Genomic DNA, 288,358 nt, shown 5'->3' on the forward strand with positions numbered 1-288,358 from the left:
ACAACCAGTTGCAAAATATAAGTTTATTAAACATTGACAGCAGTTTGGACAGTTTTAAAAAAAGAGCAGCACGCGAGTGTTTTCTGAGAGTCAGAGGCGGGTTAGGACGCTGGACTGTTTCGAGTGTTTGCAAACTTAATTTATGACACTCTGATTCTATTAGTAATGCATGTGTGTTTTGAAGTGTTTGTATATGACAGAGTGGATACAGATTGTATATGAATAAATGATGTTCGGATTCCAAGAAATTGACTTCGCAATTTAATTTTCTGAAGAAAACCTTATTCGCAATAATAGTAAATATATGTTCAGGAATCAACAGAGCTCACTAAACAGGAGGAGGAGTATAATCATAATAGGTATCTAGAAGGAGAAAATCGTTACACATGGCGACACGCCCTTGAATTCAGTGCAGTCTTCGGAGCAGTCTGAGAAATGAACGTAGTAACACAGTGGGTGCAACACCTATTTGCAGTACCAACAGTTAGTGTGAAACTCGAGTAATGTTGTTCAGGAGAGAGTCGGGAAGAAACTGTGTACTGCGCTAGTAATTTTAATTTGTGAAGGAAATTTTTGTATTACGTATAGATCTCAGTTGTAAAAAATGGTAACTAAGGAGAACATTATTGCAATGGCTGATACACAATGAAACGGCAGTACTGTCAGGAAAGGACAGTTGATCGCTTTAGTTAGTGAAGAACAAATGTTTCAGTTTGTTAATTCTGTGAATCATGAAACGGAAGATAGTGGCATCTGCGATTAAGAATCAACACTGTAGAGTTCGACCCAGACAGTTAGTAAGAAAACAGTAACGAGCACAGTAAGCAGTAATTTAATGCTGCAGATATTGCAGGAAATTAAAGACTCTCATCAGGAAATTAAAGACTCTCGTCAGGAAATTAAGAAGTCTTGTCAAGAAATAAACAGGGAAATACAGGACAGTTACATTAAATTATGGGACGCTATTGCCAGCGTGAGAACTATGCTCACTAACATATTTAATGAAAATGTTGATGAACTCTGAAATGAATTTCTGATCAAACATGGTGCACTGAAAGCAGAAATTCAAAATTGTAATACATGGACTACCCAACATGAGGAGCAAACAAAAACTTTAGCTAAAGAAGCTGATAATAAAATTCGTGCCCAAGATAGTGAAACTGTACCCACAGAGAGTGCTTACAACAACAACAAAAAAAACGGTTATTGAATTAACTGGTGACGTCCGGACGTAATAGAATGATCTGGGCACCCAATTAGACAAAAGTCGCCGAAAAGTTTCAGAATGCGAAAATGGACCGAGTGAATTACATAAAAAGTTTTTAGGGGAGATTGATGCAGCGATACATGTAATAGATCTCAAAACTGCCAGAGTGCCTCAAGTAATTGTAGACAGTAGGATGAACGCACGAAATATCGAAGAATACGAACACAAACAAGGTATCTGTAGTGTCTAGGCAAGACAGCCTAGACACAATGAGAGGAAGCCGAAAGGCACGCGCTTAAACTCACGCAGGCTGGCGTGAGGTCTGAAACAGGATACGTAATGAATGCTATAAAGAAAAGTACATAGCTTCTGGAATACTTAACTTTAATCCATAATTGTAGAACATTGCTCTTGATGATACATGCTTCATAATATTAATTAGCAATTGAATACGGCGCCTTGCTAGGTCGTAGCAAATGTAGCTGAAGGCTAGGCTAACTATCGTCTCGGCAATTGAGAGCGTAATTGTCAGTGATCCATCTCAGGCAAAGTCGGCTGTACAACTGGGGCGAGTGCTAGTACGTCTCTCTAGACCTGCCGTGTGGTGGCGCTCGGTCTGCGATCACTGACAGTGGCGACACGCGGGTCTGACGTATACTACCGGACCGCGGCCGATTTAAAAGCTACCACCTAGCAAGTGTGGTGTCTGGCGGTGACACCACATTCCTCCCCCGCAAATCGGCGAACGATTGTGTTACAAGGCTTCCGCCCGCCGTGGGGAGGACCCCATGTTGACGTATGCGACGAGGTGGGGAGCCTAACAACAGGCGAGGCTGTGCCACCCGCACCCTGCCATTCGGTCCGAGGGGAGCTAGGAAACGCCTGAAAACCTAGTCCAGGGTGCACGCCAACATACGGTGTATGCGCCCGTAAAGAGACAGGAGGGGCCGTAGGGTCGACCTCCATCGCGTCGGGGTACCCGACGGGCGAAGACGACATCTGGTCCGGAGCGGGCAACATTTCCATGTCGGAGGACAGCTGGTCACGGGAAGCGATCGGCGGCGCGTGACCCAGGGAGGCGCTTGGCGGCTGCAGCGAAGCGTCCACTGCGGGCGGCGCCGGCAGGAGAACAGGCGGCGGCGGCGGCGCGTCGCCATGTGGCAAAATGGAAGGCAGCGTCGGTAACACCTGGGGATGAGGCGAGCCAGTAGATGGGTTCCCAGGGCGCAGACCGGACGGCACCGTCGCTGAAAGCAGACGGGGAGCGGCAGAACCCGTGCGACTACAGAGGCGCAGCTGATTGAGATGCCGACGCACCTCACCAGAGGCCCCCAAAACCAAATACATAGCGCGGCCGAGGCAGCGAAGAATGCGCCCTGCGAGCCAACGCCGTGAACCTCGATAGTTGCGATAGTATACCACGTCGCCTGGAGCAAAAGCAGGCGTCTGCCGCTGCACAGGAACCTGATGCGGCGGATGCAGCAAAGACATCAAGGTTCGATGAGGACGACCGTGGAGCAACTCAGCCGGCGAGCGACCATCTCGGGGCTGAGAGCGATACGAGGACAAGAAGAGCAATCTTTGTGCGCAAGCACAGCACCGATCCCGAAATCCGATGCATCTACCATCAACAAAAGGGGTTTCTGGGGATCGAATGGCGTAAGGCAAGTATTTGAAAGCAACGCCGATTTCAACTGGCGAAAGGCGCGTTCGCATTCCGTCGTCCAGACGAACGGAACACCTTTATGGCGTAAGCGATGAAGCGGAGCTGAAATGGAAGAGGCATGTGGAACAAATTTAGTATAATAATTAATTTTTCCCAGCACACTCTGTAGCTGCTTCAAATTCTGTGGTGAAGGCAAGTCTTGTATGGCACGGAGGTGCTCTGGACTCGGATGTATGCCTTGTGCATTGATTACATGTCCCAAATGTGGTAAGTCACGAGCAAAAAACACACATTTGTCCTTCCGCAAGCGAAGACCATTTTGTCGCAAGACCTGAAATAATGTTCTGAGATTGGATAAATGTTCTTCTTCCGTCTTTCCGGAGATCACAATATCGTCCAGATAGTTTGCTGCAGTAGGGACCGACGCACTAACAGTTTGCAGATATTGCTGAAACAATGCAGGGGCGGATGCACACCCAAATGGCAGTCTTTTGAATCGGTACAAACCAAGATGCGTGTTAACCACCAAGACGCACTGGGATTTGTCGTCCACTGATATTTGCAAGTACACATCTGCTAGGTCCAACTTCGAAAAATATTTACCCGGGCACAGTTTGTCAAAAAGATCTTCCGGGCGGGGTAAAGGATAAGTTGCAATCACTAGTTGTGGATTCAGCGTTGCCTTGAAGTCCACACAAAGTCTCAATTTACTGGAAGGTTTTGGCAAAATTACTAAGGGTGATGCCCAGAGAGAAGCCTGCACACGTTCTATCACACCTTGTGATTCCAAATCGTGTAATGTTCTTGCTACTTCATCATGCAATGCGTGGGGAACATTGCGCGCTCTGAAAAATTTTGGTTGCGCGTTTACTTTCAGTTCCAAATGTGCTTTATAGTTAGCGCAACCAAGGCCCGGTGCAAAAATGTCTGCAAATTCTTCACATAGACGAGAAACACTGGCTGAAGGCACAGTCTGGTTCACTGATAGGACCTGATTGACTATAGACAAGTTAAACAACTGAAATAAATGTAAACCAAACAAGTTCACAGCAGAAGAAGAACGAAGGACGTAAAAAGACACAAGTTTTGTTTGTACTTTGTATGTTGCAAGAAGGCTGCACTGTCCAAACACTGGGATATACTGTCCTGAATAACTAGTTAGCTTAACATTTGCGGCATGCAAGGGAGGTGTGCCCAGTTGTTTGTACGTGTCTTTATTTATCAATGAAACTGCAGCTCCGGTATCGAGCTGGAATGGTATCACGTGGCCATAAATGTCCAAGTCTACAAAAAGTATACTGTCCTGCTGACGACAAGAGCGACTGTCTCGTGCAACGTGAACAGACACTGGTACAGAAGCACTTGCGACTTGACGCGATTTCCGGCGACGTCGACACACACTTTTTGTGGGACGAACACAGTGACTGTTAGAGAGATTACCACTGGGCGGAGTGGAATTAACTACATGAATTTCCATGGGCGAAGGTTCACGAGCCTGAGTATTCTTGGTTCGATTCCGGCGCGAAGCAAAGGGCCTGGAATGGTTTTTAGTGTCCGATTTAAGCTTTTTCTGGCAAACACTTTAAACATGTCCTTTTTTATTACAGAAAAAGCAAATAGCTTGGCGTGACGGGCAATTTTCACGCGAATGTCTAGTAGCACACTGCGGGCATGATTTTAGCACTGCATTTGCTGGCTGCCGCGGGACACGTGGTTGAGAGCTTGGCGGCAGCTGCGGGGACGAGCGCGAGGGCTGTTTACTGTTCCGTGCAGCTCGCCCGGCGGGCCGGTTAACGTGACACACAGCTGGCGAAGGTTCAAACGATTCCTGAGGAAAGTCAAGTGTGTCTTGCCTATCCAGTATGTCTATCACTTGTTGAAGGGAGGGATTGACTAGTTTCAAAATTTGCTCGCGTATACGAACATCAGAAACGTTCTGTGCAATTGCATCACGCACCATAGTATCTGAATAAGGGAGTCCACATTCACACTCAAAAGCACAATCCCTAGTAAGGCCTTGCAAAGTTGCAACCCACTCCCGATTAGTTTGACCGGCCGTACGTTTTGTACGAAAGAACGTATACCGTTTTGCAACTACATTGACTGATTCCTTGAAATATGCATCCAATGCAGACAAAATTTCTTCATAGGGCAGAGTTGCTACGTCACGGCGGGGAAACAATTTCACTATCACATGGTACGTCTGGACGCCGACACATGACAATAAGTGAGGCTGCCGCTCATTACCTTGAATTCTGTAGGCGGCGAGATGGAATCCAAATTGTCGTGACCACACCGTCTAGCTTTCCATCGCCGCATCAAACGGACAAAAAGGTGGTGCAACTGCATGTTGTGGCTGCAGTAGCGGTGGAGCGGCGGCTGCCGCATCGTTTTGCATTGCACATTGACCCTGGACGAGCTGTCCCAGGGCATCCAACAAGGCCTGCATCTGCTGATTCTGCAAGCGATAAAATTCGGACAGTACATCTGGAGATTGTGGCGAAGCCATGACACAAGTAAATTAGAGCAATACGACCGTTTGTATCCGAGTCGCCAAAAATGTTGTGTCTAGGCAAGACAGCCTAGACACAATGAGAGGAAGCCGAAAGGCACGCGCTTAAACTCATGCAGGCTGGCGTGAGGTCTGAAACAGGATACGTAATGAATGCTATAAAGAAAAGTACGTAGCTTCTGGAATACTTAACTTTAATCCATAATTGTAGAACATCGCTCTTGATGATACATGCTTCATAATATTAATTAGCAATTGAATACGACGCCTTGCTAGGTCGTAGCAAATGTAGCTGAAGGCTAAGCTAACTATCGTCTCGGCAATTGAGAGCGTAATTGTCAGTGATCCATCTCAGGAAAAGTCGGCTGTACAACTGGGGCGAGTGCTAGTACGTCTCTCTAGACCTGCCATGTGGTGGCGCTCGGTCTGCGATCACTGACAGTGGCGACACGCGGGTCTGACGTATACTACCGGACCGCGGCCGATTTAAAAGCTACCACCTAGCAAGTGTGGTGTCTGGAGGTGACACCACAGTATCCATGCCGTAGTTTCTATTAAAAAGTTAAAGTAAGCGTTTGCGGAGGGTTGTACAAAGCAGACGAAAGTAAATAGTGCATAGCCACTTGAAAGGCGAAGCACGTATTTGGGGTATCAGTGTACCTGAAAATTATTCCACGTACAAAGAATTTGAAACTGCAGTCTTAAATAAATGTTGGTCTCAAGAAAAACAATGAGACATAAAACCAGAAATCTGACCTCGTCAAACTACACAAGACATCATTGTACTACGCGAGCGTATATACTAAAATACTGGAATGGCATTGCCTACCGCGGCTATCTGTTAAAAAACGAAGAAGAATTGATGTTAATTCTAACTAAGAAATTACAATTCACGGTACATGAAAAGTTGACGCTCATCCTACATTTGAATACGGAGCAAGTTTGTTCACTGGTTTCTCAAACTACGTCCCCACAGCAGGACGAGAACAACAAGAAAGAAATAATGGCTATCGTCAAAATGGTAATACTGGCCCAGAGTGAAGAAAACTTCAGAATTGCGGACAACCAAGTAGATTCGACCGACAAGACGAGGGCGTGCAAAGAGGGGACGAATGTAGCTGGCAGAACGGATATGATCAATCGTCAACTGAATCGACCAGCTTATGCAGTAGACAGATACACAATCGATCGCGGGAACGTGCTTGAAGCTGCGATAGTAATCCACAAGACCGTGTGCAGTAAACTAAATAAAGTTTCGGAAACGGCCCACGCCGAAACTAATGTTATGGAAAATGGATCAGAAGTCACAATTAATACCTTAAAATGTGAACGTATCACAGATGTGAATGAAGATCTAAACAGCGAAGAAGAGGTCGATAAAGAAATTTGAATCCCTTTTGTAGAAGTGACGATACGTGGGATGACTATGGACGTCTTAGTGGACTCAGCGGGGAGAGAAGAGTACTATTTCAGAAAATTTACTTCCACAAATGAATAATCTGGTTCATTCCCAACATTTCCTGTCGGTGGTGAACATACTGTTAGCTCTGTATATAACCGAAGCAGACCCATCAAAGGTTAGGGAGTATGGAAGTTGAGATTTCAGGAAGATGCATTCTAGCAGAGCGTGTTGATTGTTGGATGTCTTAATGTCAGATTAGTCTTAGGTACTGACTGGTTAACAGTGATAGTATGTAAGATAGATTTTGAAGAGAGCTGTCTGAGTTTGAAATTAAATAACGGAGAGAGAAGAATTTGAATTAAAGGATTCGTTGGTGAAGATAACATAGGCACTACATGCATAAAAATGAGATTTGAGGGAATTGTAGTTTTAAATAATTCAGAGGGTAATACTGGACTGTGAGGGAATAACAATCGTGAAGATACTCTTACTAGTTTTCACAACAAGATTCAAGCTTTGGAGGACCTGCCTGATGCTAAACGGGAACAATTTGTAGAAGAATTAAGATGATGCTCCGATCTATTTCCTAAAATACCTCGGTTGATCAAAGGCAGCACCTGCAAAAATAAAGTCAAGAATCATCAGCCATTCCACAGTAAATCTTACACATTTGATCAAGAGAGTAGCAGTTAACCAAGAAATTAAGAATATATCGGGAAAATCAGATAACTGAACGTTTGTATAGCGGGTATTCTAACCTGATTCACGCCATAACCAAGAAGGACGGCACAGTGCACATTGTTACTGACGTTCGTGCAGTGAACCACATCATTTAGTTGCTGTGTTACCAGACGAAAAATGTGGAGTATCTTTTACAAAAGTTTAAGGAGAAGAACGCTTAAGCAGCCTTCATCTCACAAGTAATTACTGGTAAATGTTGTTCTATGAATACAGCAGAAATTACACCACCTTTTTACGTAATGGAAGATGCTACTAGCTCCAAAGACGTATTTAGGTTTTTCAGTCTCATCAACGGACTTTATGAGAGCACTAGATGAAGCTCTGGGAGAAGAATTATTGAAGCATGTAACATTTTACGTAGAAAATATTTTAATTAGTACCGCTTCACGGGAAGAACACTTACGAGATTCTGTGCCAAGTACTAGAAGCCTTTATGAGAGCTGGTGTAACAATCGACATGGGAAAAACAGAATTCGCTAGATCAGAAATTAAATTCCTTGGACATATAATTTCACCATGTGGAGTTGAACCCGATCCAACGAAAAATGAAGCAGTAAGAAATTTCCCCATTTCAGTATGGCATAGACAACTCAAATATTATCTTCTCCTGCGCTCATAGAACTCCTAAAGAATAAAATTATAGAAATGGGATAAGGAATATCAAGAAGCGATTGAGTTAATTAAAAAGCAACTGTGTGAGTCACTGATTCTTCATCATCCTGATACGAGTGATTATTTTATCGGTTCGGAATTTTATCAATTGATTGATTTTAACAGAGTAATCGAATACTATACTGTCACTTTCATGAGCCATTTGTTTACTAACTGGGACTAAAGTACACAGTCACAGAGAAGAACTTACCATTACATGGAGTTTTCAAAAGTTTGTCCTGTATTTGCTAGCAAGACATTCCATCGTCCTGACAGATCCTCATGCATTTCCACTCTTGGTAAACTGTAAATTAACGCACAACAGACTAACCCAGTGGGCATAAGCACTTCAGGAGTATGAATGTGAGATTCAGTATATATCATGATGGAAAAGTATTTTACTGGATTGAAAGGCATAAATGTCCATGGTTGTATACGAAAATTTCAACGCAGTATCCCATGAGATCAGGAAGTCGATGAAATTCTTAAAATGATCAAAGAAACATATGACGATCTCAACAAAAACAAGATATAACAATACTACTTAAAACATGATTATATGTTATACAGAAAAACTAATATGAATCCAGATAATTGTATGTTATCTGAACATCTACATCTACATTGCTGCTCCGCATATCGCACTTAAATGCCTGGCAGATGGTTCATTGAGCCATCTTCACAATAATTCTCTATTATTCCATTCGCAAACAAGGCGCGGAGAAAACGAACACCTATATCTTTCTGTGCGAGTTCTGATTTCAATTATTTTATTATGATGATAGTTTCGCTCTATGTAAGTCGGTAAATATTTCCGCATTTGGAGGAGAACGTTGGTGATTGAAATTTCGTGAGAAGATCCCGCCGCAATGGGAAACGGCTTTGTTTTGATAAAGTCCACCCCAAATCCTGTATCATGTCCGTGGTACTCTCTCCTTATTTCTCGATAATACAAAACGTGGTTCCCTTCTTTGAACTTTCTCGAGGTAGTCTGTTAATCCCGTATGACCAGTACTCCAAAAGAGGACGGACAAGTGTAGTGTAGGCAGCCTCTTTAATAGACTTGCTGCATCCTCTAAGTGTTTTACCAATAAAACGCTGTCTTTGGTTCGCCTTCTCCGCAAAATTTTCTGTGTGTTCTTTCCAGTTTAAGTTATTCGTAATTGTAATTCCTACACTTCTAATTTCGTGTGACTTAATGCCGTGGTGTAAGTCCTTCAATTGAAAGCTATTTCGGAGACTTGCGTCTCCCTTACGTACTTTCGTAAACCTACCGAGCGAAGTGGACCTACAGTTTAACGTGGAACCTAAACTATATGTTGTTCCTATTGAATGTTCACATAACTGAAGGGTGAAGGCTAGGTTAAAGGCAGACTGAGATATTTCGTAGTTCGACCAGGATTCGATCCCGCGACTTTTCCCTATCCAGGAATGCTCTTTACCACTAGATCACCGGGCCCAGCATAAAGTAATCGACATGCAGGATTTTAAAATGACTAATGCTAGTCGTATTGTTTCTCTGTGTAAGCGATTAAAATTTCAGCAGTCTTAAAGAGACGTAGAGGCTGATGTTGCTTCCATCCAGGAATCTACGACACCTGAACTTGCCGATATTCGAGGCTATGACACATCTGCGCACGTGCTGCCTCGAATGCCAATGGGGCCAGACGCAGATTTCATAATGAAACGGTAGCCACGCAGTTGGCGATTCGTACTGAACCGATTATACCGGCTGACGACATCGACTGCTTGTTGTCGAAAGGGATCAGAAAACACATTTAAACTTCTGTGAAGAACTGTACTGGCAACTGAGTCTAGGTTTGGTGTTGGATTAACTAGCCTTTTTCGAAATGTGTCGATCTCCACATACTTCTTATTCACTGAGCTATTTTCTGAGCAGACAACTGGAGTTGCGATGGGGAGTCCTCAGTCTCCTATTCTTGCCAATCTTTTTGTGGAAGATTTCGAGGAATGTGTTCTGAAGTCGACGGAATTGAAACCTGCATGCTTTTTTTGATATGAAGACATATCCATGTCATGTGGCCTCATGGCAGTGAGAATTTGAACAAATTTTTCGAACGACTCAGTTTATTTCACCAGAATAGTTGTGTTACTATGGAGATGGCAAAGGACGATTACCTTCCGTTTCTTGATGTACGGGAAAGCCGGCCGGGGTGGCCGAGCGGTTCTAGGCGCTGCAGTCTGGAACTGCGTGACCGCTACGGTCGCAGGTTCGAATTCTGCCTTGGGCATGGATGTGTGTGATGTCCTTAGGATAGTTAGGTTTAAGTAGTTCTAAGTCCTAGGGGACTGATGACCTCAGAAGTTAAGTCCCATAGTGCTCAGAGCCATTTGAACCATTTTTGTACGGGAAAGAAGAAGGATGCTGGTACGTCGAGACATGCCATTTATAGGAGGCATACTCACACTGGTTTTTACTTTCAGACTCTTAGTTGTCACCATGCGACTTTGTATGACGAGATAGTTCGTGGTGTCCATGTCGTCTCTGTTCCTAAAAGTTCGTCATCTGAGCTAGCCTACCTCGAAGTCACCATTCACCAGCACGGTTAGAGTGAAAGTCAGATATGACGAGCGTTCGCTGTCGACTAACTGCGAATCGAGTAAGTGATGAGAGTAACGATGTGATGCCGACGTCTACAGCTCTCTTGCTTACACGGATTGGACGTATTCAGGGAAAACACGGTGTGAAGTATATTTCTCGACCAATATTTCTAAAAACAGGTTCCTTTCAGGGTCTGCGAAAGACTGTCCTATTCCACCTTCGCAGTTGAGTGGTCATCGCAGATAGTTGCCTTGTGGAGAACCCGAATTCGATTCCCTGTACCGCCAAGGATTTTTCCTTTGTAGGTGGGCTGGTATGGGTTCACTCAGCCTCGTGTTTCCAATCGAGGAGCTACTTGACCGAGCAGTAGCGGCCCCACTGTCTGGAAACTACAAAACGCTGGGAGAGCAGTGTGCTGACCGCATGCTCGTTCATACAGCATTCATACGACGCCGCAAGGAAGAAGACGACACCGTGGCCGGTAGACATCCCTTCTTTCACGGCCTGGAGAGAAGATCGTGAATAGATGATCCTGGTCAGCACAAGGCAGGCGTCTGCCGTACGCAGGGCAGTTGTAGCATGTTGTACATCGGTCAGATCACCAGCACCGTGGACGACCAGTGCGTAGAGCATAATCGTCGCACAACAGCGGAGCAAAGAAGCGATTGCAGGACCCTGTCTTGATGCCGGCCACAGGGTAGAATATTTCAACACATAGATTCTAGAGTGCATTTCCAGTTACTAAATGTTATTAAGGAAGCTAATGAGATTAAACCTGCAAGTGCTCTTATAAATAGGGACAAAAAGTTTTGCTAACATTCTGCTTGGAATTCTGCTCTCTCTATCTATCTCTCGCTACTCTCCCTCTCCCTCCCTCCCTCCCTCTCTCTCTCTCTCTCTCTCTCTCTCTCTCTCCCATTACTGGTCAACAGAAGGACAGCGTTAGGAATACTTGCTGAACTATTGTTAACTAGCATTTCGCTAGCCATAACGTTTAGCGCTGGTTAGCTTTGATTGTGTGGTGGTGCGATTTATTTTTTTATTTACGGTGTATGTTATCTTTCTGCATACGCCATCTTTTAATGACCAGGTGACGTTGACTTGAAAGCGTCGGGATGTTTAACGGTAGAAATATCGGCGGCAGTAGAGATGCTAACCAGCTGCATTTCCACAAGCTGTTCGAATATTCGATACGCCGGGAAAAGCTCAACTTTCATTGATTTCACGTTTGTACTCGTGGGCGCCGCGAATCCAGTGGCTCAGTCAGTGCGCACGAAGATGCTCCCGGAAAGTAAATTCTTTGCTTAATATTACATCTGGATGCTGTAATAACTCCTTTAAAGTTATGAAAAAGTAGAAAATGGCTTTGTAATCCGAAATCTAGGTCATGTGGAATAAAACGTTGTGATTCTAAGTAAAAATGTATTTGCCTGTGTAATAATTGTAAAAGATTTATGAAGGAGCCACAGCGAGGAGAATTGAAATTAATATTTCTAGCAGCTAGGGTTAAGGTGAGAGGGCAGTCAAGCAGCACTAGCTGGCGTTGCAGAGCACTTCGTGAGAGTACGTGACACCACGACCGTGCTCCCGAAACGTCACGGTGACAAATGAGCGAGTAATTTTGGCAGCTGCCGTCCCACCAACTATTGCGACGCGCATATTGCTTTCCACCACCCCACTGCCGACCAATGACCGACTGTGAACGAGCGCACGCGCGCGCCTGTGTGTGTGTGTGTGCGTGTGTGTGTGTGTGTGTGTGTATGTGACGTTCCAGCTGTTGCTGAAATGGACGACAAATGGAAAAGAGCTGAAAGCCCTGTCAGGCTAGCCTATACCCAGAATAATTACGGACTCTGACTGCAAGTAAAAAGCAAAACCCTGTGACTGTGAAATTCTTGTTGGCACAGGTCGGTGGGCTTATGACTAAAGTCAGTTACCTCATGAGTGACCTTACTGTCGTAGAATATTGTACGCTAACAGTTGAAGGTTTCCATTTTAATATTACACTGAAGGAAGTTGTGGAATATGGCGAGCGATACGACATAGGAAAATAGTCAGTTGCGATCCTGAAACGTGAACACAGAAAAATAATTACAGCAAAGACAGTAAAAGATACTTTCGAGCAAAGGTAAGTCCGTGATTCAAGAGCCATCTGCCACCTGACGAGATTTGACAGTAGCTTACTGTTTTTTCTCGCAAAACAATAAATAAAACAACATTTACGACTGTGTAGGTGAGGCACTAAAAAAATTCTAAGATATGATGTTTTTTTTTTGTTTTTTTGTTTAATGAAATTGGCCCCATGTATACTAAACTATGACAATACCAGGAAAATTCAGTCATCAGTTTTATTTCGATGGTAACGAACAATGAAGTGCAATTCAGCTTACAAATCATCTCATGTCTCAGTATTCACCACAGTGATAAATTGGGACATAAGGTCTCACTATGCCATCAGCCCAACGAATGAGACTCGAGGGGGGAGCATATGGAACTAAGATTAAGGAAGGCAGAGCGGAAAACAAATACAACTTTAAGAAAAGCAGTATGCTGTTGTAAAGTAAAGTGAGCCAAGTAATAGAGAAAAACTGGAAATAGCACAGGACAGGCTGTGATGTGTACAAAGTGACATGATCTGTGCACCTGTATGTGATAAAACGAAGCTGAAAGAAATAAATCATCAATTATTATTGATTTTTCTGCCTTAACTTTATTGCAGTTTAAGACCATGTTTGACCAATAACGTTTCGTTTTTATTTAAAGTATCTTCATTGGTGAATAATTTACTTACAATGTTTTTGCCTCTTGTTTACATGTTCTGAAGCTCACTGCTTTTTCCTCAGTTGTTATAGGAGATTGAAGCCGAAAAAAATTCTGATTGCACATTCCTTTTCACAATTTTTCGCCATTTGTGAACTCTCTTTTCCTTACACTACATGTGCGTTTTCTCCACTTCACCTAACACTTGTAAACTTCACAAGGGAAATTGTGCTCTAGTTACACATGCACCCTACATGGCATGGAATATGTCATTTCGTCGGTCATAAGTCGTCCAAGGCATCATTAGCCACAACAGTTTCAGCTTTCTGTTTCTTGTCAAGTCCATCCGTGTGACAAGTTTACATGCAATTGTCTCGATATGTCAGAACAGTGAAAACTGCAGCATCGTCCTTTAGCTATTGATGTCGCCATACATCACACCTCGATATATCCGTTTGTGAGACTGGCTGACGTTGACGTTTATTTCACTGAGATGAATATATACACTTTCTCATCGCTTGTCAATTACTGTTGCAAGGAAAGGTAAATACGAGTAAATAAATAAATAAATGGAAAGACAACCTTTTTGCCAGACGACTGTCTGACTTACGATGATTTATTCCACTACCCATTTCGACCCAAGCGGCCATTTGCAAATTCTTTCTAAACATCATCAAAAATTAAAACACAAATTAAAAGTGAATTTCATACGTACTATTCTCATACCAAGAACTATGTTAAAATTATATGAAGCGCTTTAGCAGATGTCACCTTCTAAAACTAAATTGTTGCTTAAATATATTTTATCGTAATAAACGTATGAACGATACCAAACAGCTGACACATCCCTCCCTCTCCAATTCGAGTAATCACGTCTTTCTTCATGCGATCTAATCATCAGCATTCTTCTCTAACAACACATTTCCAAAGGTTACATTATCTTGTTCTTCCTACTGTTTATTGTCCATCTTTCACTTCCATATAAGGCTACACTTAAACAAATACTTTCAGGAAAGACATTCCAACACTTTTTACATTCTGCGTTAAACTTATTTTTCGTTTTCAGGGAAGATTTTCTTGCTGTTGCCAGTCTGTATGTGATATCCTCTTTTTCTCTGCATGCGTCAGTTCCTTCGCTACCCAAACATCAAAAGCCGTCTATTTCAACAACTTCACATTTCCTACTCGAATCTCCATAGCATCACCTGACATAATTTGACCACATTCCACTACCCTTGTTTTACTTCTTTTACAGAGACACTGTCTAATTCCGATCAACTGCTTTTCTAAGTATTTTGCCATCTCTGACACACTGAGCATGTCATCTACAAACCTTAAACTTTACTTCTGCTCTCGAAACAGTAATTCCTTCTCCAGATTTTTCCTTGAATTCCTTTTCTGGATGTTTATTGTAAGAGCTGAGTAACACAGGCGATAGGCTAGGACCCTCTGTCACTTCCTCCTCAATTCTTGCCTCCCTTTCACGTTATTCTGCTCATATAACCGCAACTTGGTTTTGTGCAACTGAAAGATAGTTCCCTTCCTTTACCCGTGGTGAATTCAGAATTCCAAAGAGGTTATTCCAGTCAACATTCTCAAAAGCTTACTCAAGATCTACAAATTCTGTGAAAATAGGTTTGCCTTTTTTTTTTAAAGATGTAGTGTCGGTATTTCCTTGCTTGTTCCTACTGAGCTACCCTAAGATTGGCTTCGAACACTCTTTTCATTCTTCTGTAGATAATTACTCTCAGTAACTGCAACAACGACATTTTAAACTGATTCACATCTGTCAACATCTGTCTTCTTTGGTATTGGGATTCATACAGTTTTCTTATAGTCTAACGAGATTTCACCTGTTCAGTTATTCTGCTTACCAAGTGAAACAATTTTGTCACTTCTTCTTGTAAGCAGGGGAAGGCGGGGCAAGACGGGGAGGCGAGGAAAGACGGGGAAGGGCTATAACTACAGTTGGAGTGCTGCCATCTGCCGTAGATAGCTAAATCAACATCATCAATACACAGGTCCCAGTGTGTTGACATTGCTGAACCTTAGTTTCGCGGCGGTTTCTGTGAGCTTTGCAACGTACGTACAGTTGTTATACCAGTTTGCAATGTTTTACACCTTTCGAGGTCCTAAAACATGTGTTTCGTGAACATTTGTCCAGACTGTATATATAGCACTAAATAGTACGTCTTATTAACAGTAAACTGCTGTGTCAGTAGTCAATGTTCACTAAATAGTGTTCCTGTAGGCGTAATATAGCCTGACAGCATAGTAGGGGGCAAGACGGGGTGGGGCAAGATGGGGAGTTTCCCCGTCTTGCCCATACTATTTATCCAACCATTACGTTCTTATCGTCTCATGTGTTTACCTCGCTGCGGGTTTTTGAACACGTACATTATACGTTGAATACAGTTGTAAATAGAATGGTATTCGTTATTCCAACGTTTCCTATTTAATTACAAAATATGCCTTAGGCTATATGGTGAATAAAAATACACAAAACGTGCAAAGTCAGTATTCTTGCTATGATTTAACGACTGACTATTGGAAATATGGTATTTACTATATAACGATCTGACTCAATAGAACGTTCCACGTGTTTTATTTCAGATGGTTCGCAAGTATCGGCGACAAACGTCTAGGCAAGATTGGTCGTTGGAATCAATGGAAGGCGCTGTAAATGCTGTTATAGAAGGTCATATGGGTTCTCTCACGATTGCTCGACAGTTCAACGTGCCACAGACAACGATTGAACGACATGTGGCAAAGAAACGCGCTAATCCTGGCTATAAAGTTGCGAAAAGGTTAGGACCAATCACTAGTGTGTTTACCCCAGAACAAGAGGCAGAACATAATGACTAGTTAACACAGATGGAAGGACAGTATTTTGGCCTAACACTTAAAGAACTTTGTGAACTTGCTTATCAGCTAGCTGAACGAAACAACACCAAACATCCATTTAATACTGCAGCCAAATCTGCTGGAAGAGATTGGTTAAATGGGTTTCTTGCACGAAATCCTACCTTAACAATACGAAAAACAGAGGCCACATCAATCGCACGAGCAATGAGGTTTAATCGAGTTGCTGTAGATCGGTTTTTAGATCTGTTAGAAAGTCAATTAGACACATTCAAGTTTACGGAAGACAGAATTTTCAGTTTGAAAGGGCGCAGACAGGTGGGAGCAGTTACTTCAGCAGAAAGAGGCCAGACTGTGACTGCAGAAATCTGTGTTTCAGCGTCGGGGTGCTACGTACCACCTATGTTAATTTATCCTCGTAAACGAATGCAACAAGTGTTTGAGACTGGCCTGCCCCCTGGTACCTGGGCAGAAGTCCAAGAAACTGGTTGGATGATGAAAGAACTATTTTTGACTTGGTTTAAGAAGTTTATTGCATTTACTGGAGCGTCGAAGGAAGGACCAATACTTCTCATATTGGACGGCCACAAAACGCACACCAAGAATTTAGAACTGATAGATGTGGCCCGCGAAAATGGGATTGTCTTGCTGTGTTTGCCACCACACTGCTCACACCGTCTTCAACCACTGGACGTGCATTTATGAAACCTCTCAGTAAATTTTACGAAGATGAAGTAAGATCGTGGCTTCGCACCCATCCTGGAAAAGTTGTTACGCTGCATCAGATCGCTAGGTTATTCGGATAAGCCTTCATTCATTCAGCTACAATGTCCACAGCTGTGAACGGGATTCGGAAAACAGGCATTTGGCCTGTAAACAGAAATGTGTTTCAAGAAAGTGATTACCTCCCCTGTTCAACTACAGACATTCATCAAGCTCACACATCTGAAGTTACAGAAACGGAAGACCAAATACCAGAGATGTTGTCAAGACGTAAAACACCTGAACAATTACCAACTGACGATCAAGCCTCTGTTTAGTCTAACTCTCAGGTTACCAGCCCTGAAATGGTGTTAGCTATTCCAAAGATTGATAAAAAAACCAAAAGGAAACCATCTAACAGGCGTGGAAAACCCGTTGTCTTAACCGAATCTAGGAGTGAACTATCTGAAGAAATTAAACGATAAGGAGTCCCAAAACGTTCTGCATGTAAACGAAAACTCTTCTCAAAGACGTTTAATAAACCTTGGATACCACCAAAAGGACATAATGACAATGAAAAAGTGACGAACGTTACTGACGTCTTAACCACCCCTTCATGCTCAAGGGATATTAAGCTGAGGTCGAATGACAACGAGGAAGAGAGTGAAGAATGTTTATTACTGCTATGACTTCTCTGAAGGAGGCTGGATACGGTGTATTAGCTGCGGACGCTGGGCCCACAACACTTGTGCAGGGATAGAAAGTGATGATAACGAGGTTGTCCACACTTGTGTACTATGTGAAAGTAAGAGGCCTAAATAAAACGTAATACCTGATTCTACAATTCGCAGAACGATGTTTCGAAACCTTATCGTCACATTATTTCGTTATTCCAGTCCTTATTTGAGCTTTAGAGATGAATTCATGCTAGTTCCCCATCTTACCCCGCATATGGGGCAAGACAGGGAATTAGTACTTTATGTTTCAAATCGAGATATTTCTAACTAAATGTAACAAGTTTGCAGGTTTCTTTGCATGCTATTGTAATTCAATGGTTAAGTAAACAAATGATAATCAAACCTACTTGAATTTGTTTATTTTTGTCCCTTTTGTAAGGGTTTACAGTTAGCTTCCCCATCTTGCCCCGCTTTCCCCTACCTCAATAATTATCTGGGAATATCGTCTACTCCAGGTGCCTTATTTATACTTAGGTCTATCAGTTCTCAGGCATATTCATCTTGAATCATTGCATAACTCATTGTATCTTCATGTAGTTCTATTTTTCCATCAAGTATCTTCCATTTTTGTAGAACTTGTGTATATTACTATCACCTACCAGCCTTCTCTTCATTGTTTAGCACTGAATTTTCATCTGAGCTTTTAATTTTGATTGAGCAGCTTCTTTTTTCTCCAAAGGTTTCGTTGATTTAAGTTAAAAAGCAGTCAGACTTTCAAAGAATGATACATTCTCCTACAGTTTAGCATTTCTCTTCTAGCCATTCCTGCTTTACCACGTTCTATGCCGTGCTAGTATCGTTCTTATTAGTATATTTTCTGATTTGGCTCTTTCACTTGCTATACATCTGTATCTTCTGATTTTAGCAATGGAATTTTATGTCTCGTTAATTCTTCATAGATTTCTGCTGTGCCTCAACTTTTTGCCTAATTTTTCCTCTGCTGCTTTCAATCTATTATCTCTCGAAGCCATCACCTGTGTAGGTTAGTGGTTGCCTAATGCTCCCTTCAAAACTCTAAACTTCTGGTGGTTTCGAACTACCCAGGTTCCACCTGCCTAATTTCCCAACTTTTTGCAATTCCTTAACACACTTTGATATTAATGCCGCATATCGCTAAGCTATATTGTTACATTTTATGGCACTATTTGGTGGTTAGCTTAATTGAGTGTACTGGAGCTGTGACCTTTGAAGGAAGGCATTGCGTTTTCCGAGCTGAGTAGGTGCACTGCTGGTTGGTCTTAGGGTCGTGTTGTCGCCAAAAGGCAGTCAGTGTTTCACATTAGGAGAGGCTAGTCTCCCCAGAGAGATGGGCGGTTTTCACAGAATTGAGGTTGCAACCTGCTTTGTGCTTTTGTGGGCAGAGCTGGAACCTGGTCTATCTGAGGGCAGGGTATGCTGTGCTACCACTGTCGTCCACAGAGAATAACTGAGTATGACTTTTTGCCTTTCCTGCACACACATGAAAGGTCGAGATATCGCACCATCGCCTAGCCAGCATGAGGAAGATGGTTGCTTTCACCGCAAAATTTTGGTTATCCAGACGAAATGAGTCTTCCCACTACTGTGCTTGGTGTGAATACACCGACAAATCAAGGAGACATATATGCCAAGAGTTGGAAGTATCTGCTTCGTTCCCCCGGTTTTTCATGTAATAAGCTATGTCCTTGTGTGGTGTCACCGCCAGACACCACACTTGCTAGGTGGTAGCTTAAATCGGCCGCAGTCCAATTAGTACATGTCGGACCAGCGTGTCGCCACTGTGTAATCACAGACCTAGCGCCACCACAAGGCAGGTCTCGAGATACGATATAGCACTCGCCCAGTTGTACGGACGACATTGCTAGCGACAATACGGACGAAGCCTTCCTCTCATTTGCCGAGAGACAGTTAGAATAGCCTTCTGCTAAGTCCATGGCTACAACCTAGCAAAGCGCCAATTGTAACAGAGCATGTATCTTACGAGTCGCATTTGTATAGTCAAGAGAGATGTATCACAAGGAGACAGTAAAGTTAAGTATAAAACAGCTACGTACTTTTCTTGCTACCATTCAATAGTTATCCTGTTCCAGACTTGACGCCCGTCGGCGTGTGTGTACGCGTGCCTTTCTTTCGGCTACTACCGTGTGGCGTAACAGTCTTGTTACGTCACTACAGATTGGCGAAAAGGGTTTTGTTCTCTCTAATTGCTTAAATTTCCTCCCCATGAACCATGGACCTTGCCGTTGGTGGGGAGGCTTGCGTGCCTCAGCGATACAGATAGCCGTACCGTAGGTGCAACCACAACGGAGGGGTATCTGTTGAGAGGCCAGACAAACGTGTGGTTCCTGAAGAGGGGCAGCAGCCTTTTCAGTAGTTGCAAGGGCAACAGTCTGGATGATTGACTGATCTGGCCTTGTAACAATAACCAAAACGGCCTTGCTGTGCTGGTACTGCGAACGGCTGAAAGCAAGGGGAAACTACAGCCGTAATTTTTCCCGAGGGCATGCAGCTTTACTGTATGATTACATGATGATGGCGTCCTCTTGGGTAAAATATTCCGGAGGTAAAATAGTCCCCCATTCGGATCTCCGGGCGGGGACTACTCAAGAGGATGTCGTTATCAGGAGAAAGAAAACTGGCGTTCTACGGATCGGAGCGTGGAATGTCAGATCCCTTAATCGGGCAGGTAGGTTAGAAAATTTAAAAAGGGAAATGGATAGGTTGAAGTTAGATATAGTGGGAATTAGTGAAGGTCGGTGGCAGGAGGAACAAGACCTCTGGTCAGGTGACTACAGGGTTATAAACACAAAATCAAATAGGGGTAATGCAGGAGTAGGTTTAATAATGAATAGGAAAATAGGAATGCGGGTAAGCTACTACAAACAGCATAGTGAACGCATTATTGTGGCCAAGATAGATAAGATGCCCACACCTACTACAGTAGTACAAGTTTATATGCCAACTAGCTCTGCAGATGACGAAGAAATTGAAGAAATGTATGATGAAATAAAAGAAATTATTCATATTGTGAAGGGAGACGAAAATTTAATAGTCATGGGTGACTGGAATTCGAGTGTAGGAAAAGGGAGAGAAGGAAACATAGTAGGTGAATATGGATTGGGGGACAGAAATGAAAGAGGAAGCCGCCTGGTCGAATTTTGCACAGAGCACAACATAATCATAACTAACACTTGGTTTAAGAATCATGAAAGAAGGTTGTATACATGGAAGAACCCTGGAGATACTAAAAGGTATCAGATAGATTATATAATGGTAAGACAGAGATTTAGGAACCAGGTTTTAAATTGTAAGACATTTCCAGGGGCAGATGTGGACTCTGACCACAATCTATTGGTTATGACCTATAGATTAAAACTGAAGAAACTGCAAAAAGGTGGGAATTTAAGGAGATGGGACCTGGATAAACTAAAAGAACCAGAGGTTGTACAGTGATTCAGGGAGAGCATAAGGGAGCAATTGACAGGAATGGGGGAAATAAATACAGTAGAAGAAGAATGGGTAGCTTTGAGGGATGAAGTAGTGAAGGCAGCAGAGGATCAAGTAGGTAAAAAGACGAGGGCTAGTAGAAATCCTTGGGTAACAGAAGAAATATTGAATTTAATTGATGAAAGGAGAAAATATAAAAATGCAGTAAATGAAGCAGGCAAAAAGGAATACAAACGTCTCAAAAATGAGATCGACAGGAAGTGCAAAATGGCTAAGCAGGGATGGCTAGAGGACAAATGTAAGGATGTAGAGGCCTATCTCACTAGGGGTAAGATAGATACCGCCTACAGGAAAATTAAAGAGACCTTTGGAGATAAGAGAACGACTTGTATGAATATCAAGAGCTCAGATGGAAACCCAGTTCTAAGCAAAGAAGGGAAAGCAGAAAGGTGGAAGGAGTATATAGAGGGTCTATACAAGGGCGATGTACTTGAGGACAATATTATGGAAATGGAAGAGGATGTAGATGAAGATGAAATGGGAGATATGATACTGCGCGAAGAGTTTGACAGAGCACTGAAAGACCTGAGTCGAAACAAGGCCCCCGGAGTAGACAATATTCCATTGGAACTACTGAAGGCCGTGGGAGAGCCAGTCCTGAGAAAACTCTACCATCTGGTGAGGAAGATGTATGAAACAGGCGAAATACCCTCAGACTTCAAGAAGAATATAATAATTCCAATCCCAAAGAAAGCAGGTGTTGACAGATGTGAAAATTACCGAACTATCAGCTTAATAAGTCACAGCTGCAAAATACTAACACGAATTCTTTACAGACGAATGGAAAAACTAGTAGAAGCCAACCTCGGGGAAGATCAGTTTGGATTCCGTAGAAACACTGGAACACGTGAGGCAATACTGACCTTACGACTTATCTTAGAAGAAAGATTAAGGAAAGGCAAACCTACGTTTCTAGCATTTGTAGACTTAGAGAAAGCTTTTGACAATATTGACTGGAATACTCTCTTTCAAATTCTAAAGGTGGCAGGGGTAAAATACAGGGAGCGAAAGGCTATTTACAATTTGTACAGAAACCAGATGGCAGTTATAAGAGTCGGAAAGGGAAGCAGTGGTTGGGAAGGGAGTAAGACAGGGTTGTAGCCTCCCCCCGATGTTGTTCAATCTGTATATTGAGCAAGCAGTAAAGGAAACAAAAGAAAAATTCGGAGTAGGTATTAAAATTCATGGAGAAGAAATAAAAACTTTGAGGTTCGCTGATGACATTGTAATTCTGTCAGAGACAGCAAAGGACTTGGAAGAGCAGTTGAATGGAATGGACAGTGTCTTGAAAGGAGGATATAAGATGAACATCAACAAAAGCAAAACAAGGGTAATGGAATGTAGTCGAATTAAGTCGGGTGATGCTGAGGGAATTAGATTAGGAAATGAGGCACTTAAAGTAGTAAAGGAGTTTTGCTATTTGGGAAGCAAAATAACTGATGATGGTCGAAGTAGAGAGGATATAAAGTGTAGGCTGGCAATGGCAAGGAAAGCGTTTGTGAAGAAGAGAAATTTGTTAACATCCAGTATTGATTTAAGTGTCAGGAAGTCATTTCTGAAAGTATTTGTATGGAGTGTCGCCATGTATGGAAGTGAAACATGGACAATAAATAGTTTGGACAAGAAGAGAATAGAAGCTTTTGAAATGTGGTGCTACAGAAGAATGCTGAAGATTAGATGGGTAGATCACATAACTAATGAGGAAGTATTGAATAGGATTGGGGAGAAGAGAAGTTTGTGGCACAACTTGACCAGAAGAAGGGATCGGTTGGTAGGACATGTTGTGAGGCATCAAGGGATCACCAATTTAGTATTGGAGGGCAGCGTGGAGGGTAAAAATCGTAGATGGAGACCAAGAGATGAATACACTAAGCAGATTCAGAAGGATGTAGGTTGCAGTAGGTACTGGGAGATGAAAAAGCTTGCACAGGATAGAGTAGCATGGAGAGCTGCATCAAACCAGTCTCAGGACTGAAGACCACAACAACAACAATTGCTTAAATTTATTTGTGTCATGGCTTCGCCAGATGTACTGTCCGAATTTTATCGCTTGCAGAATCAGCAGACGCAGGCGTTATTGGATGCCCTTGGACAGCTCGTCCAGGGTCAACATGCCATTCAAACCGATGCGGCGGCCGCCGCTTCATCGCTACCGCAGCCACAACATGCTGTTGCACCTCAATTCAGACCCTTTGATGCAACCCACGAGTCCTGGCAAGAGTGGTCCCGTCAATTCGCCTTCCATCTCGCCGCCTACAGAATTCAAGGTAATGAGCGGCAGCCGTTTTTGCTTTCTTGTGTCGATGTGTCCACATACCGTGTGATAGTGAAATTGTTTCCCCGACGCGACGTAGCAACTCTGTCCTACGAGGAAATTTTGTCTGCTTTAGATGCCTATTTCAAAGAAACAGTTAATGTGGTTGCAAAACGGTATACGTTTTTTCATACAAAACGTACGGCCGGTCAAACTAATAGGGAGTGGGTAGCAACATTGCAAGGACTTACTAGGGACTGTGCCTTTGACTGTGACTGTGGCCTTTCTTATTCAGATACAATGGTGCGTGATGCAATTGCACAGAACGTTTCTGATGTTCGCATACGGGAGCACATTTTGAAACTAGTTAATCCCTCCCTTCAACAAGTGATAGACATATTGGATAGACAAGACACACTTGACTGTGCTCAGGAATCTTTTGAAACTTCGCCAGCAGTGTGTAACATTAACCGGCCCGCCGGGCGAGCTGCGCGGCCCGGTCAACTGCCCTCGTGCAAACAAACGCAGCTGCCGCCGCGCTCTAAACCAGGTGTGCCGCGCCAGCCCACAAATGCAGTGAAATCATGCCCGCGGTGTGCTACTAGACATTCGCGTGAACATTGCCCGTCACGCCAAGCTATTTGCTTTTTCTGTAATAGGAAAGGACATGTTCAAAGTGTTTGCCAGAAAAAGCTCCGATCAGACAATCACAATCATTCCAGGCCCTTTGCTTCGCGCCAGAATCGAACCAAGAACACTCAGGATCATGGACCTTCGCCCATGGACATTCATGTAGTTAATTCCGATTCGTCCAGTGACACTTTCTCTAACAGTGACTGTGTTCGTCCCACAAAAACTGTGCGTCGACGTCGCCGGAAATCACGTCAATTAGCAAGTGATTCTGTACCAGTGTCTGTTCAAAGTGCACAAAACAGTCGCTCTTGTCGTCAGCAGGACAATAAACTTTTTGTGGACTTAGACTTTGAAGGCAAAGTGATACCATTCCAGCTCGATACCGGAGCTGCAGTTTCATTGCTCAATCACGACACGTACAAACAACTGGGCGCACCTCCGTTGCGTGCCGCAAATGTTAAGCTCACCACATATTCAGGACAGAAAATTCCTGTGTTAGGACAGTGTAGCCTTCTTGCAACATACAAGGGACCAACAAAACTTGTGTCGTTTTACGTTCTTCGTTCTTCTACTGCAGTGAACTTGTTTGGTTTAGATTTATTTCAGTTGTTTAACATGTCTATTGTAAATCAGGTGCTATCAGTGAATCAGACTGTGCCTACAGACAGTGTTTCTAGTCTATGTGAAGAATTTGCAGACATTTTTGCATCGGGCCTTGGTTGCGCTAAAAACTATGCAGCACCATTGGAACAAAGTAAACGCGCAACAGCAATTTTTCAGAGTGCGCAATGTTCCTCACGCATTGCGTGGTGAGGTCGCATGACCATTGAACGATTTAGAATCACAAGGTGTGAGTGAATGTGCGCAATGCCTTTTCGATTTCAGCTCCGCTTCATCGCTTATGCCGTACCGGTGTTCCGTTCGTCTGGATGACGGAATGCGAACGCGCCTTTCGCCAGTTGAAATCGGCGTTGCTTTCTAATACTTGCCTCACGCCTTTCGATCCCCGGAAACCCCTTTTGTTGATGGTAGATGCATCGGATTTCGGGATCGGTGCTGTGCTTGCGCACAAAGATGGACCGCATGATCGTCCTATTGCCTTTGCGTCGAAATTGCTCTCGTCTGCGCAAAGAAATTACTCACAGATAGAGAAAGAAGCTTTGGCTCTCGTGTTTGGTGTTACTAAGTTCCATGATTTCTTGTATGGTCGTCACTTTACCATCATCACAGACCACAAACCTTTGACATCGCTTTTTCATCCGAACAAGCCTGTACCTCCGCGTACAGCGCAGAAATTCATTCGCTGGTCTATTTTTCTCTCGCAGTACCGCTACGATATCTTGTATCGGTCCACTGCTAAGCACGGAAACGCCGATGCGTTGTCCCGTTTGCCTGTTGCTGAGGATAACGCATTCGATTCTTCCGAACTTGCTTGCATGTTCATTGATTCGGAAACGGATGAAGTGGTCGAATCGTTTCCGATTGATTTTCGTCGTGTAGCTACAGCCACAGCTGCTGACCCTGTCCTTCCTACTGTTTTGCGTTTTGTTGCTACGCAATGGCCTTTGTCAAAGTCTCGGATCGAGGATCCGTTGGTTCGCCGATTTTTTGCTCACAAGGAGAGACTTTTTGTTACACGTGGTGTTTTGTTGTTGCGTTCTGATAATGATCAGTCCAGAGTCGTGGTCCCACGTTCATTACAGTCCTCTGTTTTACGGCTTCTTCACCACGGACATTGGGGTATAGTGCGAACGAAACATCTTGCTCGTCAGCACTGTACTTGGTTCGGAATCGATGCTGCGATTACGAATATGTGTTCTTCTTGCATGGCGTGTGCCGAACAACAATCCGCACCGCCGCGGAAAGTCTTTGCATGGCCAAAAGCCACTTCCCCTTGGCAACGCTTGCACATTGATTTTGCTGGTCCATTCTGGAATGCTCGATGGTTGGTTCTGGTCGACGCCTTCAGTAATTTTCCTTTTGTTGTCCGGATGTCTTCCACGACGTCCTCCGCCACCATCCAAGCGTTGTCTGCTATCTTTTGCATTGAAGGTCTTCCGCAGACTATTGTTTCCGACAATGGCCCACAATTCATGTCCGCAGAATTTCAGTCATTCTGCCAGGCCAATGGTATTCAACATCTGACATCCGCGCCGTTTTCGCCTCAGTCAAACGGTGCCGCTGAACGATTGGTCCAGACTTTCAAGTCACAGATGTTAAAGTTGAAAGCGTCGCATTCTCGGGAGGACGCGTTGTTGCTCTTTTTGTCCTCGTATCGCTCTCAGCCCCGAGATGGTCGCTCGCCGGCTGAGTTGCTCCATGGTCGTCCTCATCGAACCTTGATGTCTTTGCTGCATCCGCCGCATCAGGTTCCTGTGCAGCGGCAGACTCCTGCTTTTGCTCCAGGCGACGTTGTATTTTATCGCAACTATCGAGGTTCACGGCGTTGGCTCGCAGGGCGCATTCTTCGCTGCCTCGGCCGCGCGATGTATTTGGTTTTGGGGGCCTCTGGTGAGGTGCGTTGGCATCTCAATCAGCTGCGCCTCTGTCGTCGCACGGGTTCTGCCGCTCCCCGTCTGCTTTCAGCGACGGTGCCGTCCGGTCAGCGCCCTGGGAACCCATCTACTGGCTCGCCTCATCCCCAGGTGTTACCGACGATGCATTCCATTTTGCCCCATGGCGACGCGCCGCCGCCGCCGCTGCCGCCGCCGCCGCCGCCGCCTGTTCTCCAGCCGGCGCCGCCGCAGTGGACGCTTCGCTGCAGCCGCCAAGCGCCCCCCAGGGTCACGCGCCGCCGATCGCTTCCCGTGACCTGCTGTCCTCCGCCATGGAACTCCCGCCCGCTCCGGACCACATGACGTCATCGCGCGTCGGCTACCCCGACGCAATGGAGGTCGACCCTTCGGCCCCTCCTGTCTCTTTACGGGCGCATACACCGCATGTTGACGTGCACCCTGGACTAGGTTTTCAGGCGTTTCCTAGCTCCCCTCGGACCGAATGGCAGGGTGCGGGTGGCACAGCCTCGCCTGTTGTTAGGCTCCCCACCTCATCGCATACGTCAACATGGGGTTCTCCCCACGGCGGGCGGAAGCCTTATCTCACGACCGTTCGCCGATTTGCGGGGGAGGAATGTGGTGTCACCGCCAGACACCACACTTGCTAGGTGGTAGCTTAAATCGGCCGCGGTCCAATTAGTACATGTCGGACCCGCGTGTCGCCACTGTGTGATCGCAGACCTAGCGCCACCACAAGGCAGGTCTCGAGATACGATATAGCACTCGCCCAGTTGTACGGACGACATTGCTAGCGACAATATGGACGAAGCCTTCCTCTCATTTGCCGAAAGACAGTTAGAATAGCCTTCTGCTAAGTCCATGGCTACGACCTAGCAAGGCGCCAATTGTAACAGTGCATGTATCTTACGAGTCGCATTTGTATAGTCAAGAGAGATGTATCACAAGGAGACAGTAAAGTTAAGTATAAAACAGCTACGTACTTTTCTTGCTACCATTCAATAGTTATCCTGTTCCAGACTTGACGCCCGTCGGCGTGTGTGTACGCGTGCCTTTCTTTCGGCTACTACCGTGTGGCGTAACAGTCTTGTTACGTCACTACACCTTGTCCATATCATTGTCAACAGCAATGAGTCGTCCCGTTTATATTTTATTTTCAGAGTTTTAGGCAGTTGACGGCCTGAACTATGAGTCTGGGCCTTTCTTGGCTGGGCTTCCATGGTGGACTATTCCTCTGCCATTGGCCATCTCTTTGTGATCGGCGCATGATATCTGTCGTTTGAGGAACTGTAAGTGTCGCAACTGTGGTAGCGCGATCTATATTCTGTGTACCTTGTTACTTGCCTACGTTGTCATGCTACCTATGTTTCTTAATTTGGTTATAATTTGTGGCTTCTGGATGTATCATGAACTTTGATTTTGTGAACTACCCAGATCAGCAGATCTTACTGCACTATCACCAAATGGTCTTCCACACTTTTTGATTTGTCCTCACAGAATTGGTGCCATTTTTAATTTGCTCTGAGTTTAAGAAAACTCAGTTACCTCTTAATTTTGTTGTCATTGATATTAGTCATGTGTAAGGTGGCAGCGTAATCGGCCACACCTCCCATTCAGTTCCATATTGAGGTAAAGTCCACTTCATTTTATGCAGTTAGTTTCCATTCAGTTTCAGTCTTGTTTTCGACTAATAAATGAGTGATTGCTATTTTCATGTTCAGTTTCGCCCCAGTAATATACACTGAAGCACAAAAGAAACTGGTATAGGGATGAGAGTTAAAATGCAGAGATATGTAAACAGCCATGATACGGTGCTGCGGTCGGCAACGCTTGTGTAAGACAACAAATGTGTGGCGCAGTTGTTAGATCGTTTGCTGCTGCTACAGTGGCAGATTATCAAGATTTAAGGAGTTTGAACGTGGTGTTACAGTCGGAGCACGAGCAATGGGACACAACATCTACGAGGCAGCGATGAAGTGGGGTTTTCCTGTACAACCCTTTCACAAGTATACCGTGAAAATTAAGAATCTGGTAAAACATCAAATCTCCGACGTCGATGCGGCCGGGAAAAGATCCTGCAAGAACGGCACCAACGACGACTGAAGAGAATCGTTTAACGTGACAGGAGTGCAGCTCTTCCGCAAATTGCTGCAGATTTCAATGCTGGGCCATCAACAAGTGTCAGCGTGGGAAAGATTCAACGAAACATGATGGATATGGCCTTTCGGAGCCGAAGGCCCACTCGTGTATCCTTGATGACTGGGCGACACAAAGCTTTACACGTCGCCTGTGCTCGTCAACACCAACATTGGACTGTGGACGACTGGAAACAGGTTGCCTATCGGGCGAGTCTCGTTTCAGATTGTATCGTGCGGATAGATGTGTACAGGTGTGGAGACTGTTGTAACCGTGATCGGAACGGTCGCGGGATGGCCATGAACGAAAGCGCGGCGGGACCGAACGGGAGCGGCGCGCGAACAAACAAGACGGACGAACGGGAAAGGATGGACACACACAACGACAGACGACCGATCAGGTCACCAAGAACAGTAACATGCAAGAAGCCACGTGGTCACAAGCGAAACCCTCACGAAATCAACAATGTCCAATCGGACACGGAAACAAGCAAAGTATACACGATGTCTATAAGCGAGATATTGAGAGACGCACCCGAATATCAGACTGCCTTGCTGAGTGAGAGGCAGGTGCTTAAATACACTACTGGGCATTAAAATTGCCACACCACGAAGATGACGTGCTACAGACGCGAAATTTAACCGACAGGAAGAAGATGCTGTGATATGCAAATGATTAGCGTTTCAGAGCATTCACACAAGGTTGGCGGCGGTGGCGACACCTACAACATGCTGACATGAGGAAAGTTACCGGCCGATTTCTCACACAGAAACAGTAGTTGACCGGCGTTGCCTGGTGAAACGTTGTTGTGATGCCTCGTGTAAGGAGGAGAAATGCGTACCATCACGTTTCCGACTTTGATAAAGGTCGGATTGTAGCCTATCGCAATTGCGGTTTATCATATCGGGACATTGCTGATCGCGTTGGTCGAGATCCAGTGACTGTTAGCAGAATATGGAATCGGTGGGTTCAGGAGGGTAATACGGAACGCCGCGCCGGATCCCAACGGCCTCGTACCACTAGCAGTCGAGATGACAGGCATCTTATCCGCATGGCTGTAACGGATCGTGCAGCCACGTCTCGATCCCTGAGTCAACAGATGGGGACGTTTGCAAGACAACAACCATCTGCACGAACAGACGACGTTTGCAGCAGCATGGACTATCAGCTAGAAGACCATGGCTGCGGTTACCCTTGACGCTTCATCACAGACAGGAGCGCCTGCGATGGTGTACTCAACAACGAATCTGGGTGAACGAATGGCAAAACGTCATTTTTTCGGATGAATCCAGGTTCTGTTTACAGCATCATTATGGTCGCATCCGTGTTTGGCGACATCGCGGTGAACGCGCATTGGAAGCGAGTATTCGTCATCGCCATACTGGCCTATCACCCGGCGTAATGGTATGGAGTGCCATTGGTTACACATCTCGGTCACCTCTTGTTCGCATTGACGGCACTTTGAACAGTGGACGTTACATTTCAGATGCCTTACGACCCGTGGCTCTACCCTGCATTCGATCTCTGCGAAACCCTACATTTCAGCAGGATAATGCACGACCGCATGTTGCAGGTCCTGTACGGGTCTTTCTGGATACAGAAAATGTTCGACTGCTGCCCTGGCCAGCACATTCTCCAGATCTCTCACCAATTGAAAACGTCTGGTCAATGGTGGCCGAGCAACTGGCTCGTCACCATACGCCAATCACTACTCTTGACGAACTGTGGCATCGTGTTGAAGCTGCATGGGCAGCTGTACCTGTACACGCCATCCAAGCTCTGTTTGACCCAATTCCCAGGCGTATCAAGGCCGTTATTATGGCCGGAGGTCGTTGTTCTGGGTACTGATTTCTCAGGATGTGTGCACCCAAATTGCGTGAAAATGCTATCACATGTCAGTTCTAGTATAATATATTTGTCGAATGAATACCAGTTTATCATCTGGATTTATTCTTGGTGTAGCAATTTTAATGGCCAGTAGTGTACATGTTAGGGTACGTCGCTATTGGCCGCTGGGACCACGTGCTCCACAGTGGCGCCGTCACATTATACACGGGCAGGAGGGCGCACAGTCACGGCTTATGGCGCAATGGCTGCAGAGATCTCTAGCGGTAACCGAGATCCATGCCGTCTAGCGCGTATTCTAAATCGGCGGCTCTCTGTACCAGAGAGACAGCCTCGAGAATCCAGGGACCTTGCATGTCAGCAGAGAACTGTTCAAGCAGGTGGAGGCTCTGTAATGGTGTGGGGCATGTGCAGTTAGAGTGATATTGGATCTCTGATACATCTAGATACGACTCTGACAGGTGACACTTACGTAAGCATCCTGTCTGATCACCTGCATCCATTCATGTCCATTGTGCATTCCGACGGACTTGAGCAATTCTAGCGACACAACGCGACAATCCACACGTCCAGAAATGCTACAGAGTGGCTCCAGGAACACTCTCCTGAGTTTAAACATTTCTGCTGGCCACCAAGCTCCCCAGACATGAACATTATTGAGCATATTTGGGACGCCTGGCAACGTGATGGTCAGAAGAACTGGTACTCTTAGGGACTTATGGATAGCCCTGCAAGATTCATAGTGTCAGTTCTCTCCAAGTTACCTCCTGCTCTACTTCAGACATTAGTCGAGTATATACCACGTCTTGTTGCGGCACTGTGCGGGTGGGAGGTGGGGGAGGGGAGCGGAGGCGGGGGAATTACTTGCGATACTAGGCAGGTGTACCAGTTTCTTTGCCCCTTCAGTCTATTTTCATAACTTTATACTGCACTTAAGTTCCAACAGTGAATGTTTTACTCAGTAGTCGCTTTTAGCCAGCGTTTTGGTTCACTTGCTGTGTTGTGCGAGACGTACTGCAAAGTGATTCTTTTTTTGGCAGGTGGCCTGCAAAGCTACTCCATCTAGGCACGTATATACGAGCCTTTAAGTCGGCTTCAGCCCCATCGTGGGCAGTCGCCTATGGCACCACAGGCAGGAGAAGGGGGGGGGGGGGAGGGGAGGCGGCGTTATTATTCTGTTTGCACTCGGCGGCACCGTCAGTCCAACCCTTCTTTTATGTGAAGCTCAAGTACGGACAATGCCGAGGGTAGGAACTGGGACTTTACCTTTAGCTTTCAGTTGTGGACGTCAGACGGGTAGGCACCAGTTAACGCCGTTTTTGAGTCTGACTCGGGACGGAAGAATGCAAGCAGGCAGAGCTTTCAGGGAATGCTAGCATCTTCTCAGGATTCACGCGATCAGATAAGCAACACAGAACAATATATTTGGTATTTGCCTAAATTCTTGTGGGGAGGAAGTATGGCGCCAGCGTGCCACTGGAGGGGTGATTTTTGCGCGTACGTTCTGCCTTCAACAGGGGCGTATCTGACTGGCTGTTTCCTCTTGGACACGTGGGTGGGAGCTTGAACTTAACAGCAAATTATTCTGGTAGGTAGCCGCATCTCACATCTTCCCAGCTTATGTTTGAGGTCCAGGTGATGAGGCACCGCTCTGATCCTAAGTGGAGAGGAGCAGTCTTGAAGTTATTTCCATTTGACCAGGCGTCTTGGTAGATGTCGGACTCAGTTGTCGAACCTTGGTGCTATTTGACGTGGAGACTTTCGCTGGAAGACGGACGCAGACTGCGGGCGCACGAAATTTGCTTCCGTTACCGGCGTGTGCTGTGACGGCGAGAGTTGCAGTCTCAACCCGATACCACCGAGTCAGTCATGATAAGAACTGCGCACTGTGGACCGTTGAGTGTACAACGGAAGGTGGTTGTTGTTGTTGTCTTCAGTCCACAGGCTGGTTTGATGCAGCTCTCCATGCTACTCTATCCTGCGCAAGCTTCTTCATCTCCCAGTACCTACTGCAACCTACATCCTTGTGAAACTGTTTAGTGTATTCATCTCTTGGTCTCCCTCTACGATTTTTACCCTCCACGCTGCCAAAAAATACTAAAGTGGTGTTCCCTTGATCCATCAGAATATGTCCTCCCAAGCGATCCCGTCTTCTAGTCAAGTTGTGCCACAAATTTCTCTTCTCCCCAATTCTATTCAATGCCTCCTCATTAGTTATGTGATCTGTTGATGTTGTTGTGGTCTTCAGTCCTGAGACTGGTTTGATGCAGCTCTCCATGCTACTCTATCCTGTGCAAGCTTCTTCATCTCCCAGTACCTACTGCAACCTACATCCTTCTGAAACTGTTTAGTGTATTCATCTCTTGGTCTCCATCTACGATTTTTACCCTCCACGCTGCCAAAAAATACTAAAGTGGTGTTCCCTTGATCCATCAGAATATGTCCTCCCAAGCGATCCCGTCTTCTAGTCAAGTTGTGCCACAAATTTCTCTTCTCCCCAATTCTATTCAATGCCTCCTCATTAGTTATGTGATCTGTTGATGTTGTTGTGGTCTTCAGTCCTGAGACTGGTTTGATGCAGCTCTCCATGCTACTCTATCCTGTGCAAGCTTCTTCATCTCCCAGTACCTACTGCAACCTACATCCTTCTGAATCTGCTTAGTGTATTGATCTCTTGGTCTCCCTCTACGATTTTTACCCTCCACGTTGCCCTCCAATGCTAAATTTGTGATCCCTTGATGCTTCAAAACATGTCCTACCAACCGATCCCTTCTTCTAGTCAAGTTGTGCCACAAACTTCTCTTCTCCCCAATCCTATTCAATACCTCCTCATATGTTACGTGATCTACCCACCTTATCTTCAGCATTCTTCTGTAGCACCACATTTCGAAAGCTTCTATTCTCTTCTTGTCCAAACTAATTATCGTCCATGTTTCACTTCCATACCTGGCTACACTCCATACAAATACTTTCAGAAACGACTTCCTGACACTTAAATCTATACTCGATGTTAACAAATTTCTCTTCTTCAGAAACGATTTCCTTGCCATTGCCAGTCTACATTTTATATCCTCTCTACTTCGACCATCATCAGTTATTTTACTCCCTAAATAGCAAAACTCCTTTACTACTTTAAGTGTCTCATTTCCTAATCTAATCCCCTCAGCATCACCCGATTTAATTCGACTACATTCCGTTATCCTCGTTTTGCTTTTGTTGATGTTCATCTTATATCCTCCTTTCAAGACACTGTCCATTCCGTTCAACTGCTCTTCCAAGTCCTTTGCTGTCTCTGACAGAATTACAATGTCATCGGCGAACCTCAAAGTTTTTATTTCTTCTCCATGGATTTTAATACCAACTCCGAATTTTTCTTTTGTTTCCTTTACTGCTTGCTCAATATACAGATTGAATAACATCGGGGAGAGGCTACAACCCTGTCTCACTCCTTTCCCAACCACTGCTTCCCTTTCATGCCCCTCGACTCTTATAACTGCCATCTGGTTTCTGTACAAATTGTAAATAGCCTTTCGCTTCCTGTATTTTACCCCTACCACCTTCCGAATTTGAAAGAGAGTATTCCAGTTAATGTTGTCAAAAGCTTTCTCTAAGTCTACAAATGCTAGAAACGTAGGTTTGCCTTTTCTTAATCTTTCTTCTAAGATAAGTCGTAAGGTTAGTATTGCCTCACGTGTTCCAACATTTCTACGGAATCCAAACTGAACTTCCCCGAGGTCCGCTTCTACCAGTTTTTCCATTCGTCTGTAAAGAATTCGCGTTAGTATTTTGCAGCTGTGACTTATTAAACTGATAGTTCGGTAATTTTCACATCTGTCAACACCTGCTTCCTTTGGGATTGGAATTATTATATTCTTCTTGAAGTCTGAGGGTATTTCGCCTGTCTCATACATCTTGCTCACCAGATGGTAGAGTTTTGTCATGACTGGCTCTCCCAAGGCCATCAGTAGTTCTAATGGAATGTTGTCTACTCCCGGGGCCGTGTTTCGACTCAGGTCTTTCAGTGCTCTGTCAAACTCTTCACGCAGTATCTTATCTCCCATTTCATCTTCATCTACATCCTCTTCCATTTCCATAATATTGTCCTCAAGTACATCGCCCTTGTATAAACCCTCTATATACTCCTTCCACCTTTCTGCCTTCCCTTCTTTGCTTAGAACTGGGTTGCCATCTGAGCTCTTGATATTCATACAAGTGGTTCTCTTCTCTCCAAAGGTCTCTTTAATTTTCCTGTAGGCAGTATCTATCTTACCCCTAGTGAGACAAGCCTCTACATGCTTACATTTGTCCTCTAGCCATCCCTGCTTAGTCATTTTGCACTTCCTGTCGATCTCATTTTTGAGACGTTTGTATTCCTTTTTGCCTGCTTCATTTACCGCATTTTTATATTTTCTCCTTTCATCAATTAAATTCAATATTTCTTCTGTTACCCAAGGATTTCTATTAGCCCTCGTCTTTTTACCTACTTGATCCTCTGCTGCCTTCACTACTTCATCCCTCAGAGCTACCCATTCTTCTTCTACTGTATTTCTTTCCCCCATTCCTGTCAATTGTTCCCTTATGCTCTCCCTGAAACTCTGTACAACCTCTGGTTCTTTCAGTTTATCCAGGTCCCATCTCCTTAAATTCCCGCCTTTTTGCAGTTTCTTCAGTTTCAATCTGCCGTCCATAACCAATAGATTGTGGTCAGAATCCACATCTGCCCCTGAAAATGTCTTACAATTTAAAACCTGGTTCCTAAATCTGTGTCTTACCATTATGTAATCTATCTGATACCTTTTAGTAGCTCCAGGATTCTTCCAGGTATACAACCTTCTTTCATGATTCTTGAACCAAGTGTTAGCTATGATTAAGTTATGCTCTGTGCAAAATTCTACAAGGTGGCTTCCTCTTTCATTTCTTCCCCCCAATCCATATTCACCTACTATGTTTCCTTCTCTCCTTTTCCTACTGACGAATTCCAGTCACCCATGACTATTAAATTTTCGTCTCCCTTCACTACCTGATAATTTCTTTTATCTCGTCATACATTTCATCAATTTCTTCATCATCTTCAGAGCTAGTTGGCATATAAACTTGTACTACTGTTATGTGATCTACCCATATAATATTCAGCATTCTTCTGTAACACCACATTTCGAAAGCTTCTATTCTCCTCTTATCTGAACTATTTATCGTCAACGTTTCACTTCCATACATGGATACACTCCAAACAAATACTTTCAGAAACGATTACCTTACACTTAAATCTATACTCGATGTTAACAAATTTCTCTTCTTCAGAGACACTTCACTTGCCATTGCCAGACTACATTTTGTATCCTGTCTACTTCGACCATCATCAGTTATATTGCTCCCCAAACGGAAAAATTCATTTACTACTTTAAGCGTCTCATTTCCTAATCTAATTCCCGCAGCATCACCCGATTTAATTCGACTACATTCCGTTATCCTCGTTTTGCTTTTGTTGATGTTCATCTTATATCCTCCTTTCAAGACACTGTCCATTCCGTTCAACTGCTCTTCCAAGTCCTTTGCTGTCTCTGACAGAATTACAATGTCATCGGCGAACCTCAAAGTTTTTATTTCTTCTCCATAGATTTTAATTCTTACTCCGAATTTTTCTTTTGTTTCCTTTACTGCTTGCTCTATGTACAGATTGAATAATATCGGGGATAGGCTACAACCCTGTCTCACTCCCTTCCCAACCACTACTTCCCTTTCATGCCCCTCGACTCTTATAACTGCCATCTGGTTTCTGTTCAAATTGTAAGTAGCCTTTCGCTCACTGTATTTTACCCCTGCTACCTTCAAAATTTGAAAGAGAGTATTCCAGTCAACATTTTCAAAAGCTTCCTCTAAGTGTACAAATGTTAGAAACGTAGGTTTGCCTTTCCTTAATCTATCTTCTAAGATAAGTAGTAGGGTCAGTATTGCCTCACGTGTTCAAAATTTCTACAGAATCCAAACTAATCTTCCCCGAGGTCGGCTTCTACCTGATTTTACATTCATCTGTGAAGAATTCGTGTTATTATTTTGCAGCCATGGCTTATTAAACTGATAGTTCGGTAATTTTCACATCTGTCAACACCTGCTTTCTTTGGGATTGGAATTATTATACTATTCTTGAAGTCTGAAGTTATTTCGCCTGTCTCATACATCTTGCTCACCAGATGGAAGAGTTTTGTCATGGCTGGCTCTGCCAAGGCTGTCAGTAGTTCTAATGGAATGTTGTCTACTCCCGGGGTCTTGTTTCGACTTAGGTCTTTCAGTGCTCTGTCAAACTCTTCACGCAGTATATCTCCCATTTCATCTTCATCTACATCCTCTTCCATTTCCATAATATTGTCCTCAAGTATATCGCCCTTTTATAGAACCTCTATATACTCCTTCCACCTTTCTGCTTTCCCTTCTTTGCTTAGAACTGGGTTTCCATCTGAGCTCTTGATATTCATGCAAGTGGTTCTCTTTTCTCCGAAGGTCTCTTTAATTCTCCTGTAGGCAGTACCTGTCTTACCCCTAGTGATATAAGCCTCTACATCCTTACATTTGTCCTCTAGCCATCCCTGCTTAAGCTATTTTGCACTTCCTGTCGATCTCATTTTTGAGACGTTTGTATTCCTTTTTGCCTGCTGCATTTACTGCATTTTTTGTATTTTCTCTTTTCATCAATTAAATTCAATATCTCTTCGGTTACCCAAGGATTTCTAGTAGTCCTCGTCGTTTTACCTACTTGATCCTCTTCTGCCTTCACTATTTCATCTCTCAAAGCTACCAATTCCTCTTCTACTGTATTTCTTTCCCCCATTCTTGTCAATCGTTCCATAATGCTCTCCCTGAAACTGTCTACAGCCTCTGGTTCTGTCAGTTTATCTAGGTCCCATCTCCTTGAATTCCCACCTTTTGGAGTTTCTTAAGCTTTAATCTACAGTTCATAACCAATAGATCGTGTTCAGAGGCCGTAGCTGCCCCTGGAAATGTCTTACAATTTAAAACGTGGTTCCTAAATCTCTGCCGGCCGCGGTGGCCGAGCGGTTCTAGGTGCTTCAGTCCGGAACCGCGCGACTGCTACGGTCGCAGGTTCGAATCCTGCCTCGGGCATGGATGTGTGTGATGTCCTTAGGTTAGTTAGGTTTAAGTAGTTCTAAGTTCTAGTGGACTGATGACCTCAGCTGTTAAGTCCCATAGTGCTCAGAGCCATTTGAACCGTTTGAACCGAAATCTGTGTCTCACCTTTATATAATCTATCTGAAACCTTCAAGTATCTCCAGGCTTCTTCCATGTATACAACCTTCTTTCATGCTTCTAGAACAAAGTGTTAGCTATGATTAAGTTATGCCCTGTGCAAAATTCTACCAGACGGCTTCCTCGTTCATCCTTACCCCCATTCCATATTCAGCTACGACGTTTCCTTCTCTTTGTTTTCCTACTGTCGAATTCCAGTCACCCATGACTATTAAATTTTCGTCTCCCTTCACTGTCTGAATAATTTCTTTTAGCTCATCATACATTTCATCAATCTCTTCATCATCTGCGGAGCTAGTTGGCATATAAACTTGTACTACTGTAATAGGCGTGGGCTTCGTGTCTATGTTGGCCACAATAATACGTTCACTATGCTGTTTGTTTTGGCTCACCCGCATTCCTATTTTTGTGGTATAGAAATGGATTTCTGGTTAGACAATGTCAGGCAAATTCACAGTAATATAGGTACAGCAGACAACTGAGCCTAGTCATGTGGTGCTCATCTTATATCTTTTCTTTCTTACTCTGTCAGAGCTGCGTGGTCACTCATTGAATTAATTGGACTTGCGAGATTGCGTTCTGTGAGATACGAAGCCACCAACCTGTTTCACTTCCTTAATTAAGTAAGTCTTTCCTGCACCAGTTAGTGAATCAATGTCAATCTATAACTATTTTTCTCGATTGTTAAGTTTACTTGATTCATTACAGTGAGCCTTTCAGGTTGATTCTCCATTGAAGTGCATAAAACACTTGTGGTGACCCTAAATTTTATACTTTTCGATAAAACAGAGAATAATAATCTGGATCATGTTTATCATTCAATAGTTTTGATTTCAAATACATTGTTGTATCTTCGTTACTCTCCGCCATAACCTAGTCATTACGGTCATTATGAATTAATAATTACTTTTCGCAATACTAACGTAACAGAGTTTTCTCTTATGTGACAGGCTTGTGACCGCCAAGTTTACAGGGTGGGGGTGGGGGGGGAGGGGAGGGAATTCCAGAGTGTCAGGGATTCAGATTAATAAATGTGTTACGTCATGACCCCTAGGGATTGGTGTCCAGCATAGTGGCATTACTCTATCAGAATTTTTTTTCAATTAGAATTTTAGTTTTTATTGAGGTGAAGCCTTAATTTTATTCCTTTCTCATTTTATACAGATGGGAAAATTTTATTGACTGAGTAAAAAGAATAATTCAGAATGATTAGATGTAGACTGTAGTACATTTACTAATTTGTAGAGTCATTTCAGATTGTGGGTTTGGTTCACCTCAGTTGCTTTGTTTCGGCGTTGCTTGGACATACAAGGGCGTTAGCGATTCACTCTCTGTACGTTATAGTGTAGTAATAGGTTCCACGAGAGATCAGAATTTTTGGCAGATGAAGACACGTAGTTAAAGTAGGAGTCGAGTAAGGATGGAATGGGTTGTTGTGATGGTTCATGCAGAAGAAGACAACAGAGCAGAAGATTTATTGTGAAGAATTCGTTCAGGCTGTAGAGGAAGAATCGCTATGTCAGAGAACAAGAGAGAAGACGTTAGTCAAAATCAGTTACCGGTGATGTGGAATGCAAGTAATGAAGATACAGACACAGCAGGAACAGAAGTACAGAATGTAGAGAAGGAAGCAGTACATATGTGGGAAGACGACAGAGTAGCTAGTATAACAGATAATGATGCTGAAGTGAGGCAGCCAAGTACATCGGCTTCACTTATTGCAAGGGGAGAAAGGGAAGAAAATGATCCAAGTAGGGGATTTGCCGCAAATGTAGAAAGAAGATAGTGAGTACAAGAAGAGGTAAGAACTGCATAATAAAAAACAAGAAACGCATAATGAAGATACGAAGGCAATATTAGTGAGGCGAGAGGTGCACTCTAGACTGATGGAGGCAACGTTCGAGAGGCACAATTTAAAGCAATGGCGTCAATATTACTGCAGTAAGAAACGCATGCTAAAGAGCAGAAGCTGCACAATAAAGTGACGAGGGTGATGCTAGAGAGGCAAGAGAAGAGGTTAACAGATAACGGGCTTCAGTTGGAGCAACTTCCGGTCATGCAGCAGCAAATTAACGAATAGGAACAATGACAAGTGGAGGAAGATAGCCATGGGAAAAGTTGAGGAAAATACAGACGGAGTAGACGTAGCCGTGAAAAGAAAAATACCCGAATAAATTAAACAATGATCTGTCAGGCCACGAAACAAGTGGAGATCAGCAATTGTGAGCTGGTGACAGAGGCAAAAAAATGCACATGCATGTTCCAATGGCACTTGTCCACTGGCAGTCGCAGAAACGGAAGAAGTAAAGGAGGCCCTTACGATTTAAGGAATAGCGAGAAACCGTTAATCAAAGGTGTAAGAAACGAGAAGAATTAATAACTTCAAAACTGGGAGATGTCCAAACAACGGTCACTTGTGATTTAGGCGGAGGAGGCACTGTGGCTGAAGTGAGTTCCAGCCCATGGTCAAGCGTTTGTTATGCAGCTGGAACGGGGCCCAATCGAGCTGTGATTCAACAGAGGTTAGAACAGGCTACTGTTCTACATGGATCATATGTGGATCTGTATGCTGGAACCGGTAGTGCAGCCAAGTCATTGGAGGAAGAACCCTTCGATTACAAGCGCTTCTTGACAGGTAGGAAATTTCAGGTGTTCAGAAAGAACAATAGTATCCTCCCCAGCACGGCTTGGATTGAACAACTCGACTTTCCTTTACCTCTCACATGACCATTACGCCACCTGTTATATGTCTGTAGTTATTGTAAAGGTGAAATTGTGGGGAGAATGCCAAAGGTAGCCTGGAGTTGTAAGTCATACTAAGAATTCAGAGATGCATTTCCGTCAAGTACAAAGGGACAGCGCCGGCCGTTGTGGACGAGCAGTTCTAGGCGTTTCAATCTGGAATCACGCGACCGCTACGGTCACAGGTTCGAATCCTGCCTCGGGCATGGATGTGTGTGATGTCCTTAGGTTAGTTAGGTTTAAGTAGTTCTAAGTTCTAGGGGACTGATGACCTAAGATGTTAAGTCCCATAGTGCTCAGAGCCATTTGAACCATTTTTTGAACAAAGGGACATCGGATTGTCTAGTCTGACTGTACTCTCGTTGGCCCTGTTATCTGGCATGAATTAATTAGACACCCCCCCCCACAAAGTAATGAATTAGGAATTCAATAACTACTAAATGTTACAAGGATCACAATTAATTCGGCTTATTATGTTAAACTGACTCATAAATCATCTGACAAGCAATGGTAATTCTAAAGTCAAACCTTGGGACATCTGAGTGAAGAGTCTGGGGTAAGCTTCTGATAATCATGTACAATAAGTGAAATAATGGCAGTCACAAAGTTGTGTTGTGATTGTCGCGATGTTTGTATAAAAGACAGACAGTAGTAGAGAAGGGAAAGTCCTGCATTTGTGGTTGGAGCAGGAAGCGGACTGGTCATTCGTATCTCAAATAAGTCTCCAGAGTGAAGCTTGAGGTTAATGAAATTTTATTAAATTGACTTTAATGTCCCTAGAGATCATCCCGTTGTTAAGTTTCGATATCGATGTGTAGGTGGGGGCTGAAATGGCTGCAGACCCGGTCGTTTGAAGTGCACCAAAAGTCGGTGCCTGTGACAAAGTTTGAGTCGGCCTGATATCTTTTAAGTCCCTCAGCTTATCTGCTCGGAGGTGGACCTTGGTGGCTTTGCAGGCCAGCAGAGGAGAGGTATGACAGTGAAGGCTCCCTGAGATGAAGTAATTCTGTACCAACTGAGTACTAAAAGTGAGATATGGATATTCCGAGTGCCAATCGGTAAGGTGATTTCTTTGAAGGTGCTGGTTCCCTTCCCTGAGTTTTTCTACAGGTAGTCAACCAGTAACGTGCTTCCAACCATTTATTCTCTTTCTGTGGCCGTTGAAGTGGGACCTCAGGTGCACAGATTCCTTCTCAAACTCCCATTTTATTGATATTAGCCAATCCTGGCAGTTCTAATACTGCATAAACATTTCGTTCCTGTGTATCTGACTTTTAGTGGCATCTCACACTTATAAAGAGGCCTGAAGCTACACGCTGTCACTCCATTTTTCTAGATATTATGTGTGGTCTCCTGCTCACAAGTGTGCATCTCCTGGGCCTTGCTGTATTTCACCTCTTTCCACTTTTGAGTCACCAAACACCACTGCTAGAGGCCTTATGTCACAGGGACCATATCTGATGTGTCGGCAGCTGGGCCAACACCTTGTAGATCGAGATGGCTGAAAATGCACGCTAGACTAACGCAGACAGGCGTGAAGTACTGGAACAGGCTACGTAATTAATGCTATGAAGAAAAGTACGTAGCTGGATTAATACTTATCTTTAATCAATCATTGTGGTACATCGCTCTTGACTATACACAGGAGACTTTAATTACAATCACTGTAAGGCTAATGGCGCCTTGCTAATTCGTAGCCATTAACTTAGCTGAAGGCTGTTCTGTCTCTCGGCTAATGAGAGAGAAAGGCTTCGTACATCTAGTCGCTACCTAGGTCGTCCGTACAACTGGGGCGAGTGCTTGTTCGTATCACGAGACCTGCCTTGTGGTGGCGCTAGGTCTGCGATCACACAGTGGCGACACGCGGGTCCGACATGTACTAAATGGACCGCGGCCGATTTAATCTACCACCTAGCAAGTGTGGTGTCTGGCGGTGACTCCACATTCCTCCCCCGCAAATCGGCGAACGGTCGTGAGATGAGGCTTCCGCCCGGCGTGGGGAGGACCCCATGTTGACGTATGCGATGAGGTGGGGAGCCTAACAACAGGCGAGGCTGTGCCACCCGCACCCGGCCATTCGGTCCGAGGGGAGATACGAAACGCCTGAAAACCTAGTCCAGGGTGCACGTCAACATGCGGTGTATGCGCCCGTAAAGAGACAGGAGGGGCCGAAGGGTCGACCTCCATTGCGTCGGGGTAGCCGACGTGCGATGACGTCATGTGGTCCGGAGCGGGCGGGAGTTCCATGGCGGAGGACAGCTGGTCACGGGAAGCGATCGGCGGCGCGTGACCCTGGGAGGCGCCTGGCGGCTGCAGCGAAGCGTCGAATGCGGGCAGCGCCGGCGGGAGAACCGGCGGCGGCGGCGGCGGCGGCGGCGGCGGCGGCGGCGCGTCGCCATGGGGCAAAATGGAAGGCAGCGTCGGTAACACCTGGGGCTGAGGCGAGCCAGTAGATGGGTCCCCAGGGCGCTGACCGGACGGCACCGTCGCTGAAAGCAGACGGGGAGCGGCAGAACCCGTGCGACGACAGAGGCGCAGCTGATTGAGATGCTGACGCACCTCACCAGAGGCCCCCAAAACCAAATACATCGCGCGGCCGAGACAGCGAAGAATGCACCCTGCGAGCCAACGCCGTGAACCTCGATAGTTGCGATAAAATACAACGTCGCCTGGAGCAAAAGCAGGAGTCTGCCGCTGCAAAGGAACCTGATGCGGCGGATGCAGCAAAGACATCAAGGTGCGATGAGGACGACCATGGAGCAACTCAGCCGGCGAGCGACCATCTCGGGGCTGAGAGCGATACGAGGACAAAAAGAGCAACAACGCGTCCTCCCGAGAATGCGACTCTTTCAATTTCAACATCTGTGACTTGAAAGTCCGGACCAATCGTTCAGCGGCACCGTTTGACTGAGGCGAAAACGGCGCGGATGTCAGATGTTGAATACCATTGGCCTGGCAGAATGACTGAAATTCTGCGGACATGAATTGTGGGCCATTGTCGGAAACAATAGTCTGCGGAAGACCTTCAGTGCAAAAGATAGCAGACAACGCTTGGATGGTGGCGGAGGACGTCGTGGAAGACATCCGGACAACAAAAGGAAAATTACTGAAGGCGTCGACCAGAACCAACCATCGAGCATTCCAGAATGGACCAGCAAAATCAATGTGCAAGCGTTGCCAAGGGGAAGTGGCTTTTGGCCATGCAAAGACTTTCCGCGGCGGTGCGGATTGTTGTTCGGCACACGCCATGCAAGAAGAACACATATTCGTAATCGCAGCATCGATTCCGAACCAAGTACAGTGCTGACGAGCAAGTTGTTTCGTTCGCACCATACCCCAATGTCCTTGGTGAAGGAGCCGTAAAACAGAGGACTGTAACGAACGTCGGACCACGATCCTGGACTGATCATTATCAGAACGCAACAACAAAACACCACGTCGAACAAAAAGTCTCTCTTAGTGAGCAAAAAATCTGCGAACCAACGGATCCTCGATCCGAGACTTTGACAAAGGCCATTGCGTAGCAACAAAACGTAAAACAGTAGCAAGGACAGGGTCAGCAGCTGTGGCGGTAGCGACACGACGAAAATCGATCGGAAACGATTCGACCACTTCATCGGTTTCCGAATCAATGAACATGCAAGCAAGTTCGGAAGAATCGAATGCTTTATCCTCAGCAACAGGCAAACGGGACAACGCATCAGCGTTTCCGTGCTTAGCAGTGGACCGATACAAGATATCGTAGCGGTACTGCGAGAGGAAAATAGACCAGCGAATGAATTTCTGCGCTGTACGCGGAGGTACAGGCTTGGTCGGATGAAAAAGCGATGTCAAAGGTTTGTGGTCTGTGATGATGGTAAAATGACGACCATACAAGAAATCATGGAATTTAGTAACACCAAACACGAGAGCCAAAGCTTCTTTCTCTATCTGCGAGTAATTTCTTTGCGCAGAAGAGAGCAATTTGGACGCAAAGGCAATAGGGCGATCATGGGAGCCAACCTTGTGCGCAAGCACAGCACCGATCCCGAAATCCGATGCATCTACCATCAACAAAAGGGGTTTCTGGGGATCGAAAGGCGTGAGGCAAGTATTAGAAAGCAACGCCGATTTCAACTGGCGAAAGGCGCGTTCGCATTCCGTCGTCCAGACGAACGGAACACCTTTACGGCGTAAGCGATGAAGCGGAGCTGAAATGGAAGAGGCATTGCGCATATATTTGTGATAATAGTTAATTTTACCCAACACACTCTGTAGCTGTTTCACATTGCGAGGGGAAGGTAAATCGTGTATGGCACGGAGGTGCTCTGGACTCGGATGTATGCCTTGGGCATTGATGACATGGCCCAGGTATGGTAAGTCACGAGCAAAAAACACACATTTGTCCTTCGTCAAGCGAAGACCATTTTGTCGCAATACCTGAAATAACGTTCGTAGGTTCGCAAGATGATCTTCTTCTGTCTGTCCGGAGATCACTATATCGTCCAGATAGTTTGCTGCAGTAGGGACCGACGCACAAATAGTTTGTAAATATTGCTGAAACAATGCAGGGGCGGATGCACACCCGAACGGCAGTCTTTTGAACCTGTACAATCCAAGATGCGTGTTAACCACCAACACGCGCTGGGATTCGTCGTCCACAGGTATTTGCAAGTACGCATCGGCTAGATCCAACTTCGAAAAATATTTTCCCGGGCACAGTTTAGCAAAAAGATCTTCTGGGCGGGGCAAAGGAAAAGTAGCAGTCACTAGTTGTGGATTCACTGTGGCCTTGAAGTCCACGCAAAGTCTCAATTTTCCGGAAGGTTTTGGCAAAATTACTAAGGGTGAGGCCCAGAGAGAAGCTTGCACACGTTCAATTACACCCTGTGATTCTAGATCGTTTAATGTTCTTGCGACCTCATCACGCAATGCGTGGGGAACATTGCGCGCTCTGAAAAATTTCGATTGCGCGTTGACCTTCAGTTCCAAATGTGCTTCATAGTTTTTAGCGCAACCTAAGCCCGGTGCAAAAATGTCTGCAAATTCGTCACATAAGCGAGAAACACTGTCTGAAGGCACAGTCTGATTCACTGATAGGACCTGATTTACAATAGACATGTTAAACAACTGAAATAAATCTAAGCCAAACAAGTTCACTGCAGTAGAAGAACGAAGAACGTAAAACGACACAAGTTTTGTTTGTCCTTTAAATGTTGCAAAAAGAGTGCACTGTCCTAACACAGGAATTGTCTGTCCGGAATAACTTTTTAACTGAACATTTGCGGCACGCAACGGAGGTGCGCCCAGTTGTTTGTACGTGTCGTGATTGAGCAATGAAACTGCAGCTCCGGTATCGAGCTGGAATGGTATCACTTTGCCTGCAAAGTCTAAGTCCACAAAAAGTTTATTGTCCTGCTGACGACAAGAGCGACTGTTTTGTGCAATTTGAATAGACATTAGTACAGAATCACTTGCTAATGGACGTGATTTCCGGCGACGTCGACGCACAGTTTTTGTGGGACGAACACAGTCACTGTTAGAGAAAGTGTCACTGGACGAATCGGAATTAACTACATGAATGTCCATGGGCGAAGGTTCACGATCCTGAGTGTCCTTGGTTCGATTCCGGCGCGAAGCAAAGGGCCTGGAATGATTGTGATTGTCTGATCGGAGCTTTTTCTGGCAAACACTTTGAACATGTCCTTTCCTATTACAGAAAAAGCAAATAGCTTGGCGTGACGGGCAATGTTCACGCGAATGTCTAGTAGCACACCGCGGGCATGATTTCACTGCATTTGTGTGCTGGCGCGGCACACCTGGGTTAGAGCGCGGCGGGAGCTGCGTTTGTTTGTGCGATGGCAGTTGACCGGGCCGCGCAGCTCGCCCGGCGGGCCGGTTAATGTTACACACTGCTGGCGAAGTTTCAAAAGATGCCTGAGCACAGTCAAGTGTGTCTTGTCTATCCAATATGTCTATCACTTGTTGAAGGGAGGGATTAACAAGTTTCAAAATTTGCTCCCGTATGCGAACATCAGAAACGTTCTGTGCAATTGCATCACGGACCATTGTATCTGAATAAGAAAGACCACAGTCACAGTCAAAGGCACAGTCCCTAGTAAGTCCTTGCAATGTTGCTACCCACTCCCTATTGGTTTGACCGGCCGTATGTTTTGTACGAAAAAACGTATACCGTTTTGCAACCACATTAACTGTTTCTTTGAAATAGGCATCTAAAGCAGACAAAATTTCCTCGTAGGACAGAGTTGCTATGTCGCGTCGGGGAAACTATTTCACTATCACACGGTAGGTGGACACACCGACACAAGAAAGCAAAAACGGCTGCCGCTCATTACCTTGAATTCTGTAGGCGGCGAGGTGGAAGGCAAACTGGCGGGACCATTCCTGCCAAGTCTCGTGGTTCGGGTCGTAGTGCCTAAAAGGCGGTGCAACTGCGAGTTGTGGCTGCGGTAGCGGTGAAGCGGCGGCGGCCGCATCGGTTTGAATGGCACGTTGACCCTGGACGAGCTGTCCAAGGGCATCCAATAACGCCTGCTTCTGCTGATTCTGCAAGCGATAAAATTCGGACAGTACATCTGGAGAATGTGGCGAAGCCATGACACAAATAAATTAGGGCAAAGTAAAACACAAGATCCTGTGTAGACTCGTCGCCATGTGATGTGTCGGCAGCTGGGCCAACACCTTGTAGATCGAGATGGCTGAAAATGCACGCTAGACTAACGCAGACGGGCGTGAAGTACTGGAACAGGCTACGTAATTAATGCTATGAAGAAAAGTACGTAGCTGGATTAATACTTATCTTTAATCAATCATTGTGGTACATCGCTCTTGACTATATACAGGAGACTTTAATTACAATCACTGTAAGGCTAATGGCGCCTTGCTAGTTCATAGCCATTAACTTAGCTGAAGGCTATTCTGTCTCTCGGCTAATGAGAGAGAAAGGCTTTGTACATCTAGTCGCTAGCTAGGTCGTCCGTACAACTGGGGCGAGTGCTTGTTCGTATCACGAGACCTGCCTTGTGGTGGCGCTAGGTCTGCGATCACACAGTGGCGACACGCGGGTCCGACATGTACTAAATGGACCGCGGCTGATTTAATCTACCACCTAGCAAGTGTGGTGTCTGGCGGTGACACCACAATATCTATGTTGCCTTCGGGTGCCCGGCGTTCAGTTGCGGTAACTCAAAAGAGAAGTTTGGTCAAGTGATTATCACTGACGTATGGGCCGCCCGACGTGTCCTTCTTAGTATACCCCGGGTATGGTCCCTCTATCTATATGGGGCTTGCCCGAGTGCTGGCAGCTTATCCCAGTCTGCTTCCAAATGGCTTCTTACTTATACACAGCTTGCAAATTCAAATAAAAATGCAAATTAAGATAATGAACTGCTAGTCATTACTGGTCCTAATATACATTTCACTCTCAGTGTTGATTAATTTTTCCACTCTAAGCGATCTTTATATTCTGAGTTTACGCTAGTTTGTAAGATGGCTATAATTTCGCACCTTACAAGCACCCATCCACATAATTTGCCATGACCTACAAACTCAATTAGGTATCATGTGATATGTTGTACATCGGATATATGAATATATAAGGGAAACTGACATTGTCACGTACGCTTTGTAAATAATTGTTAACGCTTATTGCATGAAATGTGACGGGGTGTCTTTATTATCACACTAGTAGCGGTTGGAACGACAGTGGAAATGAAACGGCAGGCGAAACTCAGGCCCTGGGTGGAAGGCCCACACAGATGTGTTGGTCCTGCTGAAACACAGGAAGTAGCAAGATGGACATTGGGACAGATGAGTTCTGGGGCACAATAGTCGCGACCAGCCGATTTGTAGCTGGACGGGAAGGATTATCCTTCGGAAACTATGAAAATCTTGGACGCAGCTGAGAGGAACGAGGAAGCGTCATCTCGGAAACCATGCAGGCTGGTTTATTTCCAAGGATTTTTACTCAGAAGCGTACCATTGTACGAGTAAAGGCTTTTCCTCGCAAACTTTTCGCGATGGACGACAAAAGACTAAAATATGGTTGGTCGGCGTTCGGAAGAATCTGTAGAGAGGGTGGGGAGTCAAGCCTCGCTGGAAGCCAGCGTTGGAGAGACGAGGTCTTCCGTTGTGAGCTACCGTGTGTGACGGTCGCTCGGTATCAGCTTTGTTGGTACAGACGGACTTGCTGTCTTGGCTCTCAGGAGAGTTTATAGTTAGAACAGTTAGGCACTGTACTTTTGCGAACGTATACGATTCTGGACTTCACCTCCGGGTTGGATGTCGTCGTTGAGTATGCAGCGTTCAGTAATTGAGAGCACCTCCTCTGCCTATACTTACGTTGAGACGTTATCTGAACTCCGTCCTTGTGGCTGGGAGTTCGCGTTTCTCGTCTGTAGAACACAGAAAGGAGAAGATAGTATTAGGGTATATTAGTCAGAGGACCGTCTTCTGCCGTCCTAGTGTTTGAAGGAGCTTTTATTTTGTGGATGGAGTTCTTCTATCGACACAGACGTGTACGAGAACCAACACGCCGACGCACCAGACGCAGTACATACGGTGATATTCCAAATTGCTTCGGCTTATTAGGGCTATAAAAGCTAAACAGCTGTGATCACGTTAGTTTATTTCCACTAGGTTCCACACCACCGTAGATGATCTTTGAAATTAGTGTCTTCTAGTTTTTGGTACGTTGATGATGTCAGTCAATTCGCGTTATTGATATTAGACCGCGCAGTAGGCCAATTGATAAGTAATTTTACTTAGGAAATGTAAACTTTGTAATATCAAGGTTTTTTTAATCTACATTAAACATATCAGCAGGAACAATGTTTATAAATTAATAGAATTAGTTGCCTTCATCGTTCATTTATGTTTAGATTGTAATTTATAGAATTAAGAGATCCTAAGACCTGCTTCAGGGGGTAGTCAGACAGGGCCAAATCTTCATTTTAGCGTTTATTATTCTCCGTTGGGCACAATCATTTTATACTCGCCTGGAGTAGTAACTTGAAAGTTATGGAACAATTTTGAAAAAAAAAAAAAAAACGGACGTGTAACACAAGCAGTTTGGCTGTGGAGGCACAAACCAGAGTGACAGAAGAAATAATAATGGGGCGAAATTTTGTGAGCTCTGGATTCTGCACTTCAGTCGACTATTGTAATTTGAGAAGATTTCGCATAAGAATCATTTTGTAGATACACCATTCAGTCCATCAGAATTGATACGATTGTGCTATATGAAGCTGGCGCCACACTATCAGCAAACATTGGTAGGGTGTTGCATAGACAGTGAAGAGGCCTTTAGTCTTCGCTACAAGTGTTACAGTACTTCAGTAGCTAAAGTAATACCGGCGCACGATCGAGAGATAACAAACGGTATGTTGTGCCGCTGTAGCAGGAATGAGCGAAATCAATCTCATAAAAGTAGACCGTAGCTAGTAAACCGAAATAAAAGAAGGAAATGGGAATATTTCGGGAGTAATGGGAATAACAGGGCGGAGACGATAGATGTCAGGACGGCAGAGAGAGAGAGAGAGAGAGAGAGAGAGAGAGAGAGAGAGAGAGGTAAGGAGCAGATATTATTGAGATATGGTCTCCTATACCTAAATGTGCAGAGAAGTCAGGAAATGAAAATAAACAATGAGGGAAGCTACCACAGAAACAATGGAACTGGACAGAACTGTGGACAGTTTCAGGGTTGTCAATGTGCAACAGCTGGAATATGATAATATTAGGGATGAATTGTGGGAAGAGAAAGAGGCTGAGGGAACATGGAACCTACATCCCACTCATTGTTATTTCAGGAAAAGGAATTAATTTAGGAGCAGTTTGGGACAGTGGGAGTCAGGTTGCGGCGATCTTGGAAGAAGTGTAGAACTTGTGTTTGCTGGATAGGACTGGCTCACATCATGGTTATTAAAAGTAAAGGGGGCAGTAGCAGGAAAGAGTAGATAGGTGAATCGTCAGGTCAGATTGGAATTTGCCTGTCAGAGACACGCACTGGTATGAAATTTCTTAGTGGTGTCAAAGTTGTCAGTCAATGTAATATTTGGAACGGATTTTGTGTAGGAATATGAGGCTTTCTTAGACTTGAGATGTGGTGAAATCATTCAGAGCAAAGAGGAATCTATGACAACAGAATATGAAGAACATGCAGTTGAGGTGCAGATCTTGCTTGGTTGTCTGTATCTTCGTACTGAAGTCCATGATGTAGACACGGAGGAAGAATGGGTACTGATTTTGTGGGCGAAGTCGGCGTCTGGCCTACGTGAAGGCAGTGGATGCCGTGGCACCACTATCATACACAGAGAATACTTGGATATGACAGTTTTGCCTTTTCTGTACGAACGCCATAGACCGAGATGCTGTGGCCCCGCTCAGCCAGCTTGGGAAGGACTCTTGCTCCTGCCCCAAAATATTGGTTATCCAGTCGTCACTGTGCTGGGTGAAAAGAGGCCGACCAAGTGAGGAAACACTGCTTTAGAAATAAATGGTTCAAATGGCTCCGAGCACTATGGGACTTAACTTCTGAGGTCATCAGTCCCCTAGAACTTAGAACTACTTAAACCTAACTAACCTAAGGACATCACACACATCCATGCCCGAGGCAGGATTCGAACCTGCGACCGTAGCGGTCGCGCGGTTCCTGACTGTAGCGCCTAGAACCGCTTGGCCACTCCGGCCGGCACACTGCTCTAGACCTTTACCAGCCTCGTGTTTGTTAGTACTCGTGTTTTGCGACAAGAATGGGAAGTTTTTGCTGCATTCGCCTGTCCCCTGTTTTTTCGTGAAACAAGCGATATTCTCAACCATTACATTGACAATAGCAGTGAGTCGTCCCCTGAACATGTTATATTAAAAAAATTAAGCAGTTGAGGGCCGTGAGCTAGGATTCTGGGTTTTTCTGCTCTGTCCTGCTGTGCTTCTCTGTTTGTGTGCGAGCCGCCATCTGGTGTTGATTTGCCCAAGTTATCTGTTGGTGAAATCTAACGATGTTTTTCAGAAAATCATTAAGTGGTTCTCTGCAAATGGGCTCTCATTAAACTTTGACAAAACACAGTATATACGGTTCCACACAGTAAATGGAATGACACCATTAATAAATATAGACTTCGATCAGAATCCGGTAGCTAAGGTAGAATATTCAAAATTTCTAGGTGTATGCATTGATGAGGGGTTGAACTGGAAAAACACACACTGAAGATCTGCTCAAACGTTTGAGTTCAGCTACTTATGCTATTAGGGTCATTGCAAATTTTGGCGATATACGTCTCAGTAAATTAGCTTACCACGCCTATTTCCATTCTCTGCTTTCGTATGGCATCATATTCTGGGATAACTCATCACTGAGTAAAAGAATGTTCATTGCACAAAAGAGTGTAATCAGAATAATTGCTGGAGCTCATTCAAGATAATCCCGTAGACACTTATTCAAAGAGCTAGGGATCTTCACTGTATCCTCACAATATATACATTCACTTATGAAATTTGTTATTAACAATCCGAACGAATTCAAAAGTAATAGCAGTGTACATGGCTACAACACTAGGAGAAAGGATGATCTTCACAACTAAAGACTAATTCCAACTTTGGCTCTGAAGGAGGTAAATTATGCTGCCACAAAAGTCTTTGATCACTTAGCTAATAGCATTAAAAGTCTAACAGATAGCCATATAGCATTTAAAATTAAATTAAAAGAAATTCTGAATGGCAACTCTTTCTACTCATTAGATGAAGTTTTGGATGTAGTAAGTGGGCAATTTCCCCACCCCCACCATAATAGAATTAAGTGTCATGTAATGTTTTGTGTAATGTAATATCTTGTATAGACACTTTTTATTAACCTGACATGTTCCACATCGTTGCGAAGTGTCGTATTCATGATATATGGAACAAGTACTAACCTAATCTAATCTGTCGCTATTGCAGTGGTGTTATCGACATTCTGGCGGCTTGTTTCTTGCTTACTTTGCCATGCTACTTGAGTTGCTTAACTTGGTTATTATTTGTGGCTTCTTGTTGCATCGTTAACTTTGATTCCGCGAGCTGCCCAAAGAAGCAGATCTTGTTCCACTTTATCGGTACAGTGTTCCACACACTTTGGTACGTTCTCACAGTGTTAGCGTCAGTTTTTAATTTGATTTGAGTTTTGTAGAATCGTTCTCTGTTAACTTTATTGTGATTTATGTCAGTCATCGACGCAAGTAAATATCTGTTTATCTCAGTCCTGACTTTGAATTCAAGATTCCCTGACTGTCCATGACTGGGCAGTCCAAATAACTATATAACCTGTTGCTGACCTGTTTGTTGTTGTCATTGTGATGGTGATATCATTATGTACAGTGAGGCCAAATTCAACGATAATTTATTTAAAATTCATAGTAGGGCGCGAGCGTTGCACACGCTTGTCTTTATATATGTATACATTTGCAGACTAATAATAATAGCTAATACGAGTCGTATGTTCTTAGATTGGTTGCTACCTCCAAGTACTTGTGCAAAGACCAAGGCGCTGATGCTTATTTTCCATTGGACATCAGGTCAGGTGTTGAAATGTGGATGCATGAATGCAAAACGGTATGTGCAGGACCATGCAGAAAACATCAGGTTGTAAAAGTGTGACATGTTTCTGCGAAAACTGTTGGACACAGAGAAAAGGCAACTAACAAACTGATGCGTGTACGTACACTCCTGGAAATTGAAATAAGAACACCGTGAATTCATTGTCCCAGGAAGGGGAAACTTTATTGACACATTCCTGGGGTCAGATACATCACATGATCACACTGACAGAACCACAGGCACATAGACACAGGCAACAGAACATGCACAATGTCGGCACTAGTACAGTGTATATCCACCTTTCGCAGCAATGCAGGCTGCTATTCTCCCATGGAGACGATCGTAGAGATGCTGGATGTAGTCCTGTGGAACGGCTTGCCATGCCATTTCCACCTGGCGCCTCAGTTGGACCAGCGTTCGTGCTGGACGTGCAGACCGCGTGAGACGACGCTTCATCCAGTCCCAAACATGCTCAATGGGGGACAGATCCCGAGATCTTGCTGGCCAGGGTAGTTGACTTACACCTTCTAGAGCACGTTGGGTGGCACGGGATACATGCGGACGTGCATTGTCCTGTTGGAACAGCAAGTTCACTTGCCGGTCTAGGAATGGTAGAACGATGGGTTCGATGACGGTTTGGATGTACCGTGCACTATTCAGTGTCCCCTCGACGATCACCAGTGGTGTACGGCCAGTGTAGGAGATCGCTCCCCACACCATGATGCCGGGTGTTGGCCCTGTGTGCCTCGGTCGTATGCAGTCCTGATTGTGGCGCTCACCTGCACGGCGCCAAACACGCATACGACCATCATTGGCACCAAGGCAGAAGCGACTCTCATCGCTGAAGACGACACGTCTCCATTCGTCCCTCCATTCACGCCTGTCGCGACACCACTGGAGGCGGGCTGCACGATGTTGGGGCGTGAGCGGAAGACGGCCTAACGGTGTGCGGGACCGTAGCCCAGCTTCATGGAGACGGTTGCGAATGGTCCTCGCCGATACCCCAGGAGCAACAGTGTCCCTAATTTGCTGGGAAGTGGCGGTGCGGTCCCCTACGGCGCTGCGTAGGATCCTACGGTCTTGGCGTGCATACGTGCGTCGCTGCGGTCCGGTCCCAGGTCGACGGGCACGTGCGCCTTCCGCCGACCACTGGCGACAACATCGATGTACTGTGGAGACCTCACGCCCCACGTGTTGAGCAATTCGGTGGTACGTCCACCCGGCCTCCCGCATGCCCACTATACGCCCTCGCTCAAAGTCCGTCAACTGCACATACGGTTCACGTCCACGCTGTCGCGGCATGCTACCAGTGTTAAAGACTGCGATGGAGCTCCGTATGCCACGGCAAACTGGCTGACACTGACGGCGGCGGTGCACAAATGCTGCGCAGCTAGCGCCATTCGACGGCCAACACCGCGGTTCCTGGTGTGTCCGCTGTGCCGTGCATGTGATCATTGCTTGTACAGCCCTCTCGCAGTGTCCGGAGCAAGTATGGTGGGTCTGGCACGCCGGTGCCAATGTGTTCTTTTTTCCATTTCCAGGAGTGTATTAAGGTATCACGTATAAAAATATCTGCAATTATAGCTGTTACGACATATATAATCAACGCATACACAAAAAGTTTTCGATATAAAGTGCATTTCATATCCACTCCGCTCTTGGAAATATTTCCCACTTTGAAAGAAGACATAAATTTCTTTCTCGCCATCACAAGATATATGTGATCCCTTCTCGCGTCCCCAAGTCTCTTCCACATATGAATCCTTCTTTCATGATAAATGCTATTAGCACATTCCATTATGTGGTTGAGCTTGCTGTAGCATCCCACACTTTGAGTCACTATCAGAAGAAAGAAGATGGAGAAATAAACCATTTGCTGTTTCCTGCACTTTATTTGAAGCAAAGCAAAACTGCTTATTACAAAACCTTGTGAAACTGAAAGTACTCCTTCCAAAAAGTACACCTGTTTTATTGTGTCATGAAGATATTCAAAATACGAAGTCCTTTTTTAATGAACTCAAGATAGTAATTTGTATACAGGGTGATTAAAAAAACATTTACAAATGACATGCCTCATCGGGCATACAGCAAGGACCAGTAATTACATGGGAACCAGGGGTCACAAAGGCCTTCAGGGGCTACTAAATGGGTTTGCAGTTATTTAGTCACATGCTGCAAATGGACACCCACTTATGAATATGCTCAAAGAGTCGTCCAGATGGATCGAGACACGCCTGACATCGACGCTGCATTGAATGGCACACCCTCTCAAAGATACCTGGTGTATCTCGAAGACATCTTGCTACTGTAGCATTTCTGCCCACTAGGTCCTCCGGCGATGTAACGGGTGTTTTATACATTAGGCCCTTCAGATAACCACACAGAAAAAATCAATTGGGGATGATCAGTTGATCATGGGGGCTATGCGACTGGCTCACTGCTACCAATCCAGCGGCTGGGAAAGGTTGCCTGTAGATGTGCCCTCACTTGTCTGCTGAAATACGTTGGTGCCCCGTCATGCTGAAATCGAATGCGGCGACATGGGAACATCATTCAGCATGTCCAACAGAACCTCTCGCAGCAATACGAGATACTAGTGACCATCAAGTCGGTCCGGAAGCATGTGTAGCGCATTAAATAGTCTCCAACGATGCCAGCCCTTTTGTGATCTAGCGCCCTCTTCTGGCGTTGCGACCCCCGGTTCCTACGTGATTACTGATCCTCGCCCGATGGACCATGTCAGTTTGTAAACGTTTTTTTTGAGTCACCCTGTATGTGATATGTGGTGTATTGTCTGCAGCTGTATAAACACTCTAACCTCCATGTGTATGCATCGCAGTCTCTTTTGAGTTGTTTTTTATATTCTATTTTTTCTACAGCTGATATGTCGATATTCCTCAGCAGTAAGAATTGTACCCATGTGGACACCGTAAAATAATATTAGCTCATTATTCACACTACATTTATTGCGATTTCTCTGTACTCGTGACTTTACAGTTGTCCCAGTCTGTTGGCAGTATGGTTCCATAAACGCAAGCCAGATTGGAAAAGAGCTATGATGTGCCGCTCAGACAGTTTCCTGCGAGATTTAAGTTTCGCAGAACAAGCACACTCAAATGTGCACTAGTTGTTCGTTCAAGCTTGGCTCTGCTTGGCTTTAGAACACGCTGCAGCGACCAGGGCTAGGCGAGGAGCAGTGAGCCCGCAATGCGCAGTAGCTGCGCGGGCTGCCTATACGCGGTGCTGCAGGCGGAACACGGAACGCGAATTAGCAGTCGGCGAGCCGGTGAGCCGGTCCGTGCTGCGTCGCAGTAGCTGTGAGTTCCGCAGCTCCCGCTGGTAACGCAGGCCCTGGTTCCCAGGCTCCGTCCGAAAACGTGGACGCTCCCAGCAGCACCAAGAAGACTGCTCTTTAAAAAAACAGTGCACCCTGCTGCTGCACTGTTAGTTCGCAGTACTTAGATTAGATTAGATTAATGCTAGTTCCATGGATCATAAATACGATGTTTCGTAATGATGTGGAACGAGTCAAATTTTCCAATACATGACATAATTAAGTTAATTTAACAACATAATTAAGTTAATATAATAACTTTTTATTTTATTTTTTAAATTTTTTTAGTAATTTTCTTGTTTGGTTTTTTTCTTTTTTTTCTTAATTTATATCTAAAAATTCCTCTATGGAGTAGAAGGAGTTGTCATTCAGAAATTCTTTTAATTTCTTCTTAAATACTTGTTGGTTAGCTGTCAGACTTTTGATACTATTTGCTAAGTGACCAAAGACTTTAGTGGCAGCATAATTCACCCTTTCTCAGTTATTGTATAAATTACTAATAAGCTGACTAAGAACGAAGTGAACAAGTAATAACTCCAGAAAAGTATTCATGGAGTAATTATACATTAGTCATTTTTGTTGGAGATGACCTAGTTGTAGGAAATATCAGTCGACGAAAATACTTATACAAAGTGTGTTCCGTTTTCAGAACTCTTTTCCACTATAAAAGTTCTTTTTTATGTTCCCATCTGAAATTCTGAAGCTGAATTTAATTTCTCTGTTTTACAGCAGCTCCCAGGCAATGTAAAGTACAACATTCTGCTCGTCCTTATCGGTTTGTTTAAAACACATTTTACCTGAGAAAGATTAGACGAGGAAAACTGCCTGCACGGAAACTCTGTTGTATGGGACGAGCTATTAAGGTGTTGTTTTATGTTTTGCTGCATGTATTTTTTTTCGTATAAGTTGTACACAAGATTTTCATTTTTCGTTTTTCCTCTATAAAATAACTCCAATAAAAACACTCCAATAAAGACTCTGCAATAAAAATACTCCGACATGTCATGTTGCATCTGAGCCTTTTAACAATCATTGAAAACCCCAATAGATCACTGTCCTTGCACAGGGAACTTCACAGACTTAATCAGTGCCAGTCTGGCTTTAGGAAAGGGTAATATGTCGTAGATCATTTAACAAGGCAGTCGAAACAACAGAAACATGTGACCAAAAAATACACTATTGCAGTATTAGTTGACAACGTGGGACCATTTGGTAATTTATTGTGCCTCACGTTTGTGTGGAAGCCTGAACTACAGTTACCCCAGTGCCTGTAGTACAGCTTCATCGATTACTATACCGGTAGAGCTACCGGCCGCTGTGGCCGAGCAGTTCTAGGCGCTTCAGTCCGGAACCGCGCGCCTGCTATTGTCGCAGGTTCGAATCCTGCCTAGGGCATGGATGTGTGTGATGTCCTTAGGTGGGTTAGGTTTAAGTAGTTTTAAGTCTAGGGGACTGATGACCTCAGATGTTAAGTCCCATAGTGCTTAGAGACATTTGAACCATTTTGAACCGGTAGAGCTGTGGAATGGTCAGGCGCCAACAACAAATAATAAAAAGAAAAGGTGCCCACAGGGGTTGATTTGTGGATGTCGTGGCTGAAGTATCGGAGAACTCAAGAATTGAGCTGGAGAAAATGGCGAATGGATTCCTCTCACCGATACAGCGATAGTGCACAGACAATAAATTAATTATTGCCCTGCAGGAAACCACATACTCACTCCTTAAAGGTCAGCAATAATCACGTGGTGACAGATAATGCCTGAAATCGATTCGCGGTACACTCTTGACACTTTGGACTCAGAACATTGAATTCCCTAGCGATTTCTCAATTGGAATGACCCATGCGTGTAGCTCCAACTACCACACCACGTTAAAAATCTGTTAATTCCTGACGTGCGGCCATAATCACATTGGAAATTGTTCCACCAATGTTCTACTCTTTTACACCTTGGGTACGCGATACCACCGCCATTTACCTCTATATGTGCATATCGTTACCATATGACTTTCGTCACCTCAGTGTGAAGGGCATATGATATAAGTCCAAAAAAATCTTACAGAAAGGCCCAACTGAACTGGAAACTGGATACAAGACAAAATGACTGGGATAACAGTGAAGCGGGCTGAAATGTTCACCAAATTCTTCCACGCATTCGCGAACGCGTAGCCCTTGGCCGTGTAAACGTTAACTAGAGCACTTTAAATACTTAACGGGACACGGTCCACATCTAGTTTACATTTGCAAGTTCAGCAGGAAGGACGACGTCCGTCATTATGAACATACGGGAACAGCCGACCACATTATCTTTAACTGTGACACCTATAATGGAATTACGGAATAATAGAGGCTAAGAAATTACTACACGAACTTTTAAAAATCACGAATGGTGGACTGCAATAGACACCGACGCTAACGCTATTTCCGGGCATGAATAAGAGAAATTTGCAGCCTATGAGATTTACAAACTCCGCCCTATCCTGTTCATCCTCACCATAAATACGTGAATGTGAATAACTAAATGCTTGTGATTGCGTATAGAGTTGTGGTAGATGTGAGTGCTAGTGTTGCGTTTCAGGATGTGCGTGTGCAGCTAAGATCACAACACCATACGAGGCAGAACCCACAGTACGACGTCGGCCACCCTCAGACACAGCATCCAGTTCCACCTCGGCGACAATGCAGAGGAGGTCCGTGTCGGAGTAAGGTGCAAAATATACGAAGTGTAGTATAGTGTCGTAAACAGACCCGATGTTTTAGCGAGACTAACACAAAAACGTGACTGTGACGGCAGAGATAGAGCGGCAATGAACTTCGACGCCATTCCAGAGAATACCCACATGTATGTAGGGTATCCCAGGAGGAACGGTCAATATTCATGGATATGACACGGTTGACCATTCGAAGCAGAAAAGGCTAGTAAACAAACGCTCTAAAATGCGTAGCTTACGAACAATGAGCACTTCTTCTTCTTCTACACTGTGAAACAAATCTCTTCTACAATAAGCTCTTTGATTTCCATATTATGAAACATGGTTGTATGGGCCATAACAAAAAAAAAAAAAAAAAAAAGAAAAAAAGAAAAATGGTCAAGTAAACATTGGCTTTCAGGTGCATGCAGTGGGCGCTATAAGCACTTGTTCATGCGTTTTGAAGCCCATGTTTAACGGACTTTTCTGTTTGAATGATCGTTCCTGTCATGTCCCTGAACATTGACCATTCCTCTCGGAACACCCTGTATATAAGTGCTCTCTCATTTTTATAAGATGATTGTATTCGCTCTGACCATTTCTGTCTGCCCGTAACCCTGTTATTTGGAACCCAGTGTAATATTCCTCTCTCTCTCTCTCTCTCTCTCTCTGTCTGTCTGCCTCCCATCTTTACGGCTAAGCAGATGGAAACGGTCGAGAGGCAGCGTGGCCCCACCAAAACAAGTATCCCCACAGCCACCAACCAAATCAAACAACATTTCAAGCGGTGAGCAGATGTAATTACAGTGGATGATATGGTAGAGCATGCACTGGCCATTCGACAACGCATACCGTCTGACGAAGTTGATGATTCGTCATAGACTGAGTGCTCTTCAAAGAAAGAAATTAAGAGGATTCAAATCGGGGGACCTCACAGACCATTGGATAATAGTATTTCGTCCTATTCAACATCCAGGAAAGTTCTCATTCAGTTTTTGCGTTGCAACACGGTACAATTGAGGTGGACAACCGTCGTGATGCAGCCACGTACACTGTCGAATATCCAGTGGTAGCTCTTCTAGAACAACCGGCAGATTGTTCGTCAGAACGTGTAAGTATGAATTTGAATTTAGAATGCCTGAGATGAAGAAAGGTCCCACAACGTAATTTCCCATGAACCCGCACCATACGTTTACGCTCCACGGCCGTTGATGTTTCACCTGGCGAAGCCAGTGTGGACCTTCGGCTGCCCAGTTATGCATGTTATGCAAATTTACATTACTGTGGTTAATAAACGTTGCTTCGTCGGTGAAGAACATACGTTGGAAAAACGTAGATTCCTATGTCTTTCGAAATCACTGTCGTCTGGTGCCTGATGTAGTGACATATGATAGGGACGGAAATTCTGTCGATGCAGAATGCGAATGACACTCTTCTGGTTGATTGATTCCACGTTCCTTGGCAATATGTCTCGTACCACTATGCGGATTCATTAGCGTCGTAGCCAGAAGAGCTTCTTTGTGTTCTCTGTTTGTTGCAGTTTCCTATCTTGTCCTCTTTTTGACGTTCAAGAAGCCTGTCTGCACTAACGTCTTCATAATTCGTGCAGTTGCCTGGCGCGTCGGATATTGACGATCCAGGTAGATAGCCCTGTACCGCTGAACTGTTTTTTACGGCATTTCTTTTACATCCACCACATAAAACCAGTATAACCAACTTCTCTGCATTGGTGTACACTACTGCACGCAACGAATGTTGAAGTAGAAACGAGTGACCAGCAGTGTAGAGAAGTAAACAGGCCAATGTGTTGACATTCCGACACAGTGTAGCCTGAGACCTCTGCTTGGTGGTGTTTGCACCGATAATGCCGATTCCGGCCGCCGTGCTATAAAATTCTGGGACACTTCTCAAACTTTTTACGACAGGATTCAACGTCAACATTAATTAAGACTATATCAATGTAATTTCTTCCCAAGAGCTATCGAATGAAGTTATAAAAAGTATAGAATTCCATTTAAAAACAGACTTGATTCAATATCTACGTTTTAGTATTAACAACATTAAGCAAACAAAAAAATACGTACCCCTCGGCGCACTAACATTTCCCGAAAACCGTGTCTCAATATGTGTAGCCGTTCATGAAAGAAAAGGGATGTTACGTGACTCATCCTATACAGGGTGGTCCATTGATAGTGACCGGGCCAAATATTTCACGAAATAAGCATCAAACGAAAAAACTACAAAGAACGAAACTCGTCTAGCTTGAAGGGGGAAACCAGATGGCGCTATGGTTGGCCCGCTAGATGGCGCTGCCATAGGTCAAACAGATATCAACTGCGTTTTATTAAATATGAACCCCCATTTTTTTACTACATATTCGTGTAGTACGTAAAGAAATATTAATGTTTTAGTTGGACCACTTTTTTCGCTTTGTGATAGATGGCGCTGTAATAGTCACAAACATATGGCTCACAATATTAGACGAACAGTTGGTAACAGGTAGGTTTTTTTAAATTAAAATACAGAACGTAGGTACGTTTGAACATTTTATTTCGGTTGTTCCAATGTGATACATGTACCTTTGTGAACTTATCATTTCTGAGAAAGCATGCTGTTACAGCGTGATTACCTGTAAATACCACATTAATGCAATAAATGCTCAGAATGATATCCGTCAACCTCAATGCATCTGGAAATACGTGTAACTACATTCCTCTCAACAGCGAGTAGTTCGCCTTCCATAATGTTCGCACATGCATTGACAATGCGCTGACGCATGTAGTCAGGCGTTGTCGGTGGATCACGATAGCAAACATTCTTCAACTTTCCCCACAGAAAGAAAGCTGGGGACGTGCGACCAATCCACCTGTCATGAAATGTGCTATTCAATACCGCTTCAACCGCACGCGAGATATGTGCCTCACATCCATCATGTTGGAAGTACATCGCCATTCTGTCATGCACTGAAACGTCTTGTACTAACATCGGTAAAACATTACGTAGAAAATCAGCATACATTGCACCATTTAGATTGCCACCGATAAAATGGGGACCAATTAACCTTCCTCCCATAGTGCCGCACCATACATTAACCCGTGAAGGTAGCTGATGTTCCATTTGTCGCAGCCATCGTGGATTTTCCGTTGCTCAATAGTGCATATTATGTCGGTTTACGTTACCGCTGTTGGTGAATGACGCTTCGTCGCTAAATATAAACGCGTGCGAAAAATCTGTCATCTTCCCGTAATTTCTCTTGTGTCCAGTGGCAGAACTTTATATGACGTTCAAAGTCGTCGCCATGCAATTCCTGGTGCATAGAAATATGGTACGGGTGCAATCGATGTTGATGTAGCATTCTCAACACCGACGTTTTTGAGATTTCCGATTCTCGCGCAATTTTTCTGCTACTGATGTGCGGATTAGCCGCAACAGCAGCTAAAACACCGACTTGGGGACATCATCATTTGTTGCAGGTCGTGGTTGACGTTTCACACGTGGCTGAACACTTCCTGTTTCCTTAAATGTGGTAACTACCCGGCGAACGGTTCGGACACTTGGATGATGTCGTCCAGGATACTGAGCAGCATACATAGCACACGCCCGTTGGGCATTTTGTTCACAATAGCCATACATCAACACGATATCGACCTCCTCTGCAATTGGTAAAAGGTCCATTTTAACACTGGTAATGTATCACAAAACAAATACCGTCCGCATTGTCGGAATGTTGCGTGATATCACGTACTTATATGTTTGCGACTATTACAGCGCTATCTATGACAAAGCGAAAAAAGTGGTCCAACTAAAACATTAATATTTCTTTACGTACTACACGAATATGTAATAAAAATGGGGGTTCCTATTTAAAAAAACGTAGTTGATATCCGTTTGACCTATGGCGCGCCATCTAGGGGGCCAACCATAGCGCCGTCTGGTTTGCCCCTTCAAGCTAGACGAGTTTCGTTCTTTGTAGTTTTTTCGTTTGATGCTTATTTCGTGAGATCTTTTGCCCGGTCACTATCAATGGACCATCCTGTATATGCCGAAAAAAAATAGTGCAGCTGGAAAGGCGACGTCGTTTTTGATCGAATGACGGCTAATACCATCTGAGGGGGATAGTAGTTGTACTGATAATAGTATCAACGTGGTCCATCTACAGATAGCGTAGAGTCATAGCTACCGGAGCGCCATCTGTGTGAACTTAATAGGGAGTGTTCACAGCCAGCAGGCTCAGTGTGGCCAGAGTGTGAGGCAAGCAGGCAACCACGCCACGCAGACGCATCGTGCTTCCTGCAGCCAGCTAAGCGGGTTTGAAAGGGCTCAAACTGTGACCTTCCGAGTGGCGGGACAGTCCTTTCGGAGAACTGCCACACAAGTTGGACGTGCTGCGTCAGATGTGCGACGATGGTGGTACCAGTGGTCACGCGAACACTCTCATACCTGTAGACGAGATTATGGACGTCTACGCAGCAGAGACGTCCTCCAGGATCGTCGAATTGCAAGGACAGCAGTCACGGATAGTACCACAGCGGAGCCAAGATGTGTCAACACGAACTGTTGCGAACCGGTCATTAGCACCGGGACTGCAGCCACGCACACGTCTGGCCCGCCTCCGCCACGCGCCACTGCATCGCTGTGCACGGCTCGACAGGTGCCATCAGAGGATAATTTGGACCGTGGAATGGCCCGTTGTGCTCTTTAGCGATGAAAGCAGACTCTTCCTGCACGCAAGTGTCTAATGGACTGCAGTCGTACGAGAGATGCTGGCCACACCTCAGGCCTTATGGTCTGGGGTGCGATAAGTTACAACTCCCGTCCACCTTTGGCAGTTCTGGAGGAGACGGTGAACAGCGCTCGGTGCGTGCAGAATGTTGTTAGATCCGTTCTTTTGCCGTTCTTGCAACAGGAAGGTGATGTACTGTTCCAACAGGATAATGCTCGCCCGCACACTGCACGTGAAACTCGACACGCTCTGCAAGACGTGCAGAAACCACCCTGGCCAGCACGATCTCCAGACTTGTCCCCTGTCGAGCACGTGTGGGATATGACGGGGCGAGAAGTTCCTCGTGCGGCTCGATAATCAACAACTCTTACAGAAATATGTGAACAGACCGAGCAGGCGCGGCATACCGTATCCCAGGACAGTATTCGCCATCTGTACGACGGACTGTATGTCAGAGTCAGCACCTGCGTTGCCGCCTGTGAAGGTTACACCACATGGTTCAGCATGGGTCTATACCTGATACCTCGGAATCGCTTGTCCTATTTGTCTGTAAATGTTACCGCTTCATGTACTCCATAAGCACTGATACAAAAATAAATCGTGAGTGAACTGGAAACACCTAGATGGGTGTACTACTTTTTTCCGGCTGTATTACTTTATTATTATTGCTGCTACTATTATTACTATTAATACTACTATTAGTAGTAGTACTATGATTATTATTATTATGCTGAGACATACCTTCATAACCAGTTAAAACATGTAAAAACTTCAGAAAATACTAAAAAGACAACCTATTGCTAAACACAGAGAGAGAGATAGTAGATTTAAAGGAAACAATAAATTAACTCAAAAAATATCTGTGCTGTGTGATGAGAGACTCCTTTAGAATACCACGAATAGGACACCGAGCTTAATGGCTCCATCCGACGGCTGGATCACTGTCGGCAGTGTCACATGCCGCCATTCCATGAGGCGCTTCGGAAGGAGTCTGGAATTTAATTCGGGATATTGGCGTTAATTCTGGTGATCAGGCGACCATATGGCCTCCTCTTGCCAGCCAAACACTGGTGGTGCAAAATTTAATCCACGAGCAGGATTGGAACGTGCAACCTTCAAGTCTATCGTTGGCGACTCAGGCTGCAGAGACGAGTAATTAACCTGAAATTGGCATAGTGTACGGGTCCATGATAATGTTTCTTTGCAGATGCTACTCTTCCCTTAGATACCTGGCTAGTTAGTGTATACAGTTTCAATTTGTTTGAGGCTACGGAATGACTACAAACCCGTGCTGAAGAATGTATCACATCAAATGATATTATGAATATATTATATTCTGAATAACAACCCAAATTGTTGTTGCTGTTGTGGTCTTCAGTCCTGAGACTGGTTTGTTGCAGCTCTCCATGCTACCCTATCCTGTGCAAGCTCCTTCATCTCCCAGTACTTACTGCAACCTACATCCTTCTGAATCTGCTTAGTGTATTCATCTCTTGGTCTCCCTCTACGATTTTTACCCTCCACGCTGCCCTCCAATATTAAATTGGTGATCCCTTGATGCCTCGAAACATGTCCTACCAACCGATCCCTTCTTCTAGTCAAGTTGCGCCACAAACTCCTCTTCTCCACAATTCTGTTCAATACCTCCTCATTAGTTATGTGATGTACCCATCTAATCTTCAGCATTCTTCTGTAGCACCACATTTCGAAAGCCTCTATTCTCTTCTTGTCTAAACTATTTATCGTCCATGTTTCACTTCCATACATATGCTACACTCCAAACAAATACTTTCAGAAACGACTTCCTGACACTTAAATCAATACTCGATGTTAACAAAGTTCTCTTCTTCAGAAACGCATTCCTTGCCATTGTCTACATTTTATATCCTCTCTACTTCGACCATCATCAGTTATTTTGCTCCCCAAATAGCAAATCTCCTTTACTACTTTAAGTGTATCATTTCCAAATCTAATTCCTTCAGCATCACCAGACTTAATTCGACTACATTCCATTACCTTCGTTTTGCTTTTGTTGATGTTCATCTTATACCCTCCTTTCAAGACACTGTGCATTCCGTTAAACTGCTCTTCCAAGTCCTTTTCTGTCTCTGATAGAATTACATTGTCGTCGGCGAAACCTCAAAGTTTTTATTTTTTCTCCATGGATTTTAATACCTACTCCGAACTTTTCTTTTGTTTCCTTTACTGCTTACTCAATATACAGATTGAATAGCATTGGGGAGAGGCTACAACCCTGTCTCACTCCCTTCCCAACCACTGCTTCCCTTTCATGTCCCTCGACTATTATAACTGCCATCTGGTTTCTGTACAAATTGTAAATAGCCTTTCGCTCCCTGTATTTTACCCCTGCCACCTTTAGAATTTGAAAGAGAGTATTCCAGTCAACATTGTCAAAAGCTTTCTCTAAGTCTACAAACGCTAGAAACGTAGGTTTGCCTTTCCTTAATCTTTCTTCTAAGACAAGTCGTAAGGTCAGTATTGCCTCACGTGTTCCAGTGTTTCTACGGAATCCAAACTGATCTTCCCCGAGGTTGGCTTCCACTAGTTTTTCCATTCGTCTGTAAAGAACTCATGTTAGTATTTTGCAGCTGTGACTTATTAAGCTGATAGTTCGGTAATTTTCACATCTGTCAACACCTGCTTTCTTTGGGATTGGAATTACTATATTCTTCTTGAAGTCTGAGGGAATTTCGCCTGTCTCATACATTTTGCTCACCAGATGGTAGAGTTCCGTCAGGACTAGCTCTCCCAAGGCTGTCAGTTGTTCTAATGGAATGTTGTCTACTCCAGGTGCCTTGTTTCGACTTAGGTCTTTCACGCAGTATCATATCTCCCATTTCATCTTCATCCACATCCTCTTCCATTTCCATAATATTTTCCTTAAGAACATCGCCCCTGTGTAGACCACTCCACCTTTGTGCTTTCCCTGTGGTTTCCATCTGAGCTCTTGATATTCATGCAACTGGTTCTCTTTTCTCCAAAGGTCTCTTTAATTTTCCTGTAGACAGTAAGCCTCTACATCCTTACATTTGTCGTCTAGCCATCCCTAGCCATTTTCGATCTCATTTTTGAGACGTTTGTATTCTTTTTGCCTGCTTCACGTACTGCATTTTTGTGTTTTCCCCTTTCATCAATTAAATTCAGTATCTCTTCTGTTACCCAAGGATCTCTACTAGCCCTCATCCTTTTACCTACTTGATCCCCTGCTTCCTTCACTACATCATCCCTCAGATCTACCCATTCTTCTTCTACTGTATTTCTTTCCCCCATTCCTGCCAATTGTTCCCTTATGCTCTCCGTGAAACTCTCTACAACCTCTGGTTTAGTCAGTTTATCCAGGTCCCATCTCCTTAAATTCCCACTTTTTTGCAGTTTCTTCAGTTTTAATTTACAGTTCATAACCAATAGATTGTGGTCAGAGTCCGCATCTGCCCCTGGAAATGTCTTACTATTTAAAACCTGGTTCCTAAATCTGTGTCTTACCATTATGTAATCTATCTGATACCTTTTAGTATCTCCAGGATTCTTCCAGGTATACAACCTTCTTTCATGATTCTTGAACCAAGTGTTAGCTATGATTAAGTTATGCTCTGTGCAAGATTCTACCAGGCGGCTTCCTCTTTCATTTCTTCCCCCCAATCCATATTCACCTACTATGTTTCCTTCTCTCCTTTTCCTACTGACGAATTCCAGTCACCCAAGACTATTAAATTTTCGTCTCCCTTCACTATCCGAATAATTTCTTTTATATCATCATACATTTCATCAATTTCTTCATCATCTACAGAGCTAGTTGGCATATAAACTGGTACTACTATAGTAGGCGTGGGCTTCGTGTGTATCTTGGCCACAATAATGCGTTCACTATGCTGTTTGTATTAGCTCACCCGCACTCCTATTTTTTTTATTTATTATTAAACCTACTCCTGCATTACCCCTATTTGATTTTGTATTTATAACCCTGCATTCTCCTGACCAAAAGTCTTGTTCCTCCTGCCATCGAACTTCACTAATTCTCACTATATCTAACTTTAACCTATCCATTTCCCTTTTTAAATTTTCTAACCTACCTGCCCGATTAAGGGATCTGACATTCCACGCTCCGATCCGTGGAACGCCAGTTTTCTTTCTCCTGATAACGACGTCCTCTTGAGTAGTCCCCACCCGGAGATCCGAATGGGGGACTATTTTACCTCCGGAATATTTTACCCAAGAGGACGCCATCAACATTTAATCATACAGTAAAGCCGCATGCCTCGGGAAAAATTACGGCTGTAGTTTCCCCTTGCTTTCAGCCGTTCGCAGTACCAGAACAACAAGGCCGTTTTGGTTAGTGTCAATCATCCAGACTGTTGCCCCTGCAACTCCTGTAAAGGTTGTTGCCCCTCTACAAGAACTACACGTTTCTCTGGCCTCTCAACAGATACCCCTCCGTTGTGGTTGCACCTACGGTACGGCTATCTGTATCGCTGAGGCACGCAAGCCTCCCCACCAACGGCAAGGTCCATGGTTCATGAGGGGGGGGGGGGGGGGGGTGGAACATCCCAAATTAACGAGGATTTAATTTCGCATTTTGTCTTATTTATAGCTTGGGAGTTTGCAGTAATGTAACACCCAGTGGTCTCTGAGTATTGTGTCAACTTGTTTTGAACTCATCTGAAGCATGTTTATTATGTAAATATGTAAATTATGTAAATAAAATAAATAAATAAAAACTTTAAATGCAACCATGTAGACTAGAAACCTTGTCAAGTTTCAAACATCTGTGCTATACATATCCAGACTGAAGCTACGAATGAAAATCTGTACCAGGGCGGGGGTTTGAATCCAGGCGTCGGCACACATTTTCATTCGTCGTTTCAGTCTGCATTTATATACGAAATAAAATATTTCTCGACAGAGGATTCCTGTAAGGCTTGTCTGTTGCCCTCGCCCATCTCGTCACACTCGTCCACACGGAGTTCCTCCGGTGCCCACTTACTTCTGCGGTGACTGGTGCGCCGGGTTAAAGCGACGGCGCCGCAGTTCGCCTTTAAGGCTATTGAGGCAGGTGGTTGGCGCCGGCGCCGCGCAGATGGCGCGCGTAGCGCTCCGCCCTCCCTCCCCCGCTACCATAGCGGCTATGACTCTATTACGTCGGGGCGGCCCTGCCAAAGCCCACGCCGCGGACAGACGGCCGCCCTCGCGTCCCCTCCAGTTGCGCGCCGCGTGTGTTAACGCGGCTACTGGCGCCAGAAACGCAGCCCCCTCTCGCAATGTCGCCCCTCGCTGTCGCCTGCAGTGTTCGGAAATGTCGCCCCACCTTGCCGGCATTCGCCGGTTTCTGGGTAAAGCGCGAGTGTCAAACGTTGCTTACGACCACTTTGCATCGTACATTTGCAAAAGACAAGTGTGTGTTCGTAAACAGTCGATTTTTTCCACAACCGTCCACAGTTATCCATTCGCAATCCTTTACCAAAGAAGTTGAAGTAAATGTACTGTGAATTCAAATCAAAAACACCTGCCGACCGTGGTGGACGAGCGGTTCTAGGCGCTTCAGTCTGGAACCGCGTGACCGCTACGGTCGCAGGTTCGAATCCTGCCTCGGGCATGGATGTGTGTGATGTCCTTAGGTTAGTTAGATTTAAGTAGTTCTAAGTTCCAGGGGACTGATGACCTCAGATGTTAAGTCCCATAGTGCTCAGAGCCGTTTGAGCCAAAAACACCTGCCAATATGAGGAACTTAGAAACACATATCCTCGGTGTGGCGAAGCAGCTTAAATCATTTAATAAAGGCAAGGTCTCCGGTCAGATTGTATACCAGTCAGGTTCCTTTCAGAGTATGCTATACAATAGCTCCATAGTTAGCAATCATACATAACGTCTCACTTGTCGAAAGATCCGTACCTAGACACTGAAAAGTTGCGTAAGTCACATCAATACCCAAGAAAAGATATAGAAATAATTCTACGAATCACAGACCCCTATCGCTAAAGTCGATTTGTAGAAGGATATTGGAAGGAATACTGTGCTCGAACAATATGGGTTACCTCGAAGAAAACGATTTATTGACAAACAGCCAAGAAGGAATCAGAAAATATCGTTCTTGTGAAACTCAGGTAGCTCTTTGTTCTCACGAAGCATTGAGTCCTATCGACAGGGATGTCAAATTGATTCCATATTTTTTGATTTCCAGAAAGCTTTTCTCTTCGTTCCTCACAATAGAATTTTAATAACACTGCATGCCTATGGAGAATCGTTTCGGTAGTGCGACTGGATTCGTGGTTTCCTCTCACAAAGGTCACAGTTCGTAGTAACTAACGGAAAGTCATAGTGTAAAACAAAAGTAATATCTGGCGTTCCCCCAAGGAAGTGTTATAGGCCCTCTGCTCTTTCTGTTCTATATAAACGACATAGGAGACAATCTGAGCAGCCCTGTTAACTTGTTTGCAGGTGATACTGTCATTTGCCGTCTTGTAAAGTCATCGGATGATCAAAACAAGACAAGATATCTGTACTGTGCAAAAAGTGGTAATTGACTCTGTAACGTTTAGTAACACGATAAGCCATTAAGCAATAAACCACACTAACCTAAAGGCTGTAAATCAGCTAAGAACATGGGGATTACAATTACGAATAACTTAAATTGGAACGATCGCGTGGATAATATTGTGGGAAAAGCAAATCAAAGACTGCGATTTACTGGCAGAACACTTAGAAAATTTAACACGTCTACTAAAGAGAATGCTTATAATGTGCTTGTCCCCACTCTTCTCGAGCACTGCTGCGACTTCCGGCAAACTTTACACAAAATTCCGAACGTATACGAAACTTCTTCTCGCTAACATCCCCCTCACAAAATAAAGACAGGAATAAATTTTGTGACTTCCTACACTTTCGCTGTCCGTGCTATAAAACTTCAACATAGGGCCATCACATTATAATTTAGTACTTATTTACTACCAACTCTATTCGCAACACATTTTGCAGACAACGTCTATATACAGACCACCACTGAATGTACTTATAAAATTATATCATAGTTCAGGAGATATGACTTCGTTACGCAAGCTAGTTTGTGGCTAAATCGGAGCTAAATTACCCAGACTATACTCATCCAGGGTATGATAATGAGACTTTCAATATTACTGCTGACCTTCTCTGAACTTTTGCTGCCTAGCATGTTTAATGTGAAATATTTAACATATTAAGTTATTTTTAAAGGAATTAGACGTTTGAAGCTGTTTTGCACATGGGAATTCGATTCTTTAAAGAATTAGGAGTGGGGTATACAGATTTTATACCCAAGACACCAGAAGTTGTTAACCATCACAACATTGCGTTCAGACTGTATAGATGAATGAGCTGTACATCATCGATGAAACACACGAGCAATTCAGTGTGTAGAAAAAGACATTCCCGAAAATTACACCCGTTCAGAACAGGTATGCAAACGAACCACTCTAACGCGAAAAATGAAATTTCAGTGGCATTAAAGAGATCATCTAAGACATAATTCTCGTCGAAGAGAAAAATTATTTTTCCAGAGATACCTTGATCGATGAAAACGAAAGTGTAAAATATGCTGCCACATTTTTGTATTCGTTGAATGTGCCAGAAATGTTGTTTCACCGCCTCAAATTGAAGGTTCTTTGCTGCGGAAACTGACCACGCCAAATTTGAAACTACATCGCTGCAGTATAACATCATCGAGAACAGTGTAGTGACGGGAGAAGAAAAAAGGAAAGCAATATTTGTGCGACTAATGCCTTTAATTTCGATCCAATTTCCCTTCAGTTTAAAATGATGGTCTAGTTGGCCTACAGTGCTGTCATCGACAAAGCGCGAGGGCAAACATTTCGATACTGAACTGTCAGCTTGAGGGAATCATACTTTCACGCGGCCAATTATACGTGGCATACTCACAAGATGGATACTCTGAAAATTTATTCATTTACAGTCTGAATCACAGTAATGTGAGTACAGTAAATTAGAAAGTGGTCTAACAAAAATACAAATGAGTGACTGATTAAAATAAAAATAAGTAAAAATATAATTGCTGTTTAACAAGGACAGATAAAACACCTGCAGTCAATAGCTACCACTAATTCAGCCCAAGAGCAATGATGAAGGTGCCGCTATTCTTAAAATATTGGACATCGGACTCTAAACGAGACTGTAGGAAAGCCGAGGGATCCCTATAATTGTCGTCGCCAAAAAGGTGGCGCCAGTAGAGTGTGCCCAGCCCGTGCTACGCGGGATACAGGCACACAGAAATAAAAGCCTCCCAAAAACAGAGCTGAACCAAGAAGGCGCACACCACCGACACAGGACCTTTGTTAGTATTGGCGGAAACAGAGTGAAAGAACGCCTTCTGACAAACACTTTGTTGCCTAGTGAGTGCTTTCTTTTAGCGTGGAACTAGTAGTGTCTCATCCACTACCGAGTCTTTAAGGAATCAAACTCGTATTCACAAAACAGGTTCAAACGTCTGATTACTTTGTAGCACAGAGTTTAACTCTTAAATATTTGACGTTAAGTATGTTGAACCTTTATGACTGAAACCGCAAAAACGCTAATTACGTTGGTTTCATTAGTTTGAGACTAGTCGACCACAGACTAATGGAAACGTCAGAACCAAAATTGGATGAGTATAGTTTGGGTAATCTTTACAATGCCATAGCTCCTGAACTGTGTGCCGTGCAATGCTATAATTTTGTAGGCACATACAATGGTATAAGTCGATACTGGTTGTAAAATGTGTTGTGAATAAAGTGAGGAGAAGTAATAAATGAAAATGTAATGCCTGTTATACTGTATCAACAGCGAAAATGTAGTAAACTATAAAATTTTTCTTCCATTATTCTGTTGTGGGGTGTGGGGTGGGGGAGGGGGGGGGGGGGGGAGGGTCATGGAATCTGATGGCTGTCAGCGACAAAAAGTTTCCGAAAGGTTTGCAATGATGTGCAAAGTTTGTTTGAAGTCACTTAGTGCTCTCATGTTCAGATACTGGACGAATATAATCTGGGTAATTTGCGCAAGATACACCCACAGTTTCCAGCTTTAATACTTGAATTATTGTATTAAACCTTGAATATAAGATTATACCTTTTACGGGACTAGTTATAATAACATTTTAAAGTTGTAAATTTTGTCAATATAGCCCTTTCTATGGGCAACCGCCATCTGGTGTCATGTGACTTTTCTAGCCAATAAATGGGCTCTGAGCACTATGGGACTTAACATCTGTGGTCATCAGTCCCCTAGAACTTAGAACTACTTAAACCTAACTAACCTATGGACAGCACACACATCCATGCCCGAGGCAGGATTCGAACCTGCGACCGTAGCAGTCGCGCGGTTCCGGACTGAGCGCCTAGAACCGCTAGACCACCGCGGCCGGCTAGCCAATAAATAATACAGGTACAGAGGGATAGTGCGGGAACTAAGAATGTTCATATAAAGTAATGAAATTGACGAGAAGAAGAACATGAAGGTGCTTGGAGACGACCTACCAGTTTTTACAGGGCACTAGGAGAGAGAGTTCGCCCTGGCGTGATACTTCGCTGAACGTCTGGAGAGCACAGACTTCACTACTCGACTTGTGGGTAGAGACTTTGACTCTAGCCTTGAGATCGCTAAAGGTTTTGCGTCTGAGCGTCGCTGCCTCTGAGGCTGTAGTCCGTAAACAAACACATCGGCAAGCACCACCCCCTGCACTCCGCAACGTGCTGTCGCCCCCAGCACTCAGCTGCCAGAGTCCTCTTCGAATGCACGCAACACCCCCTCCGGCCGCCTCTCTAACGCCGCCACCCACTGTCTCCCCCTTCCATCGGCTACTAATGTCATGCACCGGTGCAGTCCCACCATTTCTCGAGGCGGTTTAGAGACACCACACAAAAACATTAACATAGGTATCCACTTTTCTTGAACGCGAAATTTACGAGGAGATGGACTTAAATTAAGGTCTGACCATCCTCATTTATGTTTCTGGTTGAAAGTTTCTTGTATGTATGCTTAATATATTACTGACAACTAGCGGTCCACCTTACTGAAAATAGTTGAAACGTCCCCTTAGAAAAATTTATGAATTACTGTGCTGGTAAACCCCTTGCGTTATTTGATTTTCAAACAGCTGAGCGGAACTGAACGTACTCAGACATTTCGCTCTTTACTTATTCTGATCAACACTAAACTGACACACAATATTTTTAGCGCAACGCAGTCTGACTTTTAATAATTCCTACAAAAGAATAGCCCTGACTAACAATAACCTATACCTTTCATGAATCACTCACCTCACAAAAATCTTCGTTACTCTAACTACTGCAATACAGTGAGCGCCAATACTGCCAGCTAAATAAAAGATTCTAACTACTGAAGTCACTAACTACTGATAGGCATAGTTAGCAAATGAAAGATTTTGATGAAGAACAAACAATGTATTTACCTTAATAGTGTTCAAAAGTCATAATATATATATCAGTTCGTGACATCCAGTCTTACAAATTTACTGTCTCTGATGGACACACGTCCAGATCATCCGCTCTCAAAACTCCGCCATCTCTCTCCCCACATCCACCACTGCTGACGGCTCACCTCCAACTGCGCAACGCTACGCGCTGTTAACATCCAACTGTCCAACACTGCAATAGCGAATATTACAACAATGCTAACTAACCACAGACTGCACACAGCACACCCAGTGATTTTCATACAGAGCGCTACGTGGCGTTACCAATATAAAAACCTACACAGCCTACTTACATAGTCACTACCTCTACCAGAAGGTAGAAATGATCACAGCCTGAAATGAATCAAGACGTTCAGTCAATAACAATCTGCGCAACACATCCTCTCTCTACACCTGTCCTGCATTTTGTAGCCTTGTACAGTGACAAACGTAGCTCACATGCTGACACATAGAATATGTATGTACCTGGTGTGCGATGAATATAGCTCAATCTGGTAAAAAAAGTCGAGATTGTGACCATGCAAAAGGTAGGTCGAGCGTTACGAAAGATTGTTTAGACGGTATGTAAAATCAGTGACAATTCTGACTGGATCATTATCGAGATGGTAAAAGCAAGCAAAACGGAGTTCCTAGTCATAATGTGCGAATACACATGGCCAAATACTAAAGTCAGACAATGTTTGACCACGCGTTATCGGAAGTGTAGGGCTCTGACAGAAATGGTAATTCTAAGAAAGCATTGAAAACGAATACAGAGACTCAATGAGAGAATGCAAGGAAAGTATATGCAAAGCAACAACGTGCATGTTGGTGTCGAATTGTCGATGGACCATTATGCACGGCAAGATACGCAAAACCGAACTAACCGAAGTTCTGCGCTCATAATACGCCCGGAATGTAGCTTGAGTTTTGCTGATAACACAAATGATAAGAATGATCAAAGGTCTCCCATGAAATAAACATAAAAAAATCGAGGTTTCGTTACCTATAGCTTGCACCTCCGCTCGTTAGGAATAGCTTCTCTCTGTTTCGCGGTCACCACGAAGTCCAGGGTCACACAAAGAGTTATACTTGCGTTACCGCGAAACTGGAGATATTTTCGGATTCCCTGACCAAATCAACAAAGCTTTATGCATGTCGTGTGGCCAAAGAGTCTCCTTCTTCAGAATATCGATACTGACAGGTTATCTTTGCTTCAGCACGTATTTCGTATGCTGAAGGCTGGAGGAGCACTAGGAGCGTAATGCAAGTGTGTGTGATAAATATTTAACGTTGAATAAAATGTAAACTGTTTTTCTTCTTCAATAGAACAAAAACAATTTACTTGCCGATCAGTCTTAACCCATTACTGGTCAAAACTCTATCGGATCATTTTTTGCAAACTTTTATACACAAATACGTTACATTGAGTGATTAATCGAATAAAAAGTTGTTTTGAAAATTTTCAGTTTATTAGCATAAAAACTACAGGCCGTCCCATTTTTGGGACATTGGCCAAATGCGCTATCCAAATTCACAACCTTATTCTCCATGCATAATATTGTAAGAAACAACACAAACACTAAATAAAGAATGTTTTAATATTATTGAATGTCTATTCAGTATGAAATAAAGCAAAACACTTGTCGTATACACCAACAAACGTACCACTTTCTGCTCCATCTCCTAACGCTTTCCTTCTTTTGGCTTCTGGAGGTACAACTGTAGCATTAGCTTCATCTCGGCTGTTTATGAGCTCTAAAGTACCGGCTACATCTTGCACAACAGACTCATTGTTCAGTACATTTTCGTCAATGTCTTCTTCATCTGTTATTACATCTGCATCGGGTGGAATAATCGCCAATTCTACGTCATCATCTTCATCGTCACTCCCTTGATGGGTCTCTAGTCCTACTAGAATTTCTTCAAGTGTAAGTCCACGCGGCATGTTTTTATCCCGTTGGAATCGTAAAATTCGAATAGAATATGGAAAAAAAGCAGATATAAAGAACGTAAAATGCAATTCTTCCCTGTATAATACGTGTATACAAGAATAGGGCACATCAACAATAAATGATAGTGTAACATGCCATTGTCCCATTATTGGGACACATAAAATATATCGATACTGCACTTACTTCAAAAAATCTGAAGTGTACTTAATCTTACACGGTCATTCGTATGTTCATAACAAACACGCCCAGACAACTAAATCACAGCTCATTGTCGTCCAGGAACTACCAGCAGTGCTGCCAAGTGCGAGAACAAAAAATCGGCAAGTTTATAATTTTCCTGACGTGAAGTACTTAGAAAAAAATTATTTATTTTACATTTACAGGCATTATAGCAGTTAACTGAAGCTACGGTGCAACAATAAAGGCTAAAAGCTCCATTACTTACGTAGAAATAAGTAAAATATACGCGTCCCAAAAAAGGGACAATGGCCAGTTATGGGTTAAATATGGAACTATCCTACCAGAAAATGAGGAAAGGAAATGATGAATATTTTCTATCTTATTCGCAAGCAACACAGCCAGCTTTGGAAATCACGTCAGTGCCAGTGTAGATCACGACCATTTACCTCAAATAACAGTGCAATAGCTTTGCCTCTAATTGCTACACTACAGATTAAACATTAGATTCTACCTTCTTTCCAACAGCAGGTCTCAGATATGAAGGTGCGGCTTTTACGAGCTTAATTCAATTGAATATTTAAAACTTGTACCAAAAGATACGGTGACTACACAGCTGTTTGTTAGATCTGTTAATCTTCACGACAGAAATGGTGATTCTTAATGTCTGATTCAGCAGAGAGTACGAGATATACAAATGAAAATATCGTGCTGTGTAACCATGGCTCGTATTTGCTCCTTTCAAAATTGTCATGTACGTGAGCTGCTGTAAATACACCGTTTCACACATTGTTGTTATTGCGGTATTCAGTACAAAGACTGGTTAGACGCACCTTGCCATGCTATCCCATTCCGCCTCTCCATCTCAGCGTAAGTAATGCAACGTACAGTTATTTCAACATGCCTGCTGCAGTCATGCCTTGGACTCCCTCTACGTTGTTCTCCTCCACACTTCCCTCTTCTACAAAATTAACTACTGCGAAATTCCTCAGTATAAGCACTATGGACCTATCCCTCATTGAAATTTGTCATAGATTTCTTTTCGAGTCGATCTGACTCAGTGCCACGTCATCAGTTATACAATCTCCCTATCTAATCTCCAGCATTCCTTTATAACATCACTATTGAAAAACTTGAATTCTTTTATTTTCTGTAATGCTTGTCGAGCCTTTTTTATTGTAATTCAATGCTACACTCCAGATAACAGTTTCAGAACAGACATTTTAACACTTTATATTCGTTGTGAACAGATTCACTTTTTTTGTTTCTACTACCGATCTACATTTCACTGAATCACCTCCTGATCTGTATCTAGTTCTACATCTGTATGACTACCTGTAATTCAACATTAAGTGCCTGGTAGAAAGTTCCTCGAACCACCTTCAAACTATTCCTCTACCGTTCCACTCTCGAACAGCGCACGGGAAAAACGAACACTGAAATCTTTCCGTGCGATCTCTGATTTATTTTATTTTATTAAGTAATCATTTCTCTCTCTGTAGGTGAGTTTCGACAAATTATTTCCGCATTGTAGGAGCACGTTGGTGATTGACATTTCGTGAAAAGATCTCGCCACAACGGAAAACACCTTTCTTTTAACGATTGCCACCCAAATTTGAGGATCATATTCCCCGTTTCGAAATAATACGAAACGAGCACCTTCTTTGAACTTTTTCGGTGTCCACCGTCATTCTTGTCTGATATGGATCCCACACCGCGCTGCAATATTCCAGAAGAGGGAAGACTAGCATAGTGTAGGCAGTCTCTTTGGTAGATCTGTTACATCTTCTAATTCACGCAGTATCATCTGATTCGATTACACTCTATTAGCTTTCTTCCACTTCTGCTCATTTTCATTATATAACATATCTCAAACACACTATCCATTCCTTTCAACTTATCTTTCAAGTTCTTCTCCATTTCTGACAAAATTACAACTTCGTTGGCAAATGTTAAAGTTTTTATTTCTTCTCTTAAACATTAAATTCTTTTCTCAATATGTCCTACGTTTCTTTTACCACTTGTTCAATGGACAGATTGCATAACCTAGGGGATAGGCCAAAACCTGTCTAACTCCGCGTAAGTATTCCCTTTCTTTCATTTCCTCAACTTAGAACTGTAGTCTGAAATCAGTATAGCATTCCTTTTAGTATTTTGCAACAATGATTTACTAAAATGATAGTTTGATAATATTCAAACTTGTTGCATCTTCCATCGTTGGAATTGGGTTTCTTAAGTCCTTCTTGAAGTCTGAGCTTTCTCACCTGTTTCATATATCCCACCTAATAGATACGGACAGTTTTGTCATGAGTGGTTCTGCCAAGGATCCTGTTAATTCTCAGCAAATGTCGTATTCAGGAGCAATCTTTCGACTAAAGTTTACAGCATTTCGTCAAAATATTGTCGCACCATCACAACCCTTACCTCATTCTCAACTGCTTCCTCTTCCCTTTCTTGATATTGTCTTCAAGTTTTTTACTGCATATAGTCCTTCTATGAGAGCTGTTCAATAAAGCATGATCGTAATTGTTTTTGACAACAAAACGTTAAAAGTAGTCTCACATGAATGCGATGCACTTGTGCCAGGGTTCCTGCCAGTCCTCAAATACATGCTGGAAACCATTTTTTGAGAGGTCCTTCAAAATCGCGTCGGCAGCGTTCTCCACTGCTTCTGATGATTGATATTGCCTCCCACGAAGGCGTTTCTTCATATCAGGGAGTAGAAAAAAGTCACATGGGGCTAAATCCGGACTATAGGGAAGGTGAGGGATGCACTTCACGTTGATTTTTAAAGATATTCAGCAACAACATTGGCAATATGCGGCCGCGCATGATCGTGGTGCAGCATCCAGTCTGCTTCACGGAGATGTGGTCTTTTGCGCCTGATATGTTTTCATGACATCCCTGTAGTATTGTCCAGTTACTGATGTGTGTGCGGGTACAACATGCTGATAAACCATTCCATGAATATCAAAGAATGACATGACCATAACTTTCTCAGCAGAAGCAACCACTTTTGTTTTTTGGGGGTTGGTGATGAAGGAGGTGTCCAGACTGAGCTTCTCTGTTTGCTCTCAGGATCAAAATGATGTAGCCAAGTTTCATCACCAGTGATTACATTTGAAAGAAACTCCGAATCTTCCTCTAAAATCAACCTTAACTACATTCAGACCTGCACACGAATGTCCTTTTGTTTGGGAATCAGTAGTCTTGGAACCCATCGCCCACAAACACGTGTCATGTGTAATTTTTCTACCACCAACGTGTGGGTGGCACCCAATGAAATGTTCAGTATTTCAGAAGGTGACCTTAAGGTATTTCGCCGATCATCTCTCACAATGACAGCAGCAGTGTTGATGTTTTCTGTCGTAAGAACAGTAACTGGAGCACCAGGTAAACCTTCCTTTGTAATTGATTGTCTCCCCTCTTTAAACATTTTAAACCACCTTCGAGCTGTGCTGTGAGGAAGAACAGACTCTCCATAGGCCTCCTGTAACACTGAATAGGTCTCAGCTGAAGATTTGTTGAGGCGAAAGCAGAATTTCAAACACGCATATTGTTCCTCACGTGTTACCTCCAATGCAGCGGTAGGCGATACTGAACATGTCTGACATTGCCTGCCTCTCACAGATGGAAACCAGGAGCCCCAACAGTGAAACTACTACGGCGTATTTGTTCAACATTAAGCTAATAAAATATCATAAGATTACATTTTAGCGCGAGAAATTAAGACCATAAAAAATTATGATCATTTTTATTGAACAGTCCTCGTACACATTTTCATCCTTTTCTTGTTTGCTTGATACTGACTTACCACCTGTGTCTTTGATGTTCATACAGCTGCCTCTCTTTTTCTCCAAGGGCTTCTTTAATTTTCCTATATTCGGAATAACACGCTTCTGACGGTCATCAAGCACCTACATGTATGTATTTTTGCGTTGTTAATTTGTCTTTTTCGGCTTTGCGTCACTCTCATTTTTCTAACAGTTTGTAGACCATTTAGCCTGCTTCGTTTGAATCATTTTTTTATTACCATAACAGCCACAATGAAATGGGTGTTCCATACAACATGCACATTAGCTGGACTTAAATAAGTTATAATCCCCCTTAATTGTATTTGTTGGGTCATTTCTTAGAGACTGGCTCATTAGAAGAAATTACATTGAGACATTTCATCAATACTGTGAACTAACGGAAAACGTATGGCAACTTAAGCTCTGCATACAAACAGAAGTTGTGAGTGAATAGCCTCCACAGCAGTTACCGCCCTCAGCCGTGTGCTAACTTTCGTTAATGCAACAGCAGATCAGAAAAGTCCATTTTTGTTTTTGAGTTGACGCAGCTTCTCATAATAAGCGACTTATTTTGAGTTTCCTCTGTGCTCTTTAGTTTAAACTCGTTAATTTCGTGCGTGTTTCTTTATTTATTGGACACAGTTCCACATTTATTAACTGCCTAGGGTACATTTTCGATGTCTTTAGTACTTTTAGGATCTGTGTTGAGTGGTACTTAAGATAGGTAAATAAATTAGTGAAATCAATGTGAAGTGAAGTAGAAATTAGAAAATAAATGAAAAACTTCGTTTAGATTAGGAGAATTACACACTGGAAAACAGTGGGCAGAGCAGAAGAGGCAATGACCGTGAAGTCATTCACCACTAGTGAACTGAAGTAAATAAATATGCGAGACGCAGTGGGCCCGACAGTAGTTTTCAGTTCCAGTACAGTTCAGTCGGTGCTAAAGACCATCATGCAGGAAGAGACTACATCGTACACAGAAGCACCAAGTCCGCCGCTGTAATGGAGTAGCAAGCAGCAGCCTCGCCGCCAGAAGGCAGAAGTTAGAAGGTATTTGAAGACTGATTTTTACGTACCCGGGTGACTCTTGAGGACGGGAAGGAGACGGCCTCACATCAGCTGTCACCTGTGAGCTGGGATGAAGATCTGACAGCCGAAGACTGGCAAGCTGGAGTCCGTTGTTCGAGTCCGGGACACTGGCCTTCTCCTGCCGCGCCGCTCCGCTGGCCGACACACAACACTGTCACACGCGGCCGCTTAGAAAAGAGAAACACTGGGACGCCACATCCAAGGTATCACCATCCAATTCACGACTTCGTTCTCAATAAATAAACGGGTCACAGCACGATGCGCGTCTCCAGTCAACTGGGCGAAATGGCGACACGAGATACACACCGCCAGGCGTAATCAGACGCCGCCGCTCACGCAGCAGAGGCTTAGCAAACGACACAGTTGCTGCTCTTCCAGTCAGAACAATCCAGTAAGGAAACCATTGTACAAATCTTTCAATAAAAGTTATCTTATGTAAAAATGCTGTTTCATTCTACCTCATACCCGAGCCAAGGAAGAACCCACCCTGCCCACATGTTGTTAAGAGAGAAAAAGTAATTTATTTAGTGTTTTTCACCCTGAAATAATGCTTTAGAATCAAATGCCCTTTGCAGTAATGCTCATCCTGACAATTGACTAGCATCAACAGAGGTTACCCAGTTACACCTGTGATTCCTGTGGTCAGACGCGAGCTGAGTTGGTGACACGTCACTCCGCCCACAGCTCCAAGCAGTGTTGGCTTCTGTCACACAGCTTGAAGCTGCTGCAGGCGGCCAGCACTGTGGGAGTTGCTGGACGTGGAGATCCGAGGCTGCCCCCTCACCCGTGATTGTGTAGAAGGTCGCTCCAACCTGTGGCAGGCAGTGAAAGACTTTCCGAGGGGCTGATCAGAGGACTTCCCCAGTTCGTCTGACGAACATGTTTCGGGTGCCATCTGTGGCTGAAGAAGTCCCTGAGCCAGATGCAGTTGCTTGCCCTGTTCCAGAGGAAGCTTTTTGGCCCTCAAGGTCAGAACATCACAGAGGGTCTGATTGTTGGTAGTAGGGATCTCCAAAATCAGGTGCATAATGGGGCTTCTTAGGGATATGGCTGCCAAGAAGGGGAAGGAACCTAGAGTGCACCTGTGTGCACACCAGGAGGAGTTATTCCAGATCTGGAAAGGGTGCTTCTGGATGCCATAAGAGCACAGAGTGCAGACAACTGCAGGTGGTGGCTCATGCTGGTACAAATGATGGGTATCGCTTTGGATTGGAAGAGTTTCTTTCTGGTTTCGGGAGTAAGTGGTAAAGACTGCCAAACTTGCTTGTGAGAGCTCACCATTTGTAGCATAGGCGACATATCTGTCTGTGGTCCTTGGTACAGAACCAAGTGACGCGTCTGAATCAGAGGCTCAGACGATTCTGCGACAATGTGGGTTGCAAATTCCTCAACTTGCGCCATCGGGTAGAAGGTTTCCGAGCTCTGATTAATAGGTCAGGGGTTCACCACACACAGGGAGTTGCTGCACTGGTAGCGGGTGCTGTATGAAAGGTATGGGGTGGTTTATTAGGTTAGAGGGTCTTGGGAAATTACAGAAAGGGGCGTCAGTCTGAAAGGTTGGAGGGCAGACACAGAAAGGTAGACCTAGAACAATCGGTGTTGCAGATACAAATTATCGTAGCAATATTGAAAAAGATCCACAGCTCCAAATGCTAATAGAAAGCACTGAAGCAAAAATCATTGTAGGTACTGAAAGCTGGCTGCATAGCTCATTTCAGCCGAAATTTTTACGAAGGACCTAACAGTGTTCAGAAAGGACAGAGTAAATACAGTTGGTGGTGGAGTGTTTCTTGCTGTCAGAAGTAGTTTACCTTGTAGCGAAAATGAAGTAGATAGTTCCTGAGAGTTAGTATGGGTAGAGGTTAAACTTGACAACCGGAGTAAATTAATGACTCGGTCCTTTTAGCGACCCCCTGACTCAGAAGATACAGTTCTGTAGTCCAAAGAAAACGCGAGTCTTATTTCAACTAGGTACCACACTCATACAATTATAACTGGTGGTGACATCAAGGTATCTCGATATACTGGCAGAAAGCATATTTAAAGCCGGCGGTAGGCACAAAACGTCGTCCGAAATTGTTCTGAACGCTTTCTCAAGGAACCGATTTGAAAAATTAAGTTCAGGAGTCTTCTCGAAGTGTGAATGGTTGCGAAAACATACCTGACCTCTTAGAAACAAATAATCCTGAGCAATTAGGGAGCAACATAACGCTTACGGGGATAAGTGACCACTAAGTTGTTGTACTGAGACTGAATACTGTAAAATCCAAACCCACCAAAAATAAACGCAGAGTACATCTATTTAAAAAGGCAGATAAAAATTCGCTTGACGCGATAGGTAGTCTCCACTCCCTCCAATCTGACCATGTAAGCGGAGACCGGAAGTGGTTTCAACCGAAAGAAATAGTACCTAAGGCAACTGAGGGATATATACCAAACAAATTAATAAGGGATGATACTGATGCCCCATGGCAGACAAAACAGTTAAGAACACTGTTGAAGAAGCAATGAAAAATCACGTCAAATTTAAAAGAACGCTAAATCCCCAAAACTGGCCAAGTTTTACAGAAAGTCGAAATTTGGTGCAACCTTCAATGTGAAATACTTTTAATAGTTTTCGTAACGAAACTCTGTCTCGAAATCTAGCAGAAAACCCAAAGATATTTTGGTCTTATGTAAAGTACACCAGCGGGAAGATGCAATCAATACCTTCACTGCGCGATAACAATGATGATGTCACTAATGACGGTGCAACTAAAGCAGAGTTACTAAACACTCTTTCACCAAAGAAGTTACTAAAAACTCTTTCACCAAAGAAGGCGAAGTAAATGTTCCAGAGTTAGAATCTAGAACAACTGCCAACATGAATGACTTCGAATTAGATATCCCCAGAGTAATGAAACAGCTTAAATCACTTAATAAATGCCTACCGACCAGACTGAATACCAATCAGGTTTCTTTCAGAGTACGCTGATAAAGTAGCTCCATACTTAGCAATCACGTACAACCGCTGGAATCTTCATTCTGTAGCTTATTCGTCCACTTAGTTTCTAATATTCTTCTGGTACTTCACATTTCATATTCGTCCACCTATATTCTTCTCTAAATATCCCACGGTCCACGTTTCGCTTGCACAGAATGCTGTGCGACAGTCGTGCACTTACAGAAACCTCTTCTCTAATACGATTTCAATATTTGATACCACTGGGACTTTTTTACTGAAAAAAGAAGATATATTCTGGTACCTTCTTGTTCTGGCAAATGAAACTTGTGTAATCTTGAGATTTGTCACACTTCTACAACAACTGTCATTCGTAACTTTGACGATAAGGGAGCACCTGTTCACCAGTCTGCTACTTCAAACAACTTTCGTGTTAGTTTTATTTACTGTTTACCAACACTGAGTGCAAAATAAGATGTTCATTTCATAAAAAAGTTCTACTAAGCTACGTTTTTGTAATCGGACGGAAGGGACATGGCACCTGCGGACCGCAGATTTACTCGTCTTTCGAAGCTTTTATGCCCTTTCTCCCTTGGTTCTTCTATGTAGAGTTTGCACAGAAGTGGTGCTAACCTGCAGGATTTCTTTATTTCTTTCTTAACACTTCTTCTCTTTCTCGATATTTCTCTGTTATCATCCCAATTTTATTTTAGTGGATTTTGCAGATTACTCGCCCACATATACAAGAACATGTTCTTCCCACTATCAAGTGCGAAGTAAAATTGCTTCTCGTTAATTTACACTGCCTGACAAATCAGTGAGGTATACAGAAGGGGAACGGGAAACGAAATGAAACATCACAGGTTGACAGGATATGTAATGTGCATCTTCATTTGGTGCTTCGGAAGCCTGGGTTTTATAAGATCCCCTGCGAGTGCGGTCGTTCATACATCGGACAGACGACACGTACAGACCAGGAGAGATGCACAGAGCACCGCAGGTACACGCGGCTCTTACACCCTAATAAATCGGCGGTGGCGGAGCACTGTATTGACACTGGGCAGTCTATGGTGTACGATAATGTCGAAATTTTAGCCTAGACTTCATCTTTCTGGGACTCAGTAGTGAAAGAACAATTGAAATTTGGTTGGCGACGAATTTAATTAATAGAGATAGCGGCTTCGGCTTGGAAAAATCATGGACTCCAGCAATTTCCGTAATTAAATCACAAAGACGTCATAACGGTGCAGCTCTCAGGGACACATCGATACCACCGTGTGGGTCGACACGCAACCATAGATTTAATTTCCATGCGTATGTTGCATATCTTTTCCGCTTATCAACGTCACTGGCGCCTTGTGTATCTGTGACAGCATGCACAATGGTGCGGTCCACGGCTTTAGAAGGACGGAGCAAGTGCTGGAGCGATAGTCACCTCGGCTCACTCTGAAGGTGGCTGGACGGTATTCAGCCGAAATATCAGAAGAAGACGCTGCGGCTGCACGCCCGAAATTTTATGGAACAGGGTATGTGATCCAGAATGAGATTTTCACTCTGCAGCGGAGTGTGCGCTGATATGAAACTTCCTGGCAGATTAAAACTGTGTGCCCGACCGAGACTCGAACTCGGGACCTTTGCCTTTCGCGGGCACCTGTGAGTACCGGGCGTGAGTGGTGCTTGGGTAGCTCAGTTGGTTGAGAACTTGCCCGCGAAAGGCAAAGGTCTCGAGTTCGAGTCTCGGTCGGGCACACAGTTTTAATCTGCCAGGAAGTTTCAGGGTATGTGATGTTGTTTTAGTGATTACAAAATAGATTCAAATGTGCAAAGGACTTCACAGTATAAGCCATTTTATCTGTATGACGTTTTAATCCCCCTGACGTCGATGGATGTACTGATTCTATTGTGTAAGCTGCCGTAAAGCCGTTGTATTCTCTCTTGAGGCAAGGAGGTCGACAACTGTTGTAACTTGTTTTCGATATCCTGGATAGTGTTGCTGGGACGGAGTTGACGTCGAAGCTGATCTCAAACAAGTCTGTAGGGGATGGATCTGGTGATCTTACTGGCCACAGGAGTACTTCAACATTACGCCGACAGTTCATAGAGTCACGTGCCATATGAGGAGGAGCAGCGTCCTGTTGAAAAATGTCACCGAGATACTGTCACATGAGAAGTAACATATAAGAGCGCAGATTGTCCGTGAGATACCGTTGTATTGTCTGAGTTCTGTCGATCACCACCAGCCCTGATCTGAAGTCACGTCCAGCGGTTCCCCCCATCACGACTCCAGGAGTAACATCGCTCTGCCTCTCAAAGAAACATTGGAAGAACGGGTTCTCCCCCAGGTCGTCGCAGCACTCACTGATGAAGTTCGTCTAGGGTAGGTCAGAACGGCGATTCATCGCTGTACGCAGTGCGACGTCATACATCAGCAGCTCATGCTTCATGAGCAGGGCATCTCTCCAAACGCAGTTGCTAGTGTCGTGGTGTTACCGGCAGTCTCTGTGCGGGACGATAATTACCTAGTCCGGTTGCCATCAGTCTCCCACCAGCAGTGTTGGAGCGAGTCCATTACCTGTTATCAGTTGGCCAGAGCAGATTTGAAGTGGTTCAGACGTGCTTGTTGGACAGTACCTCCTTGTGGTGGTCAGCGGTGGTCCTGTGGAGCTTTGACCATGTGCTTGTCTCACTTTCCATAGAGTTTAATATCTGAATGCAGTGCAAACCTGGATATAGCACAATTCGCCAGCTGGGCAAATGGAGACCCTCTACAACACTAAACACGAACAACACTAACGCACTACTTGTCACAGAGAATTGCAACTCTGTTTACATAGCCACTCATGGTTCTTACTTGTACTAAGTTACTAATATATTAATACATCGAACAGTGTCTTCTCGGTGCTTTAATTTTTTTGACGGACAGTGTGTTTTAGTGGAGTCCACATCCGTGCCTCAGTGGCTGGTGTGGCTGGCTACTATGTGGAGAATCCGGTACTGCCAGAGATTTTTCGTCGATAGGAGGACTGGAACCAGATGTACTCTGCTACGTGATTTTCCAGTAGAGGAGCTACTTGATAGAGAAGTAGAGGTTCCAAGGTCAAGAAAGACATCAACGACTGGGCGAGCGGTGTGTCGACCACATGCCCGACCATACCGCACCCAAATGAGGCCATTGATACATCTAGCCATTGATACATCTACACTACTGGTCATTAAAATTGCTAATCCACAAAGATGACGTGCTACAGACGCGAAATTTAACCGACAGGAAGAAGATGCTGTGATATGCAAATGATTAGCTTTTCAGAGCATTCACATGAGGTTGGCGCCGGTGGCGACACCTACAACGTGCTGACATGAGGAAAGTTTCCAACCGATTTCTCATACACAAACAGCAGTTGACCGGCGTTGCCTGGTGAAACGTTGTTGTGATGCCTCGTGTAAGGAGGAGAAATGCGTACCATCACGTTTCCGACTTTTATAAAGGTCGGATTGTAGCCTATCGCGATTGCGGTTTATCGTATCGCGACATTGCTGCGCGCGTTGGTCGAGATCCAATGACTGTTAGCAGAATATGGAATCGGTGGGTTCAGGAGGGTAATACGGAACGCCGTGCTGGATCCCAACGGCCTCGTACTACTAGCAGTCGAGATGACAGGCAACTTATCCGCATGGCTGTAACGGATCGTGCAGCCACGTCTCGATCCCTGAGTCAACAGATGGGGACGTTTGCAAGACAACAACCATCTGCACGAACAGTTAGACGACGATTGCAGTAGCATGGACTATCAGCTCGGAGACCATGGCTGCGGTTACCCTTGACGCTGCATCACAGACAGGAGCGCCTTCGATGGTGTACTCAACAACGAACCTGGGTGCACGAATGACAATACGTCATTTTTTCGGATGAATCCAAGTTCTGTTTACAGCATCATGATGGTCGCATCCGTGTTTGGCGACATCGCGGTGAACGCACGTTGGAAGCGTGTACTCGTCGTCGCCATAGTGGCGTATCACCCGGCGTGGTGGTATGGGGTGCCATTGGTTACACGTCTCGGTCACCTCTTGTTCGTATTGACGGCACTTTAAACAGTGGACGTTACATTTCAGATGTGTTACGACCCGTGGCTCTACCCTTCATTCGATCCCTGCGAAACCCTACATTTCAGCAGGATAATGGACGACCGCATGTTGCAGGTCCTGTACGGGCCTTTCTGGATACAGAAAATGTTCGACTGCTGCTCTGGCCAGCACATTCTCCAGATCTCTCACCGATTGGAAACGTCTGGTCAATGATGGCCGAGCAACTGGCTCGTCATAATACGCCAGTTACTACTCTTGATGAACTGTGGTATCGTTTTGAAGCTGCATGGGCAGCTGTACCTGTACACGCCATCCAAGCTCTGTTTGACTCAATGCCCAGGCGTATCAAGGCCTTTATTATGGCCAGAGGTGGTTGTTCTGGGTACCGATTTCTCAGGATCTATGCACCCAGATTGCGTGAAAATGTAATCACATGATAGTTCAAGTATAATATATTTGTCCAATGAATACCCGTTTATCATCTCCATTTCCTCTTGGAGTAGCAATTTTAATGGCCAGTAGTTTACATCAACATAGATACTCTACAAGTCACCGCACGGTGCGTCGCGGAGGGTACTCCGTACCACTACTTGTCGTTTCCTTTCCTGTTCCACTCGGAAACAGAGCGGGGGGAAACCGATTGTCTGTATGCCTCCGTATGAGCCTTAGATTCTCGTATCTTATCTTCGTGGTCCTTACGCGCAATGTATGTTGGCCGCAGTAAAATCGTTCGGCAGTCAGCTTCAAATGCCGGTTGCCTACATTTCATCAACAGTGTTTCCCGAAAAGAACGTCGCCCTCCCTCCAGGGATTCCCATTTGAGTTCCCGAAGCATCTGCATAACACTTACTTGTTGTTCAAAGCTACCGGTAACAAATCTAACAGTCCACCTCTGAAATGCTTCGATGTCTGCCGACCTGGTACGAATCCCAAACACTCGAGCAGTACACGAGATTGAGTCGCACCAGCGTGCTAAATGCGGTCTGCTTTACAGTTGAACCACTCTTTTATAAAATTCTCCCAGCAAACCGAAGTCAACAATTCGTCGTCCCTGCCACAGTTCTCACATGCTCGTTCCATCTCATATCGCTTTGGAGCGTAACGCCCACACATTTAAACAGCTTGACTGTGTCAAGCAGGACACTAGTAATGCTGTATCCGAACAATTCAAGTTTTATCTTCCTACTCGTCCGCAATAACTTACGTTTTTCCACATTTAGGGTCAGCTGCCAGTCATCACACCAACTGCAAATTTTGTGTAAGTCGTCTTGTATCTATCTACAATAACTCAACTTCGACACCTCACCGTACACCACGGCATCATCAGAAAACAACCGCAGGCTGCTGCCCACCCTGTCAGCCAAATCATTTATTTATATAGAGAATATTTATATAGAGAAGACTGAGAGGAAGAAGGAGGTACAAGATGATAGACGGTATAAAGGGAAGAGAAAATTATGCTGACCTGAAGAGGATGGCTGAAGACTTGAGATGTCACCAGGAGGTGAAAACTCGAATTGCCATAGCGAAAGAGGCATACAACAGAAACAGGAGACTTTTATGTGGAAAATTAGATAAGGGACTAAGGAAAAGGCTTGGCAAATGTTTTGTCTGGAGAGTGGCACTATATGGTGCAGAAACATGGACGCTGAGACGAGAGGATGAAAGAAGGTTAGAAGCATTTGAGATGTGGATGTGGAGGAGAATGGAGAAAATAAGCTGGATGGAAAGAATGAGTAATGAAAGAGCATTGGAAAGGGTTGGTGAGAGAAGATGTCTGCTGAAGTTTGTAAGATAAAGGAAAAAGAAGTGGTTGGGACATTCACTGAGAAGGGAGTGCTTGCTAGTAGATGCTTTGGATGGATTGGTTTGTGGGAGAAGACTGAGAGGAAGAAGGAGATACAAGATGATAGACGACATAAAGGGAAGAGAAAATTATGCAGACCTGAAGAGGATGGCAGAAGACAGTCTGGAGAACTACCATGTGAAAACTTGCCTTTTGGCAGAACACTGATGATGATGATGACAGAGAGACCAGCAGCGGTCCTATCACACTTCCCTGCCGCACTCCTGGCGATACCCTCGTCTCTAATGAACACTCGCCGTCGAGGACAACACGCTGGGATCTATTACTTAAAAAGTATTCGAGCCACTCACGTATCTATGAACTTAATCCATACGCTCGTACCTTCGTCAACAGCCGGCAGAGGGGCACCGTGTCACTGCTAGAGGGTGACACGGCCGTTAGTAGGTCCCGTTTGGCCTGTCTCGATCAGAACGCAAAGCATTTCTCGTTTTGCGTTCTAGTAGATTTCGCACATTACTTGTCTATAAATGCTAGGAACGTATTCCTTATCTTACTAACAAATAAGTGTAAAATCGAACGACTTCTCGAGTATCTCCCCCGTGTTTTAAATGTAGTGATAACATTTCGCACTGGCTTATCCGTTTGACGCGCTTATGGGCTTTATGGGCTAGCGCACGTGTATAAGTCTCCCAGTGGACAAAACAAGCGAGAGTGGCTCAAAGTGGATGGCGAGACGTGTGAAACGATTGCGCTGTCTGCTGCTTCTCAGAGCGTGTAAATCACTCAGCTCGTACTTATCAACCGCCTACTAACCAGTCCTGCGAAACTCAGTGCCGTAACCATTAAAGGTGCCTCGCTACTGAAATGGGAGCTCTAAAGGCCTCTAACAACAACACCTGTCCTTGGGAACGCAACAGACATTTTGTCTCTGTCCACACAAGGACTGCACGGTAAAACTCGAATTCTTCGAGTAAGTTGATCAGTTTCGTGTAAATGTATAGGTACGAGAGAAATGAGAGCAGTACAAGATTTGCCGTACCGATTTTTTATGGAACTGACGGTGGAGCAGGATTTCAACAAATGTTTCCAGAGGTAACACAAGTGTCCGTTTTTTTTTTGTCATCAGTCTACTGACTGGTTCGATGCGGCCCGCCACGAATTCCTTTCCTGTGCTAACCTCTTCATGTCAGAGTAGCACTTGCAACCTACGTCCTCAATTATTTACTTGACGTATTCCAACCTCTGTCCTCCTCTATAGTTTTTGCCCTCTACAGCTCCCTCTAGTACCATGGAAGTCATTCCCTCATGTCTTAGCAGATGTCCTATCATCCTGTCCCTTCTCCTTATCAGTGTTTTCCACATATTCCTTTCCTCTCCGATTCTGCGTAGAACCTCCTCATTCCTTACCTTATCAGTCCACCTAATTTTCAACATTCGTCTATAGCACCACATCTCAAATGCTTTGATTCTCTTCTGTTCCGGTTTTCCCACAGTCCATGTTTCACTACCATACAATGCTGTACTCCAGACGTACATCCTCAGAAATTTCTTCCTCAAATTAAGGCCGATATTTGATATTAGTATACTTCTCTTGGCCAGAAATGCCTTTTTTGCCATAGCGAGTCTGCTTTTGATGTCCTCCTTGCTCCGTCCGTCATTGGTTATTTTACTGCCTAGGTAGCAGAATTCCTTAACTTCTTTGACTTCGTGACCATCAATCCTGATGTTAAGTTTCTCGCTGTTCTCATTTCTACTACTTCTCATTACCTTCGTCTTTTTCCGATTTACTCTCAAACCATACTGTGTACTCATTAGACTGTTCATTCCGTTCAGCAGATCATTTAATTCTCCTTCACTTTCACTCAGGATAGCAATGTCATCAGCAAATCGTATCATTGATATCCTTTCACCTTGTATTTTAATTCCACTCCTGAACCTTTCTTTTATTTCCATCATTGCTTCCTCGATGTACAGATTGAAGGGTAGGGGCGGAAGGCTACAGCCTTGTCTTACACTCTTCTCAGTACGAGCACTTCGTTCTTGATCGTCCACTCTTATTATTCCCTCTTGGTTGTTGTACATATTGTATAAGACCCGTCTCTCCCTATAGCTTACCCCTATTTTTTTCAGAATCTCGAACAGCTTTTTATATTGTCGAACGCTTTTTCCAGGCCGACAAATCCTATGAAAGTGTCTTGATTTTTCTTCAGCCTTGCTTCCATTATTAGCCGTAACGTCAGAATTGCCTCTCTCGTCCCTTTGCTTTTCCTAAAGCCAAACTGATCGTCACCTAGCGCATTCTCAATTTTCTTTTCCATTCTTCTGTATATTATTCTTGTAAGCAGCTTCGATGCTTGAGCTGTTAAGCTGATTGTGCGATAATTCTCGCACTTGTCAGCTCTAGCCGTCTTCGGAATTGTGTGGATGATCCTTTTCCGAAAGTCAGATGGTATATCGCCAGACTCATATATTCTACACACCAACGTGAATAGTCGTTTTGTTGCCACTTCCCCCAATGATTTTAGAAATTCTGATGGAATGTTATCTATCCCTTCTGCCTTATTTGACCGTAAGTCCTCCAAAGCTCTTTTTTTAATTCCGATTCTAATACTGGATCCCCTATCTCTTCTAAATCGACACCTGTTTCTTCTTCTATCACATCAGACAAATCTTCACCCTCATAGAGGCTTTCAATGTATTCTTTCCACCTATCTGCTCTCTCCTCTGCATTTAACAGTGGAATTCCCGTTGCACTCTTAACGTTACCACCGTTGCTTTTAATGTCACCAAAGGTTGTTTTGACTTTCCTGTATGCTGAGTCTGTCCTTCCGACAATCATATCTTTTTCGATGTCTTCACATTTTTCCTGCAGCCATTTCGTCTTAGCTTCCCTGCACTTCCTATTTATTTCATTTCTCAGCGACTTGTATTTCTGTATTCCTGATTTTCCCGGAACATGTTTGTACTTCCTCCTTTCATCATTCAACTGAAGTATTTCTTCTGTTACCCATGGTTTCTTCGCAGCTACGTTCTTTGTACCTATGTTTTCCTTCCCAACTTCTGTGATGGCCCTTTTTAGAGATGTCCATTCCTCTTCAACTTGTAAGTAGGCTGTTTAGGTTTTCTTATTGGTAACGCCACGTAGCGCTCTGTGTGAGAATCACTGGCTGTGCTGTGTGCAGTCTGTGGCTAGTTTGCATTGTTGTCTGCCATTGTAGTGTTGGGCAGCGGCAGCTGGCGGTGAACAGCGCGTAGCGTTGCGCAGTTGGAGGTGAGCCGCCAGCAGTGGTGGATGTGGGGAGAGAGATGGCGGAGTTTTGAAATTTATAAAACTGGATGTCATGAACTGGTACATAGATATTATGACTATTAAGGTAAATACATTGTTTGTTCTCTATTAAAATCTTTCATTTGCTAACTATTCCTATCAGTAGTTAGTGCCTTCCGTAGTTTGAATCTTTTATTTAGCTGGCAGTAGTGGCGCCTGCTGTATTGCAGTAGTTCGAGTAACCAAGATTTTTGTGAGATAAGCGATTTGTAAAACGCATAGGTTAATGTTAGTCAGGGCCATTCTTTCGTAGGGATTTTTTGAAAGTCAGATTGCGTTGCGCTAAAAATATTGTGTGTCAGTTTTAAGCACAGTCATGTATAATTTGATAGAGAACTTCAAACGTATCTCGTCATTCCTTAGTACTTCCGTATCCCACTTCTTTGCGTATTGATTCTTCCTGACGAATGTCTTGAACTTCAGCCTACTCTTCATCACTACTATATTGTGATCTGAGTCTATATCTTCTCCTGGGTACGCATTACAATACAGTATCTGATTTCGGAATCTCTGTCTGACCATGATGTAATCTAATTGAAATATTCCCGTATCTCCCGGTTTTTTCCAAGTATACCTCCTCCTCTTGTGATTCTTGAACAGGGTATTCGCTATTACTAGCTGAAACTTGTTACAGAACTCAATTAGTCTTTCTCCTCTTTCATTCCTTGTCCCAAGCCCATATTCTCCTGTCACCTTTTCTTCTACTCCTTCCCCTACAACTGCATTCCAGTCGCCCATGACTATTAGATTTTCGTCCCCCTTTACATACTGCATCACCCTTTCAATATCCTCATACACTTTCTCTATCTGTTCATCTTCAGCTTGCGACGTCGGCATGTATACCTGAACTATCGTTGTCGGTGTTGGTCTGCTGTCGATTCTGATTAGAACAACCCGGTCACTGAACTGTTCACAGTAACACACCCTCTGCCCTACCTTCCTATTCATAACGAATACTACACCTTTTATACCATTTTCTGCTGCTGTTGATATTACCCGATACTCATCTGACCAGAAATCCTTGTCTTCCTTCCACTTCACTTCACTGACCCCTACTATATCTAGATCGAGCCTTTGCATTTCCCTTTTCAGATTTTCTAGTTTCCCTACCACGTTCAAGCTTCTGACAGTCCACGCCCCGACTCATAGAACGTTATCCTTTCGTTGATTATTCAATCTTTTTCTCATGGTAACCTCCCCCTTGGGAGTCCCCTCCCGGAGATCCGAATGGGGGACTATTCCGGAGTCTTTTGCCAATGGAGAGATCATCATGACACTTCTTCAATTACAGGCCACATGTCCTGTGGATACACGTTACGTGTCTTCAATGCAGTGGTTTCCATTGCCTTCTGCATCCTCATGTTGTTGATCATTGCTGATTCTCCCGCCTTTAGGGGCAATTTCCCACCCCTAGGACAAGAGAGTGCCCTGAACCTCTATCCGCTCCTCCGCCCTCTTTGACAAGGCCGTTGGCAGAATGAGGCTGACTTCTTATGCCGGAAGTCTTCGGCCGCCAATGCTGATTATTTACCAAAATTTAGGCAGAGGTGGGGATCGAACCCGGGACCGAAGACGTCTTTGATTATGAATCAAAGACGCTATCCCTAGACACGCGTCCGTAGCATCCTACAACAATCCGAAATATTTCAGAAGGGTAATGTTTCCAGTTCAAATCGGCCCTCTAACTCTTAACTCACCACTTAAGAGAACTTTGTTACAGTACGGAAATCAACGGAGGAAGACCGCTTTGATACAGAGGAGTGGGAAAACGAAACGTGGAGTCTCAAGTGCATTGAGAATTTTTCGGGTCTAAGATCCTCTATTCAGTTCAAGGGCTGCATTAAGACAGGGATCGCGCCACTACGAACTACAAGTACTTGTTGACATCACAGCTACATGTCAGGAAAGCAAGAGTGCACTGTTCGCACAGTAGGGGTTTTATCATGAGCTGTTTCTGCCTTGTAGCTAGTTTGTCAATAGATGACATTATATGGATTCCATAGCTGTCCAGGAAAATACATTTTTATAACTACTACCAACAACTAAATTAATGACGTATATTTAAACAATGAAGTGTTCTAAAATAAGTAATTTATTTCGTGGTTTTTAGCTGTTATAACAACTAATGTTTAATGAATTTGCTTTGAATATAGACTACCGTGCTTTCGTGGTCTTTCTGTGTATTTAAAAGTGATTTTACTTCTTTCATTCCTGACTTTTCCCTCCGTTAAAGATATTAAAAATAATTTGCAGTTCTTAAAATTCGGTACTGCTTATAGCGTTATGAGTACACGAAAGCTTAATCCGTGAATTTGGTAATATGTGTTTGAGCAAGGAGACGACATTTTCTGCAATATTTGCGCTAAAAACTCTGAAATACTACAAAAAATGCATATCGGCATGATTAGAACCTGAAACCTATGCCTTAAAGAATGAAATATTGTCTTCTGTAGACACATCTGCAAGATCGTTTTTATCGGTATGATAGCTGTAAATCTTAAAACCACAAATTCACCTCATAGCAGTCGTTCAATGTGTCGGCCACTAGCAACACTACATGCATTACAGTATACTCTATTGACAGAATGGAACTCTGGGGCCGAAAATAATTTAGACCCATAAATTGCGTACACTGAGCAGTTTCTGCTTCAGCACTTCTTTCCGTACTGTATTGGTCGAAGTATGTTGTAGTCTTCACGGCAAGTTGACCGATGTTTCGTAATGTGTTTTCTCATCCTAACGCATTACGTTCCTCCACGGCAGACCTTGAATGCACAGTTTTACTGTTCGTTTTTGGAGTCTCACCTGCGACCATCTTTGCGAAAGAAGTGGCGACACTTTCTGTGCAACCCACCTATCATTTTGCACTACAATGCGAAGGCGCATACAGCGCAAGTTGCGGCTGCTCTGTTCGGTCGATGGGACTGGGAAGTACTGTAACATCCACCATACTCCCCAGATTTAGGTCATTGTGACTTTGATTTGATTCCGAAGATGAAGGAACCACTTCATGGCATTTGCTTCAGAACTGTTCCAGAGATTCGACAGGCAGTAGACTGCTCCATTCGCACCATCAACAGAACAGGCTCTGCTAACGGTATACTACGCCTTCCACATCGCTGGCAACGGGTTGTACACAACGCTGGTGACTACTTCGAAGGACATTAACAGGTACAAACAAGTACCTCTTTTGTATCGGTAGTGAATAAATAGTTGCCACTATTTAAATTCCAACCTTCGTACAATCTCCTGTCTCACACGTGTACCGAAATACTGATTTCCGACCATTGGCTCCTTACCTGAAAACGCTCAGTGTAGAATCTCTCTACCATCTGGCGAAGTTTGGTCGTGAAGCTTTCGCTACCATGTCCGCCTGCTTAGCTGGGTGATAACGTGCTCGCCTCCCATGCAAGCGGGGCCCGGGTTCGATTCCCGGTGGGGTTGGAGATTTTCTCCGCTTGGGGTGTGGGTGTTGTGTTGTCCTTATCATCATTTCATTCTCCTCACCGGCGCCCAAGTCGCCCAATGTGGCGTCGAATGAAATAAGACTTGCACTTGGCGGCCGAACTTCCCCGAATATGGGCCACCCGGCCAACGACACAATACGCTTATCTCTTTCACCTTGTCGATACTGCCTTTAAATGTGATTGGTCATTTTTAAACTAAATTTTTTGAAAGTGTATTTATGAAGACGTTCACTGACAAGTCAAAACATAGTGATCAACGCCCATTTCTGGAATGATTGCCATCTGCTGGCGTTCCGGACACGTGAAGTGGTAAGTAAAGTATGTAAGCAGCTTACAGACATATGGGGAATCGCTCTAGCTATGACGTGAGGTGAAAATGGAGAAATCTAGTGACATAAGCGACTTTGACAAAGGGCAGATCGTCACGGCTTGGCAACTGGAAACGAATGTCGGGGAAACGGCGACAGTGGTCAGGGCTGTTCGCGTGCTACAGTCTTGATCATTTTGGTTGGTTGATTTGGGGAAGGGGACCAAACAGCGAGGTCATCGGTCCTATCGGATTAGAGAAGGATGGGGAAGGAAGTTGGCTGTGCCCTTTGAGAGGAACCATCCCGGCATTCAACTGAAGCCATTTAGGGAAATCACGGAAAACGTAAATCAGGACACGGGTTTGAACCGCCGTCCTCCAGAATGCGAAGCCAGTGTGCTAACCACTGCGTGACCTCGCTCGGTCGTGAACATCTATCAAAGTCGTTGAAGGATGATGAAACCACGAGTGGGCAACAAGATATTCGACGTCAACGCACATCACAGAACGTGGTGATCGGAGGCTTACTCACGCTGTAAAGCAGGATAGGCGATGATCCGTGGGAGATGTGATGATGGATTACAATGCTGGTGCAGGAATATGCGTTTCGGAGCACATTATTGAACATTTAGCTCTGCAACAGACGACCCCTCCGTGTTTATATATTGACCCAACGACATCGTCAATTACGATTGCAGTGGGCCCGGTACCATTCAGCTTGGACCGTGAATCACTGAAAATGTATCACCTGGTCGGGTGAACCACACTTCTTGTTACACCAGGTCGAAGTCGTGGCCGTATACGCTGACATCCAGGCGAAATGCTGCTGGAAGCATCTGCTGCACTGCCGGCGCAGGCTGGTGGGGGCAGTATTATTTTATGGGGGAAACTCACCTGAGCTTCCATGGGATTTATGGTAATATTCGAAGTATGACAGCAATGGACTTCGTGAACGTCACTGAGGACCACCTGCGTCTCTTAAGGCTTGATATCATTACTGACGGTGATGGCACCTTGAAGCACGATGAGTGTCTGTGTCATAAAGCCAGTGATTTGAGAAGGATGTTAATGTAGCAGCGTTGATGTATTTATCAAATTAGCCAGATCTGAACCCAATGGAACATATCCAAGTCAACAAATCACTGACGCTTACTGATGAGAATTATGTAACCTGCGCGCACAAATGTGGCGCTGCAAACCCTCAGAACCCTACCAAGGATTTTTCGAATCCGTACCACGCAGAATCCGTTATATATTGCGTTCCAAATGTGGACCAAGACACTATTAAGCACGCGGTCATGATGTTTTCCTTGGATGGGTGACTATCCAGGTGTGCCGAGTGCTGTTGGCGAGTGGAGTGAGGCCAATTGAGGAGCTACTTGAATGAGAAGTAGCGGCTCCGGACACGAAAACTGACAACGGCCAGGACGGCAGTGTGTTGACCATATGTCCCTCCACTTCCGCACCCAGTGACTCCGACCGACTGAGGATGACATGGCGATAGGTCGGTACTACTGGGTCTTCTGCAACCTGTTTGGACAGAGAAGGTATTGGAGATGTAATCAAACGTGAATTTTGTTTGTTCTCATTGGTTACTAGAATTATCCTGGTTGTGGCACAGAAGTATCCATGACTGTGAGATACACATTGCTCCATGACGCGATCAACCTGCTACTATATCTGACCAGGGGCACAGCTTATGAATGTATATGGAATTTCACAGATTTCTGAAAAAAATATTGTAAATACTTCATTTCTGCAATACTTTACCAATGTCCTGTGCACAGTGTGCAGCTACTGACCTGGAACCACAGGATTTTCTGCTCAACGGTAAAGAGATCTGCTATTTTCTGCAAGATCCCAGATAGCCACTGTGGAAAGCAGCAGCCGACATTGGCCGGTAGCTGCGGCTGCACACTGTTTGTTCTTCTGGCAAACATACGCAGGGCCATTCTGGGAAATGCTGATGATTGTGCAAAGTATCACGCAGGACAGGAAGTCAATCAGCGAAACAGCATTTTGCAAATGTTTGAGTGTGCATATTGATTAGAGCCTAGACTGGAAATCACGCGCTAGGGATCTTCCAAAATGCCAAACCCTAGAAATCTTCGTTCTGTGTGGGATTGCTGATTTTGGTGATGAAAATGTCGGAATCATCTTCTATGCAGTAAAATGCTCGGGGGCATTTTATACTTATATACAACACATTTGTACCAAAACATACAACAGAATTAATTTGGGTTGTGTGTACACATTCATATGACTTTCAGTCGGTTCTTACAGCAACCAGAAAACAGTGGAAGAATACATGAAATCACAACTAGAAAAAAACAAGAAAATTTTCAAATATGGTGTTGTGGCCAAATATGAACTGGATTTTACTGTCTAACAGCACTTGTTATGTCTCTGGGAAAAGTGAAATTTGTATCGCCGCATGTTCATTTTTGCAGTTATAACTTCAATAACTAGAACAATGCATTGAAAACTAGGAACATCAAGGTATGAGATACAGGACAATGATCAGCTCTAATTCGGCGGGATAGAAGTTCCACTAAAGCAGTTCTGTATTTCATTCTTAGTGATGGAAGGAATAATTAATAAAAACATGGAAGTTTGTAGCGCAGAATATGGCTCAAATGGCTCTGAGCACTATGCGACTTAACTTCTGAGGTCATCAGTCGCCTAGAACTTTGAACTAATTAAACCTAAATAACCTAAGGACATCACACACATCCATGCCGGAGGCAGGATTCGAACCTGCGACCGTAGCGGTCACACGGTTCCAGACTGAAGCGCCTAGAACCGCACGGCCACACCGGCCGGCTTAGCGCAGAATATTCGGAAGCCATGGACAACACTAGTAAAGAATATAAGGCTAAAACTAGAGACCCAAATGAAAAAAAGGAAACATGTAACAAAAAGAATTTGCTGTTAAAAGAGGTCTGAGAGTGAACTGCAGTTTGGAAAAAAGACAGAAGGTAATAGAGGAGCCGTTTAAAGTTGCAGATGACAATGTTGCTAGGAGTTATTCAGGAAGGTTAACAAATATTCTTGATTGGTATTATGTAGTAGCTACAGAAGAATGCTGAAGGTTAGATGGGTAGATCACATAACTAATGAGGAGGTGTTGAATAGGATTGGGGAGAAGAGAAGTTTGTGGCACAACTTGACTGGAAGAAGGGATCGATTGGTAGGACATGTTCTGAGGCATCGAGGGATCGCCAATTTAGTATTGGAGGTCAGCGTGGAGGGTAAAAATCGTAGAGGGAGACCAAGAGATGAATACACCAAGCAGATTCAGAAGGATGTAGGTTGCAGTAGGTACTGGGAGACGAAGAAGCTTGCACAGGATAGAGTAGCATGGAGAGCTGCATCAAACCAGTCTCAGGACTGAAGACCACAACAACAACAACAATTGATACATATCAATAATCGGGTCTCCTGTAAAACTTGAAAAATTTATATGAACAGATTTAAATTGCTCATGGCTAAATCTGAAAGTGAACTAGTTACGTAATGTATTTCATTACAGTCTACAACTATTAAATTCGAGTATCATATTACAAAACACAGTATGCAAGATCTTTTCATTTTCGCCATCGTTATAAAACTTACAACGACTTACATTCTTTGTATTCCGTGGAGTAGACTGATCGATGGTACAGACCGCTAACCGTTGCATGATCACAGCGGGCATGGCACAGAGATTGTGGGAAAGTGTAGCTCATGTATAAAGGAGACCTCTTGCACAACAATAGCACGACCCGTTCTCGTATATTGTTCGAGTGTTTGGGATTGAGATGAATACATCGAGAAGTGCTGCTAGATTTGTTAATAGTAGGTTCGATCAAAAGGCGAATACTACAGAAATGCTACATGAACTCAAATAGGAAACCCTGGAGGGAAAACGGCGCTCATTTCGCAAAACACTGCTGAGAAAACTTAGAGAGCCGGCATTTGTGAGAGACTGCAGAACGATCCTACTGCCACCAACGTACATCTCGTCTAACGACTGCAAAAGGAAGATAATAGAAATAAGGGCTCATACAGAAGCATATAAACAGTCCTTGTACTCTAGCTGCGTTTTGTGAGTGGAACAGGAAAGGAAATGACGAACAGTGGTATAAAGAAACCTCCGTCATGCACCGTATGGCGCTTACGGTGTATGTATGTAGAAGTAGATACATAGATGAAGCCTGCTCTAATTGCACATATGGCCGGCACTGGTGGCCGAGAGGTTCTAGGCGCTTCAGTCCGGAACCGCGCGACTGCTGCGGTCGCAGGTTCGAATCTTGCCTCGGGCATGGATGTGTGTGATGTCCTTAGGTTGGTTAGGTTTTAGTAGTTCTAAGTTCTAGGGGACTGATGACCTCAGATATTAAGTCCCATAGTGCTCAGAGCCATTTTTTGTTTTTGATTGAAAATGCTCGCCAAATGTTAATTCTGTCGGTACCAAATGCAGTCACAGTTTTTAGCCACCGACCTGCTCAATACGCCACGCGGAATATATTTCTTTTCTCGTCACAAAATTCACTCAAAAATTTCCAAATTTCTACACGCCCATCGGAATAATTATGCCGTCACTTTACCACACTTTTGATGTATGAAACACTGATAGATCCTGCAACTTATCGTTTCCATCGGAACTACTACTACACACCTCCGAACTGTTTCATGGCTAGCCTCCCACTCTTCTCTCGAATACCCTAAGTCTTCTCTACCAGCAGAGAAAGGCGCACGAAGAATACTGCTTTACCATTGGTCAGTTTACTTAACAGCCAATAGCAAAACAACACTTTCCCGCGTCAGTCCGCGCTTTTCGTCAATAACCAATCGCAAAATAGTAAACCTAACGACTGCACTTTTTACCGACGCAATTATGTAATATGCTGAAGTTTTGTTTATGCATAAAGTTATTTACTATTGTTATTTATACCTGAATTAGCTTTCCCTTTACCATAAACTTACTTTACAAATCTATTCTACAAAAATCCCCTTTGTCCATATCCATACTTCTTCGAAATGTTCCCACACTAAATCATACTACACAACTCGTTAAAGAATTATCTTCAATTAACCTGAAACCACACTCACGCATCATTCATACTGCTAAAACACATTTATAACATTTTACGTACACAAAAAGAAATAATAACACTTTATGAAAAAACTAGAACAGTTTATGAAAAACATTCTGTTACTTTAGTGCACTCTAGTGGGCACAATCGAAACTGAAATCTCAGTTCCCTATCCAATATTGTCCTCTGTCGGCTGATACATAAACTACGTGCGTGTCCTGTCTCGTGTCACCATCTGTCACTATCCAGCTCTGAGACCCATCTCCCACTTAACCGCCTCCTAGGCAGGGTCGGTACACGACGCTACGCCTCAACGTGAAATGGCATCATTATGCTAACACAATCAAAAGAAAGAAATGAGTGAGCCCATACTAAACAGCAAATCCCTGTAAAAAGACCTGCGCACATCCACAAAAATAATGTTATGCATCTGGTGGAACAGCGACGGTGTGGTGAACTATGGATTGCTTCGCTGAGATGTAACTATCATTGCTGACGTTTTGTTGTCAACAACTGAGACGTCTTGCCGACACATTCCAAAAACAACGACCAGGAAGACTGCGTGAAGTGATGCTACCTCACCATAACGCCCGTCCGCATTCTGCTAGACGGACAGAAAACGCTATATAACTGTTAGGTTGGGAAGTCATTCCGCTCGCACCTTATTCATCTGATCTTGCGCCCTCAGATTTTCACCTTTCCCGCCCTCTATCGAACTACCTTCAAGGAACTTTCTTTTCGGATGAAAATGCGCAGCGAACATGGCTCGACGTGTTCTTCGTCTGAAAATCACGTGATTTCTACAGTCGCGAAATGGGAAAGTTACCGCAGTGTCGGAAGATTGTTGTAAGTAGTGAAAGAGAATACATTATTGATGACTAAAGTCTCTGTTACGTGTATCTGTTGTGTTTATTAAACTTATGGAAAAATGCCATGAGCTTATGCTCGAACCCAACAGTTTCATGTAAAGAGGTTAGTAATTCAGAAAGTACGGAAAAAAGAGAAAAAAACAGTATTCGGAACATTTTAATTGGGCTTGATTTCTTAGAGTACAGCCTCATGTGGAAGCCGAAGAGCATACTTCCTTTTGTTTGATCCTAACATGTTAGATCAATTAAGCAAACAGGGGGACCCAGTCTCGTGGAGTAAGTACATTCTTCCCACCCTTCTCTCCCCCCTCCCAGAACGAGCGCGTTCGGGGCAGCTACTGCTGGCAGGCAAGCTGGCGGCTGCCACAGCTCCCGGCTGGAGGGCCGCCACCACACACACACACACACACACACACACACACACACACACGAGCAACGCACGCATGCACACACACGCACACGCGGGGGCGGCTGCAGTATCGACTGGCCGCCCAGCGTGCGGCGCAATTACCTGCCCTGCTCTCGCCAGCGGCCCAGCGCCCTGCCCGGGACTCGAACTCGGGCCCTCGCTCTTCCTTGCCATGCATTTGGAGTAACACGGTTACTCAGTTAAAGAACTTGCCGACTCGCTCCTTGATTTCCACTTTTGTGTCCAGGTACACTACTGGCCATTAAAATTGCTACACTACGAAGATTGCGTGCTACAGACGTGAAATTTAATCGACAGGAAGAAGAAGTTGTGATATGCAAATGATTAGCTTTTTCAGAGCATACACACAAGGTTAGCGCCGGTGGCGATACCTACAACGTGCTCACATGAGGAAAGTCTCCAACCGATTTCTCATACACAAACAGTAGTTGACCGGTGTTGCCTGGTGAAACGTTGTTGTGATGCCTCGTGTAAGGAGGAGAAATGCGTACCATCACGTTTCCGACTTTGATAAAGGTCGGATTGTAGCCTATCGCGATTGCGGTTTATCGTATCGCGAAACTGCTGCTCACGTTGGTCGAGATCCAATGACTGTTAGCAGAATATGGAATCGGTGGGTTCAGGAGGGTAATACGGAACGCCGTGCTGGATCCCAACGGCCTCGTATCACTAGCAGTCGAGATGACAGGCATCTTATCCGCATGGCTATAACGGATCGTGCAGCCACGTCTCGATCCCTGAGTCAACAGATGGGCACGTTTGCAAGACAACAACCATCTGCACGAACAGTTCGACGACGTTTGCAGCAGCATGGACTATCAGCTCGGAGACCATGGCTGCGGTTACCCCTGACGCTGCATCACAGACAGGAGCGCCTGCGATGGTGTACTCCACGACGAACCTGGATGCACGAATGGCAAGACATCATTTTGCCCGATGAATCCAGGTTCTGTTTACAGCATTATGATGGTCGCATCCGTGTTTCGTAACATCGCAGTGAACGCACATTGGAAGCGTGTATTCGTCATCGCCATGCTGGCGTATCACCCGGCGTAATGGTATGGGGTGCCATTGGTTACACGTTTTGGTCAACTCTTTTTCGCATTGACGGCACTTTGAACAGTGGACGTTACATTTCAGATGTGTTACGATCCGTGGCTCTACCCTTAATTCGATCCCTGCGAAACCCTACATTTCAGCAAAAAAATTTTTCCTTAGGTACCCCTAGAGAAAAAAGTCACGTGGATTGAGGTCTGGACTATTGGGGGGCCAATATTGTCCGTCATTGAAGCGACCTGGAAACTTGAGTGATATGATCCGCATGTCGAAATGCTCGTGTAAAAACACCAACACAGTGTTTGCAGTATGTGGCCTTGCTCCATCTTCCATGAACCACTGCGTGTTGAAGGACAGTAGCAAGAAGTTGTGGAATGAAGCTATTGCGAAGCATGCTCAAATAACGCTCGCTGTTCACAGTTTCTTCAAAAAAAAAAAGGGCCCAATAAGTCAGTGACTGGAAATTGCTGCCCACGCTGTAATCCTCGGAGCATAATGTTGTCGTTCACGAAGCACTTGTGGGTTTTCAGTGGCCCAAAAGCGTACATTTTGTTTGTTAACCACACCGTCTAAATGAAAATGCGCCTCGTCTGAAAACCAAATGTTGTTGAGAGTTTCTTCCCTATCCTCCGCCCACTGAGCAAACAGTAGTCTCTGCTGCTTGTGTTCTTCAGTGAGCTTCTGTGCACAGGTCATCTTGTATGGGTAGCTATAGAGGTCACTTTTAAGAATGCGTTGAACGGAGTGTCTGGATATTCCCAGTTGCACTGCTGCCTTTCTACACGATTTCCCGGGACTTCTCTGTACAGCAACTCGTACCGCTTCAATATCCTCTGGCGAACAAACAGGCTTAGGCCGAGATCGCTTCGCTTCCAATACTGTTCCTTCCTGTATAAATTTATCGTACAACCTGTGGATGGTTTTCTTGCAAGGGAGCAATCGTGTGTTGAACTGTTGTCGAAAACGCCTCTGAGGCACAGCAAGGCTTTTCGTTTCATGAAAAAGTAACACAATTGCCGATCGTTGCTGTGTCGTCAGTCTTCCATTGTCAGCCATTGTTGCTTACTAGTCTCCTAGCGGCAGTATCGTGAATTACACGTCATTTCGTAACTCATTTGTTTTTCCAAGCTCTACTGGTATTGCTGTAGAGATTCCAGCGGGATATCTAATATGCGTCGTAAATTGTGAAATTGTAAATTGGTAACACATTTCGTGCGCCACCCAGTATTTGGCATTGCAAGATCGCCAGTTAATGCATGCGCGAAATATGACATCGCAGATGTGAAATGCTGGTTCATTAATAACCGATGTAACCGCCAGAATGTTGAATGCAAGCCTGCAACGGCGCATGCATTGTGTTTTACAGGTGGCAGATGTCAGTTTGTGGGTGGAGTTCCGTGCCTCTTGCACTTGGTCGGTCAAAACGGGGACGATTAGTGTTGGTTGTGGATGACGCTGGAGTTGTTGTCCGATGATGTTCGACATCTGCTCGATTGGGGACACACCTGGTAATCGAGCAGACCAGGGCAACCTGTCGAAGCTCTGTAGATCATGTTGGATTACAACAGTTGTATGTAGGTGAACCTTATAGTGTTGGAAAACGGGGGACGATTAGTGCTGGCTATGGGTGACGCTGGAGTTGTTGTCCAATGATGTCCGACATGTGCTCGATTGGGGACAGACCGGGTAATCGAGCAGACCAGGGCAACCTATCGACACTCTATAGATCACGTTGGATTACAACATTTGTATGTGGGCGAACGTTATCGTGTTGGAAAACCCCGCTGGAATGCTGTTTATAAATGGCAGACATCAGGTCGAATCGTCAGATTTAAGACAAATTTGCAGTCAGGTTACGTGGGATAATCACAAGAGTGCTCCTACTGTCACACGAAATCGCACCCAAGACCATGACTCCAGGTGTAGGTCCAGTGTGTCTGGCACGCAGACAGGTTGGCTGCAGGCCCTCAACTGGCTTCCTTCTAACCAAGACACGGCCATCACTGTCACCGAGGAAGAACCAGCTTTCGTCATAAAATATACAGACCTCCACCTTGACTCTTCCACCCTCCCCCCCTCTCCAGTGAACTCTCTCTTGACACCACCGAAGTGGCAAATGACGGTGTTTTGGGGTCAGTGGCGTCTGACTCGGAGCTTCCCTTGAATTAACCGTTTTGTAACAGTTCGTTGTGTCACTGCGGTGCCAACTGCTGCCCAGACTGCTGCTGCAGATGCAGTGCGATCCGCCGAGCTATACACCGAGCACGACGCTCGTCCCTCTCGGTAGTGTTACGTGGCCGTCCGAAGCCTGGTCTTTTTGCTACCGTACATGCTGATGACCACCGCTGCCCGCAATCACGTACATCAGCTACATCCCTGCCAAATCTTCCTGCAGCATCGCCGAAGAGAAGGTGGATCGAATGGAAGGAGGAGAAGGAGCTCCACCGCTCGATCTGAAGCCAAGCCGCACTGGGCATTGCATCTCGGGATTTCCACGTGTCCACGGTGAGCATTTCGCAGCGACAGCACTAGAAATCTTTGGAGCATATTTCTCTTACTTCATCGCACATTAACAGCAGCAGCGGATTGGATTGGATTGTTTAGGGGGAAGAGACCAAACAGCGAGGTCATCGGTCTCATCGGATTAGGGAAGGACGGGGAAGGAGGTCGGCCGTGCCCTTTCAAAGGAACCATCCTGGCATTTGCCTGGAGTGAATTCCTCTTTCTGATTGAACCGCATTGTGATAGTTTGCTTCGGGATACAGTTCACAATTACTGTCTTTTGTACTAATCAGTCAGACCGTGTTATCCATTTTGTAAATCATTAGAGTCAAGTTATCACCCTCCGTTCAGCTTTGTCAACCGTCTGTCAGGACACTTCACTTTATGAACATGAAGAAGAATATAATCAGTGTGTTATTTTGACTTCTGTTCCATTTAATTCATGTCTTTTAAGGAATAAACCTGTCGTGAAATTGAATTCTATCTGTTATTCAAGTAGACAAGATCCCTTGATCATCTTTATTAATTTTAATTATCTGATTGGGAAGTAATAGGAATAGTCTTGGAATAAAAATACAATTTGTTATCTTGAGGGCCACCTTTCTTGTTATTCGTTTTGAAAGTCGTTTCGTATTCTTACCCCCAAATGTGACTTAAATGGTGGTTATGTGTCTTAGAGGTACTGAGAGACAGGAGTTCGCTAGGGGAAGTTTGAAGGTACTAATAGAAGAGGTCGGCAAAGGACGAGGTGTGCTGAAGTAATTGATTCAGACCTGGAAAGACTTTCGAACATAGTGTAGTACGGACAAAATTGGCGTTCTTTAGTGTATGGGATTCATGGAAAGTAGGAATCGGCTAAACCACTAGATGAACATTGCTACAATCTTCGATAAACATCAAACTGGTGCTTCATGGTGTAAAACTTTCAGCTCCATCAGAATATAACGAACAACAGGTCTCTAATTATCTGTATCATTGGGACGTCATGGAGCCAGAGATTATGACGTAGAAAAATCAGCTGCTGATGAGCAAATCCTCCCAAATGAACATACAGCTATGACTGATGAACAGTTCTTGACCCATGCACCATCCTACTGCTACTCTGTCATCAAAGAATCCATTAAGATAAAAACGTGTAACAGTTTCTTTAATGGTTAGTGTGACTGTGGTCTCAAGCTCGGTTTACACTGGAGCGAACGGAAGGTAACGAGCGTCGGTGAACGACCGTTCTCACTGGTGTGTACGGAAGGTGAACACGACCGAACAGCACTCAGTCGTGTTCGGTTCGCATTCACAGGCGTTAGCTCGTGATTCGCCGGTTGCAGGTCCTTGAGCAAACCATCAGTGTTCTCGTGTTCTCCGTTTCGCGACTCACAGCACAGGGAAATTTAATTTTTTTTTTTGCATTTAAGATGTATTTATAACACAACAACGTAACTCATTGATTGCTGGTCCCATAGGTACCAAACAAGCCTTCTGAAATTGTATTTTAGGATTCCCGTAGGAAGTAATTGCTTTAAACGTAGAAACCAATTAATTTCATATTTTGCTACCATGATTTGAGGATCTAAAACATCTAAAGTCCATAATAGGATAATTGCTTTCATGGCGAACCTACTCATATGGTTAATTACAAAATTGTATCGCGTATTAACAAAGGTAGCTGTTGTGCAATATTAAAATTCAGTTACATGACTGTTTTGAAAGGTAACATTTATTCAACAGATACTGGAGTAAAAAAGGTCATGCTTTACACACACACAGCTGTAACCCAAGCACGTCAGATGAATTAATATTACGGAAATGTAAACCATAGTATTAAATTCGCCATAACTTCGGAAGTATTACAGACTTGCAAAATGTAAGACCAGGTTTTGGATCAGCACAAAAATTCCTCTAAGATGAGACACTTTACATATCAGTTCTCAGTCGTTTTTTTTAATTTACTTTATTTTTCTACGGTGGCAGGCGGAATCGTGGAAATAATAGCGGATTCAAGTGTGGTTGCTACGACGTTAACACACAATCAAAAAATTTAATTCGCAAAAGCAAAATCCTTTAAGTTAAGAGCAATATAAACTTAAATGGCGCTAGCCTACAGGCTATTAATAAATAAATGTTTATACGTCGTTTTTATGATCTCACATTCCCTAAAACGGTGAGGAGAGGGATATCATCAAATACATTTTACAACGACTTCAAACGGCAGTTCAGAGTGAATTCTGTGGTAGGTGGTGTAGACGCAACAGTTTTTATTTCTGTGAATACCATAGAAATGTAGGTTGGCAGCAGTGCGTAAACATGTCCAATGGCAGTCTTTTGTGTGTTGTTTAAATAATAAATATTGTGGTATGAAGACATGTTTTGATTTATAAATATTTACATGGCACATAAATAGTATGGCCGAATAGCTCAAGTAAACTTCGGTACCAGAAACCTGGAACTAACTGCAGTCATTAAACTTCATGACATGAAATTGAGAAATCCTCAAATTGGATTCGTGGTGTGATTTATTGGGGGTTCAAAGTTTATTTTTATTCACCAAAGCGGGGGAAATGTCAGAAGATCTGGAGCACAGAAACTGAACGACAGGAAGTACTCGTGGCAGGAAGTTACCGAAGTCCAACAGAGAACACGAGAAAGACGATAAATTAATTACTTACTTTCATCAGGCGGCAACGATGTGAAATGGCACACGCTTTTGTATTTCTTTTTATTAGAGAGGAAGAGCACCATAAATTTTCTTGAAAGAAAAGAAATACGAAAATATATTTCTTATGAAGATTATTGCAAACTCAAATATATACGCAAGAGCTGATAGTTCTTGTGGCTTATGTTCAAGGTATCTTTAATTACATTAAACATGTATCACGGCTATTTTAGAATCTATTGATGTATTTACCCATTAAATAAAAATTTCTCGCCTCGATCACATTATCTTGGCTTGAACTACTTATAAGGCAGATTTTAAGTAGCCTAGTCGCATATATATTTCACTTTACATTAATAGTACTTTATTGCCATTATAGTTGTTATACGCACTTTAATGAAATCCTTAAGCGTTTCGTATAAGTTACTACAGACATAGGGACCTATCTGAGATACAGCAGCTATTGAAATTCGAAACAATTACTAACGTGGTGAAACGTACTAACGTTTTCACTCTTCGCACAGTCGGTTCGTGTAAACGAGGTTAACTAAGAATGTGGCCGATTTTTAAAGTTTGCTAGCTCTGCCATAGCCACAAACATGTTTCATTACTACATTATTGTTCTATTATCAACCTACATCGTGATATAATTACAGACAGGATTATGACTGACGAAATAAATAACTGTCTGTAACAAAAAAGATGGCTACTGTTCAGTAAGTAAAATGCTTATTGAACCCTTCCTTAATACTGTGAGTGCCAGATACACCGATGCAAAAAAAAAGAAGAATCGCAGCACCAAAAAATAATTCACATAAGGCAATGAACTTTCGGGAATATATTTGTCTAGGAACAGGTTAATGTAATCGAGAGATGTTTTTTGTTGTGGTCTTCGACCTGAGACTGGTTTGATGCAGCTCTCCGTGCTACTCTATCCTGTGCAAGCTTCTTCATCTCCCAATACCTACTGCAACCTACATCCTTCTGCATCTGCTTAGTGTATTCATCTCTTGGTCTCCCTCTACGATTTTTACCCACGTCGCTGCCCTCCAATATTAAATTGGTGATCCCTTGATGCCTCAGAACATGTCCTACCAACCGATCCCTTCTTCTAGTCAAGTTGTGCTACAAACTCCTCTTCTCTCCAGTTCAGTACCTCAGCATTAGTTACGTGATCTACCCATCTAATCTTCAGCATTCTTCTGTAGCACCACATTTCGAAAGCTTCTATTCTCTTCTTGTCCAAATTATTTGTCGTCCACGTTTCACTTACACTCCATACAAATACTTTTAGAAACGATTTCCTGACACTTAAATCTATACTCGATGTTAACAAATCTCTCTTCTTCAGAAACGCTTTCTTTGCCATTGCGAGTCAACATTTTAGAGATAAGCCATTGCAAATGTGAAATGTCGGTACATCATTAATTGATGTAACCGCCACAATGGTGAATGAAAGTATGCAAAGGTGCTTACATTGTATTTTACAGGTGGCAGGTGTCAGTTTGTGGGCTGAAGTTCAGTGCCTGTTGCACTTGGTCGGTCAATACAGGGACAGTTGATGCTGGTTGGGGATAACGCTGGAGTTGTTGTCTGGTGATGTCTGACATGTGCTCGATTGGGGACAGATTTGGTGCTCGAACAGACCAAGGAAACACCTCGACACTCTGTAGACCATGTTGGGTTATAACAGTTGTATGTGGGCGAACGTTATCTTGTTGGAAAACCCCGCTGGAATGCTGTTCATGAGTGGCAGACAACATGTCTAATCGTCAGACTGACGACAAATTCACAGTAAGGTTGAGTGAGATGACCGCTAGACTGCTCCTGCTGTCATGCGAAATCGCACCGCAGACCATGACCCCAGGTGTAGATCCCGTGCATCTGGCACTCAGACAGCCTTCAACTACTTTCCTTCTAACCAACAAACGGCCATCACTGTCACCGAGGAAGAACCAGCTTTCGTTATAAAACATAACAAACCTCCACCTTGACCCCCACCCCTCCCAGAATGGGCTCTTGCTTGACACCACTGAAGTCGAAAATGACGGTGTTTTGGGGTCAGTGGAACGCACGCTACAGGCCGTCTGTAGCGGAAGTTTTCTTAAGTAACCGGTTTGTAACAATTCATTGTGTCACTGTCGTGCCAATTGCTGCTCAGACTGCTGCTGCAGACGCAGTACGATGCACCAGAGCCATACGCCGAACAGGTTGGTCTTCCCCCCCCTCTAGTGTCACGTGGCTGTCAGGAGACCAGTATTCCTGCGACCGTAGATTGTCGTGACCAACGCTGCCAGCAGTCTACATCTACATCATCTACATCCACATCTACATTTCTACTCCGCAAGCTACCCAACGGTGTGTGGCGGAGGGCACTTTACGTGCCACTGTCATTACCTCCCTTTCCTGTTCCAGTCCCGTATGGTTCGCGGGAAGAACGACTGCCGGAAAGCCTCCGTGCGCGCTCTAAAATCTCTAATTTTACATTCGTGATATCCTCGGGAGGTATAACTAGGGGGAAGCAATATATTCGATACCATATCCAGAAACGCACCCTCTCGAAACCTGGACAGCAAGCTACACCGTGATGCAGAGCGCCTCTCTTGCCGAGTCTACCACTTGAGTTTGCTAAACACCTCCGTAACGCTATCACTCTTATCAAGTAACCCTGTGACGAAACGCGCCGCTCTTCTTTGGATCTTCTCTGTCTCCTCCGTCAAACCGACCTAGCACGGATCCCGCACTGATGAGCAGTACTCAAGTATAGGTCGAACGAGTGTTTTGTAAGCCACCTCCTTTGTTGATGGACTACATTTTCTAAGGACTCTCCCAGTGAATCTCAACCTGGTAACCGCCTTACCAACAATTAATTTTATATGATCAGTCCACTTCAAATCGTTCCGTACGCATGCTCCCAGATATTTTACAGAAGTAACTGCTACCAGTGTTTGTTCCGCTATCATATAATCATACAATAAAGGATCCTTCTTTCGGTGTATTCGCAATACATTACATTGTCTATGTTAAGGGTCAGTTGCCACTGCCTGCACCAAGTACCTATCCGCTGCAGATCTTCCTACATTTAGCTGCAATTTTCCAATGCTGCAACTTCTCTGTATACTACAGCATCATCTGCGAAAAGCCGCATGGAACTTCTGACACTATCTACTAGGTCATTTATATACATTGTGAAAAGCAATGGTCCCATATCACTCCCCTGTGGCACGCCAGAGGATACTTCAACGTCTGTAGACGTCTCTCCAGTGAGAACAATATGCTATGTTCTGTTTGCTAAAAACTCTTCAATCCAGCCACACAGCTGGTCTGATATTCCGTAGGCTCTTACTTTGTTTATCAGGGGACAGAGCGGAACTGTATCGAACGCCTTCCGGAACTCAAGGAAAATGGCATCCATCTGGGAGCCTGTATCTAATATTTTCTGGGTCTCATGAACAAATAAAGCGAGTTGGGTCTCACACTATCGCTGTTTCCGGAATCCATGTTGATTCCTACAGAGTAGATGTACAGTTGCTACATTCTACCCCCGTCTTTCTGCAGTATCGCAGAAGGAGCATCCAGCTTCACGTAGCCTTATCACACGACCTCGTACAAATTCAAAATGGCGTCGTTAATGAGGCCTTTGTCGCCTTAAATGCGTTCTTTACTGACATCAACTCACCACGTCCAGTCTCAAAGGTAACTAACGCTCACGCCCTTTAGGGTGTGTCTTTAAGGCAAACCTAATTTTCACCCTCATAGTGGCGCTACTAGTGCCACTCCTTTGCGACTGGCCCTAAATGTGAAATGACGTCATCTTTTAGATGAAGAAACTCGCCTACCAACTTTCGTTTATGTCACACGACTCCTTCTTGGTGTTGCGATTTTTTTCGCCGTCAATATAGTTTGATTCTCGAGCTCGACCAAGAATGCACTAAAACTGTCTCAGGACACTGCAGTACAAAGTAAAAGTTCAGAATATCGGTTGGGGATTACTTCGTGGATCCCACGAACACATACAGAAATTTCACAAGTCTTTAAACACCCGGTGTGGCTCAAAGATCACGAGTGAAAATGTCGGAGTGTTTCTCTAAGTTTTCGAACTCCTGAAGTGATTCTACGGATCCCAAGAGCCGTCGTGACACGTGACCTTCCTCACCGACCACTAAAATCGAACTGCCCAGGCCAGCATGATCGTTGCCTTTATATAGACTCGATCTACCGTTGCAAAACCCTCGAAATTATACATCTGTATGTATTACTATAAAAACTACACATCTAAAAACACTACATGACTCATGCTTGCGCCATGATTTCTTCGAGATGTAAAAAAAAAAAAAAATGCGTTTCATTGCCATTTCATCAGAAAATCGTGTGTACTGCGATTTGTTCGTTGAACATGAAGTTCATAACGACTAAAAATTATGTTAAACGAATCATTACTATAAGAGTCACACAATAATTACGGCTGTAATTGCATCAGATTTTCCTTGTCGGCTTCAGTCCTTTGCAGGGTCCTTGGTTTATGAGTTATTTGCATCTTATTTGGCGAAATGCTCAAACTATTTTACATCCAAGGAAAATTAAAACTCTGAAATAGCTATTGTAGACTGTTATTTAACAGTGTATCCACACTTATTCTTACGCAATTTATTTAGCACCAAAATGAGTTTTTTAACCCTCAGATTCAACATTTCGGTTCGTAACTGAAATTGTACTGCTTTGATAGAAAAAATTCCAAGAATACATTTCAAGAATTATCAGTTGATCTTCTTTCGTTAAGATCGCTTAAGAAGTTTATAGGTAAGTAATTTTTGAAAGAAATACGTGCATTCATGTCTTTCATTGTCAATACCAGGAAGTATCGGCAGTGTGTGTGTGTGTGTGTGTGTGTGTGTGTGTGTGTGTGTGTGTATGTGTGTGTGTGTGTGGTAGTGCTTCCTCGCCAAGTTTCTCTTTTTCATGGGAAGCTATTGCCTATTCTGTATCAAAAATTAGTTTGAATTTTGCTTATATGGCGGCTGTGAAATAATTTGCAGTCTCTGAGATTTCGTCATTGTACCACCCCCGTGCCGCCCGCGAAACCGAAACAGGCTCTCGGCCGGGGAAAACCACTCGCAATAACCCTTCACACTACTTGATGGCTTACTTCATATCCCACGTATTCTGCGAATAGCAGAGGCTCAGGTATCGTCTTCTACACAGACAGACATCTCTATAAGCTGCCCCTCGCGAGATATTCTCCGCTGTGTCAGTACTCTCGCTTCACCGCGAAACAAGAGTGCGTCTAGCCGCACCTATCTGCCGTCTCACAGTAGCTGTCTCCAGATGCTAAGAACTAGAGTAAAAATGCCAACCTTTAAGGTTATATTGCTCGTCTTGCTTTGAAATTTCCCCGTCAGATACACGCCTTGGCTTTGGATTACTGGTAACAAATGAGCAGTAATTCAGCGATAAATGCACTACCCATTGCGTATCACGCTTGTATAAAGAAAGACAACTACATTTCTCTGTTCCCTGTTTCACTTGCTATGTCAGAAACAGTGCGCTCAGCATGCGAAATAATCCTTTCCAAATACCACAGTTTTGCATCGAGGCTATTACTAGTATTGTGGAGAGTGAAACCAATGTGCCGGCTATTGGAACAAAGAAAAAAAAAAAGGAAAACAGAGAAGATGACGCAATGTTCGTAGGGTTTGCGCGACCATGGCCATTCTCTACTTTTCTCTTTGGTTCCCTCCTGTGTAAGAGATTGTTCACTGTTAACACTGGCGAATTGTCTGCGCTCGCTTGTGTTCGCATCCATTCGCTTCGTTGTAGATGAGGCTTTCGTCGTGCATGGAAGCGCGCTGTCAGAGACTACGGAAGAATTCGCTGCGTTGTTTGCTTCACAACGAGAGCGATGGCGTAGCTAACATCGCAGACACGAATCCGGCGGCACAAAATCGCAACGACATAGGTCGATTAATCGAAGATCTACTGTTTATTATTCTAGAATAAGGCTGTCAAAGCAGCGGTAATGAAACTGTGTCCTTTTAATTCATCACCATTCCTAGTAGCACCGACATCAGTGTGTTTCTGCTGCCCATGTGAATCACACGTCTGTACCGAAACTTTGTCGAAGTCTCATGTATATATAGATTAAAAACCGAAATTACCACCTTATTTGTTGTTTATCGTGCTACTTTGAGGCGCAACTCTTAGGCCGAAGGGCAGTCTAGCCCCCAGCCAGTCCAAGCCCTCGCCTGAATTTGAAATAACAATAAAGACGACAGGCACTTAGCTCTGGCGAACACCATTGAGATTATCGTCGACAGCTCGAAATTTTACTCCAGTTTGATGTCGTTTTAAGAAGGCAGAGGTGTATTGAATTACTGTAATAATTTTTATAGTATTTTTCTTAGACATTAGGCACGTTCTCTCAGCAGGGAACGAGTAACACTTGTGTTTTCATTGCTCTTATAGTTACAACTAGCTGACAAATCCGGCATTGTCCAGTCATTCATTTTCCAAGTTTTCTATTAGAAACGGAAAAAAATGAACTGTGTTTGTACTGTAATAAAGAAAAAATTTCATTTCGTTATAGTCATAAAAACGCTTTTGATATCGTGGAACAGTCCCACAGAGAATTGCGCATGTTATACAGATGGATAAATACAGTGGCTTCGCTTGTCTACAACGTGATTTTGTAAACGTGTCTGTGGAAACGTCTCTTCATGGCTCTATAGACGGCAATTGTTTTCGCCTACAGCCGTTTACGCTTCGCAACTGAAAGTTGTCAACAGCACTGCCAGGTGTCATGGATTTCCTTAAGCTGACTCGATATTAGGTTCAAAAATGGCTCTCAGCACTATGGGACTTAACATCTGAGGTCATCAGTCCCCTAGAACTTAGAACTACTTAAACCTAACTAACCTAAGGACATCACACACATCCATTCCCGAGGCAGGATTCGAAACAGTGACCGTAGCGGTCGCGCGGTTCCAGACTGAAGCGCCTAGAACCGCTCGGCCACAACGGCCGGCTCTCGATATTAGGAATGTCTAAGTAGTAAAGAACAAATGTACTAAAAGCATGCATGAGTGACTTTTTTCAGTGTTTGTGACACATCTTTTCGTATATGTATTATAAAATGATATAATTTTGTAGGTTCATACAGCGGCAGATTTGGATGAAGTCTGCTAAAAGGGTAGTGAACAGAGTTGGTAGCAAAGAAATAATAAATTTAAACGTCATACAGAATGCAGAAATTTTTCACACTTCTGAGTGTTTATGATATCATATCTCCTGAACTATGTGTGGTATCATGATATAATTTTGTTAGTGGATTTAGCGACATATGTGAATACAGGTTGAGAAATTTATTGCGAACAGGATTAGTAACACAGAAGCAATAAATTTAAACGTCGAAATTTTTCACTCATCTCGTTGTTTATGACATTATATCTCTTGAACTATGACAGATAGGTGGTTCTTGCCTCACCAGTGCTTGTTGCCTGGCCGGCCGGTGTGGCAGTGCGGTTCTAGGCGCTTCATTTTGGAACCGTGTGACCGCTACGGTCGCAGGTTCGAATCCTGCCTCGGGCATGGATGTGTGTGACGTCCTTAGGTTAGTTAGGTTTAAGCAGTTCTACGTTCTAGGGGACTGATGACCACAGATGTTAAGTCCCATAGTGCTTAGAGCCATTTGAAGCATTTTGAACCTTGTTGCCCGACGGTAAGCGACATGTTTACAAAATTTGTTTGAAATGAAATTAGTAAAGTTGTTTAGGAGGTGACGTGGAACCCCCATACATACATACACACATACACACCATAACAAGTATGGATATGAAAAATGGGAAATAAATACAACAGATAAGAAATGAAATTATAAACTGGTATCAACCACTTTTTTTTTGGCCATCAGTCTTCTGACTTGTTACTAATTCCTCTCCTGCGCTAACCTCTTCATCTCAGAGTAGCATTTGCAACCTACGTCCTCAATTATTTACTGGATGTATTCCAATCTCTGTCTTCCTCTTCAGTTTTTGTCCTCTACAGCTACCTCTAGTACCATGGAAGTCATTCCCTCATGTCTTAGTAGATGTCCTATCATCCTGTCCCTTCTCCTTATCGGTGTTTTCCACATATTCCTTTCCTCTCCGATTCTGCGTAGAACCTCCTCATTCCTTACCTTATCAGTACACCTAATATTTAACATTCGTCTGTAGCATCACATCTCAAATTTTTCGATTCTCTTCTGTTCCGGTTTTCCCACAGTCCATGTTTCACAACCATACAATGCTGTACTCCTGGCGTACATACTCAGAAATGTCTTCCTCAAATTAAGGTTCAAATGGTTCAAATGGCTCTGAGCACTATGGGACTCAACTGCTGTGGTCATAAGTCCCCTAGAACTTAGAACTACCTAAACCTAACTAACCTAAGGACATCACACACATCCATGCCCGAGGCAGGATTCGAACCTGCGACCGCAGCGGTCGTTCGGTTCCAGACTGCAGCGCCTTTAACCGCTCGGCCACTCCGGCCGGCCTCAAATTAAGGCCGATATTTGATATTAGTAGACTTCTCTTGGTCAGGAATGCCTTTTTTGCCAGAGCTAGTCTGTTTTTGATGTTCTCCTTGCTCTGTCCGTTATTGGTTAGTTTGCTGCCTAGGTAGCAGAACTCCTCAACTTCATTGACTTCGTGACCATTAATCCTGATGTTAAGTTTCTCGCTGTTCTCATTTCTATTACTTCTCATTACATTCGCCTTTCTTCGATTCACTCTCAATCCATACTCTACTCATTAGACTGTTCATTCCGTTCAGCAGATCATGTAATTCTTTCTCACTTTCACTCAGGGTAGCAATGTCATCAGCGACTCGTATCATTGATAGCCTTTCACCTTGAATTTTAATTCCACTCCTGAAAGTTTCTTTCATTTCCATCGTTGCTTCCTCGATGTACAGATTGAACAGTAGGGGTGAAAGGCTGCATGCTTGTCTTACACCCTTTTTAAACCGAGCACTTCGTTCTTGGTCGTCCACTATTATTATTCCCTCTTGCTGTTGTACATATTGTATATGACTCGTCTCTCCCTACAGCTTACCCCTACTTTTCTGAGATTTTCGAACATCTTGCACCATTTTACACTGCTGAACGCTTTTCCAGGTCGACAAATCCTATGAACGTGTCTTGAAGATCCAAAGAAGACCAGCGCGTTTCGTCACAGGGTTATTTGGTAAGCGTGATAGGGTTACGGAGATGTTAAGCAAACTCAAGTGGTAGACTCTGCAAGAGAGACGCTCTGCATCGCGGTGTAGCTTGCTGTCCAGGTTTCGAGAGGGTGCGTTTCTGGATGTGGTATCGAATATATTGCTTCCCCCTACTTATACCTTCCGACGAGATCACAAATGTAAAATTAGAAGATTCGAGCGCGCACGGAGGCTTTCCGGCAGTCGTTCTTCCCACGAACCATACGCGAATGGAACAGGAAAGGGAGGTAATGACAGTGGCACGTAAGGTGCCCTCCGCCACACACCGTTGGGTGGCTTGCGGAGTATAAATAAAGATGTAGACTTTTCTTTAGTCTCACATCCATTATTAACTGCAACGTCAGAATTGCCTCTCTCGTGCCTTTACCTTTCCTAAAGCCAAACTGATCGTCATCTAGCGCATCTTCAATTTTCTTTTCCATTCTTCTGTGTATTATTCTTGTAAGCAACATGAGCTGTTAAGCTGAGCCGCGCGGGATTAGCCAAGCGGTCTAGGGCGCTGCAGTCATGGACTGTGCGGCTGATCCCGGCGGAGGTTCGAGTCCTCCCTCGGGAATGGGTGTGTGTGTTTGTCCTTAGGATGATTTAGGTTAAGTAGTGTGTAAAATTAGGGACTGATAACCTTAGCAGTTACGTCCTGTCCGCAGCTCGTGGTCGTGCGGTACCGTTCTCGCTTCCCGCGCCCGGGTTCCTGGGTTCGATTCCCGGAGGGGTCACGGATTTTCCCTGCCTCGTGATGACTGGGTGTCGTGTGATGTCCTTAGGTTAGTTAAGTTTAAGTTGTTCTAAGTTCTAGGGCACGGATTACCATAGATGTTAAGATCCATAGTGCTCAGAGCCATTTGAACCATTTTGAAGTTAAGTCCCATAAGATTTCATACACACTTTTTGTTAAGCTGATAGCGCGGTACTTCTCGTGCTTGTCAGCTCTTGCCGTTTTCGGAATTGTGTGGATGATGCTTTTCCGAAAGTCAGATGGTATGTCGCCAGACTCATACATTCTACACCCCAACGTGAACAGTCGTATTGTTGCCACTTCCACCAATGATTATAGAAATTCTGATGGAATGTTGTCTATCCCTTCTGCCTTATTTGATCTTAAGTCCTCCAAAGTTATTTTAATTTCTGATTCTAGTACTGAATCCCCTATCTCTTCTAAACCGACTCCTGTTTCTTCTTCTATAACATCAGACAAATCTTCCCCTCATAGAGGGGGTGTACTCTTTCCACCTATCCGCTCTCTCTTCTGCATTTAACAGTGGAAATCCCGTTGCACTCTTAATGTTATCACCCTTGCTTTTAATGTCACCGAAGGTTGTTTTGACTTTCCTTTTCGTCTTAGCTTCCCTGCATTTCCTGTTTATTTCATTCCTCAGCGACTTGTATTTCTCTATTTCTGAGTTTTCCGGAACATTTGTCTATGTCTGCTCATGGGTACGCATTGAAATCCAGTATCTGATTTCGGAATCTCTCTCTGTCTGACCATGATGTTATCTAACTGAAACCTTACCGTATCACCCGGCCTTTTCCAAGTATACCTCCTCCTCTTGTGATTTTTGAACAGAGTATTTCTTCTCTCTCATTCCTTGTCCCAAGCCCATATTCTCCTGTAACCTTTTCTTCTACTCTTTCCTCTACAACTGCATTCCAGTCTCCCATGAGTATCAGATTTTCATATCTCTTTACATACTGTATTACCCTTTCAATATCGTCATACACTTTCTCTCTCTCTTCATGTTCAGCGACGTCGGCATGTATACCTGAACTATCGTTGTCGGTGTTGGTCTGCTGTCGATTCTGATTAGAACAACTCTATCACTGAACTGTTCACAGTAACACACTCTCGGCCCTACGTTCCTTTTCATAACGAATCCTACTCCCGTTGTTGATATTACCCTATACTTATCTGGCCAGAAATCCTTGTCTTCTTTCCACTTCACTGACCCCTACTGTATCTAAATTGAGCCTCTTTTCAGATTTTCTACTTTCCCTACCACGTTCAAGCTTCTGAAATTTCACGCCCAGACTCGTAGGACGTTATCCTTCCGTTGATTATTCAATCTTTTTCTCATGGTAACCTTCCACTTGGCAGTCCCCTCCAAGAGATCAGAATGGGGGACTATTCCGGAATTTTTTGCCAGTGGAGAGATCATCATGGCACTTCTTCAATTATAAGCCACATGTCCTGTGGATACACGTTACGTGTCTTTAATGCAGTGGTTTTGATTGCCTTCTGCATCCTCATGTGATTGATCATTGCTTTAGGGGCAGTTTCCCACCCCTAGGACAAGAGAGTGCCCAGAACCTCTGTCCGCTCCTCCGCCCTCTTTGACAAGACCGTTGGCAGAATGAGGGGTGACTTCTTATGCCGGAAGTCTTCGGTCGGCAATGCTCATTATTAATCAAAGTTTAAGCAGGAGCGGCATTCAAACCCAGGATCGAAGATGTTTTGATTAGGAATCAAAGACGCTACCCCCTAGACCACGGGTGCGATTTTGACTCCCCCTACATTTAATTAAACTATCTGCTTTAGTATTAGTTTGATGCTAACTGTCTACTTAAAGAAATGCACTACATGATAAAGCCATTTTGTTACCTACACTGTACGATATACGAGTACTAAGGCAAGGAGTCACGAGCATAATTTGTTAGTACGCGTTGCTTACAATCAGGGGCAAAACCTGTTGTTCTCTTTTGATTAACAGGTCATCAACCTCTTGTTCTTCTAAAAGGATTATGACTCCCTGGGGATAATCCTTCCTTTTGACTAATAGGTCCTTAACCTATTGTTCCCCCATCCTTCCCCCTCCCCCTGATCCTCCCCCTCCTCCTTCCTCCTCCTACCCTATCGTTCCAGGAACTTCCATCATCGATAAAAACACACTTTTGATATCAATTTAATAATATAATTTATTAATTAATTACCTCGAGCAATTAATTAAACCCACTCTGGGAAACCCACAGCCCCCTTCCCACCCCCACCCAGAAGTTAACAGGAAAAACACTCAGTAGATTGGCCATTTGGGGGGAAATAGTTTGCAGTGTATCGAATATTGTTTAAACAATTTAAACAATGTGTGGAATATTGTTCATTTAAACAGTTTATTGGATACGAGACTGTGTACAAAAATAGTTTATTTATTTAATGAATTTGGTGAGAAATGGATTGTAGTGTATAGTATATTGTTTAAACAATTTAGACAATATAGTTTATTTATTTATTTAAACAATTTGGTGGGAAATCAATTGCATTGTATGGAATATTGTTTAAACAATTTAGACAATGTGTGGATAATTGTTTATTTAAACACTTTATGTGATATGATGCTGTGTATGGATCTTTGTTTATTTATTTATGTGAAGAATTTGGTGAGAAGCCGATTGCAGTTTGTCGAATATTGTTTAAACAATTTAGGCAATGTGTGGAATAATGTTTATTTTAACAGGTTATGGGATACAAGGTCATATATGGAATACTTCAACAATTGTGATGCTTTTTGATTCTGACTGCGTTGGCAAATACGTATTCCCACTGTCACAGACTACCTAAGAATATCTGAAAAAGTTACTGGCGTCTGGCCAGGTGCGCAGACTGCCCAGAGTCGCGACACACTGGACGGATTTTGGAAACGCCAGTGGGCTCGCCACACCACTGTTCGCTGTCGACTGCCATCTCAAGTGGTCTGTATGCGTGAACCAACCTGCCGGATACCAGCGCATTCTACCCTGAAATACTGCTGAAATTAATAAATAATTAATTTCTAGTCATATCATCATGATGTAGAGAATATAAGGCAGACATGATAGCTATTTCATACACACACTCAAATTGACAATGTCACAAAACTAGTAGCGAGATGACTCGAAATACACATTAAAAAAATATATCATTGCACAAAGAGAGAGAGAGAGAGAGAGAGAGAGAGAGAGAGAGAGAGAGATAGCTGTAGTTTGTTTTGCAGATGACATAGGAATTAGCATGGGATATTTCATTCCAACGTGGGCTCTAAACTGGCCCAACCTTGCTGGCGAAATTCTTTGTGGTGCATTTCACGAACTGCTTCAGGAGTTTTTAAATGTGGTGCAGAATATCACATACTGAAGAAGTCAGAAGTGTTTCTTCAGAAGATGTGCTACAAGAAATATTAATTATTTCGTTAGTACAGCATTTAAACAATTCGCTTCACACAGTTTAAAACTACCCGAAGTATAAAAAGATCGACACTGCACAGTAGTTTGCGTGCATAAACAAACGTGTTATATTTTTGACAAGGAATTCCATTATATATCCAAACCTATTATTATTTGACATCACAACTGGAAGTGGTGATGTATGAAATGATAGCATCGATTTCAAATTTTGTCGTGAATTTATACCGTCATGGTTATGTAGTTCCAAACCACTATGTGTATGCTAAGTGTATTTTCTTTTCTAGAGCTCTATAGAATTCCTAAGTTGTCTGGTTCTCTCCACTAAACCAGGACAAAGAGGGAGGTAGGAAAGGCTCTAACTCATGATGGGATAGTAGCAACAACAACAACTACAACAACAACAAATATGTATGCAAAACAGAGTCAACTGTGATGTATTAAGAAACACTAAAAACGACACACTTAAACCACTATCCAATCCATAGCAGTAGATGTGATGGATAGATGTCAGAGATTTCTGAAACACTCGCACACCCCACATGCTCATGTCCCAATGTCCATGTGAAGCGCACTGCAGGCACCAACACTGACAGGCTGGTGAACACTGCCGCTGCAGCCGGACCCACAGTCTTCCACGCGCCTGTATGCCAGAGTGCACCACCTTGGCCATGGGGGGCACCCACAGATTATTGGAGTGGTAGGAATTCAAATTTTACCAATACTTCCAGCACAGACACACGCCCATATTGAACCTTCTCTCACACAAAACACACGTCCACTTCTGTCGCACATACCCATCGCTCTAGTAACTTTGCCAGCCATCACTGTCATGGGCAAGATCAGACAGGTCGGCACATTCTTTGTACACATCGCAGGCTGAGCTAATCTATAACTTTCTTTCATCAAAGCCTCATGACTGCCCATGCAGCCAACTGCTGTGCACTGTGAAACAAGCAACTTCAGCTTGTATGTGTACAGTATTTCTAAACAACTGTAAATGAGAGACTGAAATATCGCTAAAAGATGTCATAGCAACGAAAAAAAAGACGCCTGTTTACCACTCCAAGTGAACGATAATATTTACTATACCCTAGCCATCACCTCCACCCACCAAGGGGCATGTCATTGATATCAAATTGATAGGTTAATTGAATAAATTGATCACTAGAGTGACACTGCATAATGGGTAAATTTTTTCCAGCAGTCAGATTATAAACAACAAGCACCTAAAATGGGAATCCCTGGAGGGAGGGTGATGTTCTTTTGCGCTATTGAGAACTGGCATTTGAAGCTGACCACAGAATGATTGTATCGCTGGCAACATACATTTTTCATAAGTACTGTGCTATTAAAAACACGATCACATTGACTATTTTACTGTCACCCAGCATAAAAAACGGACTTGGTTCTATAGGCACACACAGGATAGTCTTAACGCTTTCTGGTAGAATGTTGCCTGTGATTTGGAATCAACTCTATCCTTTCAACCATGTACTTGCATTGGACTCTATGGAGATGACTTTTAATGGTTATAGCCACTGGTGAATCATATTCATGACACACTCGTATCTCAAAGTGAGTCATCTTTTTTCAGACCTATCTGCTACAGCAAAAGGCCAGCATGATGTTTTACACAGTCCGTCTGCATCTTCTAACTGTTCCTCAGTCTCTATGCATCCATTTTTGTCACCCGAGCATTCCCTCTATCATTATTGTTTTATACCATCCAATAGAGATAAACTACAAACTGTAATAACTCTGCAAACATGACGTCAATAAGATATCATTGTGCCCCTTTCTTCAGATATATCGAAAACAAATACCGTCTGCTTGCTGGCATCGAGCATATGCGGCTATCCTATTAAATATACAGCCGTTCGCAGTACCAGCACCGCAAGGCCGTTTTGGTTATTGTTACAAGGCCAGATCAGTCAATCATCCAGACTGTTGCCCTTGCAACTACTGAAAAGGCTGCTGCCCCTCTTCAGGAACCACATGTTTGTCTGGCCTCTCAACAGATATCCCTCCGTTGTGGTTGCACCTACGGTACGGCTATCTGTATCGCTGAGGCACGCAAGCCTCCCCACCAACGGCAAGGTCCATGGTTCAGTAACATTATGTAAATGTCACACCAAAAATCACGAGGATCGAGGTAATCCTTCGGCATTCCCTCTCTCCTCATGGGAGGCAATGTGATATTCGCTATTTTTGACTTCATTAAAACAGCAAATACGAGTAGTTAATACTTTCAGCCAGAAGGCAAATACTTGTTTGTAAATAATGATTAATGTATAATGAGGAGTCGCATGGCGACTGTGGAATTTTCTAAATAATGTAATTCGTCGTCTTTGGGCGGCAAACAGAAAAATACGGATAGATATGCGATCCTTCACTATTTTGTTCGCTGGAGAACAAATGAAGCCTTGAGCGCTAAAAAGACTTGTACTGTTTTTCTCAAGTAAGACGGACGCAGATCTGTGGCAGTCTGATCTAATTTTTTTACTAAATGTATAAAAACGTGTTATGTTTAAGTTTGAGTGAAGTGTAAAGAACTGTTATAACTTACCGTGACGACGCACGAGCGACTCAAAGAAGACAATGGCTATATAAAAGAGCGCTCAGTGGACATGATACGGACATAAAAATCTACCGTCATTGTAGTACTAAGCTTAAGGTACGATATATGTTTTAATTTATAATAAATATTTGTTCTGGGAATACTGAATCATTTAGCAGTGCTCATTCCTATCATCTCCTCAGTATTATTTTCATTTTCATTATGCATTTTGATAAGATTACAGACACGGAGATCAGCAGTCCAATGTGCGCGTTACATTGATAAAAAGAAAACTGTTTTATCGTCTTTTTGCATCAGCTTTAATATTGAATTTCCCTTTTGTGTGATGTTACAGTTGTTTTTGCGCCCTTGAGAACTTTCTGGTCCCTTAGGAAATTGTTTTGTCATAACAATAACTTCACAACCGGGTATGATCGTATCTACGATCATGAAGTAATTAGAAAGACGATAATGCGATTTCTTAATCCATGGCACGCTAGTTGTGACTGCCTCAAGCCACGCGAAACTGCAAGTGAAAACTAATTACATCTCATAATGCAATATTTTATGACAATGGTCAATCCATGATTCTTACGCCAATTGTGATTGATAAACCAGTAAGCTAAATCTCAATTTCCAACTTTCCATTGAATAACAACATCACTTTTATTTGTAACATCACACTTGGCACCCGAACAGGGACTTAACCAAAAATTAGTTCAAATTCTTGGAAAATTTCTATGTGCTTGTGTTAATATATGTTCTGTCGTTTCATGTACACATCATCTCTCTGTGAGAATGACAGAAAATACGCTGGTCGATAACGCAGTTTAATCATCGAGAGAAAGGAAAAGAAAAGAGACGCGAATTTGCTGAGACAACATAGCGGTAACCAAGCCATCAAAAAGTAAGCCAGAATTTTGCATACGCAGTGTAGTGCTTCAGTAGCAACATTGCTTTTCCAAGTCGATCCACATCCTTTCTATCTCCTTCCCGGTATAGAAAATCTGCTTTATTTTAACTTTCAAAGTAAAATTATTCGTAGTCTGATATTAGAAATTATTTCTCCCCATTGTTAGTATAGCTGTATTACATTTTCAACATGGTGGATAGTGTGTGCAATTTGCAGTGAAGAGCATCTTCATTCATTTGTCTGAAACGTTTAGGTTCCATCTTGTCTTCTCGCCAGATAGAATTTCATTTGTTGCTCACGCGAGAGCGGTGCTCTTAGCGGACTCACCACGTCACTGACAAACGACGAAAGCCTTGCGTAGCACGTGGTTTACTGACGAAAATGGCAGATAGTAAACAGAGACAGGTGACAGCAGGAGACGGGAGTGAAGACGTTAATAGTATCCCATACCCTTTACGATCGCGAACGGTAGGTTCCCGTGTGGAAACTGAACTAACCATGTCTGTAACAGGGGAAAGTGACCCCAAAGTCCAAATTCTTCCCGCTGCAGCTACAAATGACCTCGGTACGTTAATGGAAATGCTGAAACAACAGTTTGACGCAGTAAATGAGACTATAAAAACACAAAATGAGACTGTTAACGCCCGATTAGATGCTGTAAGCGAATCAGTAAAAACACAAAATGAGACTGTTAACGCCCGATTCGATGCTGTAAGCGAATCAGTAAAAACACAAATTGAGGCTGTTAACGTCCGATTAGATGCTGTAAGCGAATCATTAAAAACACAGCTAGGCACAATCAAAACAGATCTGCATAAAGAAATTACGGCAGAATTAAATACCCATTTGGGTGAGGTGCAAACTAAGATCAGTGATCAAATTTAGAAAATGCAGAAACAGGTGAAAAGTGAAATAGCTGAAGTATCTGGAACATTAAACACAAAAATTCAGACAGCTACCAAAGAAATAAACTCAGTTAGAAATGCAGTATCTGACATTGAAGGTGTATTGGAGGATCTGTCGAGGCAGATAGACTCAATAAATATTGAAGAACAGGTTAAGAGCACCGTGAAAGCACACGCGGAGGCATTGTCGGAACACTACGGTGAATGGATAAAGGGTAAAGATATTTTTATCGAAAAGAAGGTCAGGGAGGAGCTTAGGGAGACTGTCAAGGATGTAACTTATGAAATCTTAGCTGCTCCTGGTAAGTCTGGAGACACAGTGGTTTCTGAATTGGGACACATTCGGAGGACACTTACACGGGATCTTCCCGAGTGGAAGCAGCAAGTAGTGGACGAAGTCAGAATGCTGAGAAACTGGGTAGAAAATCCGCACACGCATACGCAAACTATAGGGAACAACTCTTCAGACGGTGACGAATGTCAGTCAACTCCTTATCGTTCACCGCCTGATTACTTGCAAAACAACAGTCCTGTTGAGTCCCGAGTAGGGAAAATAAATGATCCGCCCACAATCGTGAGTTTAATGCAAGAGGAAAGTGTGATTAAGCATCGCACTTTTCCTGTTTTTCATCCGCAGAAGCGAGAAATACACCCCATCGTGTTCCTAAAGAATTTTTCCGGCATATTTCCCAGGAGCTGGACAGACAGACAGCGTATTCAGTTCGTCACTGGCTTTATTTCTGGTGATGCAGCATTATGGGGAACGGAAATGGTAGACACGTGTAGGAATTATGAAGAGTTCGAGAAAATGTTCTTGGCAAAATTTTGGAGTAATGGGGTACAGCAAAGATTAAGGAAGGAGGTGTATGGTGCGGAAATTTTCAATGAGAAGCATGGAAGTCTCCGGCGATACTTCGAGAAGTATCTAGCAAAAATTAAGTTCTGGGATTCTCCGATTTCTTCCAAGGACGTAATTATGATTCTCAAAAGCAAACTCCCTGTGTCTATTAGAGAGAAACTAGTAAATGTGTCAGAAGAAGACACGGATGTATTCCTTTCTGTGCTGGATTCCTTAGATTTAATTAGCGAGGATGTGCGCTCCAAGGTTGGCAGCGGCAAATTCTCCCCTGGCAGCCAGCAGAATGCATCGCATGCGGACAACAATGCGCCGAAGGAGAGAGCGAGCTACTGCGACCGCTGTTGCCAACCTGCCAGCCGTTATGAAAACGCAAATGGCAATAACTTTAAATGGAAGCAGAAAACCAATTACAGTAATCAGCAGAGATACCACCCAATTTACAACCACCAGGTACAACATCAGTACGGAAACCCACCCTTTAATTCTGCGCCTGAGCAGTATGGAAATTCTCCACAAACGATTGGTAATTTTTCAAATGGGCCAGTGTACAATCAAAGTTATAGGTCGAAAAATAGCAAGTGGCATGGGCAAGGCGGAGGCCACCCAGCAAATCAGAACAACTTTTCACAGAATAGAGGACCGCGGAACAATTTTCAAACGGTATCAAATGCGAATTTTCCGTCACAAGGAAATGGTTCTGCCGGCAACCACATCGGGCGACAGCAGCCGTCTCAAGTATTTTATTCACAAGTGAATGCACCCAGTGGATTTTACCCCTTTACACCGGCATTTGTACCACATAACCAGCACCAATATGAAACGGAACAAACACTTAAGGCCATGAATGACAAACAGGTTAAACATCCTGCGGAAAATTAGAGGCAGCGCCTTTCAGCCTCCTAGAGGTCGCTGCCGGTTCCAGTGGGGGTACTAACGAATACTCTGATTCTGAGTATGTTAATGCGATACGGTACGACCATGAGACCGACTTACGAGATGACCTTGCACCTGACAAAGAAGCGCAAGACATTAACGACATTTATGATGAACAGGTCCAGGCTTCGATTAAGATTTCTATTGCCAACATTCCTTTCACAGCCGTTGTTGATACAGGAGCAAACATCAATGTCATGTCACCATGTTTCTTCAGACAGGTGTCTTCTGTTTCACAAGTTTTATCATTGCCGATTCAGGGCTGCTCCATATCGGGAGCGATTCGTCCATTGAAATAGAGAGTTAGTTTACAGACGCAGCCTCAACTGCAGATAGAATCTGTTTCGGTTTCTTGCTTCTTACGTACTGGAAATTTCCTTGTGTGAACTGTTAATGACAGGTATTGTGTTGAACAGCGCACTGACTACATGGTAACGGCTAATACATGTAAACTTTAAAGTATTAAATGTTAAGTATGGAAAAATTGTTTATAGTGATGGACATTGAACTGATATTTCTTCAACAAGCTGAAGCAGGAAATAGGGGTTGCACCAAGAATTTCAATTTAATTTTAAGTTAGTATTAAGAAAAAAAAAAGGTGCTTGCGAGGCGATTGCCCGGAGCTATATAAATATGTAAAGGTGAGAAATGGAGAAGGATGCGTAAATAAGCACTTCTCTCAAGGTACAAGAAGATTTATAGATTTATTTTTAGTAATGTAAGTACTTGAAGTTCTGTTGTAAAAGCCCAAATTACCTGCTTAAAAAAAAAAAAAAAAAAAAAAAAGGTACGTGGTCAAACAGTCCAGACAGCGGACAGGAGTAGAAGAAATAGCTTGAAGTTCAGTTAAAGCGTGCTGTTAAATGGAAAAACAAGTGGTAACCCACATGTGTTCACGCAAGGAGACAATAAGCTGTAGTAAACAAAGTTAGGTGAAATACAGTACAAATAGAGGCAAACCATGAAGCATCAATAATGTAGCGTAAGTACACCACGAGGCCATTAATTGCTATGAAAGTAAACTATTACCCTGTGATCGGAGCCCAATGTAAAGAGAATATGAGGAATGTTAGCTGACGAATTGATTTCAGTAGAATCAAGGTACTAAATAACCACACAGCAAGCCCCCTGTATCATAAATAAGTCCAAGTAAAGATCTTCAGAAGATTTGTAGTGTAATCTAGCGACCATTCAATACCCTAATTGAAGGCTAATCTAAAGAACAAGCAATTCAGTGATATTTAAACTTAATACTGACTATAACCAGAGTAAGACGTAGAAGTAGCAAAGCATGCTGTAATGAAAGACGTTGAAATTTATATATGTGCCTATGTTTATTATGATAATTTTATTTACATGCAGGTTTTATTGCAAAAATGTCTCCTAAGACACTCCTCTTATGAAATCCATTTTTCTTGTGCCCGTTCCTTTTGATCCTGGTTCATTAACCCAGACCAAGGGTCGACTTGTAAAAGGCACGTGTGCTTCGAGGCAAAGCAGTGCTTATGAGAAATGAGACACGTAGCGTGATGAACTTCGCTAGCTTTGGTAATGTTTGTTATGGACCGGGTGCGTAAACCCAGTGAACTGTCGGTAATTCCATTCATGCGAAAAATAGTAGACACGCGTTACCCTATTTTTTTTAACAGAGAACGATTGCTGAGTACATGAAGCGAAGAGGGAGACCTATTGTTATCCAGTCTGCCCTCAAATATATATATAAAAAAAAAAGATTCAGCGTTAAATGCGTACTCGTTAAGTAGTAGATATGCTGCGTGGCAGTAGAAAATGATCTTGGGTGCACTAAAGAATAAATGCAACGAGTGTTGCGAAACCTGTAGTTTTCATAATGAGGAGATGAGCCCTTAAAAGAAAGTTTGAAAGAATATTTTTAGGTTCACTAGTGAAAGTAAACCTTGAGATATAAAGAGTCCATTCATAAAGCAGTTGTTCACTGGACTTAACAAAAGGAGTGACCATTAATTGTAAATATTAGCTCGTAAGTGATCTTTTGTAAATAGTAGAATATAAGTCTTTCTGTACCAATGGAGGAAACCTGCAAAATTGATTGTTTTGTAAATGAACTCTATCGGCGAAGGAACTAAGCACGAATGCTGTGTGAAGATGCACACTAAAGTGCGACGTGCATAATAAAAATAACTGTTCAGTGTATATTAGTGGTAGTGTTGTACTGCAAGTGTAAAAAGAAGTCAAGGCTACGACAACAGGTGCAACGCAAAGTTCAGTGTTGTTCTAAGTGCAGTGACAGCTAAAACATTCGTCGTCACTTACCTGTGAGCCTCATGGGAGGCAGTTGACAGAGACGTATGGAGGCAGCTTCAGTGTCTGGCTCCTCCGATGGGAAACGCGCGCGAGGTGTTTGTATCGATGCACTCGTGTGATACGAAATTCACAAAAAAAAAAAGGAGCACTCGACGACCAGCAGCTCTGTTACAGCCAGAGCGCGAACGGATACTGAGTGTTGGAGCTCACGCAACACTGTGCAGCCGCTGTGAGTGGCTGACGTGTGGGTGACGAAACAATCCAAACTTTAAACTGCTAACCGCCATGACTTCCATCGTACATACTGGAGGAAAGACATTTGTACACTTGTGTGACTACATCTTCATACGTAAATTAAGCAATTTTCTTGAGTTGAAGTTAAGATGAGTAAGAAGTAGATTGTTAGATTACTCAGACCTTAAAGCCATTAGTACCGGCACTCCTGAACACTGCTAAAATGAATTATAATCCTGTCTCTTGATGGACAAAGAAAATGAATGTGCACTATAGGAAGACCCTAAACTCCAGACCAGTCCTGATCCTTAACAAATGTATCCAATAGGTTGTAAGTTATACTGATAATTTTTCACTTCTTCTGTTTCATATTGTAAATAAAAACCCGGGAAGCCACTTGAATTCCTGGCACCACAGTGGAAAGAACAGATGTACTGCATGATGAACGCCGTAGACAGCTAACACGGAAAGTGAAAGCATCACGAAGTGTAGTGTTACGTTATTAAACTGTAATTGAACCACAATGAGTCAACAGATGCTCGAACATTGTCCACTCTAGTTTAGTAAAAATAAGCACTCACTGTATTCATATATTAGTTGTTAAGCTCAAGATGTGATCTACCCATCTAATCTTCAGCATTCTTCTGTAGCACCACATTTCGAAAGCTTCTATTCTCTTCTTGTCCAAACTATTTATCGTCCATGTATCACTTCCATACATGGCTACGCTCCATACGAATACTTTCAGAAATGACTTCCTGACACTTAAATCAATACTGGATGTTAACAAATTTCTCTTCTTCAGAAACGTTTTCCTTGCCATTGCCAGCCTACATTTTATATCCTCTCTACTTCGACCATCATCAGTTATTTTGCTCCCCAAATAGCAAAACTCCTTTACTACTTTAAGTGCCTCATTTCCTAATCTAATTCCCTCAGCATCACCCGACTTAATTAGACTACATTCCATTATCCTTGTTCTGCTTTTGTTGATGTTCATCTTATATCCTCCTTTCAAGACACTGTCCATTCCATTCAACTGCTCTTCCAAGTCCTTTTCTGTCTCTTCCCTTTCATGTCCCTCGACTCTTATAACTGCCATCTGGTTTCAGTACAAATTGTAAATAGCCTTTCGCTCCCTGTATTTTACCCCTGCCACCTTTAGAGTATTCCAGTCAACAATGCCAAAAGCTTTCTCTAAGTCTACAAATGCTAGAAACGTAGGTTTGCCTTTCCTTAATCTTTCTTCTAAGATAAGTCGTAAGGTCAGTATTGCCTCACGTGTTCCAGTATTTCTACGGAATCCAAACTGATCTTCCCCAAGGTCGGCTTCTACTAGTTTTTCCATTCGTCTGTAAAGAATTCGTGTTAGTATTTTGCAGCTGTGACTTATTAAACTGATTGTTCGGTAATTTTCACATCTGTCAACACCTGCTTTCTTTGGGATTGGAATTATTATATTCTTCTTGAAGTCTGAGGGTATTTCGCCTGTTTCATACATCTTGCTGACCAGATGGTAGAGTTTTGTCAGGACTGGCTCTCCCACGGCCGTCAGTAGTTCCAATGGAATATTGTCTACTCCGGGGGCCTTGTTTCGACTCAGGTCTTTCAGTGCTCTGTCAAACTCTTCACGCAGTATCGTATCTCCCATTTCATCTTCATCTATATCCTCTTCCATTTCCATAATATTGTCCTCAATTACATCGCCCTTGTATAGACCCTCTATATACTCCTTCCACCTTTCTGCTTTCCCTTCTTTGCTTAGAACTGGGTTTCCATCTGAGCTCTTGATATTCATACAAGTCGTTCTCTTATCTCCAAAGGTCTCTTTAATTTTCCTGTAGGCGGTATCTATCTTACCCCTAGTGAGATAGGCCTCTACATCCTTACATTTGTCCTCTAGCCATCCCTGCTTAGCCATTTTGCACTTCCTGTCGATCTCATTTTTGAGACGTTTGTATTCCTTTTTGCCTGCTTCATTTACTGCATTTTTATATTTTCTCCTTTCATCAATTAAATTCAATATTTCTTCTGTTACCCAAGTATTTCTACTAGCCCTCGTCTTTTTACCAACTTGATCCTCTGCTGCCTTCACTACTTCATCCCTCAAAGCTACCCATTCTTCTTCTACTGTATTTATTTCCCCCATTCCTGTCAATTGCTCCCTTATGCTCTCCCTGAATCTCTGTACAACCTCTGGTTCTTTTATTTTATCCAGGTCCCATCTACTTAAATTCCCACCTTTTTGCAGTTTCTTCAGTTTTAATCTACAGGTCATAACCAATAGATTGTGGTCAGAGTCCACATCTGCCCCTGGAAATGTCTTACAATTTAAAACCTGGTTCCTAAATCTCTGTCTTACCATTACATGATCTATCTGATACCTTTTAGTATCTCCAGGGTTCTTCCATGTATACAACCTTCTTTCATGATTCTTAAACCAAGTGTTAGTTATGATTATGTTGTGCTCTGTGCAAAATTCTACCAGGCGGGTTCCTCTTTCATTTCTGTCCCCCAATCCATATTCACCTACTATGTTTCCTTCTCTCCCTTTTCCTACACTCGAATTCCAGTCACCCATGACTATTAAATTTTCGTCTCCCTTCACAATCTGAGTAATTTCTTTTATTTCATCATACATTTCTTCAATTTCTTCGTCATCTGCAGAGCTAGTTGGCATATAAACTTGTACTACTGTAGTAGGTGTGGGCTTCGTATCTATCTTGGCCACAATAATGCGTTCACTATGCTGTTTGTAGTAGCTTACCCGCATTCCTATTTTCCTATTCATTATTAAACCTACTCCTGCATTACCCCTATTTGATTTTGTGTTTATAACCCTGTAGTCACCTGACCAGAAGTCTTGTTCCTCCTGCCACCGAACTTCACTAATTCCCACTATATCTAACTTCAACCTATCCATTTCCCTTTTTAAATTTTCTAACCTACCTGCCCGATTAAGGGATCTGACATTCCACGCTCCGATCCGTAGAACGCCAGTTTTCTTTCTCCTGATAACGACATCCTCTTGAGTAGTCCCCGCCCGGAGATCCGAATGGGGACTATTTTACCTCCGGAATATTTTACCCAAGAGGACGCCATCATCATGTAATCATACAGTAAACCTGCATGCCCTCGGGAAAAATTACGGCTGTAGTTTCCTCTTGCTTTCAGCCGTTCGCAGTACCAGCACAGCAAGGCCGTTTTGGTTATTGTTACAAGGCCAGATCAGTCAATCATCCAGACTGTTGCCCTTGCAACTGCTGAAAAGGCTGCTGCCCCTCTTCAGGAACCACACGTTTGTCTGGCCTCTCAACAGATATCCCTCCGTTGTGGTTGCACCTACGGTACGGCTATCTGTATCGCTGAGGCACGCAAGCCTCCCCACCAACGGCAAGGTCCATGGTTCAGTAACATTATGTAAATGTCACACCAAAAATCACGAGGATCGAGGTAATCCTTCGGCATTCCCTCTCTCCTCAGTGGACATGATACGGACATAAAAATCTACCGTCATTGTAGTACTAAGCTTAAGGTACGATATATGTTTTAATTTATAATAAATATTTGTTCTGGGAATACTGAATCATTTAGCAGTGCTCATTCCTATCATCTCCTCAGTATTATTTTCATTTTCATTATGCATTTTGATAAGATTACAGACACGGAGATCAGCAGTCCAATGTGCGTGTTACATTGATAAAAAGAAAACTGTTTTATCGTCTTTTTGCATCAGCTTTAATATTGAATTTCCCTTTTGTGTGATGTTACAGTTGTTTTTGCGCCCTTAAGAACTTTCTGGTCCCTTAGGAAATTGTTTTGTCATAACAATAACTTCACAACCGGGTATGATCGTATCTACGATCATGAAGTAATTAGAAAGACGATAATGCGATTTCTTAATCCATGGCACGCTAGTTGTGGCTGCCTCAAGCCACGCGAAACTGCAAGTAAAAACTAATCACATCTCATAATGCAATATTTTATGACAATGGTCAATCCATGATTCTTACGCCAATTGTGATTGATAAAACAGTAAGCTAAATCTCAATTTCCAACTTTACATTGAATAACAACATCACTTTTATTTTGTAACATCACATGGTTCATTGGAGCAGGTGACCAGTGATCGAAGTTGCTTCCACAGAGTAAGGTAAAGTTTTGGCACCTGTGCTGTAGGAGGACCATATCCCACAGACTATCAGTCGCAATAGAGGATCCCTGTGTTGTTGTTTTATACATTTTTTTCTGCTGTAACACAACCCAGCAGTGTATGACTACAGCTACATATGCAACCATCATTTTATTCTTTCGCCATGTCTTCGTGGTCTGTGTCAGGTGCTAAACCAACATTAACACTTTTCAATACTTTGGCTCACACAGAAAATTGGACATCACATGGTATAGATTACGGTACTGCTGCTTCCACAATACACAGGATGATTGAAATAAAGGACAGGGTCAGTGTTTCTTATTGACAAAAAATGCAGTAGGCATCATGACATATGGGACCTTGAAGAGTTTTGCGGCATTGTGATGCTCTTCCTAACGGCTGTTCAAGGGTGCTTCATGACCTCTACATTTAAAGTTATCTTTGACAGTGCTATGGTAGCAGATGTCTAGGTGTACAGTATAAATCGATACCCCATATTTCTGTCATGTGCCTGATTATTGTTTCGGAGCAGGCCATTCCCGGAGGTTCTTGCCCCTTCATAAAGACTCTCACTCCATCTTACACAAGTGATGGCAGTCAGTCATTATGTGGTAATCAACAGTGTACCAGTGAATGGATTGGACTGAAAATACATCAGTGTACTGTAAGAAACGTCACAGTTGATAGTGTGATCACTTTCAGCAATTTTCCGTAATTTAAATGTCGACCAATGACACGGCAGCATGCTTTCCAATTTCTGTATCCTCGCTAAAGCACCCCTTCACTACTTTGCGAGTGCCATTGAGAATGTGGATACATGACTGTGCAATACATCCTTTCATTGTGGATTCTAGAAGTCTAGATTTTTATTAAATGTCTTTAGCTAAAGAGCATTGTATTACCAGCTGAGGTGACTGCAATATACAAATACTGAATGGATTTAACTCTGTACAGGAATGGTTACGTGTTTTAAACAAACAGTATTTACAATGTGTTTCTCTGCACTCAAGGCCAAATACAACCTTGCGGGGTCAGCTAACAGATAGTTGCTGCATGGTTTTTTAAGAACATCCTACTGTATCTTCATATATCCATAATTGAAACGGACGACTTAGGACGTCAGCTAGTATAATATATGCTAAAAAATGACAAAATTCCTCCAGCTGTATTAAGGTGTTGGTTTTATTGGCAATCAGTTTCGATGTTGTTACAACATCATCTTCAGGCCCTAAATACAAAATACCATACATGAACAACCAATGCAACAACAGTAATAATGCAAAACAATTCTATTATGATCATATTGCATAATGGATAATATTAATGAGAATAAAAAAATAGAAGTTCGGGTAAGATACTACAAACAGCATAGTGAACGCATTATTGTGGCCAAGACAGACACGAAGCCCATGCCTACTACAGTAGTACAAGTTTATACGCTAACTAGCTCTGCAGATGATAAAGAAATTGATTAAATGTATGATGAGATAAAAGAAATTATTCAGGTAGTGAAGGGAGACGAAAATTTAATAGTCATGGGTGACTGGAAATCGAGAGTAGGAAAAGGCAGAGAAGGAAACATAGTAAGCGAATATGGATTGGGGGGAGGAAATGAAAGAGGAAACCATCTTGTAGAATTCTGCACAGAGCATAACCTAATCATAGCTAACACTTGGTTCAAGAACCATAAAAGAAGGTTGTATACCTGGAAGAATCCTGGAGATACTAGAAGGTATCAGATAGATAATATAACGGTAAGACGGAGATTTGGAACCAGGTTTTAAATTGTAAGACATTTCCAGGGGCAGATGTGGATGAGTTTCAGGGAGAGCATACGGGAACAATTGACAGGAATGGGGGAAAGAAATACAGTAGAAGAAGAATGGGTAGCTCTGAGGGATGAAGTAGTGAAGGCAGCAGAGGATCAAGTTGGTAAAAAGACGAGGGCTAGTAGAAATCATTGGGAAACAGAAGAAATATTGAATTTAACTGATGAAAGGAGAAAATATAAAAATGCAGTAAATGAAGCAGGCAAAAAGGAATACAAACGTCTCAAAAATGAGATCGACAGGAAGTGCAAAATGGCTTAGCAGGGATGGCTAGAGGATAAATGTAAGGATGAAGAGGCTTATCTCACTAGGGGTAAGATAGATACTGCCTACAGGAAAATTGAGACCTTTGGAGAAAAGAGAGCCACTTATATGAATATCAAGAGCTCAGATGGAAACCCAGTTCTAAGCAAACAAGGGAAAGCAAAAAGGTGGAAGGAGTATATAGAGGGTCTATACGAGGGCAGTGTACTTGAGGACAATATTATGGAAATGGAAGAGGATGTAGATGAAGATGAAATGGGAGATATAATACTGCGTGAAGAGTTTGACAGAGGACACCACTCCATTAGAACTACTGACAGCCTTGGGAGAGCCAGTTCTGACAAAACTCTACCATCTGGTGAGTAAGATGTATGAGACAGGCGAAATGCCCTCAGACTTCAAGAAGAATATAATAATTCCAATCCCAAAGAAAGCAGGTGTTGACAGATGTGAAAATTACCGAACTATCAGTTTAATAAGTCACAGCTGCAAAATACTAACGCGAATTCTTTACAGACGAATGGAAAAACTGGTAGAAACCGACTTCGGGGAAGATCAGTTTGGATTCCGTAGAAATGTTGGAACATGTGAGGCAATACTGACCTTACGACTTATCTTAGAAGAAAGATTAAGGAAAAGGAAACCTACGTTTCTAGCATTTGTAGACTTAGAGAAAGCTTTTGACAATGTTGACTGGAATACTCTCTTTCAAATTCTAAAGGTGGCAGGGGTAAAATACAGGGAGCGAAAGGCTATTTACAATTTGTGCAGAAATCAGATGGCAGTTATAAGAGTCAGGGGACATGAAAGGGAAGCAGTGGTTGGGAAGGGAGTGAGACAGGGTTGTAGCCTCTCCCCAATGTTATTCAATCTGTATATTGAGCAATCAGTAAAGGAAACAAAAGAAATATTCAGAGTAGGTATTAAAATCCATAGAGAAGAAATAAAAACTTTGAGGTTCGCCGATGACATTGTAATTCTATCAGACACAGGAATGGACTTGGAAGAGCAGTTAACGGCATGGACAGTGTCTTGAAAGGAGGATATAAGATGAACATCAACAAAAGCAAAACGAGGATAATGGAATGTAGCCGAATTAAGTTGGGTGATGCTGAGGGAATTAGATTAGGAAATGAGACACTTAAAGTAGTAAAGGAGTTTTGCTATTTGGGGAGCAAAATAACTGATGATGGTCGAAGCAGAGAGGATATAAAATGTAGACTGGCATCAGTTCAAGTATCGTCAAGTAAGTCTACCGTTTCTCCGTCCGCTTACCGCGTGTTACATCACTTTTAGAATGACTTAGCTTCCTTGTAGATTCAATGTCAACTTACTTGACGATACTTGAACTGTTTCCCCCGCTTGCAGAGTTTGTTTTGTTTAATGCTGATTATAAGATAGTAGTTCATGAGTTTATATCCACTTATACCCCATAGAGTTCAATATGTTGTCACTTTGATGAGTAACTTGCCCTCCTTAGATAGATTTTATACTTGGTACATTATCAACTTCCGTTATTAGAGTCTGTTTATCTTAATCAGAAAATTGGTCTTATAGTCAAAATAATTGTGTTTCCAACTTTCATGCTCGTTTCTCGCAAATCAGTGGATAGCCGATATGGTTTAACTACCAATTCTATACAACAACTGAATTATAAAGATAAGTAAAATAAATGAGTCCCCATGTTGTAGTAGTGATTGGTCCAGTAGACTATTTGCCCATAGTAAATAGAGATTAAGCGCATCATTGATCGTAATTAACTCGAATTGACACTCGACGAGATCACATACTTAATACAAGAGTTACACATCGTTTATTTTACTGAGTGGCTGTGTTTATGTGTATTTATTAGAGGAATAACAAACAGGTTACATACATGTCCATTTATTTCAACTGACATTACCTAGATTGCTTCTATTTAGAGCATTGCCATGTGCCTGATAGTACTTTTGACCATGTAAACTTACTAGAATTATTTATTTTAGACCCTGGTCGTAGCCTTCGATGAGACACAGACATATAAAATATTTCAGCAACGTGTTAACTTATACTTTTATTTGAATGAATAGTTTTCTAAATTGATTAGCATATATTTTACACTATTGACTACCTTGTATCAACTGGGTTTCACACCATTTTTTCGGTCCCTTACCATTTCTCTCGTGGTGTTAGGAACGAAGTTGTCTAAGTAAATTACACCTCTTTTACTTTAGTATGACGACAGTACAGAATTTTGCAAACTTAACTCTAGTCTACCTTGCCCACCGTTCGCTACTAGTAAACAATGAAGTTTACCTAACACATGTCTGACTGGCAATGCGTATGTTCTCCTTTTTATAGTTCATTTTTCAAAAAAAAAAAAAAAAAAGAAAAAGGAATTACAATGTTCCACGCCTATATTATTATCCATTAGAATAACGGCTTATCGCTTAAGTTTTTATACACTCCCATTTTTAATACCTGACATTAACCTATATTAAAACGATTGTGCATATACAGCTTCATTTGTATGTAATGATACCACGTAAGTGGCAAATTTCCAGAGTGATGGCATTTTAACAGAAATGACCAAAAATAGTTTCATTAAAATTATCCATTATGTAATATGATTATAATAGAATTTTTTTGCATAATAGCTCATAAATTACTGTTGTTGCATTTGTTGTTCATGTATGGTATGTTGTATTTAGGGCCTGAAGAAGATGATGTAATATCATCGAAACTAGTTGCCAATAAAACCAACAACTTAATACAGCTGGAGGAATTTCGTCATTTTTTAACATATCCTACTATATATCTGTTGAGGTAATAATGATACATGCGAGTTGACTGCTGTCTTTGATGCTTTCCTAGTAAAGAGTGCCATCTGCCTCTAAAGCGACATGGATCCACGTTAAAGGATTATACAAGTGATTGGTCGAAAGGGAGAGAGCAATATGTTGCTGCAGGCCATTTATCACGTATTTAACCATTTTTTCCGTTCTTCTCTTGGGGGTACCGATTGTGTGGTAGAACATGTGATCGACTCGTATACAACTGCTTGCTCTGGCGTGATTTAGAGCACTATCTACATGTGATCGTTAACAGCAAACAACAGTTATCATAGGACTTCCAACTCATGTGTGATGATGATGAAACATGTCCATCATGTTCCAGTACCTTCCTCTAGACAAACAAAGATCTATGTTAAGTAATCCATTTCTCTGCCCATCTTGGACATATATCGAACCTTCAGATTCATATAGGTATGAAAGGACTGCAGAAAGAGAACAAGTCTTAAGAATTTCCAGTAGGTTGCTGTATAAGGTGCGCAAACATTCTTGCATAAAATCAAAGAGCACATGGATACGTCAGCGTTATGGTCATATACATATGGAAAACTGTGGAAACAATGTGGAAAAGGACATAAAATCGGTAAAATTCGAGGAAAACATCGTATAATCACGAAAAATTGATGTGAGGTACGTAAAAGTTGAGGGAAATGCCACGAAACATGTAAAATCGCGAAAACGTAGTATAATTATGGAAATTGACTGAGAATACATAAAATTAGAGACAAACACTATTAAAAGGGTGCTGAGCAAAATCAATGTGTTCTGGAGGAGGAGAGTAGACTGATGCTATATATACACATCCTCATAGTGGAGACATAACATGGCGTCAATGCAAAACGGCAATATTACTGCGGTAAGACTGTTACATCACCTCTGGCTACTGATCATAGTGTTTATTTCCTCCTAAGATGTCAGTGTTTCTTCGTAAGCATTTTCGGCTGTTGTCTATCATTTTATAGGGTTGTTGTGAATGTATCATGATTTCTGAACCGTAATAGGGCTTTAACTTCGTAAACAGCAGGTGTCATACACCTCTGGAAACTTATCTAGTGTTTGTGTTGCAAAAAAATCGATGTTTTCTTTGGTGTGCAAGGTAGAGTTTTATCATCTTACAGTTTTTCATCATAGTTTATCGAAGAGAAACTTGCAGGGAGAATGTATCTCTTGCGCTGGGAATATATTTCTTACATTGGAATATTAACAACGTAGCATTCCTCACGACTAATAGGTCAGAAGCTGCATCGTCCTAGCATTATAGCATGTTTTAAGTACAAAACCGTTTAGCTTTAGGAATGTATATGTTCCACGATCATTTATCTTTTACCAATAGCTTGTTGGTACTGAGCCCAGACAATAGAACAGTACTTTATAATTGATAGCGCAGTTGGTTTAGATGAAATTCTTCAAACTACAAGCGTCTGAAGCTCCATCTTGCATAAAAATGACACGTTTCTTCTTCTTAACTGTCTGTTATAACATCACGACACTTTTATATCTACTGTATAATGATAAGGGGTGCCAGCCCCCTTGACGTGCTCGCATCTAGAGAAATCTTCTGCACTTGGATGGGTGCCGTGAGAGAGATTGGTGCAGATGGTCAGCTCCAGATTAAAGGGTTGGTCAAAGACAATGCGGGGAGCTCTCTCAATCTCTGACTTTATGCTAAGAATGCAAGAATGCTCTGTGAATCCCATCTGTATTGGGAAAGATGGGCAATCGTAATCGTAAATTACACACTATGATCGAAGTGCTAGAAATATGTAGATTGGTACAGGATGCTGTCTGGTACACTTTGGTGTATGTTTAAGAATTAACAGTCTATGGACATACTGCACAGTCATCTATCTACATTCACAGTGGTACTCACAAAGTAGTGAGGAAGTGGTATAACGATGATTCAGAAATTGGGAAGCATGCTGCCGTGTTATTGGTCAGCATTGAAATTACGGAAAAAACTTGTAAAATTGCTAAAATTGATCACACTATCAACTGTAATGCTAACTACAGTACATCGACGGTGTCTTCTCCATACTATCTGTTCTCTGGTACGCTGTTGATTACCTCATAATGAACTTCTCTCAAGGAAAACTGGCCTCTGTATTCCAAGCTGAAATTACTGCAATCAGGGCATGTGTGGAGGAGAATATGCGTAGGTGCTACAATGACCGTAGCATCTACATCTATTCAGACAGACAGCCAGCACTGAAATCATTGGCAGCTCCTGCAACAAGGTCTAAGATTGTTGAAGAATGCCACAGGGCTCTGGTGTAGCTAGGGGGAAGCAGTAGGATAAACCTAGTGTGGGTCCCTGGCAACTCAGGGATCTCTGGAAATGAACAAGCTTACAGATTGGCCAGGTTGGGGGCAATGACTCCATTTATTGGACCGGAACCTGTCCTGACAAACACCAAGGCTATGATCAAACTAGAACTACGGAACTGTCTTAGGAAACAGCATGTAGTATATTGGACCAAGGTCCATAAAGAAAAAATGGGAAGCCATGTTTTAAAAGAAGCTCTGTATTCCTGGGATTGAACAGGAAAGAGACCAAACTCACGACTGGACTTATGACAGGCCATGAGAATTTCAAAAACCACCTTTACACAATGGGTATAACGGAAGAAGAACCTAAATGTAGGATCTGTGGCGAGGGTGAAGAAACTGCATCACACCTAATCTTCAAATGCATGGCATTGGAGAGTAAAAGATACAAAATCTTCAGGACAACTAGACCTGAAGAAATTGTGCCTAACAAAAAACTGGTAAAGGGATTCCTTGCACTATTCAATTACATTCGTTGGCTTTATTAGATATACAGGGAGCCATACCGCACAATGAACTCAGTTTCGGTGCAGGCAGTGGTGTTTCAGCTTCCCTGTTAAAATCAAATCAAATCAAACCACATAATGATTGACTGACATCGCTTGTTTGGTGGACGGGCAAGATACTGCAGCGAAAGCCTGCACCGAAACAGTGATTGCCTACATGACTGCAATATGGGAGATATACTGGACACCTAGACATCTGCTACTGCGTCACAGTGAAAGATAACTTTAAGTGTAGACGTCACCAATGAGGGATCAACCGAAATGGGACAACTAGACATCTGCTACCACGTCACTGTGAAAGACGACTTTAAATGTAATGACCATGAAGAACCCTCAGACAGCTGTCTGGAAATGCCCCAGAATGCTTCAAAACTCTTCCAGTTTTCAAATGTCACTATGTCTTCCACATTTCTTTTTGTCAGTAAGAAACACTACCCCTGTCTTTTGTATCAAACATCCTGTGTATTGTGGAAGCAGCAGGAGCATTATTTACATAATGAGATATCCAGTTTTCCGTGAGACCCAATGGACCAAAAAGTGTTAATGTTGCTTTAGGACCTGACACTGATCACGGAGTCGTGGTGGAAAAACAAAAAGATGGCGGTGTATGTAGCTGTAGTCACACACTGCTTGGATGAATTATAGCAAAATAAAATGAATGTATCAAACAACAACACGGGGACCCTCTCTCATGACTGACAGTCTGTGGGATATGACCCTTCTACAGTATAGGTGACAAAACTTCGCACTAGTCTATGGAAGCGACTTTGATGACTGGCCACTTGCTCCAATGATCCAGTACCTGTATATTTAATAGGATCGCCACATATGCTCGACGCCAGTATGCAGACAGTATTTGTTTCCGATATATCCGAAGAGAAGGACTTGACTATATCGAGTTCTCTATTGGATGATGTTAGCAGAGTTTTCGCAGTTTGTAGTTTATCTTTGTTGGATGGTATAAAATAATGATGATAGAGAGAATGTTTGGGTCACAGACATGAATGCACTCTGAGGGACACAGGTCTCCTTCAGATTGAATTACCTCTATGTGGTTTGGAGATGCATCGTAGTGCAGTAGCAAGATCCTCGTGTTACTTTTAGTTCCTTCATGATGTGGAGTCTTCCTAATTTTCCCAATAAGAAAAGCCACAGTAGCTGTTTGTATTGCCTTTTCTGCTACATATTATTGCAGGAGAAAGCTTCATTTAGCGCTCGCCTATACATATTGTACACGACTGGAGGAGCTACAATATGTTCCCATTTCCACCGAGTGGTCAAAACAGTCCTGTCACTTTACTTAGATCACTCTTTCTCTACCTGGATTGCAGAACATAGTAGATATAGCGCTTTCCGACTTCTGCTCAGTTCTGACTTTTATTGGAATGATCACATGCACAAAACTGCAGGGAGGGTGGGACACAGACTGAGGAACAGTTACGAGGTACAGAGCGAATGTCTAAAAATTCGCACTGGCGTTTTGCTGTAGCTAATAGGTTCCAAGAAACATGATTCACTTTGAGATACGAGTGTGTCATGAATCTGATTGACCAGTGGCCCGTAATCATTAAAAGACATCTCCATAGGATTAAATGCAAAAATGTGGTTGAATGGATAGACTTGATTCCAAATCACAGACAACATTCTAAAAGAAAGAGCAATGTTATCAGTGACTCTTGTGTGTGCCTGTAGAGCCAAGAGTGCTTTTTATGAAGGGTGACAGTAACATAGTTGTTGTGATTGTGTTTTTAAGAGTGCGGTCCTTACACGAAATGTATGAATCCTTCTGTGGTCAGTTTCAAATGTCAGTTCACAATAGTGTTCCTCGAAAGAACATCGTCTTCCCTCCAGGGATTCCCATTTCAACTACCAGGTGAATGTAAGCCACGCAGAGTGACTCCCACAGTCAATTTAATTAATTAGCCTATCAATTTGATATGAGTGACAGGCTGCCTGGTGGGTGGAGGTGATAGCTAGGGCGGCACGGATATATTGTTGACTAGGCTTTTTTTTCGTTGTGGCGATACCTGCTGACAATATTCAGTCATTCACTTACATAGGGAGAGACGACTATTGTAATGAAATCAGATGTGTTACCGAATTTATAAAGTGATATAGTATAAACCAGATATTTACAACTTCTCTGTGCTTTTACATTATGGGGACATGCTCGTGAAATGGACCAAAAATTGAAAAAACATTTCTTGGTCTATAGAAAAGAACATTTCATGCTGGTTCCAAAAATGTGTAGTTTATAGGCATTATCTTTTCCGTTCGTTCTAAAATTGAAATTGAACATAATGTTGAACAGGGGCCAGGCCTATCAATCAGTTTGAAGTGCGTCTGAATAGGTGATGCATTATTTTGTTCTTCCGTTTTTTCCACCGTTAGTTACAGATCGTCAACACATGTGTATTCTATAAGGCACTGACTCCCAGAAGCAAAGTACAGGCATGTCTAGAAGGCTATGGTTCGAATGTAAACAAAAATCTGAGAATATACGATTTCAGAATTTCATACGCGTGTGCTTTTGTAGTTATTGTGTGTTGTTTTGTTCCTGTGTGTGTGTTTACTGGTTGAAAGTGTTGGGCATGTACAGGAAAGAATGGGAGCTTGGCTGAGAAAATTATGTAAAGACTTCAAAGGGAAAAAACTGTCAGACAGAAAACACATAGGTGGTCCAGGTCGTCTTACAAAAAGTGAAATTGATTCTTTGACTCAATATTACGGACTAGCAAAAGCAGAATTGTAGGAGATTTGGAGAACATGAGACGAGCTATTTGGGCAACATGGTTTTACAGAGTGTCAACACATGAAACCCCACAGCATGGTTTGTGTCCAAAAGGGGAAGATTCATGGTGCAAGTACTGGTTGAGCAATGCTACAGGCATACAATACACCTACAAGCATTCCTTACAACTTGCTGTAATGGAGGCAATTAGACCTATACAGGGTGTTACAAAAAGGTACGGCCAAACTTTCAGGAAACATTCCTCACGCACAAAAAAAGAAAATATGTTACGTGGACATGTGTCCGGAAACGCTTACTTTCCGTGTTAGAGCTCATTTTATTACTTTTCTTCAAATCACGTTAATCATGGAATGGAAACACACAGCAACAGAACGTACCAGCGTGACTTCAAACACTTTGTTACAGGAAATGTTCAAAATGACCTCCGTTAGCGAGGATACATGCATCCACCCTCCGTCGCATGGAATCCCTGATGCGCTGATGCAGCCCTGGATAATGGCGTATTGTATCACAGCCGTCCACAACACGAGCACGAAGAGTCTCTACATTTGGTACCGGGGTTGCGTAGACAAGAGCTTTCAAATGCCCCCATAACTGAAAGTCAAGAGGGTTGAGGTCAGGACAGCATGGAGGACATGGAATCGGTCCGCCTCTACCAATCCATCGGTCACCGAATCTGTTGTTGAGAAGCGTACGAACACTTCGACTGAAATGTGCAGGAGCTCCATCGTGCATGAACCACATGTTGTGTCGCACTTGTAAAGGCACATGTTCTAGCAGCACAGGTAGAGTATCCCGTATGAAATCATGATAACGTGCTCCATTGACCGTAGGTGGAAGAACATGGGGCCCAATCAAGACATCACCAACAATGCCTGCCTGTGATTTGAAGAAAACTAGTAAAATGAGCTCTAACATGGAAATTAAGCGTTTCCGAACACATGTCCAAATAACATCTTTTATTTATTTGTGTGTGAGGAATGTTTCCTGAAAGTTTGGCCGTACCTTTTTGTAACACCCTGTATATAGGGATCTGGAAAGTAAAAATCTACGTAGGAAATGTGTCCTTGCTCTATCTCAGAATGCAAATGAAAGCTTAAACGTCTGTACATGGGAGAGAATACCGAGAACAGTATTTGTTGGGCTGACAGTGCTGAAGATTGGTGTAATGGATGCAATAATAACAATCAATGATGGTGCAATTTTGAGGAGCAATGTTATGAAGAAATTGAACATCCAGGCGGGAATGAATATGGCTTCAGCTTTAACTGGTATTAATAAGTGGCGGGTAACCAAAACAGAGACAGCTGAAGAAGCAGATACCAAGCAGTCAAGGATAAAGAAAAGAATGAAGAGAAAGAATATGGAGGATAAGGTAACAGGAGGACAACTGGAGCACGCAGCTGGAATGTTCGAACCGAGCATAGTGGAAAGGTAATAAATCTGTAAACCTTCATTTGCGATTCACCAAAAACTTGAATTTTCATCATTCAGGTAAACTTTCCTCCTAAATGCCTGAAGTTAATCTCACAAAAATTGATATAGATATTTAGAATGACCTTCTATACTTCCCTTGCCTACTTTTTCCTGAAAAATTTGTGACATGAGGATGATGTCGGTAATATTTCAGCTACATTTTTAAATATTTTTGTTGTAGTAAAATAAATTACTTGTCTTTTTCACAGATCAGCATCAGGGAAGGAAACTGGAGGCATAAACACTTATATGAATGTTGTCTGTACTCTGACTCTTTCTCCAAGCTGTGCAGTCAGTGGTTCCAAAGAGAATGGTACCGCAGTGAAAAAGTGTTCGGTTTTTTATACTATTATAAATATTGTTGTCAGTACCAAAATGTAATTAACATCTCAATGATTTTTTGGGAAATGCTTTGACTAGGGGTGACCCTAATTGTGTGTAAGAATTTTTAGCGATATCTCATTTATAGATCAGTTGCACTATGAGGGTGAAGCTAATGCTAAGAATACAGCCCGTTCAGGGGCGTGTCCCCTTGAAAGACTAAGTATGTGGCGAGGCACTTGGTTACTTTAAGGGACTCGAAAGTGAGGAGGCATTCAGTAATAGAGGTAGACCTCAGCACTCCACCATGAGCCAAACATAAGTTTAATATTCTAGTCCTGTGGTGCATGATGTAACAGATAAGAAAAGTTTTTTTCCTACCTGATGAGAACATATTTAGAGGAAATGTAGCCTATATCATATTGTTACGGGATTTTCACAAGCAACGATACTTTAGAGATGTGAGAACACATCTATGTCTCGATTTCTTCTGTCTTCGAAAATAACTCGTGTAAAACAGGAGAAATCTACATGTCACTCGAGAAATTCGAGGTGTATGGTGAAAAACATCACTGCCTTGGGTTGCTAAAGTAGATTTTTTAAACTGTTGAGCATCTGTCGGAATGGTATCGTTTAGAACAACTGTATATGTCTAAGCTGCAGCTGCTTGTTTCACAGCGCACAGCGGCTGGCTGCAAAGGTGGTTCAGAATGTTCAAATGTGTGTAAATTCCTAAGGGGCCGAACTGCTGAGGTCATCGATCCCTAGACTTACACACTACTTAAACTAACTTACGCTAAGAACAACACACATACCCACGCCCGAGGGAGGACTCGAACCTCCGGCGGGAGGGGCCGCGCAGTCTGTGTCGTGGTTCCTCAAACCGCGCGGCCACTCCGCGCGGCTGCAAAGGCGGTCACGAGGACTTCGGCTACTGGAAGTTGTGGATTAGCTCAGCCTGTGATGGTTACAAAGAATGTACCGACCTATCTGATCTAGCCCACGACACCGAGGGCTGGCGAAGTGACCAGTGTGCTGGGTAAGCGTGACAGAAGCGGACGTGTCTCTTTCATGATAAAAGATTCAGTAAGGTCGTGTTTGTGCTGGACGTATTGATAGTATCCCAATTGCTACCACTCCAGTAATCCCCGGGTGCCCTCTGTGGGTGGAGTGGCGCACTCTGGCATACACGCTCGTCCAAGACTTTGGCTGCAGCTGCAGCTGTAATTTTCACCGACCTCTGAGCGTTGGCGGCAGCAGCGCCCTTAGTTTGGACATTTCTTCCACTATCTTCACAATAATCAAGAACTTCAGAGTCGAGATGTGAACTGCGATTGTCAATCAAAACCAAGCAAGTGCGTTCTTTAGAGCTGCGAACGTGTAGAACAAAATGTTTCATATACTTTGCAAAGTTTGTCTCCATCATTAATCCCGAAAGAAGAGCTGCTCCATCACACCCAATCGGGCCGTCAAGGATAAAATGAGGTTTGAAGTTGACCCTCGGGAAGATGAAGAATGGAGGCACACTATTACACAACGCACTAACTGCAAAAGCGATGGTAACAAGTGGCCCTCTCTCAGCCGATGTCACTCGCCCTATTTGGCGAAAACCTCTTCCAGAGACCACACGATCAGGACGCTGGACGGCAGTTATTCCAATTTCGTCAATGTTCCAGATGTCCGCAGGGGTCACTTTTAATCTTTTTAAAACTATGTCGAGATTATTAAAAACTGTTCTACATTATGCTTGTTGAAACTGGTGCACCGGGCTAAACTGGTTGCTTGAGAAGTCCGAATGGAGAGTTGAGAGTGCCTCTTCAAGAATCCTGTGAACCAATCACTTCCCGCCATTTCGGTCTCGGTCCATGTTTGGGGTATTTTATTGTTGCATGCAATCGCATATCTATACGCAAACCGCCTGACTTCTTTCGGGGAAACACTATAATATATGTCACTTGCCTTCATGAGGTATTGTTCAAGCATATCTTCTTGTTCGGAATTAAATAACTGAAAATAAATAACTCTAGTTAAGTTACCCATAGAGGCACAGTTTTTCTTTTCATGTGTGTGTGTATGAGTGTGTTTGTGTGTGTTTGTGTGGTTGTGAGTGTGTAGTGTGTGTGTGTGTGTGTGTATGTGTATGTGTATGTGTGTGTGTGTGTGTGTGTGTGTGTGTGAGAGAGAGAGAGAGAGAGAGAGAGAGAGAGAGAGAGAGAGAGAAATCAGTAGGCCTACAGTGCACAAGACAACGTAGAGACAGACACAATAACAATGCCAGGGATAGAGAAAAAACATTAGAAATTGAAAAACAGCTTTGCAAATAAAAATAATTTTAGTCAAAAACATTTCATACCTAAAATTTTTTATCATAGCCAAATTTATCCCAAGGCTTCTTTTTGTCAATAAGTATTTGTAGGACTCCTCCAGGCTGAGGGTTTTGGTCCATTGGCATGGGTTGAGGTTCAGTTTCAGTTTCCTGAAGTTCAACTGACTGTGTAGGCTGACATGTGGTCTGTTTGTACTTAGCGCAGTACCTCCCCAAAGTTTTTCTTGGAATCCCAAATACCTCGCCAGTAGCCCTCACAGATCTTCCCTTTTCTTTTACTTCTAAAACTGCTTTTAGCATCGTATCTTCAGAAATCATTCCTCTTTCACTTTTTCTTTTATAATTTCGCACCATTTTTATGTTCCTGTAGATAAAACAAATGGTTTAAACTAAGGCCGTAACTCTGATGTTCTAAAAACAAAGAAATGAACCAGATTCTGACTACTCAGATCGCTATTTAACATTATAACAAAATTTACAGGTTGGTGTTTTCTTTTTAAAACGATTTTTATCTCGTGAATATGACGATCTTTTGACCTCTGAAACGTCTCAAAATACGTTTAACTTCGAAAATTATATTAATAATTTCATAAACTCGACGAATTATAAATATTATTATCATTAAAAATAACAAATCTTTCATCGAGTTTAAAAAAAGACATAGGACGGGGCAGGTTGGCCCGGGTGGCCATCGTGCCCCGTCGTCTCTGGGCCAACCTGCCCCATCGCCATGTTTACAATAAATTCTATTCGTCACAAAACCCACTGAAGCAATTTAGGTTATATGCCATATAGAAAGACTCCTTAAACTACGACGTTTAATTATACTACTCACCTCTTGCGCCTAAAGTAAGCAAACTTTACATTACACACATTTAACCGATGAGAAGAATTTTACTCACACACTCACAAAAACAGTTAATGATCACAACTTCTCCAAAACTGCTCCGCCGGCCATATTGTTCCTATAGAGGGAGCGGGACATTGCTACCAACCTGCTGATTGATTCCCAGCACGACCTAGCGTCTATTGTAGGAACTAACTCGACTGGGCCATCCCGCCCCTATGGCCAACGTGGCCCGGTCTCCCCTACTATGGGTTTAAGTGTGTGTCATGTGTAGTGCTTCTGAGTACATCGCGGTGTACTTTGTTTTGCATAGGTATTTGCTGCTACCATCCTATCACGTGGGAGAGCCTTATCTCCCTCCTCCTTCGTCCTGGTGTAGCAGAGAGAGGCAGACAATTAGGAATTTTATAGCGCTTTAAAAAAGGAAATACACTTTGCAAACCTGTAGTGGTCAGGAAATCTATAACTGTGACAGTATAAGTTAACATCGAAAGTTGAAATTCATTTCATACATCAACACTTCCAATCGTGACATCAAATAAAAAAATATTTAGATAATTTAATGAAATTTCTCGTCAAAAACATACCGCAGTTGTTTATGCACGACACACTAGTGTGCAGTGTCGATTTTGTTATTTCGTGTAGTTTTAAACTATGTGAAGTAAATTGTTTAGTAGCTATATTAACGATGTAATTAATATTTCCCAAGGCCATCATCTAAAGCAACGTTCGTGACATCTGCAAGATGTGATAATCTCCACCAGGTTTAATAATTCCTGAAGCAGGAATTCTGTCAGGAAGGCTCTGGCAGTTTGGAGTCCATGTCGGAATGAAATATCCCATGCTAGTTCTTACACTACTGGCCATTAAAATTGCTACACCAAGAAGAAATGCAAATGATAAACGGGTATTCATTGGACAAATATATTATACTAGAATTGACATGTGATTACATTTTCACGCAATTTGGGTTCATAGATCCCGAGAAATCAGTACCCGGAATAACTACCTCTGGCAGTAATAACGGCCTTCATACGCCTGGGCATTGAGTCAAACAGAGCTTGGATGGCGTTTACAGGTACAGCTGCCCATGCAGCTTCAACACGGTACCAAAGTTCATCAAGAGTAGTGACTGGCGTATTGCGACGAGCCAGTTGCTCGGCCACCATTGACCAGACGTTTTCAATTGGTGAGAGACCTGGAGAATGTGCTGGCCAGGGCAGCAGTCGAACATTTTCTGTATCCAGAAAGGCCCGTACAGGACCTGCAACATGCGGTCGTGCATTATCCTGCTGAAATGTAGGGTTTCACAGGGGTCGAATGAAGGGTAGAGCCACGGGTCGTAACACATCTGAAATGTAACGTCCACTGTTCAAAGTGCCGTCAATGCGAACAATAGGTGACCGAGACTTGTAACCAATGGCACCCCATACCATCACGCTGGGTGATACGCCAGTTATGGCGATGACGAATACACGGTTCCAATGTGCGTTCACCGCGATGTCGCCAAACACGGATGCGACCATCATGAGGCTGTAAACAGATGCTGGATTCATCCGAAAAAATGGTTTTGCCACTCGTGCACCGAGGTTCGTCGTTGAGTACACCATCGCAGGCGCTCTTGTCTGTGATGTAGCGTCAAGGGTAACCGTAGCCATGGTCTCCGAGCTGATAGTCCATGCTGCTGCAATCGTCGTCGAACTGTTCGTGCAGATGGTTGTTGTCTTGCAAACGTCCGCATCTGTTGACTCAGGGATGAAGACGTCGCTGCACGATCCGTTACAGCCAAGCGGAAAAGATGCCTGTCATTTCAACTGCTAGTGATACGAGGCCGTTGGGATCCATCACGGAGTTCCGTATTACCCTCCTGAACTCACCGATTCCATATTCTGCTAACAGTCATTGAATCTCGACCAACGAGAGCAGCAGTGTCGCGATACGATAAACCGCAATCGCGATATGCTACAATCCGACCTTTATCAAAGTCGGAAACGTGATTGTACGCATTTCGCCTCCTTACACGAAGCATCAGAACAACGTTTCACCAGGCAACACCGGTCAACTGCTGTTTGTGTATGAGAAATCGGTTGGAAACTTTCCTCATGTCATCACGTTGTAGGTGTTGTGCGAATTCTCTGAAAAGCTAATCATTTGCATATCACAGCATCTTATTCCTATCGGTTAAATTTTGCGTCTGTAGCACATCATCTTCGTGGTGTAGCAATTTTAATGGCCAGTAGTGTATGTCATCTGCATTGAGAACTGCAGCTCTCTCTCTCTCACTCCCTTTGTATGCAACTATTTTTTTTTAATGTTTCACGTCAGACTGCTACTAGTTTTGTGACACCATTAATTTATGTGTGTGTGAAATAGCTATCATGTCCATCTTATATTTTATACATCACGATCATGTGACCAGAAATTAATTATTTATTAACTTCAGCAGTATTTCAGGATAGATTCCCAATCAGGTATTTGCTTTGGAAGGAAGGCGTCTGTCACGTGTGCTGGCGTCCGACCGGTTGGTTCACGCGTACACACCACTTGAGACGGCAGCCGGGCGCCGACAGCAGTGCGGCGAGCCCGCTGGCGTTTCCAAAACCTCTGTGGTGCAGCCCAACCCGACTCCGGGCAGCCTGTGCACATGGGGAGACACGAGAAAGTTTTCAGACATGTTTAAGTGGTTGTGTCAGTTTAAATACCTGTTTCCTTACGCGTTCAGAATGAAAAAGCATCGGAACTGTTTAAATATTCCATATATCACCTTGTATCCTGTAAATTGTTTTGAAACAATATGCCACACATAGTCTAAATTGTTTAAACAATATTCCATAAACTGCAATTTGTTTCCCGCCAAATTCTTTACATAAGTAAACTATATTTCATACACATCCTTGTATCATACAAATTATTTAAATAAACAATATTCTGCACGTTGTCTAAATTGTTTAAACAATATTCCATACAACGCAGTCGTATCCCACCAAATTCTTTAAATAAATAAATTAATTAATTATATTGCCTAAATTGTTAAACAATACTCCATACACTGCAGTCGATTCCCCACCAAATTCTTTAAATAAATAAACTATTTTCGTACACAGTTTTGTATCCTATAAATTGTTTAAATAAACAGTAGTCTGCATATTATCTAAATTGTTTAAACAATATTCGATACGCTGCAAACGATTTTCTTCCAAATGGCCAATCAACTGAGTATTTTTCCATAATGACAAATAAAAACACCTACAGCCATCGTTATGATTTATTTTATATTGTCGCTACCAGCTTCGACGCTTCATTGCGTCATCTTCAGGCTGTTCTGATGTGGTACAGGTTGATACGATCCCCATGCATATTCCATCAGTTTCCAGCACTACTGGACTCGCAGGTGATGTGTCAGCACTCCAACAATCAACTGTCAACTCACAATAATCAGTCCAAAGATACAGTTACTTGGTAATTATTTCGATGGTAGTAATTTCTAGTAATTAAACTGACAAGAACAACCCTTTGTCCAAGTTAGTAGTGCTTCACCGTTAGTGGTTCAAATGGTTCAAATGGCTCTGAGCACTATGCGACTTAACGTCTGAGGTCATCAGTCGCCTAGAACTTAGAACTAATTAAACCTAACTGACCTAAGGACATCACACACATCCATGCCCGAGGCAGGATTCGAACCTGCGACCGTATCGGGCGCTCGGTTCCAGACTGTAGCGCCTAGAATCGCACGGTCACTACGGCCGGCTCACCGTTAGTGATCATTTACCCATAATGATGATTAGCTTCCTACTGTAATGTACAGATAGTAAGTGTTATTGAGAACCAGTTGTTGTCTAAACGTATTAATACTCCTCCTGGGCAGTTGATGTGAAATCACTGGTACATCACTTGCTAAAGGGCGCTACTGTCTTGTACCTTATCAGCAAAACAGATTTTCAGTAGGAAGTGAACTCAACCCCAAAAGTTAACTTTCTATATGAACCACGCCAGTACTTGATACAACTTTGCCTACTTAGGTTGACGATCTTTCATGTAATTACAGTGCACTTGATTACTAACAGAACCTAGGTTCGATTCCCGTTTGTTCTGCAACTGCTTCTTTGAGATAGAAATCTTTAAAGAAACAAAAATAGTCTGGCATCTTTACACTACACACGATCACAGTGAAATAAGCATCCTTTCACATCAGTAACATTATCTGTTTATTGCTAAGTTATTAGTAGCCGGTAGTGTGATAAATACATCTAGGTGCCACTGTTCTAGCTCAGTCTTAGATTAGATGTGACATTCAGTAATCACTCATACTGTCACTTAATCCACGCTTTATCGCAGTCATTTGGACGCAGCCATGTAACTAAGATAATTCTACTGAACAGATTACCAAAATGGCCAGAAGCGCTTCAATTGACGTAGGTCTGCAGGTCTTAGTTTGTACACGTAAAAGCGTTACTCTCTGTTCACCCCACAGAAGATTCCTACAGCGTTCAGTTGCTGCTGATGTGGCCTTCAGTCCGAAGAATGGTGTGATACAGTTCTTCACGCTACTCTGTCCTGCAGCTGCAACTACTCTGAATGTGCCTACTGTATCCATCTCCTGATCTCCTCTACGATTTTCTACCCCTTCCCCTCCCCTCCAATTTCTTCCAATACTAAATTCGTGTCCCCTTGATGTCTCAAAGCGTGTGTCCGATCAACCAATCCCTTCTTCTAGTAGGACCGTGGCACAAATTTCTTTTCTCCACTGTTCTATTCAGCACTTCCTCGTTAGTTATGTGATCTACCCATGTAATCTTCAGCATTCTTCTGTAGCACTAAGTTTCAAAAACTGCTATTCTCTTCTTGCCTGAACTGCTCATGTTTTGTACAAGGTTACGCTCCAGCGAAATACTTTCATAAAAGGCTTCCTAACATTTAAGTTTGTAATCTGAATTAACAAATTTATCTTTTTCAGAAATATAGTCAATCTCGATTTTATATCTCTACTATTTCGGCCACCATCAGTTATTTTGCTATTCAACTAGCAAAACAGATTTTCTACTTTCGATATCTAACTTCCTAATCTGATTCCCTGATTTGGTTCAACTATACTTCACATTATAACATCTATTCAGGACACTGCCTGTTACCTGTATGCTCTGTAACTGTTCGTTTGCACATTCTTGACGTAGTTTTTACATTTTCGGAAATACCATCTTTGAATATGTTACGATGATCTGAGAATGAGTCTCGGCCCGAAACTACTCTTCGGGTGAATAAAAGAAGTGAAATTTGCTACTTTGGACTGGTGTTTCGTCGTACTGATTAACAGAAGTTTCCGGCCCACAGCCATTCCAGCATGCTGGAAGTTCGTAGATCTCCTTTCAACTTACAGAGATTGCAATTTATACCGAGACCAATGTTCACAGAAACGATTGTGAAGTCACTGGTGTAGTCTGAGGACTGTGCAGTACGTTTAAGATTGTAATGTTCGTCTTATGGATGACTTTATATCTGTGGTTATTGATGGTCTGTGTCCACTCAGAATGTATTTTTCTTTGGTGGCTGGGGAGGGGGGACTATCAATGTAGTCTGTAACTGAGGTGCGTGTTAAATTACTATAATGGATCAGTAAGAGAATTTTCTTTGTATATTCGTAAACTGCATTTACTTTCTAAAACACGGAAATAAAATTACACTATCTGACAAAGAAAATGAAGAATCCTGAAGGAGAGGAGAAAACGAAATTAGACTTCACACGTTAGGGTGGTATATGATGTTATTAAAGTAATTGAAAAATCGAGACATATTTACGAATAAGTTGCCAGTATGAGTCCACCTATTAGAGTGACTTTGGACCACCTCTGGCCTGGATGCATGCGCTGATTCGGTTGGCAGTGGTCATAAAGACGTTGTATCCTCCTTGGGCAAGCTGGCCCACACCTGTTGTAATTTATCCTAGACATCATGGATACTGGCACTGGGACCAAGCTGATGTCCGGGATGGTGCCAAACATGTCCTGTCGGTGACAAATCTGGGAAACTTGTTGGTTGAACGAGTACGTCAACATAATGCACGCAGTTCATAAACATGCGTGCCATGTATGGACGAGCATTGTCCTGTTGAAAAATGGCACCACTATGTTGTAGCATGAGAGGTAACACACGAGGATGCATGTTATCCGTGGCGTGTGGCTGAGCCATCGTAGTTCCCTCAATCACTGCATGGCACATTGTTATCCATAAAAATTCCAACGTTGCTTGGGAACACACAATCAATGAATGGCTGAAAATAATCCATGATCGGTTCAGCTGGAGTTGAGGACCCAGTCCGTTCCATGGAAACACAGCCCACACCATTATGAATCCACCACCGGCCAGCAAAGTGTGTTGACAACTTGAGTCCACGGCTTCGTGGCGTTTGCGCCGCTCTCGATTCCTACCATCAGCTCTTACCAACTTAAATCTGGACTCATCTGACCAGGCCACGGTTTTCCAGTCGTCTAGGGTCCATCCGATATAGTCACGAGCCCAGGAGAGGCGCTGCATGCGATGTCATGCTGTTGGTAAAGGCACTCGCGTCGGTCGTCTACTGCCATAGCTCATTAACGTCAAATTTTGTCGCCCTGTCCTAAAGTACATGTTCGTCTTACTTCCCACATTGACTTCTGCGGTTATTTCACGCAGTGTTGCATGTCTGTCAGCACTGACAACTCTACGCAACGCTGCTGCACTCACTCGTTAAGTGAAGGCCGTCGGCCACCGTGTTGTCCTTGGTGAGAGGTAATGCGTCAAAGTCAGTATTGTCGGCACATTCTTGACACTGCGGATATCGGAATATCGAGTCACCTAACGATTTTCGAAGCTGAATGTCCCGTGCGTCTATTTCCAAATACCATTCTGCCTTCAAGGTTTGTTAATTCCCGTCGTGCGGCCGTAATCAGGTTGGACACCTTTCCACATGAATCACCAGAGCACAAGTGACAGCGCAACCAATGCACTGCCCTTCCATACCTTATGGTGACGATAACACCACCATCTGTATATGTGCAAATCGATATCCCATGACTGTTTGCACCTCAGTGTATTGCCGATATAAAGAAACAAACAGGAGATACATGGGTCCAATAAAGTGAAGGTCGTAACGTATGGAGACGTCTGGAAGAGACTTGCATTCAGCAGTGGATTGGATTGTTTTTGGGAAGGAGACCAGACAGCGAGGTCATCGGTCTCATTGGATTAGGGAAGGACGGGGAAGGAAGTCGGCCGTGCCCTTTCAAAGGAACCATCCCGGCATTTGCCTGAAGCGATTTAGGGAAATCACAGAAAACCTAAATCAGGATGGCCGGACGCAGGATTGAACCGTCGTCCTCCCGAATGCGAGTCCAGTGTGCTAGCCACTGCGCCACCTCGCTCGGTTATTCAGCAGTGGATGATAAACGGCTGGTGATGATGACGAGATAAACGTGTTTTTTTTCTATCCTGTGTAATGAAAGATTGTAGAACATAAATAACCATGATATGGCGGTTAGTAAGCTAGCTGGGAATAAAATGATGGATGTCCCATTATGCAGCCCCTCAAACGTGCCAGTCTTTGGTTGCGGGTGGCAGGTATGAGGTGCGTGCAGGCCAGCTGGAGGGGCGAGTGAGTTTCTCTCCGGTCGCCGTGTGAGCCGCGGAGAACGGGGGTTCGGCCGCTCGGCTGGGCACGTCCCCTTTAGCTCGCTGGCGTCGGCTGGCCAAACTGGCAGCCGGAGGGTCGCCAGATCGAAGCCCGGCCGGGCCCGGGCTCAACTCGCCGATCGATAGCTGCACACCCCCACACCCTCACACCCCCACTCCACCCCTATGCTAACCCAGCCGCGTCCTGCCCCCTCCGATCCTCTCCCCTCCTCGCAAACCGTGGCTCACTGTATGAGTCCGCTTTCCATGAGCCTAAACTGCCAGTACAGGAAAAAATGATAGCGCATCCGGTATTTTATATGTATTTTTAATATTTAATTTTTACTGACGTAGGTCTCTGTACCAGTAACACAGAGCAATGGCATACGCCATAACATATCCAGAATTCAATAATGGAAAAATAAATAAATAATGAAAAATTGCAATAAGATATCAAATAATGAAAATCAGATGGAAAAATAGCAATAATGATAGAATTGCAGTTCAGAACTTGCATATTTTGCAACTAGAATAACGATTAAGAAGTAGGCGACGTGATCATCATGGCCCTTTAATATTAGCTTTCTCGGTACTTATTACTTATCCTGGATTATTCAGAAAAACCAAATAAGAGTGACTGGAACAAATAAACAAATCGTATGCTACATAAATCTGCAGGCTCTCCTGATCGCTATCACTGATGGTAAAATCTCCTGTATCGTTAGGCCACGTAATATCTCATTTCAAACTTCTTCAATGCTCGACTTTTCGATCCTATTTCTGGAATCTTCTTCAAAATTCCATTGGTGTCCTTGGATGGTTTAACACCGCCGAAAGACCCTGTGCCGTTCATTTGTGAAAGGCTATTTTCCTGCGATTTTTCAGAGAAATGGAGTAATTGAGTGAAATTGCTCCTGATGTATGTGTGTGTTGGTGGTATTATGTTTCCAGTCGAGTTATTTTAAATACAACGGGGAATTTAACGAAGTATGTGACGCGATTGCCACCTGTAGCAGCTGACATTCGGTTCTAGCGTTTCTAACATAAGACATTACGTAACACGGAACTAAAGGCATGTTGCGGATAAAACGTTTGTCGTATGGTCACACAACAAAAGAGCTTTGTATTTTCCACGATTTTGAGAACTATATTAGTCCGAGAATCAGATTGGCTATGGAGATGGGGAGTGTTGTCGGTCTCCCGTTTTTAGACATACTGATTCGCAAAAGAGAACTATATTAGTCCGAGAATCAGATTGGCTATGGAGATGGGGAGTGTTGTCGGTCTCCCGTTTTTAGACATACTGATTCGCAAAAGACCTGACAGTATTCTGGGGCAGAGATCCTTTAGGAAGCTTGACACCTCTTCGCACCACCGCTCAGCACAAAAGCAAGACGCCCTTACCACTGTGTCCTCTTGCGCATTCTGCGTTAGTGACAGCATGAGCTCGCAGTCAGAATTAGATTTCCTTACCGAACCATTGATGGACAACAGCTATCATTTCCATAAATAGGAACCTCAAAGAAACCAGTAATACTACAACTACTACTACTAATAATAATAACAATAATGATAATAATAATGCAAACAAGAAGATCGAGGAGCCTCCCGCGGATTCTGAAGGATTACAGTTTGTGCTAGGGTAATCGACCGCATAGACAGAAACCCTAGCCAGAAAGGTGTAAGAACTACGTTTTCCAGTTAATGCGAGAAAGACTTCATCCCACTAACAACAGACGTGTGTGACTGTCTCCACACTGCTTGAGTGTGTGAAGTGTTGTGTGGTTGCCGCAAAGTATATGTCGTCGGAACTGGAAGAACAATAAAAGAACACATTAAAGAGCAGGAACGCCACAGACGTTAAAGACAAAGTATAAAATCAGCGGTAGCGGAGCACCAAGAAGAATGTGACCAGATTTTGGATTTTAGCACATACGGGCACTAGCCAAAGAAAGCAATACTTAAAGAAGTAACAGTTGAATAGTCGGAGAATGAATACAATACATTTCAGTAGAGATGACGGCTACAGGCTTCCGTCTTCCCGGATACCCCATATCTCCGATGTAAACAACCAGCCACATGAAACCTTTTCATACTTCTCACAGCCTTCAGAAACTTAAAATTATAACAACACAGTAAAATTAACGGGTATTATTCATAGCCGAACTTAATTTGTAGCTATGCCGTTGATTTGAGTGACTTACATTTACATAAAACGATTAAGTAGACCTAAAGTGTTCCCTGGATGTGGATCAAATGGCTCTGAGCACTATGCGACTTAACTTCTGGGGTCATCAGTCGCCTAGAACTTAGAACTAATTAAACCTAACTAACCTAATGACATCACACATATCCATGCCCGAGGCATGATTCGAACCTGCGACCGTAGCGGTCGCTCGGCTCCAGACTGCAGCGCCTAGAACCGCACGGCCACTCCGGCCGGCTGGATGTGGATCGTCGCCAGCATTGTTCAGTTCTAGGGGAATCCTATTGAAAATGAACACTGCAGAGTGCTACAGAATTTTCTGAACGGTAGTTACGCATGTGTTCGCAGTATGCAGATCTTACTTTTGTTTCGGTTCACTGAATGAGTAGCGACATTCGTTTTAAACAATTTTATGTTGTCAATCACAAATCTCATAGTGTAATAGACGTTGTGTAAAATCACTGTAAAAACATCCAGCTCGTTATACGGGGACCTATATCAATTTCTTGAATGAAAGACGGGTACGGATCAGATTGTCCGCTTCTGAGTAAAAATATTATTTATACCTGATTTGCTTAATATGTTATAACTTATCATATCTTCCCACTTAGTCTTATTCGTTGCAGCGTCGTCTGATTCACTGTCTTTCGACATTCCTGTCTCAGTACTGTGCAGAGTATTAAATAAATACTAATGCAAATGATGATGAGAAATGATAATTTCCCGAAACATAACGCTCTTTGTCACTTAACGTAGCTATTCCTAATTTCGTACCGAAGAATAATTTAAGGAAATAATTTAAGGAAATAAGACCCTAGCAGATGAACAGTTTACTTTCCAGTTTACTCGATCAAAGAAGTGTCAACAGAGGTAAATATTGTTTTAGTGGAAGTTAGTAACTGGTCACCGCACAATAGCTTGATGTCAACTTTCAGAAGTGCCTGGTAACATGCTTTTGTGCTGCCAAAATATAACACTTTCAGTTAACATGATGTGCTAACAAAAAATAACAAACAGAAGAAATTTCTAATTACTCGAATTGACATACTATAAAACATAAAATAAAAAACCACGCAGTAGATGTACTTAAATTTTTAAGTTTAGTAATATTTGTCTTACTAAAAATGACTACCAAAATTGGGGGTACAGAACCCAATAAGCCAAACCAGTGCCGTTTGGTATCTTGCAGCCTAATATTTTAGCGAAACTGTTATTTAGGTAAAATGTATTCATCTCTTATAATGACTAGCCCTTTGTGTTACTTTGATCCATAACAGGTTTTCTGTAGGCTTTTTATGAATTACACTGTTCATGCTTCTCTTTTATGTTTTCTAATGTCATCTATACACCTTCCGAAAGGTCATCATCTTGATCGTTCCTTACCTCTTGGAGTTCTGCAAAGAACTTTCGTGATCCACCTACCACCCATTCGACTGCCTACACCCCGCATGGTCCATAAGCCGTAGCAATGCAGGTAAGCTACTATGAACAGCGTGGTGACTGCGTTAATTAGCGAAGATGATTATACAGCCAAACACTACTTCAGTAGTACTAGTTTATATGCCGACTGCCCCCGCAGATGATGATCAGTTCGATAGAATGGATGATCAGATTAAAAAAAAAAAATTTAGGTAGTTAAGGAAGACGAAAATTTGTGTTGCGGGACTGGAATCTGACGGTAGGAAAAGGGGGAGTAGAAAAAATAATAGGAGAACGTGGGGTGGAAATGAATGAAAAGGGGTAATCCATCAGGTAGAATTTTGCACAGATCACAATTTAACACATCCTAACTCTGGTTTAAGAATTCTGAAAGAAATTAGAGTACATGGAAGACTCAACGGAAGGTTTGAGACAGGTTAAGAAACGGTAGAGAGAGAGAGAGAGAGAGAGAGAGAGAGAGGGAGGTAGAAACCAGTATTTAAACTACAAAATATTTCCAGATACTGATGTGGGCTGTGATCATATTTAATTGATTATAAAATGCAGGTTAGATCTAAAGATATTTCAGAATGATTGGACCTGGGTGAATGGAAAGAACCAGACATTGTTAAGAATTTCATAGACAGTAAAGGCAACAATTGTTCGAAAAAGGGGAAATGAGTAGAGTGAGTAACTTCGAGAGCTTCAAAGGGAGGAACGGCAACGAATGACTGATACAGGCGAAAGGAATGCAGTAGAAGACGACTAGTAGCCTATAACGAAGTGGAGGCTTCAGGGGATTTAAAAAAGCAAAGCCCAGTTACATCTTTGTGGATATCAACAGGGTACTGAATTTAATTGATGAAAGGAGAAAAATAAAAATACAGCAGGAGAAGCAGGAAAAAAAAATGAGACTGACAGGAAGTGCATGAATAAATAGAAGGGAAGTGCAAAGCTGTGGAAGCAGGCGCGGATGTGACAAAGATAGATATCGCCTGTAGGAAAATAGGAGAGATCTTTGAAGAAACAAGAAGCAATTCTAGAAATATTAAGGGCTAAGACGGCAAGACAGTACTAACGAATTAAGGGAAGGCGGAAAGGTGAATGGAATATCTCCAGAGTCTATACAAGGGAAACGATCTTAGTATTACAGAAAGAAATAGAGAAAGTGAATGAAAATGAAACTAGAACTACGTTATTGAGACAAGTATTTGACAGAGCGTTAAAAGATCTAATTCGAAACAAGGCTTCTGGAGTAAATGGTATCTATCCAGAATTAATAATATGCTGGGAGGAACAACAATGAGAAAACAAATTAATTTGACATATGAAACAGTCTAGATACCGTCAGGATTCATAAGAATGCAGCACCCCTTACTCCGAGCAATGTTGATTGGAATGCACTCTGCAATACTGGAAGCTGTGGAATGAAATGCAGCGTGCGAAAGGTTGGCTACAGCTTGTAAGGAAATGGAATTTTGTATGGAGATCACACTTCATTACAAAATAAACCTGACCAAGTGCCTAATACGAATACGCGTCTCTCTTACGTTCCAAATATCAAAGTTCTTTAATTTAAAAAAAAAAAGAGAAATGTCAATCTGAAATAGTAGCAGTGCCAGTCAAATTAATTTGGTTTATTGTTCCTTTTGCTAACAAGCCTATGCTTACTGGTCTCCTTTAACACATAAGTTGGCTTCACGTTCACACAGAAGCGACCATTGCTACCTTTCGTTTCTACATTAATTAAACAGATAATCACTGATCACAGAAGTTCTTTCGTTTACTTTCTTCCGTTAACATTTTTCTTCACGGCAGTTACTAATTGTTAAACACGGGACTTTTATCAACTATAAATCTCTTAATTAGTTACAATTGCCTTTCGACGAGATACGTGGAATACACTTTTAACTATTAACTCCACCTTCTACCAAATTCTGCACGTTACTCATCAGCGGCGCCGGGGCGCGATCGCTCCTTGCGCTAGCTCATTGTCACCCTTCCTCCCAATGCCTACTCGACGCGTGACCACTAGCGCTGGGGCAATGTTGTTATTACACATGTACAGCAAGACAATGAAATAAGGATCGCTCAGCCCCGAAAGTTCCAGGAGCCAGCGATAAGTAAGGAGTGCAATATAGACACGCTATAACATCAAAGACAGCATTACCCCTTACATTGTAAATTGACAACCTCAGAAGGAAACGAAGGGGAAATTTGGAAAGAGAATTAGAGATCGGAAGGAAGAAATAAAAACTTTGAGGTTGACTGATGATATTGTAATTTTATCAGGGACGAATGGTTCAAATGGCTCTGAGCACTATGGGACTCAACTGCTGAGGTCATTAGTCCCCTAGAACTTAGAACTAGTTAAACCTAACTAACCTAAGGACATCACAAACATCCATGCCCGAGGCAGGATTCGAACCTGCGACCGTAGCGGTCTTGCGGTTCCAGACTGTAGCGCCTTTAACCGCACGGCCACTTCGGCCGGCTTTATCAGGGACGGCTAAGGACCTTGGTTGCTAGGTGTTCGGTTTTCTACCGAACTGTTCGATGTCTTAGCCCCATGTTCGGTGTTCGTTATGTTCAGAGTTCTATTCATATCGTTAATTCATTTACTGACTTACCTGTAGAATTTATAATATTCAAAAATGGTTCAAATGGCTCTGAGCACTATGGGATTTAACATCTATGGTCATCAGCCCCATAGAACTTAGAACTACTTAAACCGAACCAACCTAAGGACAGCACACAACACCCAGTCATCACGAGGCAGAGAAAATCCCTGACTCCGCCGGGAATCGAACCCGGGAACCCGGGCGTGGGAAGCGAGAACGCTACCGCACGACCACGAGCTGCGGACATTTATAATATTATGGTCGCTTTAAGAGAGGATGTTGAGTCACGCAGGTACGATTATTTCTTTGGAATTGTATAATATTGTGGTCATGTTAAGAGAGGATATTGAAGCATATAAATACGATTGTTTCTTCGGAACAAAGGTAAGCAAGAAATGTTAAAAATAATTGAGGGTGATCAAACAACTCCAAGAATAAAGCTCTCGTAATCTACCAAAGAGCCAATGATTATCTTAAAAAGTGGTTTGTCTACGAAAAGTCTCCTTTTCAGATTTACAGTTACGTGGATGCAGGAAAAGTAGGTCCTACATAAGAAAAATATGTACACGGATCAAAGAGGATGGGTTTTTAAGAAGAAATTGGTAAATATAGTTTATACGAAGAGATCTGTACACTAAATAAAACTTTGTAACAATTACAAAGTCAAGGTTCTACGTACACAAACTAATTTTTGTGGGAAAACGTTTATAAACAGAGAAGAAACGCCTTATCTAAATAAATTACCGGAAATATGCTGGTCGTTCCATGCGGCAATGCCTGTGTAGAAAGAGTCTTAGTCACATGAATCATTTATAGTCTGACGTTAGAAACAAACTGAGTGTTGATGTGGTAAAAGTAAGTTTACGCATTCCTTGTTATTTGAAATTTTATAACACGTAACGACTTTTACCAAAAAATTAAATATAACAAAAATGTGTTGGTAGCTGTAGCAGGCAATAATAAATATAAATTTTAATGTTAACTCAGTGTTTCATTGCGTTTACCCTCAGCCCTAAGCAAAGCAAATCCTTTCGCCAGGGACTGTCGGGTAATTTTGTCAATTTAATTGGTAACCCTTCTTACTTACTTTACTTTTTCGTGTCCGGAAAGTTCAATTTGTTTGCCCAATATTGGGCAATGTCCAATGCTTCTTCTTTAGCCAGCCATAGATCATCGAGGGTGCATCTGTGGGGGCAGGTAGGACATTGTAGGAGATGTTCCATGTCCTGTCGAGTGCCGCAGTCGCATTTTTCGTCATTTTCGTCCAACAAACCCCATTTGATCAGATTAGATTTCGCAGGAGCCACCCCAGTTCTGATACGGTTAAGCATTCTCCAGGTTTTCCAAACACCAGAAACGCCGCTTGGTGGGTCCTCTTTTAGTGGATAGTAGATGAGGGGCTCATCTAAGGCGCAACTTAGCAAACGGCGTCTGGATTTGAGTCTGCTGGGGCCACACTCTAGGCCAAATATTGAGTGACGGGCATCAAAGGTTTGTTTTAGCTTCTCGGTATGTTCATGGGCTTTCCTACGTGAGTCAGGGTTTGTGAAACCTGCGGCCCTGTGAAGATTTTCTGTGGGGGTAGGTTTCATGCAGCCTGTCACTATCCTGCATGTTTCATTCAAGCTAATATCTACCTTTTTTGCGTGGGCGGATCTGCACCATACCGGGCAGGCATATTCGGCAGTTGAGAAGCACAAAGCTTGGGCTGAAGTTCTGACCACGGCAGGTTTGGCACCCCATTTGCTGTTGGACAGCTTTCTTATTAGAGAATTTCGTGCTTCTACTTTTTTGCGTGTTTTTTCGCAATGATATTTGTATGTCAATGTTCTGTCCAGCATAACGCCAAGGTAGGTGGGAGTATCTGTGTGTTCTAGTAATGTCCCATCCCAGTTAACACTGAGCCTGTACTTTGCCTGCCTCGAGTTCAGATGGGATGCACTCACTTGAGTTTTGGAGGGATTGGGTTTTAGAGAATTCTTTTTGTAGTAGGTTGACATTATAGAAAGGGCGGTTTCTAGTTTCTCCTCGATGGCTTCAAACCTGTTGCCTTGAACTGTTCTTGCCAGGTCGTCTGCATATACAAAAGTTTTGGTTTTGTCTGGGGTTGGTTGGTCATTTGTATATATGTTGAATAGGATTGGCGCCAACACGCTCCCTTGGGCGAGCCCATTTTTCTGATTCCGCCATCGACTCTTTTTCCGCTCAAGCATTACGAAGAACTGTCTATTTTGGAGCCGGGATTCGATTATCTTGACTAGCTGGTAGTCTTTCAGGGTCTCGTAGATTTTATGCAGTAGTGTCCGATGATCTACTGTATCATAGGCGGAACTTAGGTCGACTAGTGCCAGCCCGGTGATTAGTTTATTCTCAAACCCATCCTCGAGATGTTCCGTCAATGCCAGAATTTGACTGGTACAGGACTTTCCTGGTAACCCTTCTAAGGAGTAGGAAGAGCAGTTGCACGGAATGGATGGTGTCTTGAAATGAGGTAATAAGATGTACATTAATAAAATTAATGCAAGAGTAATGGAATGTAGCCGAATTAAATAAGCGAAGCTAAGGGAATTAGATTAGAAAGTGAGACGGTAAAAGCAGCAGATGAGTTTACCTGTCTGGGCAGCAAAATAAGAGATCATGGACGAAATAGGGAAGATAAATGAAGACTAACAATAGCAAGAAGGTGTTTCTGGAAAGAGGAATTTATTAACACCGAATATAAACTTAAGTGCTAGGAAAACTTTCCTGAAGGTATTTGTGTATAGTGTAGTCTTGTACGGTACTAAAATGTGGACAATAGACAAGAAGGGAATAGAGGCTTTTGAAATTTGTGCTACATAAGAGCACTAATAGGTAATCGAATAACTGACGTGGAGTTATTCAACGAAATTAGAAAGAAAACAGATTATGGTACGACTTGAGTAAAAGAAGAGATTAGTTGATAGGACGCATCCTGAGGCATCGAGGAACAGCCACCAAGGCTTGAGTACAACATGCTAGTTCAAATGGATGCATGTTGTAGCACATGAAGAGGCATACAAAATGTTGATTAGTGTGGAGAAACGCAACATCTTATACCCACTACCATTTCATCCATTTCATTTTCATTACTATCATAATTACATTTTCCATTACAATCTGTTTCCTGATTCACTTGTTTGGTTGTCCATCTCTCGTAGGAATTCCCGGCATGTATCTCTCTCTGCATTTCCATCAGATTTCTAATGGTTTCCGCATTTAGACACCATACGTCACACAGCGTAATTAGAACCACGCACTAGGTTCCTGTGCATGTTTTAGCCGGTGGTTGCTATCATGAAATGAAGAAAACGGAAGATGCAAGCCTTCAGTTGCCTTCAAAGTATTCTTCATGAACTACAATCTGCCACTGACAACATTCTCAGAGTTGCTGGAAACTGTGAATGGGAACCATTGATGTCGCTTCGTCTTAGGATGTCTGTGGAAATGAGATGTAGACACTCAGGCAAGGAGACCATGATGGTTGCCTGCCCTATCTTGAGTCGGACTGATACTGCTAGGCTTCATCCTTAGCGATGATGATCTACAGAAAAGATGGATTTCAGTTACACGGGTCAAGGAAATCTCCGGCAGTGTCTGTTTCTTCTCGTCACTCAATTCGTGCCGCACAAAATGGAAACGTATCTTCCACTTTTTCGAAAATTTGTGAACGATGGCTTTAAACTGCTCCATTCCGTTCCTAATCCCTCTGGTATTAATCTCAGAGTAGCTGCCAATGAAATATGAGCGACACTCGCACTTGATAAATATTACCTGTTATTATGCTTGTTGACAGCCTACCTTAAATTTGACGTTTCGACCTAATTTACCACATTTTTGCTAGGTTTCTTTCTTGTCTCTGTACATACTTTTCAGTTGATTTCACGCTAACTTCCTGATGAACTGGGGACTGGAAATTTTTAACACAGCTCAGAACCAGGTGACAGAGCAAACTTTAGTCGCTTTCCTGTCGGTCTGTTCGGCAGGGCTGAGGGTAGGGATGAAAAAATGTGATATGCGCTTGACACTCCGGTGCACTGCGGGACTAGCGTGCTGTGCGGGTGGTATCGGAATACATTCCAGGCGGTAGGCGAGTGGAGCAGAGAGATGGCTGGAAGAGGGGATGGATATCGCTTTCTTCTCGTCTGTTCGGTAGAAAGTTTTCAGTTGATTTTAAACTATCTTCCCGAAGAGCTAGAGACTTGAAGTTTTAAATATAGCTCAGAACAGGATGACAATAAAATGTTAACTCGCTTTCTTGTCGCGCGTGCGGCGGGGGGTACTTGATGTACTATTACTGTTTCCCCGTCTCCCTGTTCCAGTCACGAATGGCTCGTGGCAAGAACGATTGCTGGTAATCCTCCGTATGAGCTCGAATCTCTCTAAAATTTACCTTCACGATCTTTTCGTCAGACATTCATAGGAGGAAGCAATACGCTGGTTGTGTCAGGTGAAGAGAAACTGAAATAAACCTGAAATTTACGTGTCGCTGTTGCAATCTCATCAACATGTCTGAAATCGTTTGAAAAATTTCACACACAGAATACTAAAAATCAGAAAATAATTATTTAAATAAAATTAAATTGTTAGTATACCACATTTTTAAATTGGACTAAGAACTATAAAATAATTTCTCCTAACGCCATACAGATTCCTAACCCCATATAGATAGTCCTGTAGAATCGTTTTTTTCCCTTTTTTTATAGCTATGAAAGTATGTGTAAGCTTTAAAACGAATACATGGGGCACTTTCAGTACATAATTGATGTAGGAACAGTTCACCTCCTTACTATTATCAATTGCAAGCAACCCACGTTTTTCTTTTTAAATCTTATAAATATTTTCATAGCTATTGAAACTCCACAATAACAAATTTTAGGGACTGTCTGTACGGGATTAAGAATCTAGGCGACATTGTTTTACACTTTTTAGTCAGTTTAGAAATGTGGTATATTAAAAATTCATTTTTGTTTAAATAATTATTTCTTTCCAGACCGAACCAATTGAAACCATTCGTAAACACATCTTATGCCCACGATCTTTGTTTCGGACACTTCATCTGCTTTTACGCGCGTCTCTGTCATTGCTTTTTTAAATTTTATGTTTTATATTTTTTCCGTGTCCGCAGCTCATAGTCTTTCCGGTAGCGTTCCCGCTTCCCGCGCACGGGGTCCCCGGTTCGATCCCCGGCGGCGTAAGGGATTTTTCCTGCCTAGAGATGACTGGGTGTTGTGTAGTCTTCATCATTATCATCGTTCATTCCCATTACGGTCGGAGGAAGGCAATGGAAAGCCACCTCCTCTAGGACCTTGCCTAGTCGGCGGTTCGGCACTCCCGCATCGTCCCCTATGCTCCTGGAGTAAGGGACCTCATCATTTTTTCAGTTTGTAACAAAACTTGCTGGTGTTGCGCTATGAGATAAACATTCACACTCATCGTGTTCTTTTAGCCATAGTACATGTCTGCTTCAGCATAGTGTGTTTGATGTTATTCGTTTCGGGTAAGAAATCTACAAGCTAGAAATAGCCTCCTCCACTGCTTGTCACGGTCATAGCAGATGGAGTTCATCTCGTTGAGAATACGTAAGTCCACATCTTTTAATATTACATTTGTAGAACGATAACAGTTTGTAATACCGTACAGATGGCCAACAATGAAACAAATGTGCACTCCGTCACCGACTTAATAATGAGTTTTCAGAGAGTTGAAGGGTCAAAATTGTGTTTTCAATCAAGAGAGTCGTCTTTCGTGAGCAATGCATTTTCCAACTGAGGTATCCGAGGACGACTCTCGACTGGGTTGAAAACTTCGATTTCATTAGTTCCAAATACGATTCGGATCTCCGATGAGCCATTCATTCGCTCCCAGATCATTGCAAGAGACCGCTCCACCGCCGTAATCACACTCAACACTAAAAGTAGCCTGTTATACATTGCTCACTATGCGAGTTAATTACGTAAACCCGTAATAGATTAAAAAAAATACTTTCTTGGGTGTTCAGTTGCGGCTGGAAGAGGAGTGCACGAATGAAAAGCATATACTTACACTACAAAATATTTCTAACACTAGAGTTTGCACTGTGGTTTCAGGTCACTTTTCTCTGACACAGTTCTTCAGATAGTTTCGCTGATTCACTTCTGCCCTCCTACCCGCACAGAACCCTCTGATGACGAAGCGACCCTTTAGAATTAGCGACCATACTGGGTTACTTGTAAGTGACGACAGTAGTCCTCCATACTTAGTGACTATACTGGTCCACTTGTCTGTCGTGAGCCAATAAGAAATGACATAACACAGGTTTCTCAGAACATCTGACGCTCGTCACAGACTTACTCCCACACAGGACAGTAGGGGAATGGAATTTACAATTCTACTTTCCATAAATGTTATGCGATATACTAAGTAGTACATACGCTAACAACAAAAATAAAGAAAACAAGAAAACCCAAATTTAAGTACACACACCCGAACAGGGCTGTAGCAGAGAAGTCGACGAAATTCTTTCCGGAATTTCACTCACCTTGATTGCCCTCACAGAACACGAAGAAACATCAGCACACCTGGACGAAAGGTGACAAGACCCAGGATAAGACCACAACGGCTGAACAAGAAACAAACAACAACAAAAACATTGTAACAACCAATCACTGCACAAAGCAATGGGATCTGTAAAATAACCACAAATTCAACAAGCATTGCAGAAACCAGTCGCTGCACACAGCAGTGCGATCTGTAAGAAATATACACAATTATAAGCATAAGAACCACAGATAAAGTTAATTCTTGCTTTTAATTTAAATTTAACATGATATTAATTTACCTCAAATAAAATATATGTGTTTATATTGGAATTTTGTACAGTCAAATATGCGTAAAACCCTAAGGCTGAATAGAGCACGAAATACCTGTCAAGGAGCCCACCCTTAACTCCTCAGGGGAGGACATAAAAACATTAAAAAACTAAACAAAAATAAAAAATAATAAAACACAAAAGCGACCAATCTGAGGAAACACTTGATGATGCCGAACTGCCACGTCGAAATATCGTGTGGAGAAGACGTGGACCACCGATAGTATATCCGATTCTGACAAAGAATCGCTGGGAAAGTCTAATAAATTATAGCGCAGTTCAAGTTTGACTCATCGTGTGAAGCAAATGGAAGTATGATTCTCAAGATAGTTCATGCTTTATTGTCACGTAATAGACAGCACAATTCTCCTGGCTCGTTAAATACGACCTCCACTTAGTTAATGAGTCAATTTCATATAGTCCGACCACTTTTTACCATATTTAATGAGGTCTGTCAGAGTATACCAGTAGGTAGAAGTAATTTTTTTCTCTAGGCGTTGCTCATCATTGAGACTTTCCACCACTCGGAAGGATGACAAAGATTTGGAAAGTTTATCTTTCACTGAGAAAATGTTAGTAAATTTCCTTCAAAGGAGACGTGTTACTGGGCCATTCATGTGATACATTTTTAGCTACACTTCCAGTTCTTTTCTCACATGGGTATCTGATCAGCTATGGGACTAACACTGCTGCAACATTCTTAAACTCTAACAGTTACACTGATTGTTCTGCTCTGCAAATATAATGGTACGCGTTCTCACTGCTTTAGCATTACCATGACGAATGTTAAGCGAAACGTTTTCGTCCCGAGCGATTTTGAACACCAGAAATAGACTTGAATGAGGGATGTGCTTGTTTACAGCAAGATGAGTATCCACACGGACAGAGCGACGACGGCTGTAGCGCCACACACTGTCAGCACGGCGGCCATTGTTGCAGTTTCCCTCGACGCGGTAGCAATTCGGAATTGTGTCATATTTTTTTCGCAAAATTCCACAGCGCTGATAAACAATTTTACAGAGTACTGTAGAACTGTACCATATCTATCAAGACCCCCTGAAAAAATGTAATTTCTCGAAAATCGGGTGCCAGGTTCACACGACTGTGAAAATGGGTCCGTCATTATTACAGTTATCTCATAAACTAATATCTGAACAAAAAAAAGGTCAGTAGAATTTTCTGTAGACCTCTTGGGGAACTAGTCAGAACTGTGATTATTACTATTTTTTTCGCAAATTTTGCAATTACTTTCTTGCAGAAGACTAAATTTTTTCCGATTAAAAATGTTTTATTCGCGAAATTCTGCAGAACTATACAAATTTTGTACAGAGAACTATAGAACCATGAGATACCTATCAAGAACTCTGAAAAATATATATATATTTCTCGAAAGTTGGATGTCGACTTCACATGAGTAGCAAATGGCTCTGAGCACTATGGGACTTAACATCTGTCATCAGTCCCCTAGAACTTAGAACTACTTAAACCTAACTGACCTAAGGACATCACACACATCCATGCCCTAGGCAGGATTCGAACCTGCGACAGTAGCAAGTCACGCGGTTCCAGACTGAAGCGCCTAGAACCGCTCGGCTACACCGGCCGGCACATGAGTAGCAGTGGAGGTGTGTCGACAATGGAGCACCCAGCGATAACACCGGACACAGATGACTCCCGGTCCTGAGTACCGGACCACAATGGACGAACCGATGTGTAGAGGATCCGAGGCGAAAGGTCGTCGCCATATTGCATTCGTCATCATCATACGGACCCAGCATTTTATGTGATTGTGTCGGGGTGCCAATGGGCGTACACCAGCGTCTCCTCTGGTTTGCATAGTCAATACGTAGGCCATCATTATCACATGTCAAGGTAGATGGCTGTCCTGACTTGTCCTGGCCAACACGTTTTCATATCTCATAGCAACTGGAAACATCTGGTCACAGGATACCGAGAAACAGGCACGCAAGCCCTTGCCAACTACTACGATTGATAAACTGTGGCATAGGTTACTATTATCTGTTCATCCTTCTATCCCTCTATTGTCAGCTGCAAACGACAGAAGGTTGTCGCAACGATGCAGAATATGTAGAAAAAAAAAAAAAAAAAAAAAAAAAAAAAAAAAAAAAAAAAAAGTCGAGAATCAACGCAGATTGTCGTGTTATTCCTTTTGTGGATTACACAGGATGATTCAGCTACCCCTGCCCATTTGGTTTTATGCAACCAGCATTGCTTTCAAATATCACATGCAAGATTTTCGTATTCTGTCGCTCTCTGTGCGGAAACTATTAGCCCTACAGAAAATTAAGAGGACTTTCTTTATAGAAAATTTAATTAGTTAAATTTTGTACTGGCATACGTTTTCGTTAGAGACCACAGTTTTCCGAATTATTCAATAAAAAAACGTACAAACATGATCTTCAAACAAGTTTTTCTTGAACAACTTCAAAACCATGGCCTCCAGAGGAAACGTATCCCAGTACAAAATTTAACAACATAAAATTTCCTACGACAAGTTTCTGTTAATTTTCCCTGTAGGACTAGTAGTTTGCTCATAGTGAGCGAGAGAATATGAAAATCTTGGGTGTAGTTTCTGAAGGCATGGTGGATCTGTATGGACATAATCGTTAAAAGGCGTCATGAGTGAGGCTACAAATAAAGTAGATTTGCCCGCATCTCGTGGTCGTGCGGTAGCGTTCTCGCTTCCCACGCCCGGGTTCCCGGGTTCAATTCCCGGCGGGGTTAGGGATTTTCTCTGCCTCGTGATGGCTGGGTGTTGTGTGCTGTCCTTAGGTTAGTTAGGTTTAAGTAGTTCTAAGTTCTAGGGGACTGATGACCATAGATGTTAAGTCCCATAGTGCTCAGAGCCATTTAAAGTAGATTTGCTAGGGACGCTATTTTATTTTCTAAGCCTCACAAGCTATCTCGTTTCGTTATTTGAAACAGTCCCGTTAAAGCAAAGAACTTATGTTCTAGCTGTGCTAATTTATGCTTTGCATTGCTTCCCGGATTCATTTATCTCATATAACGAGAGTTTCTTATTGTCCAAATCAGCCAATATTCCTTCTCTAAAGTATTCGTTACACAAGAGATGTTCAGAATTTTTTTTTTTTTTAAAGTTGTTAGGTCAGGAAAGGGGACATGAAACAGAGCAAATTCGGTAGGTGATGGGAAGTTAGGACTGCGCTGTTGTGGAGCTACACACATGACGCAGCTTACAATCATCGACGAGAACATGATTGCGTGAGCATAACGCACTTTTTCCAGCGAACATGGTATACTAAGGAGTTCTTCTACTTGTCCGACCAGTGTAACACCCCTTGGTTTGGAGGTACCGAAAGAAAAATGCTAAGTGACACATGTATACTAATTACTTGGGTTTATTTCCATATCAAAAGTGAGACAATTAACATTTAAGGTAAAATGGTAGATACTTTCATTGGCAAGTAATATTCATACATAATAATGGCAACGTATGGCAACTTCTTAATAAACATTTAGTAGTGCCAATTTGTGGGAATGCAAATCTGACGAATCTAACTCGAGGGTCGGGGAAAACTGAGAAAAATCGTGCAAGTACTCAGTTTTCGATATGAAATTGGCTAACACATAATAGAGTTACTGAAGATTATAAGTGGGACTATTGAAGGAAATACATCATACCTGTTGCGGAGTTTAGAGAGTAAACTGCTCATGATTTAATCAAACAATTCATCAGAACGAAGCTATAAGCCTGTAAAACTAGGAACTGACTTGAAATTTCCTGTGTTTCACGCAGTTTCTGCCTCACCACAAAGTAGGTGTCGCTGACTGAGGTAGTGCGACCTCCATCAGTGGCAGCACCAGCGGCCCTCTCCTGCTGTGAAGTTGTGGATAGCTTGAAAATTTTCTTAGTCCCCAAACACATTAGATCTGCTGGTGGCAGAAGCTGATGAAGATGGAGGAGCAGTAGCAGCAGTGCTACAAGACAAGACTGTCACTGAAACAGGTGGCGAGTTAAACAAGTTAAGACAAGAGAGTAACTAAAGAGCCAAGTGATCTATGTGCAAAAGCGCCTGATAAGGAAACTTCGTTTTGGTACATTTTTCGATATGTGCTTAATTAGAATGGTTGGGACTGGAATCTTGAGTTCCAAGTGATAAACATGCACCTTGGAGCATTCTCTGGGATATGTTTTACTTTGCTAACCAATGATCTCCGTTCTCACAAAGGTGTGTGTGTGTGTGTGTGTGTGTGTGTGTGTGTGTGTGTCTGTGTGTGTTGTGTGTGTGCGTGTTTGTGTGTGTCCGGCGGGGGGAGGGCGTTCGTGACAACGATCAGCTTCCACTTGCTAGCCTTCTAATAAGAGCTCAGCAGTGTTCATGACTGCTCTGATGTTCGGCTCTGCACCCACGTCGGCCAGTGTGCTTCCAAAGAATTTCGTTATTTCCAATTAGCATGCAGTTCTTTTTTAGATTATAGAAACTGACAATCAGTCATACATTTCATATCGATTCATTTCTCCGATTGCAGTTAGTTATTAATGTCGAGTGTGAGCCTCTAACAGCCTTACTATGCTATTACGGGGCTGTTACGAGGAACTGTCCTCTAACACTAGCTCAAGGAAACTGTTAAGCTGAACGGTCAACGCTAGGCAAATTTTAAATTCCTATTGCCAAATGTTTGCACTTGGTGCCTTTTTTTTTCTGTGATGCTTACTCACTAAACGTTGACTATTACATCTCTTCTGTTCTAACATTCTGCGTGGTGTCATTTTGTTCTAAGTCGTGTCTCCTTACCACTTTCGCGCGACAACCCTCTGAGAGTGTTATTTAGGGAATTGACTAGTTTGAACCTGGGACCTACTGCTGGTAAGGAGACGCCAGACCACACATGACATGTAGAGTTCAGAGGAGTTCAGTGAGACTAGCGATGATATAATCAAATACTTAATGATTTCAGCGTCAGCTCCACTGCACTCCCTGTAAAAGAATCTTAATACTAACTAAATTTAGTGGAAGGGGTTCAAGGCTTTCCTATTTTTAGTTAGTTGGTAAAATAACGTCGAAAAAGCAGTTAAGTTTACCATTGGAAATTTTATTCTACTTACAAAACATTGTTTATAAATTGCACTATTGATAAAAGGAAATATTTTAATACAGGATGATAAAAACCAACTGCGTTCAACAAAAATGTGAACGAATATTCCCTGAATGGGTTTACAAGTTTTACACTGGATCGAAGGATGACCTATGCCATATCACATCTATAATCTAGGTTTAAATTAAGTTTCATAAAAAAGAAAACTATCAAAAATGGTCTACAGTGATCCTCAATTATCTTTAATTACTTATTTAACTTGTCGTGAATTACAGTGCCTGATGTGGCTTGTCAATAATTATATAACAGAAAAATCATCGCGTTTTAGATTTTAACTTCCAGTAGCAAATGTGAATACCATGAGCTTTAATTGACGATCGACACTAGTATTATGCAAAAAGGGGATGTAACAGATGAAACTTCTGCAGTTCTGAGTGAAGCCTTATGCGGCATCGCGTGCGTTCATTACCTTGTCGGTGGTTAGTCAGCGTCAGGGGGCTGCGGGCGATGCAGCTCCACACACCTCGCCTCCTTCTAACTTCTCCTTACTACAATTTACCGAAGTTGGTTTAAGAAAAGCTATCTGGCTGTGTTTTCAACTGACCAATCAGTGTCTCAATGTTAACCTTAAGCTCCGCCTACAAAACTTCTGTCTATCCAATGAGAAACGTTATACTTTTTGTGGTGGGGCAATGTTTTTAATGTTTGCTATGTAACAGAGACGCATATAGTCTCACGCTAAAACCTGCAGCTGGCGTGGCCCTTTTAGTGTTATCGTAAGATCTATACTGTTCTTCCGGAGGGCTCTATCTTTTAACATGGGCTGGGGGTGGTCTTGGCGGTCGGCTGGCGACGTGGGTGTCCGTCCCTTATCGTAGGGCCTTCTTGCTTAACACGGTTCTGCTCTCGGCTTCTGTTCTCGTTTCTCCCCTCGAAACTGCGTCTGTTTCACGGTGGGAAGGTATGACATGCATTTAGGCGTTCTTGTGTTAGTCTGTGGTATTCCATTTGCTCACTCGTTGATCGTATTACTTTGATTAATTTAATGTCAGGATTTATTCGGAACTATGTGATATACTGCCGGATTTGCCATCATGTCAGGGTTTCCATGGAAGGTGTTGGATTTGCCTGACGCCTTACACTGTCCTACGCTATGTAAGTAGGACGCAGATTACGATCACGCCCACTGGTGGTAGGCAGAGACCAGCAGAACGAAGCAGGATGTTCTGGACGTCAATGACAGCGGAGTTCACGAAGTGAACGGATAACCAAAACTAGTCCAGAGCGTAGCTAAATAGTCTTAAGCGTATGCAGCAGGAAGCAATCCGTTTCACGAAAGTGCATCAGGCAAGGTCAACGTCAAGGCTCTAATAACCGATAGGCTTCAGAGTAGCGAGAGACACTGGGGCTTCGGTATTTAGCGGCACGCGCTAGTCACAGGGCGGCGCCACCTCACGTGCTCACCTCGGCTGCGGGAGCCGTCCGCCATCTAGGGGCTTTTGTATGTAGCCTTGGCCTCTCTGACTTGGTCCCAAATCACCGTCGAATACTAAAAAATCAACTACGCTTAAAGTACTGTACGCTGTCTAAATTGTTAGCGTAATATGCTGCACTACAGAAACAGCATTGCAGGAGGGTAGCCAACACGTTGTACTGTAGGGCGCAAAGCTTTTAAAAATGGAGACCAAAGGCCACAGCTTTTAAAATTTGCTAATGGGTAGAAAGCATGAATAACTTTTAGCCTGATTTTGTCCATTATATACGGTTTTTTTGAAAGCCTCCGACTGTGAAAACAATGGGTTTGTTTATAAATAACTCTTTGCTACCAGCCACAATTTTCTTTAATTTATGTTTTACACGAGGCGTTTCGGGAAATGATTCCCATTTTCAAGTGTGTACCTCTTTCTACTATGCCATTTTCTCGTTGTGTTTTCGATGTGTGAGGTTCTGCTTTGTTTTGTTGAATTTACTGCAATATATAAAAATGCGTAACTTTTAGTTAGTTATCGATTTTTACATGTGGTTAATGGTGAAATTTAGAAAAACTTGTACTTATAGTTTTCTTATGGTGCGAAGTCATGTTAAACACCACTCACAACTTTCAGTGCAGAGTACACATCCAGAATAACTTATACGAACAAACAGTTACAAAGATTTTTTTTATATGTAGTTGACAGAGATAATATTACAGGTGCTCCACAGATAAGCTTTTGTGCAAATGCCATTTATCTTAACAATATGGATCTGTTTACAATTATTTTGCAATGGTGTTTACTTCTATGTGTTACTTCTTTTAATTAAATGTATTGTCGAAGCATCTGTAGATATTCACCGCTTCACTTTCAGTTTCTTCGTTTAGCATTTTGTCTTCTTATTTTCTTTAATTTGTATGTATCTCGAGCTTTTTCAACAATTCCATATCATGCCCTGCAACCTCATGTCATCCGGACACCCATAAATAGGCAGCACACAGATCAGTGCTACAGAGTGGTGCTAAAATACCTTTGAACCAAGGAAACATGATACAAGAAATAAATAAAGTGAAACAAATTGCAATTACTAATCATTATACTGCTTCCATGGTTGACGTAGTCCTAATTAAAGCAAAGAGAGACCCAAACAGAATGTGCTCCACAGAAGAGAAAGACAAAAATCAATGTGTGTTTACCAGCCCATTCACTGGCAATATATTTAAGATGATCGCAAATATTCTAAAAAATCACAGAGTAAAAATTGGGTTTACTACATAAAATAAACTACAACAAAAACTAATACATCATATAAACTGTAGTCATCAGTCATACTTCGACTCTGAGATATACGAAGTAACATGCCAGGAATGCTCCATGTTCTACCTAGAATAAACAGGCCAGAACTTCAACACCAGGTACACAGAGCACATTAAAGCCTACACACATAATAGACACACAACATCAGTAATAGCTACACACATACACAATACAGTATACACATTTGGAAAAGTAGAGCAAAACGTCAAAGTAAAAGACCGACTAAATAAGGAGCATGAGATGGGCTTGTTAGGAGAACTGGAGATACATACACATTACCGAAAATAAGAAGAAAAAATGCTAAATAAAGAACTTTAAAGAAACTCGGTGACTTCCTTCAGATGCTTCGACGAAACAGTTAAATAAAAGGAGTAACACATAGAAGTAAACACCACTGTAAAACAGATGTAAACAAATCCATATTATTAAGATAAATACCTTCTGTACAAAAGCATATCTATGGAGGACCTGTAACATTATCTCTGTCAACGACATCTAAAAAAATCTTTGTAATTTTTTCTTTGTGTGAGTTATTCTTGATGTGTACTATACACTGAAAGCTGTGAGTGATTTTCAACAAGTGTGAGTCTCTGCACAAATGGACCATAAGAAAACTATAGCTACAAGTCTTCCAAATTTCGCCACTAACTACATATAAAGATCGATAACTAACTATAAATTGTGCGTTTTTATATATTGCAGTAAAGTCAACAAAACAATGCAGAGCCTCACACATCGAAAATTTTACGAAAAAATGGCACAGTACAAAAAAATGCACACTTGAGAATGGGAATCAGTTTTCGAAATGCCTCGTGTAAAACATAAATAAAAGAAAATCGTGACAGATAACAGAAAGTTATTTATAAACAAACCCAATTGTTATTCTAACAAGGCGACAAATAAAGGTTGTGACATAGCAGTCACATGTCGCTATCTGACGCTTATCTTTTTGTTCGCTAATTCTTTCATGTTTGAGGGAAACACAAGGCTGGCTAGCTGTGGAGAAGGGTTTCAGTTTGTCTTGGTGGAAAGCGAGTGGGCTGAGAGGCCACGTAGCGGTTCCGGCGTGACCACAGGAGGCTACGGAGGAAGAAGGCAGGACTCAAGGGCGCCGCTTTTCGCAGAATCGTCTATAGTAAGCCCAAGGCCGTCCATTTCGGCTACGAATGTGATTTTCTCTGTTGAAAGGGGTTGCCAACTAGTCCCCAGAGAACTGCCACGTGTGACGAATTCACCTTCCGGTTCACAGAACGCAGAGGAGAACGATATGGCACCGTTAGAATACCGTGGGAAAACCCGTTGCCTGCACTCCAAAATCGGATTATCCGATCATGTGAATCTCGTCCGCCACTTTTCTTTGGCGCGAAGGACTCGGCCAATGAGTGGAACCTGGTTAGGATGCTCACTAAAATGCTTTCAGTGAGCCAAGAATGGTAAATCTGCAGAGGATTCCCTGGTAGAAGAAAGCGAAATTCTCGCTGGTCACTGTGGCGATGCTTGGGGAAATCCTCATTTATACTGAATTTTTTGAAAGTATAAGAGTCAGGAGGAGACGACTGTTCCGTTTCTGGACTTTCCACAGAGAGGTCGTCTGGACCCGTCTGAGATCGGAGTCGGCTATTCTCGGCCGCCATCTCAGCCATTTTGTGTTCGGCGCTGACTTTTGCGCTGGGCACACGTTCGTAGACTTCTAAGTAAGTTTCTCATTTCGCAATTAGAGCTGTCGGTTATCCCAGCAACTCACACTTTGTAGAATTCGCAACTCAACTTGGATTGCTTGATTACTTATTTCACGAATCTTGTGGTCGATTACTTTGCAATTGCGAGCTGTGCAGATTACGAAAGTTTGCTGCGCTTCCCAAGCAATCTTCCAGTTAGAACCGGATATATCTTCCACCGCGCGGGATTAGCCGAGCGGTCAGGGGCACTGCTGTCATGGACTGTGCGGCTGATCCCGGCGGAGGTTCGAGTCCTCCCTCGGGCATGGGTGTGGGTGTTTGTCCTTAAGATAATTTAGGTTAAGTAGTGTGTAAGCTTAGGGACTGATGACCTTAGCAGTTAAGTACCATAAGATTTCACACACATTTTTTTGATATATCTTCCAAAATGTTAGGGTACTTTAAAACTACAAACAAGTTTCAAGTGAGCCACCTTTTGCCGTCAATGTTCAGAGAACTTATTACTCTCATGACAGTAACTGCTTGGTAATCGTTTTCTTTGCTTCATGTAGATCTTTGTTCACAATAAACCGATATCAGTGCATTGCTCCTCTCCAGTTATAAACTCGATTGTCCTACAACTAATCCTAAATGGAAAGACACTTAGTTACTTGCATAACTGATTTGCTGTCACTGCGACGGCATTTCCATCACATTATAGGTGCCCACGCTTTGGAGATTTTGATTAATTTCTTGAAATTAATGTGTGACGATCACTGCATTCTTTCGTCTAGAATTTCAATGATAAGGCCGTACGTAAGGTAGGTAGACAGCACCCACAACTGTTAAGCCCCAGCACAATCTCGACATAACGTCTCATTGGGACGCTAACAGTTTAACGCCGTAAAAGAACTAAATTACAAAGTACACCACGACACCGACGAAAAAGGCGAAGAAATTAAATTTTAAACTCTGTTGTTTTCTCAGACACAATTGTTTTACAGTAGCGTAGCAGATTATTACGAGATGTCACCTTGCACTGAAAGCGTAGCTTGCCGTGGAGGATAGCCGATGTTGATTCCCACGCTGACAGCTTTCTCCGGCTACAGGTCCCAGCGAGCGGTATACTGCCTGCAATACGTTTCATATACTCTCTATAAATCTGAAAAAGTACTATTAAATATTAATCGATATTTTTCATAGTTCACATAACAAATTATGTTGCTAACACTACCATATTGTTAAAATCTCAAATCAATGACTTCATTACTTTCGGAGATACAAATTTTTACCTAAAACACATAATAATCGTGTTGGCATAGTGAAACCGAGCAGGGACTGTAATGTATTCATGTGTAGTATCAATTGAAACTACAAGAAAGAGAAAGGATTCACATAATTTAATTTTCTGGAATTTTCTTTAGTTTCATTACCTCAGATTTCGGGAGGAACTAACCGTACGATGGAAAAACATTATATCGTGCTTTGGTTGAGTGAGATTTGGAGAGACAGAGTGAATTGAGGATATATTTAAAGTGAGACTGTGATATTGTAGTAGAACTATGTAAATGTATGTGTGAGGAAGTTGTTGTGCAATAGGGGAATTCTGATGTGTGTCCAAGTGAGCTTGATTTTGTAAAAGGCAGCCAGAAGGGGCGTTGAGAGTTAAATTTATTAGTAATTTATTTTGTGGAACTGGATCGTATTCTGTTTTCATTAAATTGTATTTAGTTTCGGAATTACGAAAATTCTAGCCTAAATTACTTCTGGTAAATTGATTGGCTGACATTAGAAATACACTACTGGCCATTAAAATTGCTACACCAAGAAGAAATGAAGATGATAAACGGGGTATTCATTGGACGAATATATTATACTAGAACTGACATGTGATTACATTTTCACGCAATTTGGGTGCATGGATCCTGAGAAATCAGTACCCAGATCAAACATCTCTGGCCGTAATAACGACCTTGATACGCCTGGGCATTGAGTCAAACAGACCTTGGGTTGCATGTACAGGTACAGCTGCCCATGCTGCTTCAACACGATACCACAGTTCATCAATAGTAGTGACTGGCGTATTGTGACGAGCCAGTTGCTCGGCTACCATTGTCCAGACGTTTTCAGTTGGTGAGAGATCTGGAGAATGTGCTGGCTAGGGCAGTAGTCGAACATTTTCTGCATCCAGAAAGGCCCGTACAGGACCTGCAACATGCGGTCGTGCATTATCCTGCTGAAATGTAGGGTTTCACAGGGACCGAATGAAGGGTAGAGCCACGGGTCGTAACACATCTGAAATACAACGTCCACTGTTCAAAGTGCCGTCAATGCGAACAAGAAGTGACCGAGACGTGTAACCAATGGCACCCCATACCATTACGCCGGGTGATACGCCAGTATGGCGATGACGAATACACGTTTCCAATGTGCGTTCACTGCGACGTCGCCAACCACGGATGCGACCATCATGATGCTGTAAATGGAACCTAGAGTCATCCGAAAAAATGGGGTTTGGCATTCGTGCACCCAAGTCCGTCGTTGAGTACACCATCGCAGGCGCTCCTGTCTATGATGCAGCGTCAAGGGTAACCGTAGCCATGGTCTCCGAGCTGATAGTCCACGCTGCTGCAAACGTCGTCGAACTGTTCGTGCAGACGGTTTTTGTCTTGCAAACGTCCCCACCAATTGACTCAGGGATCGAGATGTGGCTGCACTATCCGTTACAGTCATGCGGATAAGATGCCTGTCATGTCGACTGCTAGTGATACGAGGCCATTGGGATCCAGCACGGCGTTCCGTATTACCCTCCTGAACCCACCGATTCCATATTTTGCTAACAGTCACTGGATCTCAACCAACGCGAGCAGCAATGTCGCGATACGATAAACTGCAATGGCGATAGGCTACAATCCGCCCTTTATCCAAGTCGGAAACGTGATGGTACGCATTTCTACTCCTTACACGAGACATTACAATAACCTTTCACCAGGCAACGCTGGCAACTGCTGTTTGTGTATGAGAAATCGGTTGGAAACGTCTCTCATGTCAGCACCTTGTGTGAGTGCTTTGAAAAGCTAATCATTTGCATTTCACAGCATCTTCTTCCTGTCAGTTAAATTTTACGTCTGTAGCACGTGATCTTCGTGGTGTAGCAATTTTAATGGGCAATAGTGTATTTACGCGGGTGTTAAGGCAATTGTATGCCAAGAAAAAATCTATTAATCAAATTGAAAATGGCCTGAGCGAAGGCCTCACTACACTGATAAACTACTACAGACCTAATCATGTCCAGTCTACGACGTCCGACATCTGCAGTGAGGGATCTTCGCCTAACTCCACAACATCTGGACGTGATTTCACTTTGGTGTCGCCACGTTTTGAAGACACTCACCACAGCACTCCTCGAGCACCCGAGTAGTCGTGCAGTTTCCGAAATGCTCGTGCTGAGCGTCCGGGCCATAACATCCTACCCTCGATCAACATCAGATAGATCGCGCGCCTTCCCTATTCTACATAACGGAGAGCACACTCACTGTTACTACATGCGTCCGAATAGCAGTCGTTACTCCCAAGGTGACGATGATGTCGCCTCTATGGGTATATATTGATACGCTAGGTCGGATACAACAGTGCGTATGGAGTACATGAAATGATCACATTTACAGATGAATAGCACAAGCAGTTTCTGAGGCATCAGGTAATGACCCATGCTGAAACATTCATATCAGTACATGGTTGTGGTCTCCATGGGTGGCAATGCAGGTGCTGACTCTGGATTTCAGTTGATGGTACGGATGGCGAATACTGTCCTGATAACCGTTATGCCACACTTGCTCGACCTGTCCACAGAGTTCAGAAAGAGTTGTTAGTTGACGAGTCGCACGAGTCACTTCTCGTCCCATCATATCCCACATGTCCTCGGTTGGAGACAAGTCTGGAGATTCACAGTGGCCAGGGAAGTTGCTGCACTTCTTGCAGAGCACTTTGAGTTTCACGGGCAGTTTGTGGGAGAGCATTAACCCGCTGAAACAACACACCACCTTCTTGTTGCAGGAACCGTAAAAGAACAGGTTTAACAATATTCTGCACATATCGAGTGCTGGTTGGCGTCCCCTCGAGAAATACCAAAGGTGAATGACAGTTGTAGCTTATCGCACCGTGACTATATGGCCTGGATTGGGGCAGTGTCGTGGACGAATGCACCATACGAGACAGCGCTTTCCAGGTCTATGAAGTACGCGCAAACGACCATAACTTGTGTGCAGGTGACATTAGCTTTCATTACTGAAGGCCATGGCGCACATTTCCGTCTTCCAAGCGATCCTCTCACGGCACAAGTTGAGCCGTGCACTTCGATGCTCTGGCGTGAGTGGACGATGAGTTAGAGGTGTGCGTGCCTACAGTCCACTGCCAATAAGCGGCTCACAACAGTTAGTGCTGACACGTCTGGGCTCATGAGTCATCTGGGCTGTAGTACTTGTGCGATCTGCCACTGCTTCCCTTACAATAGGACCATCCTGGCGTGAGCATGTTCTCCGTGGACTACCTGAACGTCGTGTTTGGGTGTGAGAATTTTCACGTGACCACTGATACTAGGATCGTTGCATAACTTACGCAGCAAGTCCAACTGCCGCGCTGAGTAGCCGCGAGGTCTAGGCGTCTTCTCGCGGTCCGCGCGGCTGCCCCCTGTCGGAGGTTCGAGTCCTCCCTAGGGCATGGGTGAGTGTGTTGTCCTTAGCGTAAGCTAGGTTAAGTTAGATTAATTAGTGTGTAAGCATAGGGACCGATGACCTCAGCAGTTTAGTGATATGAGACCTTACCACAAATTTCCAATTTTCCAAGTCCAACTAGTGTGGCGTCTCTCCGAAAGGACCGTACAGCCATACGGAAGGCCAGAATTTGATCCTTTTCAAAGTCACTCAGTTGTGTGTAGAAAGCGCGAGTGTCTCTCCGTAACATGGTTGCCTGCTTCCTTCACATATTTGCACCACACTGAATCTTCTAACTGTGAGCATTCCCTATTATAGGATGGACACAAATGGCGCTCTGGTAGCTCTGCCACTATATTGTCCCTTGGCGGACGACGTTGAGGTCATTGTCGGTACATCTACTATCCCCCAGGTGACATATGCTGTCTTCTTCTTTATCGTCGCCTTGTCCCACGTCACGTAGGGTCGGCGTTGCTCTTCTGGATCCTTCTCCTCCGTAGTACTCTATCCATTGCCTCTTCCTTCTTCTATCCTTTCTCCCTCAGGTCCCCGGATATCTTATCCTTCCACCTCATCTTCGGTATTCCTCTCCTTCTCGATCCTTCAATCTTTATATCTTCAACTCTGTTTCCGATATATCTTCCCCTTTTCTCTGTAAGTGTCCGTACGACCTTAGTCTGCTCTCTTTTATCTTTTTCTCCATGGGTCCCACTGTCACAGCTCCTCTAACAAATTCATTTCTAATCATGTTCTTCCATTTTACCCCACACATTCACCTCAGTATCCTCATTTCCGCCACTTCCATCTTCCTTTCCCGGGCTACTGTGATTGGCCATGTCTCTGCCCCATATATCATAGCTGGCCTTACCACCGATTTGTACACTTTCCCTTTCAACCCAATGCTCACCTTCTTGTCACACAACACTCCATTCAATTTCCTCCCAACCGCAATTTATTCGGTGTTGTATCTCGCTTTCCAGTCCTCCGTCCCTCTGTATGTACGACCCCAAGGTATTTAAATTTTCAGACCGATTTCAGCTCATCATTCTGGATCTTGCAAGACCTCATCTGCACGTCCTTCAGTGCTAAATATTCTGACTTCGTCCTGCTAATTTTCATCCCTCTTTCTTCTAGTGCCTTCCTCCATTCGTCCAACTTTTCCTCAAGTCTGTCGATGCTCTGCTCACAAAGAACCACATCATCCGCAAACATCATACTCCACTGCGCTTCCTTCTTCACATCTTTCATCAGCACATCCATAATCAGGTGGCATATGCTGTCATTGGATGAAAATCGACGTCGTCTTTCCAGGGGTACGAATTTGTTTCTGGCAGTATATATATGATCACTGATTACTTACGTCAAAATTTAAAAGAGAGTAAGATGTATAATGGGGCTGTTGTTAGTATGAGAACATTTTTATACAGCTACATAGGGAGAGTGAGAGTACGGGCATCAAATCCTATCCTTAAAGCACATTTCTGTGCAATGAAAACTTTGGGTCAGTGTGTGGAATTACCTCAGCACGTAATTACGTATCAGACTAAAGGGAGGAACTGTGAAAAGCAGGCCTACTTCTGACGCTTTCGTCAACAAAATGACCAATTACATGTAGAGAAACCATTTACAAATACGTACCATAGACGATTTTTATTTCAAGTTAGGATATTCGTAAATATCCACATTTAGTTAGAACATTTAGTTAGACATGCGCTAGGGTCATTGCAAACTTTGGCGATATACATCTCAGTAAATTAACTTACCACGCCTATTTTCAGTCTCTGCTTTCGTATGGCATGATATTCTGGGGTAAGTCATCATTGTGTAAAAGAGTGTTCATTGCACAAAAGCGTATAATCAGAATAATTACTGGAGCTCATCCAAGATCATCCTGCAGACGCTTACTTAAAGAACTAGAAATTTTCACTGTAGCCTCACAATATGTATATTCACTTACGAAATTTATTATTAACAGTCCGAACGAATTCAAAAGTAATAGCAGTGTACATGGCTACAACACTAGGAGAAAGGATGATCTTCACTAGTCAAGGTTAAATCTAACTTTGGTTCAGTTATGCTGCCACAAAAGTCTTTTGTCGCTTACCTAATAGCATCAAAAGTCTGACAGATAGCCATATAGCATTTTAAAGGAAATTAAATAAAAAATAATAAAACTCATTAGACGAATTTTTGGATATAGTAAGTGGGTAATTTCCCCAACTCCCACCAAAAATATTAAAAATATTTAAAAATAGTTAGTGTCATGTAATATTTTGTGTAATGTAATATCTTGTATAGACACCTTTTATTAACCTGACACGTTCCACATCGTTACGAAGTGTCGTATTCATGATCTATGGAACAAGTACTAATCTAATCTAATCACCTTTAGTAGATGCAGTCACTGTAGTACTTCTTGCCGTTGTGAACAGTAATCTTGCTGCCAAATTCTAACTCATTCCTACGTTACAATGGCATTGTCCATCGCTTGCTATTAGATTTGTCGTTTACTAGAAATTATAGGCTTCTCTGAGACGTCATTCGTGTCATTAAACACAGCGGGGTGCCTCTCTGCGTGAGCGGTGAAATCGCGAGCTGCGAGCCGCACGGCGCACAGTGGGGGCGGGAGACGACGGCAGCCGGTGGGCAGCTCCCCTTTAACGCACGCTGCTCCCTCTCTGTCCGACGCCCTCGCTCTGTCACTGTCTGCCGTTTTACGTCGTGTTTACCCTTTTTTTTGCCCTCGCTGCCGCCCTCCTCCTTCTCTCTCTCTCTCTCTCTTTCATCCCTTTTTTCCCTCTTTTTCTTTCTTTTTTATTTCCCCCAGCGCGCCGCCGCCGCCGCCAGCGAGGCGCGCGCCGCCACCGCGGGCCCTCTATTTATTCACTTATTTGTTTACCTGTTTATTTTCAAAACTGTACCGTCCCCGCTGCAAAGAACAAACAGCCGCCCCCGGCGCGGCCGATCGCGCGGCCGCTCCTCCCCCGCAGCCGCAGCCGAGGCCGGCGGCCTCCTCCGCGTCGTGTTTCCCCCCACCTTTCGGCGCCGCACCTGACAGCCGGCGCTGGCCGCCGTGTCGCCGCTAATTGCCGCGGCGCTCCGCACGGCTCCGTGTTTGTTCCCGCCTCGTTCGTCCCGCCGTCCGGCCGGAGCCACTGTGTCGGGCGCTCTCCTACAGGCGGCCCTGTCCACTTTGTGGCCATCTTGCGTTCACACCTGTGTCAACACTGACACTTTTAGAAGGCACCCGTCGTCCGAGTTTTCGCGGAACCCTTTTAATAAACTGCCTCCACATCACCACTCCGTAATTTTGAAAAAAAAAAAGAACACTCGACTGTCTAATGCTGCTGGATCCAATCGTGACAGCCATTAGGTTATCTCGTTTACAAGGCTTACGTATCTTCATATATTTCCTATTTACATCTCATGTAACTTCAAAAGGTAGAAGACACATATGATTTCCATTTCGTCCTGTAATCCCATATACAGCCATTGTTACTGCGCTTTTTCTGCAGTAACACTTTGATGTTCTGAAGAATGCGTTGTCTGTCCTTTTTTTCACTTCCATCTTCACTAGCTCTGCGAGATGCCGGGGTGGAGAAGAGTTTGTACCTCTTTAATTCAGACGAATTTTGCATAAGAACTGGACATGCACTCGACCCCCTCCTTACATACCACCTAATTGATTATGTGCACAACGGTAACGGAAGAAAACGATGGTCGATCCTGCTAGTTGGTAAAATATGGAGTACACACTCACAATAATTTAATAAAAATCGTAATCTACTCAGAAAAAAGAGGACTTTAAAATAATAAACAACATTAAATGGGATTCTGCATATATCTACTAAATGATACGCGGATTAAATATTACAATGATATTTATTATGCATCACAACATAAATATACATGATTGTCGACACAAACAGTGGGTTAAAGGACAGGGTATACTCAAATATTATGAGAATATGAGTTGGCTCGAGAACAAGGGGCTCCTACTCTCTGTGATGCAAACGATTGACGATAATGACTGGAGGCCCTAATGAATCAAATATTAATCTACCGACTATATAGCAGTATTGAAATTAGTAGTGAAAGCTCAAATGCGATCACATGGAGAAACAAGCAAGGTGGACTTGTAGCAAAGTGAACGCGCACGCTGCTGAGGGATTCAGTATAAAATTGATAAGGCCCTACACTGCCGGAGCCGCAAAATACTGTACCAGTACTGAAATCTGCAGCACATCGTCGGTAGGCAGCGTCCTGATGATGTAGGCGCCGACTTCTGCCGTGCAGCAACTCTGTATCAACCCCTAACCGTGAAGGCTGCCTGAAAATTCTAAGTTCTTCTGAAAACGAGCGACCAAGTCGCAAGACCGTCCGACTCTGAGGAAGATCAGATCCCCAATCCCCCTCTGTGATGCGATGCAAGCAACGAAGCCAGCATTGCTCTGCTCCCTACTCTCCTCGAAAACCGCGAATCAGCATTCAGTGCTGATTCCGAAATTCCCCCACACTGTCTCGGACCATCATTCACGCCAATAGCGACTGATCCCTCCAATTTCGAGCAGGGATTTATGACGTCAACTAGCCTCAGTTTATGTTGACCAATCATGCCTCTACTATTCAGCTGAGGGCACTGAACATGCCATTTGACAGGCTACAAAAACAAACCTGCCTAGACCACCGACCATCCGACGCCAGACAGTCGCGCCCAACAGGGCACAGTCCACAAGTATTCTTAGAATAATGAGGACAATGCAGTCAGTTGGTGCCAGGAATCCTCATTCCAGACGCGCCAGAGCAGTAAACACATGAACTGCGGCGACACTCAGACGTCTCGCAGGTCGTTTCGCCCTCCATACAATAGGCGAAACTAGACCGACGTGAGTCGTTCCGCCAGGCGCTTAAGCATATTGTACGAACCCCACAGAATTCAGGGAAGTGCAACCCCCAACCAGAAACACAGTATGCCACATCCTCCGATGCTAGCCTCGCACAGGTCACCCAAGGAAGTAAAACAACATGTTTAGGAATCAAGTGAAAAGTATTTTTTGAGCTCTCAGTACAAATACACTCATTACAGTAACCTTATTCGGTCTGTTACTACCTTGCAGTGATAGAACATTAATAAAATTGATGAAAAAGAGAGGAAACATGCAAAAGAGGGCATGGAACCTCTCAGCTTTGTTAACCTCAGCATGTGATCTGACCCTGTTCGCGTCCAGACAAATCAGGGTGCTCCTCTATGATTATCTTTTCCAGCGGCTACGAATTGGATCCAATTTCAGCTCTCCAATGACGGATGAAAAAATGTATGGATGGTGTCAAACCAGAAGTAACGACAAAGTCTCATTCTACAGAACGAATAGCTTGCTATTATTAGACAGAAGCGTCAAAAAAACTGGTATAGGTATCAACGAGTGTCAGCATGCGAACAGTTTAACGAAACATCATCGATATGGGCTTTCGGACCCTTGATGACTGCACGACACAAAGCTTTACGCCTCGCCTGGAGCCGTCAACACCGACATTCGATTGTTGCCTGATCGGACGAGTCTCGTTTGAAATTGTATCGAGCGGATTGACGTGTATGGGTATGGTGACAGCCTATGAATCCATGGACCCTGCATGTCAGCAGGGGACTGTTCAAGGTGGTGGAGGCTCTGTAATGGTGTGGGCGTGTGCAGTTAAAGTGTTATGGGACCCCTGACACGTCTAGGTACGACTCACATTCAATAGGATGATTGATTGACATTTGGAGGACAGCATGTAGCATGGACCACAACCATAAGAGTAACATCTTGGTAGTGCCTCTGTACAAATTCCGTGCGATTCCAGTGAGCAGACCGCCTGCCACTTTGAGATTTTCGCTTTTATCTTCTCCCATCTTTCCATCTCAATTCATAATGTAATGTCTGTTTTCTCCCTTGATAGTAATGGTAGTCTTAGTCACACATTCATCTCCTTTTTTTTCAGCTCTCCAATCCACATTGACGTAGTGTTGTAATCTTAGTTGACTGGGAGTTTTTTTTAAATTTATTTGCTTTCAGGAAGTGCTCATACAGCAGCTCAATAGTGGAATGTCAGTTATGACGATACGAACATGAAGACAACACAGCACCCACTTCCCAGACAGAGAAATCTACGATCCGGGAGGAATCGAACCCCACCCCTCTGGTTACCACTCCTCTGCCCTGACCGTGCACCTACCTAGGTGGATGAACTGGAAATTGGATCACCACTTCACCAGGAAATGCCCATTTGGCAAGCTGAATTGGTCGCATTAAAAAGTTATCTATGGTCAGCATCTTTATTTTACTCCTACGTGACTTACTCATTTGACCACTGCAAAAACGAAGCTAGGGGGTTTCTCGGACTATTTGCCTTAGATTGCATTCGACACAGCACTGATTTTCCGTCATCATGTTGTTTTTGCGATATTAAGTCCGTCCCATTAGCTGAACGGTCAGCGCGTTGGAATGCCACACACGGTTTCGATTCCCGGCTGGGGCGGTAGATTTTTTCCCCTCAGGGACTGGCTGTTGTGCTGTCCTCCTCATCGTTTCATCCCCATTGTCGGCGTGCGAGTCGCACTCAATAAGACCTGCACTTGGTGGCCGAACTTCCCGCCTGGGGACTCCCGGCCACTGACGCTGTACGCTCGTTTCCATTTTGCGATATTCCGTCCGGAGATTGGTTTAATGCAGATCTCCGTGTTAGGCTGTCCTGTGCAAGCCTTTTCATCTCTGCATAACTACCGCAACCTACTTACATGCACTTGAACCTGCTTACTGCATTCATGCCTTGGTCTCGCTCTACAACTTCCACCGCCTACACTTTCTTCCGTTACTGTACTGAAAACTGTTTGATGTGTCAGCATGTGTGTTATCAACAGATGCCTCTTTTAGTCAAACTGTGCGTAAATTTTTTTTCCTCCAATTACATCCAGTACTTCCTCGTTTGTCATTCGTTTTACCGTTTAATCTTCAGCGTTTTTCAGTAGCACCACATTTCAGAAGCTTCTGAACTATCTATTGTCCACGTTTCACTTCTGTATTAGGGCTACATTTCAGACAAATACCTTCAGAAATGATTTTCTAACAGTGAAACTGAAATTACATGTAAGAAATTCCTCTTTTTCAGAAATGACTCTCTTGCTATTTTGCCACTCTGCATTTTATATCCTCTCCGCTTCCACAATCATCAGTTATTTTACTGCCAAAACAGCACAATTTATATACTATTTTTAGCCTCATTTCCTAAACTATTACCGGCCGTTGTGGCCGAGCGGTTCTAGGTGCTTCAGTTCGGAACCGCGCTGCTGCTACGGTCGTTGGTTCGAATCCTGCCTCGGGCATGGATGTGTGCGCTGTCCTTAGATTAATTAGGTTTAACTAGTTCTAAGTCTATGGGACTGATGACCTCAGAAGTTAAGTCCCATAGTGCTCAGAGCCATTTGTTTCCCCCAGCATAGACAGATTTAACTCGATTGGACTCCTTTACACTCTTCTTCTTGATGCTTCATTTTTTATTCATTTTAAGACACTATCCATTCCATTAAACTGCTCTTTCAAGTGTTTTGCTTTCGGTGATACAATTACAGGTCATCAGAAATTCGAAAAGCGTATTCCTGTCAGCATTTTCAAAATACTTACCTAAATCTAAAAGTGCTATAAACCTAGGTTTTCCGTCGTTCAACCTATTTTCTAGCGTCATAATTGCCTTGCGTATTTCTACATATTTCCGGAACCAAAACTGCTCTTTCCTGACGTTGGGTCCCGACAATTGTTCCACTCTTCTGCAAATGATCAGAGTCAATATCTTGCAACCCTGACTTATTACAGTGATGATTCGTCAGTATTGACACCTGTCAGCACCTTCCTTCTTTGGAACTGGAATTATTACATTCTGTCTGAAGTCTGATGGTATTTTGCCGGTTTCATGTATCTTGCACACCAGGGGGATAATTCTGCCGCGGTTAGCTTCCCCAAGGATCCTAATAATTCTGAGAGAATTTCGGCTGTTCCAGAGGCCTTTTTACTACCTAGGTCTTTCAGTGCTCTTTTAAATTTTACTCGCAGTATCATATCTTTTATCTCATCTTTACCTACTTCCTCTTGTCTTTGTATAAAAGTGTCCTCAAGCCTGTTTCCCTTATATAGACCTCTACATATTTCTTTAACTTTCCAGCTTTCCTTTCTTCGCTTAGCACAGGCATGTCAAACCTCTGTATATTCCTTTTACTTCCAGCTTTCCTTTCTTCTCTTAGCACAGGCATGTTATTTGAGTTCTTAATAATCATACAGTTCTTTTTGTTTTCTCGAAAGGTCTCTACAGTTTTCCTGCAGGAGGTATCTTTCTTTCCCCTATTTATTCATCCTTCTACAGATTTGCATTTGTACTCCATCCAATTTCGCTTAGCACAATGCTTATCAGTACTATGACCTACATATGTGCTACTGCCTATCTTGGAGATCTGAGATGTGTCACGGCCCATTAAAGGCAACATAGTTCTTTGAGTTCGCAGCACGTATGGTGTCCACTGTGAATGTGGTAGCATATACACACTCTCCCCAGTTTTTATGATGTGCAGACCTGTCTCCTACGTACCTGCTGTGCGGAGACGAGACACAGCGACTTCCCTGCCCTATACCTGCCTGGCGGCTGCTATCGTTTCTGAACACGTTTATGACACTATGGTTCTTTTAAGTCAACTTCACTGCCATAAACCAGTTAAAGAAAGCGCACAAGGCTGGAGGAAACAACAGGTAGCCGTCACAGTAATAAAAGGAAAGAAGAAATAACTAGTGGTGCAGTTATTAACAGCAGTGAACATTGTCTGCAGTTTTCACTCAGCGTTAAAGAGTTGACTATACTGACTATTGAGATGTGCATATTTCATTATCAAGTAGATTGTGTGAGAGTTTGGGCATAAACTGGCTCGTAACAATTTGTGTGTTGTGTAGTCTTGAACTGCATGATGTTGGCTGCAATCTTGTTTGTGTAGCCATATCGACTGCGACCAATATTTATGAATACACTGTGCGTCTATTATTTTTTAAGAAGAACTTGTCTTTTGAGTTAGCTTTCTAACAAAGAAAGATGACAGGCAGTTATATACAGAGGACTTCACTTCTGGTAGGTAGCAGGTACCAGGGAGTCATGATTAAACTTAATAAGACCAACCATCTAAGTTTTTTTACCTTCTTCCAGACTCGGTAAGTGTCTGGGTGGTGGAATTAGCAGTTTTACTAACAGCCTTGGTGATGTGTGTCCTCGGAGTCTTCTGCACTGGCATGGCTGAATAAAATAAAATATTTTTGCCTTTTTGCTGCTTCACTTCATATAAAACACACGAACTTTCGATAGCTGCCTCTGCCATCATCATCAGGTGTAAGAAACATTGACTGCCATAGCGTATATAGTCATGATAGCAACATCTGAAACCTTTCAGAGAGGGCTTAAGTGATGCGTGCACAGTACCCGAGTTAGGCAGCTCTTGGCAGCTCTGTCCCACAGCTGAATCAGTGACATGTGGTGGTGCAAGTGACTGGTCCACGTTCGAATTTGCTACTCCCGGTCCCTTGAAAACACCAGGCATCCGTTTTCGCTTTCAATCGGTATCCAGAGTCTGTCCTCGTGTGCTGCTAAGCGTGAATCCATGATCTCTGTTATAATGGTTGCGGTTTATTCTAATTTCAGCTACCTCTTTTGTAACTACTCGTAATACGACGAAGACATGAGCCAAGAGACTCGTCTCTTCAAATTGTATTTTATGTCCACTTTCCAGGCAATGTTGAGTCGCGGCCGACTTTTCAAACTTCTTTTGTTTAATATGTCACGTTTGTTCAGCACAATGATAAGCAATAGTGCGAATAATGTACCCTATTTGTATACACTGCCACATTCACAGGGGAACTCGAAGATCTATGTTGTCTTCAATGGGGCGTAACTGAGCTCAGATCTCCAAGATACATAGTAAAACTTATGTAGGCATAGTATTTCCACTGTTGATACCTTTTTTTTAAAAAAAAAAAAAAAAAAAAAAGAGATGGGGCCCCTCCACGCCCGCACCAACGTGGTGACCAAACCAAAAGTTCTACTGTCACCTCCGTAAACATGTTAGTTATCTAGTAAGTGGATCACAGGATGCTGGGCTGTGATGTTGTCCGTGCGTCTGGGTAAGACTACGCATTAACACGGTCCATCAGGTGATAGATAGTGGACGAAACGCGAGTGAGGGTAGCGATTTGAAGAGCAGAGGGAAAAAAGTGCCATGGCTCGTGCCGTGGGAGAAAAACCTCTGCGATAGTGGGATGGGTAGTAAGAGCAGTAGTGGCTTACTAGCTGCGATAGTTCATGCAAGGTTGGATTTGTTAGTATGGATATCATGCATCATTACCGTGGCAAGCGATGGCGATGTATCCCAGTTGCTGCAGCCGCTACATTCCTGGAACAATCAAGATCGTTATACAGTAGTGGGAGATTGGTCATAGATCGCCTCACTGTGTGGGGGATGTGTGGAGCTTGTCTGCATGCAGTGTACGGTACGGCTTCCCTGCTTGGTGCCAGTTATTCGGCAGTGTGTTCCAGCTGGATATCCAGTAATGGCGTCTGATTAACAGGGGCTCGCCTGTACCGTTATGTTTGCGTATGCTTGGGCATAGATGTTAGGTCCTTACAAGTATGTCTTTTGGTCTTTTATGTTTCCATCTATGGTTGTGGTCGTAGTTCCCCAGATTCAGAATAAACGGGTTCTGCGAATGTCTGGAGTTTCTGTATAGTTTTGTGGTGAGTTTGTGGATTACCTCCGTGAGAGTCTCAAGTCGGTATTCCCGGTGAAGGTCCGCGATGCATGTGTATCGTGGAGCATTGCTTATGATTTTGAGTACTTTGTTTTGTATGAGCAGGCGTATCCCCAGACAGGAGCTGCGTACGTCATCAGGGGTCGGATAAGTGTCATGTACATGGACCTCGACACCCTTCTGTTCAGTGTGTACGCCTGTTGAGCATAGGGTAGAGCTGTTTGAGCCTCGCGCTAGCTCGGTTGGTCATGTGTTGTATGTGGTGCCCCCAGAGTAATTTCCGGTCCAGCCAGACACCGAGGTATTTGACTTTCTCGCGGAAACGTATTGGACGTGCATGTAGAGTTATTGGTCTGCAGTAGCGGTGTTTGCGCAGTTGCTTCGGTCTTCTAGCGAACAGAACGGCTTCGCACTTGTCGACGTTTACTCTAACACGCCATTTCTCCAGCCAAGGCTCGGCCACTCTGAGTGCAGTCTGCAGGCGTGGCGTAATGTTTGATGGTTTCCAATCTTGCGCGAGGATGGCTGTGTCATTTGCGTAGATTGCCATCGTTGTGTTGTCTGTGGTTGGGAGATCGTTTATGTAGAGGTTAAACAGTGGGGGCCCTAGGATGCTTCCCTGGGGTACTCCCGCGTGTATACCGTGTCGTGTTGATTGTTTTCCCTGCACGTCAGTGTTGAAACTCCTGTCTGTGAGGTATGAGTGTATTAGACGCACCAGCCCGTTGGGGAATCCCGCGTCTCTGAGTTTGTGAATGAGGCCGTTGTGCCATAGACGGTCGAAAGCCTTTTCGATGTCCAGGAACACCGCCCCTGTAGCTTTGTTTATGTTGAAGCCATATCTTATATGTTCAACAACGCGTAAGAGTTGTTGTGTTGTGGAGTGGTGATTCCTGAAGCCGAATTGCTCCGGTCTCAGGATGTCATTTGTTATGCAGTGCCTAGTGATGCGTTTGAGAATCACCTTCTCAACAATCTTACTGAGCGAGCTCAGAAGGCTGATGGGTCGGTAATTTTTTGGGAGGCTGTGGTCTTTCCCCGGCTTCCTGAACATCAGGACCTTGGCCGTCTTCCAAAAGGCGGGGAAGTGTTGGTGTTTTAGTATGGCATTCGTTATGTGTGTTAGGTACTCAGTTGCTTTATCCGTGAACTCCTGGAGGACGCGGTTTTGAATGGCATCTTGACCAGGGGCTTTCCTAGCAGCGGAATGCATTATAGCCCAGGAGACTTCGGCTGTGCTAGCATGTCGAATGTCGTCGCGCGATGGTTGGGCTAGAATGCTTATAACTGTACTAAGAACAGATGACGTGTTTAAGGGAGCTTGAGAAGTCAGCCGTGGCCGAACATTGGACAACAGACATAAACTACAATCTGAAAAGACGAGAGTCTCGGCTCTTGTGTTATCATACACACACACACACACACACACACACACACACACACACACGCACACAAACACACACAAGACAGAGCTCAGTCATGAAGAGATTAAAATACAATATGAGGTACACATGATTGAATGGTCGCCTGCAGTCTATTAGCTACAACGTCACGTAAATGCGTAACCTGTGCGTCATCTCAAGATGGATTGCACCACTTTTACACGGTTTAGGGTCCAAGATATCAGTTCCTTCTCATCCTCCGTTGTCAGCGTGCAATAAACAGTGACGGATGAGAACCAGGTACAACATTGTTATGTTTAAAATTAATACTTACAGTTATGTTAAGACTAACGGAGTGTTCTCATTGTACAATGCTACCTTACAAAGATCAGTCGCAACAACAGGACTAAATTTTTAAAACGTTATCAGAGGCAAGACGTAGGAACGAGGTGGCAGGGCCCGGGAGCACTAAGAAGTGTGTGGCTGTGGGTGCTTGGCGCAGCACCCCGCAACTTCGCCCCTGTGGCACTTTGCGCGGACTTTCATTTAACCCCTCGGCCGATAACAGCTTAATAGCGGCGCGCCCGCACCAGATAATTACATTGTTTTTAAAATGTTTGCCTTTGATCGCATCGCTGAATAAACAGAGGTTTTTAAAGAGACGTACCCGGACCTGGCGCTGTGCACCCTTTAGTTTTTACCGCCGTTTTTAATACACCCAGTCCTCAGCTACCGTGTGCTCGCCGCCGGGCGGCTATCGCGCTCCGGGCGAACCTGTCTGCAGTATGAAGTCGCGAATGAAAGAGAGAGAGAGAGAGAGAGAGAGAGACTGACGGCAGGGGAGACATGAAAGCAGTGAGAGTGCGAAGCGAGAGAGAGTAGCGCCCAGCAGCATGTAAACCCGGGGCTATGAAATGTCAAGTGTCACCTGACCATGCTAATTTATTGCTAGAGATCCCTGCCACACAGCGGCTGAGTTTAACTCAAATACAGAGATCGTTCAGCTGTAAGTTGAAGCAAATTCGTCGCTTGCGGGGTGAGCTTATGCTAACGATAAAAGTTGCAAGAGATGGAGTGAAGTGGTATTAAGACCACCACGACTTTCATCACGCATGTCTATACAGTGCGTTTCATTATTATATGCTAACTCAACGTGACGAAATTCCTTGGTAAAAATTAAAAGGGACACGCGTTTCCAGTTGAGAGTCTAAATTCATTTTTGAGCGATATAGTCACTGTCATGATTCGTGTCATTCAACGATGAGTGGGAAACCGTTGTGATAAAAAAAACGAAAACTGGAATACAGGGAAGTCTTGACAAGAGAACTCAACACACGAAACGCTGTCACAGAGACAACATCCTTTTATGTATCAAACAGGGATTCGAACTGTAACAATACTTTAAAATTCGTAATTGCTACATCTATATTCATACTGTGCAACCCACTATGAACTTCACGTCAAAAAGTACTGTCCATTACACCAGTTATTAGCACTTGTTCATGTTACATTCACTTATGGAGCGCGGGAAGAATCATTGCTTAAACGGCCTTATGAGCGCTGTAATTTATCTAAACTAGTTCTCGCGATCTCTACGGGAGCGAAACAAAAGGAGATGTTAGTATATTCTTAGATTCCTCGCTAAAAGCTAGTTGTTTTTGAAACTTTGTAAGTATGATATGCCACGTCCCAGCACAGTTTCGTAGTGCGATCGGAACGTTGACGACAATCTGAGGGTTGTGTGAGTGCCCACCTTTACTGTCGGAGATAGGATGGAGAAAGCTCCCCGAGGTAGAACTGGGTGGTTACTGGTTGCAGTGGTGATCTTTATAGGATTAATGGCAGGATGGGTATGCTGAAGAGTTCAGTATTTATTTAAGTAATATCTTTACTCTCTTTGATAAATTATAAAAGAGGTGCCAGTTCCTAACCCCTTTCTCTATTACTTGTCAGACTCAATCTATTCTTATCAACAGGCCACTCGCCTAAGCTTACAAGAGACAATTACTACTCCATAAATTGATCTTGTTAATTACGAAGCTACCAATGCTAGCTGTTCCTTGAGACAAAGACAGATTGTCTATGTTCAGAGCTATTCCCCAGAACAGATAATGATTTCTTATCTTGCAGTTGATGTGTGTGTCTCCAGATCTGATCACCGCCTTCTCGCTGTGAATATTACTTCTGGATACTCAGGTTGCGGCTGACTGACGTACTACTGCTCTCGGACTCCTCCGTCAGACTTCTCCATCAGACTGACTCCTCTTACTTATACACCGTCTAAGTTGCGGCTGACCCTCGATAATAGCCGTTTGGGATATTTCCATTAGCTGGCTCCTTTGACACATAAATACTTTAATGTTGGATTTCTCCTAGAGGCTTCTGCTTGATGTTACCGCTTATGTATACTGGAAAGCTTCGGTTGACGTCAGTGCTTGTATTCCCTGGCACAGTCTCAAATGGCTCCATCACGTATTTAATCCGTGATATGAGGGGCTACTGGAGGTCCCTACTTTACATAACACATGGAAAACTTCTGTTGTCGTCCAACAGCGGTTCAAATAATGTCTTAATGCGCGTCTTTTGATCGTATGCGACTTATCTCTCTCCCCTTCACAATTATCCTCCACTATGGTTTCTCAGTGCTTAAACTCTGAGGCTTCTAACTTCATGAAGTGACAATTGTTCTCGGCTGATTTCATCTGAAAAGTATTGCTTAGTAAAATCATTATTAATTTGTTTTTTTCTTGGGACTGGACAGATATGTTCTCACGTCTGACAGTTGAGTTCTTTCAGTATCTCCGTGACGCCTTCCCACGGGTCAAATAGCGGATTTGAAGCAAGTTTGCGTAACCTGTAAGGACGTAGCATGAAAGAAGGAATACCGGCCGGAGTGGCCGAGCAGTTCTAGGCGCTACAGTCTGGAACCGCGCGACCGCTACGGTCGCAGGTTCGAATCCTGCCTTGGGCATGGGTGTGTGTGATGTCGTTAGTTTAGTTAGGTTTAAGTAGTTCTAAGTTCTAGGGGACTGATGACCTCAGAAGTTAAGTCCCATAGTGGTTGGTTGGTTTGGGGGATTAAAGGGACCAGACTGCCATGGTCATCGGTCCCAGTCCCATAGTGCTCAGAGCCACTTGAACCATTTTTGAAAGAAGGAATAACAAAGGTTAACCTCGTAGAAAGCGCTAGTCCTCCTCGTGAAGGCAGAAGCTGAGTTACTTTTGAGGTGGAAAGCAAATGGACTGCTGCCTGGGATGAGGCGGCCCACCCTGTCGATCTGCGCGTCGTGTGAAGCGATGTCCTGGCAGTCTGTGCCACCGAGAAACCAACCGGGAACCAGTTTCATCTTTTGATGCACATGCAGCTAATTACCCTCTCATGAAAAGGTGGTACTCTGCAGTGGAAGAAAGAAGCTGTTGTATATTCCAAGCCAAGCCTTTTATCTACTTTATTTTGTGTATGACGAGTTCACTTGGTTGCAGCTTATTGAAGTCAATGATGAGAAGCTGATGCATCATTTCACAATACATGGCATATAAGTACATCAATTTATTGTTTTCCCACTACATGATACATCTAATAAAGAAGTGTTTACTGTAAAAAATTAGCACAACGGTATCAGTATGCAGGAACCTTGCCAGAAATTGTCATCATAGGGCAAAAATGAAGTGGCGGTTTTGCTATTAGCAATTTTTCAATTCTCTAAGCTTATTTCTTTAGGACAGCAACATTATTGAGAATATTGATTCACGCACCATATACAGCTTATATTCTGGACTTCTTGACTCCATGAGACATACAACCATAGGTGGAAGCACAAGCGGCCAAGGACACTAGCCACCTATGGTAAACTGATATAAACTAACAAGCGACAAACGTCGGCAAGCCCCTGTATATCAGCAACACTGGCTGGTAACTACCAGCTGCTACTACAGCCGACCAACAGGCCACAGCAGGGACACCGACGAGCTCGCCCACTGACGCACAAATAATCCGCCAACATCACCCTTCACTGTGCATCCGATATATGACCTATCTGACACAAAAACGATGATAAACCTAACTGTTGCAGGTTGCTGACGCTGAACGAGAGCTCAACACCGGCACCCAGCGGCAGCCTCCGAGCAACACCACAGCACAACGCCAAAGGTATCGACCTGCATGATACCCACTACTAACAAAGCCTACCCTTGCATGACCTGTCGCAGGCGGCAAGACATCCGCTACTGCTCTTACCACCCGACCTAACTATCGCAGAGGTTTTTTTTTCCCTTGGCTCTTGCCTTGGCACTTTTTTTCCTCTGCCCTTCAAACCGCTACCCTTCGTTCGACTTTGGACCTAATCTGTCTCCAGATGAGCGCGTATTAATTGTTAACCTTAACCACACGTACGCAAACATCGCTGTACACACATCCTGCGACACCTCAGTTTAGTGAAAACTAACCCTTACTCAGAGATGGCAGTGGACCTATTGAGTTGGCCATCATGCTGCTGTGGGCGTGGAGGGGCTCCACCTCTATTTAAAACTCCCATGAGACAACGTATTTCCTTTCCATTTAAAGAAACCTTCGCACTTTAGACGCCTATTTAATTTATGGAATTCTGCAGACTCCATGACGGACTATTGATTGTTATCGTTTGCCTATACGCCAATGTTCGTTGGTTTATCGCAATAGGTTTACCATTTGTTAGTGAATAGCGCAATGACGGCCGAATACTTCCGGCATTGGACGTCACCCTCATTCTGCCAACGGCCTTGTCGAAGAGGGTGGAGGAGCGGACAGAGTTCCAGGGCACTCACTTGCCCTCCGAGTGGGAAAATGCCCCGAAGAGGTGGAAGAATCAGCAATGATCAATGTCATGAGGATGCAGAAGGCAATGGAAACCACTGCATTAAAGACACATAATGTGTATCCACAGGATACAGGGCCTGTAACTGAAAAACTGTCATGATGATCTCCTCAATGGCAAAAGATTCCCCCTTCGGATCTCGGGGGGCAGGGGGGGGGGGTCTGTCAAGGGAGACGTGATCATGAGAAACAGACTGAATAACCAACGAAAGGATAACGTTCTACTAGTCGGGTCGTGGAATGTCAGAAGTTTGAAGGTGGTACGGAAGCTAGAAAACCTGAAAACGGAAACGCTAAGGCTCGTTCTAGATATAGTGAGGATCAGTGAAGTGAAATGGAAATAAAACAAAGATTTTCGGTCAGACGAATGTGGAATAATGGAATAATAAAGCCTCTGTGATAGGAAGACTTGCCTGATGATATGAGGGGAGAAGAAACAGGAGTCGATAGGTAAGAGGTAGGGGATCCAGTATTAGATTTAGAATTTAAGACAGCTTTGGAGGACTTAAAATCACATAAGGCAAACGGGATTGATGACGTTCCATCGGTATTTCTAAGACATTTGGGTAAAATGGCAACAGGACGATCATTTATATTGGTGTGAAGAATGTATGAGACTGGCGATGTACTATCAGAGTTTCGTGAAAACATCATCCAAACAATTTCGGAGTGCAGGTGCCGACAAGTGCGAGAATTATCGCACAGTCAGTTTAACGGCTCATGCATCCTAGTTGCTAACAAGAAAAATATACAGGAGAATGGAAAAGAAGACTGAGGATCTGTTAGATGACGATTAACTTCGCTTCATGGAAAGTACAGCCACCAGAGAGGCAGTTCTGACGTTGCTGTTGAAAATGGAAGCAACAGTAAAGAAAAATCAAGACACGTTCATAGGATTTGTCGACTTGGAGTAGCGATAATGTAAATTAGTCCAAGATGTTTGGTGTCCTGACCATAATACATGTCCGGGCCAGCGAAAAATAAATGATTTTACAAGCCGGATTCTCTGTTCAAAGGATATCCTGCTGCTGTGTTTTTTTGTTAACTAGCCTTACGAGAGAATTGAGGGAAGCCGGGCTAGCTGAAAGATAGCCCCCCCCCCACCCCCATCCCCGTATTGCTTTCACGTGGGAAGCTAAGCAGCAGCCATTGTTAAAAACCTTTTTCTTGTCATACTTGAAATAAGGTTTGGCATCATCCATATGCCACCCCACATGGACACAAATTTTTCTGTATCACGAGGGGAAGGCATCACATTGGTTAACTAAAAAAATATTTGCGATGTTGGAACTTGGAACTATGGTTCTTAAAATTTCATTTGCCTGAAGGCAGTTCATTGGAAGACTCAAAAAGTATCTACTAATTCGGGTGCTGGTCGCAGTTTACAAAAATCCTATTGGTCAATCATTGGACTAGCCATTCCCATTGGTGGAACGTAATCGGCGTGGACTTTGGAACAGAGAGGTAAGAAAAAATTTTCCAGAGTCTCCAATTCTGGTGAGCCGGCCGCGGGGGCGGAGCGGTTCTAGGCGCTTCAGTCCGGAACCGCGCGACTGCTACGGTCGCAGGTTCGAATCCTGCCTCGGGCACGGATGTGTGTGATGTCCTTAGGTTAGTTAGGTTTAAGTAGTTCTAAGTTCTAGGGGACTGATGACCTCCGATGTTAAGTCCCATAGTGCTCAGAGCCATTTGAACCATTCTGAATTCTGGTGAGAGTAACTTGCAGTCTATGTTCTCGTAAGGGGACCATGATTAGGTGTTTTCGATTGATCTGTTATTGTTAGTCCGTTAATTTCAGACCACTCTTGTTGTCGAGGGCTCATCCATGACCGAGTAGACTAATGCATTTGCATGTCGAAGTTATTCGTCATTTCCTGGTAGGATGGGAACAATCATTGTGCGTCCAGCTGTGATTGTGAATTTTCGAGAATGACCTGTTGCGATGGTGGTAATTCATATACTACTCATCCCTTGAAGGCCTTGTCTAGGTGATTTAATTTTTAGTTAAATAGTTTTAATGTTCAGAATCTGTCATCCATTTCGTTATTTTGTATCATTATTCTTCATATTAATGTGCAGTTTTCCACTTTTTAATGTGCCTGCTTGCAAAGAGCAAATCAAACTGAGGTTATTCTCGGACTATGCCTTGCAGTCCAGTAGGTAGTTGGCCCACAACAGTAGTAAGCCTTAATGACTTTGTGAGAACCGACACCCAGGACTTATTTACGAGGGCCAATTTTTCTCATGAAACATTACGTTGCATTACAGGTTCACGTCGGTATCTGAGCTCAAGGGGAGCTATCCGCTTCTCGTTCAGTCCAGCCAGAACAGATCATTAAAACGATCAAATGGTTGGCTACACGAGTGTGCATCTCCTAAGATGTCTCTCTCATAATTTCATCAATATGTTTCAACTCAACTGAAAAATTTCATAAACAAGACTGGAAAGCAGAAAATATTTATCTTTATTTAAATAATTATTTTATTTTCGATCGGCGCTGTCGCACCGTACAGCTATAAGATAAATGTTTGATGACACATTTTACTTGGTCCTGATTATACTAATTCGAAATCAGTTCACCACCTACAATGGTGGGTAGCTAACACTTCTGCTCGGTGACATCGTAATTCGTGTCATGTAAAGAACCTTGCACCAGTCCAGTAAAATACCTTTGAAGTGCTGTAAGATGTTAGTTTGATATGCAAATGAGATGGAGGATGGCAAAAGTCGAGAAACGTCTTTTATTATTTTGCCTTTAAAATCTTTTACCTGTTACAAGTGACAAAGAACTTTCGAACCACCTCACTGCATCCATATGTATGGAGTACCCGGAATCTGGATGCAGCCTTCTTGTTTTTTACACAGTTCTCTCGAATTTCTAGTAAACATTGTCTGAGACTCTACTAAACTGGAGATTTAACACTGCTGACAGAAAAGAGTTAAACAGCTCCCTCTTGGATATGTTTCGGCGGACAGGCATATGTAGAAGACTGGTGTGGACGTGGATGAGAGGAGGAGTATGGTTCTAAGAACAAGACGCTCTACATCTACAGGAGGCCGTTGCTTGAAGAATTAAGAGTAATGGGGCAATGTAATATGGTCAGATTTTACATTGTATCCATTCTGGGCTGACGTGTTTCTTGCTGCGCCACGCCAAAAAGAGCTATTGCTTTGGTCTTTGACTAACGTGGAAGCCGTTACGGAAGTTAAATCTCCTAGGCGTGGTGCCCGTATCATTACTGGACGAATGTATTACATTTTTAATTCAGTGATCAATAATTTATTCTACAAAGTCAACTGATATGAAAGTGTTCATTTTATTTTCAGTAATTTTGCGTAGCGTGCAGTTTTAAATCAGTGCGTGAAGGTACGACAATGAGTTGCTAACGGAATTACTTTTGTTTATTCTTTAAATCGTTTGTTTCTTTAGCGATGCCGAACGGCGGAACGTTTTGATAGAGTCATATGCTAATCCAGGGCCCCTCTAAGTTCATTAAGCTGGTTAATATAGACTTCTTGGAGGATTTTAATTAGGCCCCTAGTGACGGTGGTTCACCCCAGCCAAATTATAAAACGTACTAAAGTTTATTCTTAAATGTAACGATCGATATTCTAGTCTGTCCAGTGACATTAAAACAGAAGTCTCCTCCATTTTCGGAAGAGAACCGCCATAACTTGAAACAGTGGTCATCTCAGTCTTTCCCTTAATGAACAAAAGAGCAACAGCACCTTGGCCACTTGGACATTTCTATCTATATACGGCGTCTTATGACGGAGGGACTTGTTATTCGAAAAATGCAAGCAGCACAACCTTTTTGAAGTGCAAAAGTACTAGTTCAGGAAAAAACAATTGAACCAGAAAAGACAATTTATTTATTTAAAAATGGCACTGCAAATATTATGTATTTCTTTAACACGTCGTTAGTAATTCTTAGAAACTTCAATAAATGGTAACAAATGAACAGTATACCTTTAGAATTAGAAAATGATCAATTACCTAAAGACATCAAACTATTAATATTCACCAGAAGCGAACAAATGAACAATACAGTTTTACAATTAGGAACTGAACAGATTAACCCAAGCCAGCAAACTATTAAGCTTCACGTTTCTTGTAGTGGCCATTTTCGCAGCAGCTGTATATAAATTGCAGTTGTTTCAAAGAAAATGCCTTTTTTGCATGCTGCATATCGAAATTTTTATTTTTATTTATGCACCCAGACGCGTTTCGCCTTTTTTACAAGGCATCTTCAGTGGGTGTCTGGTAACTTCTAATTCGATGCATCTAAGCAAACTGCTTTTTCTCATCTGGCAACCAGGTGGACATCTAACAGTTCACTTCCAGTTCACTGTTTACTTTACACATCACTGTAACTGCCTGACACCCCCTGAAGATGCCTTGTAAAAAAGGCGAAACGCGTCTGGGTGCATGAATGAAAATAAAAATTTCGATGTGCAGCATGCAAAAAAGGCATTTTCTTTGAAACAACTGCAATTTATATTAAGCTTCACCCCTCTCAGGTGGTTCTATTCCAACATAGATTAACAAGCACAGAATTAACTGAAACAGAGAGAAAAGTATTTCCCTTAGCAGATGATGCACATCAGTCAAATAACTTGAATGGACAATTAGTTCTTAGCTCAGTGGCTTTATGAGCCACTATTAACGAACACTATAAAACATGGGCAGCGACAAAATATGTAGAAATGAATTTAAGGAACAACGGTCAGCTGACTCCAGCTAACTGTAAAATACTTAATCCTGCGTACACAAGCCAGCCCACATAATACTCCTAAATTAAAAATCGGGCTGGAAACCAATAAACAGGAGTATGTGTAACATAAGCAGGCAGAAACCCTCAGAAATGTACATAGCATGCCTACAACGCACGTAAGTGTGAACCAGCACACCCACACAGCTTCAATTAATATAGGTTAAGTGAATTTGCCGAGTACACATTACAGGCACATCTCATAATATTCGTAATAGACAGTCATAAGCGTGAAGTAAATCAAATTTACGAATGTAACTACGGCTAAACGCCTCTTAGTAACACTGGAGTTAAATGAAGCATAAAACACACTGTATAACGTCATAGCACAGCGTGAAACGTCCCCTTAGAAAAAATATAAATGACTGTGCTTAAACTGACACACAATATTTTTAGCGCAACGCAATCTGACTTTCAATAAACCCTACAAAAGAATGGCCTTACTAACATTAACCTATACCTTTCACAAATCACTTATCTCACAAAAATCTTCGTTACTCGAACTACTGCAATACAGCGAGCGGTACTACTGCCAGCTAAATAAAAGATTCAAACTACTGAAGGCACTAACTACTGATAGGCATAGTTAGCAAATGAAAGATTTTGATAGAGAACAAACAATGTATTTGCCTTAATAGTGTTCAAAAGTCATAGTATATATATCAGTTCAAGACATCTAGTCTCACAAATTTACTGTGTCTGATGGGCACACGTCCAGATCATCTGCTCTCAAAACTCCGCCATCTCTCTCCCCACATCCACCACTGCTGGCGGCTCACCTCCAACTGCGCAACGCTACGCGCTGTTAACAGCCAACTGCCCAACATTACAATGGGGAATATTCCAACAACAATGCCAACCAGCCACAGACTGCACACAGCACAGCCAGTGATTTTCATACAGAGCGCTACGTGGCGTTACCAATATAAAACTTAAACAGGCTACTTACATAGCCCACATGCTCCCCACAAAAATTTTACAAATTGTTTTGGGCAGTGGCCAATAGAGATTTGAAGAAATTTTTCATAATTACAATAAAAAAGAAATCAAATGCACACACTTATTGATACAATGTTGGTCAAAAGCTAAAATTATCTCACAGTCCATAAAGACAGTCCTGATCATTCATCACAGTAAAATTGCAGTTTTTTTCCTCAAAGTCTGAGCTGTGAAAGAAAATGCACATGGAAGTAGTGGATATCCATGCAGTCTTGAAGAAGTAGTGTCGTCCTTCCAACGGAAAGACAGTGCTGACTCTTGACATGCAGACAGGTAATGGGCCACAAGAGAGCGATCCCACAGCAGAGTCAGTCGACGTTTTGAAGAATATTGGTAGGTAGGTCATTACAGAGCAGACCCACTGTAGTCCTGGTAGAGATTATGGTATTGGTGGGCCACCAGAGGTGCAGACCCATTGCAGTCCTTGTAGAAATAATGGTATTGATGGGCCATCAAAGATGCAGACCCACTGTAATCCTTGTAGAGACGGCCAGCAGCCATCTGTTGCAACTGTGCAGGTGCATAATCACCATCAAAGAGTCTTGCGGAGAATATAGCAAGTCCATAAACCACCACTTGAGCACGCACAAAGTTTTTGGAATTGTCCTTAGAACCAGCAATGCTGTTAACCAGTCCCTTGCTGAATTATTAACACACGTATAAACACTAACAGACCTCTTTTTTTCACATATTGTGCATATACTATGACCAACAGAAATGTGTGCAGGGAAATGAATGCTTACAAGTTACTTAATTTGAAGAACTGGTGTCTATACAATTAAAAATTTACAGCATAAGAATACAATTAGAAAGGTACAAAATACATCATTAAAGAACATAATAGTACAGATAACATTTGTAATATACGGGCTTTACAAAAGAATAGAAATAAACATGTACATCAGTGTTACAAGAATTATGACATAAGTAAATACATAAAAGGTCAGAATAACCTTCAAAACATGAACTTCACACGTGATCATTAAAACAAAACAGAATAAGTAATGTCTAAACATCTTTACAAAGAAAATAACATATTAGAAATGCAAATTATATTTGAGGATAACAGTATTCCTCATCATAGTGAATGTAGCTGAGTATTAGAAAAATTCTACGACATATGTCTTATCAGATAAACACATAAAGACAGGAAGAACACAAATACACAAGGGTATACAAACACATAGCGGAATAATACAAAAGGAAAGGACAGGGTTTGTTTTACTGCAGTATTTTGCAAACAAAACTTTCTTTACTTCTTGGAGATCTCCATTCATTCATCATTATTCCCAAAAAGTCCTATCTATTCCTACTTTCTGTATTCTATTCATATCCTCTTTCCGAATAATTATTCTTCATTGTACAGTGCCTTTTCTTTTTACAAACTTTTTTCGTATAACTTCTCTATGCATTCTTTCCCTATCCTCCATAGATAGTTTCTTATATAGTCTACCCCCTCTTAAGCTAACTTAAATTTACTGAGCTCAAATATATATACTAAGGGACGAGGCAATGCAGCAGTACAAAACAATTAACACAAACAGCAATGATAAAAAAATGCAAATTGGCAAAGCAAGCAGCAGTATATCTAAATTAGCAAAGCAAATGCAATATTACAACTAATATGAGCCAATGTGCAGCAACAACAAAAATAAAATGGTAGTAAAAATGGCTTAACAGAGTAATACAAAGTGAAATTCAGTAGCACTATGCCTGGCAAACAGCAGCAGCAAATGCAATAACTTATATCTAAACATGACAAACCCACAAACAGAAAAAATAGTACACTAAAGACAACAATGCAGCTAAGGGAAATGTATATTGACATTTTAATGTCTATGTAATTAAAGTGGTGCATCACAACAAGTTATTCTTCCCAAAAAATTACCGAGTAGTTGGAAAGAAAATTATGTATGCAGTACTGTTATTAGTCCCTTCTTATTGGTCTTTCCTTTCCAAGTGCTCCCTTTTTGAAGAATGTGGATCATAAAATTATTATTTAATAGATCTGTTGACCGAAAGTGTTCACATTAGCAAATGCATTTAATTTTATTTTATAAAACCAGTGCTGCAACACAGCTGGAAACCAGATATCAAATGAAATAAGCAACTATGTGCAGAGTAAAGCACAAAAATATCATTCGATAGTCATGTGGCATTTCATAAGTTAGTAGAAATTCTCTCAACTCTCGTGGAAAGACACTTGTCATAATCAGATGTGCAGATGTAAGTATCCTTTGAAGTAATGAGCGTGTCGTATTTGCGATGCTTTCTACTAAGAAATGTCAATAGCGAGGATAATGGCCTCTTTTTTTCCCACCTAATGGCTATCTTTTTTCAGGCGGCTGGCACAGCTGGTCGCTCACAATGCATTACGTCAAGGTCATCTACCTTCTTTGCTGAAATATTTACTACATCAGTTACCGCTACAGTGACAGTTTTACACAAATAAAATTTCACAAGTCGAGAAATTACAGTAGAAATGTGTAGAAACAAAATCCTATAAACACAACAGTGTCCAAAAAATTTTCAGTGGCATTGTGATGCATTCATGCATTTACACACATTTCATAACTCTTAAAGTATGATTCTTGGTTTCCAACATCCTTTTTCACAAGTCAGAGTCCCTAACCACTACTCATTATTCCTTACCTTATTACACATATACATATTCGTTGACACTTCTTCAATATTTCATCGTAATAAATATGTAGCATAATCAAATTCCTCATATAGCATCAACTTATTGATCATAAACATACCTCAGCAGCATAATACACATTGTCATCCTAATAATAACATCATAAAAACTCTGCCAAATCTCAAAAACGTCGTAGCTTTCTGCAATAATTTCAAAACCAAAACAATTCTCTGCTCATTTCAATACTGTCATCTACCTCAAATTGTACTTAAAAAAACATGATCCCATACCAAATATATCATTCAAACCTCTCATAGTATCACAATGGTTCCAAAAAAAATATGAACAGTTCACAAAGTACAGAAAAAGTAGAATTTCATAAGTGTGAAGTTATCCAACAGTGTAATTGCGTAAACATGTGTCACTGACATAGTAAAATAAATGTTTGTCTCTCTCAGTTAAATGATCAGATAGCTGTGTATTTTATGTTTTAGAGAAATATGGTACCGATGTGTAAAGTTGTATAAGCAAATACCATATTAGCTAGGGCTCCTTGTGCTTGCCAGACACATGGTACACAAAGTAAGCGTGTACCCCCCTGAGGATTAATGTAATTATACCGTCAGGTGTTACATATTACAGCAATGGAATGAAATGTATCACGGAAAGCCTTTGTATCTTTGTAATTCAAAAATCGTTAAAAATAAATGCTTTAAGTACAAAATTAATCACTCAAATACGTGTACTGTAGCGCTAAACTGTGCGTCTTGTTGTAAGACAATCTCTGTCATTACTTAAGGGTAAAAAACGTGCCAAGTGTCGTAATTATCGTCGTCCGTAAGCAAAGTTCTGTAGAAGTCAATGTGCTTACCTCGTAATAAACAAAAGTGAAATGCTTTGCATGTAGATATCTTAGTTATTACGCTTATTGCCATGATGAAGAAAGTACTGTGCTGTAACGTATTGTTGTGCTACGGAAAAGGCTGTCTCATTGTAGCTATAACACAAAAAATACTACTAAAACATGTTTTACTTTCCAGAAGAATTCAGAAAAACTGTGCAGATATAAACAGATACACCACAAAAGCAACTATAGGAACTAGGCCTAAGCACAATGAGAAACTCAGACAGGAGAGTACTGCAAATGTTAGAATAAGGAAAGGTTCTCATAAAAGTATAATTAAAAATAATGTAAGTATATTTCATCAAAATATTGGGAGTTTAAAGAATAAAATAGATGATCTTCTCGTTTGTTTAGAAGATTTAGAAGCTGAGGATGAAATACATATACTATGCCTGTCTGAGCATCACATTGTTACTAATATGGATAAGATAAATGTAAGAGGATATAAGTTCTCTGCACATGTAATTAGAGAAAATATGGAGAGAGGAGGAGTTGCCATATATATCAAAAGTTATCATTGTGCAAAAAGTATAGAAACAAAAAAGTTTTGTGTAGAGAAACATATAGAAGCATGTGCCTGTGAGCTTAAATTAAATAAAGGCACATTTATAATTGTAACTGTATATAGGTCCCCATCGGGAAATTTTCATCTACTTCTGAAAAATTTGGACTCCTTGTTGTGCTATCTGTCAGACAGGGGGAAGCAAATTATTATTTGTGGGGACTTCAATGTAGATTCTCTGAAAGAGGGTAATAGGAGAAATGACCTTGAAGTATTATTCGGTTCTTTCAATTTGACACCCGTTATTGATTTTCCTACTCGGGTGGTAAAGGATAGCAGCTCACTGATAGATAACTTCTTTATGGACCAAGATAAGTTTAACCAGATAAATGCTCAGCCTGTTGAGAATGGTCTTTCTGATCATGGTGCACAGCTAGTTACAATATATGACATAGCTCCATTCAGCAGTACTAAACAGTCCTCCAAACTAGTATGTTCAGTGAACGATTTAACAATTGCAAATTTCAGGGAAAGCCTACAGCAGTTAGACTGGGATTAGGTGTACCGTGAACCTGATGCCAATTTAAAATATAATTTATTTCATGACATTTTTGTAAATGCATTTGAAAACTGCTTCCCCAAGAAAATAGTTAAATATACTCGTAAGAAACCATGTAAGAAAACACGGCTTACTAAGGGTATAAAAATGTCTTGTAACCGGAAAAGGGAAATGTATCTGACAGCAAGAAAGAGTAGTGACCCGCAAACTATCAAACATTATTAAAACTACTGTGCTATATTAAGAAAAGTTATTAAAAAATCCAGAAGTATGTCTATCATGTCTGAAATCAGCAACTCTGATAATAAAATTAAAATAATTTGGAATATTATTAAAAGAGAAACAGGTCAACCAAGAGCACAGGAAGACAGTATTACCATCAAATTGAATCAAAACTTTACGAACAAAAAGTCAGAAGTTGAAAATATTTTTAATAATCATTTTCTAAATGTTGTGAATATAGTAGGATCCAGGTGTTCATAAGAAGATGCTAGGCTGTTAATGGAAGAGGCCATACCTATGCAATTTGATACATTTGAAATCTCACCCACTTCTCCCTCTGAAATTAGGAAAATAATAAACTTGCTTAAGAGCAAAAACTCACATGGAAGTGATGGCATTTCCAGCAAAATACCAAAAGCTTGTTCTCAACAGATAAGTAAGATTCTCAGCCACCTGTGTAATAACTCTCTGGAACAGGGCATTTTCCCTGATAGACTGTAATATGCTATTGTTATACCTTTGCATAAATAAGGGGATAGATCTGATGTCAACAATTACCATCCGATCTCCCTTCTAACAGCTTTATCCAAAATTTTTGAGAAAGTAATGTATTCAAGAGTAGCTTCACATATCTGTAAAAATGAAGTACTAGCAAAATGTCAGTTTGGTTTCCAGAAAGGTTTTTCTACAGGAAATGCCATATATGCTTTAACCAATCAAATTTTGAATGATCTGAATAACCAAACACCACCCATTGGGATTTTTTGTGATCTCTCGAAGGCTTTTGATTGTGTAAATCATGAAATTCTGCTAGACAAGCTCAAGTATTGTGGCATGAGTGGGACAGTGCGCAAATGGTTTAATTCGTACCTAACTAGAAGAGCACAGAAAGTTGAAATAAGCAGTTCTCATAATATGCAAAGATCAGCACATTCCTCAAACTGGGGAACTATCATGAATGGGGTCCAAGGGGTCGGTCTTGGGTCCTCTGTTGTTCTTAATATATATTAATGACTTGCCATTTTATATTCATGAAGAGGCAAAGTTAGTTCTCTTTGCTGATGATACAAGTATAGTAATCACACCTGACAAACAAGAATTAACTGATGAAATTGTCAATAATGTCTTTCAGAAAATTACTAAGTGGTTCCTTGTAAACGGACTCTCACTGAATTTTGATAAGACACAGTACATACAGTTCCGTACAGTAAATGGTATGACGCCAATAATAAATATAGACCTTAATCATAAATATATAGCTAAGGTAGAATATTCAAAATTTTTAGGTGTGTTCATGGATGAGAGATTAAATTGGAAGAAACACATTGATGATCTGCTGAAACGTTTGAGTTCAGCTACTTATGCAATAAGGGTCATTGCAAATTTTGGTGATAAACATCTTAGTAAATTAGCTTACTACGCCTATTTTCACTCATTGCTTGCATATGGCATCATATTTTGGGGTAATTTATCACTGAGGAATAAAGTATTTATTGCACAAAAGTGTGTAATCAGAATGATAGCTGGGGTCCACCAAAGATCATCCTGTACACATTTATTTAAGGATCTAGGGGTATTCACAGTAGCTTCTCAGTATATATACTCTCTTATGAAATATGTTATTAACAACCAAACCCAATTCAAAAGTAATAGCAATGTGCATAACTACAATACTAGGAGAAAGGATGATCTTCACTATTCAAGATTAAATCTAACTTTGGCACAGAAAGGGGTGAATTATACTGCCACTAAAGTCTTTGGTCACTTACCAAATAGTATCAAAAGTCTGACAGATAACCAACAAGTATTTAAGAAGAAATTAAAAGAATTTCTGAGTGACAACTCCTTCTACTCCATAGAGGAATTTTTAGATATAAATTAAGAAAAAAAAGTAAAAAAAACCAAACAAAAAGAATTATAAAAAAATAAAAAATAAATAAGTTGTTATATTAACGTAATTATGTTGTTAAATTAACTTAAGTATGTCATTCATGTATTGGAAAATTTGACTCGTTCCACATCATTACGAAATATCGTATTCATGATCCATGGAACTAGTATTAATCTAATCTAATCTAATCTAATGAACAATGTAAATTGTGTCACACATTAGTAGTGTTGTGATATAGTCGTGTAGCTGTCAAATAAATTAACCACTGTGTCATCTGGTATCTTTCCGAAAGCACTTTAAATCCATAATGTATTTTCAAGTAAACCAAAATGTTGCAGTAAAATCTCATTAACAGTACTGGTATATGTTCTAAGTATGTAAGCCTTATAGTCGTTACGTAATCGTGCAACTAACAAGCAAGAATGTAACACACAGTAACACATAGTAACACTGTGTCCTCTGTTCACTATCACAATGCAGTGGTAATTACTGTCTAAATACTGTATGTTCCCTAGGTTCTAGACTGGATAGTTAACTCCAAAACATTGTTGCATGATAACAGTTTCTAAGTTTGACAATGCGTACTAGTAGCGAGAAGTGAAAAATTTTATGGCAAAGACTAAATTAAAAAGCAGATTATCTTTCAATAAACGGTTTTACATTTGAAATGTGGTGCAATCCTTTACTCTTCCTAGTACGCAGAGTTTCAACTTCAACGCAATTATCATGTGGTATGCGTCGGATTCTGTAAGGTCCATTGTAAATCATAAAGAATTTGTGACTCAAGTGTTTCTTCTTATGTGACAATGAATGAGCTTTAATGAGAACTTTCTGACCAATATATAATTTCTTTGCATTTGCTTTACCGTGTAGTTTTCTCCTTTTGTCTGCTGCAGATTTTATATTTTTAATAGCCAAATCAATTATGTCTTTGTGTCGAAGTTTACGTGTATTCGGGAAAAGTACAAGCTCTCTGATTCTGTTCGGTGGTTCTTCATTCTTCAGTACAGGAATAGGTGGTAAAGCAGTGGAGTCATGAGACATGTCATTAAGCACGTTTTGAAAAAAGTGTAAACATCTGTCCCAATGCTGTTACTTTCTGTGACAATAAAGTCTGCAAAGGTTATTGATTTCTTTCATAATCCGTTCAGACGGGTTACAATGTGGTGAGTACAATGAAATAAAAACAGGTTTGATTTTACGGTTCTGAGTCATGCGTGACCAAACAGCAGATCTGAATTGCGGTCCGTTATCTGAAATGACTTTACTAACGTGTCCAACTTCACGTAAGAAATTTTTAGCAAAGGCGTTGGATACAGACCATCCAGTGGCTTTACGTAACGGAGTGAAAGAAACAAATTTTGAAGTAAGTTCAACAGCGACTAGAACGTACGAAAATCCATTAGATGTTCTGACAAGCGGTCCCAAGAGATCAACAGCAGCAAATTCTTTTAATTTAGAAGGAATGATAGGAAACAACGGAGCATGATGTGAGATAGTAGATGGTTTAGCCTTTTGACAAAATTTACAAATAGACAAGACTCTTCGAATTCTCTTTTCCATATTGTTAAAATAACAAGTCGTTCGAAGAATATGATAACATTTTCGTGGACCAAAATGCGCGTAGCTGTAATGAATGTACCAAATGAGCTTATTAACAAAATCGTCTGGAATGCAAAGTACCCATAGCTTGTTATCAACAGTGCAGCGTTTGAAGAATCTGTTGTTTCTAACCAGATAATAATGCCGAATCTGTGTGTGTCTTTTTACGCCATTTACTTTTGTTGTCTTTCCAAATCGGTTCTTTATCTTGTTCATGAGCAATGTCCTTTAAAGATGTGGTGATGAAGTTTTCAAAGGCGACTTTCTGAATGTAAAGAATACTGAAATTTTTCTCGAGGTTGCCTTCTGTGTTACTTTTCTCAAGCCCAGCCGGTGTGCTTAACAGTGCGTCCGCAACAATGTTCTCCTTGCCGGGAATGTAGACTATTGTGAAGTGGAATTCTTGCAGAAACAATGCCCAACGTTTTAACCTGTCATGATTTAATTTTGAAGACATAAGAAATTGTAATGCACGATGATCACTGTATACTTTTACGTGCTTACCAGAAAGAAAGAAATGGAATTTGTTAAATGCCCAAACGATAGCTAAAGCTTCTAATTCAGTAACAGAATAACTTTTCTCAGATTTTGTTAGCACTCGGCTAGCAAAAGCAATGGTTTTCTGAACAGTAGTGTCGTTTTCTATGGCTTCTTGAAACAAATGGGCACCAAGACCGACTTTAGAAGAATCCGTGCAAAGGCAGAAATCTTGTGACAGATCTGGATGAGCTAGTATTGGCGCGTTAAGTAGCGATTCTTTCACAGAATTGAATTCGAGCTGTGCCTGTTCGTCCCAGTTCCAAATAGTATTTTTTCCAGTGAGAGAACAAAGTTTTGGTGTAACTAGAATTTGCATATTCAGAAAACGAAGTTAAAAATTTACGAGACCTAGAAAACTGCGGACTTATTTTTTTGTGGATGGAACTGGAATGGCTCTGATTCTTCTAACTTTTCAGGATCGGGCTGAATGCCTCCAGAAGAAATAATATGTCCCTAAAACCTCACCTTCGACCTACCGAATCCAGACTTTTCTAAGTTAACTGTAATTCCAGATTCTGCAAAAATTCGTGACAAACTGTTGAGGATGCGATTATGTTGCTCCCATGAGGCTTCTGCTATTAGAATATCGTCCACATATGGTGATGTGACGTTTTAAGAACTCAAGTAATATGGAATTTAGCCCGCGAATGAATGCTGCCGAAGAAATATTCAAACCAAAATGATGTTTCTGAAACTGATAACAAACGCCGAAACAAAGAAAGGCTGTGTATTTTCTACATTCTGGATGAAGTTCGATCTGATAAAAGTTGGATCTGAGATCAATAGAAGACAACACTTTTACACCATTAAAATTTTGAAGAAGTTCTTACAACGTTTGCGGCTTGTCTGATTCAGGAATGATGATAGTATTGATTTGTCTCGAATCTAAGACAAGCCTGATCGATCCATTTTTCTTCTCAAAAACATGTAATGGATTCTTGTATGAGCTTACTGTAGCCTCAATAGTGCCCTTGTCAAGCATAGATTCTATTTCTGTTCTAACATGGTCCCTATAATGTGCTGGAATTACGTATGGTCTAACACAAAATTTAGTATGCTCACGAACACGAAATTGGTATTGAAATCCCTTGATTGTTCCTGGTTTGTGAGTAAAAACTGTGGAATGTGCTTGTAAAATCTCAAAAAGGTCCTGCATGTCAGTGTCATTACAGTTCTCAATTGTTTGAATTTTATTCTGAATTAACTCATTAGTATCAAATATGCCGTCGATATCATCTCTGTCAATACTTGCAGAGTGACTGTTAGTGTCTAGTTCCGTCAAAAATTCCGAACTGTTGTCTAACAGAAGGCAAAACCGATTAGTTTCCTCGTCATGGTTTGAGAGCCAATCTTCAAATTTCAAAGCTTTTGACTTACCTTCTTTCTCTAAACTTAATTCAGCATCGTGAAAGTTTAAGATTGCTTTGTATTCATTCAAAAAGTCTACTCCCAATATAATTTCCGTCGACAATAATGGAACAATAAGAAAGTTCATAGAGAATGTGTGGCTTTGACAGAAGAATTCTAAGTTGGTTTGTTGGCATACATCTACACTTTCTCCAACGATTGCGCCTTGTAATTTAATCTTACGTAACGGAATTGTGGGGCCATCGTTCGATTTGTTGCATTTGCTAAAGGCTGTTTCACTAATTACTGAAATGGGACTGCCAGAGTCAAGTACTGCCGTAAATTTTATGCCATTTACTGTAATGTGAATCACAGGATATGCAATGTTGTTATGTTTTACGTCGTGTTCCTGGAGTAAGATGTCCCTAATGTCTTCCATTTTTACATAATTACTAGCCACTGCAGCTACGTCGTCAGCTTCATAAGTACGTTTTGTGGCTGCCAGCGGTGTGAGTCATTGCCTATTGTCTCTTTGTTGGCGTGCGTCGTTATTGGGATTTGGAGATCTAACTTCTACAAATTCACCTTGTCGAGAGGGCCCTGCCCTGTTTGAATCCCGTCAGTTCTGATGAAATTCAGGTCTGTCGTTTTGTCGGAAGTTTACATAGTTTCTCTTTTGTCGGTCATGTGGTGGAGAATTTCTCCCGGAATCATAACTGCGCAGTGGACCATTGCGTCTGACGTTATTCTGTCTCCCTTGAAAATAATTATTTTGGTTCCCATATTGTCTGTTGCTCTGACTGTCTCTCTGATAGTCATTACTGCGGACAGATGATCTTTCCCTGTAATTATTACTACTCTGCAACGGTTGTCATATGGGTGGTGTCTGTTTTGGTCACGATTTGTATTGTGAGAATAGCCTTGTCGTGTCCAGTTATTATTTCTTTCATCGCGGAATTGTGACGGATGTGATCTGTACAGTCCCTGAAAAGCTTTAATGTCGTCTTTGCAACGTCCAGCCAAAATAATATGTCGTAAATGTTCAGGCAATTTGATTAAGAAAATGCGGATGAGTTCTGAGGGGCTGTATGGGTTTGACAGGTACTGATTCTTGTACAACATGTCTTCAAAATATTTCCCAAGACTGGAAAATTCAGATTGTTCGAAATGTTTCATCATTATGATGCTATGTTTTACTCGGTCTTGTGAAGCTTGAGACCAATATGCTGAGAGGAAGGCATGATAATATTCTCCTTCACTTTGACAATCGTGGATGACCGTTCGCATTCTTACAGCAGGTTCATTCTCTAAATAGCCACACATAAATTCTAATCTCTGCTCTAATGACCAATTTGGAGGAAAACAATGAGAGAATTGATGAAGCCACACTTGTGGATGAATGTCGTTGCCGGAAGTCTTGAATGTTTTGAACTTACGTGTAGTAACAAACAGCTTATAGTCAAATTCATCATGTCGGCAAGTCGGATATCGGTCATTGTTACTTCTTTTCGGCGGTTCCACCTCATAATTCGGCGTACCTTGCCAATTTCTTTCATAATTTCCGAAGTGTCCTATGTTATTATTTTGTGGCTGTTCCGTATTTCTGTGTCCCTCTTCCCGTATTGGAGCGCGAGTGTCCTCTGAAACATGTGATTCTTGTATAACCTGTGTCAACTGATCTTGCACTTCCCGGATTTCTCTTTGGTGTTGCGTATTAATTTGATTCTGATTTTGTTTGAATTTCCTAATTTGTTCGTACTCTTCTGTATCATTAAGGACTACCGGTCTTGTGTCATTCAGATCATCATCTACCTTCGTAGATAAATTATTTAGCTGATCCGAAAGTTCGACTACTTTCTCTGATAATGAACTAATTTCCTCCATGTGTCTTTCGGAACCAGTTTTCAGAGTGTCTACTGTGTCCTTTAAGTTTTCCTGAGTTTTTGCAAGTAGCGTTACCGAATCGGTAGGTGCAAATGAGTCAATTTTAGCCCGCAAGGTCTCGTGATTTTCATGAACAGTAGTTTGCAGTTCTTTTATGGCTGCTTCGTGATTCTGTAATGCATTTCCACGCCGCGAAAAAATAGGCTGAAAATGCTCACAAATTTGTGTTTTTACATCATTACAGACTTTTTGACATTTCGATTCGATGTTATGTAACTCAGTAGTTAAATCTTCACGTGTTTGTTCAAGTCTGGGGTCTAACTTTTGAAGCTGTTGCTGTGTTTGTCTCTGATTTTGTTCCATCGTGTCTAACTTTTGAAGATTTAGTTGCATTGTGTCTAACGTTTGAAGATTTTGTTCCATTGTGTGTAACTTTTGAAGCGTTTGTCCCATTTGTTGCATTAATTGTAATAACAATGCACTGGTGTCTGAAACATGTTCCTCAGTGCTATTTGGCAATGCATTTGAACCGGGAATATTCGCAGTTTGAAAATCAGAAAATGTGTCTTGACTTATTTGAGAAAACGGTGAGGACTCAAAACCTGAATCTACAGTATTTGCGAGATTATGTCATGTCATTTCGGATTCCTGAGGCGAGCTGTTGCCGACCGATCGATCGATAATGCTTCCCTGTTCACTAATTGTTTCACTGTCTACGCCATTATTTGCAGCCCGCTCCATTTCCCTATGCACAATTACCAAATTACTAGTTCGAACATTAGTTAATTCGTTACACGGTGGCGGTAACACACTGCTTTCGTCTTCACTGTCATTTCTCAGTTTTCTTTGGAGCCTAGTATTACGTTTTTCACACGACAACACAGAAAAGTACAATTTGAAGGGCAAAATAAGAAAACACATTAACACAGCACTGAAAATATCTAGTCAACTGCAAGCGCTGCTGCGAGGTACTTGGTGCAAATCTACATGCATGGCACAACTGTTTTACTGTACAACAACGAAAAACTACAACTACAAAGGAAATTCTCTCTATAATTACGCGCTAGCAATAAACAATAGCCGGCCGCTGGTGGCCGAGCGGTTCTAGGCGCTTCAGTCCGGAACTGCACGACCGCTACGGTCGCAGGTTCGAATCCTGCCTCAGGCATGGATGTGTGTGATGTCCTTAGGTTAGTTAGGTTTAAGTAGTTCTAAGTTCTAGGGGACTGATGACCTGAGACGTTAAGACCCATAGTGCTCAGAGGCACTTGAACCAATAAACAATGGCTACACTAATAACAGAAACTACAAGAAAAAATCAGAAGATTCCAGTGAGTTATCCTCGGCTAAGGGTAGACATATGAAACGTCCCCTTAGAAAAATTATAAATGACTGTGCTTAAACTGACACACAATATTTTTAGTGCAACGCAATCTGACTTTCAATAAACCCCACAAACGAATGGCCCTGACTAACATTAACCTATATCTTTCACAAATCACTCACCTCACAAAAATCTTCGTTACTCGAACTACTGCAATACAGCGAGCGCCACTACTGCCAGCTAAATAAAAGATTCTAACTACTGAAGGCACTAACTACTGATAGGCATAGTTAGCAAATGAAAGATTTTGATAGAGAACAAACAATGTATTTGCCTTAATAGTATTCAAAAGTCATAGAATATATATCATTTCAAGACATCCAGTCTTACAAATTTACTGTCTCTGATGGACACACGTCCAGATCATCTGCTCTAAAAACTCCGCCATCTCTCTCCCCACATCCACCACTGCTGGCGGCTCACCTCCAACTGCGCAACGCTACGCTCTGTTAACAGCCAACTGCCCAACACTACAATGGCGAATATTCCAGCAACAATGCCAGCCAGCCACAGACTGCACACAGCACAGCCAGTGATTTTCATACAGAGCGCTACGTGGCGTTACCAATATAAAACCTTAACAGCCTACTTACAAGCGGTTAACTCCAAATAGTTTGTCGCACAATCTACACATTAAGAGGCTCACTAAACGAGTCCATATGGCTCGGCCATTCCACTTTGCCTACAGTGAAAGTCCACTGTAATGGGCGATGTTGATTATATTAGCCAGATTACTATTTAAACATCAAAATACATTGCGTCTTTTAATGCTCAAATTACTGAAAGTAAATGTTTTTATACATTACCGTTGCATTTCCACTGCTAGACAAAAAAAAGTGCGGCATCCAGATAGCGAGGAGAAAACGAAATGAAACTTCACAGGGCGAGAGGATATGCGGTATTATTTCAGTGGTTATGAAATCTAGTTGAATTTACAGAGGACGTGGCAGTATGAACTCACTTATCAATATGACGTTGCACCCCCTCTGCCTTTGATGCATGTACTGATTCGATTGGGAAATGTGTGAAAGGGGGCTGTCCTATTTGCCATGACGCTTTTCAGGAAGTTTTGAGAGTAAATGTGAATGAAGTTGCGAATTCGATAAATGTACTCAACCTCTGTAATATCGATATAAACATATTCTTTCTAAGGCTGTGTTTGAGAGCGGAGAAGTTAACTTTGCTTTCTCAGAGTAAGTCAGAGAGTAAGAGTAGCAGTGTGTGTTGGACTGTCTGGCAATGTACTTGGTTTTACAAAGAATGGAAGCTGGCCTACTGTGTGGTGGAGGCAACATTGTTTAAAACGGATTTTGTAATAATTTGTTTTGAGGAAAGATACTGAGTAAATGATATTATGTTAATGGAAGAAGCCAACTTTTGAGGTTATCCAGTTTTTCATCTTTGTAGCTTCTCATTGTTAGAACATTGCGTATGGCTGAAGCTTGCTGTAGAAACGGCTTTTCTTATAGTTGAAATGGGTGTCAAGGGAGGCAGTTGTACAAAGTAGAGTTATTAAGAAATATTTTACCAACTTGTGCAGGTGTGAGAACTTTATGAAAAGGTAAATTGCAGTTAAATTTGGAGTCTTCCTTCTTATTTAACAGTCATTAAAATGAGCTCTCCATTTTCATTTACTTTCAGGACTCTGTCTGCACACTCGCATTGGACATCACGAGTTGTGTACTGAGAAACATTAATGAAAGTGGTAAATATCTTCTTGCATTGCACATCGCAAGTACGGAAATGAAATTTGATTTTTGACACTTTCATCATTATTCCTCATAGTAACAAGTTGCAGAGCAGACGAGCGTTTCGTGCGCACAGGTAGGCCAATAAATTTAATTACCATCAAGGTCCATGTCCACTGTAAGACACAGTGACTGGCGGAGTGTATATGTGAAAATAACATCTGTATCACTTCAGAGTCTTAATACCAGTAAAATAATTCAGTAAAATGCTGTCCTGTGAAGTTTCAAGCAGTTTTATCAGAAAGTCAGATGCATTAATTTTTGTGTTCGTTCGCTGTGTAATTACAATAACAGTTGTGGTACAGTGATTGTTTGCGAGAATAAAGATAAAGATTAACAGTTTTCAGGGCGAACATATTAAAGTGAGTCATTTTGTTTTGCAGTCAGATAGCATACGTAAATTTAATCGAAAACGGATTGCTTCTCACAAACGGCTGGTCTGGATTTCGCATCGAGTAGCGTGAGCTACACACATTTCCGCACAAAAATAAATTTTCACGTAGTTCCGTCGCCTTACACTGAGATTTAAGTATTCAAAGGAGTATACTGGGGTCCACTTGTATGTGGCACCACAATAAGATAAGAATATTAATAAATCAAAATGAAACTAGTGTACTATAAAGGATGACTGTCTCTGATAGGCTCGATAATGCAGATCGCTGACTGTGCGCGACTGCACAGCCAAAGATCTCTGGTCTGAGATTATTATAGTGTTGGCGAAAGAGAGCGCTGAGCGCACAATTGTAGGTAGCTGTCTGTGAGGGAAAGACGATGGAGAAGGCAGTCTTTGTGGTGTGCTGCGTGAAGCCACCAAGTGTTAGATTAATGTAGGTATTGTTGAACATGGAAGCAGAAGTCTTCATGCAACCAATGTAAAGATGTTAAATATTTATGATTTCTGTTCTTGCCATCGCGTTAGTATAAATGAGTTGGTTGGTAATTTGTAATTGTTGAGTAACCCCACAATGTACGTAAACCGTTTTGATAAAAAGGCTAGTTAAATATTTCGATTTGTAATGTTTCTAAGATTTGTTAACAGAGCTATATTTAATTTGATAGTTTGCATATATGTTGGATTAATGAAGTTAGATAATACTTGCTGTTTTAATCTCATTGTTTGTGATTCAATTGTGAATAATGAAACTTCAACTGTCAGATGTTTCTGAAAAGCCAAACTTAGTTTGCAATATAATATTGCAAAAAAACTCAGTGTTAGTACTTCATCACAATCACTACCGCTTCCATATCCAGTTCATATATTTTCTTAAGGAAATGGGATTTTCTTAAATGTTCTCGTTTATCAGCCAAATGATTTTCATGTGCATTTCAAGCAAGAAAATGGCTCTGAGCACTATGGGACTTAACTGCTGAGGCCATCAGTCCCCTAGACCTTAGAACTACTTAAACCTAACTAAGCAAAGGACATCACACACATCCATACCCGAGGCAGGGTTCTAACCTGCGACCGTACTGGTCGCGCGGTTCCAGGCGGTAGCGCCTAGAACCGCTCGGCCACTCTGGCCGGCGCATTTCAAGCGTTATGGAAAGCATTGCACATTGCTGAGCCTGTAGCTAGCACATTTATATTTTTTTTATGAGAGACCAGAATATATTGCGTTACTCCGTTGCTGTTTTAGAGGTAAGACAATTTAATTTATTTGCTATGTGCACAGGGACCAAAGTTATCAGTTTTGAATAGGGCCGGATGATTCAGTGCCTAAGGAGCTGAACGTATTTTGTGGTGACTATTTCTTTATTGGTACTGGAAGTAGCATTGCCCAATCGATTCGTGTAAAGTTTTGCTAACAATAACACAGAGTAAGCACACCACTTACAACACGCCACACGACAATTCGAGTTTTGTATCCATTCCACAGTTCAGACTTCATTTAACACAATCATAAAGTTTTCTCTTTATTAATTTAAAGGAAGTTACAATATTTCAATATCAAAACTAAGTTCTGAACATTTATTAGATACCAACATGGCGCTTAAGAACACGAGTTTAAACATATAAGAAGCTTTCACGTATCCTAAAGCCGTTGTGTCCTCTCCTGAGGCAGACTGACCCACAACTGTTGTGACTCGTCCTTTATATCCTGGATACTGACGCTGGGGCAGAGTTGAAGTCCGAGCTGCTCTCACACATCTTCTATGTGTGGAAGATCTAGGGTCTTGCTGGCCACAGGATTACTTCAACGTCACACGGCCAGTTCATTGAGAAAGTTGCCATGTGTGGACGTGAATTGCCTTGCTGAAAAACGACGCAACGATACTGTCGCATCAGAGACGACAAATACTAAACTCTCTCAGAACAGGTCTCTAAAGAGCCTAACGGTACTGACCGACCGCCGTGTCATCCTCAGACTACGGGCGTTGCTGGATGCAGATATGGAGGGTCGTGTGGTCGGCACATTGCTCTCCCAGCCGTTGTCAGTTTTTGTGAGCGGAGCCGCTACTTCTCAGTCAAGTAGTTCCTCATTTTGCCTCAAAAGGGCTGAGTGCACCCCGCTCGCCAACAGCGCTCGGCTGATTGAACGGTCACCCATCCAAGTACTAAGCAAGGGCGACGGCGCTTAACTTCGGTGATCTGACGGAAACGAGTGTTACTACTGAGGCGAGGGCTTGGAGAGAGATAACATGTGGAGACAAAAGATGTCTGCGACGTAACTTTCTGCCGTCGGATTTCCCTCAGTTATTACCAGTTGTGCCCTGAAGTCATATCCGATGGAGTAACACCACTGTGCCTCTTCAAAACGTTGGAGAAGTGGAACCTCCCCCCAGATCGCAGCCATACTTGCCGACGTTGGTCATCCGGGGTGTTGCAGAACCCCGATTCCTCGTTGACCACGAAGCGATACCATTCAGCAGCAGCCCATGATTCCCGGTCACGACGCTACTCCAAAAGCAGCTGACTGTGTTGTTGTGTTAAAGATAGTTAATCCCCTAGTTCGGCTGCTACTAGTCTTGCACCAATGGCGTGTTAAGAGACCGAATGTTGCGGTGAGTCCCATTATTCGTTCTCGGATGAGAGGCGCAGATTTAAAGGAGTTAACGATGTGCTTGGTGCACGATAAGGCGGTCCTCCCTTGTGGTGGTCAGACGTCGTCGAGTATGCATTCCCTCATTTCCTATGCAGTCTAAAATCGAGCCACTGTCACATCCGAATGTCCAAAAAATCTAGACGATGCACGATTCGACCATCTGGGCAAATGGAGACCTACATCGAGACCTTTTTAAAAATCTGTCATGTGATGATACAGCTCTCTTTCACGTGAATGAGGCACGTCCGTGTCCTTCGCAGGAATTATTCAAGATCTGGTGCTGTTCACGGCGGTCTACCTACCACAGAGAACTGCAATTCTAACTAGTTGCATACCTGCCGCTGGTGTGTACGTGTGCGAAGCTACATTGCCATCCATCTTGGTGCTTCGCTTTTATTGTCAGGCAGTGCATGTGGAACTAAAATAAGATGTTTAATAAAGAACGAGTACGTGTTTCTGAACAGCGCAGTTAATATGGTTGGACAAAAACATGGAAAACCGCGAGAAGTGTATGTTCGAGCACAAATGTAAATGCTAGCCAAGCCTCCAGACCGCGGCGTTGTATTTGACCACGTACAGCATCTGTGCAATGTCTTCAACACGTTGCAAGAGTCCGCCGTGGTCAGAACAGCGTTTGTGTAGCTATGAGTGCATTATGTCGGAGGTAAGTGAGTACGAACGTGGGCATATTGTCGGTATCCGTGTGGTGGATGCTACCGTAACCAAGATAGTCGAAGTGTTTGGTGTTTCAAGAGGCGCAGTATCGAAGACTTATACGACATACAGTGAAAGCGGAAAAACATCATCGGCTATGTCACAACGCGGACGAAAGTTTTTGTTGAATGACCGTGACGCATCACATTGGGAAGAAATGTGACCAAACACGAATGGAGCTGCATAAGCAAGAATTTGCAGAGCGAGCTCGAATTGCAAAACCAATGATGAGTGATGCAAAGGAAAACATAATGTCGATGCCATAAAACCTGCACTATGCAGCAATGGAATCTGGTGGGATGAGTCTTGTTTCACAGTGTTTCCAACTACTGGCCAAGTTTACGACCCTAGAATGAAACATGGTGGGGTTCGATGATGATATTCCGTGGGCGCCATGGTTACTCTGAAAGTTCGCATTACTGACAAGGATTACGTGTGACCATTTTGGCTGATCAGGTTCATCTCATGTTACAGTTTTTGTTCCCCAACAGTGATGCTACGTTCCAAGACGGCAGGGCCCTCGTTCACACAGCCTGCATCGTCCCGACTGGGATTGAGCCTGTATTGTCTTCTTTGGAGAGAAGGGTGCGCGATCGCTGTCCATCCTCATCACCGTTACTTGAATTTGCAATTATTTTGTAGTAAGAATGGTACAAGATTTTCTTTAAAACCATTTTTCTATTCTGAAATGACTGGAAGCTGTTTTGAATGCTAAGAGTTTTCTTACAATGTTTTAGGCTTGTTAATGTGTTGTGTTTTTGATGTTTCCAAATTTTTGTGCACCATCTGTGCGTATTAATGGCCCTTAAACTGTCGCTAACATCCATAATTATATAAGACTAGAGAACCCAGCAATGTTTCACCCTCGCTAAAAATCGAGAATTGCATGTACGTCAAAATCTCCTTTTTTCCCCCTCTCTACGCCTGTCTCCTCCCCCCATCTCTCTGTGCATCTCCTCCTCTTTTCCTCTCTTTGTCCATCTCCTCTTCCCCTCTGAAACTCTCCATTTCCTCCCCACTCCCTCAAATCTCTCAACATTTTCTTCTATCCCTCTCTCTGACCATCTCTCCCTTCCCCCCATCTCCCTCCATCCCCCCCCCCCAGTCACTCTCTCTGTCCATCTCCTCTTCCCCCCCCCTCTCTCTCTCTCTGACCTTGAGCCATGTTTATTGTTACTGCAGACGAAACCTTGCTTGGGAAATTAAGTCACTTTAAATTAATTGGTAAATCGATTAGGATCGTTAATGGGTACAGGAGAGATCTCTCCGAGAAACTAGTAGCTTCAATTACAGTATTCGTCATATTTTTAACCTGTGAACGGGTAGGGTTGCGAAGTTTGCGATGGTTCCGATTTCATAGTACTGTTCTAATCATAAGTCGGTAAGCCATAAACGCAACCATCCTCTATCCTCTTAAAACTGACTGCGAGCAGGAAAATAAAAGAATACACTGTTGTGTACAATTTTTTTTTTAAATTATTTATAAGGAGAAAGAATATGTGAGGAAGAAACAATTTGCCCCATGGTTTAAATGTCGTGGCATCTACTTTAAAACTGCTGCATGAGAGAAAAAGAAACTGTACATTTTCACACCAAAGTATTTTCTTTCTCGCACTCGATTTTAACAGAAAACCTCTAATATTTTTGTTTAAAAATATATAGTCTATGTTCGTCTGAATGTTAGTAGACTATAGAGCAACAGGGTGAAGTAAAACGGTCAAGAACGTTTCGAGACTTTGGCTGACAATCTTACCCCTTTAAATATTATATATATATGTTTATATGTTACATATATTTCAAAAATATACAGCCAATGTCTGGCTGAATGTTTATTAGAGCATCGTGTAAACATTTGAAACAAATTGGTCAAGACCATTTCGAGACTTATGCCAGCAACTTTTCCTTTTATGTATTACATATATATTTGTTTACCATAAATATTTTAAAAATATGTAGCCCATGTCCATCTGAAAGTTTATTAGAGTATCAGGTAAAACTAGGAATTAAATCGATGAAAGATTTTTCGAGATTTTTCTGAAAACTTTTCCCCTTTTTGTATTACGTACTTATTTACGCACCATATACGTTTAAAAAATATGCAGCCTATACCTATCTGTACAGTTATTATAGTATCACGTAAAAATTTGAAGTAAACCGGGCAAGAACTTCTTGATCTTATTGCTAACAACATTTTCCCTTTATGTATTGTGTATATACTTATATACCACACATATTAAATAAATAATATATGTATCCTATGTCCATCCGAACGCATGTCGGAGTATCATGTAATCATTTGAAATAAATCCGAGAAGTACTTTTTGAGATTCTTACTACATAAAGTTTCCTCTATTGTATGCTAAAAAAATATGCAGTCTGTGTCTGCCAAAATGTTTATTGTGTGAAAACTGGAAACAAACAGATCAATAACTTTTCTGGATTTTTGCGAACAGTATTTCCTCTTTATGTATTCCTTGTGTATTTACGTGCCTCATATATCAAAAACAAGTAGCCTATGTCCGTCAGAGCGTTTATTAAGGTATTGTGTAAACATTTGATTTCGTTCCACCAGCAGTTACAGCCGAGTGTCGGAGTAATCACAGATAAAGCCCTTGAGTACGGTGATAGCTGGGTCAATTTCACGTTGCCTGGAAACGGTCTAAGCGTAAAATGACTCTTCGAGGGTTGTTGAAAGACCTACGTTGTACATTGGCCGCTTTTGAGAGTGGTGCGAAAAGTTTTTGAGGAGTTCATTTTGGCAAAAAATAGGACTGCTTACAAAATCGCGACTCTCCAACATTTTATTCTTCAATTACATATTTTTGAAGCTGTAGCAATGATTGTGCAAGACTGGGACTTGGTTCGAGACCCGGTCCGGCATAAATTTTCAGTGTCGCCGTTCCATTACACAGCTGATGGTTGTCCATATTCCCAACTGTGACTACATTTAATGCATTTCACGACGGCTGTAGTCACAGCAGTGCCTGTTCCTTCGGACACGCAATCATGTCGGAAGGAACATTGCATCGTAATTCAGAATAACACAGGCACTGCAATATCGTATAAAGTTTTGTTTCGAAAGATCGTTCCTGTCATATCCCTGAATATTGACCATCCCTCTGGGACACTCTTTATTTGCAACGTTTCATACCCGTTACGTACGCTAACTTTATGGTAGCTCCAATGTAAACGCAGTTTTAGAGGCACAGCAGAATAGGAAGTGTATAGTTAATGCGTTTGGCACACCAAAAGCTTGGTATTATGCTTCATGCTCTGATTTTTGAAAATGAGAAGAGAGTAAATGTCCAGAAAGTTATGCAACAGTTCTTTCGCAAACTGCATCTGCATCTTTTGGTAGCTAATAGATTATCACATTGCATTCATCCCGGAGTGTTCAACAGTCTTCCAATAGCCACGATCACTGGGTCGTTTCATGACAACTATAAGGTACTTACAGTCAACTGGGCTTTCCTTTCGTTGAACCTTGCTGTTGGTGGGTAGCATGAGGCATCTTCTGACGTCGTCTAACACTTCCACTCTTGGCTTTCCTTGCATCGGTCACCCTTCTACTATGCATCAGCGACTTAGTTAATGTCCGAGCCAACTATTGCGTCTTTTTTCAATTGTTGTCGTTAGTGAACGAGTCTCCTACACGATTCTCAACACCTCTGCACTTTCCTATGTAGGGCACACGCAGTTTTTGACTGCCTCACCGCCATCTCGAGTGTCTTTAGTCATTTCAAATTCTCCTTTTTTTTTTTTTTATGCCGCCATCCTCTAGTGTCGACGCAGCACGTAAAGCATGGTGCTGTTGGTAGCAAGACTTACTGCCATAAACCGAAAATAAAAGCGGAGGCATACTCTGCTATGCCTCATGGGGCGACGACACACTACTCACAAATACACCTCTCTCTGCAGGTGTGAAGCAAGTGATGAGGTTAGAAACTAAAAAGGAAGAAATAAAGAAAGACAGAGATGAAGGCAAAATAAAAAAACAGGGACGGCAGCACACACAAATGAAAACGAAACTGGCGAGATAATCCCATCGCCCGTAGAATTAACGAAGTAATAATCCTCTAAGATAGATTACGTGTTTTCTAATTTCCCAATAATTTTCCATACAATGTTCACACAATTCCAATGTTACCAATTGCCATATCATCAGTATCATAGAACAGTCTACTCCAGTGATGCCCAGAAGGCCAATGTCAAATCTTGGGTATAGGCAAGTCAAGGGTAGGTTGAAAGTCCGAGTGACATAGATCCAGGGGTAAACTCAGGCAATTCCTGGACGAGGTGCCTTAGTCAACCCGGAACACCTTTTGATAACTGTGAACCATTGCAACTTTCAGAAATCTTGCAAAGGTAGTGGTATATTTCCGGTCAGATTCCGCCAGGCGATGCTGGCTCCACAGTTAGTCCATGAAAGAGACAGCATCGGTGAGGGAAAGGTCATAAGATCGTGAAAATGGTGTGGCCCAAGAGCCACACCATTGCGTTACGTCGTGGTCGGGGGTTGGTCTGAATATCAGGGGTAAGGAACCAGTCGATTGACACATTGTCTGGTGTCGTCCCACCGATCAGCGCTAATAGCACACGTGCAAGGTCCCACACTTCTGTGACGCGAGGGCATAAGACACGATGGTCTCTGGTGTCTACGTCACCACATCGGCCGCAAGCAGCCGAGGGCCGTAGGCGGATGGCCGCCAGGCGATGATTAGTGGGTATTAAATTGTTTACGACACGATACCATAGCGCTGAAATTTCCGTGGGAAGGGCTGGGTTGTTGATATTAGCCCAAGCGTGGTGCCAGATGACCGACGGTCGTCTGTCCTCTAATTTATGTGGTGTGGGCTGGCCTCATAGTGCCTGGTAAAGGCGCTTCGACGTGCGTGCCTTGTCAGTGGCCACTGTTAGGACGTAACTTTGATTGAGGTAATAGTCCTTGACTGTCGTCATCCGGAACGGAATATGTGTCAAACATACAGGTGCACGCGCCGATTGTGGGCGATAACGGTCGAAAAGAACCGCTGTTGTCCCACCTGGGTCACTTTCACGCAAAGTGGCGATACGGTGAATCAGGAGGGCCGCACATTTTCGGGGAAAGTCAATGAGTCCAAGGCCACCATCGACCTTTGGCAGTGTACAAGTCTGTGCATCAACTTTGAACAGTGCATGCCGCCACAAGAGCCAATATACTGTTTGTGAGATGGCTCTGCCGGTTTGTTTCGGTAGCGTAAGGAGTTGTGCTACATACCATGCCCGTGATAGGATGCAAGTATTAATCAGTTGGATTCGTTGATGGAGGTCGAGTCGTCGATCAGCGTGACTCACGCAAAGTCCTCTGATGCGCGTGAGAAGCCGCCTCCACGTGAGTGTTAACATGCGCTGCGGACAGGCAGTCACCTCAAGGCCCAAGATACGTCGTTCCCCCACGACTCGGTACCATGGGCGTTCGATGGTCAATGACCGTGGTCCTAGCGGGATCAGCACCGTTTTGTTGGAATTTAACATGGCACCGGATGCTCGTTCATAAACGTTGAGAACTCGGCGAACTGAATCGATGTCCCTAGCGTTTGCGACGAACACACCGACATCATCCGCGTATGCCGCACTGCGGAAGGTGATGCCTGGGAGAGCGACACCATCGACCATTCGTCCGATGTCACGCAGCATGGGGTCCAGCGCTAAAGCGAACAAATACATTGACAAGGGACACCCTTGTCGAACTGATCGTCTGATGGGAATTGGTCGTGATCGGCAGCCATTCACAACGATTGTGGAATTTGCTCCATCCAAGAAGTGCCGGATGATTCTTATGAAGCGCTCCCCAAAACCCATCCGCGACATAACGGCCAGCAGGTATGGGTGGGAGACCCTGTCAAAGGTACCGGCGAAATCTAGGGAAAGAATTGCAGCCGGGGTTCGAGTGTCGGCGGTGAGTAAGACTGCATCACGGTATATAGAAGCGGCGGTGAAGATGGTTCGATTCGAAACGCCACATGATTGAGTGGGGTAGAGTACCTTACCTGTTTAAGACGAGAGGCCACGCTTCGTGCCACCAACTTATAATCAGTGTTAAGAACGGTGATAGGACGCAGGTCTTTAGCTCGACAGTGACCTGTGACCTTTGGAATAAGGGCAATACGTCCAGCTAGAAATTCGGCGGGTAGTTCGCAACCAGCAAAAATCTCCTCGCACATTTTGCAGAAGCGGTCTCCTAACAGGTCCCAGAATTGTTGGTAGAATTCATAAGGGAGACCGTCGGGGCCAGGTGATTTTTGTCCCGGGCAGGCACGGAGGACAGATGTGAGGTCAGCGAGTGTGAGTGGCTCGGTTAAACAGTCGCGGTCTCGATGATCCAATGAAGTTGGGACCCCACCGATAAGTGCTCGTTGGGCGGCGACGTCTACCGCAACATCCTGGAAGAGGTGCGTATAATGGTCTGTTAGGTGTTTGAGAAATTCACGATGGTCTGTGAGGCGCGTACAATCGACTGTTTTAAGGCGTAGAATGGTGTTCTTCTTTGCATGTTTCCTTTCAGAGGCAAGGTGATAGATGGATGGCCTCTCGCCCTCAATCAGGGATGCGGAGCGGCACCTCACCACCATCCCCTCGGCCTTCTCCCGAGAGAAGCGAAGGATTGTCGCTTTTATTTTGTTGAGGCGCATGCGTAGCTGGTCATACCTGTCAGCAGGAAGGGTTAGTGCATCGTTTAGACATTGTTGATAGAAGTCTAATGTGCTACGCTTCCAGTGTGCGACTTCGCGACTATGTTGCTGGATAACACGTCGCAGCCGCGGCTTCGCACAGCGGAGCCACCAAACTACAGTGGTAGGGTACTTCGATGCAGTAGCATGCAATCCCGCCATGTTTTCGTGACAAGAGTGCGAAGTTCGGGCGTTGGGAGATGAAGTGTATTGTAACCTCCCCACCGCAATTTTTAAAGAAAATAAAGCAATACTTAATAGAAATGGGAGCCAAGTGTAACCTCCCCACAAAAATTTTAAAAGAAAAGGACGATACTAATTAGAAATGCTGATGGACATGGCTCTATGCGTAACCTGCCCACAATGAAATGTACTGACAATGGCAACAAAAATGTGAAATTCGCAATCTGACTCAAATATAAATCCTTCAAAAAATTAAAGTCCATTCAGTGACAAGAGAATTCAATTAAACCGAAATATCGGTCTTTGGCCCTGTGTAAAACAATCAGAATTAAAGTCTTACCTCAGAATAAGTGGATGTCACATATCTGCTCTTGTTGTTGCGCACCGCTTGGAGGAACTGCATTGCAAATAATAATAATCTCTTTTTTTGTGATTTTAGTGGAATTTTTCTTCAAAAGAAGTGGAATGAAATGGGAAGTGCAACGAAATCTTGAGTTCAATAAAAAATTAAATTTTTGAGAAAATGCTTTTGAAATAAAAAAAATTATTATTGGGAGACTTGTTGGAGAATAATTACAATAAATAAAATTTTTCATTATCTAATGATTATATTAATTAACAGTATACCTTATTCCTCATCTTGACCAGTGTCGCCGACCGCCTACATCACACAACCGCACTGGGCTGATACTACTGACCGACCGCTCTGCATGACGACTATTAGCGTACTGCACGCGACGACTACTAACAGAGTACTGCTCTCAACTAGACAGAGCTACAGACTCGCAACGACTAAACTGACAGACTCGCAACGACAGACTGACTGCTATTGAGAACCGCTCGCAACACTCGCGCGGTCAAGCGCATACTCTCTGGTCACAGATGCTACAATGGCTCGCCATCGCTGCTATGTTACATACGTGTTTCATAACCCTCCACTGGGGGGGCAAAAATTTGGCAGCGATGGTGAGTCATTTGGACTTGCCAAGCGCGGCAAAATTTTTCTTTAATTAACAAAATTCTACAACTTACAGAGTATTTAAATGTTGTGCACACGCACTAAGTACAAAATATATCAGACAAAGACAAAATGTGAGTACAAAACATAGTAGCAAATCAGAAAAATGTATATACAAATTATTTGACAGATAATAAAGTGCACAGGCACTGAAAAAAAAATTCTTTAGCATATGCAGAACAAATAAACAGACTGGCAAGAATAATTAGATGTAGTACATAAAGTATATGTTGTGCACACGCACTAAGTACAAAATATATCAGACAAAGACAAAATGTGAGTACAAAACATAGTAGCAAATCAGAAAAGTATATACAAATTATTTGACAGATAAAGTGCACAGGCACTGAAAAAATTCTTTAGCATCTTCAGAACAAATAAACAGACTGGCAAAAAATATTATGTTGACAAGTGACATAAGTGTACTCGCATTGGAGTTCAGCGAATCGAAAAATGTATAACCTATGAACATAAATGATGTTACCAAAATTTTTCTTTATGTGACAAGAATCAGGATAGGAAAGGGAAGGATTGCATCATGGTTGTAGCACTTTAGATTGCACATAGCTGCTCTGAAAGTCCATATCTTTCCACAGAAGTACAACACCAAGTGACACAACCTGAAGATCTTTTCCCATCAGAATTTATCAGTGTAGCAAAGACACTGAACTGTCGTAGTAATGTTCCATGTTTTCATTTTGGCAGTACATTAGGTACACCAAACAGTGGGACCATAATAATGTCTTCATTGCTCACGGTGGTGGACAGCATGTCGTGTCAACACCACACTCTTACAAGGCACACCAACGTAGAATTAGTGCAAAACCAATGATAGTGCTCCATAATCACTAGGATAAACAGGACAAATGGACATTGCAGTAATTCAGGGTAGTCAGCTTATGAGGTGAAGGACATCAAGTCACATAATATTGACAATTACAGACTTAATTAATAGTTTGTGGCATTCATAGCCCAGTTATTGAACATTTCTGTACCAAGTATGTAGTATTACAGAAAAATGTTCATTAATTGTTGTACATAGAATCAGTAGTCTTCTTTTCCTAGTTACAAAGCATTATGAAATAGTCGCATTCTTTTCAGTCACAGAGTATAATTAAGAATCATTAACCTTCTCCTAATTACAGTTAATTAATCATTTGTCATTCCAATAATCATTAGCCTTTTCCTAATTACAGTTAATTAATCATTTGTCATTAATTAATCATTTGTCTAATTACAGTTAATTAATCATTTGTATAATTACAATTAATTAATCATTTGTCGTTAATTAATCATTTGTCGTTAATTATTCGTTTGTCTAATTACAGTTAATTAATTAATCATTTGTCATTTCAATATAGTAAGAATTATTAGCCTTAATTAATTACAAAGCATTATTAAACAGTCACATTCTTTTCTGGTTACAAAGTATCAACATTGGAAACAAGAGCTAATCAATGGCATAATTAATCACAATTCTTCAAGTGACAATTATTGGCACTCAGTGGCCAGCAAGTATTGAATAGAATCATCATTCAGTATTATTCAGGTTATTACGAAGTCATTATTAAAAATCAGTTAATTACAGTCAAATCATTAATAATCACAGGCATTATAAGTGGTAACATTACAATAAACAGTGTTCCTCCTTCAGTAGTATTCAGACCATTACAAAGTCATTATTAAAATCAGTTAATTACAGTCAAATCATTAGTAATCACAGGCATTATAAGTGGTATCATTACAATGAACAGTGGCAGTTATTAGCTAGTGACAAAGCATTATTTTGAATATAATCTCATTAAGAGGTCATTACTCAAGTGACATGCTATTCATAGTTGATCAGTATTATTCAGAATTATCATAAACTAGTGACATTATGTGCGACTGGTAATACATTTTTTTGGTAGCAATGCATTGCGTTGGGATCGATAATTAATTGCTGAGGCATAATACTTTTTGCTTTTGACCTATTGCTGCAAATGAGGATAGGTAACGTCATTCGTCATGAGTCAGCTGTAGCAAGATTATGTAACAAGGCAGTACATGTGATCACATTTATAAATGATAAACACAAATGGGTAAAAAATATAAAAATGCAAGTACTAGAACAGGTATAATAAGTAACAGGTTTAGTAAGTGTCATGAAAAACTTCTCCTGGAAAAAATACAAAAACGGATTATTGACCTGAAAGAAGAAACGCACACTATGCTGAAAAGTAGTGAACTTCGAATTAACAGGCAGTGAAGTGTGTATAAAAATGTGTTCCATAGCTGTCCTTTCCAAAACTTTCAGTCATCCTACTATGCAATGTAACACCTGCTGTCAAAGCAAACTGCAACAAATACTTAAATAACTACGTAGCATAAATACATTACTTCAACATTATCCTCATCTGTAAAGAAAAAACTTCATTATCCATTACTTCATTATCCATATTATCATAACTTCATTATTATCATCACCTGTAAAGAAAAACTTCATTATTCATAACATCATATCCTTCATCATTATTCATCAGTATTCATTATCATCTGCAAAAAATCACTTCATTACTCATTACATAACTATTCCTTATCTCTAGCATATTTCATCACTAAAACTAAGATGTGTAGTTCTCTCTGACAGCCTGCATCAATCACCTTGTATTCTGAAAGAAAAAATTAGTTAAGACTGCTATTCTGTGATGAGTATAGTATAGTCTTGTTAATGCTTGTTAATCCTGATCCCTTTACTCTTCCTCATAAAGTTATTGCATCTCCTTTCGTTTATTCCGTAGGTGAAATTCCCATTTATGTTAAATTTATTTCTTAGAATCATCATTCCTTTCTGAAATTGATGAACAAAGATTAATGTCCTGCATTTAAATCATATACCCTCTAGATAATGACTGGTTTATGGTAACATAATTAACCCTACAGCATAACATGACAGAAAACGTAATATGTCAAAAACATTGACAGTGTTCAAAAACAAAAATATACACAGAATAATACAATGCAGCAGCAAAAAAAAATGTGAAACAGTCACGATGTTGAGATGTCATAAGGCAAAAAAATGTCAAAGTCGACTGGTGTGTGTTATATCTTAACTATTTCATAGTGCATACAAACAAAACTGGAGTACAGTCATATACACAAAAAAAAGGGAAAATGTGCACGGTCTGATGTGTAACGACAAGAAAAGCGACCTGCTAACCTTACCTTGCCGGGCACTTGCCAAGAAAAAATACGATAATCATCAGTAATTAGTCAGGTGAATTAATTGCATTAGTAAATGGCATCATAGTGTGTTGAATCATACAGTGGTTTCACTCAATAAACGGTTTAATGTTTGAGATATGGTGATTGCCTTTCGATTTTCTGGTTCTCAAAGTTTCGACGTGTACAACATTGGGGTGAGGGATGCTGCGAATCCGATATGGACCTGCGTATAGAAGTTCAAATTTACTGCACTTACCTTTTAATTTGCTGGATAAATAGTGTGTACGTACTAATATCTTCTGTCCAACGTGAAAGTCGCGGCGTGTACAAACCTGTTTTTGCTGTCTTCTCCGGCGCTCTGCGGCACGTTTGAGGTTGTTCAGCGCAATGTCAATTATTTCGTGGTGTCGTAGGCGACGACTTTTGGGAAATTCTATTAATTCTTTAATTTTGTTCGGTGGTTCAACGTTTTTCAGTATAACAGTCGGAGATAGCATAGTGGATTCATTTGGAATGGAATTAATTACATCTTGGAATGAGAGTATGTGTGTATCCCAATCAATATGTCTTTTGTGGCAGTATATTCGGCACAGCTTACCAATTTCCTTCATTAATCTTTCACAAGGGTTCGAAGAAGCGTGGTACTTGGATATATAAATCGGAGAAATGTTTCTGGCTCGTAACATGCGTGTCCATATACTACTACGAAATTGTGATCCATTGTCGGAAATTACTTTCATTACATGCCCTACATGAGATAGAAAATGTTTTACAAATGCTTTTGAAACAGTTTTAGCAGTAGCTTTGCGTAATGGAGTGAAAGTAACAAATTTTGAAGTAAGCTCAACAGCGACAAATATGTAGCAAAAACCTCTGTTAGTTCTGGGAATCGGACCAAAAATATCTACTGCGGCCATGTGTCTTAATTTAACAGGTATAATGGGATATAACGGAGGAATATGCGAAGTGGTGTCTGATTTAGCTTTCTGGCAAATTTTACAAGACGCTAAAACTCGTCGTATACGTTTCTCCATGTTGGTAAAATAACAGTTCTGTCTCAGTATAAGAAAACATTTTCGTGCTCCGTAATGTGCGTAACTTAAATGAGTGTACCAAATTAATTTGTTGACCAGTTCGTCAGGTATGCATAATAACCAATTGTTGCTGTCAGGATGAGAGCGGCGAAACAAAATGTCATTGCGTACAGTGTAGTGGTTCCTAATCGTAACATTTTTCCAATCTTGCCAAAGGTGTTTAATTTCTTTCCACACATTGTCTTTGTTTTGTTCTTGTGCTATGTCCTGTAATGACGATGAAATAAAATTTTCAAATGCAACTTGCTGAATGTACATGACACTGAAATTTGCTTTGCAGAAGTGGGTTGCTACGTCTTGCTGATTGTTGCTGAGAGAACGCGATAGTGCGTCTGCTATAACATTTTGTGTGCCGGGAATGTGAACAATCGTAAAATTAAATTCCTGTAAATACAGCTTCCATCTACTTAATCTATCGTGAGTGAATTTGGCTGAAAGCAAAAATTGTATCGCTCTGTGATCTGTGTAAACTGTGGTATGTCTGCCATAAAGAAAGTGCCTAAATCTCATAAAAGCCCATACAACACATAATGTTTCAAGTTCTGTAACGGAGTAATTTCGTTCAGCAGGTGACAAAATGCGACTTGCAAATGCGATGTTTTTAATTACTGTAGAACCATCTTCTTCAATTTCCTGAAAAATATGTACACCTAAAGCGGTGTTGGAGCTGTCAGTGGCAATGGAAAAATTTCTGGTGAGATCTGGGTGCGATAAAAGTGGAGCATTCAACAGAGCATGTTTCAGGTTCATGAATTCAGAGTGTGCTTGCTTATCCCAAGACCAAATACTGTTTTTACCTGTTAATTGGCATAGTCTAGGCGTGTCTAAAGCAGAATGGTGAATAAATTTACGAAAAAAGTTAATTAAGCCCAAAAAACTGCGTAATTGTTTTTTTGTTGTAGGAACAGTAATGTCACGTAGAGCTTGAAGTTTTTCCGGATCAGGTGCAATGCCTTCTGCTGAAATTACGTGTCCAAGAAATTTTATAGAAGTTTTGCCAAAATGCGATTTACTAAGATTAACTGTAAGTCCTTGTGCATGAAAGGTTTGTAACAGTTGTTCAAGAATCAGATTGTGTTCAGACCAGTTAGCTTCTGCGATAAGAATGTCGTCTACATACGTCGTAATTCTGTCTTTAAGTTCTGTCGGAAGTATAGTGTTCAAACCGCGAATAAAAGCTGCAGAAGAAATAGTTAAGCCGAACGGTAATTTGCAAAATTGATAACAGTCGCCAAAACAGAGAAATGCTGTGTATTTTCTACAATTCGGATGAAGTTGAATTTGCCAAAATCCCGATTTCAAATCTAGTGTAGAATAAATAGCTGTACCATGAAATTTCTGTAAAAGTTCCTCTAAAGTCTGTGGTCGGTCTGTTTCATTAATAATAATGTCATTAATGTGACGTGAATCAAGTACAAGGCGAAGTGAGCCATCTTTTTTCTTAACAATATGCAGCGGGTTTATGTACGGACTAACTGCTGGTTCAATAATTCCTTGATCAAGCATATCCTGCAATTCTTTTTTAACTTGTTCTCTGTGAATATACGGAATAGGATAATGCTTAGCTTTAAATGTATCGTGCTGCTTGACTTGAAATTCATACATAAAGCCGGACATAGTACCAGGAATGTTGTCAAAAACTGGAGCTTGCTGTAAAAGAATTTTGTGTAATTGCGTTCGTTCGTCGTCTGTAGTTGCACTGCTCTCTTTAACCTTATCAGAAATTAACTGCATAACGTCGTAGTCAGCTTCGTCTGGAGTATTATAGTTATGTACGTACGTATCCGTGAACAATGTGGGATTACAGCCTATGTTACGTGTTGCGGAAATGACCTCTGTGCGGTTGATTGTTTGTTCTTCCGCAGATAATGAGTGCTGAAATTCTAAAGCAAGTTGTACATTTTCATCCTTTAACATTAAATAAGAATTCTGAAAATCAATGACTGCGTCGTGTTGTACCAGAAAATTCGTACCTAAAATAACGTCTGTTGTCAATAAAGACACAATCCAAAAATTAGAGTGAAAAGTATGACCTCCAATACAAAATGATAAATGCGTCTGTAATTTAACGTCTACACCTTTACTCGATACTGCTCCTTTCACTTTTGTTTTGCCTAAAGGTAACGTCGGATAAGTATTCTCTTTGTTGCACTCGTTGAAAGTCTCCTCATTAATTACTGATATAGGTGATCCGGAATCGATTACTGCTGAAAATTTCGATGAACCAATTTTAATTTCGATAACAGGATGTGAAATGGTTTTCTGAATAACTGGTCTTTCCTGTAAAAGAGTGTCTCTGATGTCGTCAAAAGTAATTACATTTTCGTGAACAACATTTTGCGTGTCTAAGGTAGTGCTTGTGTTATTAGAAGATGCGTCCTGTGCAGTATTTAGTCAGATTCTATCTGACGTGTTATTATTATTAGGAGGATTCTGTGGCATTTCGACTATTTGAACTGTCCTATTACTTCTTCCAGGCGTGTTACGCTCTGTATGGTACCTACTGTCGGGTTCATTCATGAGAATATGTTCTTGCGTATGATTTTGCTGTTGGTATGACCGACTGTTGTTAGATGTTCGCTGAAAATTGTCCTCATTATTTTTACGTCTGTCGTAATAGTCATTCCTATACGGTGCATTACGATAGGAATTGAAATACTGTCTTCTTTGTACGTAGTTGTTTCCTTGCTGACGTACGTTACTATTTGTTGGACCAGGGGCTATACGTCCACGCGGCGAAACATTAAAGCCTGGTTGACCTTGTGTATTCCATTGTTGGTTAGGTATGTTAACCGGCTGGTTTTGATGTTGTTGTTGTGAAACACCTCTATTGTTACTAAAGTGTTGTTCCTGTTGCTGAAAATTTTGACGGTATTGATAATTCGAATTTTGCCTGTTATTAAAGTTTTGGTAATTGTCGTTCCTAAAACGTCTGTTATCTTTCCGATTGGAATTACGTCCCTGATCATAATTGTAGTACTGTTGTTGACCTTGGTTGTTACTCAAAAAGTTTTTGTTTACAAAAGAATAATCAGATTGCTGTACTTCCAAGAGCTGTAAAAGATCTCTGAATGCTGAAATGTTTTCTTTTTGCTGGCCCGTTAGAAGTGACACTCGTAATGACCGTGGTAATTTAGAGATGCATAGTTGTATAAGTGCGGATTCACTGTACGGTTCACTTAGGTACTGGTTTTGTTGTACCATATGCTCAAAAAATTGCGTTACACTGGGAAAATTTGAGTTTTCATAGTTTGGCAAACTAATTAGTTGGTCTTTAATTCCGCGCTGTGTCGTCTTCGACCAGTACGCTGACAGAAAAGCATTCTGAAATTCCTCTACCGAGTAACACTGTCTCGCGATCGGTCTCATACGAGTTGCCGGTTCGCCTTCCAAAAAACTGCAAATAAATTCAAGTTTATGTGTTACAGGCCAAGTCGGTGGAAGAGCAAAACTAAACTGTTGAATCCAATCCAGTGGGTGAATCTGCGTTCTATCGTTTTTGAAAACCTTAAACTTTCTCACTGACAGAAAATGTTTGTAGTCGAAGTTATCATCTCTGCATGATGGAACAGGTTCAGGACCGTAAGAGTATCTATTGAACTGTGGTTGTTCGGAATCTAAGTCCCGTACTCTCTGCAGATTACCCAAATTATACGCGCTGCGTGAGTCTGACACATGTTCATAAAGTGGCGTCTGTTGTGTATTATTAACAGAAGTGTTTTTCATTTCTGTTACTTCTTGTTGTAAATTTGATAATTTCCTACGTAACGTGTTGTTAGATGAATCGATCTCATTAATAGTCTGCTGTAAGTTTTGAAATTCAGGCGTTTGGATAAATGAAACCGGTGCAGTATCGTCTGATTTATTGTCATTAGCATTTTCGATAACATCAATACGACTGGCCAATTCATCACATTTTTCAGTCAATATCTTAACCTGATCATCGGTTTTAGAATCAGACGCATTAATCTGTTTTTGCAACTTGCGCGTAGTTTCGCTCAGTTTTTTAACATCAGCTTTGATAACATCACAATCCTGTGTTAGATCTAATTGATCGAATCTATCTGTCACTGTTTGAATATTTACTGTGTGTGTATCTGTTTTTGCTTTAAGATCAGAAATTTCATCCCGTAATTCCGCGTTCAATTGTTCTATGGTATTAATTTTGTCGGACACTGTAGTAATATTATTGTCTACATACGTCTTCGCTTTCGCGAATATTTTACGTTTGTCCTCTTGTCTCTGTGCAGTGATTGTTTCCATGACTTGTCGTTTTACTTTGTTTTGATCTTGAATAAATCTGCGGAAACGCGTATCACTGTTCTGTATGTGCTGACTAAAGCGCTCGTTAATCTGAGTGTTCTGCTGTTCGAATTTCGCGTCTATCTTTGCGTCCATAGTGCGCGAAAGTTCTACCGTCATTGCTTTAAACTCGTCCCGTAATTGTGTAGCTTTTTCAGAGCATTGTTTAGCGACTCCGCTAATTTCGTCTCTGAGTGTTTCTGTTGCGGCTGTTTGCATTTCCCTTAATTCTTGTGCAACAGACTTAATTTCTTCGCTATTTTTTTGAGAGCAAGCCTCAATTTCCACGCGCAACTGTTCCTTAGTGTCATGGCACTGCGCGGCAACGTCTCTAATTTGTTCACTAAGCTGTCTGGAATTGTCGTCTAATTTTTTATTCTGTTGTCTGACCTGTTCACTGAGTTGTTTGAGATTTTCGCCATTTTGTTTGTTATCTTCCCTAAGTTGTTTGAAATTTTGCCGCAAAAATGCCATAATTGGATCCGATTCAAAATTAGCATTTCTATTCTCTGTGCTGTTCAATAGTGGATCTGGAACTTTCTCGCTTACTGTAACCATTTGGTTATTCTGAGATTTAGAAAAAAGTTTGTCAGTCGGATGTACACTGTCAGACATTATTTCGGAATTAAATAAATCCATCGTACTTTGAGTATCCTGTTCATTTTCATTAGACAAATTTGTCTGTGCATTACTTGAGTTTCCCGAATCGGGTGTGTTAAGCTGGGCAGCGCTCATTACAATAGAGCGTTCTGCGTCATCAATTGTCGTCAAGTTAACAGACGAGACAATTGAGTTCGTTTGTTCATCATTAAGGTGAAAGTCATCATTAGTGGTTGGAATGCACTGATTGTTAGTGAACGCAGGATTGTCATCATTACACTGCGTGTCACATGTCCTATCGGTAAAGTTGTTTAAATCGGTAATTTCGTTCGTAATACCTCGCGATACACTATTCACAGTCTTTCGCGGCATTTTTACAATCGTCAAAATTTTTCACAAAACAAATCAACACAATGCAAAAGCAACACACAAATACAACAAAGCAACAAATTGCCGTTGACCTGTAGAGAGAAAGTCACAAGATTAATAAAAGCGTTGCGCCAAATCCTAATTATACTTAAGCAAATAAGAGCAGATATCTGACTGTCGCTCAAAAGACTCTCAACGAAATTCGATCCTGGACTGGGTGTCGCCAAGTGTAACCTCCCCACCGCAATTTTTAAAGAAAATAAAGCAATACTTAATAGAAATGGGAGCCAAGTGTAACCTCCCCACAAAAATTTTAAAAGAAAAGGACGATACTAATTAGAAATGCTGATGGACATGGCTCTATGCGTAACCTGCCCACAATGAAATGTACTGACAATGGCAACAAAAATGTGAAATTCGCAATCTGACTCAAATATAAATCCTTCAAAAAATTAAAGTCCATTCAGTGACAAGAGAATTCAATTAAACCGAAATATCGGTCTTTGGCCCTGTGTAAAACAATCAGAATTAAAGTCTTACCTCAGAATAAGTGGATGTCACATATCTGCTCTTGTTGTTGCGCACCGCTTGGAGGAACTGCATTGCAAATAATAATAATCTCTTTTTTTGTGATTTTAGTGGAATTTTTCTTCAAAAGAAGTGGAATGAAATGGGAAGTGCAACGAAATCTTGAGTTCAATAAAAAATTAAATTTTTGAGAAAATGCTTTTGAAATAAAAAAAATTATTATTGGGAGACTTGTTGGAGAATAATTACAATAAATAAAATTTTTCATTATCTAATGATTATATTAATTAACAGTATACCTTATTCCTCATCTTGACCAGTGTCGCCGACCGCCTACATCACACAACCGCACTGGGCTGATACTACTGACCGACCGCTCTGCATGACGACTATTAGCGTACTGCACGCGACGACTACTAACAGAGTACTGCTCTCAACTAGACAGAGCTACAGACTCGCAACGACTAAACTGACAGACTCGCAACGACAGACTGACTGCTACTGAGAACCGCTCGCAACACTCGCGCGGTCAAGCGCATACTCTCTGGTCACAGATGCTACAATGGCTCGCCATCGCTGCTATGTTACATACGTGTTTCAGTATTCATCTTCCAATAGGTGCCCCGAGGAACCGGGGTTGGGCCCGTGATATGCAAGGAGCAAGAGTGCGCACAGTGGTCACTAAAGGCCACAGGAATGTCTTGGACGGCACAAAGGGCAGGAAGCAAATCAGCAGAGACATAAACACGGTCAATACGGCTCGCTCCAGTGGGGTAGATGTGAGTAAATTGTGTGTAGGCGGGATGAAAGTGGCGCCACGTATCATTAAGGTCAGCCGCCTGGAGGAGTGAAGCGAGTGCTTCACACCTCATGGGCGTTGGGACCTGATCAGTATCGGCTACCACACATTTAAAATCTCCGCCAAACACGATAAGACGACGAGCTGTCAAGAAAGGGGTGATCTCTGACGTAAAAAGTGTTCTTCTGTCATGCCTGTGATTAGCTCCTGAAGGAGCTTCATCAAGGTCGAGGTGTATTATCTACTTGTTGCCATGCTTCGAACAAACCTTTTCACTTTTAACTATATGTGTGTAGATGACCGCACACTACACTTTGACCGAGCGAGGTGGCGCAGTGGTTAGACACTGGACTTGCATTCGGGTGGACGAAGGTTCAATCCCGCGTCCGGCCATCCTGATTTAGGTTTTCCGTGATGTCCCTAAATCTCTCCAGGCAAATGCCGGGATGGTTGCTCTGAAAGGGCACGGCCGACTTCCTTCCCCATCCTTCCCTAATCCGATGAGACCGATGACCACGCTGTCTGGTCTCCTTTCCCAAAACAACCAACCAACCAACTACACTTTGTGTTGGATGCTTCTTTTTCCTGAGCAAATCGTCTTGTGTATCTAAACTTGTTTATTTGTTGTCCTTCTTTCTGTGTAAATATTATGACTTTGGTTTTTGTCCTACGTATTTTGATCCAGAATTTGACTGCTAGTAAAGCATTAATTTTTCTTAGCGAAGAATCCAAGTATTTCTCATTTTCTGCTGTCAAGGCTCTGCAAAAATTTCCCTTTATTTTAATGCTGTACGTATTTTGAGCCTGGACACCTTTAATTACATTTTCACATACAGGGTGAGTCCATTGGAAATTTACATGCTTTGAGACGCGATAGCATTAGTGGTTCTCAACAAAAACTTCATGTGGACATATGCCCTATTGCGATTGGTTTCCGAGATAGAACACGTTTAATATCACTTGTGTACGTTTTTCTTTAATAACTCGAAAATCGCACACTCCAACGAAAAGGTGTCTCAGCACATAATTAAACTAAATTAAATTTGCTGCAAAAAAGATTCTATTCAGTTTTTGTCTAGGACAAACAGTTTGCAGGGAGAGATCTCGGGAGTAATGAAAATCTCGCGCGACGCCTGTGCGCTGTAGCCAAGATACTTTTTGTAGGCCAGTTTGCGGTAGTTTCCCGACTTGATAGACCACAAGCGTCCTGTATCAAAATGTTCGTCTCAACTTCCTCTATATTACTGTGGTACGTTGTAAACAATGACAATGAATAATACAGAAAATAAATAGAAATGTCCAATTAAAGCGTTCTATCTCGGAAACCGTTCGGAGCATGGCATATGTCCACATCAAGGTTTTTTTGTTCAGAATTAGTAATGCTATCACCCGTCAAAACAAATACCTTGCCTCCTGACTCATCCTGTATATATCAAACTCCCAGTGGCGTAAGGTTGTAGGATTTTTTGCTTCATTATCTCGCTGTGTTTTCTCTCCTCTAAATAGGGCCATTTTCTTCTTGTGCAGCAGATAGATTCACATTCTGTTCTTCCCTAACAGCCACTGTCATCTTTATATCACTCTTCTTCTCTTCCTTTATCCATTCCATTTCTGAGAATACTAAACTAGGTTTCAAATGTGCTAAAGTAATCTATATCGTGCTAGATGCCCTTTAGTATTATTATTGTTATTAGTGTCTTGATTATCATTATTGCCATTATTATTATTATTATTATTATTATTATTATTGGGAATGTTTCGTAATACCTGTGGTACGTGTTCTTTCTGGTCAGGTGTAAGAGAGGACCTTAAGGCCCTAATCTAATCAGGCTAAATAAACAGTAAATCAATGAATAATAAATAATTTTCCTAATCGTCATATTTGTATTTCGTATGGATGTCTGAAGAAGCAGATGAGTTCGAATCGAGTCGTCAGAACATCTTACTACGTTCCCGGTATTACTTTAAATGAAAAAACTGAGGAATTTCATTACTTGTCGAACTTTACATCGTCTACCTTCTTTGTCTAGTACAATCGTGCTTATAGTATCTATAAAATCCTGAAACAACTTTCCATTTAGCTGGGGAACATATTATATTGTTAAGAGAATGAAAATTTTAAATACACACGGAATTACTGATAGAACTGAATATTTTCGATTGGCTGGCAGCTCTCCAGCTAGATCTACAGCAAACTAATACCTTCATTTTGTCATGCTTATTGACTCCGGCATTATTTATGCATTGTTTTGAAGATATCAGTAGGGGTCTTCTTCGCGCTTACTTTCCTTGCATTGCTTCTTCTAGAATATTTACAAGGACGTGTTTGTGACATATTATGTGAACTATGTGCTCATGACGTCTTCGTTCGATGGTTTCCCTTAATGTTCTTTTCTCACCAGTTACTTGAGACAGCTCCTGGTTTGTGGTTATATCCTTTAATTTTATCTTGAAGAAACATCTTCAATATCATACCTCAGACGCTTCAAGAGATTTCATTTCTTTCTGTTTATAGACGACGTTACACGGCCTTAAAGTGCTAAGATCCGGATACAGCTTTTAACAGGTTATTTATTCCCATCACTGTTTGTTTACGTAACCAAACCGTTTTCCTTACATTCGCCAATTATATTAACTTATGATGTGTGACATTAAAGGGACAATATCTTATCTACTCACGATTTTCGATCAATAATTTTTCTTGTGTGTTTCGAATACAATCTCCAATAAATCCGATATACCGCTCCCACTTACTGTATTTTTCCCTGTGTGACTACCCGGTAGCAATACTGAAAGAAGAAAATGATTAGGATTTAACGCCTCGAAATTATCAGAGGCTCAACCAACCAGATATTCAGCTATACTAGCTTAGAGAAACTACTGAATAAATTATGACAGCCGAACGAAAAATCGAAACCTGCTTTCATTCGGTTAATTCTGAAGGAACATAGGTGCCAAATTCAAATTACGGCAATAAATACTTTTCTTGTGCGTACGATGGGAAAATGTATTCCAGTAATACCTGGTATTACTGGAAACCATTCTTCAAAGTTTTTACTATACTTACAAACTTTTTTCGTCGAAATGTGTTTCTATATGTCCAGTATGTCAAATTTTAAACAATCTAGAGAGTAAGCTAACGAATGAAATCAGTCCATTGTATTAGCTGATGAGTGGTAATTGTATTGTGAGGCGTGATGCTACCATGAAAAATGTCAACATATGTGCAAAACGAACGCAATTGTTGTGCGAACGGTGCAAATTAATACGATTTTTCGGGAGTGCGCAGAGATTTGTTTTTATAGAATCCACTCGGTAACATGTATAACACACAGGTGGCCCTTGCGGCTTATGTAGCAATTACAATTTTAATAGCAGTTTCCGGATTTCCTTGCGAGTCCGGCTTAAATTGACTCGCGTGGAGTTAAGTCATTCCGTCTGATTGGCACAGTAACTCAACGGCGAAAATTGCTCGGAATGTGTATACTGAGCGCCGTTTTATACGAATGGAATTCCGCCCCTCATCGTTTATTAGATCGCTTCCCGATAATTGGCCTGTTTTCGCGCAACCGTTCTCCGGGTGTTATTTCGCGCGACCGTAAGATAAACTCAAGTTACCCCTAAAACCTGGCAATTACCTGTAATTCTCGCTTATTTTCTTCGCACTGCAGTGCAAAACGAGAAAGATTCTGGGCTTTTAAATGCTACACTAATGAGCAATTTCTTCCGCTGTGCTACAACGGTATTTCCGAATTAACAGCCAAAATTCAAAATGTAGTTGCCCTTGCTAGGTACTGAGGATTCTACTGTATCGATACAACAGATCAGCAATACGAGGAATTCTTACAACTTCCTCTGCCTCAAAACGTGGGCGACTAGTGTAACAGGTATTCATTTATCCGCTCCTAACGGAGATAAATCTTTGTCTTTTGGAAATGGTAAATAATGATAAATAACAAGCTGTATCTTGAGCTAAGTGTTGAACTGAAGCTTACTTATCACCTATACAGAAGCTGAGGCTGTACTCGACATACATTAATTTGGATTAGGCAATGAAAGTTATATTGCACTTCTGATCTTACATTTTGACGAAACGTCATTGGACAGAAGGAGACAAAAGTGCCAATAAGTTAAATGTCTCAGCGTACACAGGCAATTATCGAGAAACACTGTTCTAGATTACCTTCTATTGTTCATACCAATACTGAGATGAGGTTAAAATTCTGAAAAGACTACAGACTGCTTTTCGACTTACTGTTCTTAAGTCTTTGCATTGTTACAGATGCTGATCTATATGTTGTTAGAATCACTATTTTGTACTTAACCAGCCAGTGAGAGGCGTTTCAGCACTTATCTGCCATCGACAAGTTCTAAACCAATTGTACGCCTCATCTTCGCAATATCTACGCACACTTGATGCCATTTGGGTGAGGCTGCCGGATAAAGCTTTAACTGGCTGGCAGACACATACACGTGCTGTTGTTAGCATCTGAACAACAGATGCCAGTCTGGTATGGTGTGGCATTCCCTTTCAACCTGATATCGACGGAAACGCTCTCTCATAGTTATTATCGAGACACTGGTGTAACATTTCTTGATATTAAGAAATGAGAATGGCCGTCACGCCTAGAGAAACAGTATTAACAGATCTGGACGACTAATTTGCAAAGATAAACTGGCGACCTATTTCGTAGCTCAGAAAAGTTATGAAACACTTTCTTTAATACTGCGTGTGATATACATACTTTCAAACGCACTCGAAAAACATACCATTCGAGATGAGATAATCTCCCGTAACAGTCGTTCTATTTTCTGACTATCGGCGGTCCAGCGTTGGCTGTAAATCATAGTAATCGACACTGGCGATCCAGTGTTGGCTGTAAATGACTGTAATCTACACTGAGATGACTAAAGTCGTGGATAGCGGTATGCACATATGCAGACGGCGGTACCATCACGTACACAAGGAATACTCGTAAAAGGGCAGTGCGTCGACGGAGCTGTCATTTGTAGAAAGGTGATTCATGTGAAAAGGTTTCCGACGTCGTTATGGTCGCACGACGCGGAATGGTAGTTGGAGCAAGAGGCATGGTACATTCCGTCAGAAAATTCTGTTCTCCGCGATCCACAATGTCAATAGTGTGCCGAGAATATCAGATTTCACTTAACAACCGAGAGCAGCGGCATTTGCATAGAGTTGTCAGTGCTAACAGACAGGCAACACTTCGTGAAATAAGTGCACAAACCAATGTGGGACGTTCGACGAACGTATACGTTTGGACAGAGCCGCGAAATTTTGGCGTTAATGGACTATAGCAGCAGAAGACCTACGCGAGCGCCTTTGCTAATAGCACTAGATCGCCTGTAGCGCCTCTCCTGGGCTCGTGACCAACTCAGTTGGAACCTAGACGACTGGAAGACGGCGGCCTGGTCGGATGAGTTCCTGTTTCAGATGGTAAGAGCTGATGATAGAGTTCGAGTGCGATGCAGACCCCACGAATCCATGGACACAAGTTGTCAACAAGGCAGTGGCACCGTAATGGTGTGAGCTGTGTTGACATGGAATGAACTGGATCAAACGATCGTTGACTGGAAACGGTTCTGTTCGGCCGCCATTTGCAGTCATTCATGTACTTCAAGATCCAATGGTATATTTTATGGATGACAATGCACCATGTCTGCGGCCACAAGTCTTCGCATTTGGTTTGAACACAATTCCAGCGAATGATTTGGGCACCCAGGTCATCCGACATGAAACCCGTGGAACATTTACGGGGCATAATCGAGAGGTCACATCATGCATAAAATCCTTCACTGGCAACACTTTCGCAATTATGGATGCCTATAGACGCAGCACTGCTCGATGTTTCTGCAGGGGCTTTCAACGACTTGTTGAGTCCCTGCGACGTCCAGTTGCTGGAATATGCTGAGCGAAAGGAGGTCCGACACGGTTTGAGGAGATTATCCGTGACATTTGGCAACTGAGTCTGTCTAAATATCACAGTTGCAGCAGCTCATTGTCACAGCTGCGGATTGACAAACTGGTAATAACAATAACGGTATCCATCTTTTTGACTTATAGCAATAGGAGTGCTGTAGCGATTTCAGCAAAACTGGTCTGTTTATTCATACCGTCGTCATATGTCTGACCACGAACGTGCAGTGTGATCGACGTGCTTGTAACTTGTTTCGCACAGCCGAAATATACTGCTTCAAAGTGATATACTAACTAATAAAAAAACAACCTTAAAACTTTTTGCTCATAGCACCAACTTATTTTCCCAGTTGGAATTCAGTTATAAATTCACTTCCGAATTGTTACGTATTCCAAAAATAAAACTGAATATTCTTTTTTTTTCCTGTCGTGAAACAAGTACAGGTACATAACTTCACACATATCAATGAATTAGTTCTGAAGATAATGCCAATATGGCACAACTAATTGCACATAATAAAAAAGCAATTATGTAGATAATGAGACACAGAAAATTATTAATTCATTTTGAAAGTAAACCTTACTGATGCACAGAAATCAAGAATATTAGTGCCTTACCAACTGTCTTCAAACAATTGTCCTCTAAGTGTCCTCCTACTGTGTTGTCTCAGGCCGTCTGAGACAGAAGTTAAAACACGAGAAAATAAATTTACAGTTGTAATGTCAGTCAAAGTATTGTGTACGGTAACTTCACAGTTTTTACTTAACCTTCTGTTTAAGCTCATGATCTTCGGTATATTACTGACACATGCTTTTACTGTGTTTTCTTGCGGAGTGAAAGTTACCCTTTAAAGTTTAAAACTGTATTTAAAAACTTCGCTTTGCAAATTACAGTGTCCAGTCATATTAAATTATCTACTTTCAGACGCCTCAGTAGCCATCTTTCGCAGCGCGAACTGCTGTGAGACGTGCAGGAAGACAGTCAGTAAGGTTGTGGAAGGTACTGGCTGGGATGTGGAGCCGTGGTGGTTCCTTTGCTGTGGCCAGCTTCGCCGGGTTTTCGCGATCGAGGATCTACGGATCCACGCGGCCTCGCAGATTCTGGATTGGGTTTTAATATGGGGGGTTTGTTGGCCAGAGGAGCATGGGGCAAACTCATCCTGGAGCTCTTCCAACCACGAACGCACACAGCGCGCTGTGTGGCACGTTACATTGTCCTGCTGGTAGATGCCATTATGAGAGGAAAAACAAACTGCGTGTAGGGGTAGGCGCATGGTCAAGGATATATGCACGATGTGTTGATCCATTGTGCCTTTTAGAACACCACGAAAACATTCCCAGACCTTAACGCTCCCTACTCCTGCCTGGACCCTTCCAACGATTCTACATCTACATCTACATCCATACTCCGCAAACCACCTGACGGTGCGTGGCGTAGGGTACCCTGAGTACCTCTATCGGTTCTCCCTTCTATTCCAGTCTCGTATTGTTCGTGGAAAGAAGGATTGTAGGTATGCTTCTGTGTGGGCTCTAATCTCTCTGATTTTATCCTCATGGTCTCTTCGCGATATATACGTAGGAGGGAGCAATATACTGCTTGACTCTTCGGTGTTGGTGTGTTCTCGAAACTTTAACAAAAGCCCGTACCGAGCTACTGAGCGTCTCTCCTGCAGAGTCTTCCACTGGAGTTTATCTATCATCTCCGTAACGCTTTCGCGATTACTAAATGATCCCGTAACGAAGCGCGCTGCTCTCCGTTGGATCTTCTCTATCTCTTCTATCAACCCTATCTTGTACGGATCCCACACTGGTGAGCAGTATTCAAGCAGTGGGCGAACAAGCGTACTGTAACCTACTTCCTTTGTTTTCGGATTGCATTTCCTTAGGATTCTTCCAATGAATATCAGTCTGGCATCCGCTTTACCGACGATCAACTTTATATGATCATTCCATTTTAAATCACTCCTAATGCATACTCCCAGATAATTTATGGAACTAACTGCTTCCAGTTGCTGACCTGTTATTTTGTAGCTAAATGATAAGGGATCTATCTTTCTATCTATTCGCAGCACATTACACTTGTCTACATTGAGACTGAATTGCCATTCCCTGCACCATGCGTCAATTCGCTGCAGATCCTCCTGCATTTCAGTACAATTTTCGATTGTTACAACCTGTCGATACACCACAGCATCATCTGCAAAAAGCCTCAGTGAACTTCCGATGTCATCCACAAGGTCATTTATGTATACTGTGAATAGCAACGGTCCTACGACACTCCTCTGCGGCACACCTAAAATCACTCTTACTTCGGAAGACTTCTCTCCATTGAGAATGACATGCTGCGCTCTGTTATCTAGGAACTCTTCAATCCAATCACACAATTGGTCTGATTGGTCTGTTGCGGGGCTTTTCCTTCCAGGCGGCCATCTGTCCGATGGAGTATAAAACGTGATTCATCTGAAAAGGCAACCTGTCCGCACTCTGTGGACGTCCAGTTGTGGTACTGGCCAGCAAATTCCAACCCTCGTCGCCGATGGACAGCAGTCAGCGTGGGTGCATGAGACAGGTGACTTCTGCAGAGGCCCACACGCAGCAACGTTCGCTGAACTGTCGTTGAGGGGACACTGTTGTTAGGCCCTTGGTTCACCTGGGTGGTCAGTCGCTCATTAGTTGCACGTCCACTCGCCCGTGCCCATTTCCGCAGCGTTCTTCATCCCTGTCGTCTATTGTCCTTGGAGCAACGCAGTTGCCTCGGCGCTGGTTTTGGATAGTGGTATGGTAACTTTAGTAGAATCAAATAAGGCGCTGAGATCCATAACGACCTAAAGCACACCGCCGTCGATCCCACATTTAAGTGAATATCAGCGAAACCAGTGATACAGATTTTCATGAAGTTTCATAGCTGTATTCATTGTGGTCCTTCAGCACAGATAAACCTGGCTCACCATAAGATCAACAGATTTCAGAATCATCAATAAGTGCTACTATATCACAATTGATGGTGATGTACCTTAGGCCCTCATGATCCTCACAAGGAAAACTCCCCCTCAGATTTAGTGTAAGACCACGAAGTGGACAGCTCATCAAAAACTGAATACAGATCAAGCACGAAAACAGGAGGAAGGTGTAATAAACCGTAAAAAAAAAACGCAAAATAGAAAGTGATCGGTTCAGGCTCAAGAAGTACAACATCGAGCGCTGGCGAAAAGCAATGGCGTCGTGGTTAAGTGGTGACTGTGTTAGACTTCGAAGCGAACGATCCCGTATTCAAAGCCCCATTCCGCCATTTTTATTTTATTTATTTTTTTTACAGATTTATGAACTGTCCGTCCGGTCATTGGTGTGTCTATTCGTTATATTCAAATTTATGTCGGAGTCGTGGTTTAACGTCCGTCTGCAACAGCGAGGTGTAAGGAAGAGACCTATAATGAAAGTCGATTCTGTACAACTACTATATTAACAGATGAAAGTAAGTGGCTTTTGAATGGGAACCGCAAGTCTTTGATGACAAGGCGACAAATCAAGCGAATCCTCCACCGAAAAACACGTCTGGAGAGTCATACATGGCATTAGTGGGAGTAAGTGTGTCATATTATAGGAATCTCTTATCGACACAGCTAACTTGTACGCCTGAATGAGTGAGATATGCCTCCTTGCCCGATTTAGGTGTTCGTACGAATGTGAATGTCATCACTCCAAAAGAAATGATGAAAATATAACAGTTTGTCGCATAAGCTGCAAAAAATGAAAGCAACAGTTCCACAATCGCACAGTTTTCCCTGTGTTCTATCAGAACATGTGTTGCGTTCCGTTTTGGAAGTTTTGACTCTTGAATGCCTTTGTTGTGACATTGTTCACGCCAGTTCATTTATCGTTTTCATTTCTGTGAGACGTCTATGTGGTATCTCGTCTGCTTTCACTATTCATCGCATTTATTTGTGGCGGTAACATTCTTACTCCATGATTCATATTCTGTAACCAATGTCGCGCCCGGGTTCCCGGGTTCGATCCCCGGCGGGGTCAGGGATTTTCTCTGCCTCGTGATGACAGGGTGTTGTGTGATATCCTTAGGTTAGTTAGGTTTAAGTAGTTCTAAGTTCTAGGGGACTGATGACCATAGATGTTAAGTCCCATAGTGCTCAGAGCCATTTGAACTATTTTGTAACCAATGTATAGTATGACATCTCCCAAGACTACAGAAAGACAACAAACATTTCTGTTACTGGACGGACAGTTCATAATGTTGTGGAAAAAAAAAAGAAATAGGACCAGGGAGTTTTGATCACGGCTCGCACTCTGCGCAGTCCAGCACTGTGACCACTTACCCACCACGCCGCTGCTGTTTCAGCCTGCTATGTACTCGTATTTTTTGTTCTGGGACCGATCACTGTTTATATTGTGCTTTTTCTTGACAGTTCAGTATAACTTCTTCCTGTTTTCATGCTTAATCTGAGTTCAGTTTTTAAAGAGCTTTTCTCTGGACCATCTTATCACTAAATCTGAGGGAGTGCGATGGGGAGTTTGCCTTGTCAGCGCCTAAAATGGGTTACTGTGTGATAAAATCCATAACTTAATATACTATAACTCATTCAGAAACCCACAACATAGCTTTACTGACAGTAGAACTTAACATATACTGACCTCCGATCTTATTTTACTACGGTGTACAGTGAGTGAATTAGCCACCCGGTGGCCCTGGCGTAAACATCTAGTTCAAAGACAACGGATAGCTGTGCACGTCATGAACTGTGCACATTATTTTTATTGATTCCGTGTGTGTTTGGCCCATAAGGCAATTATGTCACGCAAGTTGTGGATGGGCAAAAGTTCCTTAAAATACCTTGGTATTTATTTATTGCAGTCTGCTATTACAAAGGGGAAAAAAATTAACTATTTCCCTTTCCACTGTTTCATCTGCTTCATCACACAGTGTCCCTCATCCACCTGCATCCTCAACCATGTCCCTCTTCCACCCTCACAATCTGTCCCTCTTTCACCTGCCTCCTCACTGTCAGTCTATCACCTCCTCCACATCTCTCTGTCGTTTCTTCTCCACCCATTCTCTCTCTCTGTCCATGACCTGCTCCCCCTCTCTCTGTCTGTCCTTTTCCTCCTGCCCCTCCCTGTGTCAATCTCTTCCTCCCCCCTCTCTCTACATTCATCTTCTATGTCATTCCCAAGCCCAACGGCAAAACTGCGTTTCGAACTAAATTAAAAGGTTTACTTCTATGCAAATGCTTCTGTTCCATAGAAGAATTTTTATTTAGTTAAATGTGTTACAACTATATATTTATGTATGTTATTAAAAAATACGCTTTTCTATTATGTAAGCCAATCTGTAAGTGGCCAGCATGATGATGTAGTTGAATAAACGTACGTTAACGACCAAGAACTGATGTCATTCTTGAAGTGGAACTTATTTATCCTAAATTATCACAAAATATGCTCCAAGTCACCCACCTATGGAATATGTAATTAATTAAGAATGTCCTATTCCCTTTAGTTGACGATGATACATATGCTTTGATTATTTTGAGTCAATTTTATAATTGATGCAGTTGAAGTCTGTGACTGTTCCTATACTGTGGGTAGAATAATAAAGTTACCAGTCACTATACGTCATTTTATTTAACATATGACCGATCTTGGGCGTGTGCCCTTCTTTAGGTGGTTTACGTTCATTTACCTGTTTCTATACTCATCGTTAGAGTTCACTGTCTGATGATGACCAAATAGACACAACTGAAACACCTGAAAAGGCTAAGCTAAATATATTGAAAAATATTATAGTACTTATGCCCATATCGTTTCCACATTACATTTCCTACAGACATATTTACAGTGTTGGAAAATATATATTGCTACTTACCATACCGCTGTTTGCTAATGTAAACTCGTGGATGTTGTGAGTCCATGTGCTTCTGAAGTTACGAACATCTAAAGTACCACTACTGTACCAAAGGCATAATATGGAACTACCAATAATTATCACGATTACTAATATACAGTTACGATGTAAAAAATCTAAATATATTTGTAAAAATGTGATGCTCTTAATGTGGAAACGATATAGATACTCCAGCTGTATGTAAGTGCTGTAATATTTCTCAATACAAGTCGCTTAGCCATTTCCGATTATTTCAGTTGTATCTATTCTTGTTTGTTTGGTAAGTTTTCCAGTGTTTTTCACACCGTTTCGCGCGTATTTTCCGCACTTGATACACAAAATACAAAACCTAACTTCTAACTTTTTCACGAAAGGAACATGCATTTCACCTCATTCTACAACAAATGTAAATTATGCACTAAACGATTTCCACCTTACGATTGAGCCACAGGGTCCGAAATGCATCGTGCAATTTAAAACAACCCGAAACATTTGTGACTGAATTCGTTTTTATTCATAATCCTGTGTATTTAATACAGTCACGTTCACAGCTGCAAACTATGAATAAAATTACTAAAAATAATACTTAAAGCTACTCACGACACTATTTATTGTGAAGCAGTTACAATGAGAGTCCATGTTGGGTGAGAAATATGTCAATTCCGAAGTGAAGGAGACCCTCACATGACTGTTTCCCCGTCAAGTTTTGCAAATCAAAGACAATGCATATCAGTATGACTGCATGGGATATTTAACGGGGGTTATAAGTAGCGAGAGTTAATATGGCATCGTACACGATAGTTTTATTGTCCATACCTGCTACAGTCGTAATTCGAGATATAACCCTGATTTTTCAAATAATACAAGACATAATGCTAACGGATAATAAGTATTCTGTTACAAAAGTAAGTTTTTTTTTGTATTAGTTACGCAGGAAAGCAATTCTGCCCCAAGAGTATGCAACATTCTTATGCGGGGCAGAGACTTTAAGAGATTGAGTATTTGGGAACACTGTATTGGCCGCTGGGTGGGGGGATTCGCTAAGACCGTGGGGATGACGAAGGATACCAGAGGCTTAAAAAATGGGTTGGGGCGTGAGGGTGATGTGTGGGTGAGGGTGCGTGTGACGGGCGGCAGTTGGGGGCGTCGGCTGCAGGGTGACCCCCGCGGCTTCCAACAATGCGGCAGAACAATGCGTGTGTGCAGATCGATAGTGCGATAGCGGAGGTCGATGTCGGGCTGCAGCGGGTGCACGTGCGTTGCATCGCGGCCGCCGCCGCTGCCTCGCTGCGATCCCTCGCCCCGCTGCGTTATCGATTGTGTGCCACAGGGCGCCACGAAAACTGCGCTCCCTACCGGCGACAGCGTACGCCACTCAGCACAGGGTGGCCCAAAAGCGCCGCACTCCGGGTTCTCGCGGAACCCGCCCAATTCGGCCTCCCCACAGTGGAAAGAGCTTTCTGCAGTTCCTTTCTGCTCTCCACGAAATGTCCTTTCGCCCTCCAAAAGGGCATTTCTTGATTTGTGTCAAAAATACCAAACAAAACAGATATTGAACATAAAAAATATGAGACGCATATGGAGACACGAATCAGTTAACAGTTTATAAATAAAGAAGTTAAAGCAGGAGAGTATAAAGTACTACAGTGGACCGAAATGGACATAACTGAGTATTTACATTAAATACGATGGCGTGCCGAAAAGTGATGCCTCCGAATTTTCTATGAGGAAACAATGCGGCTTTTTAAATAAAAGAAGCCTTATTAACATTCTACATCTTTATTCTTCATGCCTACATATTTATTTCACAACGCCATCACTCTGGCAACGAACACATTTATCCGAATGAGAGACCAGTTTACTGGTATCGTCATTGTAGACGTTTGACGTTGTTGACGGAGCCACACATCACCTCTTTTGGAAACAGATGGAAATCAGATGGGGCCGATTCGGGTCTCTGTTGTGGATAACCGACAACAGTCAACCCGTTGCGTCGGATTGTTGCAGATGTCGCAGCGCTCATGAATGGTGTGGCATTGTCGTGCTGAAGGAGAGGATGTTCTACGTGCAGACAAACTCTTTGAATTTGTTCTTTCAGATTTCTGAGGGTCTCTCACGCTGCAGCACATATGTTACAAACCTCAATATTGTTGTTGTTGTGCTCTTCAATCCAGAGACTGGTTTGCTGCAGCTCTCCATGCTACTCTATCCTGTGAAAGCTTCACATCCGAATGACTACTGCAACCTACGTCCTTCTGAATCTGTTTAGAGTTTCCATCCCTTGGTCTCCCTCTACAATTTTTACCCTCCACGCTTCCCTCAAATACTAAATTGGTGATCCCTTGGTGCCTCAGAACGTGTCCCACCAACTGATCCTTCTTCTAGTCAGGTAGTGTCACAAATTCCTTTTCTCCCCAATTCTATTCAGTATCCCCCAATTAGTTACTTGATTTACCCATCTCATCTGCAGCATTCTTCTGTAGCACCACATTTCAAAAGCTTCTATTCTCTTCTTGTCCAAACTATTTATCGTCAATGTTTCACTTCCATACATGGCTACACTCCATACAAATACTTTCAGAAATGACTTCCTGACACTTAAATCTATACTCGATGTTAACAGTTTTCTCTTCTTCAGAAACGCTTACCTTGCCATCGTCAGTCTACATTTTATATCCTTTCTACTTCGATCATCATCAGTCATTTTTCTCCTCAAATAGCAAAACTCATCTACTACTTTCTGAGGTCATCAGTCCTCTAGAACTTAGAACTACTTAAACGTAACTAATCTAAGGACATCAGACACATCCATGCCCGTGGCAGGATTCGAACCTGCCACCGCAGCGGTCGCGCGGTTCCAAAATGTACCGCCTAGAACCGCTCGGCCACTGCGGCCGGCCAATCCTTCTTTTCCTTTTGTTGCTGTTCATCTTCTATTCTCCTTTCAAGAAACTGTTCATACCATTCAACTACTCTACCGGGTCCTTTGATGTCTCTGACCGAATTAGAAGGCTTTTATTTCTTCTCCATTGATTTTAATTCCTACTCCAAATTTTTCTTTGGTTTCCTGCACCGCTTGCTCAATATACAGACTGAATTACATTGGGTATAGGCTACAACCTCGTCTCGCTCCCTTCCCAACCACTGCTTCCCTTACATTGCCCTAGACTCTCATAACTGCCGTCTGGTATCTATACAAATTGTAAATAGCCTTTTTCTCCCTGTATTTGATCCCTGCCACCTTCAAAATTTGAAAGAGAGTATTCCAGTCAATAATCATCTTAGGGTTGAAGCTCATTTCTCCGTGTTTGCTTCAAGAATATGCATGTTTTTGGATAGGGTCCGCCTTCAGCAAAACACAATTTTGTTTTTTAATCCAAACATGTTTCATTGCTGTTGCAGCATCTTCAGTGAGTTTTCATTTTATGGCTGTTACAGATAAAAAAATATTCTTTACTGTTTGTATGCATGTAACTATTAGTTTTTAAATCGTTATTACAGATATTTGAAAAAAACATAAAATTAAGAATTCATACCTTTTTACCACATGGTGTGGTTTTTCTGATGTGATGTGTTTCTAGTGACTGTTTTGTTCCACTATTTATTATCTGCAACCACTTACATCTTAAAGTAGATACATTGTTTAAGCCAAAATTACGATTTGAAAATTATTATTTCTATGCCTGAAATTATATTAATTCCATGTGTGTGTGTGTGTGTGTGTGTGTGTGTGTGTGTGTGTGTGTTTTAGTGGGGGGGGGGGGGGAGTGGCTGGGGTGGAGAGCTCTATAGGTTGGTCTTCTCTAATAATTATTTGAGGGCAGAGAACAGAGTTCCATTGCAGAGAGATGTGTATTCATTTATCACTTGTTTTTCTTCCACTATGGCTTTTTGTATCTGATAATTTTCTTCAATTATTAGTTTTTGTGGGGGGTTGTTGCTGCATTTGAGAATTTTCAAATCAGTATTGATGTTTGTTGGGTTATGTTTCTTGCCCAAAAGGTGTTCAGCAAATGTGGAATGACAGCTGTTACTTTTTAATGCTCTTCTGTGTTCTGTGTATATGGTATTAAAGTTTCTTTTTGTCTGCCCTATATAAACTGATTTGCAGCCCTGACATGTTAGTTGGTAAATACCAGATGTGTTGTGTTTGTCTGTGCTTGTATTGGTTGACCCTAGTTTTCTCTGTGTTGAGTTGTCTGTCCTGTAGGCTATTTTTACCCCTTGTTTTTTTAGTATGTTGCCTATTCTGTGGACTGCTTTGTTGATGTAGGTGAACCAATTGTTTGTCATTGTGGGTGTTTCTTGTTCATGTGTGCTCATACGTGTGTTCCGAGTGTTTGTAAGTTGATGAGAAGGCTTTTGTTTTGTGTGTTGGGTGTCGTTTTTAATTTTGTTTTAATTTTGTGTTTCAGTTTATTTATAGCGTTTGTGTCATATCCATTCTCTACTGCTATTTGTCTGATTGTCTGTAACTCATTCTTGTAGTTGTTTTCAGTGGGTGGGGTTTTGTTCAGTTTGGTTCAAATTGCTCTTAGCACTATGGGACTTAACATCTGTGATCATGTCCTCTAGACTCTGAACGCCATAAACCTAACTAACCTAAGGACATCACACACATCCATGCCCGAGGCAAGATTCGAACTTGCGGCCATTGCAGCAGCGTGGTCCAGGAGTGAAGAGCCTAGAACAGCTCGGCCACAACTGCCGGCTAATGTTCAGTCTATGTACCATATATTTGAAGCCGACTAGTCTGAATGTAATCGGATGATAAGAATCTTTGTGAATGGCAGTGCTGGTGGTGGTCACTTTCCTAAATATAGAGAATTGGTGTTGGTTGTTGTGCCTGTGTAGTGGGGGGTCAAGGAAGTGTAACCTTTTGTCGTGTTCTGTTTCTATGGTGCATTTTATTTTTGGGTGTAATTTGTTGGAGTTGTTGGATGCGACTTGTTGTTCATTTACAAGGCATATGATGTCATCTACATAACGGTACCAATATATTATCCGATACTGTTTGGGTCTTACTATTATTTCAAATATTTTATTTTCAATCTGATTGAGAAAAATGTTGGCTAGTAGTTCACTGCCCTCAAAGAATTATTAGACAAGAGCAATCCATAGAGTTTTCCCCCCTCCCCCCCTCCCACCCCCCCCCCCCCAACACACACAAAAACCTAAAACCTACTGTCACTCTCTCTCGCTGTCTCTCTCCCTCTCTTTCCCCCTCTCTGTCTCCCTTTTCACACCACACACGCGCGCACACACACACACACACACACACACACACACCCACACCCACACACACACACACACACACACACACACACACACACACACACACATAGAATTAATTTAATATAATTTCAGGCATAGAAATGACAATTTTCAAATAGTAATTTCCGCTTAAAAAATTATCTAATTTAAGGTGTAAGTGGTTGCAGATGACAAACTGTGGAACAAATCTGTCACTGTAGAAACACAACACATCAGAAAAACCACACCATGTGGTAAAAAGGTATGATTTCATAATTTATGTGTTTGTCAGATATCTGTAATTACGATTTAAAAACTAATAGTTACATGTATACAAACACTAAAGAATATTCTTTATCTTTAACAGCCATAAAGTAAAAACCCACTGAAGATGTTGCAACTGGAGTGAAACATGTTTGGGTTAAAAAACAAAACAGTGTTTTGCTAAAGCTGGACCCTATCCAAAAAAGTACATATTCCAGTCAACATTATCAAAAGCTTTCTCTATGTCTAAAAATACTATCATCTAAGATAAGTCATAGCGTCAGTATTGCTTCGGGTGTTCCGACATTTCTACAGAATCCAAACTGATATTCCCTGAGGTTGGCTTCTACCTGTTTTCTCCATTCGTCTGTAAAGAATTCGTGTTAGTATTTTGCAGACGTGACTTATTAAACTATTAGTTCGGTAATTTTCACATCTGTCAACACCTGCTTTCTTTGGGATTGGAATTATGATATTCTTCTTGAAGTCTGAGGGTATTTCGCCTGTCTCATAAATCTTGCTCAGCAGATGGAAGATTTTTGTCATGGCTGGCTTTCCCAAGGCTATCAGTAGTTCTAGTGGAAAGTTGTATACTCCCGGGGCCTTGTTTCGACTTAGGTCTTTCAGTGTTCTGTCAAATTCTTCACGCAGTATCATATCTCCCATTTCATCTACATCTACGTCCTCTGCCATTTCCATAATACTGCCCTCAAGTACATCGCCCTTGTATAGACCCTCTATGTAGTCCTTCCACCTCTCTTCTTTCCGTTCTTTGCTTAGAACTGTTTTCCCATCTGAGCTGTCGATATCCACACAGGTGGTTCTCTTGTTTGAAAGGTCTCTTCAACTTTCCTGTGGGCAATATCTATCTTGACCGAGCGAGGTGGCGCAGTGGCTAGCACACTGGACTCGCATTCGGGAGGATGACGGTTCAATCCGGCGTCCGGCCATCCTGATTTAGGTTTTCCGTGATTTCCCTAAATCGCTCCAGGCAAATGCCGGGATGGTTCCTTTGAAAGGGCCCGGCCGGCTTCCTTCCCTAATCCGCTGAGACCGATGACCTCGCTGTCTGGTCTCCTCCCCCAAACAATCCAAACCAATATCTATCTTATCCTTAGTAATACATGCCTCTGCATCCTTGCATTTGTCCTCTAGCCGTCCCGGTTTAGCCAGTTTGCACTTCCTGTCGATCTCATTTCTTAGACGTATGTATTCCTTTCTGCCTGCTTCATTTATTGCATTTTTATATTTTCTCCTTTCATCAATTAAATTCAGTATCTCTTCTGTTACCCAAGGATTTCTACTAGCCCTCTTCTTTTTACCGACTTGATCTTCTGCTGCCTTCACTGTTTCATCCGTCAAAGCTACCCATTCTTCTGCCTCGATGTTACATGCTATATATCGGAGTCCTCTAGCGGCAGTGAGTTGCAGCTTGCGTCAGCGAAGAGGGAGAAATAGACTGAGTAATATGCATGACATGTAACACCTCAACTGATGTTGAGAAAAGAATAGAAAATGTAGTGGAATTACTCTTCAGCATGCCATCGTACGATATTTATACAAGTTGTGGTCGGTATTTGGCTACATTGATGGCACTACTTTTAGCTAGTGCTAGATTCAACCCCGTGTACGAGTCCGGACAAAGGCAGCACTTCATGCGATGACTAAAAGTTCGTTTCTTCCCCACATTCGCATAGTGAGTTTTCATCTTGCAAGATGCCCCATTTCTTGATGTTGTCTTTGGAACTTTCAATAGCTGTGCGGAATCTGCTTAAGGACTTTCACGTGATTATCCCTCTTCATGACGAGGTGGCAATCATTTTTTAGTTTTGAAACGTTCCACATGATCAGGATACCTCTGTTTCGGTAGTTCAGCCCTCGCTCTTATCTTTTTTTATCTGATGACTGATATGACAGCTGAAGTAGGCGAAGAGGTTCCAGGTTGTTGGTTTCAAATAGTCTGTCATTGGCCTTCGTTTGCATGAGACACCGGACTAGCATTTTAAGCAGCAGAGTAGCAAAAAGGTACGACAGTTGTCCTTCTTGTGAAAGGATGGATACCTATTTAAATAGCGTAACAGACATTTACGCGGCGCAACCTTCGCCTTGATATTGATGCAATGTCTCTCGTACGTTAGATAGCGGGCTAACGTAACAACGAGGTAAAGTGGGGCATTACGGCGTTCCAACTCTAATCCTTTCTAGTTCTCTCATAGCTTCCGTGAGGCTTTTTGTTGCGGTTACCGTGAGGCTACATGTTCTTCAAATGAAAGGTGTCGGCTTTCGTTTTCGTTGGATTTGATTTGAGATGATTTCCCTCGTAACAGTGCGAAATCATTTTCAGAATATTAGTGAAGGTTCTTTTCCACTATGTAAAAGTTTGCAGTCTGAGCTGCCAGGGCCAAGTCGTCCGCATATTGGATGCTCTTGGCAGCTGTGGGAGTTGCTGGTCATTGGCGCTAGAACAGTAGTTTGCGAAAGACCGTTTTTTCTGTATTCACGATCTACACATCTGGCCTTGGAATTTTACAAAGAATCGTCGGTTCTGCAGCAGCATCTCAATAATTTATGTAAACTTCAAGTCGATATTAGGATAGTAAATGCTTATGACCATCTGATGTTATACAGTGTCATACACCGAAGTGGTCAACGAAAGGCTCTCCATTGATATCACTACGTTGAAACCTTCCTTCTGTCTACTGTGACAACTTAAGTGTCTGTGAACAGCAACTCCTTCTTGGTCTGAATTCAATTTGCTCTTGAATTAACAGAGATAACAGACTTCTCCCTTCGCTGAGGACTTTTTGTGAATGTATATTCTGATCAAATTTTTTCATGTCCCCGCAATGATGGATTTTCATAGGTTTCGTTATTGCAGTTTTCCGCCATTGTTAATACCGGCTGATACTGCTAGATATAAAATAAACTCAACCAGTGTACAACTTTTGCAGTGTAAGCAGCCCTGCTTTCAATACCAAACGAACTGTAAAGCGTCTAAACGTGTCTCTTATGCCCAGGATAAATTTCGGTATTCTAGGTCAACCTTTTTATTTTTTACTTTATGATTGTAAGAACCTACAATGACGCAACAACAACTTTCTTCGCACGTGTCTTCTGAGCTTGGACAAGCGAGGTGACAGCAGCGTTGAGATACATGACTAGAATACGGGAGGGAGGAGGTTCAGTCTCCTGTCAAGATACTCAAATTTCCTGTTTCCAATATTTCCCTAAACCGTCTGCTGTGAATACCGAAATGGATCCTTTGAAAAGGCACCGGTCCAGTTCATTCGTCACCCATACCCAAAACAGAGCTCGTGGATCGTCTCTAATGACCTCATCGCTGACAGGACATTACAGCCTGACCTTCAAAAATGGTTAAAATGGCTGTGAGCATTATGGGACTTAACTTCTGAGGTCATCAGTCCCCTAGAACTTAGAACTACTTAAACGTAACTAACCTAAGGACGTCACACACATCCATGCCCGAGGCAGGATTCGAACCTGCGCGGTCGCGCGGTTCCAGACTGTGGCGCCTAGAACCGCTAGGCCACTTCGGCCGGCCTCTGATCTTCATCCCATTCTGAGATCCCCTATGTCCATTAAGTTTCCGGAATCTGAAGAAATATGTGCAAACTATTCTTTGAGTATTTATGTTGATATGAGATTGATGCATAAGTTCGTATCGTTTTTAGTGTTTCAGCATTCTTTACTGTAGGTTTATCTATCGACTGTCATTTTTTATTTGTAATTCGTTTTTGCTGTTTAAGTTTACCTATCGTCGTTTTGTCGTTTGGATCTGTGGTAGCTGTGGGTGCTAGAAAATGAGTGCTGAGTGGAGAAATCGCAACATTCCTTACATATACTTCTGTCTGAGTCCAGCAGACCGCTGACAGCAACGAAGGCCGCCAGAATCATTTACGCCGTGTGTGGGGATAGTGGCACTGGACAGAGCACGGCAGTAAAAGGGTTTTATCGTTTCAGGGAAGATCGTTTTGACTTTAATTGCTCTTAACATTCAGGAAGACATTCGGGGTTTGATGAAGATGGTTTAAACGCATTAATCCGCAGTGATACACTTTATTGTATTCGAGAACTGGCAAATGTGACGAACTGTGGTCATTCCACCACCGTGCGACGTTTGCATGCTATGGGGACGGATCGAAAATCGGGTGTGTGGTTACCGCACGTTCTAAGCCAAAATCACAAAAATCAGCGTTTAGCCATCTGTGCATCTCTGCTTACTCGCTATCAGTTGGCTAGTGGACAACACCGGCCATTTTTATCATATATCCTTGCTGTCGACGAGAAGTGATGTTTTTATGTTAAAATAAGGAAAGAAAAGGAGTGATTGAGTCCAAAAAAGTAGCAAGTCACCGTACAAAGGCCTGAGCGCATTCATAAAAGATAATGTTATGCATCTGGCGGAACAGCAACAACAGGGACGGTATACTGTATTATGAATTGCTTCTCCAAGGTGTAACCATCACTGCTGAGGTTTATTATCAACATCTAGATGTATTGCATACGATGTGCAAGAACAACGACCAGGAAGACTGTGAGAAGTTTCGATATTCCACGATAACGCCCGCCCGCATTCTGCTAGACTGACAAAAAACACTCTACACGAATTCGGTTGGGAAGTCATTCGGCACCAACGTTATTGACCTGATCTAGCACCCTCAGACTTTCCCTTCTCCTGCTCTCTACCGAGAACCCTTGACGGAACTTCGTTTCTGGGTTAAAATGCGCTCCGAACGTGCCTCGACGAGTTCTTCGTCTCAAAACCATTTGATTTCCATTGTCGCAGAATCGAAAAGTTACCCCAGCGGTTTTGCGCCATCTGGCAGCAGGAATGAAAATGACATTTGAAAAGTAACAGAGATAACTTCTCCGACCTCGTGTATCTGGCTCTCTCTGATCTCCTTTTTGTCACAGCAATGCAGTTGACAATCCTTGGGTCGTACAAGAGATACTGAATTTAATTGATGAAAGGAGAAAATATAAAAATGCAGCAAATGGAAGAGGCGAAAAGGAATACAAACGTCTCAAAGATCGACAGGAAGTCAAAAATGGCTAAGTAGGTATGGCTAGAGGACAAATGTAAGGGTGTAGAAGCATAATCACTAGGGGTAAGAACCACCTGTTTGAATATCAAGAGCGCAGATGGAAAACCAGTCCTAAGCAAAGAAGGGAAAGCAGAAAGGTGGAAAAAGTATATAGAGGGTCTATACAAGGGCGATATACTCTTATGGATATGGAAGAGGACGTGGATGAAGATGAGATGAGAGATATGCTACTGTGTGAAGAATTTGACATACCACTGAAAGACCTAAGTCGAAAAAAGGCCCTGGGAGTAGACCACATTCCGTTATAACTACTGAAAGCCTTGGAAGAGCAAGCCATGACAAAACTTTTCCATCTCGTGAGCAAGATGTATGATACAGGCGAAATACCCTCAGACATCAAGAAGAATATAATAAGCCCAATTCAAAAGAAAACAGTTGCTGACAGGCGTGAGAGTTACCGAACTATCAGTTTAATAAGTCGTAATTGCAAAATACTAACACGAATGCTATACAAATGCTTGGGAAACCTGGTAGAAGCCACCTCGGGGAAGATCAGTTTGGGTCCCTTAGAAAAGTAGGAACTCGCGAGGCAATTCTGAGCCTACGACTTATGTTAGAAGATAGATTAAGGAAAGACAAACCTAAGTTTATAGCGTTTGTAGAGTTAGAGAAAGATGACTGGAATACTCTTGTGAGCGTCGGGGTGCTATTCTGTCATTCTGCGTAATGGATTAATCTTAGATGTACCCTTTACCCTGTGGCTCCTGCAATATGCAATTTCCACCCCAACACTACTACAGAAGTCAGACAGACGCTCCTAACGTTCTAAAGAGAAATGCCTGAAAAACTTTCAGCAATAAATATCTTCTGGAGTCGTCCGCTGTAAGGAAATAACACAAAAATTCACAAAATGTCTTACGTAACTAGTGGGATACTTGGCTACTGGAGCAGTGCTAGTTAGTGTAAGAAAAACATCAAACTAACGAAAATTATTATTTATTTTGCAAAAATTCTGAGAAATCACAATGGCAGTTTTAGTTATGAACTGAACAAGTTAATTCCGGGTTCTTTTTGGAATGTGAAGTTATCTCTTAAGGATAGGATTCGCTAATGAAATTTCTATACAAAGTTTAAGATTGTTATTGACTTGGCAGAATAGCTGAGAGCCGCATCTACTCAACTTGAATAATTATCCGTTAGATTGTTGCTACGTACGGTCGAGGCTGTCGTGTGTGAAATACAGTGAAGTGTACTGTTGTGGAGGAAATATGGGGCTCACAAGAGGTGTAGCGCACAATACCGTAAGCTGCTATGACTGTTGTCTGCGCTGCTCGCTGCTGACAAATAAGATAACTCTCGTTCTATCTGGATTGACCTTCGCCAAACAAACTCTCCCTACGCCTTGATGAAGTCAAGGACTCCTATTCGCCCCTAGTCTAACTATTGGCGTGGTACACCGGTCAGATAAGCAGTCCACCGCAATGCCACTCAAAAATTCGCTCGCAGGCGTTTAACTATAACTCTGTCCGTTCACACCGCACAATAAGTGTGGCGGCCAACACAGTGAACAACGCTTAATCGCAAGGACTCAATACAGAGTCGCACTCCAATTCGCTCTCGACAGAGGTGCTCTCCCAGTGAAGTACAGAGGAGAGACTTGTTCCTCGCTCTTTGAGTACACATACGAGCGCACACGCTCTCGTTACATGTTCTCGCTCCAAGAGTGACAACGGAACGGCCCCTCTCCACACCAGACGTGAAGGGGTATATCTTTCGGTCTCTTCCATTACTCCGTCAGCTCAAGGCGTCAGGAATATCGTCTGCCAATCAGCATTGCTCTTCTAAAACGGGAGAATGACGTTTCGTTTAAGGCGACCAATCCGGAAGTCTATAGCATTGGCGTTTGGTGTTTGCTGACTCCCTGTGAAAACATCTGAAACTGTGTGCTATGTTTGTAAAGAATGCATAGGCTGGACGCTCCCACACAATGTAGCGGAATTTGCTTTTAAGCCGAACACAGGGGCTTTCTGCCTTTCACTCGGGCAAACGCTGTCTGCTCTACGGGCGGTCGCCATCCAACGTAGGCAGGCTGACTAGTTCTCTGAAGGGACCGGTCTCCCGGCGAGCGGTGTGCCTCTCCCGAACTAAAAGCTCCTGTGATCATCGTGTCTTGAATGTGTGTGTGTACGACAGCCTCGAGTATTTCAACCACGGTGTGCTTACTTGTTATTTGCATATCGTTTACATGAATTCATACAACATTGACTGTATCTTATCGAGTTTGGGTTAGAATGAAGCGTCTAGATGTGCGGAATATGATTGTGAGGGAGGAATATGTAAGCAATGAAGGTCAGGAGACCACGACGTCTTACACTCTCTTTCGAAGTCTGAAGGTGGCAGGAGTAAAATACAGGGAGCGAAAAGCTATTTACAATTTGTACAGGAATCACGTGGCAGTTATACCATAAGAGTCGGGGGGCACGAAAGTAAAGCAGTGGATGAGAAAGGAATGCGACAGGGTTGTAGCCTATCGCCGATGTTATTCAATCTGTATATTAAGCAAGTAGTAAAGGAAACAAAAGAAAAATTTCGAGTAATAATTAAAATCCAGGGAGAATAATTAAAAACCTTGATGTTTGCCGACGCCACTGTAATTCTGTCAGAGACAGCGAAGGACTTGAAAGAGCAGTTGAACGGAATGGACAGTGTCTTGAAAGGAGGATATAAGATGAACATCAACAAAAGCAAAATAAGATAATGGAATGTAGTCGAATTAAATCAGGTGATGCTGAGGGAATCAGATTAGGAAAAGAAACACTTAACGTAGTAGATGACTGTTGCTATTTGGGCAGCAAAATAACTGATGATGGTCGAAATAAAGAGGATATAAAATGTAGACTGGCAATGGCAAGGAAAGCGTTTCCGAACAAGAGAAATTTGTTAACGTCGAGTATAGATTTAAGCGTCATGAAGTCTTTTCTGAAACTATTTTTTTGGAGCATAGCCATGTATGGAAGTAAAACATGTACGATAAACAGTTTAGACAAGAAGAGAATAGAAGCTTCTGAAATGTGGTGCTTCATAAGAATGCTGATGATTAAGTGGGTAGATTTTATAACTAGTGAGGAGGTACTGAATAGAATTGGGGAGAAGAGGAATCTGTCGCACAACGTGACTAGAAGAAGTGATCGGTTGGTAGGACACGTTCTGAGGCATCAAGGGATCACCAATTTAGTATTGGGGTGAGGCGTGGACGGTAAAGATAGTAGAGGGAGATCAAGATATGAATACACTAAGCACTTTCAGAAGGATGTAGGTTGTGGTAGTTACTCGGAGATGAAGAGGGTTCCACAGGATAGAGTAGCGTGGAGAGCGGCATCAAACCAGTCTTTGGGCGGCCGCAGTATCCGAGCGGTTCTAGACGCTTTAGTCCGGAACCGCGCTGTTGCTACGGTCGCAGGTTCGAATCCTGTGTCGGGCATGGATGTGTGTGATGTCCTTAGGTTAGTTAGGTTTAAGTAGTTCTATGTTTAGGGGACTGATGACCTCAGATGTTAAGTACCATAGTGCGTAGAGCCATTTGAACCATTTGGACCAATCTTTGGACTGGAACCACAACCACTACAACAAGAACGACAACAGCAATGTAGTTGACTGTGACAGTACAAGCATTATCTGGACAAATGTTTATATATTCAATATGAAAATGTGTTTCCAACTTACACCAAGATTTTCCAAGCCCTCCCTCTGTGAAAGAACGTCGCAGAGTCCAATTAGAGGGTTTCTTTTTCACCATACATACTTTCATTACGCTCTCAAGAACGTGGAGGTCGGAGGTCCAGGAACAAACATTGATAGGAGAAGGTGGGACTGAATGAAAAATTTCAATATTTTGGGTCCCAAAGAAAAAGTAAATATTTAATTACGCATGTTAAACTGTAGTAGTGAATATATCATAGTTCTAAGTTTTGTATGATACTGGGATATTGCTTCAAAGTCTAGTGTTCGTCATTGAAAATAGAAAATTTAAAACGTCGAGACAAATTTGTGGTTCTATTTGAATCGTTAATGGGGCTAAGTAAGCTACTGTCAACTGTCATTCAGTTATACACTATATGGAAGATTACAACTGTTCCTGTAGTTGCTACATGCATTTCCCACGGCGGAATTGCTTACGATCAGCAGCCCCCACACAAATTTCGTGAAACAATGCTCTGCAGTTATTACACCTCATGCATTCCCATTTCTTCACAGATCTAGGGTCGTAACATTTGATGCTGCAGAAGCCACACGGTACGTTTTCTTCCTCTGACTCAACTGCATGTGATGATGAATATGAATCTTTTTCTGGATTTAAAGGTTTCTCTTGAGCATCCAGCGCTTTCCTGCGACTCTTGACCTTCTTTCTGTGGGTACTTTCAGAGCGCAATTTTCCCGTCAATCTTGTAAGACTGAGATGAACTGGTCAAGTCAGATTGCAAGCTGAATGTTTCTCTCTCCTCGTACGTGTGGTGTTGGTGGTTTTCGTTGGGGTGGGCAAAGCAGAAGAAAATGAAGAAGATGATGTTGCTGAGCTCTGACCTTCCGAATTTCTTCGAGGATTAGGAGGAGTTGCAGGGCCTGAGTTTACTTCTGATCCTTTAGTACCACAGAGGGCCTCATCAGTAGGGAATGTGGACGAAAGAAGGAATTTGTGAGATTTTTGTTGGGACTGAAGGGGAAAATTCTCGCACACTCAAATCCTTTCACATCATTTCGTATATTAGCTACGCCCTTCCAGGCGACGTCGAAAATTTTACGAAAACATATTTTGTAATGGAGGCTGACGGATTGTTATGTATAACTAGCTGCAGCACTCGGCTTCGGTCAGGGAGTTGATATGAGATTGTATGGTAGTTGGAATAAAAGGATGAACTTTAAAGAAAAATACTGAAAACATATTCTATTTACAATACTTCTTAAAGTATAAGAGGTGAAATTTTTTATTGAAAATGTATACTAACTATTTACAGTTCTTGTTTATAAACAATATTTTTCATTTTTTTAATATGGGTATTTATGTACAAATTTTCGAATTTCCTACTACAGAGCAAGCTATGTATAGTTGACCGTGAGGGAAACAGGAGTCTTTGAGGTTGGTGCCGAAATATTTTAAAATTTGTTCTTGCGATTTGTTAATTGTAAAGGTGTAGGCCAATTTGATTGGAAATTACAGTTTTTGAAATTGGAATGGCAGTTCAGTAGAGATCAGTGGTATTCTGGGGATTAATAGTGTGTGTCCTTTGTACTTTCCAGCCCCAACGTCGGCTTCGATGATGTTATTCGATAGCTGTTTGACGATCATCCTTGTTCCATTACGTACATAATTTTGGTGAGTTGAGATTTCTGACTAGTATGATCGGTGATTCAATTTTAAGTCAAAGGCAATGTAATGGCATTCCTTGTGCTGCCAATGTGTTTAGAAATTCTGTAGGGAAGTTCACACTTTCATCAACGTTTACCATAGTGTCGGTCGATCTGTATATTCTCCCTTTAACGGGAATTTTATTTTGAATGTTAAAGTTGACATCACCGACAATATTATTTTTGGTTGCCACAATTGCCCCTTCAAATAACCAACGGGGTTTGGTAGGCCTATAGTTGTGAACAATGTTTGGACAAATTTGGTCGATGAGTTCGTATTCAGCAGTTGCTGTGTTTCAGAAATCGCTATTCAGTTCAATGAGGCCGGTCGTCTGGTTAGTGGGACATGTGCCATCGCCTGTTTGAAAAAGTTGTTGAACAAAATGAGCTGTTGTTTCATCTTTCGATAGTTCACGTCTCATGTTTTTTCTTAGTCGCAGTATTTGTATGTGTGGACAGAGATCTGATTTCTTTAAGAATGCATTGATCTCGTCTGCTGGTGTTGACTTGGGGATAACTGGAAGCGTTTGTCGAAAACCTCCTCAGAGTATGAGTACAGCTTCTCCCATCACTTCAGAATTTTCTCGCAAGTTTTGTAATGTTCTGTCCATCGTTCGAGTGATTTTTTATGTGCTGTTGTGCATTCGTCCCAGAAGATATTTTTAACTTGTTTTAGAAGTTCACCCCGTCCAGATGCTCTTGAGACGTTACATACTGGGAATTGTTGGGTTATATTCAACGGTAGTTTGAGGGCGGAATGGGCAGTTCGTCCTGCTTCCATAAGTGTGGCTGTAGCGCCGGATGATGCCAGTGCAAGTGTGATGTGTTGTTTAGCACGTATTTCTGCGAGGAACAGATTTATTAGAAACGCTTTCCCGGTGCTGCCTGGTGGGACCAAGTATATAACTCCGGCCGTGTTGTCGTCGATCCGGTCCATGATAACGATGTAAATTTCCTTTTGTCATTGAGGAGTGGTTTGTTGTGAGCAATGTACTGAAATAGTTCGTTGATGTTATAGCTTTTCTCCTTTGTAATTTTGACGTTAAGCATACTGATAGCATTTTTTTCGTGGTATTTGCAGCCTAAATTGTAGTAAGGTGTAGTTGTTTATTGCTAAACATTTATCTTCTAGGCGAATGAGTGTTTCATTGAAGATGTCGTCGTTGAATTCGATAGTCAATTCAGGATGAGTTTGTTAGATCTGATACAGCAGATCATCACTAATACTCTCTCCTAATGAGTCCCATAACTGTTTAGGATTTGACGAATTACATGTTGTTAGAATTAAGGGGAAGAAGTCTCTTATTTGTTCAGCTGAGACTGTGAGTGAGGCTCCTTGTGGTGTTCAGTGGATGTTATTTTCCAGTAGTTCTAAGTGTTGGCATGCTTCTCCCTGCATCTTGCATATGTAACTGTCAACGGTCTTGAGATATGTGAAACTTGTTGGTCCCTGTATTTCTTGTAGCAAATCCGGAGACAGAAACATTCGGCGTTGTTTGGGTGTTCGGCGCATACTCGGCTTAGTGCGTCACTTTTCACGATTCCTGGACGATCTTCTACTGGAATTCCTTGTTGTCGTCGTTTCAGGATTTTTCTTGTTGTGTTCCACGTGTAATAGGTAGGGACGTCGACATATAGTAATGTTTTCGCGAATTGATCCGTTTGGCACAGTCTTAATAAGCTGTTAATGTTGTGCCGGCCGGGTGGCCGAGCGGTTCTAGGCGCTACAGTCTGGAACCGCGCGACCGCTGCGGTCGCAAGTTCGAATCCTGCCTCGGGCATGGATGTGTGAGATGTCCTTAGGTTAGTCAGGTTTAAGTAGTTCTAAGTTCTAGGGGACTGATGACGTCAGAAGTTAAGTCCCATAGTGCTCAGAGTCATTTGAACCATTTTTGTTAATATTGTGTTCTGAGATGGTTCCCTTGCAACTTTTCTGGCGGTGTCTTTCATGAAGTAAACTCTCTGTCCATTCTCCAAACGCACTGCTAGATGTTGCACAATTGGTTCGCGTTCGTGTAAGGGAAAATCGAAAATACACCTCCCTGCTTCGTTACTGTTGATGTATCTTCCCATTTGGTACATGAGAAACTCGTCGTTTCTGTTTTGTTGTCCGCTTTCTTTGGCTATTTGAAATACTGCCATGTCACTGACTTGTTGGATGTCACTGAATTGCAGTATCCTAACTTTATGTGTGCTTGGAACATTTTGGAAAGTACTGTGTCATATGGTACTATCCACTGCATATCTATTTGCAACTCGTCGCTGCCTCGTATTGATATTTTTGGCGCGAAGCCACCGTTTTTGGGTGTTCGTCTTCTGTAATTGGGATAGCCATCAACTCCGGCTTGTGTGTCGTCCAAGGATGGTTTTGGATACTTTTTCATACATTTTCCATCACTCATACATGGCGATTTGGTGTTTAATGGCCAGTATGGTCCGTGAATAATGTTTTTTACTACTATATCCTACAGTTTCGTAACTCCTTGTGGCTTGGGAAATTCAGCTTGGATGATTTTGTCGATACCTGTGGGATGAGTTCTGTCGTGTAGCCATATGAGATTGTGAGAATGAGGCAGTCTCGTTTCTGCCTTTCGATTGTGTACATCCAGCATCTAACGGTTCCAGAGATGTGGTATTTTGTGATAACCTCAATAAATCTCATTTGTTTTTGTCTGAAAACTTGGGCTGTTATGGCGTGTCGATGCATGGGGGATTGTCCGTATCTTAGTTGTTGATTTCTGGCCACAACGAGTTGCATGTGAATGTTATGGAGCGGTCAGGTCGTCCATATTTCTTATGTAGTTCATGACATCTAGAGTGTTTTCGTGCACGTGTCTCAGACATCACGTGTGCGATGACGGCAGGATTACCATTGTTTCAATGTCGTCAGTGTTTCCGTCATTTATTACTGCGTCTCGAAGGCGGGCGTATTCTTCCGTGCTTTGTTTCTCCTGATTCAGTCTTACTTAAAGCATTCCTTCCGCTTCTGTTTTTGCATACGTATCTACCAGGAATTGTTGGAATTAACAGCGAATGTAACTGTGTGCTTCATTGTCTCTGATCATTAAGCGGTAAGCATAGAAATCCATGGTCTAGTGCTGTTTTGAATATGTGAATCAGTTGATTATATTTGTGTAAGATCCTCTGTACATCTTGGACTACTTCTTGTCTCAGTCCACTGATATTTGTGCCTCGTTGATCAAATTCTGTTTTTTCATTTCCGATGGAATATACTTGCAGAAACGTATGGTCTTCGTTGGATAGTGGTAGTAATGATCCCATGATGTGACAGATTTGTCCTTGGATGGGAGAAACGTAATCGATTTCATCTCTGTTAATGTTGATCGAAGTGACACCGAAAAGAGCCATTGGTACACTTTCATATTTTGGAAAAATCGTTTTGACTTTGGAGAGCCCCCATCACATAACATAAAAATACCCGCGGAGGTGCTTCCAGTGGTGGTAATCGAATTTTTCCTTTCATGTAGCAGAATCCTCGTGTTTCTCTACTGAATATTTTCGCGTTGCAAATTGACATATGTTATCCAATTTTTCCGATTACGACGTGTTTGTGTGTTTTATATTCTTTTATCGGGTCGTAGTGGAATGCTTCATTTGTTAGGTTGTACTGTTTGCTTGTCCTTGACTGCGTTTCTCGTAGGGTGATATTTTCATGGCTGGTTTGAGTTAGCAGTCTTTCATTATAAGATTGTGTCGGTATTCTGGATTCTTCAGTCCGTTAATTTCGTTGTTCTTCGGTTTCTCTGCTTCTCACTCATTCTCTTTCGTTGGAACTAAAAGGACTTCGCGCTCTTCGTCTGTTTCGTTTTTTCGCTATTCTTTTTGTTTTCGCCGTTTTGCTTCACAAGCGGTAAAATCTCCTGTTTTACGTTTGGAATTCTCTAAAATATAAATAAAATCAACCTTTTATTAACAAATACACCAAGTGAACTTTACACACTTTTCACGCTTTATTTTCAATTTATATTCAGTCACTGTATCACTCTGACTACTCACATTTTGTTTGTTTTTATTCACTCAGTGCACTATATTTTCGGTTTCTGCCCTCGTCACTGACAAAAAACTAGCGTTAGAAACCACGACGAATCTTGCTTTATGTACCTCTACCAATGGGTAGCCCCGCCAGTGGCGAATTCCAGAACATATCAAAAAGCCTTTGAATAGTCAACAATGTTCCAGAACATTTCACAACATTAGAGAATGTTCTGGAATGTTCCCACAATGATTTGGAATGTTCCCGAACATTCTCAAATCTTCCCGAGTGTTCCACATTTTTCCCGAACATTCCAGAACATCCCAGATCATTAACGAACATTCCTGAACATTCTGGAATGTTGTGAAATGCTCCCGAATACTATAGAATGTTTTACAATGTTCTCGAATACTCTCGAATGTCCTGGAACATTCTAGAAATTTCTCGAGGGTGAAACGTCGCAACCCTTATATTTTCAAAAGCACGCCCTTCTGGTAAAAACGGGAAACTTCTTCATGTATGTGGGACAGAGGGCTACCACACCATGTAACGTACTTGATCGTACCGGGATTCGTTTCTGAATTTTAGCGGTACCCAGACTGTACACTTACTTTTATAATAGACACTAAAGCGCCAAATAAACTCGTATACGCATGCATATTCAAATACAGGGGCATATAAACAGGCAGAATACGGCTCTGCGGTCGGCAGTGCCTATATGAGACAAGTGTGTGGCACAGTTGTTAGATCGGTTATTGCTGCTACAATGGCAGGTTATCAAGATTTAAATGAGTTTGAACGTCGTGTTATACTCGGCGCACGAGCGATGGAACACAGCATCTCCGACATAGATATGAAGTGGGAATTTTCCCGTACGACTATTTCACGAGTGTACCGAGACTGTCAGGAATCCGGTAAAACATCAAATCTCGGACATCGCTGCGGCCAGAAAAAGATCGTTCAAGAATGGGTTCAAATGGTTCAAACGGCTCTGAGCACTGTGGGACTTAACTTCTGAGGTCATCAGTCCCCTAGAACTTAGAACTACTTAAACCTAACTAACCTAAGGACATCACACACATCCATGCCCTAGGCGGCATTCGGACCTGCGACGTAGCAGTCGCGCGGTTCTGGACTGAAGCGCCTAGAACCGCTCGGCCACCGCGCCAGCTGCAAGAATGGGACCAACGACGAATGAAGAGAATTGTTCAACGTGGCAGAAGTGCAACTTCTCAGCAAATTGCTGCAGATTTCAATGCTGGGCCATCGACAGTTGTCACTGTGCGAACTATTCAACTAAACATCGTCGATATGGGCTTTGGGAGCCGAAGGCGCCGTGTATCCTAAATGACCGCACGACACAAAGCTTTACGCCTCGCCTAGGCCCGTCAACACCGACATTGGACTGTTGATGACTGGAAACATGTTGCCTTGTCAGGCGTTTCAAATTGTATCTAGCGGACGAACGTATACGGGTATGGAGACATCCTCATGAATCCATGGACTCTGCTTGTTAGCAGAGGCTGTTCAATCTGGTGGAGGCTGTGTAATGGTGTGGGGTGTGTGCAGTTGGAGTGATATAGGATCCCTGATGTGTGCATACGACTCTGACAGGTGACACGTACGTAGGCATCCTGTCTGGTCACCCTCATCCATTCATATCCACTGTGCATTCGGAAGACCACGGGAAATTCCTGCAGGACAATGCGACACCCCACACGTCCAGAATTGCTACAGGGTGGCTCCAGGAACACTCTTCTGAGCTTAAACACTTCCACTGACCATCAAAATCCCCGGACACGATCATTATTGACCATATCTGGAATGCCTTGCAACGTGCGGTTCAGAAGAAGTCCCCAATTCCACGTAGTCTTATGGATTTATTTACAGCCCTGAGGGTTCATTGTGTTAGTTCCCTCCATCACTACTTCAGACATTAGTCGAGTCCATGCTACGTCGTGTTGCGGCACTTCTGTTTGGTCGCGAGGGCCTTGTACGATATTAGGCAGGTGTACTAGTTTCTTTGGCTCTTCAGCGTACATTGATTAGGAACACAAATACTTTAAAGAAAAAATAAAGGAGATTATATTCCAATTCAGAAAGCCCCGCGAAGATTGATTCATATAGGGTACGGTGCCTTATTTTTTAAATGTAAGCAGTTACTCTGATTTACTCTGATTTGTAACAGATGCCACTAGTTGTTCTGTTGACTAATCTGGTGGACCCTATAAGATTAGAAAGTGAAAGATTTGTAAGCAGCATTCATCGAATTTAACAACAGATCTTATTTTAAATAGCATTAATATTTGCACGGCGGAATTTTTTAAGCAATACCGTCTTACTTTTTCCATATTCGTCAGGATGACTGCGACGTTCATTAAAGTTTCTGGGAAAACCTTCTTGCCGCCTGTGCACAACGTGTGTAGTGATTGCCCTGTAACATAATGGCCTCTGAGCTGCCCACACGGGCTGAGCCGAATATTTTCTTATTGCTATCTGCATAGCCCCATGATTCCGAAAGCTTCATCCTACTCAGTGTCGGGACGTGCCTGCGCTGCGAGCTTCTGTTCTGGGTAGCAGACTAGAAAAAGGGGTGTCTTTGAAGACGCAGTGTGGGAACCGCAAATCGCCCTGAAGCCGGTTCTTCATGTCGGTGTGTGGGTGTTCCCTTTGGCGCCGCGAAAGCTGACGCGCACGGCTAGTCTCGGAGTCTTTTATGTTTTGCCGGCACAAATAGACGAAGGAATGTTAAGGCTCTCTGAGTACGAGGATGCCGCGACGACCTGACGTCAGCTCTGCCGTTAAAACAGCTCTCTCTCTCTCTCTCGTTCCCTCACTCTCTTTCCCGCAAGGAATTTTCCGCTGAAGCGTTTGAAGTGTTTTTCCCGAAATATAGTTAAGAAGAGACTTAGAAGCCTCGCGCTGAGTGAGCTAGCCACTGGCTGAACACGAGTTAGCAGTTCTGATTGGCTAAAGGGCAGTTTTACGGGTATTTCCCTTCCAGAGGCGCCGAGGAGCGTACAGAGAGGAAATTTTGTGACGCATTCGGTTTTGAGTCACCGACGATAGCACTCTGGTTGTGAGGTTTGGTGGACACACATGTTCGCTGACTGGCACCAGACTTCGAAGGAAACGGTCTTCAACTTCAGTGTGAGGTTCTGATGGCAGCAGACCGTGGGTTCAGGCCCCTAAAGACGTCTTTCTACTGGCGAGCGCTGCTTTGGTCCGAGATCGATAGATTCACGAAATAGGATTCCTGATAGTAACTCTGTGAGGAATTTTATTGGAACGCGTCATTGCATTCCACGATAATGTTCCTCTTTTATTTAAACTTCCGATCGCAGTTATCCTAGAGGATCGTTTTCCTCGCCTTTCTCGGCAAAATTGACCATAGGGTACCGAGTCTGAAGAATCAACTCCTGTTCTGTCTGAGTAATACTAACATACGAGGGGCGTTCAGTAAGTAATGCAACACACTTGTTTCTGAAAGCAGGTTCATTTTATTTAGGACTCCAATACACCATATTATTCCCCACTCTTTTGGCTACCAAATCGTATTTTTCAACACAGTCTCCGTTCAATGGGACGGCTTCGCGCCACCTTACTGGGCAGGCCTGTACTGGAAGGAAACTCTTGCTGCATCAGTAACTCCCCCATCACCCACGTATTGCTTCTCGGGCAGTGCAGTTTCGTGCCATTTTTCGTACCGTTACTTCCATCTCCTCTACAGTTCACCATAATTCCATTTCCTAGTTCATCAACGATCTCCCGCATGTCCTTATATTTAAGCTAGCTCCTACAACGATTTTTCCTTCCACCTTGTCTTCAACTATAGTTCCAGCAACGGCTCGTGTCATTGTACATGGTCAGTTAGTCTGCCTCATCAGTTCATTATGTTCATTTCACATGATTTCCTCATTGTCTTATTGTAGTACCTCTTGTTACCTTATTCGATCAATCCGTCTGATCCTGAATAGTTTCCCCTAAGTTCATTTTTTTGTGACTTCTGATAGTTTCATTTCTGTCTTCCCCATTATCCAAATACACAGCAGTGCCTCAAACACAGCTTCTTACGAATCTGGTTTAGTGTTTCCGTTTCTTGGTGTTAGTAACTGTTTCTTCTGACAGAAGGCTTTTTTCTTTATGAAAATCTTGCAACTATGTCTTACTTGCGTCTTCTTTCCTTATCTCCTTGCAACAGAAAACTTCCTTGCCGGTTATTATTAGTGCATTGATTTAGAGCTGCGTTACTTTGAAACGTTTTAGGCTGTGTACCCGTTAATAATTAGTTCATCGACCAACGATTAATAGTAGCAATATGCCAAAAAAAAAAGCCAACATCGTGTGTTAGAATGAACTTATGCCATCAGAAGTGAAGTAGTAACAGGAGTGCGTGAAAGAATGATAACAGAGTTACACCTTCTGCGTCTGTGTGCTATTTGCCCAGCAGTAGTTCTTTCGTCGCGCTCCAACTTCCGTGGTATAGTTAGTCTTTGCATTAATCCAACACAACTCAGGAAGAAATTTATACACCTTCAAATAATTTACACATTACTTTGGTAAAAGCAGACTGTATTATTAAGGCCTATGTCTTCAAAACAAGAGGAGTGCAAAGTTACAATTGCCATGCACCAGAATTCTCGAGGAGCACATTTAAATTTAACTCACTAACGACTACTATCTCAGGTCACAATAATACTGCTGTCACAAGGGACTTTGAAAAGGAAAGGTCAGTGTAGTTGAGAATCTGCTTGGCTATGAAAGACCCAATAGTCTTCAAGAAGATAAAAATTGACACCCACAGTCGGGACCAAAATGATCATCACTGGATATTTAACACAACACAGAGAACGTTCACAAGATAATATTTACCATCAGCAGTGCGATAGTTCACATAATGACGCGACATGAATTTTGTTAATCTAACATACAAACGCCTAAAGCTTCAAATATTGTGGTAGTGAAAAGTATAACTTCAAAACACGAATTAAAGTCCCTTCCTACGAAGTTGTTCATAGTTTGAGTTTGCAACATCAGACTAACGGTCAAAAACTGGTTACGCCACTGAGCTGTAACTGCCAACAGCTCTCGGTCCATCCTCAGTAAACACTCTTCGTGTTTTGTCTTGAACGGGGGTCTGTGACCCCTGTTTGCCACTTTTTAGTAGATTATAACGTCAGACACATCACTTTCCTTAATATAGACAATTTTTATATGATACTGCAACACACTGGTTCCTGCAGTACCAACTTTATAATAACACTGATTGAAATAATAATGATATCTCCTTAAAAACATATTTTTATTTGTGCACTGCTTTTGCTTCCTCCCACATTTCAGGGCTTGAGGCGAGTCCAACTGCCTTTGCTGAGGAGTGTGTAATCCACATACTGCATCTTCTTGTTAAATACTTCACAATACTACCAACACTTTGTTCCAGCCCTACCATGGATGGTTTGTATTTTTACTGGGAGCTAGGCAGCTCAGTAGAATTTTGCACAGAGGATAAAATAATCATAGCTAACAAAAAAAAAAAAATTGTTCAAATGGCTTTGAGTACTGTGACTTAATATTTGAGGTCATCAGTCCCCTGGTACTTAGAACTACTTAAACCTAACTAACCTAAGGACATCACACACATCCATGCCCGTGGCAGGATTCGAACCTGCGACCGTAGCGGTCGCGCAGTTCCAGACTGAAGTGCCTAGAACTGCTCGGCCACACCGACCGGCCCATAGCTAACACTTGCTTTAAGAATCATGAGAGAAGATTGTATACGTGGGAGAGACCTGGAGACAGAGAAAGGTTTCAGATTGATTTGATAATGGTTAGACAGAGATTTAGGAATTATATTTTAAATTGTGAGACACTTACAGGGGCAGAGGTGAACTCTGTAGACTGGTATTGGCGAGAAGAGTATTTCTGAAGAAGAGAAATTTGTTAACGTCGAGTATAGATTTAAGTTCTGGAAGTCCTTTCTGAAAGTATTTGTATGCAGTGTTGCTATATGTGGAAGTGAAACATGGACGATAAATAGTTTAGACGAGAAGAGAATGGAAGCTTTAGAAGTGTGGTACTACACAAGAATGCTGAAGATTAGATAGGTAGATCACGTAACTAGTGAGGAGGTACTGAACAAAATTATGGAGAAGCGAAATTTGTGGTATAGCCTGACTAAAAGAAGGTATCGGTTGGTAGGGCACATTTTGAGGCATTAAGGGAACACCAGTTTAGTACTGGAGGGAAGCATGGGGAGTAAAAATGGTAGAGGGAGACCAAGGGATGAATACACTAAGCAGATTCAGAAGGATGTAGGTTGCAGTAGGTACTGGGAGATGAACAGGCTTCCACAGGATAGAGTAACACGGAGAGCTGAATCAAACCAGTCTTTGTACTGAAGACTACAACATGAACTGCTCGGCAGCCTTCTGTGCTACAGTGGTCGGAAGCAGCCGTCGTGCAAGTCAGGGAATTCTGATGTGTGTGCAAAACTGAAAATCAGATATATACTGATCTAAAGGTCGGATTAAGATGCGGTTTGCACCAATCAAGATTAAATTAAACAGGCCACATACTGAGGATATGTTCCACTATCCTTTCTTCTCTTACTCTAGTGGCTGGATTACTTAAATTTAGCCTTAGGAAATCAGAGTGTTAGTGAGATAGCAGGTCACTGCCACGTCTCATACTCCACATCCGAACAAAACTCTTCCACTTCTTCTCTATTCCCATATTAAAAATTTAATCATCCAACACCTATCACACGTTAGATCTCATAAGCAATCAACATAGTTTCTGTTTAGACAATTGCTACTGTGTCCTTAAGGAACCAAATAAGACTTTCCCTCCACGACAAACAACTTATTTGAGATAGCCTTTTGATTCTCTCAGGGTCCCTTCAATACATATGTGAAATAACAACGGTGACAAAGAAAACATAATCTTACAATTTTCTTGATTTTATCGTCTAATATCATTCCATCAGTGCTGACTCCAGTCTGCTCGACATTAAGAAAATTGATTTACTTCTATCCATGTAGGTGATAACGCGCAGGCTATTGTGGCAACAATGACCAACACTAAGGAACACATGTAACATACTGCTTTCGCTTATCATATTGCATTTTTGATTTCTCTTCAGGCAGTTACTTTCCATATTCTGTTCCCATATTCCAGTGCCATTTAGCATCGGGTCTTGCTAGCCAATCACTTGATTGCTAATGTAATGATTTTCACTGAATATTTTTATATCGAGAACTTAGAAGGAGCGATGTTTTACTAGGAAAAGAACTTTCAGTAGCCAAGACCGTGTGAATCAGTCTTTTTTTTTATTGATAACCGGTTTCGACAGTTGTACCTGTCGTCTTCTGTTGTGTAACACGATACGTATATTTATAGTTTTGGAAGCCAAGATCGCTTATCATTCTCATAATTGTATTTCTGGGAGATCTTCGACTCGTAGAATGATAGTTACTGTTGAAATTGGCCATGAAGTGATCTATTTCATATTAAGCGATCTTGGCTTCTGTTATTATAAATTACTACGTTAGATCGCTCCAAAAAGTGTGTAAATTACATAATGCATATGCATCGAAATATGTATCCTTTCATGATTTATGAAAAAAATATTTGAGAAAATTTGTATGGCGCTAGAAATATGAGACTGGAAAATGTTGATTTATACACCTCCATTTTTTTTCAAACATGTTCCATCGTGAGTTAGTAAGTTGGTTCCTCGTGCCATTATGGCACTATGGTGGATAAAATACAGCACATTATACACACGTTTATTGACGGTAGAACCAGTCAATTAAAAAGCACCTAGTGCACATGGGTATGCTCACGTTAGCACTTACAGAGACTTGCTAATTCTTAAAATGCACAGTATACAGTAAAATGCATAGTTCACAGTTGTACATTATGGAACCACCATGGACGAAGTATATACTGCAAATGGATGGCAGTGGGACAAAGATAAGACGTGTACATTCTTACAGCCACTAGACTACTCTTACGTAGTTATTGTAAAATCAGAGCATAAATTACTATCTTTTCACATTTAAAATTACAACAGTTCGTGAATAATCTGCAAACATTGTAACGATTACAAAACTGTACTGTTTTTCGAGCACGAAACGTTTTTTTACATTTTCACATTATCTTTCAAAAATTCTTATTACAACGTGCTTGACAGATGAGTGCTGATCCCACCGCCCCGCCCCCCCCCCCCCCCCCTTTCACCTTTCAACCTTTCATCCTATACCTGCTAGCTGCAATGTCCAGTTTTTCTGTGTTTGTGGCAAGAATGTGTTGTGGCAAGAATGTGTTATCTCGCCACCCTCCCCCCCCCCCCCACCACCACCACCACCACCTAGTCCTCTCTCAGGGTTCCTATCGTGTATTACCGTCTTATGGACGCACAGAAAAATGATTCAAATGGCTCTGAGTACTATGGGAGTTAACATCTGAGGTCATCAGTCGTCTAGAACTTAGAACTACTTAAACCTAACCAGCCTAAGGACAGCACACACATCCATGCCCGAGGCAGGATTCGAACCTGCGACCGTAGCGGTCGTGCGGTTCCAGACAGAAGCGCCTAGAACCGCTTGGCCACACATGGATCATAGACCATCAGGCACTTTGCAAGTTACGGTTTCGTTGTTGTTAGCATGCACACGCCACAGTGGTACAGAAATATACTGTAGCAGCGGAAATACCAATACCCTCCTGTCAAGCGTGTTGTAATAGGAACGTGTGAAGGATGTTGTGGAGAGGTAAGAAATGTTACGTCTACAGGTTTGGAATTATTACAAAGTTTAAAGATTGTTCGGAAAATTTTGTAGTTTTAAATGTAAAAAGAGACCCTGAATCTCTTGAAATCTTGCAATTTATTTCTGAGTGGCAGTCATTCCTCAATATTTTGTGAAGTAATTAAAATAATTCGGAGCTCTTTCTTTGCACCGAGTGTTATCCATTTTTAATTTACCGAAATAAGTGAATAGTCTTCTTTTCATCTATCGGATTTCATCTTTTGGATGTGGCCATAGAAAGTTATTCTTCTTTTCCTAATAAGATCTGTAATTTGTTCAATAATTGCATTAAGTTCACTATTATGTTGCCTTTTGTATTTCGTTTGCTCGTTAACTGCTCCTAAAATTTTCATCAATATTTTTCTTTCTATGATTTCCAAAGCTGGCATCATCGCGTTTTAGTTTACAGTTAAACATTCTACTACATAAAGCGTTTCTGAGCGAATTACT

This window comes from Schistocerca piceifrons, chromosome 5, assembly GCF_021461385.2.
Source record: "Schistocerca piceifrons isolate TAMUIC-IGC-003096 chromosome 5, iqSchPice1.1, whole genome shotgun sequence".
Taxonomy (NCBI): Eukaryota; Metazoa; Arthropoda; class Insecta; order Orthoptera; family Acrididae; genus Schistocerca; species Schistocerca piceifrons.